Here is a 210558-nt window from a genome sequence, read left to right on the forward strand (position 1 = left end):
TGGGTCGAAGCTCATCCGCAAATCAGGGTGAGGCATCTGGACTCCTCTGGGGATTTGTGGTCAGGCCTCCACTGCCTGTGATCTCTTCCACCCTCTTTCTTTATCACTTTGAAGCTGGACAGACAGCTTGGAGATGACCGAGGAGAAGCAAATGAATATTCTGAGGCCCAGGGCAGTGCCATTCCCTGGAGATATGCCTCGGTAGCCGGCTTGAGGCTACTACTATCAAGGACAATTCAGATTAAATTTTAAAGGGAAAAGTCAAATGTTGGGGAGCTGAAATCTAAAGATTCTGGCAAAAAAGGACTGACTGGTTCTATTTTCTGGGCTAGGACCTTTACCAATTGCTAACGTGCCTCCTTGAAAGCCCCTTGGTCAATCAGGAAAATAAAAGATTCCTCTCTCTATTAGGAAAATCCTAGAAGGAGCCAACACCCTCTGCTCTGGAGGTGCAAACACACCATGCCCCTCCACCTTGAATGCTCTTCCTCTGTGCTCCACTCCCCTGGTTGGACTCACTCCTGCTCAGTCTTCAGATCTCAGTTTGTAAATTCTGTTTCTCTGGGGGGACCTCTCCTGAAACCTCCTCCTGAGTTCATTACCCAACCTTCCCCACCACCGTGTGTTCCCATAGCACCCAGAATTTCACCTGCTGCCACAGAACATGCCCCAAGTCACTTCTATGGGTATTTGTGTGATCACTTGTTGGACGCGTTGCCCCACTTGGCTGTAATCTCTGTAAGTAGCTACCGAACGGGTTTGAGAACCGTATCCTGAATGCTGGGCACCATGCTCTCAGGAAGCGTTCAGTCAGTATTTATAGCACAAACGAATGAATGAGCCCCCTTAGTAAACTGGGATTACAACAGGAAGAAGGATTTGGGTCCAACCTAAAGGAGAATGGATTAGTGTAGAAGATTGTATTGCTCTTTAGTCATTTAGATGTCGATGAGGAGTTAGGGGAATATGTTTTGGAGGCAAAAAGTCCCAAAATCTGTAATATCCAATATTCTACAATCCTAATATCCTTCTTAGTCCTCAGCTTTGAGCCTCCATTATTCCATTGGTGGAAATGTGGGGACGAGAACCCGAGTTGGAAGGAAACAACTTTTAAATCTAAGTTAAGGGAAACACAACATGAGGCTGTGAACCAGGGCTATGTTTATACTTCTTCAATAAAACCCTTCGCGGACGGGTGGAGCGGTCGTTCAACCATTCGAGTGCGTTCTATAGAGACGTGCCTGCTCTCCTCCGGGGCATTGATTAGTATAATGACAAACAGGCAAAAGATGACACCCATACCTTAGTGGAGCTTCCTGTCTAGAGCATGCGACAGGGAAAAAAGATAAAGGAAGAAGCAAATGGGGGCGCCTGGATGGCTCAGTCGGTTAAGCGTCTGCCTTCGGCTCAGGTCATGATCCCAGGGTCCTGGGATCGAGCCCCAGGTCAGGCTCTCTGCTCAGCAGGGGAGCCTGCTTCTCCCTCTCCCTCCTGCTCTCCCGACTTGTACTCTCTCTCTCTGTCAAATGAATAAACAAAATCTTTTTTTAAAAAAGGAAGAGGCAAATGTGTATATAAAATCGTTTCAGGCACTGGTAACCGATAAGAAGAAATCCGAAACAGGCAAAGGATAAGAATAAGCAGGGAGCGGGAGGGCCGATGGGGGACGTGGGGGGGGGGGTTGCTGTTACAGGCCGTGTATTGTCGTGATTAAAATGCTTGCCCCTGTCAAATTCAAGCCTGACACGTCAGTATACCTAAGGGAAGCCAAACACACTTCATGTACTCTGAGCAATTAATGGCCTTAATTGAAGCACAGGATCTGTAACCAAAAGTCAAAAGTCAGGCTTTGGCAATGGGAAGTACAAACAGGGCCCAATGAATGAATCATCTCTGGGCAAAGCTTTTTATCAGAGACCTTAGGCACCCCATTTCTCCCTTTTGCATAGTGTTGCTTTTCACCAGAGGGTCTTCTCCTGCTTTCCCTTTCCTTCCCTCTGAGGGACTTTTTATACTGTCAAACTTGTTCCATTCCAGAGAGACAAGACTCAGTCACTCCGTCCTGCCATCAGGGAGGGCCCTCTGGTCCCCCATCCAGATGCTCAAAGCCCTGGGGTGAGGGGAACAGGTGGTGGGCAGGGCCACTCGCTCTGAAATTCTGTACCTCTGGCTGCTGGGAGCAGCTCCCCAACCAGGATAGGTGGAGAGGTTTGCCCCACCCAAGGCTAGGTTTCTGGCTTGGGTACCCTGAGGGAACGTTCTTTTCATCTAAGTCATATGTCAAGAAAACTAGGCCTGTGGCCCCATCACGGTGACTTCTCTTGAGACTGTAGTGGAGTCGTTTGCATTCTGCGGCCCTCAGTTTTCGTTCCTGAAAAGTGGGTATAAAAACATTTCTCCTTCAATTACAAAGTATTGTGGGCGCTCTACCAGCCTACCTTAGAAGTGAGTGGCTGGGGTAAGAGATTTGAGACTGCATGAAGGAGAGGCAAGCAGGGTGGCTTCTGAGAAGCTCCAGAAAGGCCATGAGAACTCCTTCCCACCCCAACCTACTAAGCCAGCTGGACTCCAAAGAGTTCAGGCAACCCAGCCAAGGTCGCACAGCCAATATGCAGGGCAGAGCTAGGATGAGAACTGGATCTTCTGTCCAGAACACCCTCCACACTGCCTCAATAGGCTCCTTCATGACCAAGCTACAGGGTGAGGGACAGGAGACGTCTAGATGCTTCTACGAGGCCAGTGGAAGCTCTTTTGCAAGGGCCTTGCAGATGTCTTCCCAGCATCTGCCCTGCCAGCAAATGCGTCTGCAGTTGCCAGGGACTTCCCAGAGACCAGATTTTTCCACTTGGAATCTTCCATCTGTGGCTCTCGGACCCTCCAGACACTGCCCCTCAGGTTTGTGGTGTGATGTGGGGACCCAAGTCCAACTGACCTACTCTTGACCCCTGACCCCGCCATTCATACCCACAGGATCTTGGGCAAGTTCCCTGATTTCATTCAGTCTCCTTAAATGGAGATGATGTAGGACCTGCCTCTCGGGGGAGAGTGAAGATGTCAACAGCTGGAACAGGCAGTGTGGGCCAGTGAAGGGCTGTAGGCTGGAGCCGGATCCTGGGTGCGCCACCAGACCCTCTCAGAGTGTTGGATTATAAGGAATTCCTGAGGAGCCCAGAGGAAAGGTAGCAGGAGCTCACTTGGGGGACCTGCACAGAGGCACACACTCTCTTGCTGCCCACTGCCTCCCTCACTTCTAAGGAGGTGTCTCTTTTCCTTGCCCAGATCCCTCATGCTCGAGCTCAAGCCACTTCCAGTGCTTTTGATATTTTAGTCCCGACCAAATCTGAAAGCTTTCTGAGGTCCTCATAAAAGTATCTTTAGGTTCCAAAAGCCCAGTACCAATTGGGTGGGAGGGAGGTCATAGAGCAGAGGATTCCTGATTTCTCCCAATCTCTTCTGCAACATCTACCTTTTATCGTCCTCGTGTTCTAGTGGCCGGTGGCTCCAGCAGGACTCAGGTCCTGCCCCTGCTGCTGGGTGAGACACTGCCCCATCCTGGTCCTTTCCGCTTAGCAAGAGGTGGGAAAAATGCCAACGGGCAAGAGCTCGTGCATGCATCAGGAACTACAGATGTGAACCCCACCACGCCGGTCCCCCCACAAGACCTCAGAGGAGACAAGGGTCTCTAGGCCACATCCATGCCTTCTTCCCTCAGTACTGGCTCTGTGTCAGGATCCCACTCTCCTGGAGACATAGACACAGATAGCAATGCCATCAGGGTCTCAATAGTTACATGACAGATTATCATTGGGGCAAAAATAAGGGGGCTTTTTGCCTCAGGCCCACCAATAGGTTTGTGCTGTTGGAACGCAGGGAGTGAGAACGGCAAGGGCCACATCATGGAGGCTAACTGTACCGTGCTAAGGAACTTGGACTAGTCCTGCAGAAAACGGGGAGTCTGCATCCTGTGGCAGCTAAGCAGAAGAATGGCTTTCAGTAGAGAGGTCACCATGGGTCCAAGGGTCTCATCTGTCAAGAAGGGCTCTGAGCCTCGTCTGTCTACCCTCTGGTGCTCTCTACCCCCTGGACCAGCTGCTCCAGCTTCTTCCCTGGATCTGTGCAGACGCAGACAGAGTGGGAGGAGCCGATTGGGCAGCACTGTGGCCATTTGATGGATGTGCTATTCCATCCTCTCTGGAGGAAGGACATGCTTGAAGTCAGGTGGAAGGGAAAGCGCTGGGAGGCATCCTGGTGGGTCGAAAGCCAGGTTTGGAGAAAGGGGAGGCAGGACTCAGCGTAGGCAGGGTGACTTCATCGCTCATGCCATCATCCGGTTTTGACCCATCACTCGGCATCCCCCTGTGCATTCCCTGGTCCCCTTGGCCTGGTGGGAGGACCAGCTCTGATTCCTGCCTGTTCTGGTCTGCTGCAGCTGGAAGGCCAGATGCTGGGTTTCGGTCCCGGGACAATCCCACTGTCCACACGGCTTCCTCTCCCTCTTATCCTGTCATGCTTCCTCCTGAACTTTTGACATGAACCCTGCTTCATGTCAGACTGTCAGCCAGCCCAGTGGAGTCAGCCTCCTCGGCATGTGTCTTGCAGCCTCGCTTTGCCTTTGTTCCAGGCTAGCGACCCTCACTTCCCTTTTCCACCCATGGGCAGCAAGGCTGCAGTTCTTTAAGAGGGTAGGAAGACAGAGAGTGCAGTCCTGGTGGTCCTCAGAGCACGAGGCTCCTGACGGCCCCCTGGATTCCTTTGCATTGTATGTCCCTGTGCTGCTGATGGAAAGAGGCAGGGTCTCACCCCCTTTAGCAGGAGCCCTGCAGCAGTGCTGGCTTTCCTCCCTCCTTGTAAAGGACCTGAATGAGAGTCTTCCCAGACATGAATTTTCATCAAATGTCACTTTCATCAAGTCCCACCCAGATGCTTCCAGGACATCCCCGTTGCTAGAGTCCAAGCTTCCTGGCTGGGCACTGGAGGTCATTGACAGTGCAGTCCAGCCTCTTTTCTGGCCATTTCTCTCTCTCACAGACCCTGAGATCAGGCCCCTTGATTGTCGCCATATTTCCCAGACCTGCCGTGTGCGTGCCCAGCCTTGGCGTAGCCACCCCCCTTCCCACCCTCCCCAGATCCTTCCCTGACCACAACCTTCATCACACACGGTGGTCCCCGCCCCCAGCCCGCTCTGACTTGAAAGCCATGCCAGGAAAGGAGAGGTAGCACAGGTATGAAGTCCTGACTCTTGAATGTAGGACTCTCTGCCCTGCAACGGATGAGGGTGCTGAGTGCCAGGGAGGGTCAGTACCTTGCCCAGGTGCAGCAGGTGAAGGAGAGTACTGGCACTCAGTCTTGCATCCTCCATCTCCAGAGCTCAAGCCTCAAACTACTCCCCATACAAAGCTCATTCCCGCCAACTCACGAGGAGGGAGAGAGTTCTGGAGTGCACACTCAGTGCTCCCACGTGTCTTGCACACACTGGTCCCCTCTGGGGGCTCATCCTCCACTTTTTCTGAATGGAAAACCCCAGCCAGCCATCAGCACTAACTCGGCCGTCACCAGGAGCTGCTGCAATTTCCCTCCTTGGGACTGGGAACAGAATCTGTAGGCCTGATGCTCATGGCAAACACGGGGTCTCTTATTCATAAATGATAAATAACTTCAAAGTGGTGACAGGAAAATACTAACCCTGAGCACAGAGCCCTTCTATAGGCAGGACCCTGGGTGACTTCCCCAGGTGATGCCCCCATGAGGCCCACCTGTCCCTGTTCTGGGCTCCAGACACTGGGCGCTTCCCTCCCAGCACTCACCACCCCTGGGGACTGGGCAAGCCGGGCCCATGGCCATCCTCGCTGGACTCCCAGTTTGAGTAGTACCCACACGTAGTAGGTCCTCAATAAACATTACTGAATTGGAAAGACTTCTTGTATGCAAGGGATTATAAACTTCAGAATAGGTGATTCTAAAAACAAAAGAGATACCCACATGTCCAGGTTTCCTGGTGCTTGAAACTTGAAAAAAAAAAACCTGACATCCTCTTCAAAATCAATAAAAGATTGAGTAGGATTATAGGTGTAATTGTGAACACCTCCCTCACCCCCCAAATTCAAGTGTTGAAGTCGTACTCCCAGTACCTCAGAATGTGACTGTATTTGGAGAGAGGGTCTTTAAAGAGGTAATGAAGTTAAAAGGAAGTCATTAGGGTGGGCCTTAATCCAATCTGATGGATGTCCTTAAAAGAAGAGGAGGTTAGGACACACACACACACACACACACACACACACACACAGAGGGAAGACCAACTGTGTGAAGACACAGACAGCTACAAGACCTCCATCTACGAGCCAACAAATCCCTCCCTCGTGGCCCTCAGAAGAAACCAACCCTGCCGACACCTTGATCTTGGACTTCCAGAGCTGTGAGACAATCCATTCCCACTGCATGAGCCCCAGTCTGTAGTTCTCTGCTATGGCAGCCCTAACAAACCAGCATAGGTACTTAAAGAAGAAAAATAAACCACAACAAATTATAAATGTTAAAGGTCAACAGGTCCTATTAAAAAATCAGAAAATATGAAAAGCCTAATACTAATAATTTCATTAATTGCCCGGCATACGCCTATGACACTTTCTTTCCCATATTTTTTGTCTGCATATTCTTCACATCTGACAATAGTTTCATTGTGTTGTTTTCTATAGAGAGAAGAGAAAGAGAACTTAGCTTCTCTTGTCACATGGGTGATCGCGTTGTGCTTTTTTTAATATTGATTTTTTTTTTTTTGAGCAAAGTTTCTTCCAGGCTCACAACTTATCCTTGGTAATGTCATGTGCGTTTTCAGAATTGTCACTAAATTTAGGAAAACCTCTATTAAAGTTCTTTCACATATCAGCTGAAAAATGTCAGGACATTTCTTTTTTCTTTTCTTTTTCTTTTTTTTTTTTTTTAATGCAGTGATTAATCTCACCTGCTCCCTGAATTGCCAACATTCATTAACCAGTCTGTCATCATCGCTCCCACTGTGGGGTTATGTTATGTATTTGTCAATGATAGCAGTTTTTGTTGCATCAGCAAAAGAAAATAAATCTTTTTTCCATGTGAACATATAACTCATTCCTTTCCTTTAACTGGATTATGTAACAATCCAAGACCTACTCATTACTTCTATTGGAAATGTATCATTTCTATTGGAAATTTATGTCTTTCCCTCAATGAATTAATATGGTAGTGTGATCTGAGATTGTTTTTGGTTATAATTTGTTTCTAGATGTCAGAATAATCTTAATCTTACTTCCACAAGATTTTAAAAACCATGTCACATATGAAGAAATTGCAAGGGCTCCTCCCAGCCTTTGGAAGGGGCTGGAGCCAATGAGGGAACCTGAAGCTTCATAACTTCCTGGTACATCAGCCCCGGTCAAGGTTGGAGGCTGTAGCTCAGAAGAACTGAACCAACACATACTTCCAGCGCCCTGCCCCCAGCCGGTCACCATCGCTTACCCCAGCCAGCAACACCCATGTCCAGACCCACGGTCCCAGGCTGCAGTGAATTTCTGTGAGGTTAGGAGGAAATGATGCACATTTTCTGTGTTTGTGTTTAGAAAAAGAGAAACAATTCCCCAAACCCAAAACGAAGGTGACTCAGAGGTCATTGCCTACTCTATTCATTTGGTCAACCCAAATAAGATTTTCTCTGGTTTCATGTGTAAGGTTTTTGTGTTTGTCTTTTTCAGCAGCACGAAAGGGTTTGGTTTTTGTTATCCATTCCACAGAGAACCTCCGCATTCCCTCCGGGTGAGGGACTTGTGGGAGGTGGGTGAGAGGGGTCCCACCAGTTCCCCAGCGTGTCCCCCTCTCTCTGTGGCCCTCAAGGGGCTAACAGTGTGGGCTCCGGGGCCAGGCAGCTGAAGCTCTGACATGAACTTCATCCTATACTCGCTGTGCAGCGGGGGCCAGACGAGCGCCTCTGATCCTGCCTTTCCTCATCTGGAAAATGGAGGGAAAGGAACTGGAGAACACAGGATAGTTGTCATAGTGAGAAGATAGTGAGTTATTGCTGCCCATAAAGCACTTAGTACAGGACCAGATACTTCACAAGTGCTTACTACAGGATAGCTAATGTTTTTATTAAGGGTGTGATCGGGAGAATCACAGGAAACTGGTAGTGGGGACTAACGCTGTCCTTGCTCCAGGGGATCTACCCAGCCCCTTCCCTCAGGCCTCATTGGAAGCTGCACCCTCCGCTCCTCTGCCTTGGGGAAGAGCCACATGTTTTGTCCCCGTTTCCTATCCGGCGGAGTGGCCGAAGTGGCTATATCCACCAGCAAACACCGAATGAGTATTCCAGACAGGCCCAGGCTCTAGTCCTCAGCCCATCCCTGATTGGCAAGAGCCCGCTGCAAAACCTGACCCACCGTGTGCCAAACGTCAACCACCAGAAAGGCAGGTCCCACCGCTTCTTCCAAGAAGTCTTTCTGGGTTTCACGATCCTTCCTTGCACTCTGCTCATAACCTATATCTGCTCTAACTCTGGGCTCAGCTTGTTTAAGAGCCGTCCCTACTGTTATGTATAGTGTTTCTGAAGCTGTGCACTACAATATAATATCTGAAAGCAGAATCATAGACTTACACAGCAGAGGTGTGTATTTTCCCAGGGACCTAAAAGAAATTGTAACATCGTGAATACACCTCACCTTGTTTTGTGCATTTTTTGCAATAGGCTACCCATAGTTTGAACATTTTGCTAATTTATTTCCTTTACAATCCAACATTGATAATGAAATGTCAGTAGGAATGAAATGTCAAATGTATTGGGTACCAGACCCCAGCCAAGGTATTTGGGATCCATCTTTCATAGAAGGAGACAGACAATAAAAAGGACACATAATAAATAAGTCAGTCGGTGAGATGGTGAGATGGTGAGATGGTGATTAAGTGCTGGGAGGTGGGGGGGTTAGAAAGCAGAACAGAGTAAAGAGGTCCCAGAAGGCAGGGGAGGGTAGATAGGAGAGTCAGGAAGCCTCATTGATATGCTGAGCTCTGAGCAAGGACTTGGAAGGCTGGTGAGTGAGAGCACTGTGCAAGCCCCAGGGGAAGAGCATTCTGGGTAGAGGTCCTACAAGCGGAATGCATCTGGCATCCACTGGAACACAGTCCATCGGCTTCATTCTGGTGAGCGCTTGCTTGTGGCTTCTTTGCTCTTCCTAGAGCATGCCTAATGACACCTCTGTTCGTCTCATTTATGTTCTGCTTATGAGACCTATGCCTCCTACCCCTGCTCTCCATGGCTCTGTTTTTATAAAGCAGGAAGGACAAAATTAAATTAAGTGTCTAACAGAACTGCACAAACCCTGAGCCTGAGGCAGAGGGTGCGGGCCGACGCGGAGCGGTGGGCTGGCACGCTGCGCCCCCACGTGGAAGCTTGCAAGGTTTGGCCCCTGGGCGTGGAAGTTCCAGGCTGGCGCTGGGAAGCAGGTCCGAGGGGCTCAGTGCACAGTGTTCACATGTGCCTGCAGAGCACAAGAGAAATTTATGAAAGTCAAGGACTTCTTGCTCCATTAAAGAAGAGCGCAGGGCAGAGGCAGGGAGTGGGGGAGGGGTGTGCGATGCTGGCCGAATGTGGGCCACACCCGCTTTCCTGGAGCCAGGGAGGGCTTTCCTGTCCTTGAACCAGAGAGCAGTCTCCCCGAGGCAGGTGTGGGCGTGGGGTGGGGTGGTGGGGTTCTGGGGTGTGGGGTGTGGTGCCAAGGAGCGTGCCCTGCTGAATGGGCCAGGCTGCAAAAGTGCACTTGGTACTTCTTGGCAAAGGTCCTTCTGTTTCCTGGCGATGCGTGTCTCTCTTCTCCACCAGTGTGCTCTGGGCCAGGACCTTCTGGGGCACCCGTGTGCAGTTCCCAGAGGCTTAAGGACAAGCTGTAGGACATGTGGACGTCTGGGCTGGCGAGCCTGGGAATCGGGGAGGGGGTGTCTGTGCAGGGAATCTGGCCCACCCCAGTCATAAATGCCATCCTCTTAGGGACACCCAGGAGTATTTTATTGTTTCATTGAAAACTGAGCCCCCAGTGCAGCTGTTCTGTCCAGGAATTCCAGGGGGCAGGGATGGTGCGGGAAGTGGGGAGAGGGCCTGCTTGTCAAGTACATGAGATCTTGTTACTGGGTTGGGGGAAATTGGATGCGGTTCTAGGGCTCAAATCTTTCTTGCCCGACACACCAGGGCGCTGGCTCCACCAAAAGCAATCAAGGCACCGGGGCCGTGTGTTTATTCCCCCATCGGGCGAGCAAATGGTTTCTGAGCCGACGCTGACAGCCTGTTTTCAAATAGAAAAAAGCTTAAAAGAAAAACAAAAACAACTCTTTGTTTGGAGAGCACAAGCTGCTCCCTGTTAGAGGTGACCGGTTAGGTCGGGCTGCAGACAGGACCCTCCCCTTCTGGTGCACTCACGGGGGTTCTTGCGCTGGCTCTTCTGTCCACCCCAAATGCTCTTTCCTCACATTTCCACTTGCCATCTCCTTCTTGTCTTTCAGATGGCAACTTTAAAGGTCACCTCCCTGAGGATGCCTTCCCTGCACTCCATCTTTGTCCTGCCATATCCGGTCCTGGCATTTACCCTCTGCCTGGTGTAAAAAAAAAAAAGAATACAAGCACCTTGAGAACAGGGACTGTCTCTTCTTTCTGCTGTGGCATTATCAGCACCTGTAAGAACACCCAGCACATGGCAGGCATTCTGTAAATATATTTTATTATGTTAAGTATGTGTTTAAGGGGCACCTGGGTGGCTTAGTCGGCTAAGCATCTGACTCTCGCTTTCGGCTCAGGTCGTGATCTCAGGGTTCTGGGATCAAGCCCCGCGTTGGGCTCCCTGCTCAATGCGGAGTCTGCTTCAGATCCTCTCTCTCTTTCTCTCTTCTCTCTCTCTCTCTTGCCCTCTGCCCCTCCCTCTCATGCTCTCTCTCTTTCAAATAAATCTTCAAAAAAATAAGTGTTTAAGACCTAGACTGTGCTTTTTTTTGATGAAGAGATGGAGAAAATATAACATGTAGAGCAAAGAAGATAAGGAGAGGGACCTGAATCAGGAAAGAAAAATAATGCTGATTATTTTTCTTCAAAGATGACCTGCTCCTTGAGATCAGATGCCATTTTGGTTCCTGTGAGGCTGCTCACAGTCACTGGATGGTCTCCGGACAGTGAGACCTCAGTTTTCTCTTCCTTTGTCCATCACATCCCTATCCTATAAGGTCCTGAAATCCCTTCCTCATTTCTCAAAATGCTTTCCTACAACCTAATGAGTTTGACTCCCGCCCTCACTTTGGAATGGGTTGTCATTTTACATTATGAAAGTTAAAAAAAAGAAAGAAAGAAAAAAACAAAACAAAAAAAACCCCACTTCCTGTCCCTCCATATACATCTGGATTCTCCTGGAGCCAAAAGTAGCTGTGTGACCTTGATCAAATCACTTCCCTCTCTGGGCCTCAGTTTTCAGTAAGGGAAGGAGAAGCTAGAAGGGGGTGAGCTTCTGATGCCCACCCCCAAATAACATTCACAAAGGGCGCTGCTCCTTTGATGAAAAGCCTCACAACCTAGCATCTCTGGAATTATAGGAAACAGAGGACCTCCTTCCTGGTGCTGAGGCCTCCGCCTACTACCCCCTGGAGCTGTCCTTCCTTTGGAATATGCCACACGATGCATCATAAGGACCCTATTGGACAAAAACGAAAAGCAGAATGCCCTCCCCCCTGCACAACTGTTCCCAGTTCTCCACTCCACCCTGTATCCAAGTCCTTTGCAATGTGAGTTCACACTTTTCTCATCTGGAGGTGGAGCTTATGTCCCCATTCCTTAAATTTGGACTGGCTTTGTGGCCGCTTTGGCCAAAAGAATGGACTAAAAGTATTGATGGGTAAATTTGGAAGCCAGGTTTCAAGAGGCCTTGGACAATTCCTTTCTCCTTCTTGGATTCTTGGAACTGTCATGTGCCAGGCTAGCTTCCGGAGGGTGGGACACATGAATGACCCCCCAACCACCACCAGAAGAACTGCCCAGCCAAGCCCAGCCAACATCAGCTGAGTGAGATGAGCCAAGCCCGATTCCAATCAGCGGAACTGTGCAACTGATCCTTGGACGTGTGAATGATGATGAACGGCTGTTGCAGGTGGTTCATTATACAGCAATAGCTTAGAGATGATATACCCAGAATCTTCCCCCATGGCATCTCAGCCCTCCCTTATGTTGCTCCCTTGACCATCCATGCATGTGGTCTGCTTTTTCTGCCTCTCCACTAATTTCTTTCTTTTTTTTTTTAAGATTTTATTTATTTATTTGACAGAGAGAGACACAACTAGAGAGGGATCACAAGCAAGGGGAGTGGGAGAAGGAGAAGCAGGCTTCCCGCTCAGCAGGGAGCCCGATGCGGGGCTCAATCCCAGGACCCTGGGATCATGACCTGAGCCCAAGGCAGACGCTTAACGACTGAGCCAACCAGGTGCCCCTCCACTAATTTATATCTTAGAACTATAGTTTCCCACCCCAAGTCCAGCTCTATGTACAAAGATATACAGACAACTGTCTATGTGATATGATATTATTTTTCAAGGTCTCTTAAAAACTGGGTGGCATAAAGTATCAGCCACTTGGGCCAGCCATGGCATCTGAAATTGTGGTCTGAAGAATCAGTCTTTTGAATTACAACAGAGATGATACATATGTAGACGAACACACACCCCACCTCAGTCTCAGCGGCATGACTTATCAGGTAAAATGGGAATCAGATGGGAATGGCTATTTTTATGGTGGGGTAGGCCCCCTGTGAGGGATGCAGATTTGGCTGAGTGTCCCAGTAGAGGCCTCCCTGAGGTCATGGGAGTAAGCAGGCTGAAAAAGCAAGAGCGCTCAGGCACATCTACACTCAGAGGTTATCTGAGGATTGACCCTGTTTTGGTACAAGCATTCCACTTCCCTCCTGGGTTCAATGAACATTTGCTAGAAGTCTATCCTAAAGCAGGCAGACACTGGAAATGACAAAAAAAAAAAAAAAAGGCCTAGTCCTTGCCCTCAAGGAACTTACTAGTTCATCATCAGAAAAACCCCAGAGCATATGCCAATATATCACTAGGTTCAGATTTGGTTATTTCTTCTCAAAGTCTGGCAATAAAGCCAGATTCATGAATGATCAGCAATTAGAAAGCTCAACTAGCAAGATATTTGTATGACTTACGAATTTATAGTTCTTCAAATTTTACTCAAATTGCATCTCTCTGTGCAACTACTATTAATACTCAGAGGTAAAGTCTTGATTTCCAGCCCCCTCCCAAAACCAGTCTCCCAGTGTTAGCCCCTCTCTGTAAGTGATTCCTCTGCTCACCTAGCAGCTCAGGCCAAAAATAGAGAGGGGCATCATGTAAAAACAAAGCAAAACCATATATATTTATGTAAAAAATCTATTATCTTTTTCTCTTTTGTATGTGTCTTACTCATTATACATGTTATAACTCTCCCCTCACAATGTCCACAGAAGCCAACCATCTCCTATTGCCTCCATCACCACCCTGGCACGAGCCATCAACACCTGTCCCCCAGACTTCTGCACAAATCTAACTGGTCTTCCCACTTCCATCCTTCTCCCCTACATACTCTTGTAACCAGTGGGCAAAAAGATCCCATTCAAACAGAAGTGTGATTATGTTCATTCTCAACTCAAAACCCTCCAGTGACTTCCTACCACACTTACAATAAAATCCAAACTTATTAGAGCCTACCAGACCACAGAAGATGCGGCCCAGACTACCTCTCTCACCGTATTTCCCATCACTCTCCCCCTTGCCAACCTTGCTCTAGTCATACGGGCAGTATTGCTTTTCCTTAAATCTGCCGAACATTCCTGCCTCAGGGCCTTTGCACTACCTGTTCCTTCTGCCTCTGATCCTACTGACCCAGATCTCTTCACAGACTATTTTTTATGACATATCAATCTCTACTCAATCCGTATCTCTTCAGAAAACTTCCTTGACCACCAGAGCTAAAATACCCACTATCACCACTACCCCACTCATCTTTTGCAACGCCCTTCACTCTCTATCCCTTTGAATAGTGCTTACCACCACCTTATGTTGTATTATGTACTTGTTTATTTACTGATTGGATGCTGCATGTGGGCCACCTGGCGCCGTGGTCCCAGCTGTCTTGTGTCCCACCGTATACCTAGCACAGTGAACAGTACCTTGTCTTTCCCAGCTGCAGGATAGGCATTTATGGAATAGACGCCTATGTGTTCACATTAATTCTCCTAATATTTCTAAATGTTTTGTTTTGTAAAATAATCATTAAGTGAAGGGGCAAGTCTACAGCATAGCACAAACATTACTCTTGGAATTCAGAAGGCGTGAATTAAATCCCATTGCTTCTCTGTTAAAAAAAGAGAGAGAGAGAGAGAAACATTTGTTTTTCTTTCTTCAAATCATGCCTTCCTCCCTCCCAACTGAAGAGGTACTGTAGTTCCTTCCATTTCAGCGAGGAGAAAATAGGCTCAGAGAAGGTAAGCCAGCCTTAGTCTTTGCTTTCTCAACAAGAGGGTCCACCTCGAGAAGGCAAATTCTGTCCCAAAACTGTGTGCCAGAGAAAGTCACTCGGTGGCTCCCTTCTAAGGCACTGCATTTGGTGTTCTCAATGCCTGCAACACAGGGAGAAGGTCCCCCGGCCCAGGCACCTCCTCTGTCCAGCTGCCCCTGCCCCTCGCACGGCAGGCTGGGACTCGCTTGTGTCTGCGAACAGGCACCATACGTGTGGCTCTCTGGTTTCTAGGAGCACTGCCAGGCTTCAGGAGCCCCAAGGCTGTGCTCTCCAGCGCCTTCTGTCAGGGGCAAATAACCAGTTGTTAATGTCTTCCTGGGCGTATGCGCTTGATGTCATCACAACAAGGAACTCGGCAATTGGCACAGGCTGGGGTGCAGACACCCAAGGCCTCCAGGCTGACAGCTGCATGGGGTCATTTTCAATTAGAGGCTGAGTTGGAAAAGAAGAAAAAGTCTAGCATGGAATCCTCTCTAGCCTGAGGCCTGGGGACTCCCAGGCGGAGGACGATCACTCCCAGCTGCAGTGTGCCCTGGGAAAGAGTTGGTGGGGGTGGGGGAAGCAGCTTGTGCGATCCTGCCCTTCCAGACAGGAAAAGAGAGCACAGGTGCCTCAGTAGGTTAGCTGTCTCCAGGACAGCCTAATTTTTCCAAGTCCTTGTTCCCATGAGGGAGGCCCCACAGCATGGGGCGTGGGTGAGAACTCTGGAGTCACACAGAATTGAATTTGAACCCTGGTTTTGCTACCTGCTAGTTCTGCCACCTTGGGCAATTTCCTTGACCTTGTTGTCTTAGTGGGGACTCCAGCATGAAGCAGAGGTAGAGTCAAATTAGGTAATTTGAAGAGATTTGTAGTAATGGACTGTTTACAAAAATGCAGGCGTGGGGACAGGTGCAGCACCCCGGGGCTAGGAACAGCATGGCGCCATGACCCAGGGAGGGCCAGAGGAGGGTGAGCTAGTGAAGGGCTGCCCAACAACTCAGCAGTCAAGATAAAGAGTATCTTGAAGCAGTATTTTTTCAAATTAAAATCAATATAAAAAACCCAGGGCACCTGGGTGGCTCAGTGGGTTAAGCATCTGCCTTTGGCTCAGGTCATGATCTCAGGGTCCTGGGATCGAGCCCCGTTATCAGGATCCCTGCTCAGCGGGAAGCCTGCTTTTCCCTCTTTCTCTGCCTGCCGATCTCCCTGCTTGTGCACACACTCTCTCTCTCTCTCGAATAAATAAGTAAAATCTTAAAAAAATTTTAAAAAAATGATACCTACTTAAGCATAGAACATTTAAAGAAAACAATGTCAAAAACCCATAGAGAACAAAATATCAAAATCCAGCTCCAGCAGTGCCATGCTGAACCATGTTGGAGCCCAAGGCAAAAGGAAAACTGTGCATCCCTATAGATACATATTTCTGTATATTTTTAATGGTTAATTTTTCTCCAGAACATATAGTTTTTAAAATACTGAAAATTAAAAGTAAGTAGCTTTAACTCAGCATTATTTGAAATTTAAATATTTTATTTACATCAAAACCAGATTGTATCATAATTTTCCTTTCCTAGCTTAAAATAAAAGCAACTTCAGCAATAGTGTTTTCAGAATCTACTTGTTGATTTTTTTAAGATTTATTTATTTATTTCAGAGAGAGAGTGTGTGAGCGGTCAGGAGTGGGGAGAGGGAGAGGGAGAGAATCTTAAGCAGACTCCCTGCTGAGCGTGGAGCCCAATGAGGGGCTTGATCTCATGACCCTGAGATCATGACCTGAGCCTAAATCAAGAGTCGGACGCTTAACCAACTGAGCCACCCAGGAGCCCCTTTCATTTCTTCTTAAATTCAGAAAGTATATTTATATTTGTTGATAAAATCTTATATTCATCATTTTCAAAATTATAACTTTTTTTTTAAAGATTTTATTTATTTATTTGACAGAGAGAGACACAGCGAGAGAGGGAACACAAGCAGGGGCAGTGGGAGAGGGAGAAGCAGGCTTCCCGAGGAGCAGGGAGCCCGATGTGGGGCTCGATCCCAGGACCCTGGGATCATGACTCGAGCCGAAGGCAGATGCCCAACCGACTGAGCCACCCAGGCGCCCCTTGAAATTATAACTTTTATTTGTTGTAATTCGTAACTCTCAATTAAAAATAAGATTAGCCAAGAAATAGATTTTTTTAAGATTTTTTTTATTTATTTATTTTGACACAGAGATACAGAGAGAGAGAGCATGAGTGGGGGGAATGGCAGAGCGAGAAGCAGGCTTCCCGCTGAGCCAGGAGCCAGATGTGGGGCTCGATCCCAGGACCCTGGGATCATGACCCAAGCCGAAGGCAGATGCTTAACCATCTGAGCCACCCAGGCGCCCCAAGAAATAGATTTTTAAAGTATTAATGATGAGGTCACTTCCATTCAAGCCTGGGAAATAAAATTATAATACATTCAGTGTGGAGTATTAATAAAATATTTTAAATATATAAAAATAATGTGAATTTTGATACACCCATTTTCAATTTTTCAGTATTTTTTCAGCTAAGGTTCTAGAAAAAAAAGACCATTAAAAATGATATAAAATCATGTCTATATGGGCCCTCAGTTTTCCTGTTGCCTCAGGCTCCAATATAGCTGTGCAGAACATGGCCATGCCCAGCCCCCAGCCTGGAGGGCAAGGTTAGCAGGTGCTTCCTGGAAGCTGCAGACAGAATGGAGAGGACTGATTGGCAGGAGGTGGAACCTCTGCAAGGAAAAGCTGGGAAGGCATCTGAACCTCATTCTCCTCCTTCTCCCGTCTCCTGCTGGTGTTCTGCATGGGTGGGACCCAACTGCACGCCGATGGGCAAGGTAGTCCATTGGTGTGGTCCTTGTGGGCTCCTGTGGGTCAGCCCTGTAGCACAGAGCAGGGAGAGAAGGGTGGAGAAAAGATTTGGAAAATCTACAGGACATTCTCTCAGGCTCAGTGTATTTGCTCTGAAATGCAGGGTTTTCATACAGGAAAAATAGAGCAATGTATGTAAATTGCCCAAGTTTTGGCAGCCACCAAACTTGAGCCAATATTACAGCTTAAATGGAAGTATCCACGGCCGGCAGCAGAGCAGGGGACTTACAGATCAGGGAGGGGTGGGCAGGGTCCTGCGGCCACATAAGACCACTGTGGTAGGCCTGACCCCAAGCAGCTCAGCTCTGCCTTCAGAGAAACACAGTAGTCAGATGGAAGGAACTTGAACAACCTGGTCTCGGTTTACTTGTCTGTACAGAGTCTGATGGCAATAGAACAATACTTATCTCGCAGGGTTTGGAGAGATAATGCATGTGAAAGCATTTTGTAAACTATAAAACATGTTGGGGCGCCTGGGTGGCTCAGTTGTTAAGCGTCTGCCTTCGGCTCAGGTGATGATCCCAGGGTCCTGGGATCGGGTCCCACATCAGGCTCCCTGCTCGGTGGGGAGTCTGCTTCTCCCTCTGCCTCTGCTTGTGTGCTTTCTCTCTCTTTCTCTGTCAAATAAATAAATAAAATCTTGAAAAAAAAAACTATGAAACGTTAGTTTTTCACTTGGGGAGGAAGGGCTGGTGCTTGTTTCATCCTCAAGACAGAAAACCACATAAAAGCCATGTGGAAATACTGTCTTTACTATGAAATCAGATGCAGAAAATATTTTCCTTCCTTGAGGATGCCATGTGAATTGTCCTTGTTTGACAGAATATTACCATACAGAAATAAGGAATTAAAAGATTCTAGAATGAACTTTCTCCTGTTTTGCTGAGATGCTGTAAATCCATGTCCCCTCATTGTTCCTCAATGTCCCTGGATGCCAAGCAGGGGCTGTGATGCTCAATTAAGTGCTTTATGCTTTGGAGAAGAGGAAGGAATGAGTCACCTTGACAATTCAAGGCTTTGTCAGCCTGAGTGACCTGTTCCAAGAGGAGCATGTATCCTATGGTAGAGTTAAAAAATACAGAAGAATATAGCCACATCTAAAATGGTCCCAAATTGGAATGGTGCAGAAGATTATTTTCAATGGCCTGTTCTCCTGGAGGCAAAATGAGTTGGAAAGATCACATAGTTGGATCCCATGGGCAGAGCCCAACCCCAGGCTCCCGGGACAAGATCAGAGGAGAGTAAAAACTACATGCCAGCCCCCAGTTTGCAGATGAAAGATGGGATCCACAGCTGCCATGTGACCTCAGAGCCCCACACTATGGCCATAGGCATACCTATATGGAGGAACACCTGGCAAGCTGAGGGTGGGCATGCTGCCGGCCAATAGGGATAGGATCATGTGGTAGCCAGAGGACCCTCCCCTCCTCCCCTCTCCAGTCTTGCTTTGTTTGGCTCTGACCCTGAGCCAGCCACCTCCTCCCTCAACCTCATTCCTCAGCTGTATGATGAGGGGACGGGGGGTAAGCCAGGGGTTCTATAATCTGGGTGTTTGGAAGAATAACCTGGGAGTTTTTTAAAATCCCACTCTCTTGGACTTTTGCCCCTAGAGATTCTGAGTCAGTGGACTTGGGACACAAGCCCAGAATCTGTAATTTTTTAGATGGTGGTTTTGAGGAGCAGCCAAACTTGAGAACCATGAGTCCAGGTGGTCCCTTGGGTCCCACCAGCCCTCCCAGTCTGTGGGTAGAAGCTGTAGGGATGGTAGGTTTGGAGCAGAACTTCATGGAAGGACAGAGAGGGAGAGAGCTTCTCTGGCATGGGGATGGGGTAGGGACACCTGGGGTAGGTGGCAAGTCCTGGACCTCTTTTTGCCGATCCTGAGTCCTGGTTGGGCTTTATCACTATCACCATGTGAAACCATTGCACTGTCTTGACTGTTTCCACGCTTCAGATACCATAATTTCCTGTCTCACCCCAGTAAAATCCAACCTCAATTGATCTAAAAAGGTTGTAATAATAGCAGCACCCTAAATGCTATGTTTACCTTCTCAATCTTTGCTGATGATTCCTCCGTGGCCCGAAAACAACTTGCAAGGCATTGTGTCCAGTGCTAGGTTCTTCCTCAGATTGGCTGTTTCATAGACAAGCAGGTGTCCCCAGAGGCTGCATCTTTACACGAGGAGTGGTTAGCTGGTCACAGGGACCAGTAAGGGCTGGCAGTGGAGGAGCCAATGGGATATGGGGCAGAGTGACAAGTACCACAGGGCAAAGAAGAGGCCCCAGCAGTGGGTCTGGATGTTGGGGGGTATGACGATGCTATGGCCCTACCGGGCAAGGCAGGCCACGGGCCTGAAGCTGGAGTGGGGCTGGATGCCACAGAGCCTCCTGCAGAGGCAGAGCTGGCTTAAATGTGAAGCCCGAGGCACACACTAGCTGGGCTCTAGCCAGAACCTCCAGGTGGCAGGCAGTGCTAGGTGATCCGCAGTCCCAGGAGTTCCACCTGGAGCCTTGGGCAATAGCTGGACACTAGGCTGCAAGTTTGGGCAGGAATATAGGGGAGGATGGGGAAGGGGAGGCCAGTAAGAGGAGCTACCCATAACCAGTCCTACCTTATGCCAGTTACTCTGACACATTCCTTCAGATCTTAGGACACTCCGAAGTCCTATGATTCCCATTATGCAGGGGAGGAAACTGAGACCTACAGAGTTTCAAGGACATGGCTGTTGGGTGGCAGAGCTGGTATTTAACCTGGGTCTGTGTGACTACTGAGCCTGTGCCCTTTGCCAGGGGGCCAATCAGAAGCCAGGAAGAAGAGGCTGAGCGATACCATTCCATGGAATGTACCCCAAGAAGAGTCGGTGTGGGGGGCGAGGACCACGTGAGTGCTCACTGGATCCCCATGGCCTTCCAGACCCTGGGCAGGGCTGGTCACACTGGAGGCCAAGAGATTGGGTGAGGGGTAGGGCTGGCACTGGCTCTCTGTTTTCTCTCCAGCAGGCTTGGTGGGTAGGTCTGTGAGGGAATGGAGGTCAGAGCAGGGGTGAGGACAGAGGGCAATAGATTCATCCAACCCTGCCAGTCTGCAGATTAGAAAACTGAGACCCAAGAACTGCCCAGGACTGCACCTGGCATCTGTCAACATTAACCCAATGCCTGCAGGGAATTTTACAGTAAAGACAAGGGTGGTCTGGAATGAACCTAGGTACAAGGAAGCTTCTGGAAAAGAGCGATCATGACAATGTTGTTGAGAGGTGATCAAGGCCTCAAAGGTGGAGAAGGACATGCCTGGCAAAGAGACAGAGGGGAGACATGTCATGTTGGGGCAAGAATGGCGTGTGGGATGGTTCTGAGCTGGTGGGAGGCCTGTGCTGAATTCGGGCAGAGTGGTTCAAACCCTAGGCTGCCACTTGACCAGTGGGGCTACCATGGGCCAATCCATGACTTATCCAGGTCTCCAGTTGCTTACCTGTAAAGAAGTCAGGAATAACACAAAACTCTCAGGATTGTGGTTTGGAGGAGTAAGTTAGATCACACGTGTAGAGCGTTTAGCAGCGTCCTCGGCATGTGCCAGGGCCCCAGAAACAGAGTTCTGCCTGGGTAATTGCTGATGGTGCCGAGATTCCTGGTAGCTAAGGTGGGGGGGAGAGAGGAGGCACGGTGGCAATGCTGAGGGGGAGTGGACGCGAGGTCACCTCAGGCTGCAGAAGACCGTAACCCACATCACACACAAGGGGCTTGGGGGTTGCCCCACAGAACAGAGAGGGAGCAAAGCACGGAGCTTGTGGCCAGGTTTGAAGAGCTTGCTTTTAAAATCCAAGAGCACAGGGCTGATGGTACAGCTTGGGGTTGAAGCTGCTTGTTGCTGAGGGGCTTGCGATACCCACCTGCCTAGGCTTCCTTGGACAGCTTCCAGAATGCCAGGCAGTCAGACGTGAGGTCATGTGTTTACTATAGGGAGCATGCAGCTGGGGGGGAGGGGAGGGGAGGGTGCGGGGGCTGCCGGGGCCAGCCACCCCTCGGTGTTCCTGTTGAGAGGAACTGGATGGGCGTGCATTAGGTGCAGGGGTGGGAAGGAAGGGTCCTGCATCTCTGCCCTCCCCACCCCTACCCTTGTTTCCTTCTCGCAGTCCTGGGTCCGGAGCATGGTGGCAGGTGTTGGCGCAGGTCTGACAGGCACCCCGTGAGAGCCCCGACTAGTCTGGCCACCTTTCAGTCACTGCCCCAACACCTCGGGCAATTGAAACTCCCCAGGAAATGGCCCTGGTGGGGAGGAGAATGCGCCCCCCGCAGGCAAACACCGCCTCCAAGACTGAGGAAAGGCTGGTCCCTCCTGAAGCAAGCGGGGGCCACTTGGCTGGATCGGGTTGTGGGGGGAGGTTCATGACGCCAGAGCACGGGAAGGGCTTCAGGGGCCATCTTAGCCACCCTTCACAAATGGGGAAACTGAGGCCCAGAGAGAGGAAGTCTACTTCTCCAACAACACAAGGAATTAGAGGTTGAAAAAGGCTGAAAAATTGCTCCTCCCCCAGAAGATACCTACGTCCTGGTATCTGGAACCTGTGAACGCTACCTGATGGGGAGAGGAATCTTTGCAGAAGCGATCAAAGCAAAGATTTTGAGCTGGAGAGATTATACTGGATCCTCTAGATGGGCCCCAAATGCAGTTACATGTATCCTGATAAGAGGGAGACTTGACCGCACGCCAAGGAGAAGGTGATGTGAAGGTGAGCAGAGAGAGAAGACGCTGACCCCGGAGAGGGGAGGGATGTACCTGCAGATCATCAGGCCCTGGAAGACACAAGGACAGGTTCTCCCCCAGAGCCTCCAGAGGGAGGCAGGCAGCCCAGCAGACACACTGATTTTGGTCCAGTGGAACTGATTCTGGACCTCTGGGTCCAGAACTGGGAGACAATACATTTCTGTTGTCTTAAGCCCCTGAGTTGTGATTTGTCCCGGCAACCACAGGAAACTAATAAACGAAAGTAACCAGGCTCCGCCCCTGCACCATGCTTTTCCTATCAGCACCCACTGGGAGAGAGGGAGGGATGATAGGGGCCAGGGAGTCAGGGGACCCCATTTTCATCAAGAGCTCTCTCTCCAGCCCTGCTGTGTCCAAGGGATAGGGAGAGAGACACACTACTGGGGAAAGCAGACAGGCCAGCAAGCATGCTCTTTCTGTCCCGCGTGAGAGCAGAGAGCCAGCCAGACCAGGATAGAGGCAGGGCCCTAGACCAGCTTCCTGCTGCTAACTAACCAGGCTTTAATGCTGTCTAAACACAATTTGGGGTATTTACAGTCAAAGTTGCTACTGTGTGGCACTGAGCATTTGGAGTGTCTCCCTCAGCATCTCCCTGCAGCCAAAGGGGGAGCTCCTGGGATTGATTAGGAGGAAAGCCATTTGGGGAAGGAAGTGCTAGAGCTGGTTAACGTTCCCTCTCTGCAGGCCGAGGTGGTCATGAAAGCATCCCGCTTCTGCAGAGGGGGGCAGGCCAGAAGGCTGGGCCCAAACTCCAGCGCACAGACACTGTGCCTTCCACTTGAGAGAAAGGCAGCAGCTGGTCAGACTCGGCCTCTCTGAAAATCCTGGAGGCAGGCACAGAAGATGGGAAATCCAAGCTGCTCCAGCCACCTACAGCCCCACGGCTTTGGGTAAGGCACTGAGCCTCCAGGAGGTTGGAACAAGTAAATGCCTAAGTGTCTGTGAAAGGGCTTTTGTAAACTATAGAGGTCCGGACTCCCAAGAGTTGTTATTTCTACCCCATTAGCTCTGTTGGTTTTCCTAATCGGGTCCTACCACACCCTGGTCATGTAGGTTGGTTGGGAGCAGGGGAAGGCTGCGATGCCTAGATATGCCTGGCTCAGGGCCGGTCCATCCCACCACTGAAAAATAGCAGAACAAACATTACCCCGGGGCATACACATATGCATTTCCAGGGAATTGGGGAGTGGGACAAGCTTTGTTTCTTGAAAGCCATCAGTCTGGCAGGGGACATTAAATGCATACATGGGAAATGACCTTCATAGAAAGCAACACACCTCAAAGTGCCAAGTGACACAGCCCAGACAGATGCAAAAATGCTGAAAGCCCACACAGCTAGAACGCAGGGTACACCTGGCATGCTCCTGCCGCCTGACGCTGAGAACTTGGAGGCCCGGTGCCAGGCCTGTGTGCACGCCAAGGAATGGGAGTAGGGTGGGGCTGTGTGGGAGAAGTGCCACTCAGGGCAAGGAGCAGGAAGGGCATCTCCCTTACTGGGGTGACAGAGGAAAAAGGAGGCTCTGGGTCAGAGACGCTGTGGTCCCCTGAGCCCGGCAGAGACCGGCAGTAACAGGAGCAGGCATTCGGGAGGAGGACCCGCTGAGCTTAGCACTAGGCTAAGGTGGAATGGAGGTGCGTGGGCCTTGGCGAGGAAGAGCCATGCTCCCCTGAAGGGCCACCTGGCTGTGATGGAGTTCTGTGTCAGTACCACCGAGTGTCAGATGTTCAGCCTCAGGCATGAGGTCTGGACGTGACCAAAATTCCATGTTCTAGGAATTACACAGCCGAGGGAATCCAGGGTCTTGTAGAGGCAAGTCTGAGTTCTGGCCACCATGACCAGGCAGAACCCCCAGGAGGGGCTCTGGAGGGGCAGGTGGTATCTGGAGGGGCGGGCTTCTCAGGCAGTGAGTATGCAATGCTACGTGGGGAAGAGAGAGCTAATCACGCAAGCTGTGACCACGCACAATTCCCACTGGTGGTGTTGTATTAATCTTTTCCTCCATGTCCTCGATCCCCAGTCCTCTCACTGCCCTCCCAATGTGTTTGATACAAATCCTTAACAGAAATGGACTTTCTCCTTTTTTTAAGCTTTATTTATTTATTTGAGAGAGAGAGAGAGAGCGGAGGGAGACACTCTCTAGCAGACCACCCCCCCCAATACTGAGCACAGAGCCAGATGCAGGGCTTGATCTCACAACCCTGAGATCAGGACCTGAGCCAAAATCAAGAGTCAGACACTCAAAGGACCGACTCACCCAGGGGCCCCAATAGAAATGGACTTTCTAAAACACATTTTAAATACATTGTGTTTGTGTGTTTAATCTCCATAAATGGCATCCTGCTGTGGACTTTCTGTTTCTTCTTCTCTTTTTTAACTGAAAAGTACATTTTTCAGATTCACCCGTAATGCTCTATGTCCGTCTAAGTCTTGGTTTTGACTGTTACTACCTGGTGTTCCATGGAGCACCCACCCCTTTACACGGACCCAGGCCTCTGCACCTAACTCTGCTCACATCCTCTTGTAGGGAAAGGCATACTAGCCATACTCACCATTCCCAGGTTTCTCTCTAGAACCTTGGCCCCAGACTGTCCTCCTGCCTGCAACGCACAAAGCTGTCTGTTTCCCCACATCCTTACCAACACCCTTGACACTCGGATGAAAGCAAAGTTTGGGGTTTTGTCGTACTTGAGAGTATGGGTTCAAATCTTCACTCCATCACTTACTACCTGTATGACCTTGGATAAGACTCTTCTCTATGCCTCTGTTTCTGCTTCTATAAAAGGGAGATAGTAATATAATTATCTCATGGCATTAATATGAGGAGTAGATGAACTAGTAGTGAGGTACATATATAAATGTTTAGTAATTACTATTACTACTATTTCCTGCTTCTATTAGTACTACCACTTCTAGTGAGATTTAGCATCTCTTTATATACTGTTGGCCATTTGAGTTTCCCCCTATTGTGGATTGCTTATTCATAACTTTTTTCCCATTATTCCATTGGGAACACATGTATTTGCTGCTGATTTCTGTTTGTTGAACATCCTAGATACTAATCCCAGGCTTATTTTTGTAAACACCTCCCAATCTGTTACTGGTTTATTTTTGTAAACACCTCCCAATCTGTTACTGGTTTATTCTCCTTGACAGTGATGTCTTTTGTTAAACAAAAATTCTGATAAAGTCAAATGTATCATTTTTTTTTTTAAATTTCCTTGTCTTTTGTGTTTTTGGAGTATCATTTAATAAATACCTCCCTACACCAAAATTACAGATGTATTACCTCTTTCTTTTATGATGTTACAATTTTACTTTTGCTATACAGATCATTAATCTTTTAAAAGATCACATTTACATTTGGTAAGGTAGGTATACAATTTATTCTCCAATGTAATTCTTTTCTTCATTATTTTCTGGTGATTCATACCTATATATTTAGGAAAGGAATATATATGAATATGATGAGGGTTTTTAGCACTGAATTCTATTGCATTGATCTCTTTGCTATCCCCATACCAAAATCACGTTGCTTTTATTGCTACATTACTATGGGTTTGTAATATTTTCATATTTCCTTTTTTAAAATTTTTTAATTTTTATTTATTTGAAAGAGAGCAAGCTAGAAAGAGAGAGAGAGACCACACAAGTCGGGAGAGGGCCAGAGGGAGAAGCAGACTGCCTGCTGAGCAGGGAACATGACTTGGGCCTATTCCAGGACCCTGAGATCATGACCTGAGCCAAAGGCAGATGCTTAACCAACTGAGCCACCTAGGGGACCCTCATATTTTTTTTTTTAATAAGATGACTAACTTGACTTATTTTCTTTTTACAAAGTTTTTTTTTTTTACTTTATTTTTACAAAGTTTAATTAGCTATTTGTGGATCTATAGTCTTTGATACATATTTGGAATAAGTTTATATCCCTTAAAAAAATCTTTTTGAGACTTAACTTGGAATTAAAATGAATTTACAGATTACTCTGGAGAGAACCGAAATAGTTAAAATGTTAGATTGGCCATTCATGAATAAGATACATTTCTTTATTTATTTCTGCCTCATTCTAATTTTCTATTACCTTTAGTTTTTTGGGTTTATTCAACTGCTCTTTTCCTACCTTCTGGAGTTGGAAGCTTAGCTCATTTGTTTTTGTTCTTTCTTGCTTTGTGATAAATGTATTTAAAGCTGTAAATTTCTCTCAAAGAAGTGATTTAGTTGTGCCCCATGTGTTTGGACATATGGTGCTTTTATTCTGTTCAGTTTTAAGTACTTCATACTTTTCCCTCTGACTTCCCCTTTAACCAAAGGGTTATTCAGTAGCATGCATTTTAGTTTCCAGGCATATGGGATTTTTAAAAATTATCCTTTTGTTATCAAGTCTTCATTGTATATCATTATAGTCAGAGTATGGTTTGTGCAATGCTAGTTCTTTGGAATTTACTGAGGCTCCCTTTTTTTACTCAAGTTTAATGTTGACTTTTGTGAATGTTCCATGTGTTCTTGAAAAGCATATGCATTCTATATTTATTAGGTGTGAAATATATATGTATTAGTTCAGGCTTATTAGTTATGTAGTTGTATAATTCAAATCTATCATATCTTTTCCTTTTTTGTTGATTTAATTGATTAGTTTCACGAAGTAATGTGTTAAAATCACCAGCTACAACAAATGATTGATCTGTTTATCTCAAAAGTTAAGTTTCAGTTTTTATTTTATGTATTTCAAGCCTTTATTATTAGATGCATACATGTTTGTGATCACTGTATTATCTTCATCTATTCATTTTACTGATGTATAGTATCTCTCTTTCTCCCTTTGGATGGAGTTTACCTCAAAATGCATTTTGTCTGAAAAAACTTGGTCAATGTGTTTGGTACATATTTGCTTGATATGTAATATTGCATACCTTTATTTTTATATATTGATTATATGCAAAAGATACTTTTAGCATAAACAAAAGGGTGACAAAATCAATAAATGTGCACATGAAGCCACTGCTCTGCTCAAGTGGTAGAACATTAGCCCCTGTGTGCTTTTCCCTGATCCCATCATGTTCCCTTAACCCCTGGAGGTAACCTGAATTTTTGCCTATCATTTCTTCACTTTTCTTTATGTTTTCACATATTCTTGTATCCCTACTCAGTATGTCATTCTATTGTTCATGTTCTTCATGCTTTCAAACTTTGTATGAATGAAATAATATTGCATGTATCTTTATATAATTTGCCTTTTTTTAATTCCACATTACTTTCATACCACATCCATGATGATCTATACAATAATAGTTCATTAATTTTTACTTTTTCATAGTATTCCACAGTCACAATATAATTTAAATATATTTTGCATATAAAATATAGATCACAATTTATTTTTCTATGTTCCTCCTACTTTCTAGTTTTTGGGTTTTGATTGCTATATCAAGCATTGCTGCCATGAATGTTCTCATATCTCTCTCTCTCTCTCTCCCAATATATAAAAACAAGAATTCTATCTTGGTTGTGAATTGTTGAGCTGGTTAAGGTTTGGACTGGAATTGCTAGGTATGCAATTCCTCAAAGATACACATACCCTCAAAATTATATAAATATTATAATTCCTCACTCTAATATCCACATATTTTGACATAACTTTTTTAAATCTTTTTTTGTCTCTCTATGATTTCTTCTGGAAAATTTCTTTTTTTAAGATTTTATTTATTTATTTGAGAGAGAGTGAAAGAGAGAGCACAAGCAGGGGGAGCAGCAGGCAGAGAGAGATGGAGAAGCAGGCTCTCCACTGAGCTGGCAACCTGATGCAGGGCTCAATCCCAGGACCCTGGGATCATGACCTGAGCTGAAGGCAGACGCTTAACTGACTGAGCCACCCAGGCACCCTGGAAAATTTCTTTGAATCTGTCTTCTGAGTCATTAGTTTTCTCTTTAGCTGTTTAATCCATCCACTGGGTTTTATTTTAATTATTATATTTTTCAGTTTCTAGAAGTTCCATTTGATTCATTTTTTTTTAATTTGTTTTATTATGTTATGTTAATCACCATACATTACATCATTAGTTTTTGATGTAGTGTTCCATGATTCATTGTTTGTGTATAACACCCAGTGCTCCATGCAGTATGTGGCCTCTTTAATACCCATCACCAGGCTAACCCATCCCCCCACCCCCCTCCCCTCTAGAACCCTCAGTTTGTTTCTCAGAGTCCATAGTCTCTCATGGTTCATCTCCCCCTCCGATGTCCCCCCCTCCATTCTTCCCTTCCTGCTATCTTCTTCTTTTTTTTTTTAAACCTTTTGCACAGCAAAAGAAACAGTCAACAAACCAAAAGACAACCAACAGAATGGGAGAAGATATTTGCAAATGACATATCAGATAAAGGGCTAGTATCCAAAATCTATAAAGAACTTCTTAAACTCAACACCCAAAGAACAAATGATCCAATCAAGAAATGGGCCGAAGACATGAACAGACATTTTTCCAAAGAAGACATCCAAATGTCCAACAGACGCATGAAAAAGTGCTCAACATCACTCAGCATCAGGGAAATCCAAATCAAAACCTCAATGAGATACCACCTCATACCAGTCAGAATGGCTAAAATTAACAAGTCAGGAAATGACAGATGTTGGCGGGGATGCGGAGAAAGGGGAATCCTCCTACACTGTTGGTGGGAATGCAAGTTGGTGCAGCCACTCTGGAAAACAGTATGGAGGTTCCTCAAAAAGTTGAAAATAGAGCTACCATATGATCCAGCAATTGCACTACTGGGTATTTACCCCAAGGATACAAATGTAGGGATCCGGAGGGGTATGTGCACCCCAATGTTTATAGCAGCAAGATCCACAATAGCCAAACTGTGGAAAGAGCCAAGATGTCCATCAACAGATGAATGGATAAAGAAGATGTGGTATATATATACAATGAAATATTATGCAGCCATCAAAAGGAATGAAAGCTTGCCATTTGCAGTGATGTGGATGGAACTGGAGGGTATTATGCTTAGCGAAATAAGTCCACAATAGCCAAACTGTGGAAAGAGCCAAGATGTCCATCGACAGATGAATGGATAAAGAAGATGTGGTATATATACACACACACACACAATGGAATATTATGCAGCCATCAAAAGGAATGAGATCTTGACATTTGCAATGATGTGGATGGAACTGGAGGGTGTTATGGGGAGTGAAATAAGTCTATCAGAGAAAAACATGTATCATATGACCTCACTGATATGAGGAATTCTTAATCTCAGGAAACAAACTGAGGGTTGCTGGAGTGGTGGGGGGTGGGAGGGATGGGGAGGCTGGGTGATGGACATTGGGGGGGTTCGTGCTATGGTGAGCGCTGTGAATTGTGTAAGACTGTTGAATCACAGACCTGTACCTCTGAAACAAATAATCCATCTGATTCATTTTAAAAGCTCACTGGCTTCTTTGATAGTCTTTGTTCCTTACTAATTTTTTCAAGTCTCGATTTTATCTCTTTAAGCATAGCAAAGGTATTTATTTTATTTCTATATCTGATGAGGCCAATATCCAAAGCATTTGCAGGTGTGACTTTGATGTCTTACTTCTGGACCTATAGATTAATAAAGGGAGAAGTAGCAGTTTCCTCTGTGAAAGCTCAAAATGGGCAGGTCATTTCTCTCTCATGCCACTGGGCCATGGCTCTCTTATCCTCTGAAGGATAACCCAGGAAGCAATGAGATTAATGCTGTGTGGGATTAATATTCTTTTCCATTTGTAGAGTTACATGTGAAAGAAGTTTCTCACCTTCATACTGACTTCATTCTACCACTATCCTTAGAGCCACATAGAGAAATATCACATTTCTCATGTTTGCTAGGCAGGCAACAAAAGCAATCAGGGCTGAGAGAGAAGAGGATTCTGTAGAGGGGAGCCCATCCTAAGTGAGAATTGTAAGCACACCCTGTTTATTACCTACCTAACAGTCACTTCTCTTTTATCCCTCCTGAAGGAATCCTGACATTTCTCAGGTATCCACCTCCAAAAGGGAGAGACTTCAGGGGAGACTGAGTTGGTTACTTCATTCTTAATGAGAGTCAAGCAAGAGCTGGCCACCGTTCTTCCACTGGACATTGTCCAGTGAGATACCTGGAGTCGCCATGGCCAACTTGCGACCGTGAGGGGAATTAGCTTGAAGATGAAGCCACCCTGTGGAAGAGGACAGAGCAGGAGAACCACAGGGGTGAGGAACCAGAGCCCTGACCTATGGAGCTGGCTCTGCTTGTGCTTTCTCATGTGGGAAATGAACCCCCTCATTTCTTAAAACTTTTGAGTCAAGGTCATCTGTAACTTGTAACTAAAACATCCTAACTGAATGAGACGTAGGAGAGAGTACTTAAAAATCGTAGTCACAGAATGGAAATGAGCTAGGAGAGTGTCTAATGCTCCCAGACTTCCCACGTAAGGAGGCTGAGACCTGTCCATGTTAACTTCTATGAGAGCAGTGACTGGAATCCAGCCTCCTGGTCCTGAATCATAGTCATTTTATCAATGACTGACCAGCCAACCAGCATTTGCCATGCTTTCCAAGAAGTGGACACCTATCACTTTTTTCCTGTTCCAAATCCTGTCTTTATTGAGATATGTTCCCCATCCCACCCCATGTGATTCTGATGGGACTGTCAATGAGAGACACCATCAGAGGGAGAAACATGTGGCCCATGCTGACCAATAAGACTTTGTTCTTTCTCTGACCAGTTTGGGGATGAACATGTGACCCAAGTCTGGTCAGTGAGAATCATTTTCAGGCATTCTTACACATGCTAGGAGAGACAAGACCAAACACTTTTCCCTCCCCCGAGGATTTTAGGAGACACCTGAGGTTCTTCACATGACCAAGTCTTTTAGATCTGAAATTAAATGTCACCTTATCTGCCAGCCCAGGCTAAAGTAGCTGACCAAGCACTGGAACTCCTTGTGCTGCTCTATTTTCTTCATGATTCTTACCATTATCTAGTTCTTTTTGCTTATTGTTTGTTGGTTTCTTTTTACATTATCTCACATTCCCCACCATCATCAAGAATTTGGTAATTCCATGAAAGCAGAGACCTTGTTTGTATTGTTCTCTGCTGTATCTCCAGTGCCTAGAACAGTGCCTGGCAAAAAATATATGCTCAATAAATATTAATTGTTGTGGAGGTAGTATTCTCTAAAATATTTGCTCTCTCAGCATTGGACCCTTTCCTACAGGTACCCTCACAAGGGTTTTCACTATAGGAGTATATTTCCCACCACTACTGATAGCAGTTTTGACTTACTTTGGCCAAGAGAAACCATTGTATGTATTTGACAAATACAGGCTCCAAATAGGAATGGCAGCTTGAAAGACTAGTGCACAGTTTTACCATTGCTTTTCTCCTCCTTCACAAGACCAAGAAAGACTAAATCTGGCCCAGTAATGAAGTCCGGGTCCTTCTTACCCTATGAAGGATATATAACATGAGTAACAAATAAACTTTTATCACTAAGTTTTGAAAAGTAGTTGTCACTGAAGCAAAATCTAGGGGAGGCTGACTAATACATTAGTTAAGTCAATAAATAAGCTAATAAATTATTTTTCTTGAACTAGTTTTTATACAGTATTTATTTTATATTGTACAGTAAAATTTACTTTTTTGGCATCCAGTCCTATGAATTTTAGCCCTTGTATAAATTTGTGTAACCACCCCCACAATAACCCCAGTAAACTCCCTCCATAGTTACAGTCTCCCCAACTCAAACCCCAGCAACTACTGATCTGTTCTCCATCACTATAGTTTTGTCTTTTTAAGCATGTCATATAAAGGAAATCACACAGTAAGTAATGTTTTAAAACTGGCTCTTTTACTCAGCATAATGCCTTTGACATTCATCCAAGTTGTTGCAGGTATAAATAGTGTATTCCTTTTTATTTCTGAGTGGTACTCTATTGTGTGGATATACCAGTATCTGTTTATCCTGTTGAACAAACACTTGAATTGAAGGACATTTGAGTTGTTCCAATTTTTTATGATTATGAATAGAGCTGCTATAAGCATTCATGCACAAGAGTGGGGTTGTTGAATCCTATGGTAAGTACATATTTAATGTTATAAGAAACTACCAAAGTGTTTTCCAGAGTGGCTATACTATTTTGCATTCCCACCAGCAAATGTGTAAGAGTTGTTCATACATCTTACCAGTTGTTCCACATCCTTGTCTGCACTTTTCATTGTCGGTATTTTTATTTTAGCCCTTCTAATATGTATGTAGTGGTATCTCATTATAGCTTGTATTTGCATTTCCCTAATGGCTAAAGGTATGGAACATCTTTTCATGGGCTTATATTCCACCTGTATCTCCTCTTTAGTGTCTGTTCAAGTCTTTTGTCCATTTTCTGGGTTGTTTTTAATCATTTTATTATATTTTTCATCTTAAATGTACTCATTCCCTATTTTCCCATCCCTGCACCCACATCCCCTCTGGTAACTATCAGTTTGTTCACTATAGTTAACAGTCTGTTTCTTGGTTTCTCTCTCTCTCTCTCTCTTTTCCTTTACTGATTTGTTTCTTAAATTTCACATATGAATGAGATCATATGGTATTTGTCTTTCTCTGACTGACTTATTTTGCTTAGCATTATACTCTCTAGCTCTATCCATGTTGTTGCAAATGGCAAAATCTCATTTTTTTATGGCTGAATAATATCCAATTATATATATTGATATATATTGTATATATATTGATATTGATATATATTATATATATCACATCTTTATCCATTCATCTATTGATGGACACTGGGACGGCTTCCATAGTTTGGTTAATGTAAATAATGCTGCTATAAACACAAATGTGCATGTATCCCTTTTAATTAATATTTTTGTATTTGGGAGGTAAATAACCAGTAGTGTCACGATTCCTGGATTGTAGGATAGTCTTATTTTTAATTTTTTGAGGAACCTCCATACTGTTTTCCACAGTGGCTGCACCGATTTGCATTCCCATAATTCCCACAAGGCAAGAGGGACCCTTTTTCTCCACATCCTTGCCAACACTTTTCATTTCTTATGTTTTTCATTTTATGACAGGTGTGAGGTGATATCTCATTGTAGTTTTGATTTACATTTCCCTGATGAGTGATGTTGAACATCTTCGCACATGTCTGTAGCCATCTGTATGTCTTCTTTGGAGAAATGTCTGTTCATGTCTTCTGCCCATTTTTAATTGGATTATTTGTTTTTGGGGTGTATCAGTTCTTTATATATTTTAGATACTAACCCTTTATCATATGTCATTGCAAATATCTTCTCCTATTCAGTAGGTTGCCTTTTAGTTTTGTTGATTGTTTCTTTCACCGTGCAAAAAGTTTTTATTTTGATATAGTCCCAACAGTTCACTTTTGCTTTTGTTTCCCTTGCCTCAGGAGACATATCTAGACGTTGCTGTAGCCAACGTCAGGGAGATTGCTGCCTGTGCTCTCTTCCCTGAATTAGTTTTAATTGGATGTCTGTCACGTGCAACTAAAAAAGATTTTCATTAATATACTCTCTTATGTTGTTCTCTTTTCATTTATTTATGTTTCATTTTCCTCTGCAAAGTGTGAGGAGAGACATCATCTTATCCACCACTGTATCTTCAGGGCCAAGAATAGTACTTTCTCATTATGTGTCTGTGGTTTTATTACTTGGTCCTTACCTCTATAGTCAAGCCACTCAAGATGGGGATGGGGAAGGAATGTTCTGGCTTTCAGTGGCTGCAAATTAGGGTATTCTTGGTCAATTCTGAACACTCCACTCTGCTCTTTCTTTCTTATTTCTACTGACCTAACCTGTCTCCTTAAAATGAAGACACAACAAAGGTGACTGCCCAGGTGTTTTCAGGCCACGGAGTCTTGCTATTGTGTCTAGAGAAGCAGGGGTGAAGATAGGGAACCTGGACACTGACATCAGCAAAGTTTCCTGGGGTTTTCTGAAGCTTCTATTTCTTTATATGGGGACCTGACAATTTACTAATTTTCAGCTGATGGTACTGTATTTTGTTTTTCTTCATAGAGTGAAGTTTTTGGATCTAAAAAGAAGCTCAAACCTTCTGTGAATAACAGATGGGGAAAGATGAGAAAGCTCAGAAGATAATCAGTGCCAGTGTGGTCCTGGGTGGGTGGATGATGACAGGGCTGGGAGATTAGGCACAGGAATAAGGAGCCCATTGACCTAGCCAATCACATGTGAGAGGAGACAGCTCAGGGTGACTTCACTGTGGTGTGGGTAAGACTAGTGTCCGATAGGTAGCTATTCTCCAGGCCTGCTGACACCAGGTAATCTGGTTTTATGGCAGGAAGAAAGGATCAGAGTTTGACATGGAGGAGTGTTCCTGAAATTAGATTGATGGTTTACTTCTGGGTCAGGAACATAAACACATCTATGCACAGACACATATACACACAAGACCCAGCACAACACACATCTATGCACAGACACATACACACACAAGACCCAGCACAACATACATCTGTCTCTTCCAAATGGTTTAGAGAAGTTTTGAATGAAGTGGTATAGAGAAGTGTCTGGAGCCATGGATCACTCTGGCAGTCTGTTAAAGCCCATAGCCACTTCTCAGAATAATGTTTTTTATAAAACCTAGAATACAATGAAATATACAGTATTACAAATGAAACACAAGTATTACGAATGAAACCAATGGTATTGAAACACAGGCATTGAAACATGACAAAAACAGGATAAGAATGTCTTTAGTAATGCATTGAATAATAAGATATTGCAACAATTCAAAAAAAGCTACCATTATTTCAAAGTAGTGGTGAGTATGATGGTATTTCATGACATTTGCAACAACTAGGGTGTGATATGAAGCTATCTGTGAGTTCTGTTGGTGACAAAGTCACTAGTACCACTATTAGTAATGTGATCTGGTGCCTATTCTTAAAATAGAAGTGTGTGTGTGACAATTCAGTTAGAGGTTAGTACAATAAACATGTATTTTTTCCCATCCAAGTTCTTGGGTGAATTCTATCCAAACATATCCTGGAAGTCATGGAATCTTGGATGAGAACCCTTCTTTTAGAGAGAAGCCACCTGAATTCAAAGGAAAAGACATAGCATCTTCTTGGGATCCCATCCTGCCCCTTTGATTCAGACCTAAACGACCCAGTTACTCAGGGTTTGACTCAAGGAGGCAAGCTGTTACCTGCTTTGTTGTTCTGGCCCATTGTGCCAGGGAACCAGACTGGGCTTTGAATATGCATGATCTGGGGTAGTGTTTGTCACTTCTCCCAGATCATCACAGAAGGCCTGGTGGCACAGATGGGGCCTGCTCTGTGCCCTCCAACTCAGCAGCCTGGAGCCATCCCAGCAGGAGCAATGGCACCAATCCCTGCCCTCACCCCTCTCTCCAGCCCCTGCCTGAATCTATAATGCCGCACCTACTCATGCATCCTTGAAGCTGCATGCCCATCTGAGGACCACCACACCCCTGAAGGGATAAGAGAAGGAAGGGGGAGGCAACCGACTCTATAAGCCTAACATGTGTGGGGCATTTTGATAAGAACCTTGCATATCCTGTCAACACGACCCTGTGACATGGGTGATATTACCTCATCTTGCAGATGGGGACACAGAGGCCCTGACAGGTTAAGTGAGTTGTATCATCAGTCGAGGCCCAGATTGGTGGGAGCCAGATTTCCCAACATAATGCACAGAGTCCCCAAACTTGAGAGCACACCATCTCTCTGAAAGAGCCCATTCCTCCACGGGTAACTCTGACCCTCACAAAGTTTTTCCTTATTCTGAGCTTTAGCCTGAAGGTTGGTTGGTACTAATTACTGGTCTTATTTAATGACAGAGTGTTCATTTATTCATTCATTTAACAATTTCATTGAGTGCCTACTAAGGGCAGGCACTGGAGCTGTGGCAGAAAGAACAAATCCTCTTCCCTCTTGCAGTTCACATTCCAGAGATAGGCAATAAAAAATAAAGAAGTCAATGTCGGGTGTATCAGAGTGTCGAGAGATAGCTAGAGAACAATCAGGGACATGCAGGTGATGAGGATGCTGGTGACCACAATGGGTTTCTCTGAGAAAAAGAAACATCGGCAGAGGTGTGCAGGAGGGAGGTGGTGAGCCACAGGCAGGGGAGCACCCCACATAGGAGTGCCTGCCACACGGCAGGGGGGCTCAACATGGCAGGAGCAGAGTGAACAGGAGGAAAATAGCAGGAGCAATGCTGATGGTCAGCCGATACAGACGTATACGGGAGTACTGATTGCTAAAATACTGAAAACCATCCAAGTTGGTTGGTGAACAACCTCTCTTCTGAAGTCTCAAGTGCCACCTCAGCATTACCCTAGCCACACAGACCCTCCTTCCCCCTTGGAACTCCTCGGATCCAGCGACTATGGGGGAACGCCCGGTCCAGCAGGGCACCTTCAAGTCCTTCCTCCAGCCCAATGGCAGGCACCCGTTCACATTGGTCAGAGGCTCTGCGGGCACCTTTTCATGCCATTTACCATTCTGAATATCATTCCGTAAGCAGACAAAGTTGGAGAAGGAGCAAGGTCCAGATCAGGTAGGAAAGACTTGGTTTCTTACTTTGGATGGGAAGGGAGTCCCTGGGGTGGTTCTGAGCAGAGGAAAGGCATGGAGAGTTGACAGGTTTAAATACCTGAACTGGCTGTGAGGTGGAGAATGCTGACAGCAGACTGTGAGGAAGCAAAGGCCTGAAGCAGGGAGCTCAGGCGGCCATGGTCAGAGTCCTGCAGGGGCAGCAGTGGTTGGGGAGTGGTACAGCTGGCAAGAAGTGGTCTGATTCCAGACATAGTTTGAAAGTAGAGCTGACAAATGTAGGTCATGAAAGAAGGAGGGCAGGAAGGATGATGGCAAAGTTTTTGATCCTAACATCTGGAAAGATGGAGTTTCCATCACCAGAGATGAACAAGATTGTGGGTGGCATTTGGATGAAAGCCTGACTCTTTGGACTAAGACCCCAGAGGGTTGAAACCATGAAAGGTTTTTATCCTAAGCAATTGGAAAGCAGAGTCGCTATATGCTGGCATGGGAATCCTGTCAGAGGAATCTGGTTTGGGAGATACTAAATTTGAGATAAAATTAAATATTCATATGATCTCCAATAGGCAATCAGAGATAGATGTTTGGAATTTGTATTTATAATCTGACACTACATGAGAAATAACGATGTAAGGGTAGGGAGAGGGGAAAAAAAAAAGATTCAAGGGGAAAGCTCTAAAGTAAAACAAGCAAACAAACAAAACAAACAAGAGAAAAGGAGTATGAAGGTGAGAACAACCAGAGAAGAAGGGCGAAGATGCGGGGGGATGCCCTGCAGCTGGATGCAAGAGGAGGGTGCAACCCGCTGTAGCAGGTGCTGCTGGTTCTCAACGAGGTAAAGACCGAGAACATCTCTGGACCGCACAACGGGAGGTGCTTGGTAACCTTGACAAGTACTGGCAACAGAAGCCAGATGATGAGGGTTCCAGAGAGAACAGGAGGAAAGTCTTCCCAGTGGAGACCACTGAGATTTAAAACACTTTTGAGAAATTTTGCTCTCAAGGATAGGAGGTAAATGGGACAATAATTGGAGGGAGATGTTTTTCTACTTTTATCTTAATGTGGGAGCTACTACAGCTTGTTTGCACCAATGGGAATGATCCCAGAGAGAGAAACAGGTGGGGCAAGAGGGGCCCGGAGAGGAGAGCACGGGAGGACGGGTGGGCAGGCTCAGCGTGGGCCGGAGGTCAGCGTCCCTCCTCTAATGGTTCCTGCCTTCTCAGTGAGAGTGAGGGTGAGGAGGGAACCGCTGGTGGTCTGAGGGGAGAAAAAAAGACAATGGAGTATTACCCAACAAAGTGGGAGAGTGAATGGCCTGGGAGAAGATGTCAGGCAAGCAGCACCTCTACCCTCCACAGACGGTGCTGAGCGGTTGCATTTCCGGTTCCGTTGGAGAGGACATTCAGGTCTCATACAGAACAGACGGTAAACAGGGAGCTGCCCCACGCTGTCCAGATGAAAACAGGGACGCGCCATGCCTCTAGCGCCTCCACAGGCTGAGGGCACAGATCCCGTCGATGACTCCCCATCCTGAAGTACCTTAGCCGCCAATTGCCAGCGTCTGCAGTCCTAATTTAAAGCTTCCTTTTTATCTGAACATTTTAAGATTATAGTAGAGCATACGTACAAGGTCCATAAAGTCTGAAACACATGAACCACCGTCCAAGTCAAGGCCATAGAACATTCCAGGCACTAAGGAGACCCCTTTGTGACCTCAGAAGCTTCCCTCCTATTCTCCAAGTCAGTCACTTCCAAAATAACCAGTACTCTTGTTTTTTATAATTCTTTTGCCTGCTTCTGAATTCTATATAAGTGGAATCATATAAATATTTTTCATGTGTGGCTTGTTTTGTTCAATATTATGTCTGTGAGATTCATGTTGTTGCATGTAGTAAAGTTTGTATTTTTTTTCTTTGCTGTAAGGTATTCCATTGTATGAATTTATCACAATCAATTTATCCATGTACTATGGATGGGCATGAAGTTTGTTTCCAGTTTGGAGCTATGACAAATAATGCTGGTATAAGCATTCTTTTATCGTCTTTTTTTCACAAATATATGCATATCTGCCAGGTATATTCTTGGGTGTGGACTCTGGTGACTCCTGGGGAATGTGTACGTTAGCTTTCAGACAAATGGCACACAACTTTCCAAAGTGGTTACACCAATTTGTGTGTTAGACCATTACAGTAATGGTCTTTTCTTTCTTTTGAGCCTTAGATATTTTTCCATCTTCAAAAGGCCCTTCTTTGACTCTTTTTTTTTCTTCTTAAGAAGAGAAATGATTTAAGTCTGGGAAGTGGAAATTATAAACATGATTACCTGGGACCAGGAATAGAATATTGTGGGTTCTGGGTGACAATGGGGGAGAAGCTGGACAAGGACCTCAGAAGCAGGCCTGGTTGGGATCGGGAAGTGAGAGTGCACCAGAGACAAGCTGCTCCAATCTGCTGAGGCTGGCCCCGTACAGAGGCAAGCAGACTCTTGTGGATCTGGAGGGCCTGCAGCATCCGAGGACACAGAGCCCTAGCATACTCCCCACACCCCCATCACTGTCTCACTCTCTCATGTACTTTGTATCCCTTTTCCTTATGATCCACTCTGATTCCTTACCAATATTGTGTCTTTTTTGGGAAATGGCTCAAATGGGTTTTGGAAAGCTGTATAATGCAACTAGTGTCTTAAATTATGAAACTGTATTAAATTTTTTGTAATCAAGGATCTGGCAGAAAATCAAAGATTATAGAATCTCCTTCAGTGGTAGGCCAGGATCTCCCATGAGTAGGTCTGTAGGAAAGCAAGGAGGGTGAGCACCTGATCTGTCTAGGTTATTGTGAGTCCTGAGGGGAAAGAGGGTGGGCAGGAGCAGGAGATGTTTCCCTCCTGGGCACATGGAAGGAAGGAGAAAGAGTCAGAATGCCCTAAGAAACAAATTCAGTCATTTCAACCTAAGCTCCAACTCTCTGCTGAGCTCCACGTAAGTCCAGTTGTGCGTCCTTAGCTCTAAAATGGGGTCTCAGAAAATGCTACCAAGGGTACCTGACTGATTTCCTTACAGGGAATGCTCAATGTGAAAGAGCTAAGAAAGTACCAGCTGCTGTAATAAATAAACCCTAAGGTATCAGTAGCTTGGCACAATAGAGATATATTTCTCACTCTAGTAACAGTCCAGTGTCTGTGTCCTGGAACTCAGACTCCTTCTGTTTGTGACTGCATCCAACATGTCCGTGGAGAGAGCAGTGGAGAAGGCACACTGTCCTTTTGAAAAGGACTTCCAGGTTACTCCCTTAATCCACTAGTGAGAATTGGTTTACAACTGAATGCAATAGGGAGCACGACCTCTGGTCTACCATGGCCATCTCTAGGACAAGACTCACAGCTTCTTATCTGATTTATGCAGATTCATTTTGTCATGCCAAATGCCTTCTTCTCCAATTATTCTATGTTTTACTATCAGGGTCCAGATCATGTCTTATACATTTCTGAGTCACCAGCGCCCAGCACACTGAGAGAATACTGTAAATGCTGATTGATTGATTGATTGATTGATTGATACTGCCTTCTAGAGTTTTACAAAGGACCAAGCCCTAATTCTTATTTTATTTGTTGTCTACCTACCCCTTCCTCTCTACCGCTGCAGTCACAGCCCCATCTAGCAGCCCAGCTATCTACTGCCTAGACAACCATAACTTCCCCCACCCTTTTTCCCATGGGCATGGTAGAAAACCAATCATGCTCCTTGGCTCAGTTCAAATGGCACCTCAACAGCTAACCCTTCCCTGTACACCAAAAATTTTTTGTTCACAAATTTGGCACTTGGCACTGCTTCCTGAGAACATTGTGTTCTCAAGTGCACCTATCAAATTGCCCTTCCAAATTCTAGTACCTCCATGCCTCTGAATCTCTCTTAACACTTTGTTCTGAACCAGGCAAAGAGAAAATGCTCAGTGCAGGCTTCCTTTTAGTGGATCAGCAGGATGAGATTCTCACGCTTCCCAAAAATATCCCCTGGACCAACTGCCTTCTACCCACCTGCATCAGCACATCACTCAATAAAAGCTGAACTCTTTTGACACAGTCAGGCAGTGCAGACCGCAAGATGAAAATGCAGTTTCACCTCTACCTCATTTCCCTATCTCCTCCTTGTCGTCACAAGTGAAACTCACAAAAGAACATCTGAGCAGAGAGAACATTTGGAAGAAGGGAATATATGATCCCCGTGACATGAGGTCAAGTGTGTGTGAGTGTGTGTGGAAGGGAAAATGGGAGAGTACTAAGGAAAGAGCATTCTACACCCAGTCTATTGGATGTCAGAGGGAGGCACCTGGCCCCAGGATAAGTGGTCTCTGAGGTTGGGGAGAAGACAAAGAGCACACACCAGACCCTCTCTCCAGAAGTCTTCTTATCTAAGTGGGCTTGGGTCCTATAGTCTCCTGGCTAAGACCATGAGCCAATGTGCTATAGAGGACAGAACACTGGACGAGGTGGTCAAGGAGACCAACTCCCCGCTCACTGCAACAAGATAGGTCCTTGCACCTCATCCGTGAAGTGAACATGATAACTCCCTGTGACCATCAGACCCACAGAAGCATGGAAGGGCACCCTCCATGATCCAGTGATCATGCTTGCCAACAAGGATATACTAAGTATATCCAATAAGTATATTCCAAACAAACATCCAGGAGTATTATAATCAACTCTCCCAAGACTTCAGCATCCTGGAACCACAGATTACGAACCCTGGAAGGAACTTGAAAAATTGGTCTAGAACTACCTTCTTCTAGAACTACGTTCTCATTTTCTAGATGAGACATGTTTCATTCCTGAGCACTCAGTTCCATTGCTGGGGTTCCAGAGGACTATTCTGCCTCTCTGCCAGGGGAAGTCTGGGCTATTGGGAAGGGCTTCCAGGAACCAAGCAGATCACCTGGGAGAAACGGCAAAGCTTGGGAACCACATCCCGCTTCCTGTGGGTCACATTGAACCCCTCTGGGTCAGACCTGGCTGACAAGGTAAAACATGCCCATGGCTACAAGTAGTGGGCCAGGGTAGACTGAAAAATCATAGTTTTTCCTTGGTCTCTTATGTACAGATGCCAGGAGAGTGACTCTTCCTTCTGCAGTCACAAAGTTGGGATAATGTAGACCTAGAGCTACCTTTAGCCCTACCCTCCTGATGTCACCCTGTAGAGTGCAAAGAAGGGAGGAGAGGTGAGTGGAAGGGATGGAGAGAGGGAGGGAGGAAAACCTGGTTGAGTGTCCATGGATCCTAAGGTCAACATTATCCCTGAACTTCCCCATTACACGAGGAAGATTTCTGCTACTTGCAACTTGAAGTTGTATAAGATTGTCCCTTAGTAAAGCCCTGATAATCTTGATCCTTGATTGTCTGATTTTAGAGAATTAAGGGATGGGTCTCTGTCTACATAGGAGCAGTGAAAAGTGGTATCTCAAGGGAAGCTGGACTCAGTAAAGGTAAGAGGGGACCTGCCAAGGACTGGCATGATGGTCGGAGCCCAACCACTAGCTAAAGAGCAGCAGCAGCTGAGACACACTGAAGCTACAAGAGCGAGGGTTCCCAGGGATTACCAGAAATCCATTGGAAAGAGAACCTGGTGAGATGGAGCTGGAGCCTGAGCTAGGCACCAGAGTTTCCCATGACCTGTAGGCTGCAGAGGTCTGAGTCACACTTACTCCTTCTCTCCCTCCTTTCTTTCCTTCCTTCCCATCCTCCCTTCCTCTCCTATAGAAGCAAGCTTCACCCATGGGGGGAGGTCAGGAGGCATAGGTGGATGGTTTGGGGACTGCAAAGGGAAGGTGGAGTCACCATCCCGGCATCTGTACATACTTACTGAGTGTATACCACCTGGGCACATTTCTTTACTTGCTGGGTCTTAGAAACACCCACCAAGTGGGGGGATGTTGCTGGAATGTGCAACATAACCTTATGCCATCAGGCCCTTGGAAGCTCTCATGTAGCCAGTCCACCCAGACTGCACTCTGCACTGGGGACGGGCAGCCAAGCCTTCCTGTGTTCCCCTGCTCTTCAGCACGGGGGTCTCCAGTGGTCTTCCCAGCAGGACTACGCCACCTGCCTGGGCTGGAGAGCAGAGACAGCCTCCAACCCTGACTTGTAGGCTGCATGGCCGCTGCTGAGAGAAGGAGCAGGAGGACAAGAGTAGAGAACTTGGGAAAGAAAGGATTGCAGGGAGAGGAAGGAGGGGTGGTGGTAGAAGAGAGCAGGCTGAGGACTAAAGGTTCCAGGGATCTGGGCTGGGGAGCCAGTGCTGGACACTTGGCAGGCTGTTGCATGGGGGTAGGAGCATGAGTTTTTGGAATCTGATACAGTAGGAAGAAAGCCAGCCTTTGACAGCCAAGACATTTGACAGCCTCCAGTTCTTCCTCTGGAAAATGGAAACCACAAAATCTACCTCATGGCTTGGTTATTAGCGTCCAATGAACTCGTGTATATAAAAACATTGGACTTTGTGCTCTGCACAAAGCAAGCCCCCAACACAGGCAGCCATCACCACCTGAGGCCTCATGAGCCACGCCTGGAGTCCCTCCGTTACTTAAGTCGGCATTCAAGGCCAGTTATGATCTGGCCCCTTCCTGGATGAACAGCCTCACCTCCCCCTAGTGCTTCTGTTTCATGCACCTTCAACTTCAAACTAGACCTGTTCCTTCTTTATTTAAAGGTCCAGGAGAAGCATGTGGAAGGATGGGGGCAGAGAGTACTCAGTGCCCAATGCAAGTCTACTCTCCTCTTTTCCCTCACCAGTAGAACCTTGACTTTAACCTTGACTTGACCCCATTGGGCAATGCGCCCAGCAAAGAAAACGACACTTCCCAGGCTCCCTTTCAGAGAGGGAGGCCATGTGACTAAGTCCTGGACCATAAGGTATAAATAGAAGTTACAGAGTGGGGCTTCCAGAAACCTCCTAGGAAAAGGAAACCCTTTTACTTCTTTTCCCCTGGAATAAAGTGATGGCTGGATCAGAGGCCATCTTGCAGTTCTGAGCTGACCTTGAGGAGAGAAGCCTGTATGAATCCTCTGGAGCCTTGTGTTTGCTCCTGCTGTCTGCCAGTCATGTGCCTCACCATGCAGCGAGGACTGCCCCCTTCTAGACCACTTCAAGACCCCAGAATTTTCTGACTCAATCACCCCAAGCCCACTCCCACAGCTCCATGTCTTCTTCTGTGGGTCTGTCCTCCCAAGCGTGGAATATATCACCAGTGTACATGCCCCTAAGTGTCTGGATGCACGGTGGTCAAGGAAGCCCTCTCTGAGGAAGGAAGAGTTGAGTAGTGACTTGAATAAAGTAAGGGGGCAAGGGATGTGAGAATCTCAGGCAGAGGAACCTCAAGTGCAGAGGCCTTAGGTGAGAAAAGATTCATGTGTTTCAGGAGGTGGTGGGACATGAACCCCAGGAAGCTAGCACAGCAACATTCACCTCAGGACCTGTGAAAGCCCGCCCATGCCACCAGTGTATTTCACCATGGCTGTGGAATTCCATCTTCTAAAAACAATTTTGGGTCAGATAAATTCTGAAATTAAGTTTGACATAATTAGCCTTTTGTCACCTCTCCAATGTTTTGTACACCATTCTCACATTCACCGAGGTTGTAATGACACCAGCCTGAGTTTGGCCACCGTTGGCCTTGGGCAATATGGTGCCAGAGGCTGGTCTGTATTATCTGTTCCAGTTGCCATTCTCTCTTTTCTGGAACACGGTTTCCTTTCATCTTAGACTAATTTATTCCAGGCCTGGGGCTCATTTGCCCATTCGGTCTTTGGCATACCAGTCTGGGATGAGTTTGATATGATTCCTGGCCTAGAGGCAGGGTGATGAAGGAGGTGACCTCCAGAGGAATCCACAAGCCATGGGAATTATCGGTGTGTGTCTGAGTCATGTCACCACGAACCAGGCCAGAGTTTGGCACATTTTAGCATCTGGGAGCCCTTTCTCAGCAGGAGGGAGAGAGGGGAAGGAAATGAATTAAGTGTCAGCAGGGAGAATAGTGTGAGCACTGTCCTCTCTCTCCTGCAAAAGATTTATTGCACGGACAAGATAGCAGGTGTTCATTAAAATGGGTTTCTTTGTGTTTAAATCTATTATCTGGTGTTGAGAAAACATAAGTTGCCTTGAATGCAGATGCATCTTAGCCACTTAGTCGCCCTCAGAAAGGATGCCAACTGGCTCAGAGTACATTCACTAGAACATAATAAAGGCGGAGACTCTCCAGGGCTTTGGGGATGTGACGGGGGCCAGCTGTGATTAATACATGTCCTCAGAGCAGATTAAAAATGATAATTACCTCTTCCTTTAGGAAGAGCCTAGGATTTGGGGAGGCAGAGGAGGGACCTGAAGAATCGGAGACACACAAACTTTTGCCTTTGCTACAGTCTCTCCAGGAAATCTGGAAGGGCCAAAATTTCTTGATAAGATTTCCACCAAGAAGCCAACTTGATAGACGCCAAAGGTTTTTCCCGTCTTGGATTTCACTTATGTCATGGAGCCAAGGCAAAGGTAGGTAGCTACCCGGCTTGTTTCCTTTGGAATGAACTCAGGCAAATTCCTCCGGGTTTGTTTGTGTTGGCTGCCTGCAGGGACTTAGGAACCTCGAGACAAGAGGGGGCAACCTGCACTCAGGGTATCTGAGCAAATTCCAATGATAATTGGACATTGCCGAAGGGGAGTTTCTGGCTGGGGTGGGGGGGATGGAGGGCAAGTGGAAATCGATGAGACTTCCAAGACTAGGCACCCAGGAGTTGGTACTTTTATGCAGAGATATTTGGAACAGCCTGGACGACTACAGAGTCCTGAGGTCCCCTTGGTGTGACAAGCAACATTCCTCTATTTACTTCCAGGATCATAGGGAGGAGCAGGGGCCCTCCAGAGGGTAGCAGGGGTGGCCTGGGAGTACACTTGGGAGTAGAATTTGGGGTGGGGAGGGGTGGGCAGTGGCTATTTATAATCTAGCAGAAAATTATTTGAATATTGTAGTCCTCAATCTGGCCTTGCTGGTATGTCCGTGAACTATCAGCTCTGATTCTCTATGGAGATCCAGGCAATGAGGCGTGGAAAGAGGAGTGCAGTGGCAGGGCATCGTTGCTTTCCAATGAAAGCCTCATGGCCAACCACCTTCTAAACACCTATTGCGGCAAATAGTCCAGCCCCACCTTGCTCCTTGCCTCCCTCCGTCCATTCCCACCATCCCGCCTTGCAGCAACCCATCTTTATGGAGTGCAGACTAGGTGTCCAGGGACTGCGCCAGGCTCTGGATCCTAGAGATGATACACATGTGCTCATTTTCCTTAAGAGAAGTCAAACCCATGGGTGAGCCGTCCACACCTTTCCACAGGGTGAGTGTGCTCACACGAGACCTGCCAGCACGCAAGCCCAGTTGCAATGTTTTTATGATAAAGGAGTGAGGAGCTGGGGATGGGAGAGAGGACCGTCGGAAAAACAGCGCAGAGAAAAGGCCGGCCCTTTGGAGTGTGCAGCCTTGAGTGGGAACCAAAGGTCAGGTGTAAAACCATGGGTTTTCTGGCAGCATACCAGAAATGAGCATTCCAGATGTAGCAAAAGCCCAGGAAAGGAACATGGGAATATGGAAGAGATAACAACAGATGGGTTTGGCCAAAGTAGTTTATATAATTAAATAATGGGGGGAAAGCCTGGAGAAAAAACTGATGGCAGCATGGCCTCTAATGCAGACCTGGGTTTTACTTGTGGCTCATGAATGTATTCGCTAGGTGTCCTTAAGTGAATCAGAGAGTGTCTCAGAGCACCAGGTGCTTATCCATAAAATGGGATTATTGTTCCAGGTCTTTGTGAGCATTACAAATAACGACTCTGATGTGCCTGGTCCAACATAGTCCTAGTGAGTGGTTGTTACATATGTACATATCGGTCCCCTTTCTGATCCCAGACCCACAACGTGTGTGTAATTCCCCTTGCAGAAGTGTTTGTTGAAGAAGTTGGCAGAACACTAAGCCTGGACCCAGTGGGCGTGACCGCAGTGGACCAGGAGTCTCCTGACCTGTCCTAAGAAGCATCATGGAAGGGCATGCATGCCCAGGGACGAGGGAGGAGGGGGATGTGAGCTTGTAGGAGGATCCCTGGGCATGAGAACTGAGGGAAGGGCAGGGATCCCAGCCCAGTGAGGATGGCACAGGTAAGGAGAAAGGTCAGTCCAGGGCCGGGCACCCTGTGCAATCACGGCTGGTGTGGAGGGTTAGGCAACGGGGAGCCAGAGCCTGTCTGGAGCACTGCTCCTGCTCAAACAGTAGGGATCGAGTAACTTGAAGAGTCCAGTTAGATATGCAGTGAAGCTATGCAGCCTCTGTTGTTGTAGTAATTAAAGGAATTGGTAAACGTCGTGTTGTCCATTACTTGACACACTCTGCATATACTTTCTGATCCCTCTCTACTTTAACTCCCTCATGTATATAATGGAAGTTTTAAATCTCTTTCCAAACTGGGTAGTCTAGAGGCACCTAGGTGGCTCAGTCAGTGAAGTGTCTGACTCTTGATTTCGGCTCAGGTCATGACCTCAGAGTCGTGAGATAGAGCCCCAAGTAGGGCTCCATGCTGAGCATGTAAACTGCTTAAGATTCTCTTTTCCTCTCCTCTGTCCTTCCCTACCCCCCTGCTCTCTCTCAAAAGAAAAAGAAAAGAAAAGAAAAGAAAAAAGTGGGTAATCTATAAAGAAACAGACATATCTTCTGTTTTTAAAAATCTCTTTGCCAGTGAGACATGCTTTTATCTGACCCCTTGCTTTCCAAACAACATCCCACTGCCCACATGCCCCACCTATAAGGGGTAAAGAAACGGCTACATAATATCTTTCCAATATAAATTCTCATGTGAGGGAGTGCTCTTCAATGGGCATCCGAGTCTCCATTTCTACCCTTACTGAAAATGGATTTGAGGCTGCAGACTTTCACTGATAGACGGAAGACACTTTTCAGAAAGCCTATTTATTCTTGGTTGCCAGTTCTCTGAAGGTCCTTTGGCGTTTTCTGACTTGTGGTCCCGGAAAATAATTGCCTCCATGCAGCATCCCAAACAGGCAATAGTATAACCAGAGTCATTATCTTGGATTCTAGATGAGCCGTGATGCTATGAAGCATTCATCCAAAGATCAGTAGAAAAGCGAGTTTTCTTCTGAGGGGATTTCAGTCTTGATGATGAAGCATTTCAATCCAGAAGTCTACCCTGCTCCCACAATAAACTCTCTTTTCTTTGGTAGACATTTATAAAGACCACTCAACAAAACCACGGAAACCATGAAAAATTAGTTTAGATTAATGCATTTTCTGAAAATCATGGTCTAGTGACTGAAGCTTATACTTGGGTATCACTTGATATGTTTTTAATGGAGTTGGTGCAATGTTTTTAAAAAACCACGACATACTTACTCGACGTCAAAGCAAGGCATTTGTTTTAAAAGCCAAGGCACGTTAACAGAAGTGGGGAGGAAAGATAGTAATTCTAGTGAATGTTGGGCAGTGACATTGTCTTTGAGGTCTTCCTCAATAGTTTACTCATCTGGAAACCCAGCCCGAAATGGAGTTTAGCAAACGTGCTGATGTCAAGAATGCTAACCAGGCAGTGCCGGGTACTCTGCAGAGATCATTCCAGCACACAAGGCCTCCATTTCCTGGCATCTGTGCCACCCTCTTGGAATGGCCACGCCTGGACTTTAGACTTACTGTTGGCCACAACAGTTTCTAGCAGTGGATCTGATAGTGGGCATACATTTGTCTTAGCCATTGATGATAATGTTTGTCTTCTTAGAAATATATGTGTTTGCTCTAATAACACTCCTTCATATTGATCTCATGCTTGGAAACATACCAAGGACAACCCTGAGAAAGAAGCAGGGCAGGTATCTTCTCCTTGCTCCAGAGAGAAGAAGAGCTCAGGGAAGTTGGAGCTTGCCCGACTAGGAGAGTGGGCACTAGAACCAGGTCCATCTCCAAAATGGAGTGCATTTTCCAGTAAGTCCATTGTCTCGGCATCATATGAGATGCTGTCCCCACAAAGCTTTACCCACACACAGCTGAGCAATGTGCCTTCTCGCTTTTCTCCAATGAATGGTTATGAACAGAGGTTCTGGGAGGAGGCAGACTGCAGTTTACTCCAGCTCGGCCACTTTCTCGCTTTGGACTCTTGAACAGAGGCAGAGCTTCTCTGAACCTCAAGTTCTGCATCTGTGTGTGACAGAGCGTCCAAATCCCCTGCCATGGGTCCCCACGCCATCTCTGCCAGGTCAGACTGAAGGCTCTAGATTCAGTGAAGGCTGACACAAAGATTTCCTTCTATGTAACAAAGGATTCCCCAGAGTGGAAGGAGACCTTGAGCTTCTGTGGTCTTAGAGAGGCAAACCCTTAGGCTCAGCTTGGTCCAGAGGGAAGATTTTTCTCGCCACTCTGAAACCCCCAACAGAAAACCCCGATCGGCATTTATCAGAGTGGATCAGTGTGGCAAGGAAGACCCCAGGGCCTCAGAGGGGATGTCCCTGTGGGGAAGGGGTGTCCAGGCTGGTGAACCTGACTTAATACAAAGATCTGGCGGTTCCTGGGGAAGAGCTGAACCTAGTACATAGGCAGCGAGGCTGGGAACCCTTGGGGACCCAGCCCCTCAGGCACAACGAGGCCATATATTGGAGCCCAAGTGTGAGGCATGACTTTGTTATGATCAGAAATCTTGTTCAGCCAGGGTGCCAATGTGGGGTGGCAAATGTCCCCAATGGTGCCCCCAATTAGCCAAAGAGGATGGAATACTCCCCTGCCATTTCTTTAAGGGGTCCCCAAAAACCCTCTTGGGGTGGGGGATGCCCTGGAAAGTTGGAGGAATCAAAGGTAGGAGATATCCGTGGCCTCTCACTCCAGCTCTGTTCAAAATGATGTGGGCACTCAAGTGATTAATAGGAAAAAGAGGGGCATGCAATGCGAGTCGGTGGCGTGGCCCTTCTGGTCAAGATGGGGCAGAGAAATGCTTCACACGAGGTTGTGAGGATTCGGTGAGGTGAGTGTACAGTTCTTGGCACAGCAACTGGCTCCTAGGGATTGTCATCGCTGTCACTACTATGATGTCACTCCAAGGGCCTCAGGCAGAGCACCCAGAGCCAGTGGGCTTCTGAGGGAGGTGTCCTGATGTCGAAGAAACACAGGCTGGAGTCTGCACCCCGGGGTGGAAGTCCTCGTAGCTTCGGTTCCAGTGACAATGAAAATGGGGCCAATGAGAAGAGGTACCTTTCCAGGGAAGCTCTCCCACAGGACCCCAGGATATACGGAAAGTGGAGACAAAACAACCTTTGAAATGTATGGAAAATTCTTTCATATCTTGGAGCTTATATATGAAAGAAACTGGAGAGAAGCTTTCCCAAATTTGACATTAATCTTAACAGTTAGATGCAATCACCAACAACAAGCTGTGGAACTGGAAGAGACTAAGTTACTATTTTCCATCAGAAATAAAAAGCACGGTCCAAGGCGCTTCAGGAGCCACGGGCTTCGGTGCAGACATGGACTAGTTCAAGAACCACACCATGCACAACCTCATGAAAATGGCACAGGAGTGGCATCAGGAAACCCCATCACAAAGATATGCATCTCTTAACGGGGAGGAGTCCAAGTTCCTGAGGAACACGTGCTTTTCCAAGAAGAATGAAATGCAGGCCAGCAATGCCAAGGTCATGGGTGCACATGCCGAGGCTATCAAGGCCCTCGTCAAGCCCAAGAAGGTCAAACCCAAGCTCCCAAAGGTGCCCAGACCCCACAAAGGCTCCAGAGTAGAAGCTTCTGACAGCATGAGGACGGAAGGACTGCTGTGACCCCTGGGCGTCTCTCTGCATGGGGCCGGTGTCCTGTGCTCTTGGTACAGATAAACCTGTGGCAGGATCGGCCAAAAACAAACACACAGAAAAGAAATAAAAAGCAAATGTTGATCAACTTGGCTAGGGGAAAGAATGAATTACCTTTCTCTTTCCTAATTGAAAACATTGTTGTGGAAAACAATCCAAGAGCCCAAGACTAAAGCCGTGGATGGGGCAGTATTGTAATATAAAGGTGAGTGAGTCAGTTCATTAATAAAAAATAAAACTGTTTGTTAAGGATTTCGTGACGTTTCCGGTTTAGCCTAAAATTTGTATTTGGAACTTTTCGTGCTAAAATATTCACTGTGTATCCGATTTTATTTTATAATTTGGAGTACTTTTTCTTGAAGAGGCCTCCTAAAATTGTAGAAGCTTCTGGACCCACCAAGCCAGTATCTGCCCATGTTAATAATACTACCTATTTTTGACATCATGATAGTGAAAAGCTCTCTACATATGCTGCCCATCGACCCGGAGAGGAGCTTCAGGGGGCTTTCTGGAAGGAGGTGGGAGCCACTGAGAAGACAGATACAGAGAAAAAACCTTGCCCTGTGACAAGACAGTGAGCAATCAGAAAAGACAGGTGGAGTCAGTACAGTGAAGACAGAGGTTGGCAGCTAAGAAAACCAAATTTGAAGTTGTGAAGGCCGATCCTGAGAAAAGTTTCCAAGTAGAGTAGGAATGCGGCCCCCAGAAAAGGGTTGAAGAGGCCTGTTTTCGGGGCCTCATCTGTTTCTCAACTAGCAGCCTCCCTCAGACCAAGCAGATGTGGTTCTTGATAGAAGTTGACACATACTCTCTGAAGAATTCAACCAGAGTCCATCATGCTGGGAGAAAACTAGGAGCAGGTTATGATGTGGGATCCATGTCAAAAGTCTGCCTCCTTCCCTTAGGGCCTATGGCTTCATTCCCCTAATTGAGGAAGACATCTTGGCTTAGAAGCCTCAGTCCTCAGCTCCTTGCTCTGTTAGACAGAGAGGAAGTGAGACAAAGGTGGGGCAATAAAACATGAAGGTTCCTGAACTCATATGTAGAGCTGTCTGTTTGAATTCCCATCTGGCTTTCACCTTGCACTTCCTTTCTGCAGATAAAGCTGTGTGCACCATGGGAGGGCAGAAGAATAAGTGGGTTCCACCGCATCTGGGCAAGAGTCCTGAGAAGATGTCTGTCTTCTAGCCTGGTTTGGGAGGGCTCTGGTTCTGGGGGCACTGCCATTCCCTGCTGTACAGAAAGGGGCCGGAAGCAGGAGGCTACCCAGACGTGCACATAAGGCTGCATTCTGAGGAAACATCTGATTGGTCTTCCAGAACTGGTGGCTAAGCCTTCAAGGGTGGGTTCTGCTCTCTGGCGCCCTCTGCTGTGGCTGAGCAGATCAGATACCCTTGTGGGTTGAGGCAAGAGTAGAAACTCCCGCAACCCTTCCCTGGGCTGAATTGGGTGAGGATATCAGATACACAGATGGCCAGGGCCTGGGGTGCAAAAGATGAGTAGAATGGCAATGTGGAAGGTAAGACTGACCATACTCTTCATGTTTGTGGGACTGTAACTGACCTGTAGAACTGTACGTGTCCACGCAGGAATGGATGTTAGTACTTGCCCGGTCCAACCTCTTCATTTACTAGCAGGGGGATACATACAGCAGGTAAAGGTAAGGCCATTAGCAGCACAAGAAGTTCAGAAGAGTAGGGTTATGGGGGCTTAGGAGAAATCTTCACCTCTCTTCACGATTATCCATGGAGGATCTTACAAGTGAGAGCTTTGAAGCTGCTCAAATAATTTATTGGAGATTATAGATGGATTGATTCTAAGGGGAGGGGGCAGGGGAAAAAAGGAACATGGTACTCCGGGAAGGGCAAACTCCTGAATGTAGAGGATCGGGACAAGGAGACACGTGCTCAGAAAAAAGATGGTGAACATGAAGATAAAAAACCAGAAAACAAACCCACAACTTCTACGTTTCCTTAAAATAATCAGAACAGTTGGAATGGCTATACTGGACTCCATTCCCGCCCTGGAAGAATACCTTCCAGAGCTGAGAAAGGAGTGAATATGTAGACTGAAGGTGATCACCTCATTCCAGGCATATTAAATAAAATAAACGCACATCAAGACGCATTCCATTGAAATGTTTGAATTCCGAGAATACCTTTTAAAATCCTATTAACAGGACTGGAAAAAGGTAACATTCAAAGGAGTATCGATCAGGCTTATTCCAGAGATTTTTCCTTGGAAAACCCTGGAATAGTATGCATTCATTACCAGAGCCACAACGTTTGGAAAGTAAGGATGGGAACCTGAGAAAGGTAAATCCAGCCATCATTCCAACAAAAGCAAATGCCTCATGTGTCGTGTTTTGTGTCTTGGGTCAGGTTCTCCGGGAAGCAGACTCTGGGATGGGGAGCTGCGTGCCTGGCCTGCAGGGGGTTGACCGGGCACGTGCTCCAGAAGGACGCCCTGGGGGGAGAGCGAGGTGAGCAGAATGTGGAGGGGGAAGAGCTGAGCTGCAATACGTTTCAGCCAATTGCGCATGGAGCTCTGGGGCTGAGGTAGCCCTTCAATTATCTGGAATTGAGCCAAGGCGGGCCTCATGCCCCTGCAGAGATGAGAGGAAGCCCCCGAACAAGGAGTGGCCCTGGTCCGGGCAGCCCCCTTCCACTTACCGCAGTTCTGAGAGGGGCTGCCAGCTGGGACCATCAGCAGCTGGGGGGTGAGCGCCTATGTCCTGGAGGGACCCTTTAACACCACATTGTTAGAAAACATCTTTCCTAAAGGCATACTCCGGCCAGCTCAGGGAACACTGTGACAATATGAAAAGACAGGAGCGTTTTCCTCATTTATGTTTAACCCCAGACCCTGTTTGACTACATATTTCAAGCAACCATGGGGCAAAGACTGGTCCCTGAATTTTCCCATATCATTCTTATCCTGGCTCCTAGAAAGCTTCCCACAGCCTGGTGGAATCTCCTACCACAATTTACTGCCACTTAGAAGAGCACCTGGTAAGTTTCCCTCCTGTCTTTCTTAATACGGGCGAATCTCTATACAAGGCTAGAACCTTGTGCTGGGTGGCTCAGCAAACCAAAAGGCTTTCATTCCTCTCGCAGAAAAGTAAAGTTTGATATGGCAAAATAACGACCATTTCAGAAGGAGTTAATGATGATTTTCTACATCTTTAAAATCCTCGCCGAGGCAGCCACTCTGGAGAACAAGTTTGGAGGTTCCTCAAAAAGTTAAAAATAGAGCTACCCTACAATCCAGCAATTGTGCTACTAGGGATTTACCCAAAGGATACAAAAATATAGATTTGAAGGGGCACATGCACCCCAATGTTTATAGCAGCATTATCAACAATAGTCAAATTATGGAAAGATCCCAAATGTCCATCAACTGGTGAATGGATAAAGAAGATGTGGTGTATATATACACAATGGAATAGTATTCAGCCACCAGAAAGAACGAAATCTTTCCATTTGCAACAACGTGGATGGAGCTAGAGAGTATTGTCTTCAGTGAAATAGGTCAGAGAAAGACAAATACTGTATGATTTCACTCGTGTGGAATTTAAGAAAGAAAACAGATGAACATATGGGAAGAGGGAAAAAAAGAAGAGAGAGAGGGGGAAACAAACCATAAGAGACTCTTAATGACAGAGAACAAACTGAGGGTTGCTGAAGGGGAGGAGGGTGGGGGATGGGTTAAATGGGTGATGGGTATTAAGGAAGGCACTTGTACTGAGCACTGGGTGTTATATGTAAGTGATGAATCACTCAATTCTACTCCTGAAACCAATATTACACTGTATGTTAACTAAAATTTAAATAAAAATTTGAAAAGAAAAAAAGGTATATCTCCTGTAGACAGCAAAAAAAAAAAAATTAACTTGATGGGAGGAGTCCTCTTATAATGTATACATGTATCAAATCACCATGCTGTACACTTTAAATATCTTACAATTTTATTTGTTAATTTTACCTCAATAAAGCTGAAAAATGGAAGGAAGGAAGGAAGGAAGGAAGGAAGGAAGGAAGGAAGGAAGGAAAGGAAGGAAAGAAAGAAGAAAGGAAGGAAAAAAAGGAAGGAAGGAAGGAAGGTAGGAAGGAATCCTCACTGAGAAAAAGCATCATTTATTTTCCCAAGCAGGATTGTTCCAGAACAGGGCTGCTCTGAAGAGGCTGTGAGAGAGGAAAATGGGAAGGGAAGTCTACCTCTTATTCCACCCTCTTTTCTTTACAATGAGCACATCAGGGAAATAGCCATTAAGCTTATTTATTTAAATCAACTATCAAATGGATTCCATTTCTTTTTATTCTTAATAAGGAAAAACTGATGAACCCAGTGGTAAATACAGTTGGTCACAAAGCCCTCCACCTGGAGCTCATGGCTGTTTCTCTTGGAGGTAAAAACTTAGATGATTTAAACTGTTTTATTTATGTTTTACTTTTTCTGCATTTTCTAAATATTCTTCAATGAGTATATATTACTTGTATGATTAAACAAAATAGATGCTATTACAGACCAATGTAGGTGACCACACATACCCCACAAGAACACAAATGAACTCAAAATAAACCCAAATATTAACTGTTACTATTTCGGAGAAAGGACATAAGAAAAGGAGTGATATTTTTTTCCTTTCTTCAGTGTTTAAGATGTTTGTTCACAATTATTTTTTTTTTACATTTTATAGTGAAATCACAAAATTAATTATTACCTCAAAGAGCTCAGAGAAGGTTTTATTGTTTAAGTTAGGGACTGCACCTACCATGTCTTTACCCAGCTTAACAAGTCCTTTGGGAAGTTCTTCTTACTTAGCCTAAATCCCAGGTGCTGCTGTGTTAGGCGGGCATGTGTGATGGTCTTGCTGGTAACGGGAGTGCTGCTGAGATGGTTTGGGCCTGGGGGTGGGGGCAAATCACAGAATCCCTAATTCACTTGTAGTGGGAGAGAGGGAGAAAGCAGAATCCTTTCAGGGTGGAAACCTCTATCTGGGCAGATGAAATCTCCCTTCCTCCCCACCTAGGTCTCCCCAGGAGGCGCCGTCTGACCTGGTCTCTCGGGGAGAGCTCTGGCCACCCCTAGCTTCCACACCCAATCTCCAGTCCCTTAACGGGATGGAGTGGGGCAGGAAAAAAACAAAGCAAAAGGTCCATTATGCGAAGGAAATAGAATGGAGCTCCTACGCGCACTACTAATCCCCTCTACATTGGTCAACTTTTTTTTTTTTCTCCATAGCATCTCATACCTTCTCACATTCTGTATAGTTTATTTTCGCTGTTCATGATGTCTTCCTGACTCACCCACAAGAACATAAGCTCCCGGGGGGCAGGAATCATTGTGTCGAGTGATGTATCCCAAGTGCCCAATACAGAGCCCGACACGTGGTAGGTGGTCGGTACGTAATTTTGAATACGATTCAGAACAGAAAACTGAAATTTACGGAACAAAAGGATTGATGAGATACACAAAGTGGAAACAGCAAGACAGCATATACTGTGGAATTGTAACTAAAAATACGCATCAGTTTGAGAGGGGTTGAGAGTCTGGAAGGAAACACAGCAATTGCTGATGTTGATTCTAAATTTGGGGGACTGTGGATGACTTGGCTTTCTTCTTCGTTGGTTTTCTGATCGTCTGACTCTTGGGGTGCAAGTGGCACCTCTGTGATTATATGAAAATGTTTACTTGGAAAAAAGAGGGAAGAGAGGTGGGGTCCTGAGCCAGCTGCGGTCAGCACGCAGAGGGTGTCTTGGGGCTGGAGGCAGCCCCGGACCCTCAGTGTGGAAATACCAACCCCACCCACCCTGGAAGGACTCGTCCCTGGGGAGAGCCTCCTTTTTATGTACCTGGAATCTCCATGTCATTAACGCTCCTGAGGGAAATTTCTCTCCCGTGGACCACTCCCCTCTTCCCAAGTTAGCCGAAGCCTGTTGTAGGGCGATGCAGTGTTCTGTTTTGATAATACCGAGTGTGCATCCAGGCTCCCGTGCTGAGCGTGACCACGGAGGCCTGATGGGTTAAAGTGTACTGTAGGAGTACCGGTACGTGAGCGGCGTGGGACATCCTTGTCTGCTGCCCCCACTAAAGCTGTGCCCTGGTGTCCCCATAAAAGAAAGGACCACTTTCCAGAGCAAGAGTTGGCGGCAGCGCCACCCTGCACGTGGCCAGGAGGCAACAAAAGCCACGGGGAGCAGCAAGGATGACCAGCCCAGCACCCGTGGGCCCTGAGATCACCAGGTGTGCTGAAACCTGAGAACACTCAGCTCTCCTCTGGAGCATGGCCCTCCTTGAAGCTTCCATCCAGACACTGAGTTGGACTGGGGCCGGGTCCCAAGGAACAGGACCGTGTAACTGGTTTCTGCATAGCAGGTGGGGTGTGTGAAAGACAATGACGAACGATGTTTGGTCTTCGCTTCCAACCATACTTGAAAATCTCACCCCCCACCCCAAGGTTCAAAGATGTAACTTGTGAACCATCTTGGGCTTGTCATTAATTCATATGTAAAATGGTAAGCCCCTTACCTCTCCTGCTTTCACATTTCCCTTCTCCCTTGTATTTCTCCTTAGCCCCTATTTACTAGCTGAAATCCTAAACATTCATCAGCTTCTTGTCTGTCTCTCCGCAGAAAGGAAGTTCCATGAGGCAGAGATCTCTCTTGGACTCTGCTGTATCTCTCATCTGAGAACAGCATCTGGGATGTAGTAGGTGCTCAATAAATATTGGTCAGAAGCGACAGAAAGAGAGAGACTCAAAGACAAGGAGACGGGGACACCTGGGTGGCTCAGTCGGGTCAGCATCTGCTTTCAGCTCAGGTCATGATCCCAGGGTTCTGGGATCGAGTCCCACGTCGGGCTCCCTGCTCAGTGGGGGGTCTGCTTCTCCCTCTCCTCCCTGCTTCCGATCTTTCTTACTGTCTCTGTCTCTCTCTCAAATAAATAAAATCTTAAAAAAAAAAAAGACAAGGAGACGTATCTTTATAAAGAATGTTTCCATTTATTTTATTACTTTAGATCTGAACCTGCATTAAGTGATGGTTAGTTGCACAAGCTCAAAGCATCCCTGCGACATGAACTAGAGACAAGCCTGGGTTTGGGCCTCTGCCACTCACCATCAAGTCCAGTGGCCACAGCAATCAGCCCTGTGACTTGATTTGCACCCAGTGGGGCTATGACAGCCCCGGCTGCAAAGACTCAGAGGGGTCTGCTCAGGGAGATGGTGGGAAGCCCCCCTCAGGATGGGGGCTCACTTCTCTCCCTGCCTGTGGCCACCTGAGAGAGGACACCTGAGGGAACGCAGGGAAGGCTCATGGTGCCTGGGAGCCCGGGGGTAGAGACGCCCAGTTCTTTCACCAAGTGACTCAAAATAGGGTCCCAAGCCCCCAGAAGGATACAAAGAGGACCTAAAAGAAACTTAAGCTTGAAGTTTCTGAGAAGCAGCCCCATTTCTCTTCCTGCCTGTGCTCATTCTCTCGCTCGCTCTAGCCTCTCTCTCTCTCTGCACATGCACACCTTGCCGAGACCCCGGGAGGCTGGACCCCGGCAGACGTGGACCAGGAGGCCCGTGCAGGTGCACAGCCGCGCTCTGTGAGGTCCCTGGCCACTGCAGCGGCCCCCAAGTGGGGCTAGCTCGCTCACACGTTTGTGTGCTGAGAACCAGAGGACGCGATGCTGCCCGGCTGGCTCCGGCCCGAGGGTGCTGAGCTGGGCACCCGGCTCGTGCTGCGCCGCCCCCCTCCCAGGCTCCTCTGGGCGGGCTCGTCCGTCAGCTTGAGTTTCTCATGCTCCTCTTTCAGGAAGAAGTCCACCAACAAGCCCTTCTCTTTCTTGATCTGGTCGCTGATGTCCGTGGGGATGTCGGGAATCATCCAGTCCACGAGGACACTCAGGAACATCACGAGGTTCTGCCAAAAGCCAGGGAGAGGGGTTGAGAGGAGAGGCCCAGCCCAGTGGGACACCAGGGCTTCCCCCCGACGGTCACCCTTGCCCGTCAGAGTGGGGCGGGCGGTGTGGCGCCGAGGCGGGGGCGGGGGCAAGCACAGACCCAGGAGCAGGACACCGCCGTGCCCTTCTGGCTCTGCTACTTTCTAGCAGGTGCCCCGAGCTGGCGGACAGAGGTGCCCCGCAGCATCCCCATATAGAAAGTGGAGCAGTAATAAGTACCTGTCCCCCGAGCTGTTGTGAGGATGACACCAGTCAGTGCCTCACACGGGGTGGGGCTGTTGCTGGCCCCCTCCTGTCCTTCCTGCCCGGCCTCTCTGCCCGCAGGCGCCCTGCTCCAGCGCTCCCTGGGAAGTGGGCACAGGGCCCACTGGCCCCCCCAGAGCTCCCCCTGAGCCCGCTGCTCCTCTCTGGCTTCCAGCCCACCCTCAGTCCTCCAGGTCAGAGATGGACCTTTGCTTTCTGCGCTGACTTCTGGCCTCAGCCAACCTCGCCCTCACCCGATCCCGCTCTCTCTCCCATCCCGCTGAACGGGCCACATTGGCCCATCTAGGGCCCCTGCCTGCAGCTGCCCCTTCTCCCAGCTTCTGTGCACGCTGGTAACTGGCTTCCTTCTTCCACCTGCTGAGCCCCACCCCTGCGCTTGCAAACATTCCTGCAGCACTTTCCACTGAAGTGGCGAATACCTCACAACAGCGCCAGCTCAGCCCGGTACATGGCAGCTCCCTTCATAGCCCCGTTCCCACCCAGTTCGCCCCCTGAGCTGGGGCATTCTCTGTCCTCCAGGCACACGTGCACTCTGAGATCCGGGACAGTGACAGAGCCCCAGACGAGATCTCTAGGGCACGGCTGTCTTCCAGGCTCTAAACCTATTCCCACCTTGACCTTGACCCTCCCCTGCACCTAGGGGCCCAGGGGAGGGCCAGCAGACCAGCTGCTGCGTCCAGAGGCTCCTGGGTGCCTTTCATGCTCTAGAGCGGCTTCAAGCCACACTCTCCTCTTAAACCAACTTTCACAGTGTTAACATAACAAGTGTTCCATGTGACCTGTGGGAAAGCCGGGGGATGCCTGCAGGGGGGAGCAGCTTTTCAAATCCATCGCCCCATCTCCCCAGAGCAAGAATGGCTGTCTTCTTTAGTGAAAGACTAGCCGATGGGCTTCTCCACTTCCTGGGCCAGGGTCAGGCCAGGATATCTTAGAGCCCCCCAGAGATCTGCCTTCAGGGAATACAAAAGCCTGAGGGAGTGGAAGAGAAAAGGATCTGGGCTCGCACTCCAGCCCCTCTTGAAGGGCGGCAGGACCCCTAGTGGGACCTGGGGCCGCACACCCGCAGATCTCGGCCATGCAACCTGAGCTACGGCTATTGTCAGAGATAGCAATCGCGGGGCTCGAGTTTGCTATTCATCCATGGAGGCATGGCCGGATGGCTCTGGGGCCCTCCCCACCAGATGTCTCAGGGGCCGGAGCACGCTAACAAAGGAGGGAGCCAGCTGAGAGCTAGAAGAATGGTTCAGAACTCGAGCCCTTTCTTGAGCTGCAGAGACCAGGCGGGGCTCTGTTTGTCTGCAGTAGGGTTGAGACTCTGGTCCCTACTGCTCTTCTCGCTTCCTTTCTTGTCTTAGGTCTAAATGGGACTCTGTCTCCACCCTGCATCTTACCCCACATCTGTCTTGTAACCTTACTCTGCGTTCTATTCTCTTTCTGCAAATCCATCCATTAATGGAAGTTCTCTTGAGAGTGCTCCCTGCCTCCTCCACTTGCAGAGACCCCTGTGTCACAGTGCCCTGAAAGCATGGGGCAGAGGGGCAGGAGAGGAGACGTGGCTGTCTTTACCCCTGCAGCCCAGATTCTATTCCTTATCTGAACAACTCACCTGGAAGATGATGACGAAAGCCAGACGGGCAGACAGAATGGCCCAGTACTGTTTGGAAAACTCATATGGGTTCGGGGCCCACGGCGGCTCTCGGTAATCCTTAAACCTGCCCAGAGAGAAATGTGGTGTTAAGACTGGGAAGAGACGGAGGGAAGTGGGTGCCTCTGATCCTCAAGGATCAGAGCAGCAGGTAAGCCTCAGGCTGCCAGACTTGGGAAATAGCAGGAAGCAGGGAGGGAGGAATTCACAGCCCCACCAACAAGCATCCATGGAATAAAAGGACCAAAGTCCTAAAAAAAACCCAGTGTTGGCCTGGAAATGTCTTTTTCCTACTCTCTCTCTTGAACATCCCCCACGGCTTCCTCTGGTGTCTGGATTCTTCTTCCAGAGGAGCCCAAGAATCATGAGAAGAGCCCAGCACAGTGGTCCATGTTGGCCCCACTGGCCATGAGCTCAAGAGGGGAGGGAGATGCCCAGGAACTTTGGACAGCTCTCAGCAGCCCCTGGGCTCAGGGATGACACAGGTGGCTGCAGACAACCCCAGGCTTCCTTCCTGGCTGGCTGCTTCGGGACCATGGCCATAGAGGTGGCTTCATTCTTGCACCCCAAGGAAGGCTGACTCAAACCAAGCTCAAGGCTGAGTGAATTTGGGGGAATGGTGGTAATAGTGATGGTTGGTCAGTATCCTCTTCTACTGACCACATATATGATCTGTCCATGTGGCTTAAGAAACAAAATGTCAGTGTCTGACATGAGCTCACGCCTCTTTCTCAGACCCATGGAGAGATTTTCCTCACTGCTGCCTTTTCACCCCCATTCTGTGATGACTCATGTTAAAAACCGCTCATTTTCGGGGCACCTGCGTGGCTCAGTCAGCTAAGCATCTGACTCTTGATTTTGGCTCAGGTCATGATCTCAGGGTCCTGAGATCAAGCCCCACATCAGGCTCAGCAGGGAGCCTGCTTGAGATTCTCTCTCTCCCACCCCCTCTGCTACCCCCCCCCAAAAAGGCTCATTTTCTCAGACTCAGTTTTTTCTAAGCCTGGACAAGTGACAAGAGCTGGTACCAGAAGAATTATGACCCTTCATGGAACTGTTTTCTCCATGGAATTCAACAGATCTTTGAGGCTTAGTCAAAGCAAAACAAGCCCTGGGTGAAGGAGTGGGGCGCATGGCTGCCGAGGACGGCAGGGTGGGGACTCTGTCTGAGGAGGGGCCAACAAAGAAAACGATCTACACTGAACATGCAATACGCACCAATCCCTGAGCAAGGAGCTTTTCTGGAAGCTTTCCCATTCAATCTCCATAGCATCTTCCGGCAGGCACCGATATCCCGATAGAATGAATATAGGGGGACACTGAGGCTCAGAGAAGGTCAGTTACTTGCCCAGGTCTCTCTCATGGCCAGCAAGAACTAGAGTCAAGGCGAGAATCCCAGTCTGGCTGAAGGCAGGCCTTTCCTCTATTGTCACAAAGCACCTTGCCAAGAGCTGCAGTTTGAGGTGGGGGATTCAGAAATGGGTGTTTTGGGTTTTTTTTTAAGATTTATTTTTAAGATGTATTTACTTACTTGAGAGAAAGAGAGTAGGGGGAGGAGCAGAGGGAGAGAGAGAATCTCAAGCAGACTCCCCAGTGAGCGCGGAGCCCAACGTGAGGCTTGATCCCACCACCCTGAGATCATGACCTGAGCTGAAATCAAGAGTCGGATGCTTAATGGACTGAGCCACCCAGGCGCCCCAAAAATGGGTGCTTTCTGTCCCTTCCCCACCCAGAATGAGCCAGCTGCCCTAAAAGATCCAGGTAAAAGCATGGTGGCTTCCAACTGTCCACAGAGAGATGCAGGAAGAAGAGAAGGAAAAAAGAGGAAGAGGAAAAGAGATGCACACAGACAGAAAGAAAAAGGCAGAGCAACAGAGTCAACAACAGGAAGAGACAAACAGACATGGACAGTAAGCAGTCGACTAGGGCTGGGCAGGAGGCCAGGAGCTGCCCCTTCCCCACCTCCCCCTTCCAACAGCTGATCACAGCTGTTGCAGGCTTGCTTTGACATCCGGATGAAAAGCAAAGCTAACTGCAGCCCAGCAAAACACAACGGGATTCAGCATATCCATCCGAGGCTGAGGACAGAAGCACAGCCAGCTCCAGATTAGGCTTGCTAACAGGAGAGAGGGAGAGCATGGCTAAATGGAGAAGGACACCTTGGGGTGGGAAAAAGCTCAGGCTCACTGCCCTCCAGCTGCCCCCCAAAGGACCCCACGGTCCCCCAAGGGAATTTATCTACTCTTCTCAAGACCTCAGGAGGACAGGTGTGACACATCCGCCCTCTCTGTACCATGAGGACACCCTTCCCCAGGTCCAGCCCCATCCCTCCTGCTACAACCAGTCTGTTTCCCTTGTGTTCTAGCTCCATCAATGAAGGAACAGCTGCTCACTGACCTTGCTCTAGGGGCCACTGCTCACCCCTCTTTTTTCCCAGTCTGAAAAGAATCCACAAATAATCTAATTCTGGTCCCACCTCTGATACTAACTCACCACAGATTTTGGAGATGTCCCTTTGCCCTCCCTGAGTGTCCAAAACATTTTTAAAATCTAACAAACACATCCATTGAATCAAAGATCTGGGGAAAGAGTAACATAGATATTTCCAGAAAGCTTTACTTGAAAACACCCCCATGCCAATGGGCTAAAGGTAGCTCTGGTAGGACCTAGAGGACGAACTATCCATAGAAAAGAACAATGCACAATTTAATGAATTATGCGTCTGTTCATCTTTCCCTTTCTGAAGCTAACTTTTAAAAAGAACTGTGACCTACAGTAGTAAGAAATCATTTTCCATTAATGCATATGTAAGTATGTCAGTGAAATGAAAATCACACCCTTGCCATGTGCGATGCCCCGATATTTTCTGATTCTATTCTCTCCTGTCTTATCCTATTCTCGTCTTTAAAATGCTGATCCTGACCCACTAAGGTGATTTTCTAACCCATTCATGAACAATGACTCACAGTTTGAAAAATATTATTCCCACAAGCCTCTGCCACCAGGAAAGGATTGGTTGTTTACATTCCAATATAAGTTCAGATTTCATCATTTTTTTCAAGTGTCATCCTAAGAAGTCAAGCTTAGCAAATGTTTTCACTGAGTAACAAGAAGACACTACTTAAACAAAGAGATAACTTTTAAGACTAGAAATGGCCACAAAAGATGAGTGACCGGGGTGCCTGGGTGGCTCAGTCAATTAAGCGTCTGCCTTTGGCTCAGGTCATGATCCCAGGGTCCTGGGATCGAGTTCTGCGTCGGGCTCCCTGCTCAGTGGGGAGTCTGCTTCTCCCTCTCCTTGTGCTGCTCCCCCTGCTTGTGCATTCTCTCTCTCTCTCTCTCTCTCTCTCGCTCTCTGTCAAGTAAATGAATAAAATCTTTAAAAAAAAAAAAGACGAGTGATCAATGAACTTAATTGTGTCCACCGTGACACATGAGCTGTCGGCCAGGTCTGTTTAGCTTCTAAGCCCAGTGCACAGCACTGGCAAAAGCATGGGCTTTGGAGTCACCAGGTGAGGGCCTGATGCAACCTCTACCACTTTGGTTCTATGTCCTCTAGAAAGTTACCCGATGTTCTGATGGCCAAGGTGCTGGTCTAAAAAATGGCCTCAACGTTCCATCTTACAGGGATGTAATGAAGAGGAAATGTCAATGAAGAGCACGTGGCACACCACCCGACCTATCAGATATATGCCCAATAAACAGTAGCTATTCTTTCTCCTTTCCCTGGAGGTAGCTGACACCTCTCCTGTGAAGAGGACAGAGCACATATACCCCTGCTCCCAGTGCCTCCTGGCATTCCAGGGGGATTTTTGTGCTCTTGGGCACAGATGCTCCAAGCTTCCCCTCATGCTGATATGAATCAGAAAGAGTCAGCCATCACCACAACTGCCAGGGTCTTCTCCCAGGATCTGCGTCCAGGTAAATGGCACAAAATAGGGAAGCCTCAGGCCAGTGGGCGATAGAACTTCTGCTCCATTCCCAGCAGCTCGAAGGCCTTCCAAAACCAGATGCTTCTCCCTGGTTGAAGGAGTGTGGTTCTCCCAAAGTCTCGCTGAGTGGCGAAGCACTGGGTGAACCCCCACATCTGGTCACTTCCTGCACCTGCTGGCTGGGATTTAAGTTCGGAGGTATGATTTTAGGAACCATTCCTAGATCTCATCCTCACCACTCCAAAGCTCTCCTTATTCTTTTGAGCCTTAGTATTAATTTTGAGAGTGCCCTTGAGTCTGGTAATAATGAGAGGTTTGCAATTACAAAACCACTAGAGTGTCTAAACAGCAAGTGTGCACTGGGAGTGGCCTCTGTCACTTACTAGCTATAAGACCCCGAGAAACCTGTTTCTCATCTCTGAACCTCAGCATTCGAATCTGTAAAATGGAGCTAGCACGTGCATCTCCGTGCTGAGCACACAGAAGTGCTCCAGCTCTCTCCCACCAACCATAAATAAATGAACGTGTACATGCATGCACGTGCATGTACATTAAATGTTAAAGGAAAGCACAGTGAAAATTAAGTAAGACAATGCATATGACTGTGATTTCTGGAGGCTTCCACAGAGAATAAATACAATGGTTTCTTCCGGGAGAGAATGACTGGGGTCAGGACTATGAAGAAAGTGTTTTCCTTTTGTATATATACATATGTATACAGAATTGCTTTTATGATAAAAAAAATCATAATTTCAAAAGGATATAATTAATGGCAATATTTGGGGGACCCAAACACATTTTTATACTAAGCTTTGAGGAGCAAAATTATAGTGTTAACTGAGACAGACTCATATACAGTAAGTGAAACTGGTACAAAACTCATTATTATAATTTAGCTTTAAATTACTTTAAGATTATATCTAGATTGTTCTAACACTATGAAGAATCACAGGGAGTTGAATTTATACACTACCTAAAGAAATAAGGTTCCCATTAATTCAAAATATATTTCATTATTTTAAACAAAGCCATGAAACCCCTTAAAGGTTCTATGAGCTCACTTGGTGTTCACGCACGGAAGAGTCTGAGAAAGACGTGCACAAATGCCTTGCCGTGAGTACTGTTGGGGAGGTGCCTAGGACCAGGCAGAGGGTAGGGTGGACGTGGGACAGAGTCAGAGAGGCTGCCCGTAATGTTTAGGGTTTTTAGTATGTTACATGTATCATGAAATATTAAATTTTTTAAGAAAGAAGCAGAAAAGAATCTTTGGAGATTATTCATTCCATGTCCCCATTTTTATAGATGGGGACATTGAGGTGTGAAGGGGGAAGAGAGACTCCTGGCTCAGATGTCCCCCTCCCATCCTCACTTGCAGGGGTGGCCAGTGACAGGGACAGGGACATCTGCCACAATTAATCATCATCCAAAATCGCCGTAGGCAGGAAGTATGCCGAAGTAACAAACTGAGGAGTTAGTCATCAACAATCAGGGACGGCTTTTTCCAAAAATGAGATTTTAGTTACATTATGGATCAGTTAGGAAATACATTTCTCAACTCCAAACAGTGGTATGTTTAAAAAATTGTTTTAATAGTCCCAATGGAAATTAATGTCATATTAATGCTAAACACCATTACATACAATATTTTCATACCATCTGAGCTACTTCAAACTGCCTTCTGAAATTGGCCTTTAACAAGGGAAAACAGTACAGGCAATTAGGAACTAATGAGAACCACGTTAATCCAGGGGTTGATAAAGATCAGGAAAGGTGACACCCGGAAAAGCTGACTCTCCCTCTGGATTCAGCGAGGAGCAGATGAGAGACAGCCATGCACTGAAGAGAACTGTCCTCTTCAAAGACTTTTCACGTGACCTGGGAATATGAAAGAACTCAGGCCCTGCGGAGAAACCCAGCAGGCGCCACCCAAGGATGCTCAGCACCCCCACAGCAGGCCCATTGGGTTGACCATGCCCAAGTAGGCTCCCCAGTTTCCAGGCCCCAGATCCTTGGCCAGGCCCTCCCCTGCCGGCCCCTCTGCTCCCTTCCAATGGAGCCAGGAGCCTGGGCCACCATCCGCCCTCCAGGACATGGTAGCCCTTCTGCCCTGTCAATAGCCACTGCCCCTGCCCGCAGACCGACGTCATCGGACTGTTTATGAAGCAGCCCTGCCAGAGCAGTGAAAGGACTGAAGCAAACATTGCTCCAAAAATGCTGGGAATGTATCTCAAATGGGCAGCTGGAGACTTGTCCTAACTTTTACTGCTATTTTTAAGATACCTCTATCCCTGGCGAGGCCGGGTTGGAGCCGGAGACCTCAGTTTTATTTGACCACATTTATCTCCAGAGGTCACTGAAAGCTAAGAATAAGAAGGGTCATCGAGTTCCCAACACTATTTGCCAGAAAATCAGGGCAAACTTTTCATTTCCCACCACGGAAGCAGTTTTAAACACTGGCTTTGGAGCTAGCTCCAGAGCTCTCTCTCCTTCTCTCCCTCCCTTCCCCACCCTCTCTCTCCCATCCTCTCCTCTCTCTCTCTCTCATTCTCCTGCATTTCTACTTCTTACAGCCACTGATGATTCCTGGCTTACAACATCAGTAGGCTATGCCACCACTTTCTGAGACTCTGGTGAGCCAGCCAAGTTCACACAGCACGCAGTGAGCAGGACCCACTGAGGCAGAGATTTCCACCAATAATTATTATCCATCCAGGAAAAGGTAGCCCCAAAGTACACCTATATGATATCTAGATAATAGGCTGACCCTGCTGTCTGGACACCTGCTTACACCGTAGAATGGAGCATCTCTTTATTTCAAATGTACTCCCCGGTCTTCACACTGCAGCCAGAGAGAACACCAAAGAAAAGTATGATCTCATCCCTGCTCCCTGTGGCTCCCCACTGCCCTAAGAGGGAGTCCACGCACCTCCATATGACCACCGTGCTCTTCTTGGTCTGGCTTCTGTATTCTCTTCCTGCCTCGCCCCTCAGCTTATCCACCACTCCAGCTCCCACCACCAAGCACCAAGGAGCCCATCTACCTGGAAGGCCTTGTTCTCCCCAGACCTCCTTCACCACTTAAGGCTCCTTTCCGGTCCCCCAGCACTCTTCCCATCCCTCCCAGGCTGGCTTGGTCGTGTGAATGAGGAACGTCGACAAGAGCATCAGTCTGGCCAAGAGCATCAGTCTGGCCAACCTTGCACCGTTTGACCTTCAGGTTTTAGCCCCCTTGAAGCTTCCACACAATACTTAGGTCTGGGTTAGATGCATGCCTCCTTCTTCAGGGCTCTCAGAGCTCCTTGCAGTTACCCTATTATAAATTATTAAAGCTAGATTTTAACTGCTTGCTTACTTGCTCGTCTCCTCATCTAGACTTCTTGAGGGAGGCCTTGTGTCTTGTTCCTTATTATGGCACCAACGACAAGCCTTTATCGTAAGGTCTCAAAAATGGTTGCACAGCGAACCCATTATCCTTACCGGTACTGAGTAAGGAAACATGACAGATGCTCCGGAAATCATTTTGGTGTGATCTTGCAGATACATTTTCTTAGCAGAAATATAAAATGCACTTCCTACTTATGCACCCAGTAATAATTCTGCCACTTTGCTGGAAGAGGTTTTTGTTTTGTTTTGTTTTGTTTGTTGTTGTTGTTGTTTAATGGGCCACCAATAAGCCATGATCCCATCAGCTTGCACAGAAACGATGAAGAGAAGAGTCGTCGGGGCTTTGCAGCAGGCTGGGGAGTCCAGTGACTCTGAAAGCAGCTACAACAAAGCCTGATCTGCTCCATGTGTACTAATAATACCTGGTATGCTGGGCTTTGTTGTTGTAGCCATTCATCTTAACTTCTCACTAGGGCACTACCTCCTACTCTGTGCCTCAGATGGAGATCATTTCACCTCCGACCCCCAACTCCTCCTCAGGCTACCGTGATTGGTTCTGGGAGGGCATGCATACTGGTCCTAGCCGATGAGACTTCTGCAGGATCACTGGGAAAGAGGTATGTTCCCACTTGGACTTGGACCCAGTAGCTGCTGGCTGTCATACTCCAGTCATTTGGGAGGGAGGTGGAGAAAGATCTGATTTAGGCAGACCTGATTGAATCAAGTCTTGCCTTGGGGGCCCATTAAAGTCCTTTTATGTTTAAGCTAGTTAAGCCCCTGATATATCTGGAAAGCATATTCATAGTGTTTCTGGGAGATCTGATGGTCAGAAGCAAGGTCCCAGATCCTCAGTCCTTCTAGACCAACTAAAGAAACACACACAGGGGAACGGGATGCCTGGGTGGCTCAGTCAGTTAAGCATCTGCCTTCAGCTCAGGTCATGATCCCAGGGTCCTGGGATCGAGCCCCGCATCGGGCTCCCTCCTCAGTGGGGAGCCTGCTTCTCCCTCTTCCTGCCACTCCCCCTGCTTGTGCTCTCTCTCTCCCTCTAAAAAGAAAAAAAGAAAAAGAAAGAAAGAAAGAAAGACACAGGGGGCACCTGGGTGGTTCAGTGGGTTAAGTGTCCAACTCTTGGTTTTGGCTCAGGTCATGACTTCAGGGTCATGAGACTGAGCCGGGCATCAGGCTCCACACTCAGTGTGGAGTCTGCTTAGTTTCTCCCTCTCCCTCTTCCTTCTGCCCTTCCCCATCTGTGCTCTTTCTCTCGCTCTCAAATAAATAAATAAATAAATAAATCTAAAACAAAGAAACAACAACAAAAAAACCACACAGTGAGCCTTGCTTCCCCACACAACCCACACTGGTGTTGCTCCCGCTGCGCCTGGGGGTTGAGCCTGCATTCTTGGATAAATGTTAGTTTTACTTCAGAATCTGTCAGTGAAACCTCAGTAACTCGGAGAATTCTTCACCTTTCTAAGCCTTGGTTTGTTTTTATGTAGAATGAGGAGCTTCAACAAGACCATTTCTATACCTTCTGGTTATAAAAATGATTTTGTAAATATTACTTTTCAGTGCCAACTGCTGACTGACTTCATGTACCCTGCTGGAGCCAGTCTAGATGCTACCAGAAAAGCCTCGAGCTGGGACAGTCTCTGTGTAGTGGAACTATGTCTTTCTCGGACCTGTAGGCCAGAATGTAACACCAAGCACAGTCTGGTATGCCGGGCATACAGCGGAGCGGCCCTGGGCAGTGCATCGTGTAGCAGCAGAGGACCTCAGTCCCAGAGTGAGACTCTTTATAGCTTCAGATGGGCAAATACTGGAAACATCTAGGCTGACATAAATCAAGACCTGTGAATAAATGTACTTACCTGTTCTTAGATCTGGTCCCCGGTTTTGAGTCTCCTCCTGGTTGGCTAGAGTGGAACCCTACAGTTATCCCGACTAGGACCAGAATACCCTTCTATTTAAATCACACATTGGTAAGGCTGCATCACTCAGTCATCTGGGTTGGGAAGACCAATTCGTTTTCTCTCCTGTGTGGCGGCAGACTGTGAGTCTGAACCTGAGCAGCCATTGCACGAACGGCGGGCCTTAGGTACCAAGCGGGAATGCACGATGGATGCACCCAGGGTATGGCTTCTTCGACGGAAGGATCACCAGCTCTTACGTCAGACACGCTTGGGGATGGCCCAGAAAAGCCCTTGATACCTTTCTTAGGTTTTGGTTTTTGTTGTAGTTATTGCTCTATTTTTTAAAATATGAGGTGTGATCTTTGCTCAAGCCCTTCATGGGGACTATCATCTCACGAGGGTACAAAATGGTTAAAGAATTCATTCCCCTCTGTTCTCTTTATTTGCCTTTCTTGGGTTAATAGTGGAGAGTTTTCTGCTTCTTGGCTTCCATGATCCCCGTGCTGGTGGTTTTCAATCACGACTCTGACCTGGACCTCTCAGGAATTCCAGCTTACTGTGTCTCGGAGTTAGGTGAAAACTTTCCCACCACTTTTTTAATCGATGTGCTTGAAATCAAATTCATCATATGTACCATAAAATTGGATTCTTTTAGCATCTTCCCCATCACTGTCAATGGACCCACCTTTGACTTCAGCCTAACCGTGAGAGATATCCTTGGTTCGGGTGCCCTCTATGTCTCTTGCCACCAATGCTGTCATGTATTACAGTAAATAGCTCATCTCCTCACCTCCTCCTAATTCCTTCCACCACTCTGGGCTATGCCCGCCGTGGTTCATGGCTGACTGACGGCAGCAGCTCAGCTGCCCTCCCTGAGTTCCCCCAATTCTAGTCCATCCTTCTCTCTGAGACTAATTGTCCTAAGCCTACATTTTATCTATCATTCCTGGTACTAAAGAGGTAACTTCCTATCACATCACATTACAATGCCTGGAATACATCAAGATTTCCCATTATCGACTTCGTCCTACCTATTCAAATTCAACAATGCTTTGGCTTATTCTATCCTAGGAGTTTTGATATATTGCATTTCCTGTATTATTCCTTTTTATTATCTTTTAAGTGCTCTTCTTCCTAACTACATTACCTAACCCCTAAGTGTTCACCTAACACCCCAAATTCATCCTCACCCCACGACTTAGCCCATGCTGACTCCCCACCTAGCATACTCTTTCTGTCTTACAACTCCTCCTGGGCCGTCCAGGAACCCTACCCTTTCCTTTCTAGCTCCCACCGATCTTCCTCTCCTCTGAACACCCACAGTGCTCCTGGTCCACACTAGATAGAATCCCTGAATAGCCAGCTCTGTCCAATCTGCTCTGCTTGATTCTTCCAACCAGACCACAAACCCCTTGGTGGTAAAGACAAGGCTATATACTTCTTTGCTCTGTAGTGTCTGGCAAAAGTCCCTCAATAAATATTTATTGATTTACTGAAATTGATTTATCATGATTTGGGGGGCTGAGGGTAGGAGAAAGAGGGAGCAGAGAGTGATGTAAATCTAGATCTTCCAGATAATTACTTGGATCTACCACTTCTGGTCACCTGCTGCCACCCTCCTCCTCCCAATTACTTTACCTGCAGAATTGAACCTCTTGGTCAAACTGTGAGTTTTCTGGCTGCGTTCCTTCCTTCAGCTGGCTGATGTTGAAAAAGGAGAGGGTGTGGTTGACAAAGCCGTGCAGGGTCCCATTGTGACTATAGCCATACTGGTACACAAGGCGGGGGATAAAGTCGGAGGTGATGGCAATGACGAAAGCCTGAAGTACAGAAGCACAGGTGCTTGAGGGGTGGTCAAGATGGATGCTGTCTAGGTGGGGCAGGATCCCTCTGGCTGAGAGACTGGTCCTCCTTGGGCTCCCCATCCAGAGGCACCGCTCTGCTAGAGAAGTCCTTACTCTGAGCTCATGCAGCTTTTCCACCTTTGGTATGTGTGAGTGAACCCACTAGACAGTGGCTGGTTGCTAAGGATGCTAAGCCAGTGTGGATCGTTGGGTTCTGGAGGGAATGAGCACCTCTGAGATATTTGAATTGACACTGGTGTTGGCCAAGCCAAGGCAGAGTGGAAGATTTTTTGAGAAAATTACTGATCGTGATAAGAGGGTCACTTTCAGGTGATATGCAAGGACACTGGATGACCATGAACCTCTGTCTCTGGGGGACACCAGAGAACCAGGAACCCCAGGGATATGGTGCCACTGTTCCCTCCATTTGACCATTGTCTCTCAACACTTTTTAGCACAGCATGTAATGAAAGTTGTTCTTTCATCCATTTGACTTAGGAACACGGAGACAATGGGGGAAGGCGTGGGTCTTGCCTGATCCCACCACATGTACCCAATGCACGGTCTGGCATATTTAAGTGTTCTATAAATGTCTACGGAGCAAACCAAACAATGAGTGAATGATTGCATGTTTGAATGTGGAGGTACTTTCTGCAAAGAAAATCTTAAATCTTTCTGGCAGGTGTTTATACTGTATTCTGCACCAACAATTAAAGCCATTTTTTAAAAAAAAAAAATGTAGTTTAGGCATTGTTTTCTAAATGTATATATGAGTGTGGATGGCCATAACCATATTTGAGAATGAGTAACTTACTGAGCACTTGCTATAGGTCCTTTCATCTTCCCAGTTAATTTCCAGAATGATCCTTTTTGGAGGGTAATCTTATGCTCTCCCATTCTTACAGATAAATAAAGAAGTCTTAGAAAGGCCAGGGAGGTAAGACTTCTTGTCATTCTGTTGTATGATGGAAAGTGCCTAGTATGCAAGGCCTCTTTTCTAGGTAACACAACTCTAAAATATCTACTGATCTAGTTTCCAAATTGCACCTTATTTGTCAGCCTTAAGATGTGCACTTCCTATACCGAGCATTCAAAATGCAGCAGCTGATTCTCTCTGCTTCTCCTCATGCCTCTCTAGTCATTTTATGTGTTCTTAATAGGCAACCAAGTCACAGCCAGAACCAAAGTTTTTCTCCCGGGGGAAAATGGGTGGTGGCTTTCTTGGTATGCGCCAGGCCAGCAGGATTTTCCTCCAACAAAAGGCCCTACCCAGCCACCATCCACACAGAAAGCAGAAGCCAAAGCTGCCATTGGCTTGGGCCCAGCAAGATTTCCTCAGAAATGTGGACATGTCTGGCAAGGCAGTTAAGGAGGTCACAACAGGTAGGACCGCTCTTCTTGTATATCCTATCTTAACCTACACATGCCAGAGTCCATGGGAATAATCATGACTTCACATTGACAGCTTGGAGGAACCATAATTAGGAACCATGGCCCGGGCAACGGTCCAGGTATTGTTTAGCTCGGGAGTAGAAAAAGAAAGGAAAGAGATGGATAGATAGGCGGAATTCTTTCCTCATTATTCTTGGCTCCGAGGAAAGATCAGATTTTGACTCTTAAGGCCAAGGTATGCATTCCGGTGGATAATTACCTTTCTTTCGTGTCGTGAAGTTAACGAGAAAGTCACAGAGCCCTGGCCACGGCCTGATGAGTTAGAAGGCATGTACGCACTATTAACCAGGGTGCTGCCTTGAACGAAGCTCCAAAAGGAAAAGGCTGGGAGATAACAAGGGCTGGTACCCTGCTTTGAAGACCTCAGCTCCTCTGGAGGCCCCCTCTGCAGCTCCCTTCCCACAGAGCTAGGGTGTCACAGATGGAACACTTACATTGCTGATAATGGAGAACTTGCCGATCCCAGAGAGAATGTCAAACCAAATCCCTGTAAGACAGAAAGCAGGGCATCTGGCTCACTCCCACCCTTGGCCTGGTGACTGACAAGGCTGCAGCTCAGGGTGATGCTCCACGGGCAAGGTACCAGTGGAGGTTTGCAGGGCCCCCCAGGAATGGGCTTGCCTAGAAAGGCTTAGGTGCCACCCTGTCTGGAAACCAGGTGGACAAGTGGGTGTGGATAAAGGCCTCCCAGAGCCCAAAGATATGAGGATGAGGAGCTCCAAGGGATAAAGAGGCAAGGGCTTCCCCCAGCCCTCCTGAATCCAGAGTGCGATGGTGGTGGCAGGTGGTGGTGGGGAGCCCGAGGGGACCAACGGAGGTGGAGGGCATGCCATGATCTCTAAGCAGGGGACATACCAATATCTTTGGTTCTCACGGCATCTGGCCGTCTCAGCTCGGTCACAAACTTCTTTGCATCAAGCCGTACTTCAATGACATTGTTGAGGAGGGCGAACACAGGTGCCAGAGGAAAGGAGGCCACAAAGAGGGTGACAAAGCCAAACTGGATGACTAAGAGAGAGAAGAGCATGAGAAGCTTCACCAGGAAGAAGCAGGATCTAGGTAAACTTCGCCTTGCAGCTATGGCCCCTTGTCTTTTCTTATGGGGTCTCTTTCCCAACTTGGTCTCCTAGGATCCTTTTTCCTCCTGCCCCACAGTCATGGGTCTTTCTCTCTCAGTGCCTGCAGGCCCACAGGCCAAGGCCATCACCCCAGAGCAAAGCTCTGTGTTAGGCACAGTGAGGAGATGTGAGAAAAGGAGAAGTCTTGACTCTCTCCTTTCCATCACTCTTTATCTCCAGTCACTAATCCTGGTCCTCTAACTCACAGGTTGACAACCTTTCTCAGTAAGTGTATAGATAGTAAATACTTTTGCATTTGCAGGCCACAGTCTTGTCACAATGACTTAACTCTGCCATTGTAGAGCAAAAGCAGCTAGAGACAACACGTGGACAGACGAGCTTGGCTGTGTTCCAATAAAACTTTATTCACAAAAGCAGTACATAAAGTGGGCTGGATTTGGCCCATGGTCCATAGTTGTTTTTTTTTTAAAGATTTTATTTATTTATTTGACAGAGACAGAGATAGCGAGAGCAGGAACACAAGCAGTGGGAGTGGGAGAGGGAGAAGCAGGCTTCCCCTCGAGAAGGGAGCCCAATGTGGGACTCGATCCCAGGACCCTGGGATCATGACCTGAGCCAAAGGCAGACACTTAACGACTGAGCCACCCAGGTGCCTTCGTGGGCCATAGTTTGCCAACCCCTGATGTAACTTAAAAAAAAAAAAAAACACCTCCCAAATTTGGCCTCTTCTTTCCATATCCATAGTCACTGCCTTTATTTAGAAAGTTTATTCATTCATCACACATTTATTGAGAGCTCACTGAATGTCAGGCACGTTGCCAAGTATTTCAGGAGGCAAAGGTCTGGTCCTGCTTTCAGGGAGCTGGGTGTAAAGCAGAAGAGAGAAATGTACACAAAGATGTGCACCGAGATTTTCTGCGTGCCAAGAGAGAACGAGGAATGTACCAGAGGTAGCAGAGACCCAGGGGAGGGGGAGCACAAGCCTATTCAGGCTGGGGACTGAGGAGAGCCTCCAGATCAAACACCTGAGCTTGGTCTTGAAAGACGGGCCTGGACTAAAGAGAGCATTCCAAGCAGAGGAAGCAGTGTGAGCAAAGGAGGGGAGGAAGCCTGAGCCAAACAGATGGCTGTACGGTTTCCAGCCCCTCATTACTTCAGCCTGGGCAACTGCATGACCCCCTAACTGCTTCCTTTGTCACCAGTCTGCCCAGGGCTCTATAGTCTCTTCCCTCAAAACCCCCAGTAGTCTGATCCTGTCACTTACCTCTCATAAAAATGGCTGTGGGCTCCCCTCTGTTTCTTGGCTATAGGCCAAATTCCTTATCTTGGGAGGCAAGTACTTCAGTCTGCTCCCCACCTACTTCTCTAGCCCCATCTCTCCACATTTCCCCCACAGCCATCGAGCTTCTGCCTTCTGGCACCGGGTTTCTCCCCCTCGGGGTCTTCCCTGAAGGCAGCAGGTGCCCCCACTCGCCTGTACACCTGCTCTCCAGGTAACAATATCTATGCATCCCCAAGACCATTCAAATGCCATCTCCTTGCCATCTTCCTCCTGCTCTACCCTCGCCCCACCTTGGTGCCTGCCTCTGTTACAGCCCTCACTGTGTGCTCATACCTCTTTTCCACTAGACAGGCAAGGGCCCCATCCATCCCTAGGGGCTCAGCCACCACAGTCCTGAGTCCCAGGAAAGCCACAGTCTAATAGGAACCCCCTACGTACCAAGGGCAACTTATTTAACTTCTCCAGGTCTTGGTTACTTTGACTGCAAATCGAGGATGACAATGCCCATCTAGGTTGTCACGAGGGTAAATGATATTGCACAAATTAAGCGCTTAGAACAATTTCTGCCACTTAATAATTGTTCAATAATGTTATCTGTTATTTATCCCCTTATTGAGATAAATATCAATACTCACAGGTGGTTGCAATGTATACTGCATACGGATATGTTAAACAGACACAAAAAGCCCTGAATGAGAGTCAGGAGGCCTGACCTCTAGCCCTGGATATGTTTCTCACTAGCCATATGTCCTTGGGTAATGCTCTCTGCTTCAATGGGCTTCAGCATCCTCATTGATAAGTTCTGAAGAGACAGGTTTAAATTCCTCTTGAGGTCTGATTTGTAATGATACTGTGATTCTCATTTTCTTGGACAAACTTCAAGATTCTAGGATATTCAAATAAAGAATGAAAACCCAGGATCTAAACTAAAAAAGTAATAATAAAATAGAAAATGTTCACAGAGGGATATGCCTACCACAGCAGTTTGAAGAAAGAGAACATGCATGGAACTGCTTTTGATTCGGCAGTTTGCTTGGGCCCACAGTTGTGGGTTATTGCTCTTGCTGATGCAAGTCTGTCTCTGCCGTGGTCCTTGATGGCCAGTGGATTCTCAGCTGGCCCCAGGAGACTGGCAGGTGTCAGTTGGTGGCAAAATGCACCAGAAGTCGCAGATTTGTCAAGGTTGGGATCTTGGAATGAAGGCCTGCCAAGCTGGCTGGCTGAAGGGGTTGGGGCAGTGGGGAGGGGGAGGAGAAATCTTCAAAAACAAGTTCTGGGAGCCAGTTCAAAATGCAGGGTCTAAGGCATCTTTTAAATCAGGATTTGCTGAGGAATTCACTTTAGAGTCAGGGGTAGGGGTGGGGGCAGAGGGGGTGGGGGGTTGGAATTAACAAGGAAAGCAAAACAGATGTTAGACTAGTTTTCTAAAACCTGTAAAATGCATGTCTGTGTTTAAGCATATATATGAACGTGTCTTTATTTATGGCCTTCTAAGTTGGTCTTCTTGATTCTAATGAGCTCAGTTCTACAGGGCAAGTGTTCTTCTTCTTGTCAGTGACTTCCTTGAGCAAAACCATGCAAACTCTCCAAAGCCCCAACAAAGGCCTTGCAAGGAGACTGGTAGGGGGAGGAAGGGGCAGGTTACTCTTTAAATGTAGACAGAACGCCCTCACCATACTTGTGCAAATGGCACCCAGACACCCAGGGTCTTCCAGGAAATAGGAAAATAGGACTGTGCACTCACTCTCCTTTCCTTCACGTGATCTCCAGGGACAGAGATGAGCCCTCTCCCTGGGGTTGCCTTGATGGTTTGCTTTTTTACCTTCATAAACTCTCCAGACCCACAGGCTCCCTTTGGTCTCTCTTGGGTCTACATAAACGACTTTCAGTGGTGGCTAAATGCTCACGGTGTGCCTGAATTACCCCAAGGCCATGACACGGTTCTTATTTTTCTCCTTGTCATGTAAGTCTGTGTGTCCAGCACTGGATGACCTCAAGGGGGTGGACTCAGCAAAGGCCAGTGGTTCCAGGCCTGCAGTGACAGGGCACCCCCGTCCCTGCTCCAATGTTCCTCAGGGTACCCGAGGCCACGAGGAGCCCCTCTCTGCAGATGTTCTAAGCTGCAGGTGCTTCCTGCTTAGAGGGGGTACACTGCACATTTCCAGGAATCGGCCCAAAGAGGCAGAAACAAATAGGAAGCTTTGTTTTATCTTGTGGAGAAAAGAGTTATAAAACTCTAACCCTCTAGCATACACATGCCAAATCCAAGACTTTTTCTTTTTAGTCAAAGACCTAAATGCTGTATCAGATGGGCGTCCTTCTGGGTTCACTTCGACACAACGATACCGGCCTTCATCAACACCACGATTTGCTTCTAAAAACAGCCAGCCTCCATTAGGATAAGAACGTCCCTGGGAACCCCAGTGCACTGCATAATAGAAGCCAGCTTGGCTTGACCAGTAACAGATTAAACCTGGCCAAGCCAATTAGGGAGGAATCCATAAGTTGATTTTCAACTAAATCTTTACAAGGCCTGCTGTAAAGTGCTCCAGAAATGCTGAGCTGGAAGCACAAAGACTGGAAACACTCGGAGGCACAAACTCCATTGCTTTTCTCCTCTCACTCTCCAGGACCTTCTAAAATCAACACCAGCCCCATACTGCCTGACGCTGGAGACAATTAAAATCTTGGCCTTCGTTATCTGGGCTTAGGTTAAAATAACAAGGAGGAGTGGATTAAACTAAACAAGATGGCTTCCAGCAAGGACATTCCAGGACAATCTGCTTAAAGAAGAAAAATAGCGCATTAGGTAGAAAAGATTGGCCAGGATTGGTGGAAAAGCTCTTGATCGAACACAGTTTTTACTCATTAATTTAAAATTCTTCAGTGAAACCACACTCCCATCACACATGGGCTCATGTGCCCACACACATACATGCATAAGTGTGCATGCACACACGCACGCATGCCCCCCCCACACACACACACACACTCTCTCTCTCTCTCAAGCCCAGATCCTTGTCATGACATACAAGACCCTTCGTGATCTAACCCTAATTTGTTTTTCCAGACACATGTCCTCCCCACCCATGCTCTGAGCTCAGGGCTAATATTTAGCTGGTAAGCTTGGAGACCCACTCTGCTTGCTTTCCAACCATTTCAAAAGCCATTTGTACCTCTTCGAACTCACCACATTTTCCATATTTCTGAGCCTTCATACATACCACTACTATCTGTGCTGCTCTAATTTTCCTTCTCTTCTTGTGTGCTGAATGAATTACAATCCATATTTCAGGTCCGACTCAAACCTAACCTTCTCTATGAAGAGCCTCAGTCCCACCACCTCACCCAGGCAGAAGTGAGTGCCATGGGCATCTCTCCACCTCACTCCCATCATGCCTTGCACATGTCGCTCTACTGGTCTATTTGATTTGCTCCCTAGATGGGGAACCCCTGGGGACCATGGACATATCTGATTCTTTTCTGAGTCCTCACAATTTTGTGTGGTGCCTATCCCACAGTAGGTGTCCAGAGGTTAGTTGGTTCATAAATACAAGCTTATTTTTTCACCAGCTATAAACACAAAACAGATACAAAAAGAGGCTGACTCAACTGTGTGAAGGGAAATCACTGTACTTAGTGACGGTGAGGAAAGATGGGACATGAAATGCTGACACCTCCACACGGCAGTTCTCCGTGCTGTAACTTGCATGGAAGACTTGGAAGAAAGTGAGTATAAAACCAGTCAGTCAGGAGAGTCTAAATCTAATGAAAATCATTACAGTATTTTTTCCCTTAACTTTCTATAGCTTAGTGAAAGTAACACAGTCTTCTTAAGGGGATTAAAAACTGGGGGCTTAAGAATCCTCCCTTTCTTGAACCACTAACAAACAATACATGGAAATTATTAAGGGACACATTGGTGTGAGTTTGTCTTCTCACTCAGGAAGCATTCGCTGAAAAGATTCAGCTAGGAACAGTCCATTAATATAAATGCTTATGTGAAAATAGAGCAAGGGAAGGTCATCGCTGTTTATTTCATCAGCCCATATTTCAAGGCTGTACCCAGTGACGCCCTTCCCCTGAGGGCAAGAGAAGCCAACTGGGCTCAGCACCGAGAGTATCTGGTGTAAAAAGGAATTGCAAGTGTCGGTTGATCATTAAATAGGAAGAGATAATGAGGGCATGAGCATGGGCCTCTACTGCTTTGGAAAACAGTTAAAAGCCCTGAAAGAATATAAGAAGGTTCTCAGTGTCCATCATTCACCATTCATTCATTCATCCAACTATCATTTATTGAGCATATTCTATATGCTGGGCACCATGTCTACTGCCAGGAAACAAAGATGAACAGATTACTGTGCCATCCTCCCAGGAGCTCCTAGTACACAGTGGAGAAGGTGGACATGTAAACAAACCCTGCTGGTGTCACAGAGTTAGAACTCTAATGGCAGCATTCACAGAGCACCGGGGCAGGAATAATTCATGTTTACCAGCAGATCCATAGGGCTTCACAACCACTGGGCTTGACTTGAAGAACAAAGTAAAGGAGGCATTTGAAGGTTCGCTATAGGGTTGGTAGTTAAGATCTGTCCTGAAAACCACTGATCCAAATTTCCAAACAAACTTAGGAAATAAAGAAGTAAGTGGAATTCCTCTTCAATATGTACAGAGTCACTTGGGGTTTATACAATGGATTGGGCTCAATTCAGAAACTCTGGAAGTCATAACAGGAAGGAACAGGCTTGAAGGAACAGTTTAAATATTAAGAGTTTACTGCATACAAATCAATGCAACATTGGGACAGATTGGCAAGGCATATTCTCTTCAATTCTTTGTGATTAAGGGAGACCCAGTCCCCACTTTTTCCTCACCGCCACATGAACTGTGAAATACTAGTTTCTTCAGATGGACAAAGAAGGTCCAGTGACTTTTTAGAGTCCTGCTACTCGACAATTCAGAGTCTAGTTTTAACAGCAGAACACAGGTTGATAGTACGATATAGACCAGTCCATAAGCAGCCCTCTTCTCTACCTTGGGAAAAGAGGCTAGCGCCGTGGGAGCCTTCTGGGATGAACCCTGCTGATGACCACAGCAAAGGGCAGGAGAATGTGGCTCTCAGCCACGGGGAACTTAAAACCTGGACACTGTGCTCTTCTGGAAAAATCTGCACATTGATCCCCTTCCATAGCCTCTAAACCAAACTCCAATGCTCAGACTTCGTGGAGCTTCAACCAACATTTCCTACACATCTACCCTGTGTAGGCAGCATCCTCTCTGGTTCATAAAAATAATCTTCAATGTCAAGTATTATTATTTCCATTTTTCCATTAAGAAAGCTGAGTCTCAGAGAGGTGAAATAATTTTCCCAGGGCCACGGACCTAGCAACTGATGAAGCTGGGAAACAAAGATAGCTTCTGATGCCAACCAAATTCAATGTCCTTTCACCACACAAGAAGGTAAATATTTGGCCCTGATGCGATAGTGTCCATCCCTCTCCCTAGCTGCTCTCATGTCTCTTAAGTTTCCTTTACTGTATCTTCTCCAATCTGATTTCTAATCTTCCTGTCAGGCAATCTGTACTGATATTTTCACTCTCCAAAGCATCTTCACTCCCATGTCTTCTATAGCTGGTGCGTTGGAGCTGTCCCTGCCATTTTGTGTGTCATTGCTCCTGTCTGGCCTACATTTGTGCCACCTCAAAAAACTTGTATCAGTGGACCTAGTTCAGCTTTTTTTTTTTTTTAAAGATTTATTTATTTGAGAGAGAGACAGAGAGAGCACAAGCAGGGGGAGAGGCAGAGGGAGTGGGAGAAGCAGGCTCCCTGCTGAGCAGGGAGCCCGTTGTGGGGCTTGATGCCAGGACCCTGGGATCATGACCTGAGCTGAAGGCAGATGCTTAACCAACTGAGCCACCCAGGAGCCCCCTAATTCAGCTTCTTAAAACTAGAGAGAATTGAGTGGTGAGATCTACTGATTTATTTCTGATTTTCAGAGAACAGCCTGGTGAATTTCCAGTAAATGTTTATTGTGAACAAATGAGTGACCTGGCTTACTCACTCTTGTTTACTTTATCCACCTGCAAAATGGGAATGTGAAAACCAGTTATTCATTCCTTCCTCCCATCCATCCACCCATCCATCCATCCTCCATCCACCCATTTGGGCTGTGGTAACACAGTCCATGAGGTGGAAGGGCAATGAAACTAAGCGTGATCAGAAAGAAGTTCCCAAGCAACAAATCATGTCTGAGAACCTTTGTTTCCTTTATTCCTTTGCCCTTCATCTTCCCAAAGGGCTGTGAAAAAGTCAACAAAAAGAACACAAAATTAGGTTTATGGAATTTTAGAAAAAAAAGGAAATGACAAAGGAAGGAAGGAGAAACAAATATGCAAACTCTAAGGACCCATTCCGGGGCTATGACTGAGCAACCGAGTGTACTCTGAGCTTCCTGGCTGTTACAGCAAGAAGAGAAATGGGAAAGTGATGTAGTTCTCAGTAAGTTTTTATCTTAAAGACTGCCTTCCATTTACTCATCCACTCATTTCACAAGCACTGACTGGGCATCTCCTGCATGTCAGGAGCCTTCTGTAGTACACTGAGGGGTATGGTATCCAGATATACTCTTGCCTTTTCTCTTAAGTACGTATGGGGAGAGGGACTCTTAGCACAGAAAATGACAAGCAATGTATGCTTCAAAAGCAAGCGAGAGAGAGAGAGAGAGAGATGACCTGTGACTCACCCTACTTCCCAGAAATACTGGGATGAGACCCTGGATACTGCCTGAACTGTGTTTAAATGCCATTTGGAGAAGATGGCAGGTGCTTGATTATCCAGTGAGATGACTCAGTCTGTATAGACAGGATGGCTCAGGGAAAGGAATTTCCTGGCTCGTTGAGCCATTGCCTTGTAGCATACAATCTTGGAGTTCTATGAAAGAATATTCGGGCTTCAGTGCTGATGACTGTACAGGTACTCTGGAATATTTCATCACTTACAGCTAAGGCACCCTTGGGACTAGATTTATAGGTCTGGTCTGTTGGAAACTTGGAAATTACCCAGTGTGGTCCCCACCATCCATGACCAAAGGATATTGGAATATGGAAGGGATCTTGGATGTCACCTAAGTCATTGGTGTATCTGAACCTTTCCACTCTTTAATAAGTGGCTACCTTTACCTGATCATTACCCAGGGGAAGACAGTAATGTCTGGAGCCAGCTCTTTCCATTGCTCTTTATTCTCTGTCTCAGTTGCAAGTCACTGAGACTTTGGGCTATCTGTTATAAAGCTTTATCATAGCAGTAGCTGACTATTACATGGGATATTTTGCCTGAACTACCCGGATGACTGGACAAGTCTACCAATTTGTATTGCTGTAGGAGATCTGCGTTTGAGAGGACAGCATTCCCTCATCATAAACACTTGAAAATAAGGCATCTTGGCCTCTGGTTGGAGGAAGTCAAGGGGTAGATTGTCCCACCTAAATCAACACAGCCAGGGGTTCTGGAGAGCTCTGGTGAACAGTGATGTCTATAGAGTCCAATTATCACTTTGTCTTCAAGGTCCTTTCTATAGGATTATCTCTTTCACTCTTTATTCCTCTTCTTCCTTCTTCAAACATTTATTAAGCACCTACTGTATGCCAGGCCCTGTGGTTAGGTGCTATGAATGAATAAGACACAATTCCTGCCCTCAAGAAGCTCCCTTCACAATTTTGTGAATATGAACATAGGCCACTGGTGTTCAATTGTATCACTTATTTATCTGATAAAACGGTAATGAAACTTGATCAAGAGATTCTTTTGGAACTTCCAGAATTAAGTTCAGGCCTACATTCTCATGCCAAATTCCACTCTGTAAAAGTCAGACTGCCTTAAGTGTCAGAGAACTTCGCTTGCAGCCCTTAAAGCAACTGAAGAATTTCCTCCCATCAGGCTCTGAGGAAAACTCCACAATGGGGCTGTGAGGGGCCTGTGGCCAAAAAGCTTTGAAGCCTCATTTTGGGGTTGGGGACAGTGATGATTAATGTCACGGCCTGCTCCTGGGCCAGCATTCTTTCCTCCCCTCAGCGGTGGGGGTGGGAGACTACCCTTGAAGTCCCCCTTAGTCCCCCTTAGTAAGCTCTTCAGGAAAAGGGTTTGATATTGGAGATTCCCTCGAAAGCTTGCTGCTCCCTTCACAGGTTTCTCCAGCTTAATCCCTCACTCTCAGGTTTCTCTTTGTCTGGGGCCAGCCTATCTCCACCACCGGGTGCTGCCTAGAGGTAGCTCCCTACCTCCACAGGCTGACTCCCAGCTCCACCCCCTACTCCCAGCTTCCCCTTCACCTCAGGGCCATTCCCCCATGCCTGCTGGGCCCTGAGCCCTGGTTCCAGCTCAATTTAGAAACATGTAAATATAATACATCTCTCCCTGCTGCTTCCCTCAACTGATGACCTGCCTCACCATTACAACTGACAGGCTCAGAGTGGGCTCAATGCACTTCCTGTCTGCATGGGTGGTCCTGGGGATCACGGGGAAGGAAGCTGACAGCTGAGAGTGGAGCCAGGGATCACTATGTCAGGCACACCAGAGGGAGTGGGCAGCTTTGGTTTCACTGCTCTCATTTTTGTTCAAAGCCCAAGACAAGGGTCTTTCTGGAATTGGGAGGTCCAACCTGTTGGGAAGGAAGGAAGAAATCTCCCTCTACCCCTATCCCTCCATGAAAGCCCAAGTTCCCATGGGTCCTGAGGAAAGTGTCTTGTGCAATGATCTGGAAAGGGGCTCTAGCCCCAGTTCCACTAATGGGTCTGTGGGGCAACCTTAGGCACCTTGCATCACTTCCTGCGCCTCTTGCCTTCAAGGTGCATTGTCTAGCTGGATGTATGAACTGGGATGCCAGCACTGGAAGTGTCCCAGGAGGTTACCTGGTCCAGTTTGCAACTCTTTATTCTTGTCAAGACACTCAGTGCAAAATGATTATGTGCATCATTCACTTCCATTGGGGTGGCCAGGTTTTGTGCATGCTGAAACTTCTCTTGCTCTCTCACTCAAAAATAATCTAGAAATATGAGGAAGTGAGGGTAACATTGACTCTGCTTTACCTTATATTTTTAAACTATATGATCAGTAGTAGCACCTAACTTGTGACCTATTCCACAGTTGGTTTTGACCACAGACCCGTGGGTCACATCTCTGCAAGGAAAAAATCGTCATCTGGTCTAATTCCCTGTCATGTCAAGGAGGAAAGTGAAGTGAACGGAGAGATGATATGACGTGCTCAGGGTCACACTTCTTGATAAAGGCAGAGCTGGATTCACACCCGCTTCTCACCTGACAGACACCCTGTGAAGACGGGAAGAAGAGAGACTCCTTGCTCTGCCCTACAGTGATCATCTGAAGAGAAAAGGGGCTTCACTATGAAGACAGAGGTGCAGAGGAATCAGAAGCAGTGATAGGATTACTACCACCAAACCTTACTTGTCCGTAGGGATGGCAGAAACTATCGCCTCCAACAAGGTTTTGACATTTGTGGACTTCTCTTCTCTTCCCCCGGCAAGCTGTTTCCCAGGGCTGCTACCTACAAGCAGCATGGAAGGGTTCATATTACGTCTTCTCTTATTTCCTTGGCTTACTCACTGGAAAGGAGTACATAATAGGCCTGAGCTGGGGGAGGGGAGAAGGCAGAAGCAAAGGGGAGGAGGGGGAGGGGGAGACAGGAAAGGGGGAGGCGGACAGAGAAAGAGAAACATGGATAACCCCCATTCTTGGGAATCCACCCATTGGATTACCAGCCCATTAGTACATGAGAACTGACTGCAGCTTTGCTAGAAGCGAGATGTTTCAGCCTAGATAAGAGAAAGGCGGAGCCAGAGAAGGGATACCCTCCTGTGTTCAGTCACTCCTTCACAGGGCTCTCTGGTGTGTTTTCAGGGCTGGTGCCTGTCCCCAGGAAGTTAGTTACCAAGAGGTATCAGAGGCATTGCTGTCTTAGGAGGCAGCTTGTCTGAAATCCTGGGGTGGGAGTGGGGGAGGCTAAAATCCTGAGGCATGGGGGAGGAGGGAGGGGAGGGGAAGGGCACGGAGGGAAGGGAAGGGGAGGGGCTTTGGGGAGGAGGTGACACCAGAATGAGAAGGCCCAGGGAGTCCCAGGGCAAGGTGGCTAGGGAAGGTCAGACACAAAAGGAGTGAAATGGAGACTATGGGTGAGAAATTGTCTGTTGGGGTCCATTTTGGCTGGACCAAGAATGTGTAAAGGGGCCTAGGATTAAATACATTGAAAGAATGTCCCACAGAGGCCTTGGTAAAGATATGGGAACCCTGGAAGTCTTTGAACAAAGGATGGTAAGACCACCGCTAACGCTGGAAAGCATAAACAGGGCAGTAGCAAGATGGTGGTGGATGCAAAGGGCTGTGTTGAGGGTGTGCCAGGCAAAACACCAGGTGCAGAAGGTTCAGAGGCTGAGCAGAAGCAGCATCTTCCAGAGATATTCCAGAGGCAAGATCAAACCCCCTGGACAGAAGAGTGGAAGAACAGCGATGTTGCGATTTCTCAGCTTGGGGCCTGGAGGGCGGTGGAGCCCTCCCCATGGTCGGAAACACAGGAACAGTCCCAGGAGCGGAGTTTCCAGGCAGAGGAGCGGAGAAATGTCTCCCTGGGGATGGATTCTCCTCCTGGCCTCATCCAATGCCTCAAAACAAGCCTGAGGTGGTGGCTGGGAGGGGAGTTCCTCTTTTCAGACCAGAGTTTGTTCAGCCTCAGTACATGGGTTCCAAAACCCAAAGAAGTTTGGTAAGCGGGCAATGACAGCCAGGAACAAAGAAGAGAACGGACAATTTTCTATAACACACCTCTGCTCAATCAAACGGAAGCTTTCAGGGCCTAGCCTCTCCAAAGAAAGCAAAGTTAGCTGCGTTTTGTTTTGTTTCGTTTTTGTTTTGTGACCACGGGGCCCTTGCTTGTAACTGTCTGCCCCCCTCTCTCTCTGCCGCTAGCCCCTGAGGTCCTGAAGGGCCTGGGTCCCACTTGTCACCCCTGCGGGCCTGGTGCCTGGCACAGGTCCTGACCCAGCAATGCCCTCGGGGATGGCCAGGATGAGGGCACTGCAGAGAGAGGACATGAAATCAGAGTTGAGCTTAAATATGAGTCTGAGGGACAGCATTCTACTCTGTCCACTTCCACTAATGACTTGGTCCCTGAAGGCAAAGGGGCAAATTAAAGCCAGAAGGGACTTTTCTCTGAGGGAAGCCATGATCATAAACGTGGTTCACTTTGGTCTTGGGAGATGAAAATTGTTGCATATAAAAAATATATCTAAATATGTCCACAGTGATGGGGTGCCTGGGTGACTCAGTTGGTTGGGCGACTGCCTTCGGCTCAGGTCATGATCCTGGGGTCCCAGGATCGAGTCCCGCATCAGGCTCCCTGCTCAGCAGGGAGTCTGCTTCTCCCTCTGACCTTCCCCCCTCTCATGCTCTCTCTCATTCTCTCTCTCAAATAAATAAATAAAATCTTTTTAAAAAATAAATAAATAAATATGTCCACAGTGAAAAGGAAGGCTGGCCCAACTATCATGGGATAGAAAGAAGTAAGGCCTCTATTTCTCTGTCACTGAAGGAAGGAAGCTAAAGTGCCATTCATTCAAGAAACATTTTATTGAGGGGAGCCTGGGTGGCGTAGTCAGTTAAGCTTCCAATTCTTGGTTTTGGCTCAGGTCATGATCTCAGGTTCATGAGATCCAGCCCTGCATCAGCCTCTATGTTCAGTGGGGAGTCTGCTTGAGATTCTCTCTCCCTCTCCCTCTGCCCCTCCTGCTCATGCTCTCTCTATCTCTCAAATAAATAAATAAATCTTTAAAAAAGAAAGAAACCTTTTTATTTGGGTCTTACTACATTCCAGGAATTGTGCCAGTTGAGACTAGGGAGGAATAAGAGGGTTTCTGCCCTCAAACACTCACATTTTTTCCTCTACCAAAGCAGGTGTAGGAGACAAGAAGAACTGTCCATGGAAGAACCCAAAACTGCTTCCAAGAGACATGTCTGAGCCTGAGCAACTCAGCAAGAACTTGCTGCAGGCAGACAGACCAGCACAGGCAAATCCAGCCCTGGAAGCAGGAGATAAGCAGGTGCGTATTTGCAGAGCCAGCTCCTGGCTGACCTTGCAAGCTATGCCCTGCAGGGCATTTGAACTTTAACTTAAGGGAAGTCAGTAACATTGAAGGATTTTATGTAGAAAAGAAAACATGCTCTGGACTGCATTTTAGAAAAGCCATTTTAAAAAGTGAGAAGGAAATGGGAAAGAGGGGGGGAAAAGAAGCAGGGGACAAGTTAGGATGCATCTGCAGTCACATAAAGGAGGTAAGCATTCTGGTTATAAAATAAATAAGCCATGGAGATGAAAAGTATAGCATGGGGAACACAGACAATAATAAAAAAGAAGATAGGGGCACCTGGGTGGCTCAGTTGGTTAAGTGTCTGCCTTCTGCTCAGGTCATGATCCCAGGGTCCTGGGATCGAGCCCCAGTTCAGGCTCCCTGGTCAGCGGGGAGTCTGCTTCTCCCTCTCCCTCTGCCCTTCCCCCTGTTCATGCTCTCTCTCTCTCAAATGAATAAGTAAACTCTTTTAAAGATTAACTAATTAATTAGAAAAAAGAAGAGGAAGAAGAAGAAAAGGAGGAACGGTGAGGGCTTGAGTGGGAATGCAAAATTCTTAGTAGAGACAAAACCAGTGAGGTAAGGAGCCATGAATAAAAAAGGTTCTGGATCATACTGAGCAGGCTTCTCCCCAGCTGGGGTTGATGCAAAGTCAGAGAGGAATCTTGGAGGAGAAGACAGGGTCTATGCCATTTCTGGGATGCTCCTTCAAATCTGCAATTTTAGGATGGTGTTGCAACCCTGGTCTCTGAGCAGACCTGTCTCGTGCATATCCATCCGCTGGGTGATGCTCACGGGTCTTGGTGGACACATCTATACAACGGGGGTTGGGGGGGGGAGAGATAGCCCTTGGCCCTCCAAAGTCATCTGGCCTTCACTCCAAATGAATGAATATTTACGTTTGCAAGCACAATGCACCCCCCTTTCTATTGAGGTTTGACAGGATGTAAACTCATGACCAAGAAAAATGAGATTTCCTCTAATGATTATGTGAATGACAGAAGAAATCTGTCTTATCACCCACATTAAGGGCCTCAAAACTTGGGCTGTATTCAAGAAGCTGGAGGAAGGCTTGAAGGGGGATAATTGAATTCCTGAAGCAGGAAGACAATAGTGATTATTTTTTAGATGATTGGAGGAACAAAAGCTTGTGGGTTTTAGATCAACAGATGACAAAAAGAGCCCATTTGAGATGCCAGACTTGACAAGTAGAGCCCTAAGGGCTTAGAGTTCTCTGAAAAGACAAACATCTTTAAGTGTTTACATCTAAGGCTTCTGAGTGGGATTCTTAGATTTGCTTTGGAGTCTGGTACCCTCCATCTATCAACATTACTGCCCAACCCTACACTCATGGGTTGGGAAGAAACTCCAGGGCTCGCTACACTGAGGGCTTCAGACTGTTGTTGTTGTTTTTTTAAAGATTTTATTTATTTATTCTTTTCTTTCTTTTCTCTTATCTTTCTTTTCTTCATTTCTTTCGTTCCTTCTTTCCTTGAGAGAGAGAGTGCATGCATACGAGTGAGCGGGGGCAGGGACGGAAGGGGCAAGGGGAGAGAGAGGGAATCTCAAGCTGACCCTCTGCTGAGCGTGGATCCTGATGCAGGGCTCAGTCTCACGACCCTGACATCACAACCTGAGTGGAAACCAAGAGTCAGACGCTTAACTGACTGAGCCAACCAGGCACCCTAGGCTTCAAACTGTTTTCAGTCAATTCCTAGATTAAAGGGAAAGAGATTGGACTCTTGATGAGAACAGTGGCAGTTCATATTCATGGAGAGCTTACATGTACCTAGCACTGGTTTTTAACTACTCTATATCCATGACCTACTTCTCGGAACCATTCCATAAGGTAGGCGCTATTATTGTCAAGTCTATTTTCTAGATGAGGAAATTGAGCCTGGCTGACTTTATGCATCAAGCCCAGAGTCATGTCACTAGCTGATGCAGGCTGGGGACTAGAAGCCTGGTGGTTGGACTCCAGAGCCTACCCTAACGCTCACTTAGCCTACACTACTAGATGGAGTAATATTTGGTAAAGTTTAGTCTGCAGCCCAGACTTTGTACATGGGAGCAAATACTCCCTTCCAAGGTGAAGAGAATATTCCAGGACAAAAGGAATGAAAGGAATCTAACTCAGAAACATAGTCCTTGCACTTATATAAAATACGAAATAAAATAGTCATGTCTCCAAAATGACTGATAGCTTAGCAAAATGGCCTAAAGAATTCTGGGAGTAAGTTTCTGTGGAACCCAGCTGGGAACACCCATGTGTGATTCAGGCTTCCTCCTCCTCAGAAGACTGAATCAGTATCAATTGAATTGTTGACTGAATCAATATCATTCTGAACTGTTGACTCTGTCCTGGTCTCTAAACTTGTTCCTCCCCTTATGTGCTTCATAAGTGTTTGATGAATGAAAGAATAAGTGAATGAGTCCATCTCTGTTTCTTCTTCCTTCCTTTGTCTTACTACCTCCTCTCTGTACTTGCTGCCTATTTCCTAAAGGGAAACACTGGCCAAGATTTTACAATTGCTCCTAATGGCCTGATACGAAACACAAACTTGTCTGATCTTCAGGGCCCACCATTAACCTACCAGATCTTCATCCAAACCCTCCCTACCCAAAATCCACCATTTGATTTGGCAACACTTATTTGTGGCCTTTGACCTTGTGAGTCCTTTTCCTTGGAATGCTCTCCCTTACTCTTATCATTAATTAGTATGTAGACCCTCAAAACCAGAAGTGACCTTGGAGATCAAGTCCAACCTTCTACCTACAGCTGGAAATCTCTTCAAAACATCCTTGACCCACCATCAACCAAGTCCCACTTTGAAGATGATCCTTCATTTGCCACATAAAGTTGTTATTAAACACTTATTTTTGTTAAGAAACCTTCCCTCATTAATTAATAAATCATTCATTTACTCATTTGTTTATCAGACACAGTGAATATCTATTATGTACCAGGAAATGTGCTGGGTTATGGAGGACATGGAAATGAATAAACCATGATTCCTACACACTGGACTCTGATAGACTAGGTCTGCAGAAGACAGATATGTGAGCAATATTACCATAATTCTGTAAGATACACTATCAGTGTGTGTACCATATGTAATGATGGGACAGAAACGCAAATAATTAGCAATTCCTCCCAGGAGGAATGGGGCTTGGTCTAGGAGGACATCACAGTGGAAACACTGAAAAGCTAAGTCTTAAAGGATGAGTCTGGGAATATTCAAATCAACAAGGTGGAATGAGGTGGCCACAGGCTGAGAATCCCAAGCTTACTGTACACTGATAATTCCTTCAGATCACATTACTTCAGGATACTAAATAATTTTTATTCACTGGAGAGTATTTTGTACATCGCCTGGGGCTTGGTGAATCGGTCTAATCCTTTTAGAAAGCAATCTGGTAAAATAAATTGAGAACTTTACAATGGCCATACCTTTGATCTAGTAATCACATCTGTAGGACTCTACCTTGAGGAGTCAATATGAAGATAATATATATTAGATCAGTAAATTGGGGAAGAATTCGAAAATGAGTCTCCAATATGCTTCATTGGAAAAATCAGCAAATAAACTATGGTACATCTATTGGAGGGATCATTTATCATGCAGCTCTTAGTTTTGAATATTATATGACAACTTGGAAATACTAACTGAAAAAAGAGCAACAAATGTGTGCATATGATTACAACTTTATTTTAAAATCATATACATAACAAAAAGGGTCTAAGAAGAAATGGTGCCAAAATGCTAATAAAAAATGGGCTGAAATGAGGTAAGTTTGGGAGATCTGCTCCCTTCTTTTCTCTATTTTCAAACTTTCTGTTACATGGTTGATTTGTTCCCTTATAGTCTGTAAAGAGTTTTGTGTGTGTGCGTTTTGTTTAATCTACAGAATGAATTTCACTCTCTACAAAATCGGGGTATGAACGTCTCCCAGAAGCCACTAAATCTAGTTCTCGGGGTTTTTTTTTTCCTCTTCTCATTACTTTGTAAAGTGCTCAAGTCTTACACATAGTGGATGTCCATCCAGTGATATGGTGGCTGACAAAGTACACATATATCCCTACACTCTGCTTTCCTGGTGCCTCAAGACCATTAAGAGAAACAGCAATACTTGACAACACAGCTTTTTTATGTGCTAGACATTCTTCTAAGCACTTCGCAGATACTAATTCATTAAAGACAACAATCCCATGAGGTAGATATTATTATCATTAATTATTATTTTATTTATGTATTTATTTACAGCTAAAGCAAATTGAGACACATAAAAGTTAGCCACTTACCCAAAGCTGTCCAAATAGCTGGTCACAGAGCCAGGATTTGAACCCAGGGGGTAAAGCTCTAGTGTCTCTGCTCTTAAGGCCTCAAAAGAGTAAGCTTTGGAATAGCCAGCTATCTGGACAGACAGGCAGGCAGGCCAGAAAAACCTACATGGATACCTGGGTGGCCGGGGAGGGGGACTGGGGTTGGTGGGCTGGGGGTTGGGAGACAGAGCCCAGGGATTTTTAACGTAAGCCACTTCCCCAGCGGAAACCTCAACTGCTGGCAGCAATTTCTGTCTGACAGGATGGCAGACACAGAGGAGTGGCATCCGGAGTATGCACGATCACCTCTGTGTAAATACCTGGTTCAGTGCCAGAGAGGGATCAGTGGTCAGTAGCACTTAGATAAAGATAAAAAGCATAAGAAGCTACATGTTTACCTCAACTGGGTCCTAGCCTATCGTTCCTGAAGCAGATATAAGGATTGTTCCTTCTCTGGTGAGTTTATTTAGATTACAAAGTACAGATTTTACCTGGAATGTTAGAACCCCAGAACTAGAACAGACCTTTTATAGCCATCTACTCTAGACCCTGTCCATCCCTCTACCCTTAACATACACATATTTGTATAAACAGAAGAGGAGAAATATCCATGAGAAATAACAAGCTTGGGACCTGGTGCACAGAGAGGCATCGGGAGCCCCCTATTACAAGTGATGAACCAAAGGAGGAAGGAGCTATCATGCAAACACAACGATAGGTCCAATGACAAATTACCAAGTGATTCTTCTGATGGATCTGATTGATGATTCTCCACACATTCTAGATTGAGTAAATGTTGAGATGATGTGGCTGACCTCTTGGTCCTATATTTTTAATTCATTAGTTCCAAATCTTGTGAATAAGCTTCTCAAATATCCACCCCAATAAAAGCTCAGGATTAGTCACAAGCAACCAAGAGCTTGAAGGCGGCTAATCTAAATTAGTACACGTATAATGGAGAACTCATGGCTTTTAAACCACATGTGAAATGACTGTGTTCCACCAACTTATACTACATGCACTCTTGCTTTCCAGCCAAGAATAGCAAGAGGTTCTGTAACTAGAAATCTACCTCTCATCCCCTACACAAAACAACCCAACTTTTTAAGAGAAAAGCTGACACTTTACCCAGCCCCACCTGAGTAGAGTGGTGGACTCTCCTATATTCTCCAAGTCAAAGATATAAGTATCCTTGGCCTGAGTGTCCTAGGATTACTTTACTCTTCCTTAATGGAACTTTCATTCTTAAATTTCAAGTGTCACTATTTCCCTTTCACTATTTCCCTTTTATCAATGACAGAAACCATGGAAAGGGGCCTGAGAGACCAAACTTCTCATTTCATAGATGAGAGGAAGGCCAAGAAGAAGAGTGTATCACCCTAGTGTCAAGGTGGTAATAGAGTTGCTCCTGGTTCTCATTCCAGGGTTGCTTCTGCCCTACCCTACTCACTTCCATGTGGCACTGAAGGTGACACTGTGTAGCCATGAAGCCCAAGAAGATGCAGAGACTGCCCCTGTCATTTCCCTAGCCCCTTTCCTTGCCCTCCATGCAGACCCCCGTGTGAACCTCCCCCAGGTGGAAGGAAAGATCATGTGATCTTACTCATCTCCATGTACTCTGGAGTCAGTCCAGTGTATGGCTCCAAGCTGTAGTCTAGGTCCCACTGCTCTGGATGCTTTGAGTGGGTAGAGTCAGTTTCTCCAGGTTCTGTCTCATCTTTCAGCTTCCGAAATAGTTTCTTTAGCTTCCTGGGAAAGAAATGGACCAGTCATCAAAAGCCTCTGGAGGACAGAGTTAGTTCTACAGACTGAAGGAGGAAAAAAAAAAAACAACTAAGGCTTTTTGACACTAAAGTCATCTCTGCTCCAAGGACTGAGAGAGGGACACTAAAAAGACTACTTTTCCCTTTCTTTAAGACAACGTGAGGTTTTTTAACAGGATGATGAAAGGTCCCCCCCACAAAGGGTCTGGTTTCTTCAAACCCAAAGAAACTGAACTCTTCCTACTGTTTGAGAAGCAACAAGACAGTTGGCCCTTCTTGCCAAATGTTGAGACCATCCTATTGTATAACAGGTGATCTGTCCATCCTCTTCATGGGGAAGAGAGGATGTCTAGAAAATACTAGAAAGATGCTCTCCTCCCAGCTCAAACATTTTCAGGTCTTAATAACATAAACAGCATCATACTTCCATTAAAGCCAACCTAAATGTTGTCTACCACTCTTATGGGTTGGATTGAATCTCCCCAAGATTCATATGTTGAAAGGCTAACCCCAGATGTGACCTCATTTGGGGATAATAGGGCTTTTAAGAGGTAATTAAGATTAAGTGAGGTCATAAAACTGGGGTCCTAATCCAATAGGATTGGTAGTCTTATAAGAAAAGGAAGAGACAGTGATCTTTCTCTCTCCACTATGTGAGGGAGGACACAGTGAGAAGGTGGTTATCTGCAATCCAGGAAGGTGGCCCTCATTAGAAACCAAACTCTGCCAGTCCTTGATCTTGGACTTTCCAGCCTCCAAAACTGTGAGAAATCAGTATCTGTTGTTTATGCCACACAGCCTATGATATTTTGTGATGGCAGCTCGAGTAGACTAAGTCAACCAAAATAAGAATGGTTTAAGTATTCTTAATCTGAGGATTAAGTGAAATGATGTTTATACAATCCTTAGCATAATATCTGGACACAGGAAGCATTCAGTAGATAATAACTATTATTATTTTTAATATTAAATGCTAAAATATGCCTGAGGGTATAGTTTTTTCATACTTTCCATTGATACACCATCACAGAGAATGAAATCAGGTAAAGGAACAAGGTACCAGTTGTGTTGATCAATCTAGAAGAAAGTTTCTAGGAAATAGTTGGGAGGAGAATTAATAGCAGAACAGTCAGAATCATACACTTGAAGAGTTAAAGGGACTTTGAAGTCCATGCTCCATCCAATGCAGGAATTCCTGCCACATTCCCCACATGGGATCATCTAACCTCTATGCAGCTATTTCCAGAAGACCGTTCTCAATATCATTTAGGTATGGCTTTCATTGTTAGGATATGCTCCTGACAGTTAGTGGAAATCTAATGGTTAAAAATAATGTTTTGTTTTTTTATGTTATGTTAGTCACCATACAGTACATCATTAGTTTTTGATGTAGTGTTCTATGATTCATTGTTTGCATGTAACACCCAGTGCTTCATGCAGTACATGCCCGATCAGTGTCCTGTGTCCATTTGCCATCAAGAAGACGTGGTATAGTGGTGTAGTGTAGTGGGTAAAAGTCTGATCTTTGATGGCAGAAAATAATTGCTTAAAACCCAGGTTTACAACTCACCAGCTGTATTTTCTTGGACAGGCTATTAAAACTCCATAAGCTTTAATTGTATTATCTATGAGAAAATAAATATTAACTAGCCCAAAGGGGCAATTAAAGGAGATAATCTATGTAACATGCTTAACTTATGGCTTGGTACATGCTAAGAGCTCAATATATTTATCCTTGTCCCTGTCGTCACCACCACCAACCACCACCATCATCATCATCATCATCACCATCACAGAAGGATTTAAAGAATGAGATCCACAGAAGCAGCAGTAAAATACAGTATTTCATAATAAAAGAGCAAGCAATAATTCTGTGATAATAAGAAATTAAAAAAACCTAGGTGGAGCCTAAAGATTCTGAAGCCAAATAGTGTGGACTGGCTGAGACCCTGTCTACAGGTCAAGACAGAAGGTGAGTTGAAGAAAAAATAATAAAGGAGAGAGAGAAGAAAAGAAAAAAAGGAAAAGGAGAGAGGGAGTTAAGGATGGAGGAAGGGGGCAGTCCAGAATCAGAACTCAGACTGAGACTTTTCCTCCAGATGCCAGTAATCGGAAAACTTGGCCAAATCTTTAGTAAAGAATAGTCAGTGGTTTTAATTAAATATGGAAAATTGAGCACATTCCACTTCTGAAATGCTATTAAAATGACAGTAAATGAATTTTAAAATGTCTAAAACCACAAGGTCATGAGTACAACAGTGTATGAGAGATGTTAATAAATATTTTGGAAGACAGACAGTGGATAAAGGGGTTAACAAAGCCGTGATGGCTGAATACCAAGTCCCTACAGTGAAAGACAGCAGAGAAAAGCAAGCCAGCTCATGCTGCAATCTCAGAAGTGTTCAGGAGTTTCAGGTACCAGGTACCATCAAAGGCAGGCAATAGTGATTGGTCAATGCATTGTTTAAGGAACAGTAGGCCCTAGTGTCTCTGTCCACCCATATTGCCCAGGTGACTGACTACCATTTTCCCAATACCAGCAGGAGTAAAAAGTTTATTCAGAGGAAAAAATGAACTGGGGAAATTCTAAATCTGCAATAAATCCAATAAAATGATAGGAAGTTAAAGAATCAATAAACTCTCAGAAAAAAATAGAAAAGACAAATAAATGGACAATAGGAAAGAAAAAATAAGAAAATTAATCAGTCTAGCAACTCCAGCATTTAATCAGAAAGAGAAAACAAAAGAAAATGGTGAAGAAGTATAAGGAAAAAGAAGAAAATGTCTCAGAGCTGAAAGATATGCATTTTCGGATTGGAAGGACCCACTCAGCATAATGATAAGGAAAAGGACTTCCACCAAAGCCCATCATCATGAGATTTCACCACTCTAGGAATAATGAACAGGATTCTAAAAGCTTCCATGTCCAGAGAGACAGATTCTCTAAAAATTATTTAGAAACAAAAAAAGAAATTCTCAACATCAGCCCTTGACACTAGAAAATACTAGAAAAATCTATTAATATTGAGAAGGCAAACTGACTTTTAGCAAGGGATTTTATACCCAACCAAATTATACATCAAGTGCAAAGGCAGAATAAAGAAATATAAACCATGCAAGGTTTTAAAAAAGATATCCTTCTACGCATCTACCCCCGTGAAGTTCTTGGAGGATGAATTTCACCAACCAAGGATATAAAACAAGAAAGGAAACCGTGGAATCCAACAAACAAGAAATCCATCAGAACAAGGAAGTGCTGGATCTAACTGGGATTGGTAGCTATGTAGAAGGTTTAGTGAACAAACAGTTTTGGTTTGAACAACAGAATAAAGATTCCCAGAGGATGGTCTCCAGGAGAAAACATGACTTCTGATGTGTTTAATGAGGTGATCTATCTGGGAAAGTGGACACTTAAACAAGTGCTACCAATAATGTGTAGAGTATTATGAAGGGAGAAATTTAGGTAATAATGAAAACAGAAAACAGAAAACTAACCTGACCTAAATCAGGGAAAGTTTTCCCCAAGGAAGAGATGTGTAAACCAACTAAATGATGAAAGATGACAGAAGTATGGGAAAGAGGGAGAAGTTATGTTCTAGGCAGAGGAGATTATCTGTGCAACGGCCCAAGGCAAATATGAGAATGGCTCAGAGAAGGGACCGAAAGGAGTTCAAAATGCTCAGAGCAGAGAGTAGGACAGAAAAAATGAGGAAAGAGAAGAGTGAAAAGGTAGTGCAGGTTCACAGCATGAAGGCCTTGTCGGCCATCTTAGGCAGTGGCTGAGGTGAGAGATGATGGCCCCAGAGTCCATGGTAACCACAGTGGACACGAGGACAGACTGAGACAGGCTCAGGAAGCAGAGTTAAGAAGCTGGTGGCGACCCGTATGAGGGAAAGAAAGCAGAATAAGGAACTAAGGACCACTCTAGGGTCTTCAGGCATGGGTGTGGATGGTGGTACAGTTTGCTAAGACAGGAACACTAAAGAAGAGGCCATTTTGATGAAGGGGTGGGGGAGGAATGGTTGAGGCAGAGGATCCCACATGACAACTAAGTAGGGATATCTAGTAAGCATTTTATGCACAGGTCTAGAGCCCTTAAAACAGGTCTGGGTGGAAGCTAACAATAATAAGAATCATCCTGGAGAGAGGAACCAAAACCATAGCAATGAGCCCCACCTGTGTGTGGATGGAGCACAGGAAAGGAATTCCAACAGTCAAGGGATGGGGAGAGGGAGTGGAGCCTTCCAAGGACAAAGAAAGCAGCCGTTGTAGGAACAGAAGGTCAACTGTGAACCCATGTGGCAAAGAAGGGAAGGGTGGAAGGGGTGTTCCAGGAAAGACTTCAGCCACAGTGTTACACACTGTGGGGAGGTCAAAGACGATGAGGGGAAAAAAAATCCACAAATAATTCTTATGCACCCCCTCCTTCCCAGAAGTTCCCCTCCTGGAGATCTCCGTGAGCATTAAAAAAATTAATAAAGAAAGTCCCTAGAGAACAAGATTTAACAGGAATCCTGCAAATTGTATAACATACAGATGGGCCGTTTGGAAAACTTCAGATTATGATTCCGACCGTATGATGCACTCGCTTGTTAAAATAACTCCTTTGATGTTACCCCCTTGTCCTTTTCATCTGCTCTGCTATTTTTCCGTCCCTTTTTAATGACAGGTCTGAGAAACTGTCCGGAAGGCTTGGAGCCTTTCTTCTGCTTGTGCCCCATGGGCTCACCCCAAGACCATGGTGATTGTCTGTCACACCTTAGACTTCCTGCCACAGGGATCTGGGCCCCAGGCAGCTCTCCACAGACCTGGCTCCACATGCCTCAAGCCTCATTAGAGAAGGCAGAACCAAGCCCTAAATGGACCAAAGAAGAGGAACATAGCAACCTCTAGGCTATGTATTCCTTTCCTTGACACCTGACAAGGTTCAAATTTGTTCCTTAAACTTCTGATTCATGGCCAGATTCCACTGTCTTTGAGAACACAGACCTCCTTCGCCTGTGATGCCTTTAAAGAGAGACTGTTTTATGTCTTGAAATGTAATATTTATCACATTTACCGAAAAAAAAAAGCAGAAAGTTTATAAAATCTTGCTGGCCGTGTCCAGGGTACATTACAGCTATTTTGGGATATGATCTGGTGTTTTTAGTAAGAATAGGGATGGGGGGACATTTTGCTGGTGGGAGTATTCATGTCTTTGCTCTGTCTGCCTCGGACTTCGCCCAGGAAAGAATCTGGCATTTGAAAAAGATAGCATTTTATTTTTTATCAAAAAAAAAAAAAATCCTTCTTAATAATAAAAGGCCCATTTCCAATTTTGCTTCAAGGAAGACTGGAGCTAAGTTTGAGATAAAATTATGGTGAGAAGTTGGGATGTGGGGTGGCATGTTTCGGGGGCCCCATGCGATCTGGATGCAAAGTCTATCCTGCACAGACACATGTGGGAAAGGCGGGGTGTGTGGGGCAGCAGCAGGGGAGAATGGAAACCCCTGTCAGGGGACTCAGGTAATAAATAGCACAAGATCCGATTCTGCCACGCCGCCCGCCATGTCTGAAGGCATCTCAGATGGAGCTGCCGATGAGCATTGTTCTGGGGCCTGTAATGTTTAAAACCATCCAGTGCCTCTCTGGAAAGCATCTGTCACAACTGTGTCAGGCCCCAGGAGCCTGGGGATGCTGAGTGGGGATAGTCCAAGGCCAGATCACGCAACTCAGTTTTATTTATTATCATGTCCTCAATTAGTCGCAGAGCTGCCTTTAAAGAACCCACTGCCCCCAGTTTCACTGCCTCCCTTTGAAGCACTGTGTTCCTTTCATCCACAGGGCCTCTGAATCCAGGCCTGGCCAAGGTGGGACTGCCACTGCCTGGGGGGAGGTGCTTGGATGAGCCGGGCTGCCGCACAGCCCTGAGGATTTCGGGGTAGATCTGGCACCTGCCAGATTTAAGGGGTAGCAAAGCGGGGTCTGAGCGAGCTGGCGAGGCTTATCCAGGTCCCAAAGGGCAGCTGTACAGTATCCATGGACATGCCCCGCATCTGTGCCAGCCTTGTGGAAGCCTGCGGGATTAGCAGGGATGCTATTGGTCTAAAGCAATGCTTCCTGAGCAACAGACACATTGCACCGGCAGTCCATTGGACACCTTTGGAGGTCTCTACACTTGGCCTTCATCTCATTAGAGCATCTGGGAGAATTCCTTCCTTCCCTGCTCTCGTTCAGCCCCTCTGATGGCGGTCAAGGAGAAAACCCCAGTCTGCTGCTGGCATGCCTTTAACAACTCCCCAGTGCCTGTCCAGCTTCCTTTATAACAGAGAGAATGCAGATCTTAGGCTGATGTCATTGGTTGTTTAATAGTGTTTACTTTTATCGTATTTCTTTCTACTGTGAGTTGCTATTCATGATAGCTAGCAGTGTTCATTTTCCATTTTCAGAAATGTTATGAATTTAAATAAAAAGTGAGTTGGTTTAGAGGAAATGAATAGGCAAATAGCTGTTTAGGTAGATATGGAGAAAAAAAACTTTAAGAGTTAGCTTACAAATCACTGAAGATTGGGTAAGAATGTTCTACAAGAAACCTACTGGACTGTAAGATTCTCAAGGGCATCAAAATTGTGGTTGTGGTACTTTTTGCAAGACACACACGCAGAATCTAATAAGAATGTTTCACCCTCAGGGAGAGAGATAAATTATAGCTGACTGGCTACTGATAATAGTCAATTAGATAGTCTTTAATATTTCAAAATTTTCTTTGGAAGAATCTTAAAAAATCACTTTCAGAAGTAGATGATAAACACCTTTTTTTTTTCAATTACTTGTTTATTTCAGAGAGTCTTTCACTCGCCACTAGCATTTCTCAGTTCTTTTTTATTATTATTATGTTATGTTAATCACCATACATTACCTCATTAGTTTTTGATGTAGTGTTCCATGATTCACTATTTGCGCATAACACCCAGTGCTCCATGCAGAACATGCCCTCCTTAATACCCATCACCAGGCTAACCCATCCTCCCATCCCCCTCCCCTCTAGAACCCCCGGTTTGTTTTTCAGACTCCATAGTCTCTCATGGTTCATCTCCCCCTCCGATTTCCCCCCCTTCATTCTTCCCCTCCTGCTATCTTCTTCTTTTTTTTTTTTAACATATAATGTATTATTTGTTTCAGAGGCACAGATCTATGATTCAAGATAAACATCTTCTAACTGTATAATCTTATATCTTTTATCCCGTGTTCTTAACTAGTATAATCACCTACCTAACTCCTCAGACTTGCTTCTGTTTTTAAAAATCAAATCTGGCCTCTAAGACTAATATTTATCTCTTCTGGGGAAAGAAAATGAAGGTACATGAGCCAAAAGCCATTAAGCCCTGAACAGAAGAGAAAAATAGTGCTCCTGAATTGGTCTTCTCAATCTCATTCTCGGACTTGCAGCACTCACAAAGCATCACTTACAAATATAAAGGTAATGATGCGCAGTACACCTAGGCTGCCTGGAACCCCGAAGAATGGTCCCTCCTTTCTTGGACTCCATATTTTCTATTTTCTAGACAGCTGGGCATTCATCCAACCTTTATTTTTACATAAGCCATGTTGCATGAAAATCTTTTTAGAATAACTGTAACAGGGTCATACAGTGAGTACATTATAATGCCTCAATTTAAACCCAGATCTGTTGGACTATCTCTGTCCTACTGAGATGTGCTACCTCCACCACAGAATTCAAGGCCACTGAGTCTAAGTTTTATAATTTATACCTCTCCTTCCTCACTGTCAGGTTCAACTGTCATTTCTCTTTTGACTATGAAAGACTCCTTCTGTTTTCTTGCTTATGTCATGTTTCTCAACGGAGTCACACATAAGGGTATCACCAGGTGCTTGAACTCTGGATTGGGTGGGGTCTAATTTCTAGAGAGTGGGCTCTCAGTAGGGAGTGGAAAATCCAATAATCACTATCATAGTGATTTCATGTGGCCAAACTCAGAATACAACCTGTAGAATTACAAAGAACTTTGGAGATAAAAGACACTGGGGCTTGGTAGAAGAATTTTTGCTCTACATCCTCAGGGATTAACTACATATTCATTATTATAATTAACTACATATCTTATATAGTTAATATATTATATGTACATATGAAATTAACTACATAATTACATTGTATGTTTCCTCTAGCAGACTAGAAACTGAAATGAGGAACAATCTTTTGAAACAGAAGTGACCCGTATTTGGAACCAGCAGTGTCCAGTTTCACTGAATAGAGGAGAAGTTCACTGAACGTCAGAGCTGAAATGAGAACACCTCAGAGATGATTCTTATGCCATCATTTTCATCAAGAGAGGAGGACAGCAAGACTTAAAGAAGTGACTTGCCCATAGCTTTATGAGTCCCTGTGCAATTGCCATCAATTAAAGTGTGGCATATTAAACACGCATCAAGCATAAACAAGAAAATTTAGCCTTCAAGGCAAATAGCCATGTGTTAATTCATCTGTTATGGAGCTGATGGAGTTGATGGGTGGGGGGACATGCCAATACATTATCCAAACATATGCCTGAGCTCTTGTCTCTCTTATCCTCTATAAAAGGCCTCTGGGTCCAGAGTGAATGGACTAAGTGGTAGAGCAGATGTCCAGGGATGAATAAATCTCATGCCTGCAAGCTGTATACAATTCCATCCAGAGCAGAATAACGACACACTGGAAGGACAGGTGTCTTCCCCAGATGTCTGAAGGAGAATGGAGACTTTCCTTTGTAGCAGGAGTGGATGGGCTGGTCACGTAGCTTCAAAGGAGCCAGATGTGGCTTTGGTACATCTTTTCTTGGTCTGTATATTTTCTGGATGTTTATCCATAACAAATGTGGTCTCTCTCTGAGATGGTAAGCTCCTAGAGAACGGTGGCCATGTGTTTCACCAGCTTCGCTCGACTATCACTGAATGACTTTCGATCAGAAAGCTGGGAACAGGGCACACTTTCAGAGGGCGGGGTTTCTCAAAAGTGATCACTTCCTGACTGATGACTAGAGGCTGGCTTAAGCAGGGAGGTGCAACAGGATGGCCAGACACGACATTCTTACCCATCCTCCTCCTATAAAAGCACATACCCAAGGGCTACCCGCAACTGTCTCGGAGTGAGGGCAGAAAAACACCCAAAGCATTGAGCCTAAGGAATGGTACGTGAGCACCAAAAAGCAATAGAAACGCAAGATGGGGGAGGGGGGTTACATTTTTCTTTGACCTGAAGGTAGATTTTCATTATTGAGTTTTCATTTCTTTTAGATCCAGTGCCTATGAGTCACCTATCTCCATGCAACACCTAAATGAAAGAGGTCCTTCTATGAAATTTGTATCAAACCATGTGGGAGGGGATAGAAGATCTACATGAAGATCCAGTCTGAGCTTTACCAGCTCTGCATCCTTCCCCTCCTAAGATCACATATCCCACAGCTTCTTAGAGATTGCTCTAAATTATTACACAGTATTTCAAACTTTCGTATTCATTTATATCCACCATAATGAGAGTCCTTTTTTACTTACTCAGTGGGACGACAGTGAGCATTAAACATATTTTACACTTTGAGGTCCGAGCTACCTGACTCCTAGTTCTGCCACTTAGCCCTTAGGTTACTGAAGCAAGTGCTTATTAATCTTTCTAAGCTTCAAACCTCCCAAATCAGATCGGCAAACAAGACTTGTGAGATTTCCCCCAAGGCCCTGCCGCATGGGGAAAATTATTGTCAACTGCACAAAGGAGTAAATAACCAGGCTCTCTGAGAAGAGGAGGCCGGGAACACCCTGCTGGAAGTCTGGCCCTGCTGGGCTAGGCCCTGGTGGCAAGCGGAGAGGGAAGAGGGGTTCATTACATACGGGACTCCAATCTCAAAGATGTTGTTCTGGATCAGCTGCTTCCCCAACATGATGATGCTGAGCTGAATGCAGAGCTCCATGAGGCAGCCCCCTGGAGCACACTGCCCGGAAAAGAAGATAACGGAAGATGTGGTTAGACCAAGTGGAGCTCAGAGAAGCAAGGGCAAGAAGTGAGGCACGCTGCAAGGGGGGACGGCCGGGGCCAGGGGTGCACGGGCACACCACCAGCCGGACTGTACTTGCCTCTTCCATGCGGTAACCATCGAACACGTAAACATAGCTTCCAGGTCTGCCCACGAACCTGAAATCCAGAAGTGTGGGAGAGTTAGGGAAGGAGAAGACAGGGCTGCTAGAAGGCCTGCCTTCTGAGTGGAAGAGGCACCGCCCAACAGCCTCCTGGAAAGAACTGGCCAGGGCAGGGGCCAACTCACCCAGGGGTGGGCGTGGACACTGCGTTATTGGCTAGCTGTCACCTGGCCATCAAGGGTTCACCTCTTAACCCGAGTTCCAGGGGACAGGGGCTGAGGCTGGGGCTGGTGTGGGGCTGGGAAGGTCCTGTGTATGGGCATCTGTGACAATTTCTGAGCCTCAATGCCACAAGGTTTGGATTATCCCTAAGTGTACTATCTGTGCACCTTCCTCCCTCAACTAATGTTAAGAATTGAGTTCTGATCGAGGCTCCTCGGTGGGAGATTCTGATTTCCCAGGAAATGGTCCTACCCATCTATTTAAGGCTCAGCTCAAATCTTTCCTTCTCTGTGAAGTCTTCTGTCTCTGTTCACAATTAAGTATTTCCCGGCCACTTTCTTTATACTTCTATGATAGCAACTCATTGCGTGTGCTGTAGATAAGACCATCTCTTTCAATAGACCACAAATTATCTAAGGGTCGGGACCCCATTTTTTGGCCTGAAATATCTATGTAGGAAATTTGCTATTGATATTAAATCTAGAGTGAAAGCACCAGTGGAGTATATACCCGTTAATATGGATAGTCTCTCTGCTACTATAATTTCATACGAGTCAAGGGCAGAGATCCCAGGAAGGGGGTTGTGGTTTCTGTCACAAACCTATTTATAAGAAACTATCAAATATGCACAATAATAGCTCTTGCTGTGGAGGCCTGCTTGATGAGATTTTAGTGCTAGGGAAGCTTTTCTGACAAAGTTAATGCCTACTAGGAAATCTCCTTATAGGTAGCCAACTGGATCTAATTGTCAGAAGTGATTTTACAGCTAGACACATTGCATAATAAAGAATCTGACTGGCCTTTGTTGCTGGTTCTTGGAGAAGCCTCTAAATCCTTAGAATTTCCCCATAGGATTCTCTTTGTTATTGATAGTTGGGATCTTGAGACTATACCTAAATTTATGCTAATGAGATCACTCAGGATGGGGGAGGCCATGCCACAGAAACCAACTGTGTGATTAGAGGGTTGGGCCTTTCATCCAGGTAGTAGCAGCCTGACCTCAGGGGATGGAAGGGGGGTGGAGGCTGAGCTCAGTCACATGGTGAATGCTTCAACCAATCCCACCTATGTACTGCAAACTTACAAATTCTGGGCACGGAGGCTTGGATGAGCTTCCTGGTTGGTGGGACACATCAATGTGCCAGGAAACTAATGCATCCTGAGGACCTGGAAGCTTCTGTTTAGGACCCTCCTAAACCTCACCCTATGTGCCTCTCCCACTTGCTGGTTTGGATTTGTACCCCCTTTCTATAGTAGAACTGTAATTTTAAGTACAGGACATTCCTGAGTTCTATGAGTCATTCTAGAGAATTAGCAAACCTGAGCAGTTAGCGGCTGTAGCCAGTTGGTCTGAATCATGAGTGGCATAGGAACTCCAGAGCCTGCAGCTAGTGTTTGGAGGGAGGGCAATCTCGTGGAAGACGGTGCCCTTAAATCTGCGAAGTCTGTGCTAGCTCAGGGTAGCTGGTGTCAGAATTGCATTGCAAGACCTATGAGCCATTCACGAGACCTGAAATTCCTTCTTATCTCATGCTCAAAGTTGGGAGGCCCAGATTATTCTAAGACTCACCCTCTGGGGCCCAGGGTCAAATCCCTATAGTTTCTCTGGTTATCAGAATCCAAAGATTCTAATCCAAAATGACATAACGCTTATGCCACCGCTTCACAAACAGTACAGTGGGGATGGAGATGGGGAATGGGACTGAGAGTGTGAATTGACAGTGGGGACAAGCTGACTCTAGCGGGGGACCCAGTCTTAGGGACAAGTTGCACTTCCATGTGTGAAACCATTATACTCACCTCCCCTTGAAAAAGGCCACATAGAAGATGGGTGAGTAGGCATTGACAAACTTTAGCAAGAAAGCTTTGAGTATCAGGCGTTCTTCAAAAGTCTGTTCTGTTTTGGGAACCTCTGAAAGAAAAGAGCAAAGCTGGTAAGACTGAGAGACAGATTTTCACCTCTTCAGAGTTTTAATCCTGACTACATGAACCATTGTCTCTCGGCTCTCATTCCTTCAGAGTAGAAACCAAGCGATCTGTCTCTGGCACATTAGAACTGAATTCATCCGGGAGGTCCCAAATGGATTGCCAGGTACTGTGAAGCCACAGAAGGCAAAGGGTACACAGAATCATCACCTTTCTCCCTCCACTTCCCTCCTCTTATCCACTCCAGCAGCGGTTTCATGCTGTACTCCTGTAAGGGGGACATGAGCAAGCAGAACTTCCCCTAACCACCCTCACCTCATCAAGGGGAACGCAGCTTTTAACTGTGTGATTGCCACTTCCATAAGATTTTACTTGAACCAAAGTCCCTGATGAAAAAGCCTTGTTAACCAATGAACTACAGTCAACAGGCAGCAAAGACTTGTCTTGGGTACCATGACATTTTTCCTCTTTCTCGCCTCCTGCATTTCCAGCAGGAAAGCCTGCATCTGTATGCTCTCTGGATAGACTGGGACACCTTATACTCACTCGGTCAAATGATGGAGAATCATCAGATAAGCAAAACGAACATAAGCCTAATGTCTCAAACTCGGGGGTCACAGCCCCAGTGAGTTCTGTGAGGTTCAAGGAGAGGAGTCAGCTCATAATCCCCCAAGGACCCTAAGAAACACTGGCAGAAACCTCACTGATGCCTTCAGTAGACTCGAGACCCATGGGATGTTCTGGTGGACAACAGGGCACAGTGTTTGCTGGGGATTCACAGATCGTGAAAAACGGCTCGGCAAAGATAGGAGGTTACAGGGCCACACTTCAGGGGCAGAAAGAAAGCACTAGCCTGCATCATGCGCACTGATAAATATCACCCGAAAGTGTGCCGAGCACAGGGCCAAAGTATCAGGACCATGCCAGCCAGGAGGTTCTGTGTCCAGATGAGGTTGATGCATGGACCCATCTGACTTGTCTGCCCACCTGACTCACACACAGCTTTAGTAGCAATCTTTGGAAAAGTGGATGCAAAACTCTGTTCCCTCTCCTGATATTCCCTTCCTTGTCCCATCCCCTATGTACAAATCCTTCACATCCTTTAGCAATCAGATCAAATGTTGCCTGTAATCTCCTTCCCAAAGCCTTCCCCGATGACTTCAGATGGTAGTAATCTCTTTTTCTTCTATAGTATTTTATATTTCTCCTTATTAATTACCTACTTCCATGCCCTCCGAAAATCACAATGGGAGGTTTCATTGGTCTTCTGTCTTAGTTGGGGTTACCTGCTATGTCAAGAAGTAAGTAGTTTATTTGGGAAGTGCTCCCAGGAAGCTTTGGTGAGGGAGTGGGGTAGTGAGACAGAGAGGAGAGGGAAGGCAGCACGCATGTGTTCTGAACAATTGAAGGCCGCAGGCGACTGGGGCTCAGTCCCCCTGGGGACCTTCTAAGAGACTGTGAAATACCCCTCGTAATTACTACACTGAGGAGTGAGCAAGTGGAGTCCCTCATTGGGTGAAGGGTACCGCTGGACTTGACTCCCTAGCACTTCTGCCTTGTCGTACACATGGGCTGAGCATGCTCACAACTGGAGAACGCCTGCAGGCAGGGAGCGGCAGGGACCTCCAGGGACGCCAAAGGGATATGTGTGCTGTACCGTAGTGTCTGCTCCAAGCTGCTCCACAGGTGGCATTACACCCAGGCACGCACACCTGCTAACTCGTTTCCTCCTTACCTACCTATGTGAGGGGGTAGCGCATCTCACTTTTACAAAGAAAGGCAGCTGAGGTCCAGAGGGGTGACAGCCTTGCTCTAGATCATACAGGCCATAAGTTCGGGTTACAGAAGAGTTAAGGTCTGAACCAAGATCCACCTGTCTCCAAAGATGATGTTTACTCCACCACACTGTGAAATCAGGACCTTGGACTGCTGTCTCCATCAGACCTCCTCTTTCACCTCCCCACCCTCCACCCCCAGCCCACATGATATGTACCTAAGAAATATTTGTGAGCGGTCGGGTCACATGCATTGAGCACCAGCTGCATGTTGCCAGGGTGAACAGCGACTCCACACTTCCTGCAAGGAGCTTCATTTACCAAGGTCTCTGGGAGAGCCTTCTGCAAACTGCCAGTCTTTTCAAGATTTAATCTGTGAGTGGCAAAGAATCCTACCCCCTCTTGTCATGGCCAAAGGGGATCTTAGAGAGAAAAATGCTGTATTTCCATGACCTGTTTTCCCACACAGCACAGTGAGCCCCTCATTCATTTGCAATCTTAGAACATAGTCCTGAGTATAAAAGATGATGCCCAATAGCATCAGTGGTGGTCCAAGCACGAGCAGAGACCCGAGGAGATGGTCGCAGGCAGACGTCAGCCCATGGGGACCCTTGGCCCTGGGAGTGGCCTTGAGAACCAGAAAGCTTAGAGACGCCATAGTGCTACCCTCACAGTTGCAATCCTGGCCTCAACTTCTGCCTAAGGCCTGCGGAAATGAGAGCTACTCATCCTCTAGTCATGTCCTAGCCCCCATGAACCCTAAGAAACATGGTGTCACCCCTGGGCAGCCAGCAACACTGAAAACTGGTTCATTCTCTGAGAACCCCATCATCCTGAAGCCTACTTTAGTTTGCTTATGCTTTCTAACAGTCCTGGAGGCCCTGGCAGGCCATGCTGAACCTACAGAGCACCCAGTCATGCTATTCTGGGCTCAGCTGTATGTTGAGGGGAGTGACTACTTGCTTGTTTTGCTCCAGAGATGGCCGTAGGGACAGATTTTCACATCAGACACACCTGACTTCAAATGCAGAGTGTAGGTATATAGAAAGGATACCGACATCTCCCTCACAGGTTGTTGAAGACAGGATAGGATGCTTATAAAGCCCTCAGCCAAGAGCTTGGCAAGTGCTGGACCTCAATAAACGATAGCTCCTGTTGTCCTAAACAGTGTCCTCTGATACCATCACCTCCTCCAAGCTGGCAGCCCTGCTTTCTGCAGCACAGTTGGGCCATCTGTGGCCAGGTGTTTGTGCACATCTCTAGGCCCTAAGGTTCTGGGCATTGTTTCCATGCTGATTAATGAGCGCTTTCTACCAATCAGTGGAGAGGATAGCTAGTAGGTGACCCTGCTGGCACATAGCTGGGAAGGTCTAATCAAAACAGCCCCTCTCCCCACCTCCACAGAACTCCCAGCTCACGCTTCCTGACGTCCTCTAGACAACATGGGAAATAAACATTGTCTGCTAGGGAACCTAGAGACATTGCCATAATTTTATAGGAGATGAAGCTGGAACAATCTCCCATGATATCCCTCAGCTGGCAAACAGCTTTGTGGTTTTCTCCTTCCTGCCACGCCTAGAGGGCCACGGGCACAGCCCCATGAGCTAGAAGTCCAGCCAGTCCCACACCGCCTTGCCCAGCAAGCACTTGGATGATGGTCTGTACTCACCACTCACAGTGAACACTGAGACTTCTTTAGTTTATGGACATAAGCAAAGCCCCACAGATATTTCACCTGTAAGGGCTTTTCCCTCCCTGCTACAAAGTCTGCCCAACCAAAAGGCCAACGTGTCCCTGTTTGACTTACGCTTCTCAAGTCTTCCCTGGGCTCAAGATGTACATCCCCTTCTTCAGTCTGATTCCTATTTTCCTTGACAAAAGGAAATAATGCTGAGGCCCAGGAAATGCCTGCCACCCATTTCTAAGGTCGCTTTCCATTTTAAGATCTCCTAACTCCGAACCACCACGTGGCCATTAACCCTGGCTCTCCCCAGCCCCACGCCACCCTGGCCCCGCCACGCACAGTGTGGATGGCGTTCCCACAATGAGCACAGTCAGGTCCGTCTTCTGCTGGGCCACGGCTGACACTAGATGTATCAGACTAAGCACATTTATTGAATGAATTAATGAATGACATGACATGACATGACATGAAAATATCATTTAGAATAGTGAAAAAATATTTATCATTTACTAAAAATTCCCTGTGGGTATGAAATCACAAGAAAGCAATAGCCGAAAGAGAGTGAAATCGCCCTCATTTCAATTTCAATTTCATTTAATTAATTTAAATTTCCCTATCTTATCCACGAGATAAGAGATGGGAGTATTGGAGTTAGATGCAGGACCTAGAAGGGCTATAGCCCTTGCCATGGGAGGGGCAGAGAAGGACAGGAGGTGAGGCAGAGCCCCTGCCAAAGAAGAAAATGTGAGTGATGGGGGAGGGGTGGAGGCGCCCAGCAGAAATGTTCCTTAACTTCCCTGTCAAAAAAAGAAGGAAGGGGGGAGGAAGGGAGGGAGGGGGAGAGGGAAAGAAGAAGGAGGGAGGGAAGGAAGGAAGGAGGGAAGGGAAAGGAAAGGGGAAGGAAAGAGAGAGGGAGGGAGGAAAGGAGGAAGGGAGGGAGGAAGGGGGAGGGAGGGAAGGAGGGAAGGAAGGAGGGAAGGAAGGACGGAAGGAAGGAAGGAAGGAAGGAAGGAAGGGAGGAAGGGAGGGAGGGAGGGAGGGAGGAAAGGAGGGAGGAAGGAAAATTTTTCAGTGGGATTTTGAGCCTTTGCCCAGTGTACCCGAGGCAGCCAATTCAACAGTAACAACCACTCCTTGTCTCTCATTTTAAAATATTTGGGGGATAAGAAAATTAAAACTTGTGTCACCCAAAAATGAGTAATCAGGTCTGAGGAGCTGAAAATTTGGTAAACTTGTCTTGTAAATGTGGCTAGAAGGGGATTAAGGACGAGGTACAAAGAGGCACGTGTCTTTGATTTTCTTTTATAATCTCCTTTGAACTCTTTGTGCTCAGATCTCCCAATCCCTGCAGGAATTTCCTCCAAGTTCTTGGGAAAGAGAATCCAATCCTTTTGGGATGCTTTGCTCCAACTGGAAATGAGTGGCTCCCTTCCTCCATGCTGATAAATCATGGGCCTAGTTATTATTTATTAGTTTTAGTTCTAAAAACAGCCTTTGCCTGTGCTCTCAGGGCCATGAGCCACCATAAATAATGGGCACTTCCAATAAACAATCCAAATCCACTTGATAGGCCACTAAATCAGCTGGATGCCCCCACCTCAGAGAAGCTCTGCAGCCCCGTTCTGGGCTTTGCTGAGCCTTCCAGGGAACACCCCCCCCAGCCCCCCAGGGATGCAGATAACTGGGGATGGGGGTGGAGGTTATCAAAGCCCGGAAGCTCCAGTTGGACTACTGGATCTCTCTCAGCAGCCAACACGAGGAGCCTCATCCGTCTACCACAGAGACTACACGACTCAAGAAATAGAACAAGATTTCCCAGAGTCCACTTGGGATGGGGAGGATGTCTTCAAGCCAAGAATAATCCGCAGTTCAGGCCACTGGCAGGATGCCCTCATAAGACACAGACCTCTGGAGTGGGCCTAAACCCAGGAGAAAATGGCCCACAGCCTCGGGCTTCATAAAACTCCAAACACAGTGCCTTTAGATTGTGATCGCTACAGGGGTGTACAGGAGGGGAGTCAATGTGAAAAGCGTGTGAGTAGGTAGAAGGCAACCCCTCTCCATCCTTATTCACTCCTGAAATCCTGCGTCCCCCAGAAAGTCACCCCGTGTTGATTAGAGGCCTTCTGAGTGTTTGACCAGTAGGTCGGGAGGACCTGCTGAAGCAGATTTCCAACAGAGGGCAGACTCTATCCAGGACCAGAAGGGCAACTGGATAGAATTCCTGGGCCGAGCCACTACCTAGCCCCCTTTTTTCTTAAGTGTTAAACCTCTGGAGCATTGTGTCATGACAAAATACGAGTACAAATGACCCAGCTGTAAACTGCCTTGGAAAATAATTAGTATGAAAGCCCAAGTTAGTCCCAGGGGGCCAGCTCAGAATTCAAAGTCCCCAGAGCTCCATCTTAATCATATGGAAACAGCATGGCCCGCAAGAGGATGCCAGCTGCAGGATCTGAATTTTCGAGAAGCAGCTCAGCATCACTGGAGCCCCCAAGAGCCCAGCCGGAGCAGATATAGTGACGGTGACAAAACGAGATGAGGAGATGTCCAAGTGTGTATTTCAACTAGTACCAGCCCTGGCCTGAACCTCTGGGGCTCAGTCAGAAGGCAAAGACGCCTGCTTCTCCCTCAGGGCAGATCAAGCTTTTGCAAACAGCAATGTATTCTGACAGCCCTACCATCTGGCCTTCCCTCTATTTGTGTGTGTGTGTGTGTGTTTGTGGGGGCAGGGGTAGGTGTGTCTCAGCCTCTGTGTGTGTTGATGTTGTTGCCTTGTTTGTGCCATCGAGAGGAAGGGAATCCATAGGAAAAGCCAGCCAGCTGGGTAATTAAGCAGCCCGCCCATTGCCTAAGGGAGCGGAGAGCCCCAGAACTGGAGATTAAGGATGGGTGTTCCTGAGATACTCCTGCAGCCCAGAGAGTGTCTTCGTGCAAGGGATCCCCCTCTTAGAGTCAGGAAGATGACTCGGGATCCCAGACAAACGGACGGGAGATCTACTGTGCTGTCTAGCAGCCTCGCCCAAGGTGACAGCACCCCAGGGCGCCTCATTTTAAGAAAGAAGGAGACTAAGTAGGCAGGGAGCACCTGGGAAGGGGGAGAGAAAGAGAGAGAGAGAGAGAGGAGAGATTGATGGACCCCGCTATGGGCCACCGTGTGCCAGGCACCGTCCAGGCACTCAACATGGATTCCCCATCTGACTGTTGCAGCTGCGCTATGAGGACTGTCTCCCCACGGCACTGAGAGGAGTAGGGAGAGAACAGACAGGTAGGTAGGTGAGCCCAGTTTGCAACCACAGACACTCCTGTGACACCAGTGCATCATCTCACAAGCACACTGGTCTGGAAACCAAGCCCAGTGAGTGGGAAGGGAGTCATGCCACCTTAGCCCATCTCCTCACCTCTTCCCAGGGAAGGCAGCGCAGAGGGAATGGTTTATCTTTTTCATCCTTTTTTTTTTGTTCAACAAATGTTTCTCAAGGGGCTATTGTGTACCAGGCACTGGGCACTGGGAATAGAGGGGTGGCCAAACCAATACGCTCCCCACCCCGTGGACTGAGAGTCTAGAAGAGGGGCGCAGACAAATGTACCATTCTGGAGAGCAATGAGGATAAAAGGCAGGGAGAGAGGGGAAGAAAAGGGGGCAGGAAGACAGTTTAGTCAGAGTGGTCGAGAAAGGCCTCTGGGGAGCTGACCTCTCAGCTGAGGCCCCACGGGTCCTGCAGGGGTGGCAGCCTCAGGGAAGGGCTGCGGATGGGAGAGATCTACGGATGTCCAGGGAACAGAAAGGCCCAAGGGACTGGAGCATTCTGAGCAAGGAGAGAGCATTTAGTAGGCAGTAAAGCTGCAGGGGAAGGCAGGGGTGGGTCAGTGGGCCTCCACAGGCCACAGGAAGGACTTCAGATCTCACTGGAAGCACAATGGGAAATCGCCTTGGGGTTCTACAGAGGGAAGGGATAGAGCAAGATTAGATTTTAAAGGGATCACAGAAAATGAGCTGTGGATGTGTGTGTGTGTGTGTGTGTGTGTGTTTAGTCGGGGGGGGGACAGTCGTAGAAGCAGAGAGACCAATGAGGAATGTACAGTGGTCCAGGCAAGAGATGACCGATATTAGGATGGAACCTGTGAACAGTGGTCAGATCTGGGGTATGTCTGAAGGTGGAATGGGCCATACTTAACAGACTGGAAATCTAGGTGTGGAAGAAAAAAAAAGAGAGAGAGAGAGAGAGGTAGGTCTAGGACGACACTCAGGTTTGGGTACGAATATTTGAGTGGTTGGTGGTTCCAGTTACTGAGACAGAAAATAAATGCGTGAGAGGTAACAGGTTTGGAGGAAAAAATTAAAAGCTCAAAGTTGGACACACGGAGTCCTTGGACCTCCTTGCTTTTGTCCCCCCGGGGTCATGCCCCCAGCGTGAAGGAGCTTTGCACCAACTGCGAACCATCCTTCAAAGCACCCAGCCAGCTTCCAGCTTCAAGGAACCAGAGCCTCAAGCAAGTCGCGGCCTCAGGCAGACGGTGCACCAGGTGATATCCCAAGTGCTTCCTGCTTCTGGTCTTCTGTGTCCTGTGACACAAGTCACAAGGCTGTAACAGAAGAACAGACGAAGACCTTGGGCTTTTCGGTCCCAGTGTTCCCAGACAAGTGATTTCCTTTGCCGAGCCTCACTGTCCCAATTCCTAAGATGGGACCTTCCTTAAACATCTCTTGTAAAGACTGAGGGAAACCAAGTATGGGGAGCACCAAGCAGAGAGTAAGGGCTCAGATGTCTGCTTTGATTAGTGTAGCAAAGCACTGTAGCAGGCATTTAATCTGGATGTTAGTGAAAATCCTTAGTGAGAGAGATGCCAGCAAGTGACCTAAAAATCTCTGACAGAGTCCTCTTAGAAGGTTGGGGTGGGCATCACTTGGGTTAGTGAGGGTCCCTGGAGTCGCTGAGGGTAACCTCTCTCTGAGGGAGATGAAAAGGGGTAGTATCAGATCTACTGTGTTGTGCAAGTTTAAGAGGACAAGCTGTAGGCTCCTTAGGTGGATTTCTAGGGCGAGAAGGGAGCCCTTGGTTCTGAGTCTATGGGATGGAGGGCATCCTGGAGATGGGGGTGGAGGTACATACGAGTCCCTGAAAGCAGGGGACCCTGACAGCTACAGCTCCCCCCCCCCCCCCCCCCCCCCCCCCCCCCCCGCACTGAACTTACTCTGGAGGGGAGGATCATCCTCCCTGAGGAGCAATGGGCTGCCTGGGACCTGCAGTACAGAGCGACCCTCTCAGCGAGGGCCCAGCTTCTTCTGTCAGATGGGACAGGGCAGGCGTCCAGCAACAATGGTGTGTAGCAGTGAGACCCGAAAGAGTGAAGGGCCGGACATACTGCAGGTGTTTCCCTGTTTAAACAAGGATGTTGGCCTGACCGCCTCTACTAGTCAAGATCCCAGCAGGAAACAGAATTCACCTCAGATGGTTCAAAGGACGTGCGTCTAATGAAGCTTCTCTTAGAGCGGCAGAGGGGTGAAAAGAAGACATGGTGTCCCTGGAGCCCAAGAAGGACCGTGAGGGAGGACTCATCCCGTAAAAGCCGTGGTTAGGAAAGGAGGCAGTTCTCCCAGAGATGAGGGAGAAGCAGGGGAGACCTACCCCCAACTCCCTCTCCTGCCCGCTAGGCTTCCTCCTCTCCCACGGCTTCCTGTCGGCTGGACCCAACTGGAAGTCAGAGTCGGGGACCCCCTGTGATACCACCTGCTTGGGGCTTGGGGGCACAGGACGTGGTGGAGAAGGGGGGAGAAGGGGTCTGGAGGGAAAACACGGCAAACAGACAATGCCCACCATACTCCTTTCTCTTCTTGTGGCTTAAGTCTTGAGTCAGGGTTCTGAAAAACCCCAAAGGAGAGGAATATATTGGACTTCCTGCTAATAGGAGAGAGGAGTGCTTCCGTGATTAAATGTTCATAGTTACAGCTCAAGTTTGGGAAGGAGTTCTTGCCAGTTGTATTAAACTATTATAAGTAGCACGTTCGTAATCATGGTTTCCTATAACTGGAATGAATTGTGCCATGAACTTGGGCTATAACCACGATCAGGTCTCTCTTATTATTAGCAGCAGCCTCCCATGGTCCTCGTCCCTCCCAGACAACATTCACAAGACTTCACGCCGCCCCCAGACAATGGCAGGATCCCCTCGTGCCACACCCTTCCCCTGGCCGCACTGACAGGCTGGCAGGAGGCTCTTCCCCCCCCCCCCCCCCCCCCCCCCGCCCCGTTGCCTGAGGCCACCCAGAGAGTCAGGAACTGGCGGCAGAGCACGAATACGACCCCGCAGATCTGACTCTCAGGCCAGATTTCAAATTCCCAGCACTACGGTCTCCACCCGCCCACACCCCCCACACCGAGAAGGCACACGTCCTGGCCCACACGCATCCACACGCGTCCACACGTATCCCTGCTGTGAACATACGATCCCGAGCAGGCTCAGGCTGCAGTGAAGCCGACTCCCCTTGTCCCAGTGCTTGGAGCCAACAAAGTAGCGCTTCCCCCTGACTCTGAAAACACACATTGTCCACATTTGATGGAAAATTAGATCCATCCGTGTATGTCCAAAATGTTCTTCAAAGAATTTTTGATGTCCTGGCAGCCTTTGGTACTGAGCTTCCTCTCCCTTTTTTCTTTCCCTCCCTCTTCTCCTTAGTTGTAATAGATCGGCTTTCCCTGGGGACAGCTTAGAACTGGATACAAAATTTTAAACTGAGGCATTTCAATTCTTCAAAAAAAATTTTTTTTAGTTTAATAATGCATGCAGGACCCCAAAGTCTGTGAACCTACACAGGTGTCCTCATGCGCACGGGCCTAGGAGGCAGGTGACAGTGCACACAGAGCTGGCTCCCTCTGAGTCTCCCTGCCCCTCCCAAGACCCCTACCACCTGACACCCACATCGGTGGGGGGCGTTGCCTTGTAAACCATCTGGAGCCTCTCATGGTGTTTTCCTTTCCTTTTTCAATACCTCTAAACTTTCCTGAGGACAAGGACAGCTACATATTACCAGACAGTAGAGTGTCAGGGTCCCAGCGCTGGCCCACCAGCCCCAAGACCTTGGGCCTGTTCTTCATCTCTCTGTGGCTGTCTTCTGACTCTAAAATGGGCATGTTAAGACTCCCGACACCCTTGGGGCTGTTTTGAGGATTAAGTATATTGATAAACAGAAAGTGGTTAGAGCAGTGTTTGGCGTGTACACGTGCATGCATGCGTGTGCACGCGCGCACACACACACACACACACACACCACTAACCATGTGCTCACGCGTCAAGTTTCTAAACCTCCTCAGGCTTCCCAGAAGAGCAATGAAAGCAATGACCAATTCCTGGCCCTACGGTGAAGATTCCGTGGCATAATGTATGTCCAATGCCCACCAGTGCCCCGTACACAGAGGTGGATGCTCCATTAACACCAGGTCCTTTATCCCACCCCTCCTTTCATTCACTTCCTGGCCCCACCTCAGTGGCCCCAGGGCGGCAACGCTGCAGGACATTGGCAATATTTAAACAACTCACAAACACAGCCACTTTCAGGAGAACTGGAGACTCTGACTTGACACACTCACCATTCTCTGAGCACCTACAAGAAGCCCAACCCCGTAACTGGGGGCGTGAAGGGTGAACTGCCCAGCTCCCCACACAACCAGCACTGCGCACACACACAGTTTTGGAAGGGAGAGGCAGAGGCGGTAGAGCTAGAGATGGAGACTGGTCCCAAGAAAAGCAAGCGGCTGGCATCCAGGGTATTCAGCCTTGAAGCCTGCTGTGAGCCCTGCCTCCCCCACCCTGCCTCCAGCTAGAAGAGTTCCCCACAACTAGAGTGCAGATAGGCTTCCCTTCCAGGCCAAGCCAGATCCAGGCCTACCTCCGTCAGCATAAGACCCTGCGGTTTTCAGGAGCACCAGACATTCTGCGCCCTCTGTGTGGGCTCAGAAGCTTGCTGTCTCAAAGGCCTGGTATCTGCCTGTGTCCCAAGGAGGAAGCTGCTATGGTCTGCATGTTTGTGTCCCCCCCAAATTCACATGTTGAAAACCTAATCCCCAATGTGATGGTATTAGGAGGTGGTGCCTTTGGGAGGGGCTCAGGCCATGAGGGTGGAGCCCATATGAGTGAGATGAGTACCCTCATAAAAGAGGCTCCAGAGAGGCCCCTACTCCCTCTGCCAGGGGAGGACACAGCCAGAAGTCTGTGGCCTGGGCGAGGACCCTTCCCCAACCCTGCAGGCATCTTGACCTCAGACTTCCAGCCTCCAGAGTAGGAGAAACACATTTCCGCTGTTTATCCCAGAGAGTGGGATTCTGGGATGGCAGCTGAACAGAGTAGGACCGAAGCATGCCTCGAGCTCGTCTACTTGGTGACCCTTGTCACCTTGCTTCATCCCCTGGCTCCCAGGACATCTGAGCCCTGTCTGATTTGCCTGGGAATCCAATGTCCTGGACAGCTATTGCTTGTTTCCCATCCCTGGAGCCAGACTCTTTCCTAGAACCACCATCTGAGACCCCTTTAAGAATGAACAGATCACTGGAGACCACCCTGTCCCACCCATTCACTGGGATCCTCACAAACTCATCACTGATGCTGCTGAGCCAGGCTACGCACCTTATATAGAGGGCCTTGGCCACCAAGGCCCCAGGCTTCACTCACTTTTCCCTCCACCGCAGGTTCCAGCTCAGTCCCTGCCCTGCCAGTGCTGTGTGGCCACCAGATCACAGTGTGTCTTGCACCCAAGCCCATGACCATTGTTACATGGCAGCCAGGGAGACAATCACTGCCTTTATCTACCACGGCGGAGCCAACTCTTAGCAAATTCTGGGGTTTTTTTGGTCACAAATATTTGTGGCAAGAATGGACCTCAGATTGGCCTGATGTCTGGGCCTGCTGGGGGATGCTCCCAAGAAATCGGTATTCACCACCCGGCCTTGCAGGAAACACTTGGGAACTTGTTGGGGTTGTTTACACCAGCTGTTTGCACCTGGTGAGCAAGGCGGTCGTCACAGCCTCCTCATCAATCAGGAGATCTGAGGCAAGAAGCCAGATGGGTATTAAAGCCAGCGTGAGAATGGCAAAGGAAGCCCCTAACCCTGGCAGAATCCTCATTCCATTAGGTGGCATTATTCACAGCTTTGTGTCCCCAGGGAGGCCTGGGGGACTCTGCAGCCACCCCTCTACCTGCAGGGGTGCTGGGCACCCCCACTGTGCATGGCCACCTCCGTCAGTGGGTTCGCACGCACCCTCTGCCATTAAGGATGCGTCAAGTCTTCGGATGCCTTTGTTGCGTCTTTCAGTCACTGTCCCATCAGGACAACTTCACATTTACCTTCTTCATCTCAAAATCCCTTCAAATCCTCTGGTAAGTAGGAAATAATGAACGCATAAATGCTCACTGTAGCTCCCACTGTGGCTGGCAGGATGCCTAGCCTATGGGCATTCCTTGAAAACAAATTTTCAAATGCACAAATGAAGACAGAGATGGATTTAGCCAATAACTACATCGACAAAGTTGTGCTAAGATCTACTGTGAGGCAGGCCCCATGCAGGGGATACAAAGAAACGTAAGAGCGAGCAGCTGTCCTCCAGGACTCTGCGGCCCGTTGGAGTCAGCAGCAGGGACCTTTCCCACTCACGGAATGTCCACGCACTTCTACACATTTTCCCGCGTCCTCACAGGCCGCTTCCAGCCAGCGTGCTGGTGAGCAGAAGGGAGGGACGGCGCTCCTGGACTGGAGCGGCTCACAGCCGGCATGGCGTCCGCGGGGCCTCCGTCGGTGTGGTCCTCCCATGGCTGTGTGAGCCCGAGCCCCCTGCCCTGCCACCGAGGACATGGAGCGTGAGTGAGGTCAGATAAACAACTTCGTGTTATGCACCTGAGATTTTAAGATTAATTTTTCACCCTGGCAGAGCCTCGTCTGTTCTAAGACTAGTAAACACACAGACAAGTCCAGCGATGAGAGAAGACAGTGAGAGGAGCAGATAATGCACCCCAAGCTTACTTGCACCTGCTGGTTTATGGGCCACCAGTCTCTGGTGTGGTGTCCCCTCTTCCTAGAGCCCTCCCCCCAGGTCTCTGTGTGCTGGTGCCTTCCTGTCGCCCGAGGCTCAGCCACCATGTTACCACCTCAACAGGCCTTTCCCGACCACCGGACCAGAGCGCACAACCCCACACCACGGTCCCATGACCATTTTGCTTTCTCACCCTCTGGGAGATGTTCCCACTCACTGTCTATTTTTCCCTTATTACAGCGTAAGCACAGTGAGAGCAGGACCATGTCTTCCCTGTCGACGGCTGTGCTCCCAGAATCGTGCCTGGCACAAAGTGGGCACTCCACATCCGGGGGATGAACGAGTGAACGCGTGATCTGCACCCGAGGAGTTCAGAAGTGGGTGGGAGGAAACTCCCTGAGGGCTGAGTGTCCAGAAAAGGATGGGGGAGGCAGGCTTCTCGAGGTCCTTTAAAGGGAGGGTCACCGAGGGCTATTAGAGCACTTCCAGCAGCCTAAGCACAGCACAGAGGTGGGAACACACAGGGTGATCTGGGGTGACCGTGAGTGGTGTGGGTCGCCAGGGTGGTGGAGGACACTGGGAAGAAGGCGGCTGAAAGCCTCAAATGTTAGTTTATATTTGATCCAAGACCAAAAGGAAACTCTCTGTGGGGGCCGATGGGAGTGGTGCTCCCCTCCCCCAGCCCAGGGAGAAGGTTTGAGAAAGACTGACTGCGTGGGATTTCCAAGCTAGAGGCCCAGAGAAAGGGGCTAAAGACAAGGGCACAGTCCTTAGGCTATGACAACAGCCCACACAGAGGTGACGACCTGTGGACAGGAAGGAAGAAAATGATGAAGGAAGGATCAATAAAATTCATTCCAGAAAAGCTCCCTGGTTTGCCCACTGCCACACATCAGGGGATGGGAGGGAGAAGGAGCCAGGCCCAGAGCTCAAAGGTTCCTTCCACCAGGCTCCCGAATTCAGTGGCCCTTCCATTATACAAAAGCACCTCTCTGAGCCCTCTGGGAACACCCAGTGTAGGGCAGACAAGGGCAGCCATCTGGGGAGGAGGCCCACGTGGGTTCCTGCACAGAGACCCAATACATCACTTCAATCCAGACAGTAAGAAACTCACATCAGCATCGCACAAAAGGTATCTGCATTTCAGAGGGAGAATCTGAGTGTGAACCTTAGTAAAATGAGGATATAATACTTCCCTTGCTGACCACACACAGTTTTTGTGAGGATGAATTGGGATAATGGAATTCTCTTAAGTCTAAAGCTGCTTTATGAGTATCACTATCACAAAGAACAAATTGTAGTTGCTAGAATTTCATCTCCTTTCCAGGGCACAGACTGGTTTCACAGCCAGGAGGAGCCTGAACTTTTTGGGTGAGGGAGGGAGTGCTATTAGAAACAGTGGATGTAGCTTCACGGTGTGGAAAGTGTTTTCTGGCCCGATGCAAAGAGAATTTGCCCAGCCTTGTACACAGGAGGTAAATACTTGTTAATGAGGTTTGGACTGTGGGCCACACCAGCTTCTAGGCCTCGCACTCTCTAGAGTTGTGGAAGACAAGTGACATAAAGTAATGCAGATGAGTGGCAGGGAGATGTTTCTGCACCATCGCTGGTTTCCTGCTCCTCTCTTCCTTCCTTCCTTCCTGCCCACACACTCAATAATCTCCTTTGCAATAGGCCTTCCCGCCTCTCTCTTCTCGGGGGCATCCTATGTCCCTGCTGGGACAGTTTTGCAAACATACAGCTCCAATCGCGTCACCCTCTTCAAAACCTCCTCAGTGGTGTGAGGTCAGAGCACTTGCGGGGGATGGGGAACGTTTCCTTCCTCTCCTGATGTCTCCCTGATGTGAAGGGAGAGGGCTTAGTCGTCAAGCCCTGCCTTTTCTCCCCTGCCTCACTCATTTCCCTTCTTGGGCACAGAAGCTTATCTCATTGGTTCGTCTGGAAGATGACACTGGCATTCCTCATCTACCCTCTTCCTCTACCCTTCCTCCGGGAAGCCAAGAGCTGCAGGAAGCAGGTGTTCTTCTGGGCCTCCCCACCCCATGTCCTAACACTTCCCAGGCTTCCCTGTCCTCCACTGCTGGCAGGGGAGTCTGTCTGTCATCTGGTACTGGGAAGCCTATCTGCCTCTCCTGTTAAGCTGCTTCCTCCCATGTAGCCTTTCTTAGCTTTAAAAGTGAAATCTTGGCTTTTGCCTACATCTGCCTTTGCCTTACTTCTCAGCCGGTTCAGAGATCAGGCCAGAAAGATGGGTACTTTTTATTGGATGACCCTTTGAGCTCCAGCAAACACTTTCTCCTTGTCTATGAAAATAAGCAGAGTTCTCAGCCTGGCATCCAAGGTCTTCCACTGAAAAATCAGCTCTCAGTTAATGCTCTGGGTCCAGCTCCCCCCTCCACTGTGCCCTGGACATGCCTCGGACCCAAAAGGAACTGCCACGCTGGGCTCTTCTCGCATCCTGGACACGCTTTGTGTTTTCCTTCTTCCATAGGCGGAGCTCTCGGCTCCTCCCCGGCACCAAAATTCTACCCGTTGTCATCGTCCAAGCCCAGCCCACGTGTAGTCCTCCACGTGCCTTTCCTGCCCCTGAGGGATCTGATCTCTCCCTCTCATTCTGTTCCCTCTGCCAGGAACCTCTTGTCCTCCTGCTCGCTCCCTCCTCCCTCTATACCTGCCTGTGTGAATATCACTTATCTGTGACCAATCCTTGTCTCAGGAGCCTCCCCTGAGCCCCCGGGAGTGTTGGAGGCTCCCCTTAAGTGCTTCCATAGAATGCCACATACCACTAAACACACTGAAGCAACATCCTCTGCTGACTTTTCTCAAGAAACTTATGAAGAGACACAGATAACATTTATAAACGTGCACACGCCTAAAGGGAGTAGAGCCTCCACTCTAGATGGCACCTTGCCTATACCCACATAGAAACCAAAAGTCAAGGCCCACTGTAAGTAGAGTCCAGGCCAGGGAAATGCACTGAAAGAATCCCTTTGACTGGAATTAGTGAAACCTTTCTGGAATTTTCTGATCCTCTAGGGAAGGCTCGCTTGAAGATGGGGTTATCCTATCAAGTGTCTAGCTTCTAACTGGTCAGTGAATTAAAGATATCATATCATTAATTCAACTTTCCTGAGGTTAGTGAGAGGCTGACAGTCCTAGTGCCCAGATTCAACCAGGGAAAGAGGTGCACGCATCCAGGCCACCCAGGGTAAGTACCATGGGGAAAGGGTCTCAGCTCTCAGCCCTCCCCCACCTAATAAGCACAAATGCCAAAAAGTGGCGCTCCGGCAACAGCAGGTTGCTGCTCAAATGACACGTCTGAATACTGAGGCCACCACATTTTTCTCACTGGCTTGAAGCTTGGGAAGTCTGATATGCCCCTTTGAAGTCTGCTCAGTGCGTGGGGAATGTGTGGATTTTCTGGGGGCTCGGCAATATGGGGATAGATAAGACCCTCCCAGGGTTCAAGTATCAAGAGCTTTCTCGACTCTGTAAACATTCCTGGGAAAGTGAGGAGGGCTAAAACTCCACAATTTGTAACAGGAAGTGTTGAACCTGTCTTGCCTCTAGGTTAGGCTAAAAGGAAAAGACCCCGGGGATGCATCTTAGGGGACAGTGAGGGAGTTCATCAACTTGGGCTGGAAGACAACTGATGGAGAATGTTCTAGGGAGGATTTCTGCCTGAGGGGAGGCCCTTAGCAGGCCCTGCGAGTACAGAACCACCGTACCGCCTCATTTCTCCAATTAAAATGCACTGTCTAAGGCATTTTGTCCCTGTTCCTTTTCTTCATTTTCGGTCACCACCACCAAAAACCTTGCGCACGTTGAACTGAGCGTGTTCAAGGGGGCCTAGGGAAGGTATGGGACTTGGTGACACAGTACCGATTTTGGTGAGCCACTCGGCCACCGCGCCGTAGATCTCGTCCAGGATGAGGATGACCACGAGGTTGATGATGACTGCTGTCGCTGTCACTGTCACCCGGACATTGGAGCGCGTGGACTTGTTGAGAGACAGGGCCGCAGCGGTCGTGATGCGGTACACAATGACCCCAAAGACAATGGAGAACGTCAGGGCAATCTGTTTGGGAAACAGGGAGAGTCAGAGCTCAGCAGACAAGTACTGAGCAGCTATTACTTGCTCAGCCAACTGTCCTACTCGCTACATCAGGAACTATGGATCTGGAGTCCACTCGTGCACACCCTCTGAACTTGTGTGCCAATCCTGAGGACAGGTGCACTGTCCATGAGAGAGCGTCTTCCATTTTTATCAGAAGCCAAATGGTCGACAACACACACAAAACCCTAAGAATGAAAATGCAGGACACTGAGGTGTGCACAGCACACGTGACATGATTTCCTTCACTAGGGGACTGAACTCTTATTAAGCCACGGGGAGTAATAATGGAGAAGGTATTGCGTGCTCAGTGAAGGGACTGAGTACAGACGAGCAAGCGGATCAGGTGGAATAATGGGAATAAACTGGGCTCTCAGTGAAGGGAAACAGGGAGCCACCGAAGGCATCTGAGCTGAGAAGTGGTGAGTTAGAGCTTCAGGCGCTGGGTGCGGGAAGGCTGCCCAAAGGAGAATCAAGGGAGAGAAACCAGGAGTGAGATTTGTAGACTCTCGATCCTCAGGGTGAACAAAATATCACTCTAAGATTTCTCTACCAGGCAACTATAATGGAGGACTCGGAATTCTCATTTGGTGCCAAAATTTCTGGCTGTTTCGTTGAAAGGAAAGTTTACCAGTCACTGGACCTCTAAGGGTCCCCTACTTCCTCCTTCTAGAACTTAAGAATAATAAATCACTCTCCCAGACCAGCCCCTCTCGTCCCCCATCACAGCCCAGGAAGGCCTGTTTCCGTGAAGCACGAGGATGTTAGGGGAAGAAAGTGCTCTGAGTAAGCTCTCAGAGAGGGCAGAGGGAGGAGATGGAACTTCTGGGTGCATAACCTGCTCAGAGCAAAATTCTAATTTGTTTCAGCCAAGCAAAGTCTTCTTTCTTAGAATTCTTTCCGCAGAGGAAGCTGTTCAGGTAGTATTCCCCCTGGGTCAGGGGATGGGGGGCTGGCACTGGCTGTGGAGAGCTACACACAAACATGGGGAGAAAAGGTTCCCTCTGAAACTACAAACTGTCCTGGACTATGTGTTCCCTCCCTAGAAAGAAGGGGAGGGGAGCAGAGGAGGGGAGGGGGCTCTGGCTCAGGCAATGCTTTGCATGCAGTGGGTAGGACACTGGTGCGCAAATGGGGAATGGGTTGCAGAGGAGTCAGGTATGCATGTTGTCAGACCTTGCAGGGGGCTGCCTGGGGATACAACCTTAGCTGTTTATCCCTGTGTGCCTTACAAATATTAGGTATTTGCCCTCTGGGCCACCGTGTGAAAAAGAAGGCTTCCCTAAGGCAGGCAGGATGGCGATGTTTTCTGCGTAGAGGGGTGTCAGGGTGGACGAGAGGTTAGATGGGAAAGACACTGTATGGGAGACCCTTCTTCTGATGCAGGGTGGGGGTGGGCACAGCAGATGCCCCGGCCTCCAGTACTAGGGAGGAACGATGACCATGTAAGTTGGAAAACATGGACATGACCTCACCGCTCTCCAACAATGTAGACATTTTCACTTCCCATTCCTCTGGGATTGTCACTGCCAGACAGTAAGGGCCTGGAAAACGTGGTGTGAGATTCTTTTCCCCCAAAATCACTTTTGCAGTGAAGGCTGGTGATGGCAGTATTCATGGGGGGGTAGGGAGGAGGCCAGGGCATCAAAGAGTGATTGTGTGTGCATTTGGGGGTAGGTCTGGGGGAAAACAACAATGGCAAAAACATCCTTGGCTTTGGGGTCTTGGGGGTGGAGCATGGAGGAATGAGTGGGGAGGAGATCAGCTTCTATTCTTATCCAAGAGGCCCAGCCGCTCAACTGGGGAAGGAAGAAAACTCTTCATTGTTACCCAGAGTGTGGTCTGTGGACCTGCTGTATCAGCCGGGAGCTTGGGGAACATGCAGGGTCTCAAGCACAGCTCCAGACGCACTGGCTCAGAATCTGCCCTGGAACAAGATTCCCATTCAAGTTCTAGAGGCACTGCTCTTTTAAGAAAGCCCCTTTTCCCACCCTCCCGTCCTCCAAAGCACCCCTCCCCAGGCCTCTGCTACTGTTCTGTGCCATCCTAACTTCTCAACCCCTGATTTCCCATGCCACTATAGAAACCAGGCTCTGACCTGTCCTTCAGTGGCTCCCACAAGCCCCTCAAGGATCACAGTAGTCAAGCTGGAAGAGCCTGGAGAACACCAGCCCCATCACGTGACCTTGCAGATGAGGAAACGGGCATGGAAAGTGCAGTGATTTGCTCAAGGTCACAAGGCATGGACTACAACCATAGTCTCTGGGATTCTGGTAGGAGATAAAGGATTTCAGCCTTCAGGGATCATCCACATCCAGCCTCTAATCTCATATATAAGGAAACTGAGGCCTGAGAAGCAGCAATGTGATGGGTCCAGGGTCTGGGCAGTTCCTGGCAAAGCTGGGATCCTAGCGGTGGTAACATCATCATGACCTAAACCACCTGTGCTCTCTCAATTTTGTTATTCAATGCCCATCTTCACGAGCACTAATCCTTATAACAATAGCATAAAATATGCCTTTTGTGGATGTGATGTACTGACCGTCCAGGATCTGAGCCCTGCTCTGTGGCTCCCACACCTACAATCCCATCCTGACATTAGAACGCAGGTCCTCTAGTACTAAATCCAGCACTGTTTTTACCACTCTAGCTGCAATGTTGATTTTGCTTATTAAATTCAACAAACATACGCTGGGTATATTTCATGTTTGTGATCAGTCTCCCCCCAAATAGGCCAAAAGTGGGGACTGGTCTTGTACAGCATTCTGTGCCTCATGCCATTTCACAGCGGTGCCTCGCTGTGGAACCTGCTTGGTAAAGACTTGCTGGTCCCTAGCTCTAGGAATCTAGCTCCCAAGAACATGGGAACATTAGCATACTCCCCATTGCTTTTGGTGTTCTGCTCCTGTAGCTTTACTCATGGACATAGCCAAACTGTAACGAAAGCCAGGCTATGGAGTCCAGAGTCCTATTCAACGCTATGAGAGACAGGAAGGAGAACGGGTCTTGTCCCCACCCTCCAAGTCTTGCATTCTGAATCAAAGTTGAGAAAATCATTGCACATATACAAGGATGAGCCTCGTAGCAGCTGGGCAGAGTACAGGCTCAGCTCATGTGCTTCCTATGCTCTGAGCAGAGAGTGGAGGGATTAGAGAAAATCCCACGGAAATAGTTTTGGGTCAGTTTCCTATGATAAAGGCTTGGGGAAAACGGAATTTTAAAAAAGCAAGCAGAAGTGGACAAGTCAGAAGCAACCTGGGCTGAACCAGTGGGAGCGTACCCAGTCTAAAGCAGGGCATGGAATCAGTAGCTCCATTTTAGAGCATACACACACTAACGACTTCATCATTGACATAATAAGTTGTCCCTGGCAACTTATTAATTAACTTATTTTCTCATTCAGCCATTTCTAAGATATGTCTTGAGTGCCCTCTATGTGCCAGTCACCATGCTAAGTGGCAGGGATACAGCAGTGAACAAATCACACAGGACCGCCTACCCTCGTGCCACTGATCTTCCAGTGGGGAAAGACAGACAACCAACTACCAAATAACATCAAACATATAGTATATCTGGTGTGATAAATACTATAGAAACAAATAAAGCAAAACAGGAGTATAGGGATAGGTTGCAGTTTACAACAGGGTGGTCAGGAAAGGCGTAGGTGAGGAGGGGACATTGTAGCAAGGCTCTCAAGGGGAAGTCTGAGGGAAGGGGCTTTTGGGCAGAGGGTGGCTAAGGGAGAAAGAAGGGGGGAGGTGGGGGAGGAGAGGAGGATGTAGGACAAGGATGTACAAGGATGTACAGACAAGGATGTAGCATGAGCATGCTGGCTTCTAGCTCATGAGATGCAGAGCCTTAAGAGAGTTTTGAGCAGAGAAGTGACATGATTTGATCTAGATTTTAAAAAGATGAGTTGGCCTATAATCTGTGGGGGCACAATTAGGAGGCCCTTGCAACAAGCCAGGTGAAGGAGGAGGGTTTCTGATGGCTGGTTCCCAATTCACAAGTAGAAGTAAATGACTGTCTTGGGCATGTGGGAGGGAAGCTCAGGCACCTAGCTTAGAGCAAGGACACTGCTTTTGATAATCTCCTCCCACATAAAAAGAAAATGAAGCAAGTATAATTCAAAAAGGAAAGAAAGGGGCGATTGGGTGGCTCAGTTGGTTGAGCGTCCAACTCTTGATTTCAGCTCAGGTCCTGATCCCAGGGTTGTGGGATCGAGCCCCGTGTTGAGCTCCACGCTCAGCGGGGACTCTGCTTGGGATTTTCTCTCTCCCTCTGCCCCCACCCACCCTGCTCACTCTCTCTCTCTCTGTCATTCGCTCTCAAAGAAATACATAAATCTCTAAAAAAAAAAAAAAAAAAAAGGAAAGAAACTATAGCTCAAGACATTGGGTTGGAAAAGAAAGAGAAAATTCACCATTGTCCATGCCGGCCTCTGTCACAGGGAAGAGGAACACAGCACTGGGCCATTGTTTTGTTCTCACCAGCCCATGAAAAATATCCCCAGCTGATCTGGCAGAGTGGCATCCCTAAAACCCTCCCCATGGCCATGACCTCAGCATCTTCTGCCAAGACCTAGTCACAGGGGGTGGAAGAGGGAAGGATATTCAGTACTCATGTGTGTTGCAGTAAGTGCCTTTGGCTTACCCTAATTCTATAAGCAAATCCCACTTCTTTTTTTTTTTTTTTTTTAATTTTTTTATTGTTATGTTAATCCCCATACATTACATCATTAGTTTTAGATTTAGTGTTCCATGATTCATTGTTTGTGCATAACACCCAGTGCTCCATGCAGAACGTGCCCTCCTCAATACCCACCACCAGGCTAACCCATCCTCCCAGCAAATCCCACTTCTTTATAAACACCACCATGACCCTTTATCTCCCACTCCAAACCTTATTCTAGGGCAGTGCCAAGCCCTTCTCTTTACAAGACTGAGGCGTTTTTTACAATGAAAAAAAATGAGGAAGAGTTAGCACAAAATAACGATCTTTAAAAATCTAATAGGAGACTATATAATTTATTGTCCAACCTATAATACTTTTGAAAGTAAGATGGAGTGCTATTAATCCTTACCTCAGTCAACCTAAGAGCACCTGACTGAAAAGGGGTGATCTTTTTTTTTTTTTTTTTTAAGATTTTATTTATTTATTTGACACAGAGAGAGAGAGAACACAAGCAGGGGGGAGGAGGAGAGGGAGAAACAGGCTCCCCACTGAGCAGGAAGCCCTATGTAAGGCTCGATCCCAGGACCCTGGAATCATGACCTGAGCCAAAGGCAGACACTTAACCCACTGAGCCACCCAGGTGCCCATAAAGGGGTGATTTTTAAAGAGGTTCCAACCCATCCCTACCACTCTCTTTCCAGCTCCTGCTCAACCAGTTCAGTGCTCAGTGCTGGCTGACTAGAGGTGGGGGACCCCCGGCACAGTGAGATACAGTAATTAGTTCTTGGTTCTGATACGGAATCTCCCCTTCGTATCAAGATATGGAGGTGGGTGGGGTTAGGAAAGGGAAGATGAACAAAGAAATAATCACATAATATTTCTAAACAACACAAAAAAATTTCTGCACCCTCCAGTCTAGTTAGGAGGTCTCCATGGAATTTAAAAAAAAAACTGGAATTTTGGGCAGATGACCCACAACTGAGCCAGTTTTCAGTACAGGCAGACCTCAAGAGTATTGCGGGTTCAGTTCCAGACCACCACAATAAAGCGAATATCATAATGAAGAAAGTCAAATGAATTTTGTGGTCTTAAAGCACATATAAAAGTTATGTTTACACTATACTGTAGTCTGTTAAGTGTGCATTGTCTTAAAAAAAGTACATACCTTAATTAAAAATACCTTATTGCTAAAAACTGCTAATCACCACCATCTGACCTTTCAGTCAGTTGTAATCACTGATCACAGATCACCATAACAAATGTAAAAATAATGAAAAAGTTTGAAATAATGTAAGAATTGCCAAGCTAAGGGTGCCTGGGTGGCTCAGTCGGTTAAGCATCTGACTCTTGGTTTCGGCTCAGGTCATGATCTCAGGGTCATGGGATCAAGCCCCGGGTTAGGCTCCCTGCTCAGCAGGAGTCTCCTTGAGATTCTCTTCCTCTCCCTCTGCCCCTCCCCTGCTCATATGCTCACTCGTGTGCATGCTCTCTCTCTCAAATAAATAAATAAATCTTAAAAAAAAAATTGCCAAACTATGACACAGAGGCAAGAAGTAAGCAAACCCCTTGGAAAAATGGCACCAACAGATTTGCTCAATGCAGGGTTACCACAAACCTTCAATTTGTAAAAAATGCAATACCTGCAAACTGCAGTAAAATGAAGCACAATGAAATAAAGGTATGCCTGTATTTGTCAGTGGTGACGTGGTCACCTATTTGTTGCTGAGAGTGATGCAGATGATGCCAGTTCCTCTCTCAGATAGTAGACAAGCTTCTGTTTCCAGTCCTCTCCTCGCCTGAGCTATCGCTGGCATCTGACATAACTGATTGCCCTCCCCTTGCAATACTTTCTTGGCTTCCAGGACTCCACATGCTCCCCCGGCTTTCCTTTTGATCTCGTGTTTTGGGTCCTCCTCATGCTCCCAAACTTCAACATGGCAGCGTCTTGGAACTCAACTCTTGGACTTTCTTCTATCTGCCCTCAAACCCCTGTGATCTCATACAATCTCATGGTTTTAAATACCACCAGTACCATCTGTCTAGGTCTCCTCTGAGCTGCAAGTTTATATCCATCATGAAGGCAACTCCAGAATTCCTTCCTATCCCAGGAAGGGAGAACTCCAGCTTTTCATTACTCAGGATGAGAACCTTAGAGTCCTCCTGGATGCAATTCTTAATTTTCCTCAAGTATATGCAGTGCCACTTGCATGGATCTGATTCTTGGCCTTCAGTTTTGTTTCACTGGTCTAATTATATTCCTGCAATAATATCACACTGTCATACTTATTACTATTTTAAATTAAGTTTCCATTTGGTAGAGCACCTTAGCCCTCTTTATCCCTCTTCAGGAGTGTCTTTACTATACTTTTTTTTTTTTTTTTAAGATTTATTTATTTATTTATTTGAGATAGAAGGGGTGGGGGGAGAAGGGGAGAGAGAATCCTCAAGGAGACTCCTCGCTGAGCGCAGAGCCTGATGCGTCCCAATCCCAGAACCCTGAGATCATGACCTGAGCTGAAATCAAGAGTTGGATGCATAACTGAGTGAAATACCCCGGTGCCCCAACAGTGTCTTGACTACTCTTAGCTTTTGTGCTTCCGTATAAATTGTCAGGGAGGAAATATAAAGACCTTACAATGTTATTGTTTCATTACTGCCCATCCAACTTATATGCTATTATTAATGTGTACACTGTACTTCTGCCTTATTTTTTAATTTTTTTTTTATTTTAAGTAGGCTCCACACCCAGTGTGGGGCTCAAACGCACAATCCCAAGATCAAGAGTCCTATGCTCTACTGACTGAGCCAGCCAGGCACCCCACTGCCTTAACCCTACGAGACAGCATCATCATTGTTTACAGCAAAGATCACATAGGTTTTCCCACATATTTACCACTTTGTTCTTCATTCCTTCTTAAAACTATGGTTTTCCATACGGGATCATATCTGAAGTACATTCTTAGGATTTCCTTTAGTGAAAGATTCAGTTGGTTGCAAACCCTCAGCTTTTGTTTGGCTATAAATATCTGTATTTTATACTAATACTTCTATACTACATTTTTCTTGGGTATAGAATTCCAGGTTAGCAATTGTTTTCTTTTTGGCACATGAAGATAAACACGTCACTGTATTCTGACTCCAACCGCTATGCGAAATCAATGGCCGATCAGTCTCTTCATTAAAGGTAATTTGTCTTTTGATTTCTAACTGCATTTGAGATTTTTCTGGTGTCTCATATATTCTATGATTTCACAGAGATAGAGTTCTTTTTATTTTTCCTGCTTGAATTTCACTGGGATTCTTCAATCTCTGAATTGGAATTCTGTTAGCAGAACTAGCTGACTAGGAGACCACCAGTCAGTGTATTTCATTCATTACTATTCTCACCTCTTTTTCTGGTAGTGCAATTAAATACATGTGAAATCCTTTCACTCTATTAATTTCTCTTTTGAATTTTCAACCTTTTGCCTCCCTGTGCTACATTATGGATAATTTTTTCTAACCTGAACTGCAGTTCACAAATCATCTCTTCAACTATGTCTAATTTGTTGTTAAATCCATCCCTATTGTATGTGTGTGTATATATATACAATATTACGTATATGTATATTTATATATTCATATCATATATATTATTATATATTATATATTCACATTCATTGATATATATTCATTTCTAGAAGATTTATTGGCTGGTTCTCAAATCTTTAGGTCATTTTTAAAATAGTTTCTTATTTTGGGGGCACCTGGGTGGCTCAGTCAGTTAAGTGTCTGCCTTCGGCTCAGGTCATGATCCCAGGGTCCTGGGATAGAGACCTGCATCAGGCTCCCTGCTCGATGGACAGCCTGCTTCTCCCTCTGCCTGCCGCTCCCCCTGCTTGTGTGGTCTCTCTCTCTCTTTCCCTCTCGCTCTCTGACAAATAAATAAATAAAATCTTTAAGATAGTTTATTTTTTGTAGAAATTTTCAAACTGGACGTTTTAACCTGTGACTGATATTTCCAGTATCTTTAGTCTTTGCCATCTCCCCGCACTGGTTCTCTTTCATTGCACTTTAGCTTCTTGTCTAATTGATTATTTTTAACTGCATTCTCTTCTTTGCCCTTGAAAAATTCTTTGGGGGGATTTTTCGAGGCCTGGTGTAGATCTGCCATCCCACAAAGAGAGCGTGTGCTTGCTTCTGCTGGGCACCCGGAAGCACGACTTGCCCTGGCCAAGGTCCCAGCCCGAGCTTCCCCCGTCCTCTCAAGTGACAAACTGGGCTGGAAGCCCACGATGGGGATCGTCCATGGCCACTGCTCAGGGACAGGGTTTTGTTTCCCTGTTCCTCCCTGTTCTACTTAGAGCCAGAACAATGTTCTCTGCTGTCCCGTAAGTGGGGAGGGGGTGGATTTAGCGCTGCTTCACCTCTATTCTGAGAGTGTAGCTCTTTGTGGAGTTCCAATGTAACTTGGTGAGAATTTCCTGTTAGCATCTCCACTTTGGGCCAGCCACACCCCATTTCTATCTTCTTTGCCCCATAAAACCACCAAAAACCAAAGCCCAAGTTTGCCTAGATGGGAAAATGTCCTCAAGGCAAAAGCAGTATTTTTTTTAAAGATTTTATTTATTTATTTATTTATTTGACAGCAAGAGAGAGAGAGAGTGAGGGAGAGAGCAAGCACAAGCAAGGGGAGTGGCAGAGGAAGAGGGAGAAGCAGGCTCCCCACTGAGCAGGGAGCCCGACGTGGGGCTCTATCCAGGACCCTGGGATCATAACCTGAGCCGAAGGCAGCCGCTTAACGACTGAGCCACCCAGGCGCCCCAAGGCAAAAGCAATATTAATGCCCAGGTATTTGTCTCCTTGGTTCCATTTCCCTTAGATGGATCTGTATTAGGAATAGCCTAGTATTCTTTACTAACCTATTAGCCCTCAAGGCTTTAAGAAGAATGAAAAATATATTCACCCAATATTTCTTATTTTCAGCAAGATGGGATGCTACAAATATCCTAACCTACCGCTACTGGAGATAGAAGTCTATTTTATTTATCAGTTTCCTTATTTATATGCGTATTTGCTATCTTTGAACTCCTTAGAGAGATTATTTTATTTTCTACTCTATCCCTAATGCCTAAGAACACTGTCAAGCATATACTTGGCACCCATTAAATATATTTTTAAAATTTCTTTTAAAAGATTTTATATTAAGTAACCTCTGCACCCAACATGGGCCTTGAACTCAGAACCCCGAGATCAAGAGTCACACACTCCAGTAACTGAGCCAGCCAAGCACCCCCAGTTAAATATTTCTTGAATGAGTGAATAAACTCTTTGACAACAATATGCACATTGTGGGAGGCTTTGAAATCCTAAATTAAACTTTACATCATTCCAGCTTAACACATTGCGATTCACCACATATTCTTGAATAAATTCTCCATGCCTTGCTCTTGTTAAGCAATGAGAAGGTAACAAATGCAGACTTCTCAATTTTGGCAAGGCACCCATCACCTCTGTCCTTCATCTGTGAAATGAGATGCTGAAATAGACGGTGCCTAGGATTCCTTCTTTTTTTAAATCTCTGAGACTAAGACATGGCTCCTGTTCTCAATGATCACAACAGCAATAATAACCTCGGGTCAGGGCCAGGGGATAACGCTGGTAAGTAGGTCCAGAAAATGATCATGATTTCAGTCCCAGAATAAGCAATCCTCCCCCAACCCTACAACTAATGTGTAGTCCTGCTTAGAAATGTTATAAGGACATAGCACTCTTTTGTAAAACAGAAGTTCCAGCCTTGGTATCAGGAGGCATCTACCCATAAAGGGGGGGCAGGGGTCTCAGGGACCCAAGCTTAGTCCTCTGAGTTTCACCTTCTTGGGGCCTTCTTGCTCCACTCACTGTTGTCTCACCCATCCTGGCTCCCAAGAATGTCCTGCTACTACTCTATTGATCTGACTTGAACATGAATCACAGACCCATTCCTCATCTTCCCTGACACAGCTGAGACCCATGTGGGTCTTTTGAAAAGGCTCTTCCAAACTCTAAGGGAGAACACAGGGAAATAAAAACAGCAACTATAGGGGAGCTAAAGAATCAGGCTCACGCAGAGCCCACGCTGGCTGTCCTCTGTGGTTTCCAAGCTCTGTTCTATTCCACAAACCCTCAGGGAGATCCAGCCCACAGCCCGAACAGGCCGCCACAGTTCTGCAGCCATCTTACCTGGGTTACCTCTTCCAAGGTCTTGGTTTGTCTCAACAAGGAAGGCATCATCTCACAGCCCACCCCCGGAAGTTCCGACCTCAAACCCCTGTGCGCAGGGCTGGGGAGATAGAACCTCCCTACCCTCTTCTATCTGGAAAGACAGAACCCCCTTCTGTAGCCATTCAAGGCCACTGACCCCCATCCCAGGTCAGAGGGAATCACCTTTCCCTCTTCAGGTGGCTGACACCCACAGAGGCCTCACTATCAGGTAAGATCCTCCCTGTTTAGACAGGACTGTGGCTTCATCTTTCCTAGCCCCTCACTATCCCCACAGCATGCTAGAATAACACACCCACAGCGTTTGCTCTACAGGATCCACATGCATAAATCATAGGCAAGAGCTCCATCAAGAAAATTACCATGAACAAGATGGAGGCGAAGTTCACCAAGTAACCCGGGAAACGATCTTTCCAGGTCAGCTTATCTTCATCATCCTGGGGAAACAGGAGAATACAAACAATCAGACGGCACAAACAACAGATATATCGATTTACTCTCAAATTTGCACATATTTGCATATATTTAATCATTCATTACTCTGAATAGGTATTTTCCTAGTCTCTGATGCCTTACTCTTCATATCCACAACAGCCCACCTGATTTTGTGATTTCTGCATAGCCTGGAACAACTATGGTTTTTCCAAAGAGGACAAGATTTGATTCTGGCCTCATACTGAGCTGAAGTTTCAGTGATCAGCCATGTGATCATTTCTGACCCTCTATTTCTTCATCTGTTAAAAGGGCACAGTCATGACACTCATCCTGCCTATTGCACGGGATGGTCTTATTTGCTTTGTTTCATTTTAATGAGAAACTTGTAAACATAATGAAGCAATGGACAAATGACAGATAGAACCCAACCACAGAGCAGCATCTCAAAATAATTCATTCTTTAAATGAAACATCAACCATTCACCTTAGATCCTAGTGAGTGTACAAATTACCTACAATTGCCGTTCTTCAAAGAACCTGTATGTGTTATCATTTGTTTCCTCCAAAATGACTATATTCTCCCCTGGTCACAAAAGTAAACATTTTGAGGCAGAGGTCTGCAAACTCTACCTTTTCTGCTCAGACTGGGTCCAGTTCACCCAAGCCACTGTCCTGGAACAGCCATGCCACCAACCACAGTCCTCCTTGGGCAAACTCCAGGGGCTTCACCCTGGCAGGGCAATGCCAACAAGGCACAGATGGCAGAAATCCTTGCTCATTAGCTGCCATTTAACTTGAGCCCGGGCACTTGATTTCTCTGAGCTGCTTTTCTATAAAGTTAGAATTGGTGCAGTGTCCTGTCTGTTACCATGGTTGTGGTGAAGACCTATTGAAGCAAAGCTGGCAGGAGTCCTCACGCATCTCTGTAACAAGTCTGGTCAAACTCAGCAAGTCAACAGTCCAGGGCCTCCTGCTCTGGTTTCTCTTCCCACCTCCCCCTTCTTTCCCAACACACCTGATTTGGCTCTAGCAACAGTGCCATCTAGCCTTTGAGAGCTTGTACTGTAGGCTAAGAGCCCTCCTGGCTTGAAAGACTTCTTTCTAAAAGCCAGTGGGTGCCCACCACTTGCAGACCTTGGGGCCAGGCATGGCGGGGAAACAGAAGAAAGTGGATATGATCACTGCTCTGGGGGGCTCACAGTCTAATGAGACAGAAGGGACACCTGCACCAAAAAGCTTCAGAAATCACTTGCTCTTTGAGAGGGAGGGTTATCTGGAGAGTGAGCCTGTGGGCAACTTGAGAAAGGAAGGATGTGTCTTTCTCACTGCACGCTGGAACTGAGCATAGGGCTGAGCTGGCTCAATAATGGGGGTGCAAGTGAGTGTTAGGGTGGAAGCCACTCAGTGATTAGCACTGTCATTCCCAGATGACATAAGCAAGCGATACTCAGCTTTCATGGACAGCGTGATAGAATTCAGGCTCTAGACTCCGAGACCAGCAGACTTTCCATCACATAGTGAGAATAGGTAACTATAGATTGCAACCATTCTGAATAGGTGGGAGCATATAAACTTATTTCTATTAGGCCTGGAATAAGGCTCGTTCATATTTTAAGTTAAGCCAACGTTAAGAGGGAAGAGCATTCTTTTACTTATCTCCGTCAGTGTTCATTCTTAGTTTAACTCACACTGGTGATATTTTCCTCTAAGATTTTGATGAGGAAAACTGAGGCTGAGTGGTGGATGATAACACTCAATAGGGATTCTGGATGGAAATATGGCAGAGCACGGCAGGCTCTTCCTGAGGCTCCCTCAGTACAGGGAAGGTTTTGATGATTCTCTCTTTTCCTGCTCTCTGGCCTAGAGATGAGAGGTTCTGCCTTAAAGGCTAGCAAATCAGGGGTGCTCTGAAATATCAGTGGTGATCCAGGAAAAATCCAGTTAGAGGTTCCATTCATTACCAGTTCATCCCCACTGGGGCTTCTGAGTGAGGAGCAGGGCAAGGAGGGGTGGAAAAACCTATGTTCAGTCCATGGCATGAGGGAAGGGACGAGAAAAACCAGTCAGTGAGGGTGAGATGAGGCTTGGAGTGGCCCCCAGGGCAGAGCTGGACAGTCCTGGAAGAAATGACAGAAAGGGAAGCAGGAAATATGGCCAAGATGAAGTGGGCTCAAAGAAAGAAGTACGATTACACAGAATGACTAACAAACCCATGGGCAAAGTCAGGCATCTGAGATAGTTTGGGCTAAGGCTTCCTGCATGGTCGCCGTCCACGTTCTTCAGGCCAGAGGTCAAGGGGGATAAGGTGTCTGTGGACCAGCCTCCACCCTGCAGTGATAGCTCTGTCCTGGAGAATGAGTTCTGGTTCAGTTCCACTCAAGAGACACAGTCTGAACACCCTGGAGGGCCAAGCTCTGGATCCCTGAGGACACAGAGGGGAGAAGGCTCAGCCCTGCCCAGAAGGAGCTCAGAGACCACCAAGGAATCAAAGAAAAGGATTTCCAGAGCTAATCCCGGTAAGGCACATGGTGTTACTATTTTGAATAAAATTGAGACAACTAAAAAGCAACTGAATTGGATATCCTCTCAAAGCAGCTATCTGAGAGAAAAAGACTCATTCTGATGTAGATGTTCTGGTGTTTGTTGAAAATTCAGCTTCCCTCTCATGCTTACCCTGATGAGGTTTTTTGGTTTTTTGGGTTTTTTGTTTTTTGTTTTTCTGGAAGTCACAGCTTCCAACAAACACACAGTTCTCACACATTCAGATACTATCCAAACACAAGGGCTGAGAGAAACACAAAGATTGCAGACTGCTTCCAAGCCCCCAAAGTTACTAGTAAAGATGACAGTGAGTAAAGCACACTTTCTGTATAATAACCAGCTCTGATGGTGGAAGCTAACGAAAACTCTCCACTCACTGGCACATTAAAGAGGTGAAAATTCATGGCAAAATGCCATTAATTTAAATACACTATGCAGGAAAGTCCTATTGCCAGCATATGGGATAAAAGAAAGAGAAGTAGGCTTGGAAGCTGAACATCTGATTTTAACTCTTGCCTCTAATACTTACTAATCAAGTGACCTCGGAAAATTCCTAGAACCTCAGTTTCATCATCTATAAAGTAATTATTTTCTTATTTGTAAAATACATAAGATAGTAATACCACATCAAATTACCATGTGTCTTATATGGATTACCAACCTATGGAGAGGGCCAAACCAGTGCACCTGCACACAGAGCTAAGTGAGAACTCTCAGTACCTCCCTCTCCTTTTTTAAAAAGATTTTATTTATTTATCTGAGAGAGAGCAAGTGCACACACAAGTTGGGGGGGGTGGGCAGACGGAGAAGGAAAGGAAGAATCTCAAGCAGACTCTGCTCTGAGTGCAGAGCCCAATGTGGGGTTCGAACCCATGACCCTGAGATCATGACCTGAGCTGAAACCAAGAGTCAGATGCTCAATGGACAGAACTACCCAGGCACCCCACTCCGTCTCCTTTTAACACTGGAGGTGACAACACTTGTCTCACCTAAGTGACAGAGGCATTGTGTGGATCATGAGTGAATGGCTATGAGAGCTTTGTAAGCTATAAGGCGCCGTACAAAAGTAAGATCTCATCAGTTTCACGATTATATCAAAAGCAGGTGATTAGGAAGCACTTAGCTAATGTCCCCATTGTTAAGATACAAGCCTAGCTGTCATCTGTGTTTCTTTGTCTCTGCTGTCTTGGGTCTTTGTCCCTGGACTGCGGCTCCCACTTCCAAGTCTCCAAATAGCAAACAGCACAGTGATATTCATGTACCACCACCAAAGTGCCCTTTTGGCAAACTGAGCAGTTGGAAATGGGAGCAGTGAAAGTACAGCAGGTGAGGATACTATTTAAACAAATCCCGTGGAGAGCAGTTTTGAAAAGTGGCCAATCATCCCTGAGTTGTTTTTCCATTTTTAATCAAGGTACAATTTGCATATAGCAAAATTCAACTTATTAGCGTGCAGTTCTTGGAGCGGTGAAGAACATACAGTGTCGTGTAGCCACAACCACAATCAGGACAAGGAACAATTCCAATTCACTCAGTATTCCACCCCCCCCCCATGTCTCTTTGGAGTCCGTCCCCCCGATCTCCAGCTCCTAGCATGACCTGCCACATGTGCCTTCAGTTTTGCCTTTCCCAGAATGCCATGTAAGTAAACTTAGACAGTGTGGAGCCTTTTGAGTCTGACTTCCTTCATTTATCACAACACAGTTGAGATTCATCCATGTGGCATTCTCAGGGGCTTGTTCCTTCTCATTGCTAAGTAGCATTTCATTGTATGGACATGCCATTGTTCATTTACCGAGAGATGTCTGGGCTGTTTCCAGTTTCTTGCAATTACGAATAAAGCCATTATAAGTCTTCACGTACTGCTTTCGGTGTGAGCGCTGGTTTTCATTTCACTTAGTGAAATATCAAGTTGTGGAATTGCTAAGTCATAGGGTAACTCTATGTTTGATTTTCTAAGCAACTGTCAGACCGTTTTCCAAAATGACCATGCCATTCTGCATTTGCACCAGTAACGTATGAGAATTTCTTCCTCTACTTTCTTTCTTTTCTTTAAATAAACTTTTTCTTTTAGAAGATCTTTAGATTTACAGAAAAGCTTCAAAGATGGTACAGAGAGTCTAGGTATATATACTCAGTTTCCCCCATTAACCTATTAATATGGGTATATTTTTCACAACCAATGAACCCATATTGTACATTATTATTACCTACTTTATACTTTATTTGGATTTTCTTTATTTTTACCTAATATCCTTTTTCTGTTCCAGGGTCCCATCCAAGAGGCCATATTATTATTAATCATCCTACTCCTTAGGCTTCTGTAGATTATGATGGTTTCTCAGACTTCCTTGTTGTTGATGACCTTTTTTTTTTTTTACGAGTACTGGTCAAGTATTTTATAGAATGTTCCTTAGTATAGGCTTAGCCGAAGTTTTCCTCATAATTAGACTGAAGTTATGGGCTTTAGGGAGGGAACTCAAGGGTGCAGGCTCAATGGAATGTCCCAAGCTCAAAATGTCCCAGAAGAAGAATCATCTTGCTCCGTAAACCTTCTTCTTCTTTTATATCCCCTGACTCAGTGGACTGAACCACGACCCTTTGAGCAGAGAGAGCCTGAACCTGAGGCATTTGCTTGGGCTATTCCCCCCCCCGCCCCCACGCTCACCTCAGGCTGCCCCAAGTCCTACAGAATTTAGCTCCATAAACCTTCTCCTCATCTGCTCCTCCTTTCCTTGCTACTGTTGATGCCACAGTTCAGGCCCTGAGCATCTTCGGTTTCATTACCTTCTGCTCTAACTGCTGATGTCATTGTCTCTCCTCCTCATGGACTTCCAGCTCCAGGAGAGCAGAGGCCATGTCTTATTTGTCTGTATGTACCTGGTGTTCAAACACAGCAGCAGGTACATAGTGTGAGCTGAAGAAATGTTTGCGCAATCAGTGTGTCTCCCATCAGGTTCGTGGACACACCTAACCAGCCTGACCTGGGTCCCTCTCTGTGCAAGGAGGCAAGGAGGGCATGGCCTCGACACTTCAGTGAGGCTGATGCTAGGTGGGAGAAAGACTGACAGTCCCTCCCTCAGCCCCACCTTTAGGGACACTTTGCCTTGATTTCCTGAGACAAGGGATCCAACCATCACAATAGATGGAGGTCTTCTCTCGACATGGTGGTGACTGAATCCAAACCCCCACTCTGGTCAGGGGCAATACCATGGAGAACTGAGGATGTGGAGGGTTGGCAGTGCTTGGAAGGGGTTTCTGAGGGAAATCATCTGGGGAAACTACCTATTTCCAAGGACTTGGGTAGACGAGGACTGGGTAAATGTCATGACCGACAGGAGCTGGCCCAGGCAGGGGCCCCATGCAAGAGTAGGATTGAGAGATTGACTGACAATGGGGGTTAGGTGGAACTCTAAAGAAAAGTCTTAGTCCAGGTTCAACTGTGTCTGAATAAGGGTCAAGTAGCAATTTATTCCAGTGTCATTGTCAAGAGTGCAAGCTCTCAAAGTTGACCAAGTGCCACTCCTGGGGTCCCTGAGCTCAATGCCTCTGATGTACCAGGATCTGACACAGCTGGTTGCGGAAGACATGAATACATGGGAGACATGGAGGATGGTGGGTTGAAAAGGGGTGAAACACTAGGCAGAGAGGGGCGATGAGAAGAAGTGCAAGATACTTTTCCACTGGAGTGACTTGGGGCACTGTCAGAGGTGAGGACCCAAGAAAACCCAGGGACACCCAGGCTCTAGGACAGGAGGGGTGACAGCCTGGTCCTGTGTGGCTGCAGGTCTCAGGGTTAAGGAGCTTTATTCACTTTCATCAGCTGACCCATTGGTGCATCACTGTGAGGGGGACACCTCAGCCCAGTTTCAGCTGAGATTCACAGTCGACGCAGCCCACATGCTAGATTCTGCCACTCACAGACTGTGTGTGTTAGAGGCAGAGATGGGATTCAGTCCCCTTTCACTACATAAATGAAAGCCAGAAACTGATAGGCATTCTGTTGGGAATTTCTGGAGCCCTCTAGATAAATAACACTGAATAAAATAACGAGGAAAAAGATAGCAAGGCCCAGAGCTGGGGGTCGGCAATCTGTAAGATGGGGCCATAAAGTTGCATTTGAAAAGAAAAAGAAAAAAAAACCTTCTTTGCTCATTTATCTTCCTTCTCGTCCCCCTTTGCTTCTTCCTTGCTAGAGCTGGGCCTCCCACCAGCCTGGTTGGGAGAGCCAGTGGTGTCCCCAAGAATTGTTCAAAGCAGGTGAGTCTGGAGGCAGCCGCCCGGGTCTGATTCCCAGCTTGCACACTTACTATGTGACCGGCTTCTCTACACCTCAATTCCCGCATCCCTAAACATGAGACTGAAAATACTGCAGCTGTGCAAGGCAGCTTCTGTGAAGATGAAATGAGGTAACACATGGGAATCGGCCTGGGTCAGTGCCTGGCACCCAGTTCGAACCCAGTACTTGTTACCTAATATCATTACCATCATTATGATGGCTGGGTCCACCAGGGACCTTGGCTCTGGCTGGAACACATTAGGCAAAGTTTCCTTGTCAAAGTAACAAAGAAACCCCAGTTCACTTTGGGCAATGCTTCCGACAGCACAGCCCCAGGGACCACTCTTCCTGTTCCAAAGCTACACAACCCTCCTGTGTGGCCTCGTTCTGCCATTCTGATGCCACTCTGCCTTCACTCACGGCTGCTCAGTGCTCCATCTGTTGGGTGAGCCCTCAAGAACTCTCAAAAACATCTCCTCTAGGAACAGAGATCCCACTAACTTTACCAACTTTTCTCTCTTTAGTTCTCTCTCCTAACATAGCTCTTCCTCCAGGAAGCCTTCATGGCCTGTCCAGAAGAGTGAGGCCAGCTTTGGAGTGCATGTCCCTCCTTCCACACTGAGCCTGATGGCCCCCAGATTGGTCTTGGTCCCCACAGCCCAAGCACACACAGCCTCTTGGGCTAAGCCCTGTGGACCTGCCCAGAAGTAAGGCCCAGAGCCATCTAGAGAGTCTAGAAATAGAGAAAGACTATTAGGGACAGGGCCTCCATCGAGGAGGGAAGTCTTGGCAAAGGACCCTGAGGCAGTCACGTGGCACAGCACCTAAGTCTACAGGCATGCCTGAAGCCCAGGACTGAATGTAGTATAATTTGTGGCTAAAATGGAAAACATTCTTTAATCCTCCCGCTGCTCGGTTTTCCCAGCAGACATAGAAAAACAGACTCTGGCTCCCTGTCTCCCATCCTGAGGTCCAGCCTGCTTACTCTGACCCCTCAGGCTCCCCAGACAGTCTACTGCTTCACGTTCTCTCTTTCCCGACCGGCTGCCTTGGCCTTCCTGGGTTCCAGGACTGGGCTGAGCTCCTCCCTCCCGGACCCCAGTCCCCACTGTTCCCCCGGGTGTCCTGCCTGGTTTCAGAAAGGAGACAGCCCCTCCCCACTCACACTCTCAAATGGACCCCCCTCTCTACTGTCCCTCTGCAGGCCTCCCTGCCTGTAAAAGGAGTAGTCTGGGCTGAAGCCATTGGCGCCCTCCACTAGTAACGCACATGAATCCTTAATATGTAACCTCATCTAGAACATCACACAAAGGCCTTAAGTCGAATGACCGTAGACTGAGAAGGCATCTAAACTCTGTGCCAGACCCCAAGGCTGACATGATATGGGCTCTGGCTTCCCTCAAACTTCATTTCTTACCATTTCATCCCTTGCTTACTCCACTTCAGTCCATTGGCTTCCTTCCTGTCCACTGAACACACCAGCTGGTTTCCACCCCAGGACCTTTTGTCAGACTCCTCTCCCACCTCTTTACCCAGCTGGGCCTTCTGCCCAGCCCTCCATTCTCAATTCTGGCACCACCCCCCATGAGGTCTGTCCCAACGCCCCAGTCCATCCCCTGGCCCTTACCATTCTCGATCACAACCCTCTTCACTGTCAAAGTTATCTTGTTTATTTATCTCCTCTCTGTGTCTTGGAGGAAAACCTAAGCTCCGTGGGGGCAGAGAGCCTCTGTGTCTAATTCCGCACTGGATCTCCAGTGCTGAGATCAGCCAGGCCCATGGAGCTCATGGGCAAGTATGACTCAGCGGGTCATCAGTTTGCAAACAACAGCCTCGCTCATTTTGGGAGCGCGCAGTGCTCACAAGGCGGGCCTGAGTATTCTGTCTCTGAGTGCATCACATCTAGTTTCACACAAGAGGAGCCCACAGAACAACGCTGTACCACTGCCCCACGTTACCCACCGGGGCCAAGACCTCAGGGGAAAATGCAAAAGGTTCGTGGTGACCTTTCAAGATTTTAAGAAAAATAGTCAAGGGCAAGTTCCACAGGCATGTGCCAATGAGGACAACTTTTCTCATGGAAAATGCTATAGGGAAGAGCGTTAGCCTGTGACTGATACCTGGCTGTGTGCTGATCCATCCTCCTGCCATCCTGGGCTAATCAGGAAGATCTCTGTGACAGAGACCCTGCAGCCACACTTAGCTCCTCCTGGTATGTCTTGTCCCTTTAGGTCACATATTATCTCTTAGTCTAACCTACAAGCCTCTAGCTTCAGTTTGGACCCTTTCCTTATGTTCTAGCTCACAGAATAGAGAACTGATGTGTAGAGTATTCGTTTACAAATGGGAAGCTCCTCATGAAATCCCCCCTTATTCTTGCTTTCTTCAGGCTCCATATTTGTCATTATTTTTTTTTTCTACTAAAGACACATGGCCCTGCATTCCTGTCTGTATCTATTACCTCTGTACCATGATGATGCTGTAGATGGGTATCCACACCTTACTGTGCTGGGGTAGGCAGGGGGCTGGGAAGCAGGTCCTGAGCCCTGGAGACCAGACAGGAGAGAGTTGGGGGCTCAGTCTCCCGCAGATGCTCAGGCCGAAGAGAAGACGGGTGTCACTGTATGGGGGTGAGGTTGGAATGGGACAACCAGGGCAATGTTACTGGCTCCCACATTGGCTAATCATCACAATCACTCAGGGAACTGTTCAAACAACACCAATTCCTGGCCATGCCCCAGATCTACTCAATCAAAATCTTGGGGGTGAAAGAGTCTGTTTTTGAAAATGCTTCATGGGGGATGCCATAGATCAGCCCAGTTTGGGAAATACTGTTCTTCAGGACTCACCCCTCCCTTGCTGTTTCTGCTCTGGGGCCCGTATTCCTGTGGCTTGCCCCTCTGTGAACAGTCTCAGAGAGGAGCTTATAGCATGGAAGCATGCTTGGAGACAACTCCTTCATGAGCAGAGTGTCCACACAGAATTTGTCATGTCAGCTGTGCTGCTGGCCCACCCAAGATGCCAAGTGGCTCCCATTCACACCCTCCCCATCCTCTCGCAAGCTGACTACAGAGACAGAGCAGGCACTACTCGCACTCGAGTGTGGGGATACATTTCAGATCTACTACTACGCTGTGTCAGCAGCTCACGGAGTAAGAAGGGCAAGAGAGAGGTGAGAGTACCCGCTATGTCTCAGCCAGCAGCTGAGACCTGGTTTGATTTTCAAACCATTGATCTGACATGTCAGAGAAGACCTAGACAGCAGCTGATTACCTAACTTCATTTGTAAAGTATACCTTGCATTTTGTGAATTTGTTGAGCTTTAAAATTCCCCACTATGTGCACAGCAGCATCACAGGTACCATATTAGGGGATGGTCACTGCCCTCCATTCAAAAGCAGAGGTGACAGCCTTCTCCATGTGAAAAAAAAGGACATTCAGAAAAGTGTCGGGAAATTTTATTTAAAGTGTGCCCTTTGAAAGATTCCACGTACAAATGAATAAATAATGAACTTGACTCTTCTGAGTAAGGGCGCTTTGTTCATTGTTTTAGTAACAACTTAAATTTGTTCTGGCCTCAGCCCAGGGACAGAGCTGTTACTCTTACACCACAGTTGGACTGTTACATTGTATACATCTAAACTAGCGCTGGTCTGTAACTAGGACTGCCTGAGAAACAATTGTTCAGGAACTTGCAACAACAGTAAACTGGCAAAAAGACACTGTAATTAACTCTCATCATGGTATTTGGTGACACTGAACTTGAGCCTGCAATGTTTTGTTGGTTTGGTTTCAGATTTTGTTAACTAGTAGACAACAGTTGTTAGTTGCTATTCCTCTTCATTAAAAACTGGGGTCAGAACAAATAGAAAGGAACCCCAGCAAGGAAATCAGGGTAAGACATGCAGGAGCACTCCCTCAATCTTCCTCAAACCTGGGGGCCCTGGAAAAGGGAGGTGTCCTCCACTGTGCTTCAGGAGAACAGTGGTCTCCAACGCTGGCCTGGCAGCTGCTGTAGGCACACTCAGAGCCACCAGAACACACGTTCTTCAGCAACCCGTTCTGAAATTAAAAAGTGAAATAATCCATACAGGGATGTCTCCTTCCATATGGACTATAGGTGAGGGGAGATCCTCCCCATCCATGCATGTTTATCCTTTAGGTTCAGTGCCCTCCATGTCTGGCGAGGCTGAGGATATCTCAGGCAGAGTCATAGGATCATAACAGAAGTCAGTGTCCTTGGCATGCCTCACCAGGCTCTGGCAGAGAGAGGGGAGTGCAGCAAAAGAGAGGACGAAAAATCTATAAAGGGGAGGGAATGGAGGAGCAAGGCGGGAGGATGGTTGTTCTGCCCAGCTTTCTCTGTTGCCACGGGGCCCAGAATGAGGCCCTGCCCACAGAGGGCTACTGAGTGGACTAAGTGTGTGCAGGTCCCAGCATGGAAGGGCAAACTGGGCTTCCATGAATCCAAGAAGACCTGCAGCAGCTACTGTAGATGATTATCACCAGGCCAACTGGTGAGGAAGGGAAGGACCTGAGGCCCGATACTATCAGTAGAACCCACTGCACTGCTGTACCACCCGGCCCTCATCTCGTCTATTTACAGACCTTGTCATCAGCCCCTCTGACTCCACAATCAGTACTGAGTTCAGAGGATTTATTTTTGACACGCAAGAAGGGTTACAATACATTAATAGGCTGCTGGGATCAGGTCTCTCAGATGTCACTGATGCAGTAGCCCTACCTGCCAGACTATTGAAAAGAGGTGCTGACAAGTCCTTTTACAGTGATTCTTTGAGCAACTACTGTGCGCAAGGACTGTGCTGTGCTCTAAGACTCTCAATGTCATGACAGAGACAGATGGGAAAACAGTTACAGTGCAGCAGAGTACTTGCTGGGACGTGGCCGTGACCAGGATGCTGTGGAAGCATGGTGGAGGTACTCCTAACTTTTCTGTGTTCAGAGAAGACTCAGAGGAATGCATGAATGAGTGCCTGTATACACATGTGCACATATACACACATATAATCATGCTTTGTGGTCCGGGAGTGCCCCAGAATAGTGACTCTGCTTAGCTAAGGTAGTGGTCCAAGACTGACTGTTCTATCCAACCATCCACCCACCCATCCACCCACCACCCATCCATCTACCCACTCATCCATCCATCCATCCACCCACGCACACATCCATCTACTTACTCATCCATCCATCCATCCACCCGCCCACCCATCCATCTATACATCCACCCATCCATCCATCCATCCATCCATCATCCCATCTACCTACCCATCTAACCACCCACTCATCCATCCATCCACCCATCCATCCAACCACCCACCCTTCCACCCACCCATCCATCCACCCACTCATCTACCACCCATTCACCTATCCATCCAACCATCTATCCACCCACTTACCCATCCATCTACCCATCCATCCATCCATCCATCCATCCATCCATCCATCCTTTACTGTGTGCTTACTATGTTACAGGCACTTTTCAGGATTCTTTATATATCTGATTTCCCTTATTCCTCACAATAACTTTATGAGATAGGAATTATTAGACCTATTCTATACCTGAGGAAATTAGGACCCAAGAAGATTAGTTACTTGACCAGGGTTACACTAGTACATTAGTAAGTCACTGAGCTGGAGTTTTAATCCAGATCTGGATAATTCCAAATCTGTGTTCTTTTTTATCTTTCCTGCATTCCTTACACTGTGTCCTTTGGAACATTGGATTTTCCAAGTACTCAAGATGATCCACATGCACAACCTCTCACTTTCTTAGGAAATGTAATAGGCCAATGCATCCCAGAGACTCTGAGAAAACCAGAAGTATGTCCATGTAATCCAGCATTCCCAGACCCAGCTGGCCATGGGAACTTGTTTGGCAGCCAAACTACCTGTCCCATGGCAGTTTAACAAAAGTTGCTTTGCCCCTTACCTGACCTAGGATCACAACTCAGGACTTCTGCCCCCCAGCAAGGCATTTTTTTCTCCAGCTAGCAAATAATGATTTGACCTTATGCCAATCAACAGCCCACCCCCTTGCATCTTGAAGACGTTCTTCTCCCATCAGCCCTTCACCTCTGTTCTCTCCCCTGGGATGCTGGGATTCTCCATGAAACACAGAGGGTAAAGGGACTATTAGACTTCACAGAAGTGAAGGGTTTGATCTGCAAGTTGGGGTTGCACATACACTGGAACCTTCTCATGCTGTCTCCTGACTCTGAGCCTTAAACTGTTACTGGCCCAGGGCAAGAACCCATCTTCCTGGTTACTCTAGCCTCATACCATCCACTACAGATGCTACTGCTGGGCTGTCAGGACAGTGGCCTTGTTTTCAGTGTTCAGCCTCTCCATCCCCAGCTTCAGCATTTCTCTTTCCATCCTGCTCATAGTTCTCTTCCTGAAAAAGAAACAGACTGGCAGGACCAAGCCAGACATGCACACCCTGTGCCCAGAAGAGATTTTACTCACTGCCTCAGAAACTGAGGCAGGGCCCTACCTCTCCCCATCTGCAGCCAAGAAGCAGAAGCCAAGGGTGACCCGGTGCGGTGTCCACCTGGGGGAACTCCCTCCACTCTGCAGCCTGCCTCACATCCCTGTCCCCCCACCCCCCCTACCCAGGGAGTCAACACACGTCACCTCCTTGCACTCCAGGCCCTGACTCACTGCATTGTTGGGCAATGACTGTCCGGAAATCTGCAGCCTCAGCTGCTCCAAGCAGGCTGCCTGCTCTGCACCACAGGGTACAGCCACCTCCCCGAGTCACAGGCTAGGGTTTGGTTTTTTTATTTTTTCCAATGAGATCAAGTCATCCCAAATGCTTATCCCCAGGAGTGGCTAGAGTTGGCTCCCAGGTCATGCACAGGGCATCCCTTTACTTAGGGAACAAAACACATAGCTTAACATGAGAGCTTGGCCTCTCCTGACCTCACCACCACTCACCCCTCCATCTCCAGGCCCTGGCAAAGGGCACCCAGGGCTCTCTAGGATCCTGCATGAGCCAGATCAGAATTTATGGATGATGCATTATGTTTTGATTATTTCTGATTCAAAAACAGTGAAGATTAGGGCAGAGGAGGGGAGGGAAATCTACCCCCTTGAAAATGGCAGCTAACCTGGAATAAAGGCACCAGGGCAACACATGCCTGATAGAAACAAGGAGTCTCCTTCCTTACTCTTGCTTTCTCTCCCTTCTTCCCAACCGATTCACCATGTTCTCAAGAAATACTGCTGGGAGAGAAGGAGGGAAGACAAAAGGGAAGGAAAGAGAGCTTCACATTCTCTTTTTCTGGGGCACCCCTGCCGACTTCTTCTCTCCCTCCTTCTTGAGTGTGGGCAGGAAAGCATCAGGCAGCTCCCCCAGAGCTGCCCTAGAGTCCAGGGCTCAAGGTCCCCACTGGTCTGTGTTGAGAAAGCACCCCTGAAGTCAGGTTCTAGCCCCAGCTCTGCAATTTATTTGCTTTGTGACCATTCAGGAACCAGAAGGAAAAATAAAATTGTTTAAATTCCTCACTACCACATTTTACCTTGAAAAAGTAAAATGATTTTCAGAACTACGCTCATTACTATGTCCATCTCCTCTCTTCTCCCAAAGCTTCCAGCCCTGCCCCCCAAAGCTGGCCACTGATATTTCTGCAGAAGAAGATTCTTTGTTGGTTGTGTAATAAGTAATTAACCTTAACCAAAAGGAGGGCTGGCCTTTGCCCTTGGCTACTTAGAATGCCATGCCTGATGGGAGCGTCTGTGTTTGTCTGGGGATTTGGCCACCAGACAGCATAATAATGTGATTTATGTTGGGATCTTTGGGCCACATGGCATCAGTTCTACCCCCAGAAGGGCTGAAGACTAAAGGTCAGCCACGCAGGTGGTATATGATCAAAACTCTAGACACCAAAGCTCTGGGGAATTGCCCCAATTGGCAACACTCTATGAGTACTGTCGCACACTGATGTTGAGAAAGTGACACGGTCCTGACCGTATGGGGAGCGGACGCTGGAAGTTCTGTGTTTGGTACTTTCTTGGACACCACCCCATGCACTTCATCCCTTGGCTGACTCCAACCTGGGTTCTTTCCTGAAATGCACTGTGCCAGCTTTCAGTGAATTCTGAGTCCTTCCAGCAAGTCACTAAATGTAAGGGAGGTACTGGGGAGCCCCAGACTTGAGATCTGTATCAGAAGTGAGGGTGGTCTGTGCAGACCAGGCCTCCTAACTCTGCAGTCAGCTAACTCTTCACAGTTGGCCGCAACTTTCATGGTGGATAATACTGAATAACAGATTCCTAGATGGTGCTTCCCCTGGGGGAGCCATTCTTCCTGCAGTGGTCTGTGAAACTGATCTAATAAGGACTCTTAGTTCGGGGGCACCTGGGTGGCTCAGTTGGTTGGGCATCTGCCTTCAGGTCAGGTCATGATCCCAGGGTCCTGGGATCGAGTCCTGTACCAGCTCCCTGCTCCTTGGGGAGTCTGCTTCTCCCTCTGCCTGCATCTCCCCCCAGCTTGTGTGCACATTCTCAAGCGCTCTCTGTGTCAAATGGATAAATAAAAAAATCTTAAAGAAAAACAAAAAAGCATTCTTAGTTCATGAAAAGATTACAGGGCTAGCCTTAAATCTAGCAGTCAGCTTTCAGAATTGTATAGCAAGCACAAACGGCCACAGTGCCAGAGTTGCGGTTTTTTGTAGTATCGGTAATCCCTCACGGAGACAGTGCTTAGGAGTCCCACAGCCTCCTCGCGGCAACCTCAACCGACGTGTGCTCACCGCTTTCCGCTCGCTCTGGTTATCTGTGTGTCTCTGTGCACAGGAGACTGTGACCTCCCTGAGAGCAGCAACCATCTCTCACTCATCTCCCACCTTCTGGAGACCGAGGCAAAAGGTAACACACTAAGAATCTGATGACCTGACCTGGATGGGCCAATCCTTCAAAGACAGTAAGCAGTTGTGTCCATAGACGTGTGGTTCTTCAGTCCCATAAACAGGTTCCCCTTAAACTGTGAGCCCACATAAAATGTCACAAGTCTCCTGTTCCTCTCTAAGAAGATAGTGAAAAGGAAAAATCAACCTGGGAGGCAGCAGCATGGAGCGAGGTGCACATATGCGGGATGTAGGAGACCGGGGTCCTGGTGACAGCCTCATAATCCTTGGGGGCTACATGACCTACGACTAGGTCTTCTCACCGTGGGACAGCAAGAAAGAGCATGGCATCTATCTCCCCACCCTGCCCTGCCACCCAGAGGTGCCGGGGGTAATCATTCTAAAGCTCATACTGTCACAGACACCACAGACGTTTTTGAAGCATTGACTACCTGTTAGGGACTCTAGAAGGCGCTTCCACCCCATTGTTTCTTGCCCTTAAGTCCTCACATTCCGGTGTTGGGGGCCAAGAATGGGGAAGAAGCCATGAGCGGGACTACAGATGACACAAGCTGGCTGTGAGTTGGTAATTATCAAAGCTGGGTAAGAGGAGCTGAAGGTTCACTCCACTGTCTCCTCCATTTCTGAGTATGTTTGAAATGTTCTAGTAACAAATGCACTTAAAACCATCCTCTTGGCAACAGTGTGAGGCAAGTCTTCCTAGTCCCACTTTACCCATGGGGAACCAAGGCAGAACCGAGGAAACGTGGGGGTTCCACAGTGTTAGAGGGAAAGTTGGGTCTGGGACCATAGGTTCCTCCTTCTGTGCAATCTCCCCCACCCCCAGGTCGCCAGCTCTGGGGAGGTGACTGTCCCACGCAGCTGGTACCTGCTCACTTGCAACCATGCTTGCCCTCAGAAAGGGTTCTTTGAAGGTCTAGGTTTGCTTCCAGGGGAGGTATACCACTGCGAAAGGGGGGGAAATGAAGAAAAACAACTTTCCACCTTCCTCTCCTATGCTAGGGGCCCCTTACCACATTTCACTTGAGAAGTTCGAGGAATATGGGGCCTCCTCAAAGTCACAACCATCATCTGCAAACATTTGCTGAGTCCCCAAGCGCACTGGGTAGGCATTGCTGGAGGCTCCAAAAGTGTGTAGCACACAGAAGTTGCCCTTCAGCAACTTCCTCAAATCTGCTCACAATGATATTTTTAAGTTTATTCGCAAACTGTACAAAGAAACAAAAATATCATCAGAATAGTCTTCACCTTCAAAAGGATTTGCTCTAGAATGGAGAGGGGACTGCCCATCTCTCCTGCAAAGGAAGGAACTGTGTGTTTGTGTGTGTGCATGCACTTACATGCATGTATGTGCAGTGGGTGTGTGTGTGTGTGTGTGTGTGTGTGTGTGTGTGTGTGAGGACAGAGGGGATAGATGGAGCTGAGCAAAAAGAAACACACTTCTCAAAAGCCACACTAGGAACATGGCCATCTGCAGTGCTAGAGCTGGCTGCAGCCTGCATTTGTTTGGAAGTTCAACCCTGGGATCTATACAATTTTCCCCAAATAACCCCTTGAAGGGAAAAACAACATAGCACAAGTAACAACAACAGTACTCGAAAGCATGGAGACATAGTCAACCATTTTCTTTCCTCTGACCATATTTTGCCAAGGCCCATGTCCTAGAAATCTCTCCCCCTCTGTGACAGGAAAGTCACCAGATGGGCTGTGTTTTCTCACCCCACGTTCTAACTTTTTCTCATCCTCTTGCAGCCACGCACTGGTTGGCTAACCAATAAGCACCAAGGAGCGTGAGAAACACTGCCAGTTACCTCCACCACCCCTGTTGTGGGATGTGCACTGGCACACATGTCACGGGCATGACATGGCCTGGGTGTCTGTCTCCTCCTGGCTGGCGGATGGAAGGACCAGCCTCTCAAGGCTGCCTCCACACTTCCTCCCTAAGTCAGGCAACTCTTTAAGCCATGGCTGGATTCCCCACACACCAGATTCTCTGTGGCATCTCCCGGGTTTTCACAGAACCAAGATGCAACCAGCAGAGCAAAAGCTAAACCCATGACCTGGCCACCCACCCTCCAATCCAAGGATACATAAAAATGTATCAACGCTACGACACTGGGGGGAAAAGTCCAATGCAACTCTATAATTGTGGTCCATTCACATGGCATGCTGTGTTGGCAGTGCATTCTCGGGGAGGCTGTTCATGCCTCACAGAGGCTGGGACCATGAATGATAATAGAGGCTTCGCAATGTTCCATGCTCTGTGCCCTTCTGAATGCTCTCGATTTAAAAAGCACAGTTCTTGGGTCGAAGAATCAAGTTCTTCAAATAAATGTTGTTCACTTTCTTTCAGGTTGGGTCTGGGCCTAGTGTGGACAATCCCTGGGTGTCAGCTCCCTGGTGGAAGAGAGTCAGCTTTCTACAGGCATGCGTGGGAGGGTGTGTGTGTGTGTGTGTGTGCATGCGCATGTGCACGCACCTGCTGAGGAAGTAGAGAAAGTAGCAGAGACCCAATACATCGAAAATCCCTGCCAAATGACCTGGCAATGAGGAATAACATCTGTCTTGGGCAAGAGTCTAGAAATGAATGATTTCCAAGATAATCTCAGAGCACTTAGAAAGAGCCAACATTAGTGTCTTAGAGCAGATAATGCCCGAACTTCCCTTTTGTTCGGAAGTTCCATATAATATTATTTCTGGATTTCAGGAGGGCTTTCTTATGAATTTGATTTGTAAATAGGTAATGTGTCCCAGTGGCTCCAAAACCCCAGTGTATCCATGGTGGGTGAGGAGTCTTCCGGCCGTCTGTGTCCACACCTGAGCAGCTCTCGCTCCTTCCTCTCACTACTACTAATTTCCTGACCGAGCTTACAGAAGGTCTTATGAATACAGAAGTACGAATGTGTGTGTGCGTTTATCTGCACTTTCTCCCTCTATGATACAAGAGGAGGCACACCACGCACCCTGCTACGTACTTTTGGTGAGGCTTGAGGAAGGTTCTACTGTCTTTGCGGACAAGCTGGAGAAATGGGGCACGGATGGTATGGTGCAGTGGCTCAGACCCGGCGCAGAACCAGACAAGGAAGCTAGTTCTGTTGACTTTCTGTCCTGGGTCCGTTCCACCACACTGTCTCCTGGGCCTGCTCTTTGTCTGCTGTTAAAAAGAGACAACAGGCCCAATGCAGCGCCTCTTGTGCTGAGCCCACCTCGCCAAACGCAGACGTAATAACTAACCCAACTGCAGGTTCAGCCTCTCCCAGGACCGTGATCTGAACCAGGCAGTCTGGACTCTCCTGACCAGCACCAGTGAGGTCATCCAACTGACAAACCCCTGCCTTCCCCGCAAAGAAGGTGATCTCCCTTTTAAACAATCCACTCTTTGCTAGTAACTTCCTTGTTCCATCCCCTTCTGCCTATAAAAGTCTCTCATTTTGTCCAGCTCTTTGGAACTCCTTTCCACCTGGCAGATTGGACCCTGCCCAATTCATGAATCACTGAATAAAGCCAACAGGGTTTTAAAAATTTACTCAGTTGAATTTTGTTTTTTAGTACCACATGAGGGAGTATCTCTGAAGCACCGGCGGGCTTCTCAGAAGCAGTTTGTCCTCTTACTTAAGTAGTTTAAAATCTGCCCTGGCAATCTGGCACACACCACTCATTTGCTTAGTAAACCCTTTCCTCATAGATCATGCAAAGATAAATTCTGAGCCCTTCTCTCTTCAAATGACTAAATGACCTAACTATGTGAAAGCCTCAGCCCAGTACTTGGCACATAGTAGCCACTTCATAAAATAAATATTAGTAGATTCTGATTGATTACTAAATTCCAAATTAATGGTACCTGGAGTAAGCATGAAGAGACAGAGAGCTGGCTCCTCTCAGAGCCAGAGCAGTGATGGTTTACTTTGGTAACACAAGCCTTTCCTGAGCCAGGGGTCACTTCCTACCCTCCCGCCAGAGAAACAGAAATAATGATTTTCTTCCTATTTCGTATTCATTTTAGGAATCATGTGGATTCTAATGATTACCTGCTGGCAACAGTCGGGCCCACCCCTTGACAGAGCTGAGCTAGAAGGGCAGGCAGGTCAAGTGGGGGTGAAGTGACAGCACCAGGTTTGGGGAAGGGATGAGAAATCCTCTCCCGGGGCAACCTTCACTGCCCCTCCTGGCTCTCCAGGGACAATCATCCTCCCCCACTTCACCCCTGACCCACCCTCACCAACCAGACCGGCTACGGTCTTGGATCGGACGGATGATCTCTGGAAGTCACATTTCTTCAGCACTGGCTTCAGTCACATGCAAGAGAGGGTGACCCCTTGGAGGAAATAATGTTTACACAGAGATTCCAAAAGTGAAGCACTCCCTAGGAGTTAGTGTTGCTTTCGATGTGGACCGCTACCACTTTCCACTCTCCAGTATAATTATAAATTTGCAGTAGCTCCTGAGCAAAGGAAAGGAGAGCAAAGTAAAACCGCCACAGGCTGGTAACCTTCCTAATTAATCTGCAAGGCACACATCTTTTCCAGGCCACCAGAGAATCTCAGGTCAAGTCCCACAGACTGTGCACTGGGCTCTCGCCCTCATTCTTCCTTTGGGAGCCAACACAGTCAGGACCTCCACGTAAACATGTCACCCTCCCCACACGGAACCCGGGGAAATCTCTCCCCCCAGCCACAACGGAAGGCACTTCACGGCTCTGGCAAGCAGCGCTGTCTCAAACACAGAAGCTGGCTGGCACGAGGGTCCCTCCAGGGTCACGGCCTTCTGTTGGCAGGGGTGGCCACCTCCTCCCTGGGAAAGGTGCAGAGCTCTGCTGAGACCAGCTGCCGGCCACGTCCGCAGCACTTCAGGAAGACCACCCCGAGCGCAGCAGTTACAAGTGCTGGGTTTTACTCCTACCTCTAACCGTGGGTCCTGGGTCATGATTTTAGTTCCCTGGGCCTCAATTTCCCCATCCTGGAGGAGTTACAAGGAATGAGCGAAAATATCCTTGCAGAATGTGAAGCAGGGCATCTGGTAGGCTGGGAGTGCTGGATAAATGTGACTTACTTTCTCATCACGGCTGTGGCCATCAGGACCCGTGGCCCCTGTTCAGAGCAGAGCACCACGACCACTCCCACTGCCTCCTGCAATGGGCTTCAACGCTGCTCCCTGGCTTTCAATTCTCTCCCTCCAGGGCTTTCTCCCATGTCATGTTCCCGTCCTCATTTCCTCCTGGTCTCCGTCAGCCACCATGTGCTCCCAGACACTGGGGGAGTGTCTGCCTACCAGCTCTTAGTCTCAAGTAACAATAAATTCTAATAATGTCATCACAATAACAACAGTGACCATCTGCAGGTGACCCGCATGCACTGGGTGCTGAGAAGGGCTCTGTGTAGGACCTCCCACTCCATCCTCCCCCTACTGCCTCGCTCGCTCACGACAACCCTGTGAGAAGGGGTCAACATGCCAGCTTTAGAGCTCAGGGATGGAAGGCTGAGCTGCCCAAGGTCACTCTGCAACCTTCCTAGAATGTAAGCTGCATGAGAGCAGGGGGTGTCTCCCATAGTCCTAAAACCTACAACAGCTCTTGGCCTCCAATAAATATTAGTTGAATAAATGAATGAGTGAATGAATGGATAGATGGATGGATGGGTGAATGAATGAGTGTAATGAGAAGCTGGAATCTGAGTCTCGGTCAGTGTCACTCCACGGCCAGAGGTGACACTCTTCCTGCTACCTTTCTATGTACATATACAACCTATTCATCCCTGTGACACTAGCTTCTTCCAAAAGTTTTCTGTCAGCTGCAGCCCATGACTACCCATCTTTTTCTAGTGTCTGTAACAGGCAAAGCCTCCATCACACAATGCAGCGCTCCGTAAACACTCTGACGGCAGGGGCCGCTTAGTCACTGCATCTCTTGATCTCAGTGGCAGCCTCAATCAGACACTTAAGAAACACCTCCTGGTTGAATGGCTTCTTTTGGGGGAAGGGCTGCCCAGTCATCACCTCCCCTAGATCCCTACCTTCCCAAACCCTAGCCTTTCTTATAGGAAAGAAGAAGTGAACTGAGCCTTACTCCTGACATTTTTCGAGGAGGAGCTACCCTGGCCCTTGGCCCCCTGACCCAGTATGTCACCAGCGGTCCAGTTGGTTCTTAGAGCTGCTCCAACACGGGGCTGTAGCAGTAACTCTGCCCTGGGAGCCAGAGATCCTGGTCCCAAGTCCCAGCTCTGCTGTTACTTGCTACAAGAATTTCTCCATTCTGGAGCCCAGTTTCCTCATCTGCAAAATAAAGGTGTCCATGACTTCTACATTCTCCTCTGCTTTGGCAATTCATGCAGCTCATGTGCTCACTCTATCCTTGGGGACATGGAGAGCAGGACATGTCTACTTCTAGTCGAACAACCCTTCTAAGGCGAGAGGTCTCTGTGACTTCCCTCCAGACCTCTCCTTGACAGAGGGCTCCTGGACCTGCAGCCGCATCATTTCTTCCAAGATGGTACTCTGTGCAACCGCTCTGCTCCCCTTCTTCCTCATCAAGACCTCTCCTCTCGCCAGGGACCAGACTTGCTGCTCTTCCTTGTCAGGGGGGAAGAGGGGATGCAAGGACAGCAGGGTTCTTAGAAAGAGCGGCCAACAACCTCTCCTGAGGGTGAAGAAGCTCTCTGAGCACCATGGTAAGAAATTCACTTTGGAGAGGCATCAGCCACTGAAAGAGGATCTCACAGATATACAGAGAGAAACGAAAAGAACCCTCAGTCACGGCTTGCCCGAGAAACAAACATGCTGGGCAACTGTCTTGTACCGGCCAAGAATGAACAACAAAAGGATGTCACTGTTTACTTTTAGAAGCATCAAGCCAACAAACAAGATGAAACGTGGCTCCTTGTTCATGATAATTCCTGGGTGAAAAGCTCAGGCCACAAAGTGTACAGCACATCTCATCTTACTCACACACAGACACATAAATACACACAAAGATTCAAAGGAAAAATACCAAAACATTAACAGTGATCACATTAAGAAGGATGCTTCTTATTTACAGTTTCTAATTTACCTGCAGTAAACAAGGATTGTTTTATAAAGAGAAAAAAATATACTACACCATAAAAAAGGGGGGGGCACCTGGGTGGCTCAGTTGGTTAAGTGTCTGCCTTCGGCTCAGGTCATGATCCCAGGGTCCTGGGATCGAGTCCCACATCGGGCTCTCTGTTAATGCAGGGAGCCTGCTACCCCCTCTCCCTGCCGCACCCTCTGCTTGTACTCTCTCTCTGTCAAATAAATGGATAAAATCTTAAAATACATATATTACATTTGAAATGCCACTTCATCCTAAGATTTTAAAAATAAAAATGCTAAGGGACACCTGGGTGGCTTCGTCATTTAAGCATCTGACTCTTGATTCCGGCTCAGGTCATGATCTCAGGGTCATGAGATCGAGTCCCACATCAGGCTCCATGCTCAGCACGGAGTCTGCTTGAGATTCTCTCTCTCCCTCTCCCTCTGCCCCTCCCCCGCTCATGTTCTCTCTCTAAATAAATAAAATCTTTAAAAAAAATAAAAATGTTTGAATAAAAGGTTCTTCCCTTTAAAAACGTACTGCAAAGCTGACACCAAATTGAAAAGAAAGAAACACAAGAGCTGTAGGCACTAGAGAAGAGATAGCAGTTCTCAGGACTCAGGAGGGGCATGAGGCAGGGGAAGGAAGAGGCTCCACGAGACATTTGGCATAGCGGCAGGGTGGGAATGTGGTGTTGGAAAGGCCCCCAGAACCCACTGGAAAGGAGAATACGGCATGGAAGACAAATCCTTGTTCATATAGAAGTCAGACCTACAGGCAACAAAGGGGAAATGCAAACCAACATGCCCCAGAAGGCAACAGGGCCAAGCCGCAACCTGCTTCTGAATATAAGCAAAGACACTATTCTATCACTTGGTGTCCGGAGTTTCAAGAAGGTGTTATCCTTTCAACATGTATTTATCCTTTTATTAGTTATTAGTTATCATCCTGTTAGCATCCATTATCCCGCTCCACCCCAACTTCTCCCCCTTTAGCAAAAGGGGACTTCGCAAACAGAAGGACAATCGATGTTTCAGTTCTGCCCAGGCCCCAGTTAGGTGCCCCGGGGGTGCTGGGGAGCTTCTCTGTGCTGTCCCCCCTTCTCCAGGGCAGAGGGCACCAGTCCCACCCAACCTCATCCCCCCACCACACCACCGCCACCCACGTGGCCATACATAGGGTCCTGCCCTCGCGTGGGAGGCAGGGTAAGGCTTGCCTATCCTAACCAAAGGCGGTGGCTGCCAGTGTGGATTTACACCTTTCCCTTTCTGGGAAAGAAAAAAGGAACACCCATCCCATCTTTTCTTCCATGGAAAACAGGGGCCTCTTCCCTGGAGCTCCCCTTTCCCAGGGTTGCAGCGATATCCCTGGATGGCCTCTTTTCTTCCATAGCCCACACTCTCCTGGAATGTGGAGGAGGGTTGAGCCACGTGAAAGCCAGGGCACTTCTGAGTGAGTAAAATGTTGAGAAAATAAATCGACACAATGTGCTGAAGATAAGCGGAACGGAAGATCCGCTGGAGGTAGGGGAGAAAACCCACCCCAGGGAAAGAGTGAGACTGGACACACTGCTTTCTTCCCTGAAGCCACCAAAGGCCTTGGGCCCCGAATCCTTGCTGAGAAATCCCACTCCCCGGGCTCAGTTCAGAGACAGTGGCCCCTGGGTAACTGAAGCTGGCAGATTTTGACATGTATTTCCTGGGGGTGACCCTGATGATGTTCTGATGCTAATTTAGAAAGACTCCGTTTGGAACGCTAGCTACATAGCTGGATCCCTATACCTCCACCCACCACCAGATGTGACAGGACGTTTATGTTAGGAATTCTGAAGGGCTGTCCAGCCAGAACCCTGGGCTGGCGCCTTAAGTTGGCTCCAAGTCCACCCGTGCTTAAAGCCAAAATCCTCAGGGCACCAACTGGGTGGTGAGGGTATCTCTGGGCTCTGGGTGAGGAAGCCAAACTGCCAGCCCTCTTTCTGCCAAAGGAAAGACTGACATGTCTGGGACCACAGTCTCTGTGTAAAGAGATATGTCAAGGCAAACACTGGGGACTGAGGTTAACATTTTCCAAGGGAAAGTGCTGACATGAAGTGAACACCATCTTTTTTTCTGTACGACGTGGAATTAGATGGGCTTGTAACTGGTTGAGTAAAAATACCCAAGGGGTGTTGACAAGTGAAATAATGAAGGGAAGTCCTTGATAGTGTGCCACAGTCCTTTCCTTTTTCCTGGTCAATATTTTCATCGATGATTTGGATAAAGACAGAGATGGCAAGCTTCACATGTGCAAATATCACCAAGCCTGAAAGAGCAGATTAACACACTGGCTGGCAGCAGGAGTAGCCATGAAGGTCTCAGCTGCCTAGCAAGAGGAGCTGACATTCACAAGTTGGGTTTGAATCTGACAATTGTTAAGACCTACATTTAGGTTTAGAGAAGCATATGGGTGAGTCCAGCCTATGCCAATGTCAGCTCATCCCAATGAGACTTAGGGGGTTCTCTAGTATCTGAGCTCAGCATAAGCCAAAAGTGTGATGCGCCTCTAAAACTTAGCTTATATTGACAGATGTACAATATTTGAAACTAATCAAATAAGTCCAATTCTATTCACTTTTGGAGTTCTTCTCTGGCACTGTATTAAAAGGGACACTGACAATTAGGAGAGGGTGACTAGAATAGGAAAGGGTCTGGAAACAGCGTCAAGTAAGGAATGGGTGAAATAAATGGACCACTTTGCTGGGAATGGAAAACACTCAAGCAAGGCTAAGGACAGGTGCCTTCCAACATCAGAAGAACTGCCTTATGAAGATCACCCTGCCTCAGCTGTGTGTGCTCAGAGAGCAGTACTAGGTCCCACTGGTGGAGACTGTGGGCTTCCTGACCAAAAGGCGGAACAGGCTGCATTAGGAAATAGTAAATCTCCATCCCTAGAAGCATTCAAGCAGAGACTTAAATGAGCACCTATCAGAGACATGGTAGAACTTACTGGAATCCTCAGATTGTCCCTCCTAACCCTGGGGCTCTATGAATTCATGGCCATGTAATGATGAAAGAAAAGATCCCAGGGAATGATGAGAAGCAAACAGGGGATATGCCATGGCTGGCCACCTGCTGGCATTCTGGTCATGTGGATTAATGGGAGGTGACTCACAGGTGCTCTCAGGGTAAAGGACACAGAGAAAGGGACTCCAGATGGCAGAGCGGCTCTGCAGGGAAAAATGGAAAAGCTTTTTGCCCCAGGCTCAAGCTGAGACACACCAGAGTGGAGCAGGCATGCATTACTCGTCTGAGGCCTTGGTGCCACTGCTACCAGCCACAGAACCTGTGCAGAAGACTTTTGCACCAGGGCGCTACCTTGTGCTCCACGTGCAAAGGCAATCCCTAAGCAGGGAAGAGACCTCAGATAAACCAAGAAGAGGCAGCATCCCTATCAACAGACCTGGGATGGAGTCACAGCTTGGCAGCCATGTGACATCCAGGAAGTCACTTCCCCTCTCTGCCCTTGGTGTTCTCTTCTGGGAAGAGAAGGGAGGGCTACAGATATGTAAAGCCGGTCCCAGCCACCTCTCACATTTGCTATGACTGTCATGGATTCGGTGACTTTTGGTTCAGTGACATCAAGGTCACAGCACAGAAGGGAGGGACAGAGTGCTCAAGGTGTAATCAATTTCCCACAAGGATGAGGCCAAAGCAAGGGGTCCCTGGGGAAAAGCTCAATAAGGCCAGCGTTCAGAGTTGTGGCTGACCCTACCAGTTTTCCCACTCCCCTCCCTGGGAATAATGGTAAAAGTGCAAGTCCCACTAAAAGTTAATGAACCAATTCCCTACTGCTCTTGGGGCCACTTCTACCCGGGAGGAAATTTACTCTTTTCCTCTAACCTTTTCCTTCCTTATTCAGCTTCATATCCTCTTTTTACTCCCTGGAGCCCATTACTATTTATGGCCCCTGTGGCTATTTTTTGAGTCAAAAGGCTATTTATTAAGCTCTTACATCTCTTCCTTGACAGCCCTTCTTTCCCTTCGTTTCCCTGTTCAACCCACAGACCTACGCTTCCCTTGACTAACCCCCAGGAACAGAGTTTTGGAAAGTTTCCTTCACGGATCTAGAGGATAAGCATAGACTATGCTGGAAGACAGAGGGGTGGAAGGCATAACTGGACAAAATTATGGAAGAAGAGGTCCGTTGCTTCACTTAAATTATTTTTAAAATGGTATCAATTCCTTCTCTATAGTGGATTTTCCTGTTTTCCAAGGAGGAAGGGAAGAAACAGATGCGTAGAGATAAGTGTAGGTCAGTGGTTCTTGAATTCTTTATCTTAAGACCTGTGCCTTTCTAGGCTTCCTATGCCACAGTTTGGGATTCTTAAATTTTCCCAACTCCTATATTCACCATAACCAACAAGTAGGCTGGGAATTCTGGTCTTTTGAAGTTTAAGAGACAAATGAAAAATCTACAAGAGAAACTGTTATTCTTGATTGAGTTATAGGCTGCTCTCTCTCTCTCTCTCTCTCTCTCTCTCTCTCTCAGTGGGGCTAGGCAAAGGGAAGGTATATGGAAGGCCAGTGATAACGAGGGATGGAGGGCTGGGTAGTGGTGGATTTCTCACAGCAGCCATGGGCATAGGCTAGAAGCAAGGTTAAGAGCTCTACAGTTCATGCTGCTCAGCTCCAATGCCCTGGGAACTTTCCGTGTCCAGCTCAGGTCATGCCCTAGACCAAGAAACACTGTTAGGCACTGAAGAGCCTGTGTTTGTGAAGGCAGTTAGGCAAGAAAGCAGGCAACACAAAAGGACTGGCCATCTCTTTCCCTGGGTTGGATTTATTGAATTCTGCTATGTGGCTACCGTCATACCAAGTATGGTGGGAAACAAAATGATAAACTATGGATCTCTGACTTCAAGGAGCTAACCATCTGGTTGGTACCATATTTGAATACCCAAAAAGATCACTCACCTGAGTGGAATGGGTGAAATTTGGCCTTATTTGGAGGCAGATAGAGAGATAAGAACACAGATTTTTTTTTTTCTTTTCCACACTGAGGTGTCTGTGCTTATCAGGAGAAAGCAGATAGGAATGGTAACTTCTAGGACCCTATGAGCACTGAGGGCTGTGATGATGTCACCAATGTCCCCTGGCACCACCTCCTCTCTGCAGTGCTCTTGGACCTGTCTCTACTCTGTGCATTCTCAAGCATATCCTGAGCCTGGACTGTGAGACACACTACCTCCAGCCCTCTGCCTTATCATCATCACAAGCCTTCTCATGGCCTTCTCTCTATGTAAGGCAACAATTAAAGGCAACTAGAAAACCCAGCTCAGCCATGATCCTGAATTATCTTATTTTGGAGGAAAAAAATCAAGACATAGAGGAAAGATTCAGATGTCTCTCCCACTCTCAAAAGCATGCATGAGCTGTCAGAGATCTGTAAAAGATTAAAAAATCTCAAGGGAATGCAATGTCTACTATCTTCCCTTCAATGGACTTTAATCTGGTTGAGGAGACAAGGCTCAGACAAGTGAGGACTCTAAAACTAAACCAATAACAACAGATTTTGGGGGCACCTGGGTAGCTCAGTTAGTTAAGTATCCGACTCTTGATTTCAGCTCAGGTCATGACCTCAGGGTAATGAGACTGAGCCCTGCATCGGGCTCCATGTCGGGGGCTCCATGCTGGGTGTGAAGCCTGTTTAAGATTCTCTCTCTCCCTCTCCCTCTGCCCCTCCCCCACCTCCATTCACTATTTCTCTCTCTCTAAAAACACAAAAACCCTAAATAAATAACAACAGATTTAAACAGGCAAGTCAAGGCGGGGAGGCCCACAGAGTCAATTTTGTGTTGGCCATACAGTGGATTTTTCTGGACAACCTCAATTTTAACAACCAGATTCATCGTTAGGTCATACGTCTTGATTTTCAGCTCAGAAAACAGTCACCATAATTGTATGCCAAAGAGTCAAAAAGATGATATGTGTAAGAGAACTTTAGAGGAGGGAGGAAGAAGACAGTGCAGGTAGGGGAGGTCAGAGAGGGTTTCATGGAAGAGGCCATGACAGGGACTTAGAAATGGTCCCCATCCTCCAAGGGAGCATACCCACTAGTCCGGCCCTTCCAAGGTTTGGCCTCCCAGCTGTCTGGCTTCCACTCCCACTTTGATCTCTCTTGAATCAGCTTCTCTTGGGTCCTCCTTCTGCTCCTGTGTGGCCCAGTGTTCCACCATCTATAATTCACTGTGGCAGATGTGTGCAGGGATAGGAAGGGATGGAGAGAGGAGACTGTAAACAGCCCTCCCCACTCCCACCCTGGTCACACTCAAAGCTTTGACAGGCCCAGCATCTGCCCTGGGGCCCTTCATGCCAGGTGTCCTTCCCACACATCTACCAGGCCCTAGGGCTCCTCAGCTCACAATGTGGCAGCAAGATCTGGCAGCAAGCAGCCGTGCCAGAAATACCAGCTGCTCTGGTGTTTTCAACCCCTGGGTCACCGACAACAGTGGGACCACTGCTCCCCTAAGGGATCAGAGCACCAATTTACAAGTATTCACTGAGTTCAGGCCGTGGGCTAGACACAGACAATACGATAATGAAATGGAGAAGGTCTTTGCCATCGAGGAGTTGATAATCCAATGGGGAAACAGCTGAGTAAGAAGAAATTTAGATAGCCTGGGCACTGCACAGGAAGCTCTCCCTCTCTGGGGGCCACAGGAGGGCTGGTGGTATTGGGTGAAACTGGGCCCGCTTCCACCTGGAATACCGTTCCTCCAACACAGTACAACTTCTTCCCAACTACTCTAGCTGCCTTGGGCCCAGCCTTCAGCCTTGCTTGAAACATCACTTCTTCTAGGAAACCTTTCCCTAGCAACCATATTCCATCCTAAATCTCTATACCCTTGGGAGGATGGAAGACATGGCAGGACACACCTGTCTGCAGATATCTTGGGTGCCTCCTTCCCATGTAATTACACTGGTTCCCATTCTAACCATTACTCACCTGAGAATAAGATCCACATTACTCACCCATTTTCATCTTCCCTCTGGAGGTCCTAGAGAGGCTGGTGCTGAAACAGTGTTTCAAAGCACAGGCTTTGGAGTCATGGGCCCTTAGTGCACATTCTGCCTCCACTACTTGTTAGCTTAGGAGATCAGGCACATTGCCTCTTTTGGTGAGCCTCCATTTTTCCCTTTATACAATGTATCAAATTAATCGACTCCAAGAGATGATGTAATGGGAACTAAATAATATAGGGGAAAGGTCTAGTTCTGTGTCAGGTACATGGCATGTTCCCAGGAAGTCAGGGTTCTTTGGGGCCAGATCTGTATACAGCGCAGACTTGGGGTGACCCAGAGCCTGCCTGTGCCCACCTTGGCTTGGTTATGAGGAATAAACCCTTTCTACTCCTGGGATGGTCAGTGGGAGAAGAGGCAAAGAAGGCCCCAAGCATCTGCTAAGCCACCCTGGAAAGGGGCCTGGCCTTCAGAGTGAGGCATGCGGGGCTGCCTGAACTTAGCCAATCAGCGGGGGACTGGAGAAGAGCAGTAGGAAATCTGGGGGCTTACACGGTACCAACAACACTCTAGGCATGTCCCCAGCAGTCTCTGTGAACGTGGAAAGGATAGCAGGAGCAAGGGCTGGTGACAGTCCACCCCTCCCAGTCAGGTCCTTTCCTTCATCATCACTCCCTCCCTCACCACACACCTCCACCCATCCAGAGCAGAGAAGAGGGGCCTCGAGGGAGAGCCAAGGGCCAGACAGGACGACTGCCTGTGGCAGCCTTCTCGAGCCAGCCTGACTTCTGGAAATAGCTCTACCCACAGAAGAATTGGCCATTTCTCCAATCCTTCAGCTGGAGCAGCACTCCCCTCAAGTGGCAGAAGAGATAATTCTCCTGAGACTGGCTTCCTCTCGGGAAAAGGAACAGTTCTGGCAGCAGGCAGAGAGATGGGCCACCCCCCAGATGAAGTAGGGCAACCTCTACATAACAAGCAAGTGCGCAGACTCTCTCAGGATCAGGTCCTGGGGCAGCTCCTTAGAATGGCACTTCCCCTCCCCTAGCAGAGCCCTCCACTGCCTGCCCACTGCACCCCAAGAAATGAAAAGCATGTGCGCGCTCTCACAAGCCATCGGCCAAATCTGTGGACCCCTATAGAACCACTATCTACATTGTCTGCATTTAAAAAAAAAAAAAATCTTTCTTAAACACTTAAAAACTTGCAGTGCTAAGTAGGTACCATGGACAGGAATTTCCAGAGCTCTCTTTATGGATTCCAATATAAAATGTCTATATTCCTTCTTTCTTTCCCAAATATTTATTAAGCACTTACTATGTGCTGGATTAATGGAGAGACAAAGGCAAATCAGACACAGTCCATCCCCCTCAAGGAGTACAGAGTCTAGCAAGGGAAACTGATCTATACCATTAAACGGTGCCACAAAGGCAGTCAGCTGTTACTAGTAATAAAAGAGAAGTCCATTTAAATCCTATGGAACCACAAAGGGGGAGCAGTTCATTCTGTTGAAGGTCTAGGGGCATCTTAAGGGAGGGCTGGGGGGTCCCTTGGGTCCTCTGGGAAGCTAGCATGCAGCATCAAAACCTGGCAGCAAGCAGCCCACACAAGGACACCAGCTACTCTGACAGCCAGCAGGGTCACTGTCCCTGGTATTCCCACCAGTCTTCTGATGGTTTGCAATGCCAATTCAGTAAGTATCCTTTAGTTTCTCCCTCATGCAGACCGTGAAAATACAATGATCCCACCCTGTTCCTTGCCTCCTCTGCATCTACCGTGTCCCACCCAGTGTTTCAGGAAATCTGGGTGTTTTGCAAAGATATTCATGACAGCCAGGATGAAAGATCCAAATTTGAGCAGAGGAGGCTCACGGAAAGTGTGGGAGTGCGCGCATTCACCAGAACGTGGCTGTGGGGGGCCGGGGAAAGGGTGATGGGTACCTGTGGTATAGAAAAGAAACTGAAGAAAAAGAGGGGGCCACCTAGAAATGGTTGCAAAACATTTTAAGTGACCGAGTTAAGCACTTGGCGTGTCTTAGGCTGAGAATAGTTGAGAAACGGTGTTTTAACCAACTGAGTTAAGCTATATTATAAATGATTGGACAAGGCCCTGTTTCCACCTATTCAAATTATGCACAATTCATGTTACACACTCTTCAATGATTTTTCTTTTGCACTGGACCCTCAGCTCAACAGGCCTGTTCTGTTCACCACCTAATCTCATGAGTAACTGAGAACAGTTGCTAAATAAAAATGAATGAATGACCTTCACTCAATATGGATCAAAAGGAAGTGAGAAAGCAGCCCCACACTGGGAAGACTGCCCTAAAGGGGGGATTTTTGAAACCCTGGGACATACTTCCAAGGAAGCATGTGCAATTGCCTTGCTGGAGAAACTCTGTGCATGGAGTTAGCATCCATAAGTCTGGGCTGGTCAGGTGGGGTTCTGCACGGAGGCTAGGGCACACACAGTCCCCGTCGCATGGTATGGAGGCTGGGGCTTGATGAGGAGTGCTAGCAGCATGCAAGGTGTCCCCTGCACGAGGCCATGTTTTCTGAAAACTTGGAGTGCTGCACAAATACCCAACATCTGTGAATTTCCATAGTACCTTTCTCCAAGGAATTCCACACACTACAGACATGATCTCATTCATCCTCTCATTCCCTCTGAGGCAGGGAGGGGACCAGCATGATTACCTCCATTACACATATGGGGGACAGACACAGAGAAGGACAGAAACTTTCCTGAGGTTACACAGCAAATACAAGACTGCTGAAAAGGAATGGTCTGGCCTCATGCCCCACACTGGTCACTTCTCCTGCCTTTACCTTGACCTTTTGCTGCTGAGAGTTAAAAGCATTAAGGAAACATACATATAATGAGAACTGTTGTATTATCATCATGCATGTCTGGTGAAATCTAATAAGACCACTAAAAAGTAGTATTAGTCATTGCTTCAAGCCCTCTTCTTCCTCCAGGTTCCTACTTCAATGATTAGGATCTTGTAGGGAAACAGAAATGAAGAATAAAACACAGGAACAACAACAGTGGTGAGCAAGAGGCCAAAACTCTACGGCTGAATCAGGACCTGATCAGTGGGCTGAGCCCATCAGCTCCTGTGGGGGCTTAGGGATGGCTTTAGAACACTCAGTGCTTTGGGAAATCATGAAGAGAAGGAAGCCTGGCCTGAATGGGAGCCCGAGAAGCAAAGACCAGCTGAGTGTTACAAGAGGCCCAGAGCAAGAACAATCCTTCACAAGGAGGACCAGTCACCCCTCTCTGCTTTAATCAGAGGGCTCTCTTAATTAGCACAAAGCCCTGGCTACACCATCAACAAGGATTTTCTTACAGTCAATCCTTAAAGCCCCAGCCGCCCGCAAACAAAGGCTTGACTCCTCTAACTCCCTTTTGAGGGAGGCTTAAAGTACTGACTAATCTAATCCCATCTGTACCTACTCAAATCCTTGGGAACCTAGATCTAAAGGGCTAAGACCAAAAAGGTGAAAATCTCAATTAGGCATGCTGCTTTATGAAAACCCAGGAGACAATGGCACACAGTTTAATCCAGATTTGCCTATTCCTCTGCAGATAGGTCAAAGGGTAACAGGCCTGGGTGGTGCCTGGTTTATCCAAGGCTGGCATTCTTCTACACAATCCCTGTTCCTTCGCTTTGCTAAAGAGAAAATCCTGACCCATGGGAGCACCCCTCCTTTCTCAGAGCTCTTCGAGCACCAGGAATACCCCCTGTCTCTGCACACACCAGTCTCATAGGCCCTGATCCCGCTGTCCTGCACAGGAAGTGCAAGTCTTAAAGGGCCAAGGCCTCAAATCGGTGACTCACCCTCTCCATGCACAGAGCAAAGATGAAGTGAAAGCCACAGGGTGTACTGATTAGGAAGGCAACTAGTGATCTCTGGAGAGACCCGTTTCAGAGGATTTGGGGAACGACACGGATGGCAAAGTTACTGAAGGGCATGTAAGGAGGCCAAGGTAGGAACTTGTAGAAGAACAGCAGTAAGAGACAGTGACATCAAGGATGGCGTACTTGAGGGGGGTACATATTTGAGGGGGAGATTGTAAGAGAGCAGGACTTTGACCTGGTTTTAGAGCAAGAAAGGTGATAATGAGGAATTAGAGATTATAAATGTGAAAGAAAAAAGATCATTTTTGAGTAAAAGCCCAGGAGCGGACAGGACATGAGATGGGCTCATGCACACAGAGACAGGCTTTTTGCAGGAGGTAGGAATTGGCTTCATTTCAATACCTTCTTGGTATGGTTCTAACTGTGGGCCTGGCCTCTCAGGTGCTCACTGGGTGTGACCTCCAGGGCCGAGCCCTAGCTCGCCAATGGTGACCGAGGTCCTGCTCCTAAGTGCTCATGGACTCTGGTCTACTCTCATGACCGGCTCTTACCTTTCCTCCAAACCCACCTGGGGTTTCTGAGTTTTGCTGCCCTGCCCCTTGAGCGCCACTCCCCAGCAAGCCCAATGTGACATACAAGCAGGGGGACTGAGACTTCCGCAGGGCTGCCCATGGCAATGGGCAAGTTTAAGGAGAGATGCCTGGCCTACTGTGGTCTTTGTCTTCCTTGTGGCCTTGCTTAGGATGTGACCCTGCTGAGGTGCCAGCCCTGTGTCTGGCACATAGTAAACACTCAAGAAATAATTGTTGAACTTAAGCCTGCTTTGTATTCTTCCTCCCTTCTTGGAGGCTTCTAATGGAAAATGATTTTTCCTAAGCAAGGCAGCTAAAATGTTGCTTGTGTAAGATGCTGACATAAGACAGACTCCCAACGTGGGCAGTGTGTGAGCTTCGTTGTGACATGTTTAAGTCTCAGACCGCTTGCAGAAAGCAGCTCTCCATATGCCCTGCACAACCAGACACAGCAGGGCAAAGTCAAGTCTAAAATTACCCAGGCAGATTTTTTGCTCTGAGAATCGACTGGCTGGCTGGACCTAAGGATGAAGTCACTCCTTAACACAGGCACTCGCAACAGAACTAACTTATGGGACTGATGGAGACATGAAGGGGAAGGTGACAAGGGTCTCAAACCACCCTGAATCCGGTCCCAAAGCCGCCAGGATTGAAACCCACAGCTTTGGAACCGCCTGTCTCCCAGCCTCACTATTTTCTCACTCAGGATTCCCGTGAAACAACATACTTTAAAAAAAAAAAAAAAAAAAAGCCAAATAAGAGTGAGTGCTCTGAAATGAGGGAATCCACAGTTGCTACTGACTTTGGATCTCTAGGAGGAAAACGAAGCAGCCAAAGCTCTTGGCCAGCTTCATGTTAACATAATTTGGCCAGCTCTGTGGATTCCTGAAAGTCTACATCCTCCGCAGGGTGAAATTCTCCTCTGCTCTGTGCGTGGTCTGTCCTAGCTCAAGCTGGGGCATCAGCCAAGTGATCCCAGGGCGAGAGTTTCAAAGGTGGCTGCCCAAGGTTCCCTCCTGTCCCAGTGTCACCTTGTCTTGTGGCACTGGTTGGTGAGAACAGGAGCTGGGAGCTGAGGTGGGTGGGCCGCACGACTCCTACCTTGGGAAAGAGGGTCCCTCACTCTCAGCCTCAACTGGCTCAAAGGTTCAGACAGAATCACCAACGTTCATTATACTTGGAACAAGTTACCCTGTTCTGGACATAAAAATAAAACTGGAAACCTAATGAAAATCAGAAATTGAACCAAAAAATAATTTTGTAAGTTCTGACTGTTGATCAGTCAGCAGGCATTTACTGAAGGAACAACTCCTAAGTCTCTGCACTACTCCAGAGACAGAGTACATGGCAGTGACAAGTCTGACAGACGCCCCATCTTTGCGCTTGCTTCAGCAGCACATATGCTAAAACTGGAATGACAGACTCCCCATCTTCAAGGAGCTGACATACAGAGGGGAGAGGCAGTCAGCAAACAAGAAGTAAATGAGTAAGACCATTTGGGGCACTGTCAGGTGCTATGGGGAAAATCACAAAGGTGAAGACGGGAGGACCACTGTAGCTAGGACTGGCAAAGATCTCTCTGAGGGAGTGATTAGCTGACAGCAGAATGAGGAAAGCAGATGGCCAAAAGGGACACTGAGAAAGAACCTCCCAGAAGGAACAGCAAACCAAAGACCCTAGGATGGATACGAACTATTATATTTCAGGGACAGAAAAAAGAGTGAATCCAGCTTGCGTGGTGAATAAGGTGAAGTGTGGAAGGAGAGAGGGAGATGGGGGACAGATCTTGTGGGATCTTCCAGACACAATGGGGGAGGCCTCTGGTGGGTTTTTGGGGGGTGATCTATACTTCAGAAAGCTCATCCCGGCTAACATGTGGAGATGAGACTACAGGAGAATGAGGCCTCCAGACAGCAGGCAGGTAGTTCTTGCAATCACCCAGGCAAGTGATAGGGGTTTGGACGAGGTTAGCAGGAGTGAGGAGGGTGAGAGGTGTTCAGATAAGGGATATATTTCAGTAGTAGAGCCAAAGGTACTTATGGTGGTTTAGCTATACAGGGTACAAGGGAACAAAAAGAATGAAGGATGACTTCTAAGTTTTTGTCCTTCTTATCTTCTTATTTCCTTTTTATGTAAGCTCTTCAAAAAAGATATATGCTTAAGCTGGAGACTTGTGATATAAGGTAAGATACTTATCTTCTTTAGCCATTAACTCTACAGTTGGTTGACATCAGGTTGGTACTGAATGCTGAATTCAAGGATATGCATAGACTCCTGAATTTATGTTGCCACTATGGTTCACTTAAGCCCCTCCTCTATGACACAGGCTCAAAGATCCTTGGTGCAGGCCAAGATCGGGCTCTGATAATTGCCATCATCTAAGTTTGGGTCCTGGCAGTGGTTCATGACACTCACGGGTAGGGTACCGTGTTCATGCCATTCAGTCTTAGCACAGAACCCCAGCCTCCCGAGCTAGCCTGGGTTTGTAACAAGATGTCCCACAGCCTTGGTGCTCTGCGAGTGATGACGAGAGGCCATCTCCCCAGTAGCCCATTCCCAGACTGTGAGAGGGAAGTCCTGGCCAGGAAAGAAGAACTGAGAAAGGAGAATGAAAGCTGGGACTGCTGAGCCCCAGTCACACAGCCAGGTCCTGTCCCAGGGCAGCAGCGGAAACAGCCAATGGCCCCGCCCTTCCGAGGCCTCTTCCCCACCTGACCCTCTGGGACTCCTCCCCCCTACTTTACCCCCCACTTCTCTGTGACTCTGGTTGGGCCTCATCATCTCAGTCCCTAAACTTCAGACAGGCCCAGGCTCAGTTCTTGGGCATCTCTCTTCTCTACCTCTACTTACCCGTTTGGTGAGCTCAGAGAATCTCACGGCTGAGAAAACATCTAAATGCCACTGACCCTCCAGCCTGGGTCTGTGTCTGGCACAGAGGGCGGACTCGATCAGCATGTGTTGCTCCCGTGACCAGGCGTTTTACACGTGTACTTCCGCTTAGTCCTCTCAAGATCCTACAAGATCAGTCTTATGACGCCCTCTTTATAGATGAGGACAGCGTGCCCCTGAACATATCCAAGGGCCTTCTCTTCATCTCTACATGGATCCGTGACAGCTGTCACCATGTCACATGCATGCCACTCAATTCCAGAATTCCTCCCTAACCAATGTCCTTCCAGGTGCGCCGGCCAGAATCTTAGAGTCATCCTTGATTTCATTCTTTCTCCTCGAGCTCACTCCAGCAGCAAATTCTAAGGGATTTGCCTTGGGAATAGAGCCAGAATAGAGACACTCATCACTGTCTCCATGGCTAGCCCCCTCGTTCAGGCCACAGTTCTCTCCTCTGGGACCACCATAATAGCCCCCTACTGGTTCCCTGCTCTGCCCTTGCCCCCAGTTGTCTAGTTTGTACAAAGCAAGCAGGGTGAACACTCAAAAATGTTAGTGACCATGTCAGTCCTTGCTAAGAGTCCCTGTGACTTCTCATTTCATCCAGGGGAAATCCAGAGGCCTACAAAGGTCCATAGGCTCTCCACATGTGACCCCAGCCATACCCCCACACACCCTGTCTTTCCCTCCAGCTACTTCTTCTTCTGTCAAGAACTCTCTGGTCTGGCCACACTGGCCTCCTCACTTCTCCTTGAGCACAACAAACCTGCTCTTCCTCAGGGCTTCTGCACTCATTGCTCCCTCTGCCTAGAACCCTTCACCCTCACCACCGCTTGGCTTGCTCCTTCCCTATGTCATTTCTGCTCAATTGTCACTGGGCCAGAGGCCACTCCTGACCACCCTATTTGCCTCTTCAGCCTATTCCCTTACTCTGCTTTATCTTCGCAGCATATATTGCTACTGAACACATGATCCATCTTCTTGTTCACTCGTTTATTATCTATCTCTCCCTACTAGACTGCAAACCTCCGGAGGGCAGGGATTTTGTCCCTTTTTTTCACTGCTGCATCCCTAGGGCCTGGGCCTATGTCTGGCTTAGAGAAGGACCTCAATCAACATGTGCTGGTATGCTCACATACCAGGCACTTTACAAGTGTACTCTCACTTAGTCCTCTCAAGATACTACAAGGTCAGTCTTGTGATGTCCCTCTTTAAAGATGAGGAAGCTGAGAGGACAATAAGTCACACAGTCCAATATCACAAAGCCAGAGCGTGGCAGATCGGGGACTTGAACTGGCCCCATTTGGTTCTAAAGCTCTCTCCACTACAAAAGGAAGTGCCCCAAAGCTCACACCAACCCCCAAAGCTTCCAGGATCTCTGTTTCAATTCCAAGGAGACAGAGCTTCAGTCAGACAAACAGAGACAGAGACATAGGGACAGAGAGAGGAAGAGAGAGACAGAAGGACCAAAAGTCAGATGGAAGCAGTCTCCATGGATTTTCTTTGGGCAAGGTTGAGCTATTCAGATCCACAAGCAGAGCAGTGAGCCTGGCTTCCTACCAGATCACTGAACTCCCCAGCATCCTCACAGAGCTTACCTAGGGGCAAGCCTCAGGGGGGATCAGATTTTTCCCTTCCCCCCTTCTAGCCCCACTTTCCCATCTGTAAAATGAAGGGAATGGCCTGACAGTGGTTCCAAAACCTGGCTATGTATCAGAATCAACCTGGAGACATGTGTAGCACATGTCTTTCAACACTTTATTCCTAGAGACAAACCAAGAAATAGATTCTTAACTATAGAGAACTAGTGGTTACCAGAGGGGAGGAGGGGCAGGGGGATGGGTGAAATAGGTGATGGGGATTAAGGAGTGCAGTTGCTGTGATGAGCACAGGGTGATGTATGGAAGTGTTGAATCACTATATTGTACACCTGAAACTAATATAACACTGTATGTTAACTATGCTGGAATTAAAATTTTTAAAAAATCTTAATAAAAAATTAAGCTTTAGAAACAAAACAAAACAAAACACTTTATCCCTGGAGAGATTTTGATACTGGAAGTCTTTGGTGGGCAAGAAAATATGTATTTTTAACAAGAGTTTAACATCAGATCTGTGTGGGAGGCAGCATCATGGAACCATTGAGAGCATGGTCCCTGGGATCAGACGTTGCCTGAATCCAATCCAGTCTCCTTATCAGCAAACTGTCAAGGCCTGGTATGAAGATTAAGTGCATTGGTATTAATGGGGTAGAACAGTTGGCATTTGTAAAACCATACTTGAAGTGCTACATAAGTATCTGTTGAATAATTACTCATAGTTATGCAGCAAATTTGCTACCACTCATGGACAACCTCTAATGGGTTTTTCTGGTTTTGATATTCCATAATTCCCTGCCCTGCTACTCCCGAAAAGGAAGAGGGGACTGGCCCTCAGTAAACTCTTGTCTTACAGTGGAGAGCATTCAAGCACCACTCCTGACTCACTACTGAATCAGGCTCAGTGTGAATTAGGCCCTTTTAACTACGACTTCGAACAACATGTCAGATCAGGCAGGGTTACTGACATTGACAGAGAACCACTGAATTGCCAGTTGAATAGGATCTTAAAATCATTGGTCAGCATTCCTTTCAAGCACACGTGGAACATTTACAAAAAAAATAAATAATAGTAATAATAACACATTCCAGGGGCGGAGCAAGATGGCGGAGGAGTAGGAGACCTGGATTTTGTCTGGTCTCAGGAATTCAGCTGGGTAGGGACCAAACCATTCTGAACACCTACGAACTCAACAGGAGATCAAAGAAAAGAATAGCAACAACTCTCTGAACAGAAAAGCGACCACTTTCTGGAAGGTAGGATGTGCGGAGAAGTGAATCCGAGGCGATATTCGGGAGGATAGACGGCGGGGGAGGGGGCCTCCGCAGGCCGCTTCTGGCAAGTGATAGAGCAGTGGAGCACAAAATCGGAACTTTTAGAAGTCGGGTCCGCTGAGGGACGTCGCTCCAGTGGCTAAGCGGGGGGTGGAATCCTCACCGGGACAGTGTGGTCTCAGGACCCTCGGGGTCACAGAAAGACCGGGGGTGCCTGAATGCGGCAGAGCTCCCAGGTATCGGAGCAGGGAAGCCGGCTGCAGATACAGAGCCGAGGCGCGGGCTCTCAGCCCGGGGTTGCCATAAACCGTGATCCGCGGCACAGTCGGGCCACTGCTCCTCCAGCAGGGACCCAACAATCGGCAGATCCGGGGAGACTCCCCTTCCTCCCCCAGGAGGAGCGGCGCAGGAGCGCACCGCAGGGATCTGCTGGGTTTGGAGACTCCACACCAGGTCGGGTGCCAGAGATAGAAATGCTCGGTCACAGGCCGGGTGAGCACAGAGTGTGGCCAGACACAGGGGAGACGGGAGTGACTGACTGCTTTTCTCTGGGGGCTCACTGAGGAGTGGGGCCCCGAGTTCTCGGCTCCTCTGGGGCAGAGATTGGGAGGTTGCCATTTTCAATCTCGTCCTCCAAAGCTGTACGGAAAGCTTGCAGGGAACAAAAGCTCCCGAGAGCAAACCCGAGCAGATTACATAGCCCGGACTGGCACGGGTGGGGCAATTCCGCCTCCGGCAAAGACATTTGGGAACCACGGCAACAGGCCCCTCCCCCAGAAGATCAGCAAGAAGAGCCAGCCAAGACGAAGTTTACTGATCAATGAGAACGGCAGAATTCCAGAGCTAGGGGAATACAGCACATAGAATTCATGGCTTTTTAACCATGATTCTTTAGTCTTTCAAAATTAATTTTTTTTAACTCTTCTTTTTTGAATTTTTCTTTTTCCCTTCTTCAACCAACATCTTATAAATCCCTTTTTTAAAAAACATTTTTATTTTTCATTTTTAGAGTCATATTCTATCCCTTCATAGTAGTTACCCTTATTTTTGGCATATAAGTTGTTCTCTCTTTAAAATTTTGAGATAGTTTCTTCTAACAGATCAAAATATACCCTAAATCTCTAGTGTATGGCTTTGTTCTAGTTTCCTGCCTGATCACATTCTCTCCCTTTTTTTTTTCTTTTTTTTTTAAATCCTCTTCTTTCTTTTTTCAACCAACTTCTTATCAATTCCTTTTATAAAATTTTTTATAACTTTCATCTTTACATTCATATTCCATCCCTTCATTGTATTAACCCTTATTTTTGTACATATATAAGTTTTTCCTTCTTTAAAATTATGGGAGGCACTTTCTTCTAACAGACCAAAATACACCCAAACTCTAGTGTGTGGCACTGATCTATGTACCAGCCTGATCATATTTGATCATATTCTGTTCTTTTTTTGTTTTGTTCTGTTTTTGTTTGTTTTTATCTTTCTTTTTTTTTGTTTTTCTTTTTTCTTCCTTTCCCTTTCTTTTCCCCTGGTTTAAGGTCTTCTCTGATTTGTTTAGAGTATATTTTCTTTTCTGGGGACGTTGTTACCCTGGTAGCATTTTGTTCTCTCATTCATCTATTCTCCTCTGGACAAAATGACAAGATGGAAAAAATCACCTCAAAAAAAAGAACAAGAGGCAGTACTGACTGCCAGGGACCTACTCAATATGGACATTAGTAGGATGTCGGAACTAGAGTTCAGAATGATGATTTTAAAGATAATAGCTGGGCTTGAAAAAAGCATGGAAGTTATTAGAGAAACCCTTTCTGGAGAAATAAAAGAACTAAAATCTAACCAAGTCAAAATCAAAAAGGCTATTAATGAGGTACAATCAAAAATGGGGGTGCTAACTGCTAGGATAAATGAGGCAGAAGAGAGAATCACTGATATAGAAGACCAAATGATGGAAAACAAAGAAGCTGAGAAAAAGAGAGATAAACAACTACTGGATCACAAGGGCAGAATTCGAGAGATAAGCGATACCATAAGACAAAACAACATTAGAATAATTGGGATCCCAGAAGAAAAAGAAAGAGAGAGAGGGGTAGAAGGTATATTGGAGCAAATTATAGCAGAGAACTTCCCTAATTTGGGGAAGGAAACAGGCATCAAAATCCAGGAGGCACAGAGAACCCCCCTCAAAATCAATAAAAATAGGTCAACACCCCGACATCTAATAGTAAAACTTACGAGTCTCAGAGACAAAGAGAAAATCCTGAAAGCAGCTCGGGAGAAGAGAAATGTAACCTACAATGGTAGAAACATTAGATTGGCAACAGACCTATCCACAGAGACATGGCAGGCCAGAAAGGACTGGCATGATATATTCAGAGCATTAAATGAGAAAAATATGCAGCCAAGAATACTATATCCAGCTAGGCTGTCATTGAAAATAGAAGGAGAGATAAAAAGCTTCCAGGACAAACAAAAACTAAAGGAATTTGCAAACATGAAACCAGCCCTACAAGAAATATTGAAAGGGGTCCTCTAAGCAAAGAGAGAGCCTAAAAGCAACATAGACCAGAAAGGAACACAGACAATATACAGTAACAGTCACCTTACAGGCAATACAATGGCACTAAATTCCTATCTTTCAATAGTTACCCTGAATGTAAATGGGCTAAATGCCCCAATCAAAAGACACCGGCTATCACACTGTATAAAAAAACAAGACCCATCAATATGCTGTCTGCAAGAGACTCATTTTAGACCGAAAGACACCCCCAGATTGAAAGCGAGGGGGTGGAAAACCATTTACCATGCTAATGGACACCAAAAGAAAGCTGGGGTGGCAATCCTTATACCAAACAAATTAGATTTTAAACCAAAGACTGTAATAAGAGACGAGGAAGGACACTATACCTACCTAAAGGGTCTATCCAACAAGAAGATCTAACAATTGTAAATATCTATGCCCCTAACATGGGAGCAGCCAATTATATAAGCCAATTAATAAGAAAAGCAAAGAAACACATCGACAACAATACAATAATAGTGGGGGACTTTAACACCCCCCTCACTGAAATGGACAGATCATCTAAGCAAAAGATCAACAAGGAAATAAAGACTTTAAATGACACACTGGATCAAATGGACTTCACAGATATATTCAGAACATTCCATCCCAAAGCAACAGAATACACATTCTTCTCTAGTGCCCATGGAACATTCTCCAGAATAGATCACATCCTAGGTCACAAATCAGGTCTCAACCAGTACCCAAAGACTGGGATCATTCCCTGCATATTTTCAGACCACAATGCTCTGAAACTAGAACTCAATCACAAGAGGAAAGTCGGAAAGAATTCACATACATGGAGGCTAAAGAGCATCCTACTAAAGAATGAATGGGTCAACCAGGAAATTAAAGAAGAATTAAAAAATTCATGTAAACAAATGAAAATTAAAACACAACTGTTCAAAATCTTTGGGATACAGCAAAGGCAGTCGTAAGAGGAAAGTATATAGCAATACAAGCCTTTCTCAAGAAACAAGAAAGGTCTCAAATATACAACCTAACCCTACACCTAAAGGAGCTGGAGAGAGAACAGCAAATAAAGCCTAAACCCAGCAGGAGAAGAGAAATAATAAAGATCAGAGCAGAAATCAATGAAATAGAAACCCAAAAGAACAGTAGAACAGATCAACGAAACTAGGAGCTGGTTCTTTGAAAGAATTAACAAGATTGATAAACTCCTGGCCAGACTTATCAAAAAGAAAAGAGAAATGACCCAAATCAACAAAATCATGAATGAAAGAGGAGCGATCACAATCAACACCAAAGAAATACAAACAATTATAAGAACATATTATGAGCAACTCTATGCCAGCAAATTAGATAACCTGGAAGAAATGGATGCATTTCTAGAGATGTATAAACTACCAAAACTGAACCAGGAAGAAACAGAAAACCTGAACAGACCTATAACCACTAAGGAAATTGAAGCAGTCATCAAAAATCTACCAACAAACAAAAGCCTAGGGCCAGATGGTTTCCCAGGGGCATTCTACCAAACATTTAAAGAAGAATTAATACCTATTCTTCTGAAACTGTTCCAAGAAATAGAAAGGGAAGGAAAACTTCCAAACTCGTTATGAGGCCACCATTACCTTGATCCCAAAACCAGACAAACACCCCATCAAAAAGGAGAATTACAGACCAATATCCTTGATGAACATGGATGCAAAATTCTCACCAAAATACTAGCCGATTGGATACAACAGTACATTAAAAGGATTATTCACCACGACCAAGTGGGATTTATCCCTGGGCCGCAAGGTTGGTTCAACATCCGCAAATCAATCAACGTGATACAATACATTAACAAAAGAAAGAACAAGAATCATATGATCCTCTCAATAGATGCAGAAAAAGCATTTGACAAAGTACAGCATCCTTTCTTGATCAAAACTCTTCAGAGTACAGGGACAGAGGGTACATACCTCAATATCCTAAAAGCCATCTATGAAAAACCCACAGAGAATATCATTCTCAATGGGGAAAAACTTAGAGCATTCCCCCTAAGGTCAGAAACACGGCAGGGATGTCCACTATCACCATTGCTATTCAACATAGTATTAGAAGTCCTAGCCACAGCAATCAGACAACAAAAAGAAATAAAAGGCATCCGAATTGGCAAAGAAGAAGTCAAACTCTCACTCTTTGCAGATGATATGATACTTTATGTGGAAAACCCAAAAGACTCCACCCCAAAACTGCTAGAACTCATACAGGAATTCAGTAAAGTGGCAGGATATAAAATCTATGTACAGAAATCAGTGGCATTCCTATACACCAACAACAAGACAGAGGAAAGAGAAATTAAGGAGTCGATCCCATTTACAATTGCACCCAAAACCATAAGATACCTAGGAATAAATCTAACCCAAGAGGCAAAGGATCTGTACTCAGAAAACTATAAAATACTCATGAAAGAAATTGAGGAAGACACAAAGAAATGGAAAAACGTTCCATGCTCATGGATTGGAAGAACAAATATTGTGAAGATGTCAATGCTACCTAGAGCAACCTACACATTCAATGCAATCCCCATCCAAATACTATCCACTTTTTTCAAAGAAATGGAACAAATAATCCTAAAATCTGTATGGAACCAGAAAAGACCCTAAATAGCCAGAGGAATGTTGAAAAAGAAAAGCAAAGCTGGCAGCATCACAATTCCGGACTTCCAGCTCTATTACAAAGCTGTCATCATCAAGACAGTATGGTACTGGCACAAAAACAGACACAGAAATCAACGGAATAGAATAGAGAGCCCAAAAAAGGACCCTCAACTCTTGGTCAACTGATCTTCGACAAAGCAGGAAAGAATGTCCAATGGAAAAAAGAAAGTCTCTCCAACAAATGGTGTTGGGAAAACTGGACAGCCACATGCAGAAGAATGAAACTGGACCATTTCCTTACACCACACACAAAAATAGACTCAAAATGGTTGAAAGACCCCAATGTGAGACAGGAGTCCATCAAAATCCTAAAGGAGATCACAGGCAGCAACCTCTTCGACCTCAGCTGCAGCAACTTCTTCCTAGAAACACTGCCAAAGGCAAGGGAAGCAAGGACAAAAATGAACTATTGGGATTCCATCAAGATAAAAAGCTTTTGCACAGCAAAACAAACAGTCAACAAAACCAAAAGACAACCGACAGAATGGGAGAAGATATTTGCAAATGACATATCAGATAAAGGGCTAGTATCCAAAATCTGTAAAGAACTTATCAAACTCAACACCCAAAGAACAAATGATCCAATCAAGAAATGGGCAGAAGACATGAACAGACATTTTTCCAAAGAAGACATCCAAATGGCCAAAAGACACATGAAAAAGTGCTCAACATCGCTTGGCATCAGAGAAATCCAAATCAAAACCTCAGTGAGATACCACCTCACACCAGTCAGAATGGCTAAAATTAACAAGTCAGGAAAGGACAGATGTTGGCGGGGATGTGGAGAAAGGGGAACCCTCCTACGCTGTTGGTGGGAATGCAAGCTGGTGCAGCCACTCTGGAAAACAATGGAGGTTCCTCAAAAAGTTGAAAATAGAGCCACCATATGATCCAGCAACTGCACTACTGGGTATTTACCCCAAAGATACAAATGTAGGGATCCGAAGGGGTACGTGCACCCTGATGCTTATAGCAGCAATGTCCACAATAGCCAAACTGTGGAAAGAGCCAAGATGTCCATCGACAGATGAATGGATAAAGAAGATGTGGTATATATATACAATGGAATATTATGCAGCCATCAAAAGGAATAAGATCTTGCCATTTGCAACGACGTGGATGGAACTGGAGGGTATTATGCTGAGCGAAATAAGTCAAACAGAGAAAGACATGTATCATATGACCTCACTGATATGAGGAATTCTTAATCTCAGGAAACAAACTGAGGGTTGCTGGAGTGGTGGGGGGTGGGAGGGATGGGGTGGCTGGGTGATAGGCATTGGGGAGGGTATGTGCTATGGTGAGCACTGTGAATTGTGCAAGACTGTTGAATCACAGATCTGTACCTCTGAAACAAATAATACAATATATGTTAAAAAAAGAAGAAGAAAAAGATATCAGGAGGGGAAGAATGAAGGGGGGGAATCGGAGGGGAAGACGAACCATGAGAGATGATGGACTCTGAAAAACAAATGAGGGTTCTAGAGGGGAGGGGAGTGGGAGGATGGGTTAGCCTGGTGATGGGTATTAAATAGGGCACGTATTGCATGGAGCACTGGGTGTTATGCACAATGAATCATGGAACACTACATCAAAAACTAATGATGTAGGGTATGGTGATTAACATAACAATAAAAAAGGGAAAAAAAATAACACATTCCAGGTCACAAAGCAAATCTCAGAAGTACCCCCAAAGCCAATATCAATGCATGCCACATTTTCTAAACAAAACTCAAGTAAATTAGAAATAGCTAAGATACCAACCTCCCCACCCCTACATCAAGAGAAATGTAAAACATACTTCTAAATAACTCATGGAATAAAGAAATCAAAATAGAATTTTTTTAAATATGAGGGCAGGGTTTTTGGTTATTTTGTCCACTGATGAATTCATAAAACCTAGAATAGTGCCTGGCATATACAGGTTTGTTGAATTAAGGAAGGAATGAATAAATGAACAAGTTAAATGATAATAAATGTACATGATTTTATTATAAAAGAAATAAGACTGGAAATGATTGAGTTAAACATTCAACAACACAAAACAGAGAAAGTCCAAAGAAAGAAGGAGGAAGGGGGGCACCTGGATGCCTCAGTCAGTTAAGCATCCAACTCTTGGTTTTGGCTCAGGTCATGGGCTCAGGGTTGTGAGATCAAGCCCCTCATCTCCACACTCAGTACGGAGTCTGCTTAAGATTCTCTCCCTCTCCCTCTGCCCCTACCCCTGCTCATGCTCTCTTTCTCAAATAAATAATAAAATCTTAAAAAAAAAAAAAAAGAAAGAAGTAATAGAAGATGGGAATAAATGAAATAGAAGACAAACAACAGAAAGGTAAATTAAACCAAAATCTGTTTTTTTGAAAAGACTAATAAAATAAACATCTGCCATACTGATCATATTTTTTAAAAAAAGATGACACAAACAATATTTGGAATCACAAAGGCAATAATACAGTTGCAGATGCAACAAAGATTAGGAATTTCAAAAGACAATTCTATGAAGAATTTCATACCAATAAATTTGAAAATACGTACAAAATGGACAACTTCCTAGGAAAATATAATTTAACAACACAGAATCAAGAAGATAAAACCCTGACTAGAACAGAACCAGTAAAAAGAATTCCAAAATTAAAAAGCCACCCACAAAAACCCAGCAGGTGGCTCAGACATTTTTAAAATGAGTTGTATCAGACTTTGGAGAAACAAATAATCTTGCTTTTTGATAATACATTGCAGAAAATAAAAAAGAAGGAACAGTCTGAACTAATGACATGCAGCTTTTAGAATCTTGGCACCAAAACCAGACACACAGGACAAGAAAAAGAAAACCTCTGGTCCAACCTCACTCATAAACATAGATGCAAATATCCTAAATAAAATATAAGCAAACCAAATATGGCAACATGCAAAAATAATACATAATGACCGTCTTGGCTTTCACTGGGAATGCACGTGCAGTTTAACTTCAGAGCTCTATCACTGGAGATCCTTACATTCAAAGGTTAGAGGAGAAAAGCCACAAGATTGAGTCAACTCATTAAAAACTCAAGAAAAAGCATTGGAAAATTTAATTTTAAGTATCCTAGCAAAATAGGAACAGAAAGGAACTTCTTTTTACCTGATAAATGGTCTCAACAACAACAAAACAGAAAAAAAAAAACACAGCAAATTTCCTATTTATGGATAAAATATTAAAAGCATTCCATTTAAAATCAGAAATAAAATACAAGCTTACATTTTTAGTGAACATGGTACTAAGGACACTGGCTATACAGTAGGATAAGAAAACAAATAAAATACAAAAATTAGAAAAAAAAAACAAAACTGTCATTGTTTGCAGAAAATGTGACTGTCTACTGCACAGAAAAATGGAAGAGGCACTCCCATTTCTGGCAGTGTGGTACACAAAATGTGGAGTAGACCCCTTCCAAGCATGGAAACCATATTAATTCTTGGAAAAATATATGAAATACCATCTTCTTTAAGTATGCCTGAACCGGCACTACAATAAGGAAAGAACCAATTCAAATAAATGTACCAATCTACCAGTTCTAAGTAAGTAGGCAACTACTAACAATCAAAAATTGTTAGACCTACATGAGAAATTGATAAATTCAATATTTAACTGTCATCATTAAACTCTAATCCTTTTCTCATTGCTTTTCAGCCCATGAGTTTTTTGGAAGACATTTTTTTAATTTTAAAGGTAAGGAGGTAGTTTTGATAACCCTTAAAAATCATTTCTAAGTTAACTGCATGGTGTTCAGGAAATGTGATTTTCATAATATAAATTCTGTAAAACATGTTCAGACTTGCCTCCTGCTTGAGACATTGTTGATTTTCATAAATGTCCCATCACAGGGGAGATTTCAATATAGCACAGTCAGTGGCTGATAATGCAAGAAGGCAAAACTTCACCAGATTACAGAAAACATGAAAACCGCAATTAGCACACTTTATCTAATAGATTGATAGAGAACCCTGCAGCACTTCTACAAAATACACACCAGAGCCATGTTTCACAAGTTTTATCAAACCACCAAAACAATGCCAATGTTCATCAAAGAATGCCACAGTCATAGTAAAAACAAGCTACAGACTGGAAGAAGATATTTGCAATGCATAGAACTCACAAGGATAGTATCCACAATATATAAAGAATTCCTGTAAATCAACAGGCAAACAATTCAACAAGAAAATGAGCAAACTAGAAGAACAATCAATTCACATGGACAATAAACACAGGAAGAGATGCTCATTCTTATTAGTAACCCAGAAAATGTAAAATAAAACCATCTTATAGAAAACCAGGAAAGCAGGTCCCTGCTGCACTCTATACATGAGAATAAATTCCAGGTAGTTTCAAGATTTATGTAGAAAAGTAATCATTAAAAAATTTTAGGAAAAAATGGAATATCTTTATGATCTTACAGGGCAGAGAAAGATTTCTTAAATAAAACACAAAGAGGCACAAATCCAAAGAAAACAAAAAAAAATGACTACATTTAAATTAAAGACTGATGAAACACCATTTAATAATTATCAATTGGCAAAATTTAAATTCTGCTATTGGCAAGAATGGGTAGGGATGTATAAATTAGTAGGAGCATAAATTAGTTCAGTCATTTTAGAGAACAATCTGATTATATCCTATAAAGATGTGTAACTCCTAGGAGTAAGTAATTCTATTCCTAGAGAAATTCCTACATAAATGCTCCCAGACACATGTGTCAGAGGATTCATAAGTACATCACTGATAGTAGAAAACAAAGAATCAACCTCAGTGGATAGATAAATGCCAGTATACTAATATAAGGAATATGGTAATTCAGTTTCAATGAATGTACTCGAGGTACATATATCAAAATGATCTATCTAAAAAACAATGCTGAGCAAAAAAGCAAGCAACAAAATCATATGTATAGTATGATACCATTTAGATCGAGTTTACAAACGTGCAAAAAATACTGTAGGGTATTTGTGTGCATGTACATTAAATAAAAGTACACAAATATCCATGAAAATAGTAAACACAGACTTCAGAATATTAGTAACCTCTAAGAAGAGAAGGAGCAAAAATGTTAGAGAAAGGGCTTCATTTATATTTGTAATGACATTTACAAAAAAGAGATCTGAAGCAAATATGACAAAATGTGCTTTATGACAAAACTATGTCTTGGTTACATAGGTACTCATTAGTTTACACCTTAAATTCTTCAGTGTGTTCAAAGTATTTCACAACTTTAAAAGCCTATTATCACACAAAGCAGAAATTCCTCATTTAATGTTTCTAGCAATATCCATATTACCTTCTATTTGATCACTTCCAGAAGTGGGGAGCTCACTACAATAGAAGATTACTTATTCAGAATACCCAGGATCTGACCTGACAAGGATGTGTGCTATTTTTGTAATTTTTCAGTCTTAGATCCAAAAGAGCAAAAAGATGGGGGTGGGGGGAGGTGGGGGAACTCATTGCATAGAATACATTTGCAGAATTGCAATTAAATATTTCAGAGCATTAGCTTCTTGCCAGAATACATAAATGTCTGAAATCCCTCATGACTCCTGCATTATCAAGATTGCCATCATCGATCACAATCTACATCCGCCCCTGTCCATGTGCTTTCTGTGACATCACCACCCAGTCCTTCCCAGTTCAGCAGGTCACACTCACCATGTGCAATGACAGCAGCTCCTTCTTTACTTGCTATAAGGCATGGTTTTTAAATGGGCAGGCATAAAATAATGCTCTTTTTAGAACAGTCCTGTCATTGGAAGCTTCTGGTATTTACAAAGTTCTCAAAAAAAACCCAGCCTTTTACTGAACTTTGTGATGCAGCCAATTCTGTTGGTGGGCAGATTTGACTGTTAAAAAAGTTCTTCCCCGAGGAATCTGAAATCTGTCTTCCCTGAAACTTTTACCACTTGGACTGATTCTGCCCTTGGAAACCCCCCCGAGTGAGCTTCTCTAGCAAGAATAAGTGTGTGTGATTGTGTGTGTGTGTTATATACCCTATACATATTTCATATACGTATTTTCAATTGCACCCCATGTTTTCCATGCTTTTAGAGGAAATCTATTTCTGAGTCTACCAAGATTCAGATATGAGGGAACTGTAGGCAAAGAAACCTTAGATTATAATAAGAATTATCTGAAAAATACATACACATTAAGGTAGTTATGTTTTTAAAACTTACCTACTTAAAGTAATTGAAATTGGAATATCAATTGCCTGTCACTTCTGGGAAAATCGTACCTTTCGTTAAGAAACATAATTTGCTAACAGATTGTTCATCATTATGGCTTTTATACAGTTGGAATCCAACAAAGTTTCATTGAAAAAAATTATGACACTTTATTTTCTTAAGAGCTGGTGATTTATGAGGACCACTTAGTAGGCATATAGGGCATATTTTATTGGGAATGAGATTCTGTGATGAGATTTTCTCATAGGGGGTGGACTCTGGGTGTGTGATATGCAGATAGTTTTTCTATGAACTATTATAACTTTAATAGAGGGAAAATCAAACCTTAATTAATGTCCTCTGCCCATGACAGAGGGAAAGAGGGAGAGGAAAAAAAAAAGGAAAGAAAAGCAGAAAAAGAGGATGGCAGAGAGGGAAAAAAAACCCATCCTAGACAAACAGAAAAGATACAAGGGTACCAGAACTCCAACCCCAGGCTACCCAGCCAAGAACCCCAGGGTGCCTTCTTCTCGTCACCCTCCTGCATCGTATCAGTCTGCCCACACAAAGGGAGGGCCAGGCCGAGCCCTCAGCCAGATGTGGCTACAGAGCTGGTCTTCCAGAGGGGTGTACAATACAAGGCACATCTGAGTACCCCAATTCACGCACTATTACATCTGCTTCATCTATGCCTAATACTATATAAACAATTATAAATTCTTACAAATTCGGTCTCTATGGTTTTTGGCCACTCTGTGGCTTCCTAAGTAGATATTAAAGGAATTCTCCAAAACTTATCATAACTGTTGGTTTTTCCTCTTAAGTCCTGGTGTTTTAGTTTCTTTAGTCCAGCCCTGAGAAGAGGTCTGTGTTTAATTTAAGACAATCTCTTCTGCCCGAACCCCAACTGCCTTGGATGGTCCCAGCTCCCTTCTTTCTACCCATTTAAGATCACAAGCCCCTATAGCTTCTACCAAAAGTCAAATGCTGCCAGGTCACTAAGGTTCCCAAAGCCCTTTGGCTTGGGAAGGAGAGAGTGCCTTGGATCCTGCTCAAGGGTTTGGCCTGGTTCTACACTGACACTGTGCCCCACGCTTTCTGAGGGAGATCCAGGGTGCCATGGAAAGAGGGGTTTCCTGGGGGTCAGGGACACTGTGTTCTATGCTGGCTCTGTTACTGCCTGGCCAGTTATATGACACTGGAAATATTACTGAACTTAACTTTCCAATTCATAAAGCAATTTTGCACGCATTACCTACCTCATCTGCTCCTCACAAAAACTACCAGTAGGACAAATATATCCCTTATGTCTCTGTTGAAAACCCTGCAGTGGCTGCTCATCTCATGGAGAATAAAGTTCCCCCTGTGGCCGAAAAGGCCCTACAGGATCCTGCCTCCAGCCACCTCTCAGGATCTCATCCCCTCCCACTCTCCCTTTGCTCTTTCTGTTACTGTCACCCTGGCCTCCTGACTGTTCCTCAAACACACCAAGAAGATTCCTGCCTTAGGGCCTTTGCATTTACTGTTTTCTCAGCCTGTATACTCTCTCCCCAGGTATCCATACTGTTGGCTTTCTCACTTCATGATGATGTCTGCTCAAACGTTACCTTATCAGAGATCTTCCCTGTCCACCCTATTAAAAAACAGGACCTTTCCCTCCACCTCCTGTCCCATTTCTCTCAGTCCCCGTACTCTGCTTTATCTTTCTTCTGAGCACTCATCACCCTCTGACACACTGCATGTTTACGAGTTTGTCTCTGTTGTCTGTCCTCCTCCCACCAGCGTGGAAGTTCCTTGAAAACAGGCACTTTTCTTCGCTCCCTGCTGTGATCCCGTGATCTAGAACAGTGCCCAGCCTGTAGTAAACATTCAAGAAACAGTTTATATTTGAGTTGATGGCGTTACCTCCTCAGTTACATGTGAGGGAGAGGCGAGTCAGGGAGGGTACGTAACTTGCTCCAGGATGTGGAGCTAGTAACTGCTGCAACCCTCATTCCTCTCCCTGAAAGCTGGAAGACCCGGGCTCCACTACCAACTCCTGCACTTACCAGCCAGATGACCTTGTCCACTCTGGACCTGGAATTTCACTTAACAAGACAGCTTTTCAAATCTGTATAGCTGCACAATGTACGTAATTCATTTAGGTTCAGATCTTGTTTATTCTTCACAGTCACACCAGCCTGTGTGTCACATACGATGGGTGTTGCTCCCAGCAGCTCAGGGAAGTCAAAGGCCTCCTCCCCAGGCCGAGGCAGTTAGGAAGCGACAGAAGCAAGTCTCTGACCCAGTTTGGGGTTCTGAGGCTTTCTGCAAACCTAACGTGTCCCCAGATTTTTTCCCCCAGACAATGATCTGATGATCCACGTATCTTCGGGGCTTATCTTTGAAACACTGTCCACCACTGCCAGTCTCCCCAGCCTCCCACTGGTTTCTCCTTCCTCTGAACAGATGGCATATGTGAAATTCACACCATGCTGTGTGATGCTGCTAAACTGTCTTGTGTTCATTTTATTCTAAATGATATATTCTAAATAGCAAAGATATTTATCGACAAAGACATCCCTATTTTGTCTATGTCTATGTTTCAAATACCATCTAAATGTCACATTTATATCTCTGGGCCAGACTTCTCTTCTGAGTTCTGGACCCAGCTGCCAAAATGACCTCTCTGCATGGACAGTCTATATAAACACCTTGATTCAGTCTGTACAAAACTGAACTCATCATCTTTCCCCAACTGCCTCTCCTCCTGTCTTCCCCACCTTAGTAAATATAATCACCACCTCCCAGCTGTTCAAATAAGACACCTGCGTGTGGCTCTTACCTGTTTCTCTAACCAAACCTGGTGAACTCCACCTGCTACGTATCTGGAGTTGTATCTTCTCCTCCTTCTTTGGCCTAAAAGATACTGTCATCACTGATGTCCCCATACTTGGCATTACTTACCGAGTATTCCACATAGCAGCCAGAGCATCTTAAAAATGCAAATCTGATCATGGAGTGTCCCTGCTTTTCAAATCTTTCAGTGACTTCCCGTTGGTCTTAAGACAAAGGCCAAGCCCTCCGCCAGGCCTACAGAGCTCCTTTAGCCCCCATCTAAGCCCCTGCTCTCAACAGGACATTCCACAGTGTGCCCTTTTCCTTGACTACTAAGCAGGTTCCCTGTTCAGTTACATAGAGATTCAGGGCATGTGCCCTGGTGTCAGACTGCCCAGGTGTCAAGGGTCCCCTGGGTCACCCAAGGTCACCCAACACCCTGTGACCTTAGATATAGTACTTAAACTCTCTCTCAATTTCCTGACCTGTAATATGGAGATCATCAAGGTACCTACCTTTGAGCTCCATGCTGTAAAAGTTAAAAGTGCTTCAAACAGGGCCTGGCCCTTAAGAAGGCACATAAGACACATTAGCTATTCTTAGCTCCTCTCTCCCCAGTTCCCCCCAACTTTTGCTCAGCTTTTCCGTCTTCGTTAAATGTCAATTCATCAGCAAAGCTTCTTCAACTCTTCAGAGTAGGCTAGTACACAGTCCCATACCACTTGTGTCGCTGGGTGAAATCAGGATGTAAGTAATTATTTCCTTATTCAAAGTCTGTCTTCTTCACAAACTGTAATCTTCACAAAGGCAGAGATCAAGTCCGTCTCATTCACTTTTCCATCCACAGTTCCTAGCATAGTGTCTGACATAGAGCAGGTGCTCAATAAATACTCACTGAGTAAGTGATTCAATAAATATCACTTGGGATTGTTTGCAAATCTCCTCTAGTTCGGCTTTTCCACAAGCCTCCACTTAGGTACCATACTTAGTACAATTAACGAACTGTATTGACCCCCACCCACAAAAGTTGCTGGTGTTCCCCAAATCCATTCTCCTTTTTCAGTGTCGGAGCTCCTGGTTTTAGCTGGGTCTGTAGATGTCCAGAAGAAAAGCTCCCTTTCCCGGCCTCCCTTTCCATGAAGAGTGGCCATTGCCTGAATTCTGGCTCATGAAATATGAATAGATGTCACATGTACAACTGCTGGATCGTGCCTTTAAAAGGAAGGAGGGTGCCCTTCCCTTTGACAGTCTCCCTTCCCTGAAGCATATTCTTGATCAAAATATTTTTAATTTCAACTCTTTCCAAGTATTTAAACCTCTCCACTGTTATAACCATTGAGCCCAGGAAGGGATGAGTATTGAGCCACACTCAGATTCCATTCAAGTGAGGGTTTGGCAACCAACCAGAGGACTCTAGGAAAGCCACGAGAGGGCTTGAAACTCCTCCCCAGCATCCCCACCCTCTGAGCTTACCTTACTTTCTTTACTCACATTCATGGTTCTGAATTCACATATAATTTGACAAATCTCTTTGAGAATCTATATTTTCTGCAAGCAATACATTTAGGGCAAATGAGTGACCCAACACCATCATCACTTCCCTCCTTCTCTGTCCTCTCTGCACTGTCAGGGTGATCTGACTGTAAGAAATTCTGGGGGTGCCCAAACCTCAAAAGAGAGGTAGGGGTACAGTTACAGTGCCTTTAGCTGGTAGCTAGAGCTCATAACCCCAACCTAACTGTTCTGTAAGGACAGGAAGCATCGTGGGCCAGCAGGTATGGGCCATGGAAGAAAATGCAGAGAAGAAGGGATGGGGTAGGTGAGGGTCCACAGGTCTGGGACAGTGGTGGGAACTGGAAAAGTTACAGAATGAGAGTGAGAATGTGCTGGAGGGCAGGACCTTGAACATCTGCCATGTTGCATGAGCTGAGCTCAGGAGCTGGGTTGAAGACTCAGTGGTGGAGCAGAAATAATGGCCAGGGGGTGGGTAGTGAGACGGCAAATGAAGAAAGGTGCTCAGAAGAGGTGAGAAGTTGAAAGTGAGACCAGTGTGATTAGAAGTTTTCCCTAAAGATGGGAAGACCTTCATGAAAGCCCAAGATTACAGAGGTTTTGACTCTAGAACGCTGGGCCAACCTGTAATAGGTGATTGACACGGAGAGCAAGGACAGGTCCCAGCTGCTGAAAGAGCTCCCCAGAGATGTGAATGGCATAGCTGGCTCTGCATGGAGAAGGGGGCCTGGCACTCAGGACTCTTCTCTGTCCGTGACATAGGGCAGAGATGACCGAGAACACTTAAGCCTTTCATAAATAGTTTACACAGCACTGAGAACTAGCTGCATCCTCCCTTTTCCAAAAGAACAGTTTGATTTTATAGTTTCTTTCACATAAACAGTCTTGTTAATGTGAGTTGGCAAGGGAGACCTCAAAGAGAGAAGGCAGTGGTTAAACAGGAGCTAGAAGACTCTTGCCAAATTATTTTCGTATTTGCCTCCTGTAACCAAAGATGAAAACCCTCTCAACAATGTAAGCTTCGTGCTTCCAAGGACTACAAGAGTCAAAGAATGGCCTTATTTATCCAGGCCTATGGATAAGGATATGGCACACAGTGGGGTCACACTAATCATTTGTAGACTGACTTGGTAGATGGAATTTTGGACTCCTAGGGCAAATTCTAACCACAAGCGGATAAAGAAAATCAAAAAGCTGGGAGTTATGTTCTTATCAATTCTGTTGAAAGAAAAAATAAATAAATAAACAGGCCCAGAGAATAACAGCTGCAGGTCTCATAAACGTAGCACACTTGCATTTACTGACCAATTCCCCAATACCAGCTCCTCCCTCGAAAGCCAAGTTCTCATTTGAAATGGAGGGAATCCAGGCAATGCCTATACATGCTCAAAAATGTTAGTGCTTCCTCTCAGCCATTTGGTGGCTTTAAAAAAAAAAATGTACACATAATCATCACCCACCAGACAATACACATTAGAATGTAGATGAGCTTCTTTGGGCCCTCCCCGTGATTTGTGATATTCCCAAATTCCTCCTCTGGATATTCCTTGAAATCAATTAGCCTAAAAATGCACTTCTGATCCAAACAAAACTGAATAAACTGGTTCCTTGAGCTGGATGGGCTTTGCAGAGGTGATACTGTCCAAGTTGCTGCTTCCAAGCATGCTGCCATCAGCCTGAGCTAAAGATAAGGACCTACGGACAGCCCCTAAATAGTTGTTTCTTAAATGTAATGAAAACGTCACGCTGAGATACAGCCAGGTCCTATGCTAGAAGCCAAAGACACAAGGAGGTCAAACAGAAGACCTGCCCTCAAAGAGATTTAATTCTTGGGGGATAGGAATATCAATTAATGCTTAAAAAGTCTATGGAAAAGCCCCTCCTAAAAGGAATATACAGATTGTTATAAGGGTTGGAGTGGGTTGAAGTGTGACTCCCAAAACCGTCCATCCAAGTCCCAACCCCTGGAACCTGTGAATGTGACTTTATTTGGGAAAAGGGCCTTTGCAGATGTAACTGAGCTAAAGATCCTAAGATGAGATCGTCTTGGATTTAGCGTGGGGACCTAAAGCCAATGACCAGTGTCCTTATAGAAGTCAGGAGGGGCAAGGACACAGACACAGGGGAGGAAGCCAAGTGAAAACAGAGGCAGACACTGGAGTGAGGCGGCCACAAGCCAAGGAATGCCTGGAGCCACCAGAAGCTGGATGAGGCAAGGACAGGTTCTCAGAGCCTTCAGAGGGAGTGTGACCCTGCCAAAACCTCTATGTTGGACTTCTGACTTCTAGAACCATGAGAGAATAAATTTCTGTTGTTTGAAGCCACCCATTTCGCAGTAATTTGTTACAACAGCCCTGGAATATAAATACAAAGGCCAACAGCTAAGTCTGCCAGGGGAGTGAGAGATGACCTCCCAGTGGAGATGACATTAGCCCTAAGTTTTCTAGACAAGAAGGAGTGCGCTGGATGAAAACAGGGAGAGCATCTTCCAAGCAAAGAGACTTGCATGCCCAAAGTCACTGAGGCATGATTCAGCAAGACATACTCAGAGCACCGCAAGTAGTTGGGAAACGTTTGGCAGAGCAGCTCCATGTGGGAGAGCGGGAGATGCAGTTGGAGTGGTGGGTCCTGGAGGGCCTTGCGGGTAAAGCCAAGAAGCTTGAAAAGAATCCTGAACACTCTGGAGCACATTAGAGGATTTTAAGCAAGGGAGTGTCATAATCAGATTTGCGTTCTGGACGGATCCCTCTGACACAGCTGGAAGGGGGCCTGACAAGGGAGAGGGGGTCACTGAAGAGGTCTAGGCAAGAGGTAATGAGGGCCTGAACTCAGAGGCTAAAGAAGAAGAGATAAATCCTGGACTTTAAGTCCACCCTGGCAGACAGGGGTTCATCGGATATGGGGGTGAGGGGAAGAGAGCAACTGCGGATGGCTCCAGGGTTTCTGGCTTATACAACTCAATCCTTCAAAATCGGTGTCATCTAACAAGCATAGGACAGATGCAATTATTCTTGTTTTAGTTTCTTACTTATTTTTTAACCTAAGGATACAGATATCAGATAAACTTTAGTGTTCGAAGGTTTCTTTGTGTCTCCAACTACTTGAAACATGTCCTTCCAGAAAGCAATCAGTCCAGCCATACTTTCCATTTGGGGAAACTCGGGCAGGTGGCTGAGGAGAAGGATAACCACAGCCCCCACCCCCAACCCTGTGTGCCAACATTATAATCAGCGTTGTGACAACACATGAATTAAATTGCCAAGAGGGGTCAGCGCAAGGAGGCAAGGTTTATGGAGCTTCCTGGAAGAAAGATGGAAGATGACACATGGTGGGCTCTAGGGAACTGGGAACTCCTGGCTTGTTTATGGAACAGTTGTTAGCAAGTCCCCTCTGGCATGACTCACCCTGGCAGCCCCACCACCTTCCAGATTTCAAGTGGCCAGACTCCCCTGATGGTTCCCAAACAAGGAAAACTCAGACTGACTCCTTTGTCCACCATCTACCATCCATGATATTGGCTACAAAAGCCTGGGGGAAGGAGGTGTTCCCAGCTACACCCTTCCCCTCAGGGCTCAGCTGGCCCAAAGACACTAGTCTCATTTTCTTGGGGAGCCACCTCAGGCCCTCCTTTTGTCTGCCAGCTCCTGGCTTCTGCCAAAGAAAGGAGACAGAGGGAGGGATGCTAAAGCCGGAAGAAACAAGATCTAGTATCAGGATCTGGCCCAGAGCCTGCGGACTTTGAGCAACCTCCCTGCTTCACTTAGGCCTGCCAAAATTCTGGCCCATTCCTTCTACTTTCCCACATGTGGATTATCTGCCACTCTATCAGATCACTCTGGAGTGACCTTTGTTTGGCAAAAGTTCAAAGGACACAATCTCTTTAGCCAAATTCACATTAGTGCTCCATCTCTGCTCTTAGCCCAAGTCTCTGAGTCCAAGCAAAGGTCAAGAAGAAACCTCAGATAAAGACTCACCCCACTTCCTGCCATCCAAACAGGGATTAAACAAGGACAGAGGAGGCAGGGAGGCTGGCTCCAGGACTTCTAGTGGAGCTGAGGCTATGGCAGGTTGTACCCCATGCCCAAGAAACATTAGCCAACCCCCAGGTCTGACAAGCTTCGTGCTACTGCCAGCTTTGTTTTCTGCCTGGGCCTCCAGAGAGCTAGAAATAGCCCTGAAATACTCCATTTATGGGAAAAGCCTAAAAAATATGGAGAATGGGGTTCTAACACGGTGCTTGTTATTATCCATGAGTAATAGTAGCTACAGCCATTCCTTGGCTCCTCCTCCTTCTTCTCCTTTCTCTTTATTCTCTTCCTCCTCCTCCTTCTCCTTCCTTTTAACAAGGTCTACTTATTTTAACTCTGATTAAGAATTTATATTTTTAGAATTTCAAAGGTGCCCAGCTTAGAATCACAGCATGAACTAGATAGGAGCCTCTATCCTAAATTATGCATGATTGGAAAAGCAAAGACAGGGAAAAGCACAAAATGCATTCCAAATTCAGAGCCCCATTAGATCAGTTTTGGGGCTAATACTGCATTTTCCTGATTTATCAAAGGGTGTGAAGGTGCGCCTAGGTACTACAGGGAGATAAAGTGACTATCGATGGGAACTTCAAGTCAAATGAAAAATGGCACTAAAGAAAGAACATCATATTAAAGTATTTATCGAGGGCTCTTCTGTGGATTAATAATATTTTCTATAGGTCAATACTGTTTGTGTGTACATGTTTTAAAGCTGGGGAAAAAAAATCAGCATCTCAACAACAAGAAAATCTTTCCCTTTCTCGGAAGTCAGAGTGACCCTACTTGCCCTCTAAATTGTTTCCAGAAGTTTAAGTTATCATTTCATACTTTTTTGGTTGATCATTCACCAACCGGGACACATTTCCTCTTGGAACTAAAACCATAGCTCACAATTTGTCCCACTGATTTCCCTGCCAAAAATCGGCCTTAGTTCAAATGATAAAATATCTTCATTGGAGAAGCACTCATGATCCATCCATTGCCCCACAAGCATTTTTCCACATTAATGATGGAGTTGGAAGATGTAGACAGTTCTAGGATTTGATACAAGTTACCCACCCATTCCCAGGATGTGATAAATGGCTCCCTAGCCAGAACTGAAGCCCGGAGTCTAAGATAATGACCCACCTATGCTCTAGAACATGTTCTCCCCATCACACATGCAGGACAAAGGCCCCCTGCTGTCCCAGAAGAGGCACCCAAGTCAATGGGAAAGTTCTACAACATGGATTCAGTGACCTCACTCACCTTCACTTACGGTGAACAACTGGAGCAGTGGCAAGAAGGGCAATTATCCTCACACTGCCTCCACTTACCAGTTATGTGTCAGGGCTGTATCCATGTAGTTCCCTCAACAAGCACAACAGAGTGTGCGATTAGGAACCCAGCAACTGAATAAAGACATTAAGCTTCCAGTAATCTCTCCTATTAATATAACCCTCCTGAAAGAATCCAAACCATCCTCCCACTGAAATAAGAAGTACAAACATAGTCAACCACAGGATAGGGACTAAGACAACTATAATACATTCATATGATATATTAATCCAAATAACCCAGAATTCACGGAAAGAAATGAGTGTGTTCATCATATGTTAACTAAAGGGTAAGGGCTAAGAAAAATACAATACATCTACATGATGACATATTAAGCAATTATTGAAATGATGCTCATGAGTTGTATTTAACAAGACTGGGAACTCCTCATGTTCTAAACCTAAGTAAAGAAATAGTGACAGAAAATTAAATATGTAGAACGATTTTTTTTAACCATGTGACAATGTAACATTAAAATGGGGCTTACAAGAGTTTTTCTGGGAGATGAAATAATGAATGATTTACTTTCCTTCTTTATATATGACTTCCCTTTTTAGATTTTCTACACTTAGCACATTTTACTTTTATATACTGGAAAAATAAAAGTTATTTAATTTGACAAAGCCATGATTTTAGGCAGCTGATGATGAGGATGCTGAAGGAGGGCGTGCTGAGCTGGAAGGTGGCCAGCCATCGCCAGAATTATCATGCTGATTGCTGATCCCTATCTGGACACTGCAGGCACCAGGGGTGGAAGGGCCCAGAGTAGTCCCTGGCTCCACCCAGCATCCTATGGTCCAAACCCTCTGGTTATGAGCAAGTTCTTTCATGACTCACTATAGGCCCCTGGACTGGTCACTTCCCTTAAAATAATCCAGCTGGCAAAGAGCACACAGTGGTGTTGGGAGGATTAATTCATTCATGTTTATAGACAAGCTCTCTGAGATTCTTGGATGGGAGTCACTTCATGCTAAGGAGTGCGAATAATCGGCTGAGTACATTTCCAGGGCAAACTTCCTGCTGCAATTCTCTAAACTCGATGCAGATGCCCAAATTCAGAACAAAATTTATGTAAGTTGGCTGGTAGACCCTGCACCATTATAATAAAAATGAATTGGATGTCAAATATCTACAGCCAACTGAACACCACGTCTGTCCTTCCTGAGGAATCATGAGGCTGGGTCCAACTCCAGGCCATTGATGAGCAGGACGGCTTGGCCCTAGGTGGGTGGCAACCCTTCCAAGGTTATGTGTTTCTCCACCACAGGGATGGAAGTGGTCAAAAGGTGCCATGAAAATCAGTACAGGCCCACCAGCCCTGGACCAAGCAAAAAGAAAGCCAACGTGCAGAAAATCCTGCATGTGGCATCATAATGTTGGGAAAGCATAGTATTGTTGAAGAAAAGCAACAACAGCAGCTCCCCAGATGAGGAACTGACTCTGGCAAATCTGTGGATGAAGAATGGCTCGCGGAGCAGGCTGCCCCTACGCCCAGACCAGCACTGAGTTCCAGCTGTGCCGGCTTCTGCCGGTAGCAAACGCCTGGTATGGGGGCTATATGGGAACCATGCAGAAGCCTCCAATGCTCCTCCAGGCCTGGGATAATGTTTTTCCTTCTCCCACCTCCCACCAGCCAGAGGACAAAGTATGATCATTTCTCAGAGAAAATGGAATGCCCAAGTCAGCCCAGAAGATCTGGAATTGCATTTCAATGTTGTCTTGTAACCACATCTCACAGACTTCAGCTGAAAGCCAAGATAACAGAAATAAGAAAGGCCCCACAGGAGTTGGTTTTGGACATCTTCTTTCAAAGCAGTGTGATTTACAGAGATGACAAGGAGAGAAGGTGAGTTAATTCAAGGATTGCCTCACTCCCCACATCACCCTGCTCCAGTCTCTGAAACCCAAAGACAGGTAACTAAATTAACATCCTCTGCTTACCTTTCCCACAAAGGGATCCAACTCCTTTCATCTCTGGGGTTGGCACTTCCACGGACCCAATTCCGATGTATGTTTTACCTTGAATTATCTGGCCTGCTTGGGATAGCAGCATGTCATTCTCCTAGGATGTCATTCTCCCAGTAGCCTATGAATATTAAATATACCTACCGATCTGGTCTTAGATATTAAAAAAAATAGAAACGTGGATCATTGCCTCCTTAGGCATATTATAGATTAAGTTGGCTCTTACACAAACCCAACTCAGAAGTGGTAACCAAGGGAAGTGGAGACTAGCATCAGCTTTGCTCTAGACTTGGTGCACATCAGTCATGAAAACCTCACTTGGGCTGCCCCATCTGAAAGAACAAACTACATGGACATACTTCTTTCCAGGAAGGTTGGGAGAACAAACGAGGTAAACACTGAAGGCATGAGGAGTCCTGGGGGGGGGGGCAAGGTAGCATGAATTCAGATCACTATTTCTAGCAAATAGAATGCTGACATTTGGTTTTATTGAACAGATAAAAGCCAACATGTCGGGGCGCCTGGGTGGCTCTGTCGTTAAGCGTCTGCCTTCGGCTTAGGTCATGGTCCCAGGTTCCTGGGATCAAGCCCCGCATCGGGCTTCCTCCTCAGCGGGAAGCCTGCTTCTCCCTCTCCCTCTCCCCCTGCTTGTGTTCCCTCTCTTGCTGTGTTTCTCTCTGTCAAATAAACAAATAAAATCTTTAAAAAAAAAAAAAAGCCAACATGTCTACATGGTAATGATCTGAGAGAGAGAGAAAAAGAACCCAGCATGCTCCAGGTTTTGAAAGGAAGGAAACCTACCTCACTGGAACAGAGCAAAAACCAAACCTTGGCAAGCCAGGGTACAGGGGACACAGAAAAGGGGTGTATTCAAGATGTGGTGTTTCCTCAGTGACCACCATGATGGAGGCAGGAGATCCAGAACAAAAGGCACAGAAACAACCCTAAGACACCTCCAAACAGGGGATACAAGGGTATGGAGTATGTTCCCCATCCTATCACCTATCCTCTCCCAAAATGGAGTCCATCCAAATTCCTTGGAAATTCCCAAGAGTCCGCTTTGGGGATGACAAACCCAACAGTCATGTAACAAAAAGAGCTGTGGCATAGAAGGTGGAGACATGTATTAATGTCAGAGAAAGGGTTATCACCAGGGCCAGGCCTCTTCCTGTTTCCTCTCAGATCTGCCCATCATTTGCTCTAATACGTAATGTAGGAGCAGTGGTCCCTGACTCCCTCACCAACTGCCTTCAGGCTAGAATCAGCCAATGCAAGTAATGGTGGCAGACTGGCAGGTGGATGGAAAGGAGAATCCTGGGTATTGCTCCCTCCCATCTATCTGCTTCATGCAATGGCTGCAACTCCACCATGCTTCCAGTACCTGCTGGCCTGCCCTTCCCCTGCTAGTCCCATCTCCCACCATGCAGCTTCCACCATGGTTCCAGTGCCCAGGCAGCCTGGCCCCGCACTCTGGTTAACACCACCTCCCATCTCGGCTCCTCAACCTCCTGCTGTTACTCACCTCTGAGTTGCTTCACTGTCCCTGTTGAGCTCGTCAGATTCAGACATCCTTCTAACTAACTTTCTCTCTATTAAATTCCCTCTGCTGAACTCTTGGGCTTTCCAATTTTCTGACTGGATCTTGACTGATGCATTTTAGGACTTAGAACCTCTATACTATTGGTGTCTACCCCAAATCTCCATGGGCCTTACCATACAGTGGGGAGATCCAAATTCCAACTGCCAGTCCCTATACCTCTTGGCCTAAAGACTTGTTTTGGTAGCTTGGGGCTTTTCTGCTATGTGCATGTTGATGGCAGGCCAGAAGTACAGGAGGATGCACACATGCACGAACACACACACACACACACAGCTCCCCTCCTTGGTGACCCATGGGAGCTCTCTCCTCACTCAGGCAGTAAAACTGTGAAGTGCCTTTTCTAGCTCAGGTCCCGGAATTTCCCAGCAGAAGCAGCTCCAGTTGAACTTGATTGACAAGGCACCCTTTGCCGGCTACCTTCCCTCCTCTGTCACTTTGACACCCCACTATGGGGGTTTCAACTCTCGAAATAAATTTTGCCCCTGAATCCTTGGCTCAGGGTCCATATCTGGGGGAACCTTAAGTAAGAACCCTCTTTTCTTTTCTTCTTAGTTCCTTATTCTTCGTGGGAGTGGAGAAAGTCACATCCAGGGAGAACTCAGTGATGGGACTGCAGACGCTCTGAGTGAGAAGTCCTTGCTCACCAGCTGGAGCACAGCTGAGTGGGCCACAGCGCCGGGGAGAAGACGAGAGGTTCCCGAAACCTCCTCTAGCCTGGGTCATGACTGGTAGGAGAGCATCGTCTTGAGGTCTCTGTTTTCTCTGTCCACAAAAGAGCAATCCCACCTGCTTTCTTTGGGAGCTTTCTTTCTGACCATCTTGTCAAAAGAATCACAGGGAGCCAGAACACCTCCTGACCCTGGAGGAATTTTTTAAACCAACACTCGGTTTTCTGGCCCATGATGGGGAAGAGAGCAGAGGAACCTGAAGGGCTTATGTGTATGCTTCCAGTGAATTCTAGGGAAGTGAAATAATGACCTTGGCCCAGAGAGCAAAAGACAAATTTAATTTACATGCTTCAGGCCGTATATGGAAAAATCATTTAGACCGAAAAAAGAAAAGTCTAAACTGCAAGTCAATAGTGGCAAACATCACACATCCCGATGGTATGTGCTGGCCTTCGTTTGCTACTCTGCCGTTCCAACATTCTCCATCATTGCACATATTTGGGCCTTGTGTTTTCCATGAGGGTCTGGTCTGAAATACCATCCTGAAAGTGCCCAGCCTTCGCTCTGAGGCTAGAGCCTCCACTTCGGCTCCCCCACCGTGCTCCTATTGCAAGGGCTGTCCCATCTCTCTAGCTTCTCCTCCATAACACAGTCCTCAGGACTGTCCTTATTTGTAACTTCTTAATTTAGACCTGGGCCAGCAGAAATGTATACAATGAGAGCAGAGGGAAGGTCTTATTTTAGCTAGCACTTCTGATGCTGAGAGTGGGCTGTCAGCTGAAGAGGACCAGAGCCCCCCATCTGATGGCCGGGGCCACCCGAGGAGGCTCTCCTTGGGATGAGTAATTCCCATGCTCCACAAAGGGATATGTTTATGGACACATTTTGTGCTTCTCTGGCTTCCCTCTCTATGTAGCCCAAACCACCCCAGAGACTGTAAGGAAAGCAAAGTCTTCTGCATAAGAGGATGCCGGGTTTATTTTTAAACCCAAGGATTTAAAGGGATGCCCAGAATCAGAAACCCTCAGTCCCCTCCTAACACACACACAAACACACACACACACACACACACACACACACACGCGTATGCGGAGAGACAGAGAGAGAGAAAGAAACTGTCAGAGACAGAGGCAGAGACACAGAGAGACTGTCCTGGGGCAGCTGTACTCTAAGGCCAGGAGCATAGTCAGAACAGAGCAAGTGTAAGAAGCAGCCAGGGCCAGGCCTCCTGGCACTTTCCTAGCACATACTTTGCCATAGAATGTTGCCACCCCAAATAAATTCCTGCAACTTTAAAACTCACTAGCTATCTCATTAAACTGTTCTGCTCTTGGCCGTATACTTCACTCTGAAATCTCTATAGAACTTAGGAAGTTCTACATGCGGCAGTTCCCAAACTTTCTCGGTTCACGGTACCCTGAATGTCTCCGTAATTTCTACACAACGCCCTAGGCTAGAAGAAACACTTAACAGTTCTATTTAAAGAGTAGTTGAGTCCAAATAAATTAGTAAGTATTTCCCTAGTATGTCCTCACACATTAGTAGCCATTTGGGAAAAAAATACACACAAATTGAAGGAAAAAATATTTTCTTTCATTCTCAGCCTTAACGACTTACTAAAAGGATGGGCTCGCCTGCTAGGCACTATCCCACTTCGCCAACCTTGGAGTCAGACTGGACATGAGCCCTCTCGCCTCCTATTCCACGATGGCTTTGTGCAGAACTGGTACCGCAAGCACTGAGAACTCAACCTCGTGAAGATGGGATGACACTGAAAAGCTTATCATGTGTGTTAATGCCGACACGGCCACGGTGGTAGCTCGTGTGGTGTCTGACAGACATCAGGTACCGTTGGGCTTCCCTCAAAAATGTGCACAAATTCCACAACACCTCTGTGAGTTCACTGCGGCACCCTGGGGGTGTCTTGTGGCACCGTTTGGAAAATGCTGCCTTTCTGCCTTAAGAAACAGTCTCAACATAATGAAATTATTTGTCCATGACTCTCTCCTGAATGTGTGTGTGTGTGTGTGTGTGTGTATGTGTAAAGAAGCCCATAACCAAAACAGATACAAGGTCACATGTGAATCAAAGCTCCCAAGAAAAGGTCTGGAAGTGCACAAACCAAACTGTAACTATGGCTACCTCTAGGGAGACAAATAACATTTGGAGGAGATGAGAATGCGGGAGCCCTGCATTTCATCTGTAATGTGGAACTTTTCCTGAGGAGAATGTTTTTCCTGTATAATAACTATAAACAAAAAAACCCACAATGTACCCATACCCAAAAACTTTACCTACACCACCACTTCACACAGGACTAAATTCTGTGCAGAGAGGGTCAGTTCCAAACTCCCATGGAGGGACTTAGTCACTAACGGACTCAGCCGGGCTCCGTGCTCCACTGACAGACGAACGTGTCTCACTCACTACTCCTCACAACATTTCCCTCTTCAGGAAACTTCCATCTTTTCTCACTTCCCACAACAGTGACTCTCAAGGTGACAGAATCACCTGTGGGCTTTTCCACACTAACCCCTCCAGCCGCCTTCCCGGAGTCTAACTGCTCACACCCCACTCACATCATGACGCTGTGGCAGAGAAGGCCACTGTCCTCTGGTAGTCCTGGAGACTGCTGGCAAGGACCATATATCCCAGCCTACCCTTCCTCTAGATGGAGCCATGGGGCAGGATCCCACCAATGAGGGAGAGGGATGCAGAATCCCAAAATTCCAAATTTAAGTCCTTAACTACTCCTAAGAAGACATCTCCATTCTAAAGTCAAACGGGATTAACTTCCTAGTCCCCTCGCTACACCCATTTCTCTGTTCCTTCGCTTACCCATTTCCCTTGGCAAGACTGCCTCAGGAAGGGACATGAAGTGAGAAACAGAAGCCTCTCCCTGAGAGATGGCAGGACAGTGAGAGTCAGAGCGGGGGTGAGGGATGGAGAGAAAGAGGAGAGAAACAGATGAGCCAGAGCTGAAAACAATGAATAAAAAATACAAGAAAATAACAATCAATCAGTAAAAACACAAAATGAATAAAATAAAACAAAATAAAATAAAGTAAATAAAAATACATAAAATTGTCAGTGGGGGGGCAGTGGTGGGCTTTCAGTAACAATTCAACTTTGTAAGCTGTGTTTCACCACGGAGCTCCATCGTACACAGTGACCTGTTCCATTGCCTTATTACCAAACCTGAGAAATTCCAGGGAAGCAGGGATGAATGACGTGGCACCACGGGATTTGAGAGGGGACCAGCCCTCAGTCATTCAGTCCTTATCACTTGAAGTAAGGGGCTGGTCTGCGAACCAAGGGGCCTGACTCCTCCAGAAGGCCCTGCAGCGTGGGATAAAATCAGCTTTTTTCCTGACAGTTAGTCCTCAGTTCATGCAGAAACGCAGGACAGAACGAAGGCCCAGAATGGCCCCAGCATTCAGAAACTCAGCCTTAATAGTGAGAGGCCATGAAACACCCAGAAAATAAAGCAGATTAGGGACTGTCGGCACCGATGCAAATATAAGGCTTTCAGCAGTGGCCCCAGGCTCCAGCCTCACCTTAGCTCCTTAGGACTGATGACTGACGTGACTCTCTGGCAAACCGAGTCATTTCCTGCCCCCACTGTTTCCCTGTGCCAATGGGGAACCTTTTTAACCCTAAAGAGTCTGAGAGAATTACTTAGATTACTTTTTTCTTTGACCCTCAAGTGGTCAAGTCATTTAGTGGCTTCAAAGAGGGCCTGAGGGAACTTTATTCTGTTCAACGGGAACATCCCGACAGACCACCAAGGGCCTTTGAGGAAAGCCGGGGCCAGACCCCTTTGGCCCAGAGTGAGGGCCCAGACAGACCCGTCCCTCCCTGGGTCCCCCTTCTCCCCGGAGCTCTCTGACAGTCCCGAGCTTCCTGTTGCTGTTGTCCCAGCCTCCTTGTCAAAGGCCCTACAATTATGCATAATTTATTCCACATGTTTGTTTGTTACGCCTGCCAGAGGCATCTGTCATAAATGTTTCAATACTTTAACTTCAGATGAGTTTTCTTTTGAAATAATTGTCCCCAGGGTGGTGCACTGTACAGTAAATTAACACCCATCTATCCACAGGCCTCCTCTTGGCACAAGTTCCAGCTTCAACACTCCCTATAAAACAGTCATTAAACGCAGCATCGCAGGCCACACTGACCCTCAAAGGGAGGACAGGTGCCGCATCCACACTGGATAAACAGTTGGGTAAACTCCCGGGACCAGTTCAATAGGAGTTTGTTTTAGAGTCCTTTTAGTGGTATGTTTTACAGGAAAACTCGCTTCTAAGATTCACATTTGCCATCTCCCTAGCTTGCTGCATACTCTTGTTCCTTGACACAAAAATCCATTTCCCCACCTCCTTGAAACCATCAGTTATCTGCTCCCAGCTCTGTCGCTCCAATCAGCCCCCCACCCCAGTCACACTCATGCTCTGTCTCTCCGACACACACATACGAACACCCACTCACCTGTGCTCACACAAACATTCACAACGACTCACGAGCGGTCGCCCATTAGGTCAATGGTGGGCATTCTTAGGCTTTTTGCAAACTTGTTATTTCTCCGCCCCAGTAAGAGCCTCACCTCCCCAAAGCAAGCGCCGGGCGAGTAAGGCTCTGTGTCTAGTCAGCTACGCGCCAGTCCTCTGCCCCTTGCTCTCGGATCCACTCTCTGCCATCCCCTTCCTCAGCTCGGTGTTGCAGGGTACTAACCCCTGAAAATGATATTCCCCAGACTGAAGTCAACAGCCGACTTTGAGTTGGGTTTGGCCAATGAGGGGGGGGGGGGCACTGGGGGGAGACAGGAGGGCGGGAGGGGAGACTCACTCTCCGCATCTGCTTCAGAAGGCATCTCCAGAAGCGGCTGCACCCCTGCAGGGTTCCGGGCCCCACTGGGTGGTCCCGGGGCCCAGCTTCTGGTAATCCCACCTCCCTCCTTGTCTTTCCAGTCCTAAGAATGGCAGCAAATCCCTATGGCTGCCTCACTGTTCCGGGATATTTCCCCCTACTTGCCTGGTTCGAACACCTCTGTAATTAGGTCCTGGTGTTGTTTTCCCTCGACTGGCAAATGCTCTGCTTTCTGAGTGTACCCCGGCTAATACAAAGTTTATTGGGGGGGAAAAAAAGGAGGCATGGGCTAGAATTAGAAGGGGCTGAGTGAAAGGTCAGAGGGATGAGAGGAATGATTGGGACTGCTCCCCAACCCCGCCATCCATAGCACCTTGCCATTTGTACTCAGCTTAGAGCTTTATCATCCTGCAAAAACAGAAAAATCTTGCCCCAGAGGGAAACTTGAGAAAACGTCCAAATCTGTCCAGGACAGACTAGTCCAGAAAAGATTTAAACTGATCCAGGAAAAAAGAACAAAAAGAGCCTATTCTTTTATTAAAAGTCTCAGACTCTATATTCTTCCTTGGAAACACAGCATATATATCTGTGTTTATGTTCCTGAATTTTCCCTACTGTCTGTTGAACCTCCTGCTGTAAATTGAGCTAATTCTACTCACTGTTGTCCTCAGTGGAGATAGAGCATCACCCTGTGAGCATTTACACAAAAAGAAACAATAGGGCAGCAAGTTTGTCTCATACCCATCTTTCCAATGAATACCCCTGTCTTTCTTGCCTTTAGTACAAGAAAGAAGAAGCAAGCATGACTATTTAGTAGTGTTTGAGGATATGTTGAGGGAAAACATTCAAAAAATAGAGGAGCACAGTGCTCAGGAACATCACTCTGAGTCAGACTACCTGGCGCATACTCTGGCTTTGCCACATATTAGCACTGAGTAAATGGTTTTGTTCTTTAATCCTCAGGCTTCTCATGCATAAACTGGATATGATAATGGTTTTGAGATTTAAATGAAATAAAACATGTAAAGCCTTACACACAGTAAGCACCCCATAAATATTACTCCTAATTTTATCATTACTACTATCCTTGCTATGCCCATACCCTTGAAAATCGTAAGAATAGATGTAAGAAGCCTAAAAAAGACCCATTTTAAACCCAAGGACACCTACAGATTGAAAATGAGGGGATGGAGAAACATTTATCATGCAAATGGACGTCAAAAGAAACCTGGAGTAGCAACACTTCTATCAGACAAACTAGATTTCAAAACAAAGACTCTAACAAGAGATAAGAAGGACACTATATAATCATAAAGGGAACGATCCAACAAGAAGATCTAACAACTGTAAATATTTGTGCACCCAACATGGGAGCATCCAAATATTAAAAAGTTAGTAACAAACATAAAGGAACTAATCAATAATAATGCAATAATAGTAGGGGACTTTAACGCCCCCTTTACATCAATGGACAGATCATCTAAGCAGAAAAAATCAACAAGGAAACAATGGCTTTGAATGACACACTGGACCAGATGGATTTCACAGACATATTACAGAACATTTCATCCTAAAACAGCAGAATACACATTCTTTACAAATGCACATGGAACATTTCCAGAATAGATCACATTTTAGGTCACAAAACAAGTCTCAACAAATACAAAAAGACTGAAATTATACCATGCATCTTTTCTGACCATAACACTATGAAACTAGAAGTCAACCACAAGAAAAAATTTGGAAAAAACACAAATACATGGAGGCTAAACAACATGCTAAAAAACAATGAATGGGTCAGCCAGGAAATCAAAAAGAAATTAAAAAATACATAGAAACAAATGAAAATGAAAATGCAACAGTCCAAAATCTCTAGAATGCAGCAAAAGTGATCCTAAGAGGGAAGTACAGAGCAATACAGGCCTACCTCAAGAAGCAAGAAAAATCTCAAATAAATAACCTAACATTACACCTAAAGGAGCTAGAAAAAGAACAACAAATGAAGCCTAATGCCAGCAGAGGAAGGAAATAAAAAGATGAGAGCAGAAATAAATGATAGAGAAACTAAAAAAAAAAAAAACAGCAAAACAGATCAATGAAACCAGGAGCTGGTCCTTTGAAAAATTAATAAAATTGATAAATCTGTAGCTAGATTTATCAAAAAAAGAAGAGAGAAAGGACTCAAATAAATAAAATCACAAACGAGAGAGGAGAAATCACAACCACCACCACAGAAAAACAATTATAAGAGAATATTATGAAAAAATATATGCCAAAAAATTAGACAACCATGAAGAAATAGACAAATTTCTAAAAACACATAACTACTAAAACTGAAACAGGAAGAAATAGAAAACTTGAACAGACTGATAACCAGCAAAGAAATGGAATCAGTAATGAGAAAACTCCAAACAAACAAAAGTCCAGGGCCAGATGGCTTTACAGGTGAATTCTACCAAACATTTAAAGAAGAGCTAATTCCCATTCTTTTCAAACTATTCCAAAATATAGAAAAGGAAGGAAAACTTCCAAATTCATTCTATGAGGCCAGCATTACCCTGATAACAAAACCAGACAAAGACTCCACTAAAAAAGAGAATTACAGGCCACTATCCCTGATGAACAGCGGTGCCAAAATTCTCAATAAAATACTAGCAAAATGAATCCAACAGTACATTAAAAAAATCATTCACCACGGTCAAATGGGATTTATTTCTGGATTGCAAGGGTGGCTCAACATTCCCAAGTCAATCAACATGACACACCACATTAATAAAAGAAAAGATAAGAACCATATGATCATTTCAATAGAAGCAGAAAAAGCATTTGACAAAGTACAACATCCACTCATGATAACAACCCACAACAAAGTAGGTTTAAAGGGAACATACGTCAACATAATAAAGGCCATATATGAAAAACCCACAGCTATTATCATCTAGGAAAAACTGAGAGCTTCTCCTCTGCGGTCAGGAACAAGACAGGGATGTCCACTCTCACCACTGTTATTTAACATAGTACTGGAAGTCCTAGCCACAGCAATCAGACAACAAAAAGAAATAAAAAGACATCCAAATCAGCAAGAAATTAGTGAAACTTTCACTATTTGTGGATGACATGATACCCTATATAGGAAACCCAAAAGACTCCACCAAAAAACTACTAGAACTAATTAACAAATTCAGTAGAGTCGCAGGATACAAAATCAATGTACAGTAATCTGCTGCATTTCTATATACCAATAATGAAACAGCAGAAAGAGAAATTAAGGTATCAACCCCATTTACAATTACACCAAAAACTGTAAGATAACCCGGGAATAAAGCTAACCAAAGAGGTAAAAGACCTGTACTCTGAAAACTATAAAACACTGATGAAAGAAATTGAAAAACACAAAGAAATGGAAAAACATTCCATGCTCATGGATTGGAAGAACAAATATTGTTAAAATGTCTATATTACCCAAAGCAATCTACACGTTTAATGCAATCCCTATCAAAATACCAACAGCATTTTTCACAGAGCTAGAACAATCCTAAAATTTGTATGGAACCACATAAGATCCCAAATAGCCAAAGCAATCTTGAAAAAGACAAGCAAAGCTGGAGGCATCACAATTCCAGACTTCAAGTTATAGTACAAAGCTGTAGCAATCAAGACAGTATGGTACCAGCACAAAAATAAACACAGCCATCAATAGAACAGAATAGAAAATCCAGAAATGAACCCACAACTATATGGTCAATTAATCTTTGACAAAACAGGAAAGAACATCCAATAGAAAAAAAAGACAATCTCTTTAACAAATGATGTTGCCAAAACTGGACAGCAACATGCAAAAGAATGAAACTGGACCACTTTCTTACACCATACACAAAAATAGGTGCAAAATCGATGAAAGACCTGAAACCATAAAAATCCTAGAGGAAAACACAGGCAGTAACCTCTTTGACATCAGCTATAGCAACTTCCCTCTAGATATGTCTCCCGAGACAAGAGAAACAAAAGCAAAAATAAACTACTGGAACTTCATCAAAATAAAAAGCTTCTGCACACTGAAAGAAACAATCAACAAAACTAAAAGGCAACCTACTGAATGGGAGAAGATAATTGCAAATGACATATTCGATAAAGGGTTAGTATCCAAAATATATAAAGAATTTATGTGAGTTGAGGGGAAGGAAAGATGGCGGAGGAATAGGGGACCCTATTTGAACTGGTCCCCGGAATTGAGCTGGATATCTACCAGACCACTCTGAGCACCCACGAAACCAGCCTAAGATGTAAGAAGATCTGGATCTCTACAAACAGAATATCGCAGGCGGTTGGTTTTGAGGTACAAAGCGGGGAGCCGTGATTCTGCGGGCAGATATCGGAGGATAAACGGCAGCAGGAGGGTGCCTGGCCATGGAGATCCTACACTGCCGGTGAGCGACAGCCTCCCGCGCTGGGGACGGGCACAGACTCGCAGACTGGTAGTGGCGGGGAAAGGACTTTAGGGCAGCCCCCGGGGCGGAAACCCTGAGCGGCGGAGTCGCGCACGCGAACTGGGAGCGGCTGGCGGTTTTACAAGCACAAAGGGCAGAGACGTGCCCCGACCTGGAGGCAGGACTGGGAGCGCTGCGGAGGGGCGTACAACCCAGGACGCTGCAGTTTATAGCAGCACGGACAGAAACGGAGACAGTGTGGCCTGGAGAGCTCGCTGAAGAACAGACTGCGGTCTGTCTGCTCTGAGGCAGAGGGCTGGAAATGGTCTCTTCTGCTCTGACTCGCGAAAGAGACGCGGAAAGCCGCCAGAGAACAAAAGCCCCAAAAACTGATTCCTGCTGAGCCTATCCCCCGCCACAGGGGGGCAGGGCAACTCCGCCCAAACAGGGTTGCCTGAGTAACAGCGGGGCAGGCCCCTCCCGCAGAAGACAGGCTGGGAAAACAAGAGGCCAGCAACCCTAAGGTCCCAAGAAAACAGGTGCATCTTGCTTGGGTTCTGGTCAATAATTTGGACTCTATACATTCCCTCAAACACCCATCAAGAGAATGACTAGGAGGAGGAGCCCCCAAAATAGAAAAGACGCAGAGATTATGACTTCTGCTGCAGATTTACAAATGCATGCAGATATAACCAAGATGTCGGAGATGGAATTCAGGCTAGCAATTGTGAAGACAATGGCTAGAATGGAGAAATCAATTAATGGCAACATAGAGTCTCTAAGGGCAGAAATGAAAGCTGAACTGGCAGAACTTAAAAATGCTATCAATGAGATCCAATCCAATCTAGATAATCTAACAGCTAGGGTAACTGAGGCAGAAGAACGAATAAGCGACCTGGAAGACAATATAATAGATAAAAAGGGAAAAGAGGAGGCCAGGGAAAAACAACTCAGAATCCATGAAAATAGAATCAGAGAAATAAGTGACACCATGAAGCGTTCCAATGTCAGGATAACTGGAATCCCGGAGGCAGTGGAGAGAGAGAGAGGACTAGAAGATGTATTTGAGCAAATCGTAGCTGAGAACTTCCCTATTCTGGGGAATGAAACAAACACTCGAGTCCTAGAGGCAGAGAGGACCCCTCCTAAGATCAAGGAAAACAGGCCAACACCCCAGCATGTAATAGTAAAACCTGCAAATCTTAGAACCAAGGA

The 210558-nt window shown here is 46.4% G+C and overlaps 1 protein-coding gene across 1 annotated transcript; it reads right to left on the reverse strand.

The window, feature by feature from the left end:
* Window positions 1-57997: 57997 nt before the first annotated feature.
* On the reverse strand, window positions 57998-185657 carry LOC116623526 (anoctamin-2). Its single transcript, XM_032390748.1, has 12 exons — window positions 185632-185657; window positions 134712-134786; window positions 123204-123399; window positions 105714-105825; window positions 103689-103746; window positions 103446-103546; window positions 93425-93570; window positions 73861-74013; window positions 73440-73492; window positions 71348-71529; window positions 60442-60547; window positions 57998-58531 (listed from the first exon to the last, which is right to left on the reverse strand). The coding sequence occupies exons 1-12, from the start codon at window positions 185632-185634 to the stop codon at window positions 58262-58264; spliced, it is 1455 nt and encodes a 484-aa protein (XP_032246639.1). The 5' UTR covers window positions 185635-185657; the 3' UTR covers window positions 57998-58261.
* Between the last annotated feature and the right edge of the window lie 24901 nt (window positions 185658-210558).

This window comes from Phoca vitulina, unplaced genomic scaffold (assembly GCF_004348235.1).
Source record: "Phoca vitulina isolate PV1807 unplaced genomic scaffold, GSC_HSeal_1.0 scaffold59, whole genome shotgun sequence".
NCBI classification, from domain to species: domain Eukaryota; kingdom Metazoa; phylum Chordata; class Mammalia; order Carnivora; family Phocidae; genus Phoca; species Phoca vitulina.

Bases quoted from the DNA above. Each gene is read 5' to 3' on its own strand.
- LOC116623526 (XM_032390748.1), bottom strand. The intron at 105,826-123,203 runs GTACTGTGTCAC...CTTTTCTTTCAG, and splicing joins CGAGTGGCTCACCAAAATCG to AGGTTCCCAAAACAGAACAG. The intron at 103,747-105,713 runs GTGAGTATAATG...TCTGGATTTCAG, and splicing joins GTGGCCTTTTTCAAGGGGAG to GTTCGTGGGCAGACCTGGAA.